Below are 288,358 nucleotides of genomic sequence, written 5' to 3' on the forward strand. Positions count from 1 at the left end.
TGCAATCAATCTTCATATCCACAGCATAACTTGGACTTTGTTTCAAACAGATTTCATGTATCACCCCTGGAGGAACTTTTGGGGGGGGGAGGTCTGTACCGGGCGGTACACCTTCACACCGCTAATTTAAAATGTGCGCCTGTTGAAACTCCTCTGCTGGAGGAAGTCTGAACTTTATATACGTTATTAATTCGCTACCTTCTCAAAAGATGTCACCACGTGGAAAATTTTGAGTTTTTGAACTGTGTCATTTTTGATGTGTTTTTGTTTTGCTTGAAGTAAGAAGTGTGAACTTTCTCTTCTAGAGGACACTACTGAAGATCAACAATAGTGCAACCTAGTGCGAAGTCAAAGAACTATTTTGTTGGAGAAATTTTTATTTCAAATGTTTGTTCTTTGCTAAATTTCTTTCTGTTATTGTTTAAGTTGGCTGTATACCCCTCTTTTTCCCCTTGTTTTAGATTTATCCAATCCCGAATTTCTTTTAGTAATTTCCGACGAATCCGATGTATCTTCCCCCAACTTGGATATGTTTCTGTACCCTAGCCAATAAAAAGCTTGTGGGAGTGTGTTTTCATTCCCCTGACACCTAGAACCTTCCGCGAGAGGATATAAACTGCTGATTTTAGGGTCTCCGGGCCACTTCTGTTCCATCTTTCTGTGTGTAAAGTACATAGCAGGGGGCGGGAAGCGCCTCTTTCCTCGGCAGCGGTCAACAACAAGGTAATGGCCGATTAATAACTTCTTTCTTTGTTTGCTTAGCAGTTTAACTCTCGGGGCGGGTTCTAAGCGTTCCACCATGTAACCTTTTCCTAAATGTAACTACTCTTTTCATATTTTCTCTTTTAAAGCTTCATACTGGGATAGAGAGTGCTAACCCTCTCGAGCTCCCACTCATATTGTTGTGAGGTGAACTTAGTTTTTTTCAACCTATTCCTCGTTAACGTAAAACAATTGTTCTCTTCTTAAGTCACCTCTTTAGTATGGGATTAGCCCTTGTATCAACGGCCTAGTGCCAAGTAGGTCTTAATCAAAGCGTATTAGGAGTGCAAGTTGCCTCCTCTCAAATTGTTATTTTAGAGGTCATTTAATTAACCTTCCTTTTCATTTAATAGACCTCAGTAGGCTGGGTATGTTACCCCTGTGTATATGTCCTAGAGGACAGCTTGAAGGTGGAGTTTGGTGTGGCCTGTGATTGGCTTAAACTTTGAGAGCAGGTTGCTCTTTTGGAATTCGATTTTGTATGCCTCAAGGAGGCTTTCCTGTGTAAAGAGGAGCTAGTGCTCCTAGGTATGAATGGGGTTTTCTGCCCCTCTGTTAAAACTTGTGTTTGGGGTAAAACTGAGCTGATTGCCCAGGCATTGTGTTTTCAGGGCTCGAAGCCCAAATCCTGTAAATATTGTAACTACACTTCGACTTGCTACTTTGTACCTGCCATGCTTGTTATTTCTTTGTTTTTGGAAAGAAAATATAACCTTGTTAAATTTTAAATTAATTTTACATTGCACTATAATTTCGTAGTTTGAAACCCATTCACACCCGCACCTTCTTTCACGCATAACTACCACAAAAACACGGTAACAATTATTATTATTATTATTATTATTATTATTATTATTATTATTATTATTATTGTTACCGTGTTTTGGTGGTAGGTAGAGGTGTAGGAAGGTGCGGGCGTGAATGGGTCTCAAACTACGGAATCAAAGTTAATGTAAAATTTAACAAGGTTATATTTTCTTTTCAATATTAAGTAATAACAAAGAACAGGTACTTAGTAGCCGAAACACAATTTGAAATGTACAATTACAGGGGTTACAGAGTTTGGGCATCGAGCCCTGAGTTCACAATTCTTGAGCAACTAGCCCAACTTTCCGATATACAAATTTTAACAAAGGGGCAGAAGACCCCAATCAAACCCTGGAGCACTTGCTCCAAATTACACAGTAAAGCCTCCTCGAGGCACACAACACTCCGTTTCCAAAAGAGCCACTCGCTCTTTAATTTAAGCCTCTCCCAGGCCACACCAAACTCCACCTTCAAGTTGTCCTCAACGGACATAAACACAGGGGTAAAATACCCAATCTACTGAGGTCTATTAAATGAAAAGCGGTATAATTAAATGACCTCTAAAACAATTTGAGAGGAGGCAAACTTGCACCCCTAATACACTTTGATTTTAAGACCTACTTTGGCTCTTAGGCCACTGATGCAAGGGCTAATCCCATACTACAGAGGTGACTTAGAAAAGAACAATTTGTTTTACGTTATCGAAGAATAGGTTGAGAAAAATAAGTTCACCTCAAAACAATATGAGTGGGAGCTCGAGAGGGTTAGCACTCTCTATCCCAGTATGTAGCTTTACAAGAGAATAGAGGAAAAGAGTAGTTACATTTTAGGAAAAGGTTACATGGTAGAACGCTTCGCACCCGCCCCGAGAGTTAAACTGCTGAGCAAGAAAAGAAAGAATTTATTAATCGGCCATTACCTTATTGTTGACCGCTGCCGAAGAAAGCGGCGCTTCCCGCCTCCTGCTATGTACTTAATACACTGAAAGATGGAACAGAAGTGGCCCGGAGAACCAAAAATCAGCAGTTTATATCCTCTCGTGGAAGGTTCTAGGCGTTAGGGGAATGAAAACACCCGCCCACAATTATTTTATTGGATAGGACCCCGCAACAGATTCAAGTTGGGGGAAGATACACCAGATTGGTCAGAAATAAATAGAAGAATTTCGGGATTGGATACATTCATAACAAGGGGAATAAAGGGGTAAATATTGCCAACTTAAATAATGACAGAAAGAAATTTAACAAAGAACAAACTCTTAAAATTAAATTTTCTCCAACAAAATAGTTCTTTGACTCCGCACTAGGTTGCACTATTGTAGATCTTCAGTAGTGTCCTCTAGGAGAGAAAGTTTACACTTCTTACTTCAGGCGAAACAAAAACACATCAAAAATGACACAGTTCAAAAACTCAAAATTTTCCACGTGGTGACATCTTCTGAGAAGGTAAAGAATTAACAGCGTAGATAAGGTTCAGCCCTCCTCCAGCAGAGGAGTTTCAAAAGGCGCACATTTTAAATTAGCGGCGTGGAGGTGTACCACCCGGTACAGACCTTCCCCCCCAAAAGTTCCACCAGGGGTGACACATGAAATTGTTTGAAAACAAAGTCCAAGTTTTGATGTTGATATTAAAATAAATTGCAGAAGTATTTGAGAAATTCCTAAATGGGGTTTGATTCAGTTCCAAAATTTTGTTGTAATTGGTAAAGTAAAGTATTTATGTTTGTAGAAGGTGAATTTCTGAAGATGATCTTTTAAAAGGTGATGAAAAATTTTGCAATGTCCACCAAATTTGTTGTTGAATTCCCAAGTGTCGTCATCTCTAATAGTGACTGTCCATGTAGTTGATGTAGGCTAAGTTGGATGGCCAGACCGGCCGTACAGCTTGCGTCCAAAGGAAGCCGCTCGGACCCCTCAAGTACCCTGAGATACCGCTCGCCCGCACTATGAGGGGAGCAGAGGTGTTGAAACACGCCGCGCCCGCGGTGAACATATACAGGCTGCGGGCAAGTAGCAGGTCGTGCGCCGCACATCAGCCTTGGCCGGGAGGAGAGCTCCGGCTCGCCGTGCACATGTCGTCCTCGCTGGGGCCGAGGGGGCCCGTCCTCGGGCCCAGTTGCCGCACGGCGCCGCGCGGCTGCGGGGGCACTGAAACATTAAAACTAGGCGGCAGAATTGTGTTGGACCATCATGTATCTTTTGCGGGCACAGGCATGTAGAGAGATTGAGGGGCCAGCGGCGTGGAGATATCCATGGCGTTTCATCTAAGCCAGCCACTGTGTGTAGTGGAGCAGGAGACGGGAGCGTGGTAATGGCCGTGACAAGGACAGGATGGCAGATTAACAATCGGGGGAGGTTTACAAGAAATGCTTACATATAAAATAAAATAGAAGGAGCAGAATGCCTTAAGAGTGGAACTAAAAAAAAAATATAACATTCATATTCCTTTCAAATTATATGAAGCAAGTTGACACAAAATTTACACTGGTTTCACCTGTGACAGGTGAACCCTAAATATCCTCTCGGTGGCTGGATTGCTTACTAACAACGTAACTGGCGTAAGAAAATCGAGAATGATACAAGGCCCATGAAATCTGGGGGCAAGCTTGCCCGCGGGAACAAAATTCTTGACCATCACCTGGTCACCTACCTTCAAAGGGGTGGGTCTCCGTCCACGATCATACTTTTCCCTAACCTTTTCATGAGATACCATAAGATTGGCTTTAGCCTTCTTCCAAAGATCTTTGATATTATCCGGATCTATTGTCTCGGGTAGAATGTCACTCAGAGACCAGAGGTTAGAGAGCGGCGTGTTGGGAATAAACTTGAACATCAAGGAAGCTGGAGTGAACTTATGAGATTCATGAACCGCCGAATTCAAAGCAAAAGCTAACCAATGCAGGGACGTGTCCCACCTGGAAGGATCTTCATGATGATAGGCGATAAGTGCGGACCTGAGATTACGATTAACCCGTTCAGCCAGAGATGGTTGAGGGTAATAAGCAGAAGTGGTTACATGAGAGATGGACAAGTCAAAACAGAATTTACGAAAAAGATTTGATGTGAACGCCTTAGCATTATCAGATACAATATATTGGCACGGACCAAAAGAAGCAAAAATAGAATTTAGACAGGTAATGGTGGACTGAGCGGTAGCCAGCTTAGTCGGAAATAACCAAGAAAATCTGGTAAAACCATCTACACATACAAAGATGAATTTGTTGGCATTTCCCTTCGACTGGGGGAAGGGTCCTACATAATCAATATACAGGCGTTCCATGGGGCGCGACGCTTGATGAGAAGACAAAAGGCCTACTTTAGTGGACATGGTGGGTTTACTGAGCAAACAAGATTTACAAGCTTTTACAAGTTCCCGAATTTCACCGTCCATACCTTTCCAGATGAACCTTTCACGAATCTTTTCACGGGTTTTAAAGATTCCAAAATGCCCCCCCCAATGGGGTCTCATGATAGTATTTGAAGATCATAGGCACCAGAACAGCTGGAACGACAACTTTCATCATCTTGTCATGCCTCGAAGGGCAACATAACACACCATTCCTCAGAACATAAGGGACAACATGTTCCCCAGAAGAAAGGGTTTCCATTATCGGAGCCAGCGTCGGATCTTCACGTTGGTATTTCTCGATATCCCTAAAAAGCATGGGAGCATCTGTTAGGATGGCATTAACCTCAGATAGCATGGACTCGGGAGGTGATGAACTGTCGACCTGTTCATGGTTATCAACGTCGTCTGAAAACATACGGCTGAGTCCATCAGCAACAACATTTTCAGTACCTCTGATATGCCTGACATCGAATTGGAAGGCAGAAATACGGATGGCCCAACGGGCTATACGACCAGTACGACGCGGCCTACCTAAGACCCAGCTTAAGGCTTGATTATCTGTCTCCAGGTCGAATTTAACATGTTCCAGATAGAGACGGAACTTCTCTAAGGCGAATAAGACTGCCAAACCTTCGATCTCATAGATGGAATACTTGGCTTCTTGAGCCGACAAAGTCCTAGATGCATAGGCGATGGGTCGCCTCCCTAGTTCAGTCTCTTGAAGAAGGACTGCAGCTACTGCTGACGACGATGCGTCGGTTTGGACGATGAATTTCTTCGAGAAATCAGGCATAGCACGTACAGGGGCATTACAAAGTGCTAATTTAAGGTCTTCAAAAGCGGCTTGTTGAGAGGGTCCCCACTCGAATTTGATGCCTTTCCTACGAAGAAGGTTTAAGGGCGCCGCTCTATTAGCGAAGTTAGGAATAAACTTCCTGAAGAAATGCACCATACCAATGAACCTGGCGATGCCTTTAATGTCCTTGGGAGGTTTGAAATCACGGATGGCCTGTGTTCTAGAATGATCGACTGCTACACCATCGGGTGACACAATATGCCCTAGGAAGGACATAGAGGGCTTAGCGAAGGCAACCTTGGACAACTTAACAGTTAACCCAGCCTTACGAAGGCGATCGAGAACTTCTCGCAGATGATCTAGATGTTCTTCAAAAGTCTCCGAAAATACGACGACATCATCCAAGTAGTGATATAAGTACTCAAATTTGATGTCGGAGAAGACCCTATCTAGTAGCCTAGTGAGTACAGCTGCTCCGGTGGGGAGCCCGAAAGGCACGCGGTTGTATTCGTATAAATTCCAGTCCGTAGCAAACGCTGTAAGAAGTTTAGACTCTTCGGCAAGGGGAATTTGATTATAGGCCTGATTCAAGTCCAAGATAGTAAAGAACTTGGCCTTACGAAACCATGAAAAACAAGAATGAAGGTCGGGAAGGGGCACAGATTGTAACACCACCTTCCGATTGAGAGCCCTGTAATCAATGACAGGCCTGAAGCCTCCTTGGGGTTTCGGGACTAGAAAAATAGGCGAAGAATACGCCGACTTAGAGGGCCTAATAATACCATCCTTCAACATCTGATCGATGATTTCTTTCAGAGCCTTCATTTTAGGAGGAGATAGCCTATAAGGTGGAAAACGGACAGGAATCGAATCCGTGACCTCAATTTTGTATTCAATAAGGTCAGTAACACCAAGAGTATCAGAGAACACCTCGGGAAACGACTGACACAGTTTGCGAATACTATCAGCCTGCTCCTCAGGTAGATGTCTAAGGTCTAACAACATCTCATCCTGGGTAGGCGAAATAGAAGAACATGACACAGAATTACACTTTAATAGTGGGATTTTACAACTAGAAGAAAATTTGAATGTGCACGACCTAGACTGGAGATCGAGCACAAGACCAGAGTGAGAAATAAAGTCAGCACCCAATATAATGGGGCAAGACAGTTGCTTGGCCACAAACAATTTAACTTTCCATGTAAACTTAAAAATACGAATTTTGACCAGTAAGGAACCTAGGATTTCTAATGGAGATGAATTAGCCGATACGTATTGAACAGGAGAAGAGACATAGTCAGGAAGTTTACAAACCGTTTTCAATTTAGAACACCATTCAGCCGAAATAATCGAACAAACACTTCCTGAATCTAAGAGAGCTGTTATAGGCTCGTTATTTAACTCAATCTTAAGAAAAGGAACCGGTGCGGGGGTATCCGCCGCAATCCTAAGACATTCTTTAGGGCATTCAGAAGATGAATTTGAAGGCTGATCGTTCTCTGAATTTACAACCTGTTTGCCAGGGGCTGAGTCTCGGGAAGATGGATTAGTCGACTCAGCCGAAGCCACTAGTCACTTTTTGTTATTGGCGTAGGTGGAATTTGCACCAGACGTTGAGCAGGAGGGGGTGCTATTCGAGTTTGGGCAATTCTTGGCGATATGTGAGAAGGCCCCACACTTAAAACAGCCTTGTGATGACCCGGCTCCATTCCTCGTCCCACTTGACTTGATCAGTGGACACTTGTTGCGCAGATGATCAGGCGACCCGCAAGCATAACATTTACGGGGTGTGACTGGTCGGCGAGGTGGAGGCCGAGTATTACTAAACGACGGAGGGGGTTCTTTTGCCACACGCAAGGAATCGGCGTACCTAACTCCTTCCGCTGAGACGGCCAATGCTTCAAGTTCAGAGAAACTTTGCGGGCACGCCGCGAAACACAAATATGACCTATAGGGAGGTGAAATTCCCTCGACAATAGCCTGTACAATCTGATCTTCAGGAAAATGAAGGGCAAACACCCTAGTGTAAAACTTAATGTCCTGTATGAAATCAGCCAAGTTTTCATCCAAGCGCTGTACACGATAATAGTACTTCTGAATAAGGGAGGACCTGGCCCTAGCCGGGATGAAATTAGCTAGCAAATGGGCATGGAAATCCTCAATAGATGATTGCTCGGCAATGGCTCTTACGATTTTATCTGAGAGAATACCAATAGCATACGGATAAATAATTTGCAAAATTTGACATGGAGAAAGAGAAAACACAAGTGCATGATCCTGAAATTCAACTAGAAATCTTAAAAATGAAATTACATCACTGGTGGTATTAACAGAAAACTTAGAAATGCCTCTGAGCAACATTGCCAATGGATGAGGCAAGCTGCTAAACCCAGGTGACATAGTAGGTAAAGGTTTCAATGGCAAGGAAGTTAACTCAGAACGGATGTTACTCAACGATGCACGGCGTTCAGACTCGTTGTCCAATGGGGCAGAGATAGTTTGAGCAGCGATGGTTTTCCTATTTACTTCTCCCTTAGCAGGTTCTTCCTCGCTACCTACATTCACCGTGACGGGTTGATCAGTTTTGGGAGGAACCTCCCCCGTTAACAATTGAGTAACCTTGTTAGATAATTCGGAAATATTTTCCAGGAGCGTACTAGCTTCCTTCCTCTGAACGTCATTCAGTTTTAGAGACAACAGATCGTTAACCCTATTCGAAAAATGATATAGCCTGCCGTGCACACGCTTAATTTGATTCGGAGACGGATCATTTTCATCAAAAAAACTAACTACAGAAGCTAGCCCAGTAACATTCTCCGTGATCGTGGAAAGAGAATCGTCAATTTCTTTCTCTCCCATATTGGGGATGGAAATGGGCAAATCAAGGGACTCTCTAAGCTTGTTAGTGTCTACTGCAACCGTGCCTCCAGATTGCACATTTCTGATATTTAATTCATAGATCAACTCCTCTTTACGCAAATAATTAAGATGGAGAACATCGCGAGGGCCGGGCATGATAACAGAACAATTGTGAACAAGTCAAAAAAAAATTCCAGCAACTGAGAAAATGGTTAGAGTCCGGATCAAAACAATGTGTAGCCGTCAAAAGGGGCTAAATTTTGACCCATTCAACCACGCTCTGCTACCACTTGTTACCGTGTTTTGGTGGTAGGTAGAGGTGTAAGAAGGTGCGGGCGTGAATGGGTCTCAAACTACGGAATCAAAGTTAATGTAAAATTTAACAAGGTTATATTTTCTTTTCAATATTAAGTAATAACAAAGAACAGGTACTTAGTAGCCGAAACACAATTTGAAATGTACAATTACAGGGGTTACAGAGTTTGGGCTTCGAGCCCTGAGTTCACAATTCTTGAGCAACTAGCCCAACTTTCCGATATACAAATTTTAACAAAGGGGCAGAAGACCCCAATCAAACCCTGGAGCACTTGCTCCAAATTACACAGTAAAGCCTCCTCGAGGCACACAACACTCCGTTTCCAAAAGAGCCACTCGCTCTTTAATTTAAGCCTCTCCCAGGCCACACCAAACTCCACCTTCAAGTTGTCCTCAACGGACATAAACACAGGGGTAAAATACCCAATCTACTGAGGTCTATTAAATGAAAAGCGGTATAATTAAATGACCTCTAAAACAATTTGAGAGGAGGCAAACTTGCACCCCTAATACACTTTGATTTTAAGACCTACTTTGGCTCTTAGGCCACTGATGCAAGGGCTAATCCCATACTACAGAGGTGACTTAGAAAAGAACAATTTGTTTTACGTTATCGAAGAATAGGTTGAGAAAAATAAGTTCACCTCAAAACAATATGAGTGGGAGCTCGAGAGGGTTAGCACTCTCTATCCCAGTATGTAGCTTTACAAGAGAATAGAGGAAAAGAGTAGTTACATTTTAGGAAAAGGTTACATGGTAGAACGCTTCGCACCCGCCCCGAGAGTTAAACTGCTGAGCAAGAAAAGAAAGAATTTATTAATCTGCCATTACCTTATTGTTGACCGCTGCCGAAGAAAGAGGCGCTTCCCGCCTCCTGCTATGTACTTAATACACTGAAAGATGGAACAGAAGTGGCCCGGAGACCCAAAAATCAGCAGTTTATATCCTCTCGTGGAAGGTTCTAGGCGTTAGGGGAATGAAAACACCCGCCCACAATTATTTTATTGGATAGGACCCCGCAACAGATTCAAGTTGGGGGAAGATACACCAGATTGGTCAGAAATAAATAGAAGAATTTCGGGATTGGATACATTCATAACAAGGGGAAGAAAGGGGTAAATATTGCCAACTTAAATAATGACAGAAAGAAATTTAACAAAGAACAAACTCTTAAAATTAAATTTTCTCCAACAAAATAGTTCTTTGACTCCGCACTAGGTTGCACTATTGTAGATCTTCAGTAGTGTCATCTAGGAGAGAAAGTTTACACTTCTTACTTCAGGCGAAACAAAAACACATCAAAAATGACACAGTTCAAAAACTCAAAATTTTCCACGTGGTGACATCTTCTGAGAAGGTAAAGAATTAACAGCGTAGATAAGGTTCAGCCCTCCTCCAGCAGAGGAGTTTCAAAAGGCGCACATTTTAAATTAGCGGCGTGGAGGTGTACCACCCGGTACAATTATTATTATTATTATTACTTGTATGTATGGCGGTGAAGTGTCACATCCAGTCAGCATTTGTATTATTTTTACGATAAGATTTAATTGTGTGTGAGGTTATATTATGAACATAGACATTTATATCAGTTCCGTTAATGTAAATTAATATTGTTGTTTGTTTGAGTCATCAGTCCAGAGACTGGTTTGATGCAGCCCTCCATGTCACCCTATCCTGTGCTAACCTTTTCATTTCTACGTAACTATTACGTCCTACATCTGCTCTAATCTGCTTGTCATATTCATACCTTGGTCTACCCCTACCGTTCTTACCACCTACACTTCCTTCAAAAACCAACTGAACAAGTCCTGGGTGTCTTAAGATGTGTCCTATCATTCTATCCCTTCTTCTCGTCAAATTTAGCCAAATCGATCTCCTCTCACCAATTCGATTCAGTATCTCTTCATTCGTGATTTGATCTATCCATCTCACCTTCAGCATTCTTCTGTAACACCACATTTCAAAAGCTTCTATTGTATTTCTTTCTGAGCTAGTTATCGTCCATGTTTCACTTCCATACAATGCCACGCTCCACACGAAAATCTTCAAAAACATCTTTCTAATTCCGATATCAATATTTGAAGTAAGCAAATTTCTTTTCTTAAGAAAGCTCTTCCTGGCTTGTGCTAGTCTGCATTTTATGTCCTCCTTATTTCTGCCATCGTTAGTTACTTTACTACCCAAGTAACTATATTCATCTACTTCCTTTAAGACTTCATTTCCTAATCTAATATTTCCTACATCACCTGCCTTCGTTCGACTGCACTCCATTACTTTTGTTTTGGACTTATTTATTTTCATCTTGTACTCCTTACCCAAGACTTCATCCATACCATTCAGCAACTTCTCGAGGTCTTCTGCAGTCTCAGATAAAATAACAATATCATCGGCAAATCTCAAGGTTTTGATTTCCTCTCCTTGGACTGTGATTCCCTTTCCAAATTTCTCTTTGATTTCCTTTACTGCCTGTTCTATGTAAACATTGAAAAGGAGAGGGGACAAACTGCAGCTTTGCCTCACTCCTTTCTGGATTGCTGCTTCTTTTTCAAAGCCCTCGATACTTATCACTGCAGACTGATTTTTATACAGATTGTACATAATTCTTCGTTCTCGGTATCTGATCCTTATCATCTTCGGAATCATAAATAGCTTGGTCCAATCAACATTATCGAATGCCTTTTCTAAATCCACGAATGCCATGTACGTGGGCTTGTCCTTCTTGATTCGATCCTCTAAGATCAGACGTGAAGTCAGGATTGCTTCACGTGTTCCTACATTTCTTCTGAAGCCAAATTGATCTTCTCCCAACTCAGCTTCAACTTGTTTTTCCATTCTTCTGTAAATAATACGTGTTAATATTTTGCAGGCATGAGTTACTAAACTAATAGTGCGGTAGTTTTCACACCTGTCAGCACCGGCTTTCTTGGGAATAGGTATAACAACATTCTTCCGAAAATCGGATGGGACTTCTCCTGTCTCGTACATCTTGCACACTAAATGAAATAACCTTGCCATGCTGGTTTCTCCTAAGGCAGTCAGTAATTCAGAGGGAATGTCATCAATTCCAGCTGCCTTGTTCCTATTGAGGTCACTCACAGCAATGTCAAACTCTGACCTCAAAATTGGGTCTCCCATTTCATCAGCATCAACAGCCTCTTCATGTTCCAGAACCAAATTATCTACATCTTTACCTTGATACAACTGTTGGATATGCTCCTGCCATCTTTCTGCTTCGTCTTCTTTCCCTAGAAGTGGCTATCCATCTGAGCTCTTAATATTCATACACCTAGATTTCCTTTCTCCAAAGGTTTCCTTGATTTTCCTGTATGCAGAATCAACCTTTCCCAGGACCATACAGTCTTCGACATCATTGCACTTCTCCTTCAGCCAGTCTTCCTTAGCTACCTTGCACTTTCTGTCCACTTCATTCTTTAATCGCTTGTATTATTTTCTGCCCTCTTCATTTCTAGCATTATTGTATTTTCATCGTTCATCAATCAGGTCTAGTATCTCCTGAGTTATCCACTGATTCTTAGTTGATCTTTCCTTTCTTCCTAACATTTCTTCAGCAGCCCTACTGACTTCATTTTTCATGACTCTCCACTCTTCCTCTATAGTGTTTCCTTCAGCCTTTTCATTTAGTCCTTGTGCAACATGTTCCTTGAAACAATCCCTCACACTCTTTTCTTTCAACTTGTCTAGATCCCATATTTTTGCATTCTTTCCTTTCTTCAATTTCTTCAACTTCAGATGGCATTTCATGACCAACAAGTTGTGGACAGAGTCCACGTCTGCTCCTGGGAAAGTTTTGCAATCCAACACCTGGTTTCTGAATCTCTGCCTAATCATAATGAAGTCTATTTGATACCTTCCAGTGTCTCCAGGTCTCGTCCTCGTATACAGCCGTCGTTTGTGGTGTTTGAACCAGGTATTGGCAAGGACTAAATTATGATCAGTGCAGAATTCAACCAGCCGACTTCCTCTTTCGTTCCTTTGTCCCTACTGTACTGCCTTCTCTTCCTTGGCCTACCACTGCATTCCAGTCTCCCATCACAATGAGATTCTCGTCACCTTTTACATATTGTATTAAATCTTCTATCTCCTCGTATATTCTTTCAATTTCTTCATCATCCGCTGAACTAGTAGGCATATAGACCTGCACTATTGTGGTGGGCATTGGTTTGGTGTCTATCTTGACGACAATAATTCTTTCACTATGCTGGTCGTAGTAGCTTACCCGCTGCCCTATTTTCTTATTCATTATTAAACCAACTCCTGCATTTCCCCTGTTTGATTTTGTGTTGATAATTCGGTAGTCGCCTGACCAAAATTCTTGTTCTTCCTGCCAACGTACTTCACTTATACCAACTACATCTAACTTTAGCCTATCCATCTCCCTTTTCAGATTCTCTAACCTACCACAACGATTCAAACTTCTAACATTCCACGCTCCGACTCGCAGAATGTCAGTATCCATTTTCCTGATGATCGCCCCCTCTCGTGTAGTCCCCACCCGGATATCCGAATGGGGGACTAGTTTACCTCCGGAATATTTTACCCGGAAGGAAGCCATCATCAGTACACCATTCATACAGAGAGAGCTGCATGTCCTCGGGAGTTAGTTACGGCTGTAGTTTCCCGTTGCTTTCAGCCGTGTAGCAGTATCAACACAGCCAAGCCATGTTGAGTATTATTACAAGGCCGTATCAGTCAATCATGTAGACTGCCGCCCTTGCAACTACCGAAAGGCTGCTACCCCACTTTCGATGAAACATTCGTTAGTCTGGTCTCTCAACAGATACCCATCCGATATGGTTGCACCTGCGGCTCGGCTATCTGCATTATTGGGACACGCAAGCCTCCCCACCGCGGCAAGGTCACATGTTTCGCAGAGGAGGAAATTAATATTATTAATATTAATTAATTAATATTATAATGTATTTTTACCTGTATATATAAATTGTAATCTACAATTGTGAAACACACTGTAACTTCCAGAATGATATAGGCACAAGGACGATTGAGAATATTCCATCCAGAATTTTCACGAAGATATATTTTGTAATGTAACTTTGTAGAAGCTTGGCCAGGTACCTAATAAAGAGACGATCTTGACGGTGAAGTTACTGCTGAGTTATAGTTTGGAAATGATTGGTTGAAGAGTCATGGTGTAGCAACCTTATACCTGTGACCAGGTGGATGACATGCTTTTAAGCAGTCAACTGTTTTATTTGTGTTTCAAAGTTGTAACCTCCATATCGAAGTGTTGGCAGTTGTTGTTAATAATGGCGGCTTCGTTGATATTCTCAAAGTGAAGTGTTTTGATACTGTGATTAAAGTTATTTGTGTGTTAATTTGTGAAGAAAATTAATTGTACCAACTGACAACATCTCGTGTGCATCTTTGTGGATATATTCTCTTCTTCACTCGGTCGAAGATGTGTTAACTGGAGATCTTCCAGGTCTTCGTCGACTTCCGTGTCCTTGCAAGGCGACCCTCAGACATCTGTCTTTTCCCAAAAAGACCTCATGAGCTGCATAGTCTAGGATTACCTTGTATTCCACCAGCAAGTCATGATCTAATATGATGTCAGCATGGGCGCCCGCAAGGGGGGGCAGGGGGGGGGGGCGCTTGCCTCCCCCCTGGAATTCTAAAAAGTTGATGTTCATTTGTTTAATATCATACCAGATTATTTCATAAACTGAACTTACTGACAGTCATCTAGCATCTGTTATATTCGCAAACTTCTGTAAACAATTTAATGTTGCTGACGTTATATTGGTATTTATATTCAAGAAAATTGTTAATGTGCCCCCCCTTGGAAAAGATCCTGCGGGCGCCCATGGATGTCAGGTGTCAGATTCTGAATCACTGCAACGTCAATTACAATATGCATACTCATACATTTAGCGGTTAGGTCAGTCTGTCCTTGGATGGGATAGGTTACCCCGTCCGCTGCTCCCACTACCCTCCCTAGATGGTCAGACTTCACAGGCGGTAGTTTTTTTTAAATTTCGTATGGCTATTTCCAGTCGAGTGCAGCCCTTGTAAGGCAGACCCTCCGATGAGGATGGGCGGCATCTGCCATGTGTAGGGAACTGCGTGTTATTGTGGTTGAGGATAGTGTTCTTTGTGATGTGTGAGTTGCAGGGATGTTGGGGACAGCACAAACACCCAGCCCCCGAGCCATTGGAATTAACCAATGAAGGTTAAAATCCCCGACCCGGCCGGGAATCGAACCCAGGACCCTCTGAACCGAAGGCCAGTACGCTGACCATTCAGCTAACGAGTCGGACACAGGCGGTAGTAATCTGGGAACAGTCCCGTTATAATACCGATATAAATGGTCCATTATTAGACATCATAAATGAGTAAGCTGTAAAATGATTATATCTAATAACGGAGCATTTATATCGGTATTATACATTTACTCATGGAGAACAAATAGTTCAGCTTCCCTATGGGAATCAACATCTATATCATCTGATGGCAAGGCCGGCATCAATTTTTGGTGATGAGACAAAGTCTCTCCTATTATTCTCCGGACCACCTTTTGAGCAGACTAAAGCGGAAGTGAGTGTATAGACCAGGAGATGGCGCGGGCGACAGGGGCAGCGCCTTCGGTGTTGTCACACGGTAGGTGAGGGGGCAAGTGGGGTGCGCTACTCAGAGCGAGTTTTGGCAATGGTGCAGTCAATGCGGAGCTACCATACTTACTGAGTGGATGTCCTGAACACGCGGGTGCAGTTTCAATCACAGTCTGTTTAAGAAATCAGTGAGAGAATTTTATCAGTGTGCTTCGCTTTTACAAAAACAGTGTATGTGCGTATTGTGTGCTAATTCATAATTCTTGTAGTCTCTTGTGCGTTTGTAGGTTTCTTCTTACTCGTTATTGGATATTATTGTGCAATGGATCCGAACAAAAATTCACCAGACTGTTATCAGTTGAAGAAGAAACGCAAGATTTTTACTTCCGGCGAGAAAAATATGATTCTGTCTGTTTATAAACATTTCCGAGCGAATAGTATTGACGGCGGGATTAGTTTACCTCGTGTGCTGACCCCGGTTCTGATTCCGACTTGGGTGTGCAGCCACTCGATAGTGACACAGATGCGGCACAAGGTAAGCTGACGCTGAAACCTCCTGCATAATAATAATAATAATAATAATAATAATAATAATAATAATAATAATAATAATAATAATAATAATAATAATCATGATAATAATATGTAATAATATTTTTATAAAAATATATTTGTAATAACTAATTTATTGAAATTGTACTGGACAAAGCGGAGGTGGGACAGGTTATTGCCTGGATCGCCAACTTCATCTGTCAGTTCCAAGTTAATTCCAGTACGAGTAGGCCCATGTATAATCCTCACTTCTCTCCCTCTTTCATAAATCGCTCGTGAGTAGCAACTCATTTCAATCAGAAATCAGGCCATATATTTAGATAATAATAGTGAATAATAAATAATAACATATTATATATATATATTGTCCCCTTCTCCGGGGTCGCTCAGTCGGCAAAACGAGAGTCCCAAAAGGGTGGACCGTTCGCAGGGCCGATTTTGCTATTAAGGGACAATTTCATAGAGTTTATATTTTCAGGACCCTTGGTGACTGGATAGGTGACACAATATAAATGAAAATCAGGGCAAATAACAACAACGTTTATTAAAACATAACGGAAACTCAGTCTGGACAAATGCATGAAAGGGAAAAAAAAAAAAAATTTAAATACAATGTGACTTTGCAACAAAAGAAATATCTCAATCTTTAATGGCTTGTGAATAAATGAACACGACTATAAGTCCTCGCATGCTTCTGGAGTTAGATTCCATTGCTTCTTCAATGAAACTCCACCCAGTATTTTACTCTGCAACATCGAATGAACCACAAAATTAGCAAAGCTGTCATTTCCCGTTATAACTCATGTTTAGTCATTTACAGGTAAAATAATTTCATACATTTTGAAGAAAAATTACTATTAGCTCAGCATTTACTTGTTCGAGGAAATCTCTTGAAAATTCATTCACTCTACCTGTGAAAATCCTCTAACTCATCTTGTCATCATAAAATTCCTTTACAATTTCATTTTAGTGTTGGGAAATATTTTTACAATTTCTTTGGCATAACTCCCTCTCTCTCGTAGACTACGCTTGACTGTATTCTTTCCTTACTCTATTTAACTTTTCTAAATTACCTAGCATTTCATGGATGGATAGAGCATCATGAGATCCTACACGGAATCAACAACAACAACAACAATGCTTCACAGTCACCAAAAAAAAAATATACAAGATAAATTTCCTTGGAATGATATAAGTAAATGACATCAAACAACCCAATTCTACCAACTGGTTAAGTAAATTTTTATCACACAATGAATCTGTAATATTTATTATTATTATTATCATCCAGTCATTTATCTCGTCTTCCTCTTGAGTTTTATTGAAGATCCTTACAATCATCTGACCAGAATAAAAACTCGCTCATGACTGTAGTTATGATGATACAGAAAGCCAAATTTCTCTCTCGAAGAATAACTATCACCATCATCAGTGATAAGAGCTCACGAGCCTCGAAAACATCTAATAACGATTAAGTCATGTATTATTCATTTCAGTTGTTGAGCCAGAAATAGACCTATTATTAGTCACTAAATTCGTACATCCTCATAAATTATTATCGCCATAATCATTCATTACAATCACTGTGACTCATAATACCTTTTAGGCCCGACATGCACCCTAGTAGTCCCATGTCGTCCATTAATGGCGAATTCCATTATCACAATGACCATACAAGTTTAATCTCAACAACTTTTATATTATCCGACCTTTACTATTATTAGCATTATTATTATTATTATCCTATAATGGCTCCTAGATCGTTCTCTCGAAGAATATTTCTCACATTCGTCGTTCACTTTCCCTTCTACCATCAATCACTACACATGACTAACAGGGTTTTAAAACTACGATTTAATTATAGTGTACTCCTACATCTAATCATATCTTCATTTACTATTTTTATGAGTTTAATTTATTCTTATTATTATTATTATTATTATCATGATTGTTAGTAGGCCTTACTCCCTTAAAGTCACTTTCGAAGATCATAATCACTCACTCTTGTCGACTCAAGAACAACTGGGATTATTCATCATCACGTCCAAAATAAAACTATCATTATTCCAAGGAAATGCAAAGATAGAACAATATTGAAATCACAAATCAACGAAGTAAGGAACGCTCTCCCATCACCATTAAATACAAATTACTAAGGAAACTACTTTACTCTACGCAAGAATACAATCTAGTCATCTACTAAAAGAGAAGAAATTTTACAAGGGTACTCATATTTCCGGTGAGAATCCTTGGCGTCGGGATGCTGCTCCAGGCGACGACATCTCTTGCCTCATCTATGGTGGTTTACGGATGTACAAAGTCATCGCGTTGGCGTGCACTCTGGAATTTAGTTCCACATGACTGTAGCTCTATTCAGCGTCTTCCTTTTATTCCAGCAAAGTCCCAGAAAATCTCTCGATTTCCCTCTTGATCGCCGCATGTCGACAACTTGGTTTCCTCGGAGATAGCTGAAACTAAAATATTCTATTAGCACAGGGATCCACACTAGCTATAACTCACTAAGTTATTTTCAACACTTAACTTGGCGCAACGATGTACTTCAGGTCCATTATTACTATAAGCTTCGTCTTCTGAACACATTCATTAAGTTACGATGCGCCTTAGGCTGACAAATAATAGGGCTGAATATTATGATGATTAAATAAAGGTTAGATTTCCTCTCGTCTATCCACTTGAGATCGTGACTTCCTTTCACAATGTCCAATGGAACATTCCTAAAGCTTCTATGGCAAGAATCGGCTTTAATGAGCACGCTGACTGTCTGTGGTTTAACATTTTCCACCCGGGAGAATGCATGACTGTAATAAGCTCGCTGGATACTGCGTTGAGCTAACAATGAATTACACTGGCATTCAAATAATGTAATGATCGTGCCCTACAAGGATTACACTAGTATTCACGTCGTCTGAAAATATTCTTCTTTCCCGTAGAGAATACACGGTTCGACTTCTCGTAAGAAAACCACTGTCCGACGTGCTCTTGGAAAACTGTTCTGGCCGTCGTCTCGTGAAATTTCTCCTGAACTGTTCTGTCGTTCATACACAAGAACTTCCTTCGACTTTTCCAGAACAATCCTAATATTTCCAGCACTTTCCTCAATTTCTATTGGCTGGTAATCGACCTGCGCCATAGCTCGTCCTTGACCGCTACGAGTGGATTTTATGAGAACATTTCTCCTCCCCTCTGTCGTCTGCTGGTGTCATGACGTAACTGCGCTCTGGTCACCCTCGATCAGCTGTTGACCTAGTTTCGGCCGGCTCGCTCTCGCACAACTATGTCACAGCTGGTACACGCGCACTCGTAAGCAATGCTCCGTAATAAATATTCCCAGCTTTCCCAAATTAACTGAGGTACCATTTAGACGGGTACATAATCCCCCTTGGTTGATTTAGGATTTAATTAGTAGATTAAATCATAACAACTCAATTCACTTTCTAAATGTACACGGAAAATGTGCACCATAACAGCTCCTTTTCAAGATTAATTTCTAGGATTTCTCCGGGACTGGTGATAGACACGTAAATTCCCAGCATTATAAATAGCTCTAAAGTGTCCATCAAAGCTCTCTACCTGGTATGCGTTGTTCCCCAAGTCTTTAATTACTCTGTAAGGTCCAACATATAAAGGTGCGAACTTCGCGTAGAATTTTTCAACAGGACTTGAAATAGCGGGTTTACGGAGTAATACGTACTCTCCAACATTTAAGGGACGATGAAATCGTTTCTTACGTACTCTCCTCCGTCTTCTGTTGGCATGATCTACAAGGTTTTCTCTCGCTTGGAGAATTACTTCCGCATGAGTAGGACGTCTTTGATCCAGGTGGGGAATTACGTTGTCCCAAGTTCGGACGGGATATTGATTGAAGTGAATGACTGAGGGAATTAATTTCGTCGCCTCATGCACTGTGTTATTTACCACGTCCATCATTATTGGTAACACTGCGATCCACCTATCGTGTCTGTTTTTACAATAAATTCTGCAAAATTTTGAAATCTCTTGCATCACCCGCTCAGCGGGATTACTGGCTGGATTTCGGATCGAACTCATGGTGTGCTTGATCCCCATTTCAGATAAGCCTCGTCGGAACTCTTCAGCCGTGAATTGCGATCCGTGGTCAGTCAGCAAGACTTTGGGTTTCCCCATCATAGGAATTATGCTTTTCTTTAATCTCCATAGGATCGATTTTGTGTTCGCCTTGTGAATTGGAAAAAGGGTTAAAAATTTCGAAAACACATCTATGGTTACAATTACGAATTTATGTTTAAATCTACTGGCTGGAATCGGGCCAAATATGTCCATTGCGAATAAGCTTAGTGGTCTCTCTGGAATAATAGGAATAGGTTTTTGCTTAGCAAAGTGTGAGCTGGCTTTCGTTCTCTGACACGTATCACAGGTGCGTATAATTTCACGTACATTCTGGCGGAGTTTATCCCAAGTGAAGGTTTCTTGGATAGTTGCTACAGTTTTATCGAGTCCTGCATGACCCGTAATTCTGTGCACATGCCATACTAAGTCTTCTCGAATTTTCATGGGCACCACGGCCTTTAAATTGACCCTCATGGGGTCCACGAATTGACATAACATGCCCCCTTGGTTAAGATATCGCTTAGCTTTTCGCCTCAGCATTTTGTACCCGGGATCACCCGGTTCGATCTTTCCAGACAAATAATCAATCAAAGGCCTTAAAGTAGCATCTCTTTTCTGCATCTGTGGAAAATATCGTAATTTTCGTAGGAGCTCCCGGTCATCCGGAATTAGCTCGATCCAATAAACCTCGACATCTTCTTCCGGATTACGGCTCAAATAGTCTGCTAACACATTCTGTTTTCCCGGGCAATGCTCGACTTGGATATCAAACTGCTGGACAAAGAGTGTCCATCTCATTACCCTTTCGCTACTCATTGTGGTGCGCGTCATAAACGTCAAGGCATGGTGATCTGTTCGGATCAGTATGGGGAACCCATAAATTATTTTTTTCCATTGCGTCAAAGCGTAAACAATTGCTAACATTTCTAATTCCGTTATAGTGTATCCTTCCTCATTAGGTCGTAATTTCCTGCTTGCAAACGAAATAAAGTCTTTCACATCCGGTTTCTCTGGATTTTCTTGAAATAGGACTGCTCCCACCCCAACCTTTGAGGCGTCCGTCTGAATAATGAACGGTCGTTCGAAGTTGGGGTAGCTAAGCTTAACATTGTTCCTTAGCATTTCCTTGGTCTGGATGAAAGCTTGTTCTTCAACTTCCGACCATTTCCACTTCTGGTTCTTTTTCAATAATTCCTGCAATGGCGAGATCGTTCTCGTATAACCCGGGCAAAAATTTGCGTAAAACTGACACATGCCTAGGAATTGACGTACGTGTTTTATCCTTCGTGGACGTGGAAAATCACAAATAGCGGTCACCTTGACGGGGTTGGGCTTAATATTTCCTCCGTCTATCACATGGCCTACAAACTGGATTTCTTTCTGAAGAAACTTGGATTTCCCTAAATTAATTCTCAACCCTGCTTCTTCTAGATTTGTGAGTAGCTTTTCTAGCTTCATCACGTGCTCTTCAAACGTTTTGGAAGCGATGACGATATCGTCTACAAAACGAGTGGTGAACTCCTTTACCTCCGGCGTCATGCATCGATCTAAGGCCCTCAATAAAGCTGCCCCTGCATTTTTGATTCCGAAGGGGAGACGAACGAACACATAGGTGTGTTGTCCATACAGGAAACCTGTAAGCAGCCTAGACTTTTCTTCCAGCACGATGTGATAATATGAAGACGTTACGTCCATGATTGACAACAAATTCATGCCGGAAAATCTTCGGAGTATATCCTTCACATTAGGCATCCTATCATTCTCTGGAATTAGCCTTTCGTTGACAGCCCGTGCGTCCAAACACAGTCTGAGGGAACCGTCAGGCTTAGGAACAATAACAATAGCATTTAAATACGGAGTTCGGGCTTTCTCAATAATACCATCTTTCTCCATCCTCTCAATCACCTTTCCCACTCTATCATAATATTTATCTGGGATAGGGTATACTTTCCTCTTATATGGAGACCAATCGTTGATTAACAGTGTGTATTTAAAATCTGGAATTACCCCAGGTTTGTCCGAAAATACTACCTTATGTTTTAACAATACTGATGTAACTATCAATTTTTGTTCAGCCGTCCCTTCAATCTCTTGAGCTTTCGTCTCTATCTCTTTTAGGGAAACTTCTTCTTCAGGATCCACTATGTTGTGCTGAATTCGGTCAGGATTTTCATTCTGTTCTTGATTCCAAAGATATTCCCGCGACGACAATTGGTTGGTGACCAATTCTTGATATGAGATTTTTCCCCCATCTTCCAGGGATACGATTTCTGAAAAATCGTTTTTCCTTAATAAAACTTGATTAGTTTTGAATTTAATTTGAGCTTGATAGTACTCTAAGAAGTCGACTCCCAAAATCATATTGTATTGGATCCGCGACATTACTACAAAAATGTGAGGAAATTCTGAATTTCCTATCTGAAGTGTGAGGAAAACCTGCACTTTGCATTCTACGGATTTATCCGGTATGATACCCTTAATCTTCATATTGGATACCGGAATTGATGGTATATCTCCTTTTCCCTGCAGTTCCTGTAAAAAACTGTTGGATATAACGCTAATGGTAGCTCCAGTGTCAACTAAACAGGATACCTTCCTGTCGAATACTCGTGCTGTAATGACAGGTAATTTACCTTTATTCGGGTTGTTGTCCTGGCGTCTTTCTTCCAATAAATCATGCGGTCGTGTGAGCCATGAATCCACCTGAATTATCTCAAAGCAGTCCCCTTGACCATTCGCCAATATTTCGGGTATTCCTTCATTCAAAAATTGACGTTTTTTTTCACCCCTTGACTCATTCCGGGCTGGCAGACGGTCTCCTCCTCTCCTTTCCGTCTTTTTTTTTCTTCCTGAAATGCGAGGGATTCTGCGCCTGTTACGTCGGGATCTGTATTTTGATTCAAAATAGCTCTTCTCCATATTTCACCTCCGTCTGTTTTCTCCTTGAGTTCCCGGACATGTTCTTTGTTTTCATCAACTGTCCCCCTTGGTTGATAAAACCGATAACAATTTCTTCTTTTCTCGGCGGCATATTTTATTCCTCGGGAAGTTCGGCCGAAATATCGATCTCTTCCTCTTGATCCCATCGAATACGGTCGAAATCCATGGAAGCCCCTCTGTAATCTCTGCTCATCCCTTGTTTCACTCCGTTCGGACCTTTCTTTAGTTTGTACCTCTTTATTTTTCTGTGGAACCACCGTCCTTTCTTTCTCAACATAAGTCGAATTGATTTCCTGACTCAAGGCTCGAGTATTACGGGTATGATCCCTAGACGTCATATCTAGCTGTCTTAATACTCTTTCCAGCTCTATAGCTGTTCGGATGTTCGATGCTATTAATATTCTTTGTACGTCCGGCGGTAGCTGTCGAATGATGACTCGGCATAATTCTTCCTCTGGAAGTGGGTCGTCCAATTCTCGAATTTTCCGGATCTGATTTGCGGCAAACTCGGAAAATTTCGTAGGCAGCGTCGAAGCATATCGACGAGCATACCATTCCGTCCTTAAATTGTGCTGAATATCTGTGTTCCAAAATTTATCGAAAAATGCGACTTTAAATCCTTCGAAATCATCGAAACTGTACCGGAATGCCATAAACCACGTGTGAGCTGACAAATCTAGGTATTTTTCCGTCACTCGTAATTGTCGTTCAGGAGGAATGTCATTATCTTTAAAATATTCTTGTAGGTCCTTAATAAAAGTTTTAGGTGTAGGTCCGTTTTGATTGTTGAACTTTCGGGGTTGATTGTCCTGTAGACGTATAATATTCACAATCTGCGGCCTGTTCCCTTTATCGTCCATTTGATTTAAAGATGCGGTATTATTCTTAGCTCGACCGGAAGTTTTTATCTCCTGTGCTGCATTAGGAGTCGAACAAATGAATCCTGCTTTAAACTGTTGCTCCATTTGTGATTGCCTTTCAATTACGGACGCAGTCACAACTCGTGTGCTGTCACTATGCAATCGCAACGTTTGTAATTCCGTTGTCATATTTGATATTTCGTCTGACATCCCCTTTATTTTATCCTCCATTTGTCCTACTAACCCACGGGACGCAAGAAGTTCATGTTCCACCTTGGATACAACTTCTCCGATAGCTTTCTTATTGTCATTTACAGCTGTTTTCAGACCTTCTACTTCACCAGTAATGACTTCTTTGCTCATCTGAATTTCCTGTCTGACCCCCTTGTCGACCTGAATTATACTATCACATACTTCCTTAAATCGTTTAGTCCACCTCAATTGCACATCGGTCGTATTTTCCTTATGCGATTGTATTTGGTTGCTAAGCTCAGAAATTTTCCTTTCCACCTCAGTCTTCTGTGTGATCATATTATCCATAATTGATTTCTTGAGCGTGCCTAGCCTCTCAGTAAACTCCTGCGCTACGCTAGCTATCGAGTTTGTAACCGTTCGTTCAATCTCTTGTTTCAACTTCGCCTGACTATCTTTAAAATCACGCGACATCACTTTAATTTCTTGGGTTAACCTAGTCTGGTTGTCTTTGAACTCACGTGACATCTGTGCTTGACTCTCCTTAAACTCAGTTCTAATAGAATCAACACTAGCCTTAGTTTCCGCTCTCATTTCGGATTGATTACGTTCAAGTCTTTCAATACTAGCCTTATTCTCAGCTCCCAATTTCTCAGCGCTGGCTCTCATCTCCGCTATCATCCGAGCTAAAGTATCCAAATCCATTACAATTCATAAGCATTGTGCTCGCCAACAACGATGAACCTGTACATCTTTGCCCCATTTGCCTAAATTTCACCGGAAATTGCCAAAGAATTTGTAAAATACAAAGTATGAACTCAACAAGCATGCTCTCCGTACTGTAACAAATAGACCTATACCGAAGCAATGTCCAGCTGTATTATGTCATTACCAACCTTGGTATCTCTATCCATTTAATTGTCACCATTTAACTGAATGAAAATTACCATCTCCTTGCTTTTGCGCCACCATAGTGTTCGCCGAAACAACAAGATCGTAAATATAACAACAACACCAAAAATATGCCCTGGAAATAACCCACCAAAACGATCAATGCCTAAGCAATGAGGGTTTTGGTTGGCCCTGAAAGTTGGGCGCCAATGAAATATGTCCCCTTCTCCGGGGTCGCTCAGTCGGCAAAACGAGAGTCCCAAAAGGGTGGACCGTTCGCAGGGCCGATTTTGCTATTAAGGGACAATTTCATAGAGTTTATATTTTCAGGACCCTTGGTGACTGGATAGGTGACACAATATAAATGAAAATCAGGGCAAATAACAACAACGTTTATTAAAACATAACGGAAACTCAGTCTGGACAAATGCATGAAAGGGAAAAAAAAATTTTAAATACAATGTGACTTTGCAACAAAAGAAATATCTCAATCTTTAATGGCTTGTGAATAAATGAACACGACTATAAGTCCTCGCATGCTTCTGGAGTTAGATTCCATTGCTTCTTCAATGAAACTCCACCCAGTATTTTACTCTGCAACATCGAATGAACCACAAAATTAGCAAAGCTGTCATTTCCCGTTATAACTCATGTTTAGTCATTTACAGGTAAAATAATTTCATACATTTTGAAGAAAAATTACTATTAGCTCAGCATTTACTTGTTCGAGGAAATCTCTTGAAAATTCATTCACTCTACCTGTGAAAATCCTCTAACTCATCTTGTCATCATAAAATTCCTTTACAATTTCATTTTAGTGTTGGGAAATATTTTTACAATTTCTTTGGCATAACTCCCTCTCTCTCGTAGACTACGCTTGACTGTATTCTTTCCTTACTCTATTTAACTTTTCTAAATTACCTAGCATTTCATGGATGGATAGAGCATCATGAGATCCTACACGGAATCAACAACAACAACAACAATGCTTCACAGTCACCAAAAAAAAAATATACAAGATAAGTTTCCTTGGAATGATATAAGTAAATGACATCAAACAACCCAATTCTACCAACTGGTAAAGTAAATTTTTATCACACAATGAATCTGTAATATTTATTATTATTATTATCATCCAGTCATTTATCTCGTCTTCCTCTTGAGTTTTATTGAAGATCCTTACAATCATCTGACCAGAATAAAAACTCGCTCATGACTGTAGTTATGATGATACAGAAAGCCAAATTTCTCTCTCGAAGAATAACTATCACCATCATCAGTGATAAGAGCTCACGAGCCTCGAAAACATCTAATAACGATTAAGTCATGTATTATTCATTTCAGTTGTTGAGCCAGAAATAGACCTATTATTAGTCACTAAATTCGTACATCCTCATAAATCATTATCGCCATAATCATTCATTACAATCACTGTGACTCATAATACCTTTTAGGCCCGACATGCACCCTAGTAGTCCCATGTCGTCCATTAATGGCGAATTCCATTATCACAATGACCATACAAGTTTAATCTCAACAACTTTTATATTATCCGACCTTTACTATTATTAGCATTATTATTATTATTATCCTATAATGGCTCCTAGATCGTTCTCTCGAAGAATATTTCTCACATTCGTCGTTCACTTTCCCTTCTACCATCAATCACTACACATGACTAACAGGGTTTTAAAACTACGATTTAATTATAGTGTACTCCTACATCTAATCATATCTTCATTTACTATTTTTATGAGTTTAATTTATTCTTCTTATTATTATTATTATTATCATGATTGTTAGTAGGCCTTACTCCCTTAAAGTCACTTTCGAAGATCATAATCACTCACTCTTGTCGACTCAAGAACAACTGGGATTATTCATCATCACGTCCAAAATAAAACTATCATTATTCCAAGGAAATGCAAAGATAGAACAATATTGAAATCACAAATCAACGAAGTAAGGAACGCTCTCCCATCACCATTAAATACAAATTACTAAGGAAACTACTTTACTCTACGCAAGAATACAATCTAGTCATCTACTAAAAGAGAAGAAATTTTACAAGGGTACTCATATTTCCGGTGAGAATCCTTGGCGTCGGGATGCTGCTCCAGGCGACGACATCTCTTGCCTCATCTATGGTGGTTTACGGATGTACAAAGTCATCGCGTTGGCGTGCACTCTGGAATTTAGTTCCACATGACTGTAGCTCTATTCAGCGTCTTCCTTTTATTCCAGCAAAGTCCCAGAAAATCTCTCGATTTCCCTCTTGATCGCCGCATGTCGACAACTTGGTTTCCTCGGAGATAGCTGAAACTAAAATATTCTATTAGCACAGGGATCCACACTAGCTATAACTCACTAAGTTATTTTCAACACTTAACTTGGCGCAACGATGTACTTCAGGTCCATTATTACTATAAGCTTCGTCTTCTGAACACATTCATTAAGTTACGATGCGCCTTAGGCTGACAAATAATAGGGCTGAATATTATGATGATTAAATAAAGGTTAGATTTCCTCTCGTCTATCCACTTGAGATCGTGACTTCCTTTCACAATGTCCAATGGAACATTCCTAAAGCTTCTATGGCAAGAATCGGCTTTAATGAGCACGCTGACTGTCTGTGGTTTAACATTTTCCACCCGGGAGAATGCATGACTGTAATAAGCTCGCTGGATACTGCGTTGAGCTAACAATGAATTACACTGGCATTCAAATAATGTAATGATCGTGCCCTACAAGGATTACACTAGTATTCACGTCGTCTGAAAATATTCTTCTTTCCCGTAGAGAATACACGGTTCGACTTCTCGTAAGAAAACCACTGTCCGACGTGCTCTTGGAAAACTGTTCTGGCCGTCGTCTCGTGAAATTTCTCCTGAACTGTTCTGTCGTTCATACACAAGAACTTCCTTCGACTTTTCCAGAACAATCCTAATATTTCCAGCACTTTCCTCAATTTCTATTGGCTGGTAATCGACCTGCGCCATAGCTCGTCCTTGACCGCTACGAGTGGATTTTATGAGAACATTTCTCCTCCCCTCTGTCGTCTGCTGGTGTCATGACGTAACTGCGCTCTGGTCACCCTCGATCAGCTGTTGACCTAGTTTCGGCCGGCTCGCTCTCGCACAACTATGTCACAGCTGGTACACGCGCACTCGTAAGCAATGCTCCGTAATAAATATTCCCAGCTTTCCCAAATTAACTGAGGTACCGTTTAGACGGGTACAATATATTGTATATTGATGATAATAATAATAATATGTAATAATATTTTTGTAGTCCGCCTCTGTGGTATAGTGGTTAGCGTGATTAACTGCCACCCCCGGAGGTCCGGGTTCGATTCCCGGCTCTGCCACGAAATTTGAAAAATGGTACGAGGGCTGGAACGGGGACCACTCAGCCTCGGGAGGTCAACTGAGTAGAGGTGGGTTCGATTCCCACCTCAGCCATCCTCGAAGTGGTTTTTCGTGATTTCCCACTTCTCCTCCAGGGAAATGTCGGGTGGTACCTCACTTAAGGCCACGGCCGCTTCCTTCCCTCTTTCTTGTCTGTCCCATCCAATCTTTCCGATCCGATCCGAACTCGTTTGCTACACTCCAGCGCCGCCCGAAGGGCGATCTCTCCACAAGGCCTCTATTCAGCATAGCAGGAGAGGCCGCCTGGGCGAGGTACTGGTCATTCTCCCCAGTTTCATCCCCGACCCAAAGTCTGAAACTCCAGAACACTGCCCTTGAGGCGGTAGAGGTGAGATCCCTCGCTGAGTCCGAGGGAAAAGCCAACCCTGGAGGGTAAACAGATTAAGAAGAAGAAGAAGAATAGTTTATAAAAATATGTTTGTAATAACTAATTTATTGAAATTGTACTGTGAAATTGTAGTTAGTACATTAAAATTGTGAAAGCCTCCGTGGCTCAGGTGGCAGCGCGTCGGCCTCTCAACGCTGGGTTCCGTGGTTCAAATCCCGGTCACTCCATGTGAGATTTGTGCTGGACAAAACGGAGGCGGGGCAGGTTTTTCTCCAGGTGCTCCTGTTTTCCCTGTCATCTTTCATTCCAGCATCACTCTCCAGTATCATTTTTTTTTTTTTTTGCTAGGGGCTTTACGTCGCACCGACACAGATAGGTCTTATGGCGACGATGGGATGGGAAAGGCCTAGGAGTTGGAAGGAAGCGGCCGTGGCCTTAATTATGGTACAGCCCCAGCATTTGCCTGGTGTGAAAATGGGAAACCACGGAAAACCATCTTCAGGGCTGCCGATAATGGGATTCGAACTTACTGCGCCTGTACGCGCACGGCCAACTCGCCCGGTCCACTATCATTTAATTTCATCTGTCAGTCATTAATCATTGCCCCAGAGCAGCCGGCTCAATTCCTGTCCTCGCCATCCCTGACCCGGTCATTGACTGGAAAACAGATTGTAGGTTTTCGCATTTAAAATGTAATTCAGTAAATTAATTGTTTAAAGATGTAAGCCGTTAAAAAACTGTATGGGATTCTAACACGCATACGTTAATGTATTAATTATTTTAAATTCATTCGAGGTTCAATCCGTGAGCTGTGCTGTATTATAGTGGTGGAGTACAACTTCGAATCGCGCGCCGGCTCATTTGGCAACCACGGCGAGTGTGACGAGACAATGACGTCACTTCCGCTTTAGTCTGCTCAAAAGGTGGTCCGGTGGCTCCAAGTAGCCTGAGTGGAAGGACGTGTTCCTCCCGCTCGCTCTCTCTCTCCTTGCCAGGCGCTCTGTACTTTCCCAGTACTAGTCAGGCAGCTGTACTTGTTAGTACATCTTCGAAAGAGCATTGTCTGAGCTGTAGCACTTTTCAGTGCTCGCTCTTTCTTCTGTTTCAGGATTTCTTACAGGAGGACCAGGATGGAGAAGCCGACCCTACCAGTGAGACTGGTCGACTACGACTACGAGGGAGCCGTCGACAAGCTACTAGACGCGATCGACACGATGGATCCCCCCAGCTATGAACGCCCGGGGCTAGTGGTGTTCAACCGGCTGGGGGAGGACGACCACCAGGGGACGCTCCACGTATTCGACAACCTGAATGCGACTGCGGAGTTCATCGGAGAGCCACTCCTGCCGATCATCGGCATTATGGTTGCTACCTGGGCGATCATCATTCGCCCTAACGACGCAGCCAGCTTCAGGATCTACGAGGAGCGCGCGTCCCAGCAGTTCCAGTTTGCCCGGCTACCAGGACTCAGGGAGCACCTGGACGTCTCGGGCTACCAGGAGGCAGCCATGCAGACGGAGCCAATGACCGAGGACGACGGCGGCGCTCCCGAGCGCCGCGACGACGCGACCCCAGTTGGAAAGCTGTACTCTACGAAGTACACGCAGACCAACAAGGCCGCCAACCAGGATCGTCGCCCACCTACCAAGGCGAAGTGGTCGCAGACGCAGGCCTACCAGGAGGGGCCTGTAACCCGAGCGCAAACCAGGAGAGCGCCCGTGATGGTGGATGGCAGCACGGCAGTGGACAAGGACGCCCCTTGGCGTGCTGAGGCCGCCGTCCAGGCCCTACCAGCCAGCATGTCGTTCGAGATGCAGACCTCGATGTGCGCCCCACAGGACAGGGAACGCAGTCGAGTGTTAGCACCGACCGACGCCGCCGCCGCCACCCAGGAGGAAGAAGCAGATGGCAACACAGCGGAACCACCAGTCACCCCGGGGTCACCAGGTCGGGAGGAGGGCCACCAGGACGAGGCCTCCCCCCCCAGCCGAGAAGCAGCCCGGGGGAAGAAAAAGAAGAAGAAGATGACGCCGCACCAGGAACCAGAAGGCGACGCTGGCTCATCAGGAGAGGACCGCCCAGCCGCAACCCAAGACTGCTCCCAGGACAGCAGTCAACCGAGGAGCCAATCAGGAGAGGACCTCGGCGGGTAGCGGCAGTCAGGTGAGAGTACAACGTCCCCCTCAGCAGCTCTTGCAGTGTTTCCGCTGTCTGAGGTGGGGCCACCGCCAAGTTAGCTGTGGACTCCAAGTGAAGTGCAACCGCTATGGTGGTGATCACCACTACACGGCCTGCGCAACACTTAAGGAGGCGCCGGTGTGCGCCAATTGCGCGGGGGGCCACCCGGCCTCCCACCGCAGTTGCCCAGTCTACAGGGCCATGGCGCGGGCAGAGAGGAAGGAGGCCCGGCGCCATGACCCACCCCATTCCAGGAGGCCCCCGCCTCGGCGGGCTTGGCCTCATTCTCCGGGATCGGAGACTGGGTACGAGGTACCCCAAGGAGGTGGAGCCGTGCGACAGGCCCTAGTGGTACTTGACGCATGGCTCCGCAGCCGGCAAGGACCGCGCTAGTCCCAGCAGTGCCCAGACGGACTGATCCCCAGGCGATGGAATGGCGAGGAATGGGTTTATGTTTTGTGCATGTTACCTGTTCCTAACTAACACAACCTCTGGTCTTTTTCCAGCCCACATCCTTGCATGTGCTATCAAAAGATGTCAGGTTTTACATGTAGGCTCTTTCTTCTTTCTGTCTATGTGGTTTTTCCCTGACCCTTCAATACCATACCTTAACACTATCCAACCAATACAAACTTTGCCGTGGTAGCGAGTCTGACTCGGAAACCGGCAGATACTCCTTGTATCACTTCCCACTCCTCCCTGCTATCTCTTTCTTCTTCTTAGAAATAATAGCATGTCGGAGGCCATGTAGATTGAGTCGTTGGTCACGCGGGGGGAGCGCGCTTCGGGGGCCCCCCCGAAAAAAAAAAAATCCAAGTAGCCTGCGCAGTGGCCTCCATGGTATGCACTAGCCTTGTGTCTTGGTAGGTGTGCCATTTACCAACTAATGAGCACAACTTAACACACGGGAGCGAAACGCTGGCTACCAGGAATTAGTTAGCTGGAAAATTTATAATGTCCAATAACGGACCACTTATATTGGTATTATAAATTTACTCTAGTGATGGGTTAGCGACGGAATCGAGTAGAATCGAGTAATGTGCTCTTAGAATAGGTATACTCGACTCCATACTCGAGTCCAAGCATCCTAGTGTCGCTATCTGTGGACATGTCTTAGAACTATAATCTATTGTACTAGATTGCACGGCATTCAGGGTCACTCACAGAATATTTTTGTGATATGGATTGCAATATGTTTGCTGCTGATGACTGGTTTTATTGAGTCCTCGGTCGTCAATAATTTGATTGTTACGATAATTATTATCATCATGGGCAAAATATTTATGACTTACTAACAAACCGTCAACTTGAAAGAGACACGTAGGACTGAAGATGAGCGTGGGATGGGGACAATTTCCACACTGTGGTGGGGACCTTTTCTAATGACGATAACGGCAGCGTTCTATTATTACTGTTATTATTATTATTATTATTATTATTATTGCTTTTATTACTGTGCAGCCTGGAAGTAGCCACCAGGGATTTGTTGATAGCTATGAAATGTTATTGCCGCGACGTCCTTGTAGGAAAATGTGTAACAATATTGTGCGAAATAATGACAATATTACTGCCAGAGAATTTATTGCAAAGATACATGTGTAGGTCGTTCAGAAACATACATGTGCTGTAGTATCACTTATTGTTATTGTCCAACTCGTTGGCTGAATGGTCAGAGTACTAGCCTTCAGATCAGAGGGTCCCGGCTTCGATTCCGGGCCGGTTCTGGGATTTTAATCGCTTCTGATTAATTCTCCTGGCTCGGGGACTGGGTGCTTTTGTCCGTCCCAACACTCTCCTCTTCATATTCACACAACACAGTACACCACAAATCACTACAGAAACACGCAGTTCGGTTAGTGGCGCGCGGGTGTGAGCTTGCATCCGGGAGTTAGTGGATTCGAATCCCACTGTCGGCAGCCCTGAAAATGGTTTTCCGTGGTTTCCCATTTTCGTTAAAAGTGAGAAAATGTGTGATTTTTCATTTGATCGAGTATTTCATATGAAGGCATTGAATTGAATCGTGCCATTCCTACTGACGTCATTAAGGCCACGGCCGCTTCCTTACCACTCCTAGCCCTTTCCTGTCCCTTCGTCGCCATAAGACGTATCTGTGTCGGTGCCATGTAAAGCAACTAATAAAGAAAAGAGCTATGCAATTTAATACAATCCTGCTCACAACGCGTACACTACCTAACCTAGAATTTTGTATACAGTGTAAAATTCCGTAGCGAAGCACGGGTACATCAGCTAGTAATAGAATGGAGATTCCAAGTGGCATTTATTTGGGACATAAGCGCAATGAGCTCAATGTTGACTGTCTGGCGTTTGCCGATGACCTGGCCATTATACCTAATTCAATAGAAACTTCAGTGAAACAACTAAATGTTCTCAGACAACAAGCAGCAAAGTTTGGGCTCGAAAAAACACAACTCATCACGAACATCGGTGAATGTCCTTGTACGTTGCATCTGGAACAGGGAGAGATCAGGAAAACCAACAGGAGAAAGGTTGGAGTCAACTCGAGTTAACAGGCTTGAAATCCCTACCAACTGACGAAGAATACCTATAATAAAAAGTGTCTCTCTCGTAATACTAAGATGAAGCACTACCAGACAGTCATCCGCCCTGAAGCCTTCAGAATGTTTAACATTAGACAGGAAGGGACTCATGGAAAAAATTGAAATCCGGGAAGGAAAGATAATGAGGAAGATACTGGGGCCAGTCAAGGAAGGGGACAGTTATAAAAGACGGCCTAACCAAGAGCTCTACAAGTACTGTGAAAGAATAACGAATGTAGCAAGGAAGAGACGCCTAGCATTCTACGGGCACGCCTACAGGATGCATCCTACCAGGTTGACCAACCGGATTCTCAGCTACTGGCAAAATAGGAAGACCAAGTCACCATGGTTGATGGAAGTGGATAAAGATCTACATGAACTGGGAATAACAAAAGAAATCTTAAAGGATCGGACAGCACCCAGGAAGATGCTTAAACATAAGAAGTTCCAGGACAGACTACCAACAAAGAAGACTGGCCCCCTTTGGACAAAGGAAAGGAAGGAGCAACACAGCCTGAGGATGCGTAACTACTGGGCAAACATCAAAGCCCATTCCAAAACGCAATAGTTGAATGTCGTGGTCCTTAGCTGGCCTATACGAAGCAATAATAATAATAATAATAATAATAATAATAATAATAATAAGAATAATAATAATAATAATAATAATAATAATAATAGTAATACAAGCTCGATACTTGCATTATTTACCCATTGGTGAGAGAATATTGTTTTCAAGTTATAACTGTTTATCACACTTGCATCAAAGTGTATCCACTCATTTTAACTAGTGGTGAAGGGATAGGCTGATGCAGTCATGACTCTGAAATCATTGTAGCATGTAGAATATAGGTTGAAAATATTTCGGGGAATTCTGAGGAATGTGGGACAATGCTCTGTAGTGGGGAAATGTCTTTGAGATGGCTAGCAGTATTCTGCTAGGGGGCTGGCATGACGGGATAATGACCTGTCTGTGACAGTAGTGAAAGGAGGCTGAAATTAGAGACATTTGTTTCCTGGTTGCCTAATTATTCCAACTTGAAAGTTAAATTATGACAAGTGATAGTAAGAAGTATCTACTACTACTATAAGATTAGTATCTAAATCAAAACTACAACTGTGTTGAAAATTATAAAACTAACTTAAGTGAACTAAAATGACTATGGCGGTCCTTGTATTGCAGAGAATCTACTCATGACTGGTGAATATTGTTCATATCTGAGCGATTACTTACGGCTATTTTACGGTTCCCTTGTTCTACATATATGATCCCATCTCTAGACCAAATGTTCTGGATGGCAAATTTTGTGACTGCCTCCTGAAGAAGCTGGAGTCACGTCCTCATGGATGGTTTTACTGGAGCCCTTAAGTTTCTTTCTTGTTTGTGAATATAACGTTTCTCTTGCGGTATGATACAAATTTGACAATTATAGGTCGCGGATGCCTATCCTGGGTTTTCCCAACCCTGTTAGACCCTTAAATATCATCCACAGAAAGACTGACCCCGATTTCTTTTGCAATGTCAAGAACTACGTTGTGAGTATTCTCGAACACACATAGGAATTCCCTCTGTTCCAAACAGTCAGTTTTTTCCTTCAGTTCGGTTTTTAAATCACTGATGGTTTTGTTCTGCTCCTCCATAATCCTGCTAAGTTGTTCAATTACACTCGTATTAAAATTAATATTCGTTCAACTGACTTTGTTACCTGGTCCCGGATGAGGTTGGCAAGCGTGCCAAGTTTCTCCTTGCTTAAGTATGGCTTCCTTTTGCACTTGCTTCACCTTGCGTTGCATTTTATTTTATTAAATTTTTGCCTTTTTCTTTAGCTAATCACTTCACTAACACTCACTTGGAACTACTGCACTAGCAGAGATGATGTAATACACTCCGAGCTGCCACACTACAAAAATTCATTTGCTACATTCACGTTCACCACGAGCCACGTATTCTGCATCTATGCATTGTCCGCCATACCAACCGACTATTGTTATCTCGTTTGTACGTCCCTCATCACCAGATGTTTCATTCCATGCTTGTCTCAGTGTCATACTTTCATAACATGCGTACACCTGTTACGTGACCCACTCTCAGACTGATTCTGATAGTGCCGCCGTGTACGGTGAGCCATCCGGTGACGAACGAACGTACCACTTACACTTCTATTAGTAAAGTCTAAATTCGAACTTTCATACTTGGAGTAGCCTTCCTTGTGAACAGCCCAGTTTTCTTCTGAAGATGCAGAGAAAGGTTCTCTGTAAAATGCACAGCATTTCATCTTATTTTCTTGACACGGCATAAGCCCAAAAGTCTATATCATGTCTATAAGTACGGGCTGTGAAAGCATGAATGGTAATATTCCGATAAAATCTCTAAAAACAATGTGTGAGTGTCAAGAACTTAACACTTAAAATTTATATTGCAGCTCCTTCTGTACTCTTCCTCTGTCGAAAATGCCTCCAAAATGCCTAGCAACTTCCTAGCCGGGTTGTGATTAAGATTTCCATAACATTTTGTGGCTCAATCAATCAATCAATCAATACTGATCTGCATTTAGGGCAGTTGCCCAGGTGGCAGATTCCCTATATGTTGTTTTCCTAGCCTTTTCCTAAATGATTTCAAAGAAATTGGAAATTTATTGAACGTCTCCCTTGGTAAGTTATTCCAATCCCTAACTCTCCTTCCTATAAATGAATATTTGCCCCAATTTGTCCTCTTGAATTCCAGCTTTATCTTCATATTGTGATCTTTCCTACTTTTATAAAAGCCACTCAAACTTATTCGTCTACTAATGTCACTCCACACCATCTCTCCGCTGACAGCTCGGAACATACCACTTATTGCAGGTTATACATTTCATTTCTTGTCCTATTGAAGATCTACTTGTGATAAATATGTTTTTATTATGTTTTTATTATATTGAATAGGTGGTGATTAACAAAATTGCAAGAATTTGTATCACATACCACTTAGTCGAGCAGCTCTTCTTCTTTCTCTCAATTCTTCCCAACCCAAACTTTGCAACATTTTTGTAACGCTACTCTTTTGTCAGAAATCACTCAGAACAAATCGAGCTGCTTTTCTTTGGATGTTTTCCAGTTCTTGAATAGGGTAATCCTGGTGAGGGTCCCATACACTGAAACCATACTCCAGTTGGGGTCTTACCAGAGACTTATATGCCCTCTACTTTACATCCTTACTACAACCCCTAAACACCCTCATAACCATGTGCAGAGATCTGTACCCTTTATTTACAATCCCATTTATGTGATTACCCCAATGAAGATCTTTCCTTATATTAACACCTAGATATTTACAATGGTCCCCAAAAGGAACTTTCAACCCCATCAACGCAGTAATTTAAACTGAGAGGACTTTTCCTATTTGTGAAACTCACAACCTGACTTTTATAGCATTATCAAGGTCACGTTGCAGTTGTTCACAATCTTGTAACTTATTTATTACTCTATATAGAATAACATCATCCGCAAAAAGCCTTACTTCCCATTCCACCACATTCATAAGACCCATTTTAACATACGCTCTACCAGCTATAGGCTTTCTATCGAAGACAGCAGTACAGAAATTACAATACATGCAAAAATGGGCACTGAAACTCGCAGCTAAAGACTACACAGCCAGTTTCTGGAGTAAGAACTCTATGTGGAAGGATGTACATGCTGTTCTCCGAAGCTGACACCGTCCACCCCACTGCTTACTTCCTTTCGTGCAAGCTCTTTTTAGGTGTGCTCACTGCCATACTAGATCCCGAGCGATCGCTCTGGCAACCACTCAACCTGGGCTTGGAAGACCTTGGGTTCGACCCCCGCAGGGGGTAATCTGCAATTTCACCACGCCACTACGCCGACACCGCCTCTCCTGCCTTCGACGCCTGGGGACGCTCTCTGGGTTTCATTCCACCTGTGTGGGCTGCGCAGCCACCATCTCCGGCGTCACTGCAGAACTCGAGCTTAAATCTAAGGGCAAAGATCCACATTGTTTCTTGGGCACTGTCTGTCACCTGCACTCAGAACAGCTCGAGTCTTGTTGTGGATGAACCACTTTAAAAACGGTACCTGACCCGAGCTACACACACACATGCGATACTGCTGATCCATTGTAAATAATTTAGCTTTTGATGACATACACCGATGAAATTAGTAGGACAACACCGGCCAACCCCCCCCCCCTCACAAGGGGCTCCTTACCCCCCCCCAAATCAAACCACCTCCCCAGATGCGACCAACCCAGTCACATGACATATACCGCCCTCTTCGCTTCCACATAACCATTCGTAAATCAGTGTGATACGTACCAACGTAATAATGTAAACACCCCCTACCCCCGCACTGTAAACACACACTTGCCTTCACCCACAAATAGGAACTAAACACACAACAAGATCACCGCCAGGGTACCCGCCCCTATAACCCTCCCGCTTATCTAGGAAACACACAAAGCAGTAAAATGGGCAAAATTCAGGAACTACCAAACAAACCAAAACTTCCAATCATTCAAATATACACCTCTAAAACTAGGAAAGACTGGCATCAGCTGGTACACGAAACTGCCAAAAACCAACATTACACTACAACCATCCCTGCATGGAGGTACAGTACAACCAATAACAGCAGAAGACCACACAGCTCTCATCATAAAACTAAATGAACTAAATATCAATTAATTCACCTAACCAACAGCAAAGTCACAAAACAGTCATCAAAAACCTACCAGCTGACATCACACCAGAAGAAATAATGACGGAGACCACAGAATTAGGGTACAAACCACAACAGGTCCACCAAATTACAAAAACACAGCAAGAAAACACAGAAGAAGGCGAACCTCCAAAAGGCACTGTATCTCAACAATCCCACAGCACCCACACAAAGCACACCTCCATTACCATTCATTCACACACAAATGAACCGAACATTACCTCATGAACTACAAATAACACTCGCTAATTTACAACAAACACTCCAAGACATAATAAATCAATTCATAAACACTCTCACCCCCTAAGAAACTATTTACAGACCTGTCAATTGCTATTAATGAAACATGGGTAAGCAAAAACTAAGTATTTCAACATAAAATGCCAACACTATCAATGATCTCCTGCTAAACATTTAGAACTCGTGAAATACATTACAGACAACAATATATATGTAGTACTCCACCTAGAGACTAAGCTTAATCCCAGGAAAAGGTTTAGTCTCCCTAAATACAACATCTACAGAACTGACAGAAATGAACTCATTGCCATCAAACATAAAATCTCTCACCAACACCTGTACCTACCCACCACACAAAACATTGAAGATGACACCACCACTGCACTCATTTCAGTCTACTTACCTAGGACCTCATTACACACAATTTTGATCTACTCCTTACTTATCCACAAGAACTCATAGCTGGTGGCTTAAACTCAAAACACACAGGCAATAAACAGTAATGGCAACATAATACGCAACCATAATTTACATAATAACTACTTCGTCACCGCCCCACTCTAACCCACATAGCCCTTCTTAAAAATATCCCACACAATTGCACCACTGACATAATGCAAGCACCGAGATCAAACCAGCGACCAGTACTCGTACAACTCGGAAGACACATCCGACACAGGCGCAATCGCAAATACATTAACATTGCATTAATAGACTGGGAAGGGTACAATAAACAACTAGAAATCCTGTATGAGGTAAGTGCCTTCACAGAACACACCACCACCTACCAGACAGACATGGCTGTTACTACATTCAAAAACATTATACCCACAGTCACCAGGGCTAGCACACCACGCAACCCACACATACTACCTGATCACATACTTAAAATAATACAAGATAAAAATAAAGCCAGGTCTAAATATCAACGTAATAAATCCCTCCAAGATAAAAGAGAATTTAATCGCCTACATGGAAAAATTCATACCCTGTTTCCAGTCATTCAACTGGGTCAGAAATTGAATGAATGAAGCCCGCATGTAGCAATGTAGCGGCAAGGATAACCGCCTCCATGCTAAAAATAAAAGAGAAATCATTAAATACCGGAACATTGAATGGAATACTAAATTAACTTAAAACACTAAAAATGAGAATCCTAATAATCTTGGGTGATTAGCAAAAATATTTGCTAAAACTGAAAGAGGCATCCCCCCACTGAATAAACCTAATGGAAACTCTGCCACCTCGAAGATAAAGCACGAACCCTCGCCTCCACACTAAAAGAACACTTTCAACCTATTGATCACTTAATTAGCCATCTACACGACAATCACGTTAAAATAACTACTGAAAACTTTCTGAGAACACTTACCTATCCATCCGTTTAACCCTGAGGAAATTAAATTCTGTAATAAATAAGCTCCCTGGATGACTTAGTCCTAAACCCCATAATAAAAACTTAAGGAAAGATATTATTAATCTGCTAACATTAATATTTAATAGTATGCTAAAACTTGAATACTTCCCACAACAGTGGAGAGTTGCTAAAATAATGTTTTGCCAAACCTGGCAAAAATCCGAGATGTCCTGAAAATTATAGGCTTAGTATGATCGCTAAGATTTTTGATAGACTGCTGTACCTCAGGATTGTCAACATTATAAATAATAAATTAATAAATCAACAACACAGCCTCAGGGCAGTCAACAACACATCAACTTCTCAGAGTCACAGAATACATAACATGTGGTTTCCAACACAAAACATTACTGTAATATTCTTGATTATAAACAAGCATTCGACAGAGTCCACCACCCAAGCCTAATTTATAAATCACCGTATTTAATCGAATAATCCCCGCACCCTAACTTTAGGCAGGCTCATTTTGAAAAAAAAAAAAAAAAAGGCAACATTTGACGCAAATAAAATCTTACCCCAATTTCGTGCCTCAAATCTTTTTTTTTATATGCGGGTATTATTCGCGCAAATACGGTAATTAAACTTAAACACCCAACCTACATTAAAATTATAAACCAGTAACTAATTATAAATTTTACATATCAGTAAATGGATGTTACCTCTACTACAGTGGTAACACCAAACAAGGCACAAACATGGCTGCTTGTTTACATACCAAAACTTAAATACATGCAGCCGACCTTGGTTTGTGAATGGATGTGATCTTGCCTTTCTTTCTCACAGAACATGTGAGCCAGTTTTGTTGTAAGTCACTCCTTTGTTACCCTATAAACCCAAAAACCAAATCAGATCCACAACATAAGAAAATGATAATCAGTATGATTCTGGTATTCAAGATACCAGACGGTAAGTCTGTTATTACTTCTAGTTTAAAGGCTTCTTTAGTTTCAAGTCTTGTTAATTTCGTCATGCTGAGAACAGCCTATGTAACAAAGACAAATGTGCAGCGATATTCTAATCGCTTAATTGATCATTCTGCCGAATTTCATTGTAATCGCTGCCTTTGCTACACTATGTTCCATTAAAAACTGAAAGAAGAACTAACTTTTTGAGTAGATGAATATTTTTTATGACAGAATGACTATTGCCATTATTTTCTGATGTCTTAATTCCTTATACTACCAAGTTTCATTGCAGTCGGTCTAGTCAATCTCTAACAGTATCAATGAAAACTCAATCAACTTTTACGTGTAGGAAGATATTTATTTCACAAACTCAAACAATATACCCACAAACATTTCTTGATAAATTACTGGTTATTTCGGACATTTTGTTATCAGTGTTGGAGTGCTATTGTGTTCGCACATATAAATTTATTCATACAAAGTGTCTTCAGTATTTGGCTTATTGTGCGGAATGATATCCTGCCTAGTCTAAAATATAAATACATCTTAACAGATACTTAATCCATGGACAATGCAAATATGCCCATTACATATTATATATAGATTAATCTTATGACAAGAAAATCAATGATGCAAACATTTACGTTGCTGTTCTCTGTGTCTCAAAGGACCAACAACTTTATGTGTCCCTAATGACCAATAAGAAACACTTGCATCTAAACAAAACTTCAACAAAACATATATTCCGGTCTGGAAATGTTCCTGAAAATTATCACCATATCACAATAGTTAGCAACACTTCATAGTAAAATTCTAACCACTTATACAATGTGTAAAACATATTTGAACATTTGTGAACCTTATTTGAGTGCGCAGAAGCTATCGTGGTATAAGTACAGAATTGTGCTTTCTAAAAACATTTATACACTGTTGCTGTCACGGTCTACAAAAACAATATAATTTATGGTGATATTCCGCAACACATGCACTTTGGTTGCCGTACGTGTTCAAACGGCTGACTATGCCTACCACACTTGGACTATAGTCTTTGGCCTGGTAACGGATAGTGGCTTCGAATATACCGCCTCCTGGTATAGTTCGTATTACCAGAAGGTAATCATGGATACCTTTATCCTCGGTAGGATTACGTAGATGTTGCGATGGTACTTGTAGTTGTGCATCTTGTATGGCTGCTAAGGTTAGTGGCTCACACTGACGGAAGTTCTGCAGCATTTTATTCAAGTGCTTAACCACAAAGTCAGCTGATCTGTAATAAGAGAACAAGAAAATGATCAATTCTCACAATCGCAAGATATTCACAGATGTCAACCAGTGTAATTATTATTATTAATTTTATTTTCTGTAGAGAGTTGAAAGAAATTAAGCATTTGTAGAGGTAACCGAAAGCCGACCCCATGGTCTAGAACAGGGGTTTCCAAATGCCGGTCCGCGAAGCCATTTAATGGGGCCCGCGAAAGCATTTTAATAAATAATGCGAAGAATAGTTAAAAATAATATTTTATAAGTCGTTCAAAAATGTATTAATTTTTATATTCCTTACAGACCCAAGTCCAAACTAGTTAATTCTTTAATATTATTTTCTCTTTTTAAAAATTCAATTGATCTGAATGGATTATTTTTCATTTTAAAAAATTTAAAATCCGAATTTCACATAATAATGATTGATTTTTACGCCCCACTAACTACTTTTGATGTTTTTCGGAGACACCGAGGTCCCGGAAGGAGTTCTTTTGCGTGCCTGACACGAGGCTGGCGTACTTGAGCACCTTCGGAATGATCTCTAGTAATCGCCGCGTCCTCCAGAAAGTAAATATCGCCGCCCGACGCTCTTCTTTTCTCTTTTTTTGTAATGGCTGACCTGCCTGGTTACATATTAAAATCACCAGACATAACCATAACAAACTAACCTCAATGTAAACACCGATAATGAATGTTTCCGTACCCTAGTAAATGATAAAAGTTAAGATGAAACAAATCCAGATATTCATAATTAAGTCTGTTTCCACGCTCAATGAGGAATTAAGGAAATAAACACCCTTTCTCACTCAAATTAATGTTACATATTTATGTCTTTATTTTGATATACAGAAGGCATACTATAACCATATTCTTGAAAAGAGGGGCGTGTTAAACGATGCAATTTATTTAATAAGTCTTTGCAGTGTGATTTTCGAACGTTCCAGACATCCAATGACTTTCCTTTCTTTTGTGCGAACATTTCCTTCTCTCTTCAATACCGGTAACCAGTAAGGAGAGAGATTATTGGGCATATTTTCAGCCTGCAAGCTAGTTATATCTTCAAGGTTATCAGGAAACATATAGGAATACTAATGTGCCAAGCTCCGTGAACGGAAATTAGGTCAGCTTTCAAGCTCACTGCAGAATTGATATTAGTTCTACTACCTACTTCTATCGTTTTCACATACGCCGAGGTGCCAGTATTTTGTCCCGCAAGAGTTATTTGTGTACCAGTAGATCTAGACATGAGGCTGGTGTATTTGAGCACTTTCAAATACGCCGAACTCGAATCCGCCAACCTGAGCTAGTCATACTATACGCGCACTTTTTCTTTAGCCCGATTTTTACGGTGTGAGGAGCAAGGAGGGAGTGCTGCCTGTTCCGGTTATACTGCCAACTGGATGGAAATGAAATCTGAATTGAATCGATAATATGATCGATCGATATGAATTTTCTAAACATTTATTATCTTACGTCAACAATTGTGTCACACATACATTATTTAACATTTCTCAATGCGAATCTTGTTACTAGCATGAATTATATAGTTTGGCTTTGCTGTGTAAACAACAACAGTACTAGTTTGCAAAGTGTACGCCAGATATCGCACAGCGATGAATAAGCGATTCGTAGTTTGTGTTTCAAAGGTTGCCAATATGGATGTCGAAGATAATCGAGGTCTACCGATTCAGCACTAGGGAGCTCCGGGCTCAAGGAAAAGTGCGCGTATAGTACATTCTCTCCTTCACTCACTTAAATTAATTTTAAACATTTCCTGCCTTTATTCTGCTGTATGCATTACTATAACTGCATTCTTAAAGGAAGGGGGAGGGAATATAGATTGTATAATTCATTGCGATTTCTGCAAGTTCAAGGACTTACCACATAAGACATATCTGTCCTTCCTTTTAATATTAATGCTAACAGCTTTACATCCCACTAAGTACTTTTACGGTTTTCGGCATTTGGCATTTTAAACATATTTTCAGCTTACAAGTTGGTGTATCTCAAGCTTACAACATTACGGAAACCAATGTACAGGAGCACTATGAGTCAAACAAGATTACCAGATTTTTACATATATATTGGCTTAAATCACATGAAGACAGGTTGTGAGGCAAGAATGGGATAGGAAAGAGGGCTAGGATTTAAAATGTTTAAAATGTAAATAAGTGTACAGACATAGCACTAGCCTGAAGTGAAAATGACGGGCGAAAAAGAAAACTTCAGACCTGCCGACTGTGGGGTTCGAATCCATCACCATCTCCTGAAACCAAGCTCACAGCAATGTGATCAAACTGCACGGCCAGTTCACTCAGTTTCCTATGACGCGTAATAGGCCTACCACATGGGCTTCCCACTTACCTGTATATGGATCTTCAATTCTTCAATTATACATGTATGCAAAAACATTATGCACCTTAGTAAGATGTACTTCCCTAGTTGGTTCTTTAATTGGTGCACGTATAACAAATATGTTTGGGAAGAAATACTTTCATTTTATATTTATTTATATCATAAAGAAGTCATGTTGTCATAGCAAAAAGTATATGCAACGAAAAAATGAATCCAGAGAGATAAGCATTATTTACTGCATTAAATATTAGTTTATTTACATGTTAAGCGATATGTAGTAGTAGTAATAATAACAACAAACGTGTGCAATAAGGAAAAAGGAAATAAATACAAATACATATAAATATAATTTACAACATTTAGAGCCATTCCATCGTCACTGAATTACAAAGCAGGGGTATGAATAAACAAACATAATAAACATGAATACTAATATTTAAAAAGCAAAAAGCAAAGTCATCTCCGTACAAACCATGAAAGCCATTGGAAGGGTGGAAGGTGAAGGCTTCCACTATCCATAACGTTGGCACTTGGTGGGGTGGAGTGGTTAGCTCTGCGCATGACCGCCTTTCCCCCCTCCCCCCCCCCCCCGTAGTTAACCTGGTACTCATTTATCATACGCAAAACATTCCTTCCAAATTACGTTAAACCCCTGTCAGTCATTATTATTATTATTATTATTATTATTACGGAGATATCCGTGGTAGTAAGAGGTGAAAGAAGGTGCGGGCAGGAATAGGTCTCACTACAAGTCCGAAAGATGAATTTAAAATTTAAATAAAGGTTATATTTTCAATAGACAATAGGAGTTAACAAAAGTTTACATAAAATATGAAAACTTAACAAGTCAATAACAAGCCAAAATCAGGTACAAAGAAATCACACTATTTAGGGGGTTATTACAAGATCTGGGCTTCGAGCCCCAAGTATAATTTCTGAGCTCTCAGCTCACAACAACAAAATACCAAAGGGCAGAACACCCTTAATCACATGGAGCATTAGCTTCCAACCTTACATCTCAAGCCTTTTACCACAACCCTATAAAGAGCTATCCCGCTCTCGATCTTTCAGGCCTATAAAGGCAATAACGGACTTTTACACAAACTGCCATCAAGGCATGATAAAGAAACAGGGGTATCTCGTACCCAACCTACTGGGCCTTAGTGTGCAAAACTAGGTTAATTTAAATGGCCCAAAACAAAAGGATGGAGACGTGAATTTGCACTGCTAAATCTACACTGTAAAACCTAAGTGGCTCTAGGCCGATAATACAGGGGCTAATCCCAATCTATGGAGGTGACCCGTATGAGAAAACTTTAATACATTAATGAAGAGAAGAAATGGTTATGAAACGTAGTCACCTCAATTTCTAAATGAAGGGGAGGTCGAGAGGGTACAGCACTCTCTATCCCCGCTTTACAGTAAAAGATGATTGTAGTTTTTACATAGTCAGAAGAGGAATTTACATTTTAAAGTGGTAGGTTATATATTAAAGGTTTCGAACCCTCCCCGAGAGCTAAACTGCTGAGCTAGCAAGAAATAAGGATGTTAACAGGCCAATACCTTGTTGAAGAGCAGCTGCTTGAAGAAAGAGGCGCTTCCCGCCCCCTGCTACATATCCACACACTAAGTTAGATGTTACTGAAGTGGCCAGGAGACCAGAAAATCAGCAGTTTTGTACCCTCGCGGAAAAATCGAGACCTTCATGAATGATTACGACCCGCCCACAAAGTTTTATTGGATAACAGTAAAACCTAATACACAAGTCAAGGAAGAAACACCTTATTGGTGGAAAATTAATTACAGAAATTCCTGATTGGCTACATTCAAATCAGGCGGAAAGAAAGGATTTATATTGCCAACCCACAAATGACAGAACAAAATTTAGTAAAGACAAAACTTATGAATACAAAATTTCTTGAAGAAAGTTCATTCCATTGCACCAGAGTGTATTACCATAGTTTTGGGTAGAGACATCTGTTAGAGAATGTCCACACTTCTTGATCAATGACAAACAAAAAACACATCAAAATTCACACAGAGCCATCTTCGGAGAAACTGTTGAGGTAATACAGTTTGTTAAAGTTCAGGCTTTCTCCTGTAGAGGAGTTTTCAACTGGCGCAATATTTGAACTAACGGCGTGGAGGTGTACCGCCCGGTACAATTATTATTATTATTATTATTATTATTATTATTATTATTATTATTATTATTATTATTATTATTATTATTATTATTATTATTATTATTAATTGCAAATGGGAAATATCCCAGTGGCAACGGTCACTTACAGTAATGTAATAATAAAGTTAACATAATTACCCAACTACAACAAACAAACAAACAAACAAACAAACAAACAAAGAACAAGAGTACAAGAACCAGATATATGGAAGGAAATTATTACAAGAATTACTGCTAGTTTAATATTCTAAATCGAGCAACATCATATACAAATTCGCACACAACTTAAATATTTCCAGTACTTAACACTACAAATTACAATACTATAGATTGAACTTACTACTAGCTTAACACTACAAGTGATAATAAAGTTAAAACATACTACCCAACAACTACAACAACTCAAGTACAAAAAGGAATCCCATGGAAAAAAAATTACAAGAAATACTACTAGTCATTCTAAATCCAGCATCATGTACAGTTTCATACATAATTTAATTATTTCCAATACTTTCCACTATGGCTTACAAAACTATAGATTGAGCTTACTACTAGCTTAACGTTACAAGTGATAATAAAATAAAGTTAAAAACATTGTTAATCAACCAAGAACAACAACAATTACAAAAACATGAGTACAGCAAGCAATTCCCTGGAAAGAGAATACCACAAGGAAAAACCTCCCAGTTTCACAATCGAAACCAAGCAGAAAATCACAAATTCAGTGCCCGTAATTTACAACTTTTACTTTTCACTTTATACAAACACTAATGGTCTTCTTAAATGACTTGATACCAGAAGGGAATCTATCAAAGACTGCTGCAGGTAATTTATTCCAATCCCGTATGGTCCTGTTGACGAAGGAAAACTTGCCCACATCCGTATGCTGGTTTCTGGCCCTAATTTTATGCTTATGATAATTTCTCGATAAGTATGAGGGAGGTTCTAGCATATTCCTAATACAATACCAAGCAGCCCTTTCCGTATAGCTCTTATAAAGACCACATAGGCGAGCTCTAGTTCTTCTAGATTCAAGACTTTCCCAATTAATGGTATTCCTCCTATTCCCAGTTACGAAACGCATCGCTCTTCTTTGAACTTTCTCTAGGGAATTTATTAAACCCATTCTGTACGCATCCCAGCATGCAGATCCATATTCGAGAATGGGTCCTGCGAATCATTTAATATAAACCTACTAGGGTGGTGAACACATAAATAAGAATTCCAATGAAAGTATTTTCCTTCTGGACCTTCATGCCGGACAGATGTTTTCTTTAAACAAATTTTTATCACTATAATATGATTTATCTATAGAGCGAAACCGCTATGCAGTATGCGTCTCATAGTTATCGAGATGGAATTTGTAATGTATTATGTATCTGTAGAGCCTATACATAAGCCTTTTTACAATTACCTCTGAAGAGAATTTCAGCTGTGTGACAACGCTAAAAAGACTATGGACTTCGAGATTGGCATTCCTGAAGAGGGTTTTCTGCACTTTCCCATTTTCACACATTGATTCTAGAGTCTGTATTGGCTTGTGACAAAACCACTGTATTCTTCCGGAAACCACTGACAGGGACAGGTTTGGTTGTGATCCACCGAAAACCACTGATTGTCGCAGGGTTAGGTTAGGTTCGAAAGGATTTGTAATTCAGCGAATGTTGTCATTGAAAGCACTGTCGTGACGACTGAAGGCAATAAACATAAAACTGAATCCATTGGTCTACGAAGTTTTCATTCAGTAGATACGCTAGGAATTGGCGAACCAACACTGTAAATACAAAGTTTACAGGAATCAACAAAACAGGATATTAATTCGTAGTACTCACTGTTCTTTAAAGAGAAGAAATATCCAGTCAACAATAGCTGCAGTGAACGTGGTTTTTCACTATTATTGTACGGCCCCATGGCTAAATGGTTAGCGTGCTGGCCTTTGGTCACAGGGGGTGGGTTTGATTCCCGACAGGGTGGGGAATTTGAACCACCGTTGGTTAATTTCTCTGGCACGGGGGCTGGCTGTATGTCGTCTTCATAAACATTTCACTATTATTGTGTAAAATAGAAACTTACTAGTTTTGACAAGTACAGTATATTCAACAGCGACGGGCAGGATGTCCAACATCACTAATCTGTGTTCCGGACTATTTCTACTTAAAAAAGTGTATTTGTCCTCTAATGTGATTTTGCAATTTTTGCTGAATATTTATGTGGCTGAAATGAAGGTGGATAAGCTACATTGTCTCCTTTTTATAGGAGGAATGTATCGTGGAAATGAAACTCAATTTCGGTTTCATGTACATTACAGTTTCTCTAAGATACATTGATAGTAATTCAGTCATGTACGACGACGATGTATTTCATGGTAAAGACAGCTGCCTCTGTGGATCAGTGGTAAAGTGACGGCCTCCGGATCCCAAAGATAGCGGGTTCAAACCGGGCAGAGGTAGTGGGATTTTTGAAGGGCGGAAAAAGGTCCATTTGACACTTCATGTCGTATGATGTCGGCATGTAAAAGACCTCTGGTGACACATTTGGTGTTTACCCGACAAAATTAATTAAATCTCAGCCATAGACGCCCAAGAGAGTTTCGGTTTACTCGGTCTGCCATCTAGTGGGCCCAGAGTAAAACGGAACGTCAAAATTGACGAGCATACAGCCCGATGGCGTCAACTTGAAATGTCTGCACACGGTAGCTGAGGCCATACGATTATTATTATTATTATTATTATTATTATTATTATTATTATTATTATTATTATTATTATTATTATTATTATTATTATTATTATTATTATTATTATGGTAAAGACGAATTACTTTACAATGCTATCTATCTTAATGGTAATGAACTATGTACCTGTACTAGTGTAGGCTACTGAGTGCGTGATTCGAAGCAGTGTATCGATTCATTCAAGTGTCCGAGTGAATTGATTCACAGGAACGGCAAGCTCACGGCACACAACTCATGCACAATCACGGTTCAGTGAGCCACACGACTCCTTATCGGCACACTGGACACAGGCGGGGAGCCGAGCTTCCGCTGCAGCGAGACACACTGAATCATGGCACACTGAAAGAATCGTACGCAGTCACGGATCAGTGAGACACAACACACACACGGTTCATTATCGGTACACTGGACATTGGCGGGGAGCCGAACTTCCTCTGAAGCAATACATACAGAGTCATGGTACACTGAAAAAAATCGTATGCTATAATGGACTCTCGAGCTCAGCTCATTTGAAAATAATACCCATTCGCATTCACTGTTCTCTTCTGACAGGGAGTTTTAAATAATAGATGGATTTATTTGCAGTGTTAAAAAGATAGACCACAATTCCAAAGTACCTAGGTTGTAAGTAGGTAGGCAATTAGGTTATTCTAATTACCGTATTAGTTTAATCAATCAGTATTTTTATAACTAGTTGACGTTCGACAATTACATAAACTCAGCTCTCTAGCCTCCATGCCTGGCTGAGTGGCTCAGACGGTTGAGGCGCTGGCCTTCTGTACCCAACTTGGCAGGGCCGAGCTCAGTGCGGTGGTATTTGAAGGTGCTCAGCCTCGTGTCTGTAGGTTTACTGGCACATAAAAGAGCTCCTGCAGGACTAAATTCCAGCACCTCGACGTCTCAAAAAAACATAAAAGTTGTTAGTGTGACATAAAGCCAATAACATTATTATTTAGCCTACCCTATGACTATGAGTCATGCTCATGACCACTCGAAATTGTCTGTTTTATATTTGGAAGAACCACTCGGTATTCTCTTAGTTTGTATGTCGCATCATTGCACAATACTTCAATAATCGAGTCACGAGGTTTCCGGTGTACGTGGACAGTGAGTATGTAAGTAGACTGATGCAATAGCTTAAATAAATGATGTTTAATCAGAAAACCAGTGGGCTACTGTACTTCTCCTGTAGCCTATACAAAATATGACGATTTTAAAAAAGCCTCTGCTGAGAGAAAAAGACATTTTCAAAGATGACCGAGTTAGTTGGCCGTGCGTTTAGGGTCGCGTAGCTATGAGCTTGCATTCGGGGAATGGTGGGTTCGAATCGTACCGTCGGCAGCCGTTAAAATGGTTTTCGGTGGTTTCCTATTTTCACACCAGACACATGCTTGTGGTGTACCTTAATTAAGACCACGGCCGCTTCCTTCCCACTTCTAGCCCTTTCCTATCTCTTCTATCCTCTTTTTCGCCATAAGACCTATCTGTGTTGGTGCAACGTAAAGCAAATTGTTTGATTTATATTTAATATGTCGGCTACTTATTGTGGACACAGGTATTTTTATATGTAATTCTCTCTATATATATATACAGTATATGTGAGTTGTGACTTTCAGAGAACTGTGGAAAACCATTAGATAGTGTATAAAATTTGAGTTATATCAGTAATTATTATTATTATTAACTAAGTAAATTTTGTGCTGTAATATAATAAGCAAGTGTAGTACTGAATCTGAAAGTTAGATGACGCATAGGAAAGCAGTTCATAGAATGATGACCAGATGGCAGCAGCAAGCATTGAATGTTCTTGCTGCTGTCTTATCAGTTCACACTACAAAGACGCAATAGGATCGATGACTCTAATGAGCCGGGAATCGGCTCACTGTATCGATTCAGTAACGTGAACGGAATAAAATGAATGGATTCATTAAAATGAATCGAATATCCCGTCACTAATCTGTACAGCATATAGGCCTATATAAGACTATTTACAATTACCTCTCAAGTGACATTTTAGCTGAGTGACAATGCTAAAAAGACTATAAACTTAAGAGACTGGTGGTTCAAGTCGACCCGTCACCAGGAATTTATAACCGGTAAGTTAAATTCACGTAAGGTGCAAATATATATGGTGTAAATAAATGTAAGACAAAAGAAGTATAAATTAATTCCAAGTTTGGTGATTACCGCGTTATGATTTAAAAGAAATGCATACGTATTTTAACAGGCGTACAATGTTTACATAGTGTATTGGTGTCACTGTGCTGTCTCCCTCTCTCTATCTCTCTCGCCCCCCCCCCCCCCTCGTCCGCTCCTCCTCACATTGCGCCACAGCAGTTCTAGATAATTTCACTCCGATTGGACACTGATCCCCACCTGCACATCTATACCGCCCTATAACTCGTAGATACACAATTCCCACAATTTTCAAATGTAACTTCGTTATATCTGAAAGGACAGGGCAATCAGAAATGTATTATTTCCCAGCAAAGTTATAACATTCTTAATCTCATGGAATGGCTCTTACAATGGTACAGCTAACTCCTCGGCTTCTCTTCTTTCTTCTTCTTCTTCTTATTCTTCATCATCTTCCTCCTCTGATTCACTGCTTCCATGATGAATGACTAGTTCCTCCACTTCAGGAAGACCTCTCACCCCATTATTGTAGAACTCGACAATCTTCTTCTCAGTGTGTTTCACTTCATTTCTCCACATCTCTGCTGTCACCTATAAGATATACTGAAGTATCACAACCTTACAAGTATATTATAAACTCCACTTGTCTATATCCAATAAATAACATTTCCACTTGGCCTACCTGATCAAGAGATTCTTTCCACACAGCTGTAGCTCTGTCCAATCCGTGACCAGGTCTTGAAGGCACTGTTTTATTATAATACTGTTTTGCCACAGATCATACAAATTCGATGGCATTGAAAAATGAGTGGTATGGAGGAAGTCGTAGGACAGTATGGCCTTCACTGTGCTGCATCTCGTCAACAATGTACCTGGTTTTAAAGAAACAGAGAAATATTGTTATGCATACATGAAAGTCAACTACATGAGTGTAAACAACATTTTATGTTTAGGTGCTTCTGTACCTCTTTAAGTGACTTCGATTCATAATACACAACCTTTGCAGCTCATCTTTTGTAGCATTTTCTGGGGAAGAAACTTCATTCTGCCTTAACCATGACTGTAAATTAAAGGAAAAAATAAAAATTAATTTCTGTAACATCATTAAATATCATTCAGTAGAAGTAAATATTCAATGAAGTATAATTACCACTAATTGATCCTTCCTCCATTTCGTTGTTGGTTGATGCTCAACAAGCTTACAGTGATATGGTGCATTATCCATTACAATAACACAGGGTCCTATATTTCTTAATTTCTTAATCCTACGTTTAATTGCGTTTCCACCCACATCTGAAATTTCTCACTATTCATAGCACCATGGTAATCCTTATTTCTCTTCAAGTTTGTAGCAAATATCAAATCAGCACCTGTAAGAATTTTAAGTTTTAGTATGAAGTTATTTCTTCTTAAAAAAGTATTTCCAAAAATATGAGATCACCCCTCTTCAATGATAGGCCTATTAATTGAAAAAAATGTTATTTCTGTTGAATGATACAAAAAGATGTCTGATTTTAAGTGAAACCAACTACTATGTAGCAAAGTCACCTGATGATGAAGTCAATGAATTACTACTTACATTACTTTATCCTAACATCTCTCATGAATGTATTTCCATTAGTAGGCCTATATCTGGATTAGAAGTCCACGATCACTTGCATTAAAGATATAAGTATAAACACCCATTTCAATACCTTAGAACAAATGTAATTGCTGCGAAAACTGAACCTATATCAGGCAGTAAGAAATAAGAAGCTTGGAGGGTGTTCAACAGTCAGGTATCAAGCACTGATTCAGGTGGAGATTGTCGAATGCAGAATAAACATAATATATAGGCCTACAATACAAGTAATTTACTGATACAAATATTCAGTAATATTATATGAAAATACACTGAGGAAGTTATGATTGAAGTACCTCTCTAAAGTTAATCATTGGCCTAAAGTGAATACCTGCAATTCTATTTAATAACCAAGAGATCCCTTAACAGTGGAGAAGTCAAAATCAAAAACCACGTACAGAGCCCAATGAGCGGTAAGTTACAGTATAATGCCACTTCCGATCTAGTGCCAGTCAATTTCAATCAATCAGTCACCACTGATCTGCACTTAGGACAGTCGCCCAGGTGGAAGATGTAGTTTCAGGGATAGGCCTAGTATTTTCTTCAATAATTGCAAAGAATTTGGAAATTTATTGAACATCTCCCTTGGTAAATTACTCCAATCCCTAACTCCCTTCTTAAAACAAAAACAAATATTTGCCCCACTTTTCATCCTCAACTTTATCACTGTACTGTGATCTTACCTACTTTTAAAATACCACTGAAACGTATTAGTCTACCAATGTAATTCCACACCACCTATCCACCGACAGCTCGGAACATACCACTTAGTCCAGCAACTCGTCTCCTTTCACCCAAGTCTTCCCAGCCCAAACACGACAACATTTTTGTAACGCTACTCTTTTGTCAGAAATCACCCACAACAAATCGTGCTTCTTTCTTTTGAACTTTTCCAGTTCTCAAATCAAGTAACCCTAGTGAGGGTCTCATACACGGGAACTGTACTCAAGTTGGGGTCTTATCAGAGATTTATGTGCCCTCCCCCTTTACATCCGTACTACAAACCCTAAATACCCTCATAACTATGTAAAGAGAGATCACCTCACTATAATAAAATGAAGTAAAATAAAGTAAGAACATACCAGGTACAAAGCCATCTTTCGTTCCAGCATGAACAATAACCAGTCTTCCTCCCTCAGACACAGGTCGACGAATTACTCCTTGAACATCATGTCCAGATTTGTGTGGTTTATTCCAGGAGTATGTGGGTGACCCTGAAAGAGAAATGCACATTTGAAACCAAAGACACCTGATGAAGATAAATTATTCTAAGATTTTTATATAAAATATAATATATAACATATATATTCACCATTCATAAAAATCCAAGTCTCATCCAAGAAAACAACAGGTTTTGGATTCTCACTGTCCTTATTACGCATGTATTCCCTCAGAAAACAGGATCTCTTAAAACAAATGTCTTCATTTTCTCTAACATACGGATAGGGATCACCTTTACTCCACACAAACCCCATGGCCTTCAAAATTCTTCTTAATGATGTTTCTGAGCCCTTGTACAAATAAGTGTCATAATTTGCTTTCATATGGTCGAAAACTTTTCTTACAGTTACAACTTCTCCTGTGGGAAGAAAAAAGAGAGTTACAAGGGACTCAAAAGAGCTGTATGACAATACATGCACAAAACATTTCTGGGAGGTTATCTCACCTGCGTGCCAATTTCTATAAATAATGTTGCAATAGATTCCTTGTGAAGTTACCTTACCTTTATGTAATTTATCATAAATAAACCTTGCTATCGCTTCCTTAGAAAAACTGTCTATGCCGGTCATTGGATGTTCACGCTTCCGGCGTTTACCTGGTGTAGAAAATTCAACTCCCTTCTTGAAATTTCCTATTACTTTTCGGACTAAACCGAAACTACACTGTAAGAATATACACACAGAAATATATTACATACACATATACCGTAAGTCAACATGAATACACAAAGGTTAAGTCTACAAACCGTATCGAAGTCGACACAAGACATGGTATAGGCCTAGGCCTACATGATCAGGTTAGGTTAGGTTAAGAATGAAATACTGCTCCATTTTAACTGATTGGCATTATGTCAGAAACTTATCATAGAAACAAGATAAAAACGAACACATACCTCAGTTAATAATGAAACTCTTGCCATTAGCTTCGTATCACTACGACTGATACCTTCTTCGTCGCCTTCCTGTATAAGCATTTCTTGACCTGATGTTTGCAAAGGACGTAACCTTGCTTTCCTTTTCGGAGGAGTTCTTGCAGATTTTTCTTCCTTCTTAGACATCCCAATCGAATTCTGTTCGTATAAGTATGGGACGAAATAGAAACGTAATTAATAAAATGATGTGCTCATCATTTCACACAAACTATGTTATTAAATGCATTATCCTAACATGCCACAATTCTACTTACCTGGCATTATCCAAATAGATTTACAATCCCACAGAAAAAGAAAATGTGCTTTAAATATTCTCGCAAATGTATCGCTAGTGACTTTAAAGGCAATGCGGTGGCAACACGCAATTCACGCTAGAACAGTGACTGAACGTTGCCAACGTGCCAGATTAACGGTAACTGTAAGACGTCGTATCGGCAAGTAGGGTCCCTAAACTGTATGGTTACCGACACTGAAAAAGACCTAACAGCAAGAAAAGAACCTATAAATCTATAACTTAATATTACAGGGGATAAAGGGTAAGGTTGCACCCTTAGGGTACGTCCTTACACGGAGACTACTATAACATCGAACCTACCAACTTCAGAAAGCCAGCGCCTCAACCATCTGAGCCACTCAGCCCGGCTCCTAATTTCACTGTTTTATGCATTTGTAAAATAATGTTTCACTTAACTAATAAAAGTTATCAAACATTTTATTTCAATTGAATTATGCATATTATTTTTTCATAATGGTACTTCTGTAGACTACTATATGCAGACCTTTAATGAAAATTGGCCTATTATTCAAGTACGGCCCGCGAACATGGCTCAGGTTTCCAATATGGCCCTCGAGCCCTTACAAATTGGAAACCCCTGGTCTAGAAGTAGCGAAATTACCTCTGACCCGGAGGGACTGGGTCCGTTTTTAGTCAGGTCTTGGATTTACATCTGAATATGAAGGCTGGTTCGAGATACAATCACGCCGCCAGGAGAACTATCGAGGACCAATCTGGCAGTGAGATAGTAACCCCAATCTAGAAAGCCGATTATAACAGCAGAGAGGATTCCTCATGCTGACCACGCATTACTCCGTAATCTGCATGTCTTTGGGCTCACCAGCAGTCACTTATGGTTTGTCTTTTCTTGATTTAGAAAAAACCAAAATAGACACATAGAAAGATGAGAACACAAATCCCCGACACAACTCAATGAGTGTTGATGCTCGTCCTCAGGGGCTGATCTATGTGAAGATGTGAGAGTGTCCTTTTGCCTTTACTTGTTTGTCCTCATCTCCTCTTTCTGTCGCTCCCACTTCCCTTCCATTGTATTTATCCCGTTATATGCTCCTTTTCATGCTAACATTTTCCTACATATGATTTATATAGTACATCATATTTAAGAATGTCCGCCTCTGTGGTGTAGTGGTTAGTGTGATTAGCTGCCACCCCTGGAGGTCCGGGTTCGATCCCGGGTTCTACCACGAAATTTGAAAAGTGGTACGAGGGCTGGAACGGGGTCCACTCAGCCTCGGGAGGTCAACTGATAGAGGTGGGTTCTATTACCACCTCAGTCATCCTGCAAGTGGTCTCCCGTGCTTTCCCACTTCTTCTCCAGGCAAATGCCGGGATGGTACATAACTTATGGCCACGGCCGCTTCCTTCCCTCCTTCTTGTCTATCCCTTACAATCTTCCCATCCCTTCGCAAGGCTCCTGTTCAGCATAGCAGGTGAGGCCGCCTGGGCGAGGTACTGGTCATCCTCCCCAGTGTCGTGTACCGACCTCCCACGGACTCGAACCGGCGGACTGCCAGGTGGAAGGCAGCCGGGGTTCGCAGCCGAGTCTTGAGCTCAAGGTGTCAGAGGAGATTAATTAGTGTTAGAATAATGATAGTCATCGACATGAGACACCTTGTAGTACTTGAGTAACTGTATAATAAGTATAATAATTGTAGTTAGATTTAATAATTGGAAAGCAGAAGGAAGCCTTCAGCTAAGTGTTGGAGAGCAGTTTGCGAAACGCGCTCGCTTACAAAAGTTGTTGACTAAGAGCGGAGACTTGTTGATCACAACAAGGTATTTACTGTGTATCGACAAACAGAGCTAGTATGTCAACGAGCCAGGCGGCCCACCGAAACCGACAAAGGATCAAAGCAAGCTACAAGGCCACTCGAGGCCAGTACAGATGCGCTTTAGGAAAACAAGGAAAGATGAGGATAAAGTGAGACAGAAGACAGTAATGCCTAGGTAGCAGCACTTACTGTGACAACTATTGAGAATAGCCACTTGAGGGCGCTAGTGACTGGATGATCAGTTTAGCAATGCCTGTAAGACCCAATCCCTTAGTAGGAGGTAGGGATAGAACTTTGAGTTCAGGAGCGGAGATATAACCCCTGGCCAAGATGGCGCGGGGCCTTCTTCCAGCTAGTAGTTCGTACTTGTCAGAACGATATGCTGTTCGGGCATAGCCCAAGTGCCGCAGGGCAAGATTAAGATAGACGCGTAGTAGAACAGTAGGCGCGTGGAACAAGCTCGCTCTCTCTACAGATCATTACATTCAGACTTGTAAATATACTGTACATAGTAGTTTTAGTGTCCTCAGTAATAAAGGACAGGGAAATAACTTCATCTTTTATTTCGTGAGTTGCGGGACGAGTCATACCTACAATTACCTCCCTACATTCCGCTCGGCAGGTCAGGTAATACTTCAACATTCCAACGGCCTGGTGACCAACCTACGAGAACGTCTCTCAGGACAGGTAGGTCACGACAGGCACGTATAAAAATTTGGTGTCAGGTAGTGCAGGGTCCCGAGTTCGATCCTCGAACAGTGTCAACTCACCGAAATAACTTGAGAGAACCGCGACTTCGTAGAAGATTGTCCGTAAGAGAACCGCGACTTCGCAGAAGATTTCCGTGTGAGAAATCGCGACTTCGCAGAAGATTGTCCGAATCGCGCTACCGTGTAATTTCGTTCGTGTGCCGCGCATCGCAGAAGAGGAGCATCACTACCGCAGCCTACTAAGCCAGCCCAGCAGAGGGGTAGCAGTCCAGTAGCAGACAACGCCATCCGGTGGAGACGCAGCACTACAGCCGACTACTCATCCAGCCCAGCAGTGAAGCAGCATTGCAGATTAAGGTAAGCTGAATATTTATTTCAAATGGCACGACAGAATAGTTCAGTACCAGCAGACCAAGGCACTGAGATGCTTGACGAGGTGGAATCAGTAAGTATGAGTGGGTCTTTTGTTACAGTAGTAGAAGGACATCGTCTCATTGGACGAGAGTTTGATGGCAGTCAACCAGATAGATTGCATGAGTTCATAGCTAACGTAGATGCTGCTGTTCGTATGATTAAGGATGAGGATCAAGAGTTGTTTTTCAAGTATATTTTAACTAAGGCTACGGGCAGAGCCCGAGATAAGTTGTTGTACAGACGTGATATACATAACTGGGAGAAAGCCAAGCGGGCATTGATAGAATATTATGGCCAGCAAGGCACATTAGATTTGTACATTTGTCAAATGTTCCAAACAGCGCAGGACCCGCGAGAATCAGTCGCACTTTGGGCACACAAAATAGAAACATTGTCAGCTTCTTTTAGAGAGGCCATACTTGAGGATGAATTAGCGGAGGATCGTGACGCGCAGTTGAAAATAACGAGAAAAATATGTGTTGCTAGTTTCATACAAGGGTTAGCCAACCCTCGAATACAAGCTAGGGTACAGTCAGAAAAGGGCATTACTTTCGAAAAGGCAGTTGCACTTGCTCAACAGGAGGAAACCGTAATATTGTCAAAGAAGGCACGAGAAGGCCTACAACACAAACATAGTTCAGGGTTTAGCAAGCGCAAACCAGAACAGGAGCGCAGTGCAGCACCAAAGTGGCATACTAAGCCAACACATGCTAGTGTTAGGGTGGTCTGTTACAATTGTAACAAGGAAGGCCACATAGCAAAGAACTGTAAGAACACAGGAACGCAGGGGGTTCACACCACACAGACCGCTAGTTCCAATACAGCTACAGGGGGCACATTCAGTAAATTAAAATGTCGCTATTGTGGGAAAACAGGACACATTGAACGTGACTGTAGAAAGAAACAAAGGGATAAGGAAACAGAGGTACGAGACACGGTGCGCATAGTACGCACACAACCAAACACAGTGACAGGTGAAAACAGAACTTGTTATCGTTGCGGCCGGAAAGGTCACATACAGGTGAATTGTCGACAAGGTGCACGCACTCAAGGTGCACGCACACAAGGTGCACGCACTCAAGGTGCACACACTCCGGTGATGCGTACAGATAACCGCAGGTGCTATTCGTGCGGCCAACAGGGCCATGTTCAGAGAAATTGTCGAAAAGCCCAAGGCAAGTCCACGGGCAATAGGGCCATGAAAGGCCAAACTCAGAGTGATCGCATAGGGGGCAGGGCCGTAGGATACCGAGCCCAATGCGAACATTGTGATAGGTGGTCACACCGAACCCAAGACTGTTGGTTCATAAAGAAGGGCGGCAGTACGCACGCCACGAAAACCTCCGTGGCTCAGGCGGCAAACTAGAACGGGCCCGTAGCAAGGGGACAGTTACGGAGGCCCGCACACCAGAAGGTCCCAAGAATTCTGACATAGAAGGCACGGTGCTGATCCAGGTCGCAAACCAAGGAAGACCGTTGAGATTTTTGATAGATACTAGGTCCGATGTCAGCCTAGTTAAGAGCCAATCGGTACCCAAGGAATGCCTGATTGACGGGAGTAAATCAATTGAATTAGCGGGTGTAAGTAAGGGAATAATTTACACACAAGGTACTGTACGTTTTGCCATTGGAAACACAAGTCACACATTTCATGTGGTAGGGAGTGATTTCCAATTAACACAGGATGGTATAGTTGGGCGAGACCTCCTGACAGATAGCGTGATTGACTATAGGGAAGGTCATGTCACCATAAGAGGGCGACAATACCCTATGGGGGCGCGAGAGACGAAGGTGATCCGTCTCGAACCAAGGACCCAGAAGGTCGTTGTTATAGAAGTAGATCGGAATCTACCCTTAGGAATTATTGAGAAGGAAGAGGTGATACCAGGGGTGTACCTCGCAGGGTGCCTAACGAAATCAGAGCACCATGAAGCAGTGGTTAGCATGATGAATACCACTGAAAAGGCAGTGACTTTACACAGTCCACGAGTGCACATACAGGAGGTAGATAAGACCTGCCTAGCACAAGTTCGAAAGGTAGAGCAGAACAGTAGAGTGGCAAACGGAAAACCGGCCACCCAGAAGCCCCGATCACAGCGGGTGATAGACTGTTTGCGAGTTGATCACCTCACGCAGGTAGATAAGGAAGGGATATACGCCATCTGTGCTGAGTACAATGATATCTTCTATCTTGAGGGAGACAAACTAACTCATACTGATGTACTACAGCATGAGGTCCCTACACCCCAAGATCAACCTCCAATTAATGTAAGACCGTATAGACTTCCCGAGGCACAGAAGGGGGAGATACAAGCCCAGATAGATAAGATGCTGAATGATGAAATTATCACACCTAGCACATCAGCCTGGAATGCGCCATTACTTTTAATTCCGAAGAAATTAGACGCCTCAGGGAAACAAAAATGGAGGGTCGTGATCGACTTTCGAAAATTGAACGAGATAACGATAGGAACCAGTTATCCCCTGCCATTAATTTCAGAACTGTTAGACGCCCTTGGCAAGGCGAGATATTTTTCGACCTTAGATCTCGCGAGTGGCTATCATCAGGTGTTGTTGAAGCCTGAAGACAGGCCAAAGACAGCATTCTCTGCGCTAGGACGCAAGTACGAATTTAGGAAAATGCCCATGGGTTTGAAAGACGCGCCAGCCACGTTTACGAGGCTGATGAACAATGTGCTCACAGGGCTAACGGGTATAAAATGTCTGTGTTACCTGGATGACGTCATTGTGTACGGGAGTTCAATCCAGGAGCACAACGCGAAGCTAAGGGACGTATTTCAAAGGCTGAGAGAGAACACGCTGAAACTCCAGCCAGATAAGTGTGAATTCCTAAAAACCGAAGTAGCGTTCCTAGGACATGTAATCACTGACGAAGGTGTCTTACCAGACCCACGTAAAGTACAGGCCGTTAAGGACTTTCCGAGGCCGACCACTAGCCGCCAGATCAAGCAGTTCTGCGGACTGAGTGGGTACTATAGGAAGTTCATACCTAACTACAGCAAAATCGCGAAACCGCTGTATCAGTTAGTGAAGAAGGACGTTCCCTTTGTATGGGGAGACGATCAGGAACAAGCGTTCCAGATACTAAAGCAAAAGCTAATTGAGGAACCTATATTACAGTATCCGGATTTTGAAAAACCATTCGTTGTTACCACTGATGCGAGCAACGAAGCGGTTGGGGCAGTATTGTCACAAGGACCTATCGGAAAAGACCTTCCAATTGCCTATGCGAGTAGAACGCTTAACAAAGCAGAAATGAATTACAGCGTAACTGAGAAAGAATTGTTGGCAATAGTGTGGGCAGTAAAGTATTTTAGACCGTATTTGTTTGGTAGAGAATTCACTGTTGTGACAGACCATAAGCCGTTGAAGTGGGTCTTCAACGTGCAAGATCCGTCTTCACGCCTGCTAAAGTTCAGACTGAAGCTGGCGGAATACGACTTCGACGTCGTATATAAGCAGGGCAAACAGAACTGCAATGCAGATGCCCTGAGTAGGAATCCCACTGAACCCAAGTGCCAAGCGCGAGTGGTTAACTCGGCTCAGCACAGGTCTCACTCAGAGATAACAGTAAAAACTCAGGCCTCAGACGAGAATAGAGAGGAAGTACTGTCTTCAAAACCCGAGGACGCTACGGCAGAGGGAATTGAAGCGGACGGTAGCGAAGTTTCCGAGGACGCTAACGCAGAGGAGATTTCGCCCGAGGGTAGCTTATCTGAGGAAGAGGACGAATTAGGCGAAGCTGAAAAGTTAGCCATTTTGAAAGAATGTCATCATTCTTTGGTGGGAGGCCACCAAGGAATAGCGCGCACGTACGCCAGGGTACGTGAACGAATTCAGTGGAAGGGCATGAAAAGGGACATTGAGCGCTATGTACGCACATGTCCCTCCTGCCAAAAGAATAAAGGGACCAGACCAGACGTCAGGGCTCCCATGAGAATCACAGATACCCCGAACACAGTCTTTGAGAAGATATCCCTAGACGTAGTTGGACCTCTTCCGTTGACAGAGGCAGGAAACAGGTACATATTGACATGCCAAGATCAGCTGTCAAAGTACCTAGTAGCGAGTGCCATGCCTAATCAGGAGGCAGAAACCGTGGCACGGACGCTAATCAATAACGTAATAAGTATCTACGGGATACCAGAGCAGATTCTCACTGACCAGGGTAGTAATTTCATGAGTGATGTGTTTAAGACGCTGTGTAAAACGCTGCGCATTCGGAAAACACACACTACGGCCTTCAGGCCACAATCGAACGGTAGCATAGAAAGATCCCATAAGGTGCTCACGGAGTACCTAAGGCATTATGTCTGCTCAGGGGAGCAGAATGACTGGGACAAGTATTTGCCTACAGCTAGTTTTGTGTATAACACCACGAAGAGCACAAGTACAGGGTTCACACCCTACGAATTAATTTTTGGAAGGAAGGCAAATATCCCAGGTGTGCTGCAAAAGCCACCTGAGATGAATTACAACGAACACCAGAACGTGGTGGAGGAACTGACGGCACAGCTTAGGCGAAATCACGAGGCCGCCAGAAAGACTTTAATAGAGCGAAAAGAATTAGAGAAAGAACACTACGACAAAAAGCAAAATGAGGTCACCTTTCAGGTAGGTGATAAGGTTCTCTTGCGCAATGACGCATTGCGAAGAGGAAAATCCAGAAAGCTAAGCCCACCATTCGAAGGTCCGTACGAAATAGTAGATGTTTCAGGGGTGAATTGCACCCTACAGATGAATAAGAAAGGAAAAAGGGTTAAGGTACATAAGAACCGTTTGAAATTGTACTTGTAGATGAGTGAAATGAGAACTGGGAAGCGAATGTATCCATAGATAGAAGGCTAACACATATCCTGTCTTTACCTTGCAGGTAGACAGCAGATATGGCGCGAATGCTAAGATTGTTGTCCATCGTAGTAGCAGTGATAGTCGTGACGTCACATCGCTACAGAATAGCCGGAGAAGTACTGGATGTCAAGGTGACACCATATGAGAGTACTCCAGGGGCATACTTCGACAATCAGGGTGAGATACAGTTATACCATACGGAATGGACATTAGTTACCTATGTAAACCTGAATAAATTAAGTGATGTATTTTCGAATGTCAAGAGACACATACACTGGACTCAATTAATATGTACACAGTTAGAAAGAAGTACTAACCTAACATGTCAACAGGATGTTAAAATGCTAAGTGCACAATTAGATAGAATTAAGGAATCGAGGGAATTAATTACGAGGATTACCAAACCAATAGGGGAAACGGATAACACTAGGCGAAAACGAGGCCTAATTAACGCAGTAGGTTCCATAGCAAAGGCGTTATTTGGAACATTAAGTCAAGAGGATGCCGATAAATATGAGTCAAAAATTAGTGAGTTAGAGCAGGAACAGCTTTCAATTATGAAAATTGCAAAAGACCAGATGATAGTAGTAAAATCAACATTGCAATCTATGAACAGCACCATTTACGATGTCACAGCCAATGAGCAGAGATTAACTCAAAACATTGCAGAAATTAGATCTTATCTTGCCAATAGCACGCTTCAGATTACAGAAGCACTTAAGCAAGTAGAATTAGAAAACTCAGTGAATAGGCATTTAATTGAGATTGAAGGCCTTCTCATACAACTGTATGAGCATTACAGTGTTGTATTATCAGGTATAATGAATGCTCAGGTAGGAGTCATTCAGGTGCAAATAATTTCACCAGATGGTATTATTAAAGGTTATAAGAAAGCTCAGGGAGATTTCCCTAAAGGATTGTCCTTGCCATTTGACTTAAAATCAGCTTACGGCTACTTGATTTACAAGGTAGCCACAGTGGAAGTGTTCGCTAACAAAAATTATCTAGTGTACGTCATCAAGACACCCCTTACAGATATGGTAACTTATACATTGTATCACATGATTCCATTCCCCACATATATGAAGAGTAATCCACACCATTTTGTTTATATTCAAGAGACCAAGGACTATATCCTTATGGACAAAGAGAAACAAACTTATGTTCAATTAGACAAGGATCAGGTAAATCAATGTAAGGTAGTAACACCCAGTTGGAGACTATGTCATGTTAAATTCCCTATTAATACAGTGTACACTCAAAAGAGTTGTGCAGTCCAGCTTATCTTAGGAGTTAGTCAGATTCCAGATTATTGTGATAAAAGAATACTTCCCGTTCAACAGCTCATGTGGATACCTATCAGAGCTAACAGATATATATACGTATCCCCAGAAGAAGTTAAAGTAACATGTATGTGTAAGGATACCACCAGTGATATCAGGTTAACAGGCGCTGGTATTCTTGTTTTAAGTGCAGGTTGCACAGTATATGGGCCACATAGTAAAATACAAGGTGTAGGTGAAGTGAACACTACACACAGCAAAGACTTTGTACCAGAAGTCACACTTGATTATGACTGTTGTGAACAAATAGGTAGTGAAATCAAGTTAGAACAGATACCCGAAATGAATAAGTTGTCCTTAAATAATTTGCTAAATTTTAACGATTTACAATGGGCTACTCATAAGACACAAGAAGTGGAAGATATGGTGAGACAAAAAGAAGAAGAACTGCAAAGACAAATGGTCTATCAGCATATTAATGTGTACAGATATATTGTGTGGATAGTTGTTGGTATCATAAGTTTAATTTTAATTTGTTACTGTTGTAATTGTTGCTGTCCGAAAGTAGGGTTTCCAGCAAAGAGATGGTTTGATGGTGCACGGGCTCATTGTCCTAATATATGTATAAAACAAACGGTAATCACGAAGGGAGATAAGGTTAAGACTTCAGATGAGGATTTAACTATATTCCAACGTCCCAGGCGGATCCGGGGACGCTCGGAGATGTCTGAGGAGATCATGGAATTACACTCCAGGCCTGCGGGGGGACGCCCTAGTACGCCTGTGAGATCTATAGAAGCAATAGAAATAGACGCAAGTGATACTCAGAGTAGAGAACAACCATCCCCTTCACCACAGGGTCGCCGATCCTTACGTACCGGCAACATCAGAGTGTAGATAGTGTAGGACAGAAATGGACGCAACGTATGGTTGCATCCATTTCTTCCCTAAGGGGGGAGATGTCGTGTACCGACCTCCCACGGACTCGAACCGGCGGACTGCCAGGTGGAAGGCAGCCGGGGTTCGCAGCCGAGTCTTGAGCTCAAGGTGTCAGAGGAGATTAATTAGTGTTAGAATAATGATAGTCATCGACATGAGATACCTTGTAGTACTTGAGTAACTGTATAATAAGTATAATAATTGTAGTTAGATTTAATAATTGGAAAGCAGAAGGAAGCCTTCAGCTAAGTGTTGGAGAACAGTTTGCGAAACGCGCTCGCTTACAAAAGTTGTTGACTAAGAGCGGAGACTTGTTGATCACAACAAGGTATTTACTGTGTATCGACAAACAGAGCTAGTATGTCAACGAGCCAGGCGGCCCACCGAAACCGACAAAGGATCAAAGCAAGCTACAAGGCCACTCGAGGCCAGTACAGATGCGCTTTAGGAAAACAAGGAAAGATGAGGATAAAGTGAGACAGAAGACAGTAATGCCTAGGTAGCAGCACTTACTGTGACAACTATTGAGAATAGCCACTTGAGGGCGCTAGTGACTGGATGATCAGTTTAGCAATGCCTGTAAGACCCAATCTCTTAGTAGGAGGTAGGGATAGAACTTTGAGTTCAGGAGCGGAGATATAACCCCTGGCCAAGATGGCGCGGGGCCTTCTTCCAGCTAGTAGTTCGTACTTGTCAGAACGATATGCTGTTCGGGCATAGCCCAAGTGCCGCAGGGCAAGATTAAGATAGACGCGTAGTAGAACAGTAGGCGCGTGGAACAAGCTCGCTCTCTCTACAGATCATTACATTCAGACTTGTAAATATACTGTACATAGTAGTTTTAGTGTCCTCAGTAATAAAGGACAGGGAAATAACTTCATCTTTTATTTCGTGAGTTGCGGGACGAGTCATACCTACAATTACCTCCCTACATTCCGCTCGGCAGGTCAGGTAATACTTCAACATTCCAACGGCCTGGTGACCAACCTACGAGAACGTCTCTCAGGACAGGTAGGTCACGACACCAGTTTCATCCTCCCGACCCAGAGTTTGAAGCTCCAGGACACTGCCCATGAGGCGGTAGAGGTGGGATCCTTCGCTGAGTCCGAGGGAAAAGCCAACCCTGGAGGGTAAGCAGACTAAGAAAGAAAGAAAGAAAGATAATTAAGAATATTTACTGCAAATTTCTGAGGTCAAGAAAATACTTTACCGAGCATGTGGCTACATGATTTCAGTCACGTAGGTGTCAGCTTGTATTTGGGAGATAGTGGGTTCGAGCCCTACTGTCGGCAGCCCTGCAGATGTTTTTCCGTGGTTTTCTATTTTCACAACAGGCATATGCTGGAGCTGTTCCCCAATTAAACCATGGTGGCTTCTTTGTCACTCCTAGCCCTTTCCTCTCCCAATGCCGCCATAAGAACTATCTGTGTCGGTGCGATGAAAAAAAAGTAACCCAGTTGTGGCAATCTCTGCCTTGAGGACAAACTGTAAGTTCTGCAAGAATATTCAATAGATAAAATAATACCTAGTGTAAATGGTAAACTACTGCCCGACTCACTACCTGAGTGGTCAGCGTTGAATCCTTCAGTTCAGATGTTCCCGGGTTCGGTTCCCGGCCTGCTCAGGAATTTTAATCACGTCCGATTAATTCTTCTGGCCCGAGAACTGGGCTTTTGTGTTTGTACCAACACTTTCCTCTTCATATTCAGATAACACGAACCATCACAGAAAAATGTAATAGTGATAACATCCTTCCATGTCGGATTGGTGTCAAGAAGGGCAATTCGGCCTTAAAACAGGGCCAAATCCACATGTGTGACACAGTTCGCACCCGCAACCCTACGGATGTGGGAAAAGCGGTAGTAGTAGAAGAAGTAAATGGTGGAATGGAATTTGTGATAAAATCTCCGAACATTAAAGACCTCTGACATCTATATATATAAAAGCAAGTCGGTCTGGAGCGATGTATAAATATTTAAAAATGAAAAAAAAGTTGTGAATTAATGAGGCACTTCCGGAAATCTCAGAAATTTGAAACTTGGTACGGGAGAAGCTGATGACCCCAGGATCCCTAGAAAAAATCGAAAATTCTCAAAATTCCCTCAAGGGGGAACGCTGGGGGGCCTCAAATTTTCGGCTCAGCATAAGAACGCAGTAGTCTAATTTATCCAAAACGACAACCTATAGGTTTCGTGGGCTTAAAAATTTTCGGGAATTTCCTAATCTTTATCCCCCGACCTCCCAAATCAAGATGGCGGCACAAACTGCCAGGCGAGGTAGAAAATTGAAATTTGGTAAAATTATAGCTTTTGGTCCCTACCCGACGGAAAAATTCCAAGATGTGCAAATTTTTCACTTTTTACCCCCCAAAGATATCGAAATACGGAGGCAATTTTAACGACTGTGCAGACATTCCTTTTGAGCTATTTGTTGGCTAAACGGTAAGTCGTATCACAAAACGGATTGCACAATCTCCCTTCAATTCAGAGTGATCTACAACTTATGTCCTATGACATTTTGTCGTATCTCTCTGCCTTATACGTTAGATTTGGCCGTATTTCTGGATTCTTCTTACATTTGGTGATTTTGACGAGTATATTTCATTGTTTGACACACTTATATGAACGATATGATCATCAAGTTGGGTTCGCACATTGGCACGATTAAGGGCCATATGTGGACCAAATTTCATGATTCTAGCTTATACATAAGTAGGCAAAAAGTAATGTAAAACGTTACAAATGTACCCAAATTTCACCCTATGCAAATTTTGAACTCAATGTACCCACTAAATAGGGGCGATGCGAGGAAATGGTATAGAAAGAAACATGTAGAGCGATAAATGAGGCGCCTGATGGAGCAAACCGTTTGTTAATATCATGCACCGTTTAGGAGTTATGAATCTCGAAGTGGAAGTCTGCACTTTTCAAAGTGCTGATGCTTATACGTCATCTATCTATCTATATATATAAAAGCAAGTCGGTCTGGAGCGATGTATAAATATTTAAAAATTAAAAAAGACGTGAATTAATGAGGCACTTCCAGAAATCTCAGAAATTTGAAACTTGGTACGGGAGAAGCTGATGACCCCAGGATCCCTAGAAAAATCGAAAATTCTCAAAATTCCCTCAAGGGGGCACGCTGGGGGGCCTCAAATTTTCGGCTCAGCATAAGAACGCAGTAGTCTAATTTTTCCAAAACGACAACCTATAGGTTTCGTGGGCTTAAAAATTTTCGGGAATTTCCTAATCTTTATCCCCCGGCCCCCCAAATCAAGATGGCGGCACAACCTGCCAGACGAGGTAGAAAATTGAAATTTGGTACAATTATAGCTTTTGGTCCCTACCCGACGGGAAAATTCCAAGATGTTCAAATTTTTCACTTTTTACCAAAGATATCGAAATATGGAGGCAATTTTAATGACTGTGCAGACATTCCTTTTGAGCTATTTTTTGGCTAAACGGTAAGTCATGTCACAAAATTGATGGCACAATGTCGCTTCGATTCGGAGTGATCTACAACTTTGGTCCTGTGACATTTTGTCGTATCTCTCTCCCTTATACGTTAAATTTGGCCGTATTTCTGGACTGTTCGTAAATTTGGTGATTTGTACAAGTATATTTCATTGTTTGACACACTTACATGAATGATAGGATCATCTCGTTGGGTGCGCGCATTTGCACGATTAAGGGATATATGTGGACCAAATTTCATGATTCTAGCTTATACATAAGTAGGCAAAAAGTAATGTATAATGTTAAAAATGTACCCAAATTTCACCCTATTCAAAATTTGAATTCAATTTACCCCCTTAATATGGGAGATACGTGAAAATGGTGCAGAAACAAACATTTAGAGCGGTAAATGGGGCGTCTGATGGCGCAAACCGTTTGTTAATATCATGCACCGTTTAGGAGATATGAATCTCGAAGTGGAAGTCGGCACTTTTCAACGTGCTCATGCTTATCCGTCATCTATCTATATAAAAGCAAGTCGGGCTGGAGCGATGTTTATATAAATATTTCAAAATGAAAAAAAGACGTGAATTATTGAGGCACTACGAGAAATCTCAGAAATTTGAAACTTGTGCGGGAGTAGCTGATGACCCGAAGATATGGCCAGAATGTGCGTCTTATCGTACAATCCGTTTTTCGATTTGATGTACCGTTTAGCAGCAGTTATTCTGTAAATGATGGTTAACATCCTTATACTTCCGTATGACGACTATATTCTTTCATTGACGTCGATTTGTAGCTATCTAGAAAGTGTTTGTCTGCCGTTGGTATTAAATACATTGCAAATCGATAGTGACTGTCAGAAGGAGGGCTTCTGCTATTTTTTTCAGTCCTCCCCACATCGACTTTGACAAGCAGTAAGAATGGAGTCGTCCTCCATCCCTTGTGCACTATTTTAGTGCATAATTCCCTTCTCGATTCGACTGGCAGAACTCTAGGGCGCGTGCAATTTTTTTTTCAAAACTATTTTACCCGATCCTGTTTGTCAGTAGGCAAGGCTGTCTTCTATTATAAACAAATTGACCCATCTAAAATGTGACTGACGATAGGCATAGTGGCCTGCTATTATAATGGAATCTCACCAACTCGGTGTGACTGGCAGGAAGCTGACTGGCATTAGAAAATGCGTCTGCCATTGAGTGGCAGTAAGGAAGGTTCTTGCAAATATAATAAAAGTTCCTCAACTGTAATCTATCTGAAAGTAGGAATTGGGGTCTGCCATTGTAATGAAACCTCCCCAAATCGATTTGGGCCGCGCACTAGGCAATGGGGTCTGCCGTTAAATGAAAATTACCTTCTTCGTTGTGAATTGCAGTAAACAAGTGGACTTGCCGTTATCATCGCAATTCCGCAAATCACACTTTCATTGGAAACAACGTCTGTGGATTTCACAATACTAATTATCGGATAAAGCCAAGACAAACCCAATTTAAAAATCTTATTCACTTCATGTGCACTAATTTACTTCGATATCCGTATACAATGTAGAGTACCGTAGCGAAGCACGGGTACATTTGCTAGTAGTAAGATAAAAGGGGTCGCTGTCAGGGCTGCGGGCTTTTAATTAGAGATGAAATTACATTTCTGATTGAAATTTGTTTTAATGTTATTTGTTCGGGGCGTCGACCTAGAAAGATATTTTTCCACTACTTGCACCATATGTGAGGATGCTGCGTGTATTTTGTAAATGGCGGAAGTGTAAAGTGTTGAATGTGAGGAAGGAAAGTTAAGGACGACACGAACACCCTGTCCGCAGGCCAGGGATATTAATAATTTACAATTAAAAGCACCTGACCCGGCCGGGAATCAAACCCGGTGCCGCCGGGTGACAGGTGGACGCAGGACCGGACACAGTTCTGACTAATGTCCTGGTTCGAAATAACGTTCCTCTCGGCATTAGTGGGAGTCACGTTTTTGGGTTCGCCGTGAGATGTTTTCTGTTCATCACGCCAATTGAATTTTTTTTGAAACGACACATGTCAAGATTTTGCCAAAATTGAGTTAAGGCAAGTAATACAGTCTTTAAGTATAGATCTATCGTTTTCTGCAGACACTACACACGTCACTGCATTGCTTTATCCGGTAGCTCTGCCTGGTAATAATAGTTTGTTGGAGAAACAGCATTTGTCACTGACATGTGCACTTTATCCGTAAAATGAACTGGCTTGCTGTATCCAATCGGCAGTTCCACGCATCCAGCTGGCAGACATTGCACCTATTATTGAAATGAGCGGGAACGTGCAATATACAGACACGGAGTGCAGTGCAGATGCGGAAATCGTTGAAATGAATGTGAAAAGAAAGAGGAAGATATATAAACGAGAAGTAATTAAAAAGGCTAGGATTTCTGGACAAGAATATGTTAATTATCGAGGCAACATTGTACCTGAAAGAAAACCAGGAGGGGATTGCAGGTAAGATTTTTAAGGTTATATTCTTTGTACAACATAAATAACGTGTTAAATGCCTTTATAGCCATCTAATACATTATATTACTGTTCTCAAAGCCGTGGGATGTGTTTCCAGCGTACAACTCCTGAAGACAGGGAAGAGCTCCATACCCAGTTCCGGCAGTTCCAAACAAAGGATGAACAAGACGCATTTCTGCTGGGGCCTGTTGCAAGAATGGACATTAAAAGTAAACGTCCAAGACATGGGGACAGGGAGAAACCAAAAGGACACACGTTTGTATATAGTGTAACTACTTCTCATGGTAGAATTCAGGTATGCAAAAAGGCACTTATGCATATTTTAGCTGTCATCGCTGGACGACTACGTAGGATTTGTAGCCATGTTGCTCTCTCAACTCAAGCCATTGATCGAAGAGGAAAGTCTACTCCAGCCAATGCTAAACCAGGTGATGTTATACAAGCAATAATTGACCATATCAAGAGTTTTCCTACAAAAATAGCGCGTTATACAAGCAAAGAAGTGAAATATCTTAATCCTAAACTGAACTTAGTATTGATGCACAAACGTTTTGAATAAAAACATCCTAGCTTGAAAGTATCTTATAGCTTATACAGAAATGTTTTTAAGGAAAGATTCACCCTGTCCTTTGGTCGTCCGCAAGTGTATACAAGTTCCCGTTGTGAAGAACTCTTAGTAAAAATTAACAACCCATCTTTAAATGACAAAGCAAAGAAAGTTGCAGTAGCAGAATTACTTATACGCAAAAGGAGGGCAAAAATATTTTACTCCAAAATGAAATTCGTCAAAGAGAAATGCTTGGAAGACCATTCAATTGCTGCTATTACATTCGATTTTATGCAAAATTTGCCCCTGCCAGATATCCCTGTGCAGGATTTTTTTACTTCCGTCAGTTAACAGTGAATATATTTAGCGTCACATCACTGGGTCCTAATAAGACGAAGTTTTATACATATCATGAACGGCAAGGACATAAAGGTCCGTATAAGGTTGTCTCTTTTCTTTAGGACTTCATTAACAATGAAATGCCTAATTCGGTATAACACCTCCATGTGTTTTCAGACTCTTTCCCTGGACAAAATCGTAACCACACGGTCATACGATTTTTCTTAGCTTTGCTGACTATGGGCAGATTTCAAACAATTAATCAGTAGTTTCCTCAAAGAGGACACTCTTATTTACCCAATGACATGCATTTTGCTGCAGTAAAAAGAGTGGTAAGGAAAAATAACAGAATTTACGTTTCCAAGGATTATACAGAGATGATTGTACTGTCCACAGGTCAAAGAAAGTTTACAGTTAAAATGGTTGAATCCAAAGATATTATTGACTTCAAATATTGGTGGCCTTCATTCTTTGAAAAAATTGCCTATCTGTGGAATCAATGAATCGCAGACTACCACGAGACCAAAAACAATCGTTCCAGATATCGTTCTTCAGTCACTTCACATACTCAAGTGAAATGCCGAATACTGTTCAAGCTCGAGAGTTCATTGACGGTCTAGTGGTACATACGTTCAATCTAGGTATCAGGAATTCAATGAGTGTCATAACGTTCTCTACAAAATTAGCATATCCAGGAGAAAGACTGCCTATTCAGGAGAAGAAAATACAGGATATAAGGAAAACAATGCAGTATATTCCAGAAGAGCATCTTGATTTCTACAGTGAGATTATTAATTGGCCAGTTACCAAAGATAATATGTTCGCTGATTACTAGAATGAATACTGACCAAACACTTTTGTAAAACAGCGAAAATAAAGATATTTTGTAACAAATTAATTTTTGTCGCCCATTTTTTTTTTGTAAAACAGCACATGTCAAGGGGATATAATTTCTGACAAACCTAAACTACTGCAATATTAATTCCTTTATTTTTCAATAAAAACATAGATTTCAATGTCCTCTGCCTATAAAACATAGTGTTTACCGTTCCTGTACGTTTTATTGACATGTGCTGTTTCAGAAAAAAACGATTCTATTAGAAATAAGGTTGATGGGCATGCGAGCTTTGATACATCAGTAACTTCTTATCTAACGAAGGCTTCAGACTCTTATTGAATTATTTCGTTACGCCAATTTAGTTTGTCTGCATTTCCACCAGGAGATCATTTATAAGACGTAATTACGTCAAAACTAAACAAACTGTCTCCCTCCCCTCCTGCACACTAGTAATATTTTCTCCCTGGCATATTCCCCCTAATTTATTACGGTCGTTACTTGATCCATATTTGGCCTAATTTTACGGATGTATGCCCTTCCTGACGCCAGGGATGTAACCTATCCGCTATTACGTGTTTCTGCGATAGTTGGTAGTCTAGTATTTTGTGTGTGGATGGAGAGAATTGTGTTAAGAGGAACACAAACATCCAGTCCCCGAGCCAGAATAATTTACATTACATACATACATTATCATTATAGACTGTTACGCCTTTCAGCGTTCAGTCTGCAAGCCTCTGTGAATTTAATAAATGTCGCCACAATCCTCGATTTGCAACTAGTGTTGTGGTCCCATTTAGTTCTATAACTCTTATCTTTAAATCGTTAGAAACAGAGTCTAACCATCGTCGTCTTGGTCTACCTCTACTTCTCGTACCCTCCATTACAGAATCCATTATCCTCCTAGGTAACCTATCCTCCTCCATTCGCTTCACATGACCCCACCACCGAAGCCGGTTTATGCGTACAGCTTCATCCATCGAGTTCATTCCTAAATTAGCCTTTATCTCCTCATTCCGAGTACCCTCCTGCTATTTTTCCCACCTGTTTGTACCAGCAATCATTCTTGCTACTTTCATGCCTGTTACCGGTACTTCTAACTTATGAATAAGATCATGAGTCCACCCAGCTTTCGCTCCCCTAAAGAAAAATTGGTCTGAAAACAGACCGATGTAAAGATAGTTTCGTCTGGGAGCTGACTTCCTTCTTACAGAATACTGTTGATCGCAACTGCCAGCTCACTGCATTAGCTTTACGATAATATGATTCAATCTCAATTACTATATTACCAACCTGGGAGAACACACAACCTAAATACTTGAAATTATCGACCTATTCTAGCTTTGTATCACCAATCTGACATTCAATTCTGATCAATTTCTTACCTACTGACAACAATTTAGTCTTCGAGAGGCTAATTTTCATACCATACTCATTGCACCTATTTTCAAGTTCCAAGATATTAGACTACAGGCAGTAGTGTGTTTGTGAGAGTTCTAGAACGGCCTCCTCCTCAGAAGGCTGCCCTTCCCGACGTCAGACCATTAGAATTAAATATATAGGGAGCACGTAACAGGTGTTCAACCAGAAGGCAGTACTTTTTTTCTACACCAAACTATTGGGACTAATGGGATAGGGAGTGTTTAACAACCGTTATACTAGCAGGCTCCCCTTCCCTATAGCAGGCCTTTAGGATTAATGACATAGGAGCATTTAACAGGCGTTCAATTAGCAGGCTACCCTTCCCTACGCCAGACCGTTACGATTACGCAAACGGAGGTATATAACAGGCGTTCAGTTAACAGGTAGCCCTTCCCTATGCCAGGCCGTTAAGATGAATGCGATAGGGAACATTCAACAGGTGATTAAGGAGGTATTCAACGGATATTCAGTGAGGTGTTCAAAGGAGGTGGAATTCGGTATTTAAATAAGACTGTTTTTCATTAATATGTTTATTACAAATACATATACATCAGTGAAAAGCATATTGTACAGCATAATCTTATTTACTACATTATTAATCACTTTACATTATTGATAACACAGTATCTACAACAATGTTGTACAAGTACACCTCATCTAACAAAACAAAATTACCGTACATAAACTAAATGTAAACCTATGTGAAGTAATAATGGTCAATGAGACTATTACCCCAGGCTAGAGTATCTGATGAGTTAGGTATAATAAATCTCTTATTATCATCATTACTTAGAGCAACTTTGTTTATTAACTGAGTACAAAGCTGATGATTTATGCTTTTAAAACCATACATTTTCTTCATTAATACTAGTGAACTATTGATAATACAGTTCTTATAATCATCTACACTCAAATCATTCTCAACAATATTCTTCTTAATGCCTTTCAGTTTCTTAATAACTTTATCGTTTTCAGTTATAATGCTGTATGATTTAGCTTTAGTGCCTACAAAACTGTTAACGATCTTTCCTTTGAATTCATCTTTCATTTTCCCAAGAACTTTCTTGTTAACCCGTGGGAGGTTATAGACATTATTTTCTGGGTAGTCACTTGTATCAAACCTGTCTAGATCTGGCTTTATATCATTATAAATGTCATTTGTTTTAATCTCATATATGAAAGAATCAGTGTCTGTGTAGAGCAGCTTTACATTTTCAGTGCACTCCTTCTTCATATATTCATAGTGAAAATCGTACATGAGCGTTTTGGATAATTCAAGAACTGTAAAGCCTACATAGATTGGTTTGTCATAGGTTACTTTTAATCGATTCATTTGTATTGCAACTAAATCCTCATGAATAATAGCACAGCTATGGAAGTTTGGTTTACTTATTAAGTTGTTAGCACCATATCTTTTACCAACATTCTCCCATTTTGTAACTAATTTTACGTCTACTCTTTTATCAACATTTTCAATAGTTTTCGCGAAGACTGAATTAATCATGAGTTTGTAGAAGTCTTTCTCAAAAGCATTTGTAGACATCATTCTTAAATTAGTATTGAAATCGATGTAGGGTCTTAGTCATGGTGACTGGTGAAATTCTAGAACCCGATGAATTTTGGTAAGCTTCAACCCATTTTGCAAACATTGTTTCAAGTTACGGTAGTGTATTACATACTTAAATTTATCATTTAAGTCTGCAATTAACATGTTCGATTTTGATGTGATATATGGAGATTTTATATACTCAGGGCAAAATGGATAATCATTATGAAATTCATGCAGCTCTTTCGGGTATTGGAGACTAACTTCAAGAATGTATCCTTTGTCAGCTTCGTCATCTATGTTTTGAACCTCTAAATTCTCAATTTCATTTTTTGATAGCCAGTGGAAACTATTTAGTTTTTTTTGGTAAGGACTTTACGTCGCACCGACACAGATAGGTCTTATGGCGACGATGGGATAGGAAAGGCCTAGGAGTTGGAAGGAAGTGGCCGTGGCCTTAATTAAGGTACAGCCCCAGCATTTGCCTGGTGTGAAAATGGGAAACCACGGAAAATCACTTTCAGGTCTGCCGATAGTGGGATTCGAACCTACTATCTCCCGGATGCAAGCTCACAGCCGCGCGCCTCTACGGGCACGGCCAACTCGCCCGGTGTACTGATTATTTGCATCTAGATAAACGATATACTTCGACTGTTTACCTGTATCATAATTAGACATATACTTGTTGTTAGCAGTAGAAAATCGCGTAGAGCACTGACTTAAACCACCGCGAATACTTGATTTTATGAAATGTACCATGTCAAGATCAGTTAGTAATTCCATATTCACCTGTGTGTATTTCAACATAGCATCCCAACTTAAACCCGGTGCCGTATAATACTGACAAGGATCAAGGTTGTATGTTTTGATGCCAACTTCACGAAACTTTTCGAAAACATCTGCTAATAATAGAACATCTGTTTTTAGATATAAATCAGAGTATTCACCTAGCGTTTGAATGTGAAATTGATCCCATATACGTTGTGCATGAAAATAGTCTTCATCAGTAATTTCAGTTCTATTTAAAGAGCTGTAAAATGACTCTTTTGATGGCAAAGAGCGTTTTTCAAGACGCTCTACACTATCAATAAATTCGTAAGGAAATACGCCTTTACGTCTAATTAAATTAAACTCGTCATCGTTCGGAAAGAAGCGCCGAATTTCTGTGAATTGTTCTGAGTGTAAATTACTGGAAAGCTGATCAAGAGTAAATGGCATGAAGCGTAATGAGTCAATGAATTTTAGTTTGATAGTACATTTATCATTTACTTTTAAGAATTTTGTAAATGAAATGTACCGCTCTTTGTTCTGATGGATTAGGTCAATTCTCTCATCTGCAGCTCCAAATTCTTTAATAATGAAATGTGAGTCGTAACCGGATAAGTTATGTAGTATAACAGGGATGAATTTAGGAATTTTATACTTCAAATTACAGCTATTATGAGCAGGAAATCTATAAATCCAGTTAAATGGTCGTGATCAAAGACCTTGGGATCATTTTCTAAAAACTCTTTCACGCAAATACTAAATTTTGTAGCACTTTCATGTTGCTGTAACTCAGTCTCAGTAAGAGGTTTCATGGGAATTTTAGTATTTAAAATATGACCAAGACGTACTACATCTCTCTCAAGCATTTTCATAAACATTTCAGGAGCATTTTCTCCTCTGCATTGCTCAAACTTATTTAGTGAGTCATCGTAACTACATTTGATATAATACGCAAAGCTACATGGTTCATGTATGTGAGTAGTGTTGGTAAAGTATATGCTTGGATCTGGTGAAGTTGTCTTCAGTGAACATGGCTTCAATACAGCCTCAAAGTCGGCGTATACAACAAACGGCACTTCTATTTGCTTATTATAATTTTTGAATTTTAGTATTATTTTCTCTGGATTAGGTAAGAATGTACGCATTTTATTACAGTCTTGTTTGGAGTGTCTATTTAACAGGTTCTCATTTTGGAAATACTGCAAGCATCCATCACATAACCACTTTTTACCATTATGTTTTGATAACTGATTACAGACAAGTCTACTTAAATTTTTAATCCAACAATAATGAGAAATTTCACCATCTTCTATGTACAGTAGATTGATATGCGTACCTTTTCTTTCATTCGTAAAATACAAAGGACCAACTATACTTCCTTTTTCTATTCCATACACATTAATACTAATATCATTTAGCTTTTCAAAGCGTCTAATGTCTTTTAATTGCATTGGAAATTCTAAACCCTCAAGATTCAGCTGTGATGAATAGTGGGGATACGATGATGTTCTATCAGATGCAGATTTTGCTGGGTGTAACGCTGATAACACTGCCCATCCGAAACATGCCTGGTCGTTATTCTGGACATTTACTACTGATTTTTTCTTCTTTATCCATGTCGGTAATTCAATGTATGATGATCCTCGTAAAGGATTGTATTTATTAATGTTGACCTCTAGATATAACACGTTAGCTAATGACCATCCTGAGTCTCTTTCTTTATTAATTTCGTTTCGTTCCAAGAAAAGAAGTTCAAAAAAGATGGAAGAGTATGAAGGACAGTTACACGAAGTGCATTAAAAGCCAAGAGAGGAAAAGTGGAGATGCAGGAAATTCTAAGAAACACTACATATTTCACAAACAACTGTCCTTTCTTCAAACCGTAATTCAACAACGAGTGTGAGTAAATATGTTTATGTTTTGCTATTTTTTGTAGATATATTTTCAGAAATTTTATGCACTAAATGTTTTAATTAGTTTCGTACAATACATTGTAATAGTATGAGTTGTTTAAAAAACGCAATAAGCCTTTCATTGGAAAAAATATAAAACAAAATTTCATACAAATTACACAACTGACCTGTTAGCGCAAATGGTTGACTCGCAGCCATAAGCTATAGGCTGGGGAGGACTCAGGAGACGAGTGGTTTGGTTTGAATCAACTGTCGGCCACCCTTGAAATGTGTTTCCGTGGTTTTCAATTTCCACTCCATGGAAATGCCAGGATGGGAACTTCGATACAGACTACAGCCACCTCCCTCCAATCCCTATCCGTCAACGTTGATCCTACAACCTGGTCACATAAAACAACAAATTACACTGTGTAATGGATAATTAGGCTACTTCAATGAACTGTACAAATTATCTTGCACATGGTGGTTGATATATTATTGTTTCAGAACTTCTGGAAACATGAATATTGCGGCAAATGTCACCTCTGAAACCAGGGAACCACCACATAGATCAACGTCCAAACTAAAGGTATCACAACCAAACGAAGACGTGATACTTTTGAACAAGATATCCTCACTGTCCTCAAAGAAAATGCCCGTCAGCCCACACCACAAAGGCCTCATCTGGATGAAATGTTCCTTATGTCTCAACTTCCACTAATTAAGCAGCTGAAACCCTCCGATGAAATGCATTTCCAAACAGAATATATTCAACTTCTGCAGTCCTTCACAACATCGTCTGAACCTCAAACGCCTAGCTCCGTCTACGACACATCTACAGCCGAATCCCACCCTTCACCTACTTTAGCAGCCGACATTGAGCATCCTTCACCTCTCAACCAAGTCAGCATATCATCTTCCGTAGAGATATCCGATGAGGACTCAATCATATCGTTCTTTCAATTGTAAGACCAAGACTCCAAACCAGTCATAAGTAAACAAAAAAACAGTATGTTTGTAATGTAGCATTACCTATCATTTATAAATTAATTTGAATTTGAAAATAGTAAAAACTTACCTTAATGTCAATGCGAGTTTTTCTTCCTCAGGAATGCATTCCCGCAGCCTTGTGTTTCTTTTGCTGATAGCATTTTTCAACAAACAGAAAAGCAGTTCAAATGAGGTCACGGACATTCTGTAATACTCAAGAAATTTATCTTGGTTGTCTTTTAGTTTATTGTGTAGGAGCAAAAATTGTCCACTGGATGACCTGTCTCTTAATATAGGATAGATCCAATATTTTCTCTGACGCCGACGACGACGAAGACCAACCAACGCAGCACATAACGCAACAATGGAGTTATTTAAAAATGGAATGCCTAGCAATGGCGATATTTTGCTACTCACAATATACAACACACTAATAAAATCACGCCATACAAACACGCAAGTGTTGCCACGTGTCGTTGTCAAGCTTCGTGAAAAACACGCAGAAATCCAGCGTGAACAAACCGTAAGTGTGGCCACCTCCCTTGCATGTCATCCAGCTGCGTGAAAAACACGCAAGTATGGCCGTAGTCTTAGGTATGTGCTGAAGCGGAGGGAGTGTAACGTATGAATTGCTCTCCGAAAGCTTCAAGAAATCTTATCCTTTTCTACTTAATCGTGACGATGGAAGCGAGATACGAATTTCGTAATTTTCCTGCTATTGATTTTATATTATTTTCCTTGGATCGACTTATCCGAGCATGATTATGATGCACAAGAAATGTATTTTCGCTGCTGAGTTCTCATGAAAATGCGAAGACCTACTCTCATGTCTTCTTCTTTTAGAATCCTTAAAGCGAGGATAGATGACTCAGCAGCAATTGCGTCTACTGGGGGCTACCGAAGCTATTGGTGAAGCCCAAACCTCAATTGAGAACGGTGGAAATCTAAAGCACATTATAAGGTAAGCATCTGACACACTGTTCCATTTACAAAACTTGAAAGCAATGCGATAAAACGTCGGACGTATTTCTGAGAGTAAGGCATCTGAGAAAGATATTGCAGCCCTCGCCTCGACGGGGACGGGAGGGATAGGCATGCCACTGTTAACTAACAGCCACCGCTCATTAATGTATTTCAAATACAATCACAATCATTATATTTTACTTTCATCAAAGTATCCTCATTTCGATTTAATGGCAGCCTCACAAAATCGAGGAATGCGGTCAATCAGTTTTTGTAGGTATCGTGAATCTATAGGATTCCACACATCCTTAACAATATTCCAGAGATATTCCTTCCCTGATACGTTTGTCTACTCCATCCCTGACCATTTCAATGGTATTATAATCGCCCTTTGGGACGGCCGTACCATATCTTTCAGTACTTTCTGCTTTTCCTTTGATGCAATGTAGTTTGTACAGTATGCCAACCGATGTTTTGGGTCATTATCCTGTTTTAAGGTGAACCCTTTCCCTATTAAGCTCAATCCACTTGGTATTGCATGATACTGAAGTATTCGGTGGTACTGCTTCTGATCCATACACCCTTCTATTTTCATAATGTCGCCAACTCTATCTGCGGCAAAACATCCCCAAACTATAATAGAAACTTCACCGTGTTTAACTGTAGGTAGAACACACTGCTGGGCTACCCTCCCCTACAAATTGGCGAACAAATGTTCTCCTTCTGGTTCAAAAAGTCTCGAACTTCGATTCATCGGTGAATAACACCTTCGTCTTCCGATGTAAAATTACTACGTTTTCTAGCCCATTAAAGTCTCTTCTGTTTATTTATTGGCCTTAGAAGGGGTTTTCTTGCTATGACACATCCATTCAACCCGGCTTCAATCAGTCTCCTTTTTTACTGTTGCAACAGATATTGTTGTCGTGTTCATTTCTACCAATTCTGCACGAATTTGGGGCTCTGTTTTGAATCTATTTCTGTTACTGGTAATTCGGATATATTTGTCATCACTTTTAGTTGTTTTACGAGGTCGTCCTTATCGTGGTATATCCTTATTGCTACCTGTTGTCTTCTGGCGGTGAAGGGTGTATTGCACTTCCCCTATGGACACACTACACTGTTTCGCAATTTGGCGAATAGATAAACCTGCTTGGCTAATTGCTACAATTGCTGCACGTTTTTCTATGGATATCTTCACTCGTGGAGCCATACTAGCGATTGCACACTTCAGCTGTCACGAAGGAACTGACATGCAGGAACCACATGTCATGTATCGTAGCAATGTTTGCCGTTCGCTGCAGATATCACATCACTACAGGGAACAGCACAGGTGCACCAAATGCGGCGTCCATCGGCAAATAGGTAAACAAACATATCCGATACGTACACAACGTTGCTTGTTGGGTACTGTTGTATCTCGATGACCACAAACAAAAATCATGACATGTGTACAACTGTTGCACTATTCCTTCGCTTCCTCAACCGTACCCACGGTATTAGACCTTATCTTCAGAGAACTAGATTTCAGTTACTGGGTGTATTGAAATTAATGAACGGTAGTGTATACTTCCTCAACATATACTCATAGATAGCACAATGCTGATATTTCACTCCCGTTACTTCGATATCCTTGTAGGAAAACACGACAGGGCTGCTGTTATAAGAGTAACATAATTTTATTTTTAGAGGTAGATCTGATAAAATGAAATGCAATTTTTCAGGTGTAGTGTTCTCTTTTGTTGGTTGGAATCGAACCCGTGATCATGGGTCGGACACCACTGCTGATCTCCCGAGAAAGTTAATAAATCAGTGAACAATACGTACGACCTCTGGTAATGGGGTAAAATTCAAAATTTGTATTTAATAATAATAATAATAATAATGGTGCATGGCATCTGTATAGGTTTGATGGTGACCTAATGAGGATGAAATGAACGGCGAAGACGTCATAAATACCCAGTCCCCAGCTAGGGGAATTAACAGTACGAGGGGATTGATTCTGAGAACTGAACCTGGGCCATAGGACCAAATGCAAGCATTCTATCCACTTAGCCGCAAAGCCTGACTCTAATTCGCTAAACCATAGGCTACCATCTCCACTAATCAGCTTTTGACTACTGACAGTAGCAGAGGCCAGGACAGCCTTGATAACGCAGCAGGCTACTCCGTTGGCTTTTGGCTGCAGCTCAAAACTCTTAAAAGGCTTGACATTCACTAAACCAATCATCAATAAAGGGTAACCCTAAGTCTAGTGGTAGCCCACGTTTTGGACTCAGCGTACGCAACTACTCAGCAGAATTTTTAAAAAAAAAACTTTGTCACGTTTCTGCGGACATGAGATAACGAACGTCGCTTCTTGCGTGTTCATTCAGCCGGAAATCCACGGCGTTCCTCCGGTAATAATTACTATTCATTAATATTTTTAATGGACTCGCAACGTAATGAGAACTAGAGGATTTGCAGCGTGACTGGCTTGTATCACCAGGTTGTGGCCTGGAACTCACACACGAACCCGCAATATCACCTGCTTTATGATCGCTATTTTCATTGGCTTACTCATGTACAATTAGGTCAACTCCTGAGTAATTACTTTCAAGCGGGTTCTATCACATATTTAGCCTATTACCTTCTCTTTCGAGATTATATTTCGGTAGAAGTAACACTTTTTCATGGAAATGCCTCAACACAAACCCAACTTTATTAACAGGATTTAGAACCTCTCGCTCACGAACAGTGACTCTCCTGTCGATTTCTAAATTACCCTCACATTTTGCATTACAAATTCGTTCGCGGTTAACTGAAAGTCAATTTATAGCTATCTTTATGTCAACCACTTAGATTCCTAACCGACCTGGCTGATCTCTTACACTCTCCCTGTTCCCCGCCCGACCTTCAGGTAAGCAGTCCAGCCAATAAGTTGAAGTGTCATTTTTCTGTAATTTAAATTGGCGATTTCGCAAGAGATTTCGGGCCTTGGAGTGTAAACTAGCAGCTTTTATTCTGATATGGTTTTATTATAGTGCACCGTTTCTGCCACCGGAATTTCTTCCTAGGTTTCAGCATAAAAGGTGTGATACTTCCCTCCTCTAGATTGAACTTGAGGTCTTTTAGATGGTGGCTTGTAACTGCCGATTTTACAAATATGGTACTCTACGAGTGTCATTCTGTAAAACAGAGATGCAAGAAACGTAGCTTTGAGCGCAAGAGCACCTGCCACTTGGAGCTCACGCTTCCCCTGTTGCTGTCCACTGCCCCCTCGGCTAGGTCACTAGCCCACACTAAATTAACCCTTAAATGTGCACCATTGATTATGTGCAAAGGAAATTTACTTTCATGCTGTACATCCTCTTAGATAGTTAAGTAGAGTGAACTCGTGTGGCGCAGCTCTTTTCAGGCACACCCCCAATGGAGGTGAGCTGCATGGACCACATACCAGCTCTCCTGCCATTCTTACATTTGTGACAGTACTGGAAATCGAACCCAGGTCCCCGAGGACGGCAGCTAATAATGTGAACCGTTACGCTACGCAGGCGGACCTCTTATAGTAGGGTCCATGAGAGTTTAGCGCCACAGGCGAGAAGAAGTTGACTAACGCTGTTCGAAAAAGGCCTGTTGCTATGGCAACGATAACAGAGTTGCAACATTTTAGGACGCTATCACCACGTGGTTGGCTTGCTCTCAGTGGTACTGTGCTAGTTGTTGCTGCTTAATGTGTTCGTTTTCAGAATATTATGTTAGGTGCTAGTTTATTTCTTTAAGTTTATCAGTGGGTAGTTGTTCAGTTTTCCTAGTTTTGTTTCGTCTGCAGATGTTAGCGGTCTTGTACTGTGACTATAGTGTTAGTGTGAAGTACTCTCTTATTTGTTAAGAATCCGTGTAGTTTTGCTTGATCGGTTCTTTTGAGTGTTTAACAATGACTTCCAAGTCAAAAGAAACGCTAAAAATACAAGTGGTCGAGGTGTGACTGTTCGAAGCCAGGGAAGAGAAATGATTATGTCAGTGCGGGATTTCTTTGAAAGGGAAGCACACAGTATTAAGGAAACAGGATCTCCTCTAATACCTTTCAACAAAGTTCAGGAAGGCACTGCCAGAGCCATGGGAATTAGCAAAAGTACTGTTTGGAGGGTCTCACAGCAGAAATTCACTTCCCCAGAAGAGAAATTAACAACTCCAGGTAAAAATAGGCCTAGGTGCGCGAATATTACGAACATTGATTCATTCCAGGAGGATGCTATTCGTCGCCGTGTGTATGCTTATTATATCCCGCTGTCCTCTCTGAAACGGAGAAAGAAGAGATTATTACACAAAATCGGTTTCGAGTACAGGTGAATTAATTCTTTTACTCGAAAGAGGTGACATTGTTTCCAAAAGATGTGAATTTTTAAAGAAAATTCGGGGCAAAAATTTTAGGGATATCGTATGGCTTGACGAAACTTGGGTGAATGCTGGGCACACGAACTCAAAGGGATGGACTGACGGCACGGTGCAAGGTACTATGGCTGGTGCTACCGGAAATGGAGGAAGATTTATAATCGTGCATGCCGGGACGTGTGACGGTTTTGTAACCAACGCTCTCTTACTATTTAAATCGAAAAGAACTGGAGATTACTATGAAGATATGGACCACGATAGGTTTTTAAAGTGGTTCGAACAACAGTTACTGCCAAACATAAAGTCCAACAGTGTCATTATAATGGACAACCCCATAGCACTCAGTTCAGATAGACAAGGCACCTACAATGTCGTGCAGAAAGGATGAAATGATCGAGTGGCTCGTTAGGCATGGCATGGAAGTAGACCACACTATGACGAAGGGACTACTTTTGAGTGTCATTCCTCGGTATTATGTCGATGAACTTGCTAGGAAACATAGCCACGATGTCATTAGGCTACCACCTAACCACTGCTACTTCAATCCCATAGAACTCATATGGGCTCAAGTAAAAGATTATGTTGCCGGCAACAACAAAACATTCACCATGGCAGAGGTCGCAAGACTTGTCGGGTCAGGTAACCCGGGAAAACTGCGAGGGTGCCGCAGGACATGTAGAGGTGGAAATAGAAAAAGGCGCAGAAACGGGAAGGATGTATTGACAGTGGAGTGGATGATTTAATTATTCACTTAGGCAGTTCTTCAAGCTCCAGTGAAAATGAAAATGAATGTGAAGGTGACAGTGACAACGAGCAGGAGAGGATAGAGCCCCTTCTAGATGACTGATTGCTGTCGGCAGAGCAGTGAGTGCTATTTTTACTAATATTTCGGTTCAGTGCTTTGTGTACATTACATGTCTGTGCAATTTATAGCTATTTTCTGAGCGGGGGAAGTCTAAATGTCTCCTTAATTACATTACTGTCATTCATATTCTGACTGATTTCTTTTCTCGATGAAGTATCGTCTTCCTATTGTGTTTATTACACCGTAGTTTATTCCTGAATAGTGCAGGTACCGTTAACAATCGGCGTTAAATAATAAAAGCTATCGAAGTGGGTAGTGTTGTTCTATTCTGTAATTAATATGTTCATTTGTCGAGGTTATCGTCAGAAACTGATGTTTTTGTTAGTGATTTTGAAATCGTTTATATATATCGATAATGTCGTGTTCTGTCTTAAATGCTGGAATTATTAACACGAGCTTAGGAACCGGTCAAGGGTAAATGAATTGCATTAGGCCTAGGCCTACACTTAGGCCGCAAATGGAGGTAACTATGACAACGCACCGTACTTCGTAGTTACAGCTTTCGCCGCTCACCTGTCAGACTACAACTCTCATGGGTCCTACTATAGATAGTTGAGCATTGTTATTTTAATTCTCTTTGTAAACATGTGCGTTATTCCTCCTTTGAAGATAAACTAGAACCTTTTGTTTCAAGACTTTTCACGGTAATCAACCACAGTGAAGTGTTGTTAATCTCCGTGACTGTTGGACATTCCCCAAGACTGAAGTGTGGTAGCTACTTGTATATACAAAGCATTCGAAACTCATTTTTTTACATTGAACTGACAAATCTTTTTAAAATAACATTTTAAAATATTCTACATTACTTTTCGAATGGCAAAAAATTGAAAGAAGTATTAAATTGCGCATTTATCGGTTAAAAGCCCCTGGTCTCTCATTCAGTCACCTCTTACACAGACAGGGGATTCCGTGGATGTATTCTACCGCCCCCCCCCCCACACACAGAGGGAGAAGGCAGATGATGGAACAGAAATATAAACTGTCTACAATTTTAAGAAAAAGAAACCTGGGGGATTTTGTATGGAACAGTGTTAGTCAGAACGTAAACGTTTAAAAATTCTAGATATTAAGGCTGCGTACACACCGAGCGCGCTTCGCATAGTTTGTCGTGCGTTGCTCAACGCTAAGCATAACGTCCGCGCTCTGCTGCGCTGAACGCCTATCTCACAGCTAAGCGAAGAGCCAGACAACGCGCAGTGTTAGTTAATTGCTTAGCGTTACCCAGCTGCTTCTGAAGCTATGGAAGAAGAAAGTATTCATGCAGTGTTTCAAAGAGAAGAAATATGGAACCCAAGACACCAAAAATATAAAAATGTAACCGTTTTGCAAAATAAGTGGACTTAATTATCTACAACAGTTTTATCGCATTCCTACAGTAAACATATACAGTAATATTACTTCTACTGTCACACTTTACTGGGCTTAACATTGTGATAGGATGAAATTGCATATGGATTTTAGTGTCGGAAGTGTCCGAGGAAAAGTTCGGCTTGCCGTGTGCAGGTCTTTTGAATCGACGCCAGTAGGTGACCTGCGTCGTGATGAGGATGAAATGATCATGAATACACACATACACCCAGCCCCCGTGCCAATGGAGTTTACAAATTTTGATTCCTGTGACCAAACGCCAGTACGGTAACCATTTAGACATGTAGTCGAACACTTTGTGACAAAGTGCGTGGAATCTCCCAGATTCTGTAACATCGGGTTATAATTTTGCCAATGGAGGGTGGTGACATGAAGAATATCACTCTGCAGGCTAGTAGTGGGCTTGGAAGTAAATATTTCTGTTTATGAATTATATTTGTCACACATTTACTCCACTTTTGTTACGACGGTATTGTGTATGCTAAGTGTAACAATATTGCTGAATGCTATTTATAATTATTATATAAAGAGCGTGATTTAGCCGGAAATTTAATTTCGACGTGTTTGCTGCCCGGTGCTCCTAGACAATTGGGAAAATTGAATTTCTCCCAATACTTCTCTGCTACTTGTCGCCAAATTGCAGTTGCAGGGTTTGGAAGGTCAAAGGTATTTTTTGTCATTCTTAAGTAATCATAAAACTTATCGCGATAAAGTCTTGCATCTCTGTACAAACGATGGAATTCTCCGAAATTAATTCGTTCTTCATTAAATTAATGAACCCACTTTCGATTGTTCTTTCTAATTTTCAATTTTAGATAACTGTTATCCATCAGTAAACTGTTTCTAGTGTACTTGGATAGCGGCATTAATGTGTGACCACCCTAAAACGCCTCGCTCCAAACTAAGCTGAGAGCACGGATAGAGTTTTCGGTGTGATCAGCAAGCACGCCTTGCGCTATGCACAGCATTTCACGCTACACGCGACACACTATGCGAAGCGCGCTCGGTGTGCACGCGGCCTAAAAGTTTCCTACAGTATTTCAACTAAAAATAAAGAAGGCGAAAGAAGTTATCACCGAATCAATGAATACAGATGAACTTATTCTGTACTTTTTTATTGCACTGGATTATCTATACTTTTCGGTTTTTCATGCATGTTCTGCCCTTCATTGGCTGGAATAATCGGGAATTTACTGTACCGTGTGGATGGATGTCGTCTAGTAGGTCTCCAATAATACCTCAAAAGAGGGCACAACGCACGTTAAATAAATATACTATATCGGACACACAAAGGGCTTCCAGGTCGGAGAGGATGAAAAAGTTCTGGGAGAAGAAGAAGAAGAAATTAACTCAAATGTATTGATTTCAGTGCTCCAATGTGGGCGTAAAATATGTAAATAATAATAATAAATAATAATAAATAAATACATAAGCAAGTCCATTAAAACATTACCTTAGCACCAGCGGACTGTCTTTTTTCACAGGTTCACTCTGCTGACAGGTACACCACTCAGCATCTATGCCAGCTAATGGACAAGTGCGGTCGACGGGTAGCTGCAGAAAGAGACTGATGCCCCGTGGAGGATTTTCAGCAGATAACAATTCGTTCGAACGACGGCGTATCGCTGCTTGATTAAGGAGTTCCTCTGGATGAAGGAGATCTGCTAGAGTTTCATGCAGGTCAAACGGTGTGGTAAGACGCTCGGTATTGCGTTCAACGTTAGCCACAGCTGCCGTGTACCGTTCGCGGAACCAGGCAGGAAAAACAAAAAACAGAAAAGGTTGTCGATCCTCCATGCGTCCTTGATATGTCTGATGAATACCACCCCATCGGATACCGTGATCACTCATCACTATCAGCACAGTATTTTCTAAAACTTCCCACTGTTTCATGTCCGTCAGGAACTTGACATATAGATCATCTCCTAAACCAGCATCGTTCAAATACTCATGAGTTAGGGTTGTTTCCCAGAACAGACCAAAAGACGGCACTGACACTAACGAACGAGCGAACTTACGAGTATATTCAAGAAGAACTTCAGCTGTCAGTCTCGAACCAACGCACAGTTTAAAATATGAATGTTTCGGATTACCAAGTTTATCTTCGGCCTGTTTACTATATGGTCTCATGTCGTAGTCTGTTGGTTGCTTTACAAAACCGACCTTTTCATAATAAAATATTCCCACCCGAGGACCGTCTTCACCGAATCCAGTTCTGTATCCAGCCTCACTAAAACGTTTCCATATAAAAGGGCAATAGTCAAACGAAGATGTTTGCTTGGGCCAACACGAGTTCCGTAGTTCCTTTTGACTGAGACCTGCTAGAAAAGCGACTACATTCGGGAAGGTATTAACACCAACTTTATTGTAGCCTAACATCTCGATGGCTCCCAGCCGTCGGAGTTGAAGGAGAGTGTGTGGCATCTGTCGGTGGAAGTTGAGACGTGATACACTGTCGAGACCTAACATGAGCACGCTTGGTCGATCTCCTGTATCTACCCCACTTTTCGACAAAGCTTCTTTACAACGCTTTTCCACCTCCGGCTTCGGAATGATAAAGGCATGATAATCCTTATATATTTCTTTATTATTCACTCTGCATTCTACTTTTATGAATTCCTCCTTTATCTGCATGTCACGATAAAAAGGGATACAGTAATCCGCCAGTCTGAAACAGAAAGATTCACAGAATTGTTGGTAGTAAGAGTCAGTCTAAATACGCGGAGGAAATAGATAGCAAAGTTTCTAAAAAAGGAAGGGAAAACTATATTTAATGTAAATTTATTCATGTTTTATTTTAGAATACCTCACATCTATTTCATAGAAAGCATGTGAGCTAGTAAAGGGCAGTCAAGATCTGCGTCAAGTCAAACATTTCTACGGCTTTCTTAAACTAACTTTGTGATCTTGATATTAAGCGGCGACAGCCCGAATGCACGTGAAAGTGAAGCGTTGCCTACGTAACCAGAGCTGTCATCGAAAGCAACCTATGAGCTTTTTGTTCCAACTTGTCCTCCCTTGCTCTCTTGTCCATAAATTGCAGTCGGCTATGCTGCACACATGCCTTCGCGCATCTGTCAAAACCACAAAGTTAGTTTAATTCTACTGTAGTCGCTATATTCATAGATAAAATACTACAGTGGTACAGGGAGATAGAGATATCATGCTTCCTACTAGTAGTATAATAAGCGGGTTCGGGCGCCTCCTCCCGCGGGAAATTTGAATTCTGGCGGGAAATTTGAATTATTTGGCGGGAAATTTGAATTTTGGCGGGAGATTTGAATTTGTAAACAAAGCCACGTGCTTTTTGACAGCTGTCATCGACAACAACGCATCGCTAACCTCACTGCTGCCATCTTGACGGGCCTAAACCTCAGTAGTACCAACTTAAACTAACTAGTGCGAGGTAAACAAAGCCACGTGTTTTTTGACAGCCACGTGCTTTTTGACAGACAACAACGCATCGCTAACCTCAGTACTGCCATCTTGACGGGCCTAAACATCAGTAGTGCCAACTTAACCTAACTAGCGCGAGATAAACAAAGCCACGTGTTTTTGACAGCCACGTGCTTTTTGACAGACAACAACGCATCGCTAACCTCAGTACTGCCGTCTTGACGGGCCTAAACCTCAGTAGTACCAACTTAACCTAACTAGCGCGTGGTAAACAAAGCCACGTGCTTTTTTGACAGCCACGTGCTTTTTTGACAGCTGTCATCCGCCATCTTTAAACTACAGACCACTGTGCTGTCCTCTTTATCGTAGTAGATGTAAAATTCGTCACCTGTCATCGGCAGTGCTGCCATCTTGGCGGGCCTAAACCTTAGTGCTACCAACTTAACCTCACTAGCGTGAGATAAACAAATCCACGTGCAGCTGACATCCGCCATCTTTAATCTATAGAGCACAGTGGTGCTCTCTTTAGCTACTTACCTTTGAAATGTGGTGGCGGATAATTTGAAAAATGCTTTTTGACAGCAGCCATCTTTGAGCACCGTGCTGCCCTCTATGTGGTGGCGGCAATTTGAAAAATTCTACATGCTCTTGTTTGGAAACAAATTCACGCGCTTTTTTGACAGCCGTCATCCGACATCTTTAATCAACAGAGCACAGTGCTACCCTCATTAGCTAGATACCTTTGAAATGTGGTGGCGGCAAATTCCACGTGCTATTGTTTGGAAACAAAGCTATGTGCTTTTTTGACAGCTGACATCCGCCATCTTTAATCTATAGAGCACAGTGCTACCCTCTTTAGCTACTTACCTTTGAAATGTGGTACGTCACAGCTGTCATCCGCAGTGCTGCCATCTTAACGGGCCTAAACCTTAGTGCTACCAACTTAACCTTACTAGCGCGAGATTTGAATCGGTAAACAAATCCACGTGCTTTTTTGACAGCTGTCATCCACCATCTTTAATCCATAGAGCACAGTGGTGCCCTCTTTAGCTACTTACCTTTGAAATGTGGTGGCGGATAATTTGAAAAATGCTTTCTGATAGCAGCCATCCTTAATCCAGAGAGCACCGTGCTGCCCTCTTTAGCTAGATACCTGTGTTGGCAGGCAATTCCACGTGACAGCAGCCATCTTTAATCAAGAGGGCACCGTGCTGCCCTCTTTGTGGCGGTGGCAAATTCCACGTGCTTTACAAACTCGCGTGCTTTTTTCTGACAGCTGTCATCCGCCATCTTGCATCACAAACCTCAGTGCTGCGCTCTTTAGCTAGTTACCTTTGAAATGTGGTGGCGGCAATTTGAAAAATTCTATGTGCCCTTGTTTGGAAACAAAGCCACGTGCTTTTTGACAGCTGTCATCCACCATCTTTAATCAATAGAGCACTGTGCTGCTATCATGCAGGCAATTTCGTCAGCTGGCATCCGCCATCTTTAACCTACAGAGCACCTTGCTTCCCTCTATGTATATACCGGGCAATTTGTAAAGTTCTGTTAGCTGTCATCCGCCATCTTTAATCAAGAGAGCACCGTGCTGCCATCTTTAGCTAGATACCTTTGAAATGTGGTGGCGGCAATTTGAAAAAATTCTATGTGCTCTTGTTTAGTAAACAAAGCCACGTGCTTGTTTTGACAGCTGTCATCCACCATCTTTAATAAATAGAGCACTGTGCTGCTATCATGCGGGCAATTTCGTCAGCTGTCATCCGCCATCTTTAATCTACAGAGCACCGTGCTGCTCTCTGTAGTAGCGGGCAATTTGAAAAGTTCTGTTAGCTGTCATCCGCCATCTTTAATCAAGAGAGCACCGAGCTGCCATCTTTAGCTAGATACCTTTGAAATGTGGTGGCGGCAAATTGAAAAATTCCACGTGCTCTTGTTTAGTAAACAAACTCACGCGCTTTTTGTCAGCTGTCATCCGCCATCTTTAATCTATAGAGCTCAGTGCTACACTCTTTAGGTACATACCTTTGAAATATGGTAGCGGATAATTTAAAAAGAAAAATTCTACATCAACCATCTCTCGACATCGCACAAGATGGCGGCTATACATGACTCCTTAAATGTGCTTATGCAAGATGGCCGCTATACATAGGTTCTTATGAGATGCCCTTGGGATGCTTGCGCAAGATGGCGGTTATACAAGGCTCCTTGTGAGGCGCCCTAGAGATGCTTGCGCAAGATGGCGGTTGCTCTTATGAGGCGGCTTAAGGGTCCTTGCACAAGATGGCTAGAGATGCCCTAAGGATGCTTGCGCAAGATGGCGGACGCAAGATGGCGGCTATACACGACTCCTTATGAGACTCCTTAAGGGTGCTTGCGCAAGATGGCTGCTGCTCTTATGAAGAAAGCTAGCTTAGAGGCTAACGTGTCGTGCTAGTTCGATTCATTAAATTTGGGGCTTAAATGCATAATGTTAAATATCTTGGAAACGGTGCATTATAGAGCAAAACGGACAAAACTCTTCTGCCCAATACCTAGGTTCGCAGTATGGGGAACAAGTAAAACATAGTCTAATGATGAGATCAACGGTTCGGTTCTAACTTAGGCCCTTTGGCATTAGCTCTGTTTCAGCTTGTAATGAAGCAAGTCTTCGTAACATGATCAGGTCTAGCTATGGTAGAGAGTAAAACGTACCGTGCAGGTTCGATTCATTACATTTGGGGCTTAAATGCAAAATGTTAAATATCTCGAAAACGGACAAAATTTTTCTACCTGATACCTAGGTTTGCAGTATCAGGAACAAGAAAAACATATCTCCTTTAGCAGGTTAGCAAACTTGATTTGCTAACTCGGCGAGGCCACACAGTTTGGTCTGCCTGCTAAGCAGAGTCCTGGAGGGGCGTGCCATTCCAGCTGATGAGTCCAAATGGCACGTCTGGACGAAACTCTGCATAATGCACACGGCCTAACCACCCAAAAACGGGTTCTATTGCTGTGATTTTAAGATCTGCGGCTGTGAAAGCATTTTTTGACATTGTATCTCCAATGGGGGAGCATTTTTTGAACGGAGAAATGATTTCTCCTTTAGCAGGTCAGCAAACTTGATTTGCTAACTCGGCGAGGCCACACAGTTTGGTCTGCCTGCTAAGCAGAGTCCTGGAGGGGCGTGCCATTCCAGCTGATGAGTCCAAATGGCACGTCTGGACGAAACTCTGCATAATGCACACGGCCTAACCACCCAAAAACGGGTTCTATTGCTGTGATTTTAAGAAAAACATAGTCTAATGCTGAGATCGACGGTTCGATTCCTACTTAGGCCCTTTGGCATTAGCACCTATGTATATGTACAAGATGGCGGCTATACATAGATTCTTATGAGACAGCTTAAAAGCGCTTGCACAAGCTGACTGCTGCTCTTATGAGACGCCCTAGGGGTGCTTGCGGGAGGTAGCAGAGACAAGACGATGACTACACACAGCTGTTTATGATACGGCCTAGATGTGCTTACACAAGATGGTGGCTGCTCTGGTGAAGAAAGCTAGCTTTGCATCGTGCAGGTATTTTTACAGCATAAAACCTCATACCTTTGAAATGTGGTGGGGGAAATTTGAAAAATTCGACGTGCTTTTTCATAAGCTGTTAAGGCCTCCTCTTATGTCAAGGCATAGCTCTTTCGAACAAGTTTAAACCTACATCGGAATAGCTAGAGTATGCACGTGCTGCAGTGATGACGTCATTAAGCTTGTTTAGACTTGCAAATCACAGAAGAAACGTAACAAGGCTGGGATCGAAAACTGCACTCTATGCCGTTAACTTTATCATGTGATCGGAACATTGATTGAAGTGTTTAGAACACTAAATAAGTAGAACCGTACACTGTATTCGATACAACATGTGTTTAGAACATGTCAAGGGATACCTTTGTTCTAAGAAGATTAGTTTACCGCACATTCCTTGTAGGGCTAATAGGCTAAGGGGCTAATGGGCAAAAGGGCTAATGGGCAAAAGGGCTAAAGAGCTAAGGGGCTAATGGGCTAAAGGGCTAAAGGGCTAAAGGAGCAACAACCTCATCGATCGCTGTCAGCAAGAACGCTTGTACTTTGTTAAATGTAGAAAATTGATCTTTATTTGTAAATGGTTTCATGTTCAGAACAAGGAATGGAACCTAGGGGTTACGTTTTACCTAATAAAATCCTCGAGGTGCGATGAGTTACGTTTTTCGAACTAGTGTTTGGAACACTGAACTTTTCAAGATGATAGCAGAGAGTTTAGCAATGTTCTGTTGTTGGATTATAAATTACGCGCTACAACATGCATAAGGTGGCAGCCTTGAGGTTTACTGCCGTAAAGATGACAAGAGTGAGGTTAACAATGTTCCGTTGTTTGATTTGGAATTACGCGCTATAACATGCATAAGGTGGCAGCCTTGAGGTTTACCGCCGTAAAGATGGCAGCAGTGAGGTTAGCGACGCTCTATTGTCCTTCAGAGTGAGGTTAGGGTTCGTCAAGAAGACAGCTGTCAAAAAAGCACGTGGCTATGTTTACCAAACAGGAGCAGGTGGTAGTGACGTCACGGTCACGTAGTATGCTGCCTCGGAATGCAACGTTCAATGTCTACACCTACGTAGTAAACATTCTGCTATGTTCACAAGATTTTTTACACATAACTATTCTTTTGGCCTTAAGTTCATGCACATAGGCTATGCTAAGATAGCAGTACAAACACATGCGAACTTTGTACATTCTAATGGAATAAGTTTAGTACTGCGTGCATCATGGATACATGATGTGTACACGCATTTAAACATGGCTATACTTAATGCTGCTGCTTTGTTTACAAGATTTTTATACATTGCTATACTTTATGCTTTAAGTTCGTGCACACACAAGCGATAGTCGTACGCTCTGGCAGGAGACGTTTAGTACGATATTCGATACATACATTATCGATAGGTGATGTGTACACGCTTTGGAACATAGCTCTTCTTTGTGCTTTAAGTTCGTGCACATGGGTTAGGGACACACAAAAGCGACTGCTACATGCTCTAGCGGAAGAAGTCTAGTACGATAGTCGATGCATGTAAAATCGATAGGTTATGCTATGATAGCAGCGCACTTACACGATTTTAGCACAATCTAGTGGAAAAAATTTAGTATGATAGTCGTTTCGTGCAAAATCATTAGGTAATGTGTACACGCTTTGAAACAAGGCTATTCTTTGTACTTTAAGTTCATGCGTACAGGTTATGCTAAGAGCAGCACCATCTAGCGCAAGAAGTATAGTACGATATTTGATGCTTGCAAAATCGATAGGTGACGTGTACACGCTTTAAAACATGGTTATTCTTCGTACTTTAAGTTCATGCGTATAGTTTAGGCTAAGATAGCAGCACAGTCTAGCGTAAGAACTTTAGTACGAGAGTCGATGAATTCAAAATCGATAGGTGATGTGTACACGCTTTGAAACATAGCTATTCTTTGTACTTTAAGTTCATGTATATAAGTTATGCTAAGATACCATCACAGTCTAGCGGAAGAAGTTCAGTACGAGATTCGATGAATGCAAAATCAATAAGTAATGTGTACACGCTTTGAAACATGGCTATTCTTTGTACTTTAAGTTCATGCGTCTTAGTTATGTCAAGATAGCAGCACAATCTACCTGAAGAAGTTTTTGTACGAGAGTCGATGCATGCAAAATCGATAGTTGATGCGTACACGCTTTGAAACATGACTATTCATTGTACTTTTTGTTCATGGGTATAGGTTATGCTAAGATAGCAGCACAATCTAGCGGAAGAAATTTAGTACGATATTTGAAGCATGCAAAATCAATAAGTAATGTGTACACTCTTTGAAACATGGCTTCTTCGTACTTTAAGTTCATGTGTATATGTTATGCTAAGATAGCAGCACAATCTAGCGGAAGAAGTTTAGTACGATATTTGTTGCATGCAAAATCGATTGGTGATGTGTACACACTTTGAAACATGGCTATTCTTTTTACTTTAAGGTCATGCGTATAGGTTATGCTAAGATAGCAGCACAAATTAGCGGAAGGAGTTCAGTACGAGAGTCAATGCATGCAAAATCGATAGGTAAAGTGTACACGCTTTGAAACATGGATATTCTTTGTACTTTTAAGTTCATGTATATAAGTTATGCTAAGATACCAGCACAATCTAGCGGAAGAAGTTCAGTACGAGATTCGATGAATGCAAAATCAATAAGTAATGTGTACACGCTTTGAAACATGGCTATTCTTTGTACTTTAAGTTCACGTGTATCAGTTATGCTAAGATAGCAGCACAATCTAGCGGAAGAAGTTTAGTGCGATAGTCGATGCTTGCAAAATCGATGGATAATGTGTACACGCTTTGAGACATAGCTATTCTTTGTACTTTAAGTTCATGCGTCTTAGTTATGCTAAGATAGCAGTATAATCTACCTGCAGAAGTTTAGTACGAGAGTCGATACATGCAAATTCGATAGTTGATGTGTACACGCTTTGATACATGACTATTCATTGTACTTTAAGTTCATGGGTATAGGTTATGCTAAGATAGCAGCACAATCTAGCGGAAGAAGTTCAGTACGAGATTCGATGAATGCAAAATCAATAAGTAATATGTACACGCTTTGAAACATGGCTATTCTTTGTACTTTAAGTTCATGTGTATAAGTTATGCTAAGATAGCAGCACAATCTAGCGGAAGAAGTTTAGTACGAGAGTCGATGCATGCAAAATCGATAGGTAATGTGTACACGCTTTGAAACATGGCTATTCATTGTACTTTAATTTTATGGGTATAGGTTATGCTAAGATAGCAGCACGATCTAGCGGATGAAGTTTAGTTCGATGGTCGATGCATGTAAAATCGATAGGTGATGTGTACACGCTTTGAAACATGGCAATTCATACTGCTGCTCTGTTCCCAAGACTTTTAAGCATAGCTAATCCTAATGCTGCACTTAACGACGTCGAGCTAAAGATTGATTACGAAACCGTGACGTCACGACCACGTGCTCTTGTTTGGTAAACATAGCCACGTGTTTTTTTGACAGCTGTCTTCTTGACGAACCCTAACCTCACTCTGAAGGACAATAGAGCGTCGCTAACCTCACTCCTGCCATCTTTACGGCGGTAAACCTCAAGGCTGCCACCTTATTCATGTTATAGCGCGTAATTTCAAATCCAACAACGGAACATTGTTAACCTCACTCTTGTCATCTTTACGGCAGTAAACCTCAAGGCTGCCACCTTATGCATGTTGTAGCGCGGAATTTATAATCCAACAACAGAACATTGCTAAACTCTCTGCTATCATCTTGAAAAGTTCAGTGTTCCAAACACTAAATTCGAAGAACGTAACTCATCGCACCTCGGGGATTTTATTAGGTAAAACGTAACCCCTAGGTTCCATTCCTTGTTCTGAACATGAAACCATTTACAAATAAAGATCAATTTTCTACATTTAACAAAGTACAAGCGTTCTTGCTGACAGCGATCGATGAGGTTGTTGCTCCTTTAGCCCTTTAGCCCTTTTGCCCATTAGCCCTTTAGCCCTTTAGCACTTTTGCCCATTAGCCCTTTTGCCCATTAGCCCCTTAGCCTATTAGCCCTACAAGGATTGTGCGGTAAACTAATCTTCTTAGAACAAAGGTATCCCTTGACATGTTCTAAACACATGTTGTATCGAGTACAGTGTTCGGTTCTACTTATTTAGTGTTCTAAACACTTCAATCAATGTTCCGATCACATGATAAAGTTAACGGCATAGAGTGCAGTTTTCGATCCCAGCCTTGTTACGTTTCTTCTGTGATTTGCAAGTCTAAACATGCTTAATGACGTCATCACTGCAGCACGTGCATACTCTAGCTATTCCGATGTAGGTTTAAACTTGTTCGATAGAGCTATGCCTTGACATAAGAGGAGGCCTTGACAGCTTATGAAAAAGCACGTCAAATTTTTCAAATTACCAGCCACCACATTTCAAAGGTATGAGGTTTAGTGCTGTAAAATTACTGCACGATGCAAAGCTAGCTTTCTTCATCAGAGCAGCCACCAGCTTGTGTAAGCACCTCTAGGCCGTAACATAAGCAGCTGTGTATAGTCATCGTCTTGTCGCTGCTACCTCCCGCAAGCACCCCTAGGGCGTCTCATAAGAGCAACAGTCATCTTGTGCAAGCGCTCTTAAGCTGTCTCATAAGAAGCAATGTATAGCCGCCATCTTGTACAAATAGATACGTGCTAATGCCAAAGGGCCTAAGTAGGAATCGAACCGTCGATCTCATCATTAGACTATGTTTTTCTTGTTCCTGATACTGCAAACCTAGGTATCAGGTAGAAAAATTTTGTCCGTTTTCGAGATATTTAACATTTTGCATTTAAGCCCCAAATGTAATGAATCGAACCTGCACGGTACGTTATACTCTCTACCATAGCTAGACCTGATCATGTTACGAAGACTTGCTTCATTACAAGCTGAAACAGAGCTAATGCCAAAGGGCCTAAGTTAGAACCGAACCGTTGATCTCATCATTAGACTATGTTTTACTTGTTCCCCGTACTGTGATCCGAGGTATTGGGTAGAAAAATTTTGTCCGTTTTGCTCTACGATGCACCGTTTTCGAGATATTTAACATTATGCATGTAAGCCCCAAATTTATTGAATCGAACTAGCACGACACGTTAGCCTCTAAGCTAGCTTTCTTCATAAGAGCAGCAGCCATCCTGCGCAAGCATCTCTAGGGCGTCTCATAAGGAGCCTTGTATAACCGCCATCTTGCGCAAGCATCCCCCGGGCATCTCATAAGAACCTATGTATAGCGGCCATCTTGCATAAGCACCTTTAAGGAGTCATGTATAGCCGCCATCTTGTGCAATTAGCGTCGAGAGATGGCTGATGTAGAATTTTTATTTTTAAATTATCCGCCACCATATTTCAAAGGTATGTACCTAAAGAGTGTAGCACTGAGCTCTATAGATTAAAGATGGCGGATGACAGCTGACAAAAAGCGCGTGAGTTTGTTTACTAAACAAGAGCACGTAGAATTTTTCAATTTGCCGCCACCACATTTCAAAGGTATCTAGCTAAAGATGGCAGCACGGTGCTCTCTTGATTAAAGATGGCGGATGACAGCTAACAGAACTTTTCAAATTGCCCGCTACTACAGAGAGCAGCACGGTGCTCTGTAGATTAAAGATGGCGGATGACAGCTGACGAAATTGCCCGCATGATAGCAGCACAGTGCTCTATTTATTAAAGATGGTGGATGACAGCTGTCAAAAAAGCACGTGGATTTGTTTACCGATTCAAATCTCGCGCTAGTAAGGTTAAGTTGGTAGCACTAAGGTTTAGGCCCGTTAAGATGGCAGCACTGCGGATGTCAGCTGTGACGTACCACATTTCAAAGGTAAGTAGCTAAAGAGGGTAGCACTGTGCTCTATAGATTAAAGATGGCGGATGTCAGCTGTCAAAAAAGCACATAGCTTTGTTTCCAAACAAGAGCACGTGGAATTTGCCGCCACCACATTTCCAAGGTATCTAGCTAAAGAGGATAGCACTGTGCTTTGTTGATTAAAGATGGCGGATGACGGCTGTCAAAAAAGCGCGTGAGTTTGTTTCCAAACAAGAGCATGTAGAATTTTTCAAATTGCCGCCACCACATAAAGGGTAGCACGTTGCTCTCTTGATTAAAGATGGCTGCTGTCATGTGGAATTGCCTGCCACGACATTTCAAAAGTATCTAGCTAAAGAGGGCAGCACGGTGCTCAAAGATGGCTGCTGTCAAAAAGCATTTTTCAAATTATCCGCCACCACATTTCAAAGGTAAGTAGCGAAAGAGAGCACCACTGTGCTCTATAGATTAAAGGTGGCGGATGTCAGCTGCACGTGGATTAGTTTATCTCACGCTAGTGAGGTTAAGTTGGTAGCACTAAGGTTTAGGCCCGCCAAGATGGCAGCACTGCCGATGACAGGTGACAAATTTTACATCTACTACGATAAAGAGGGCAGCACAGTGCTCTGCAGTTTAAAGATGGCGGATGACAGCTGTCAAAAAAGCACGTGGCTGTCAAAAAACACGTGGCTTTGTTTACCACGCGCTAGTTAGGTTAAGTTGGTACTACTGAGGTTTAGGCCCGTCAAGATGGCAGTACTGAGGTTAGCGATGCGTTGTTGTCTGTCAAAAAGCACGTGGCTGTCAAAAAACACGTGACTTTGTTTATCTCGCGCTAGTTAGGTTAAGTTGGCACTACTGAGGTTTAGGCTCGTCAAGATGGCAGTACTGAGGGTAGCGATACGTTGTTGTCTGTCAAAAAGCACGTGGCTGTCATAAAACACGTGGCTTTGTTTACCTCGCACTAGTTAGGTTAAGTTGGCACTACTGAGTTTTAGGCCCGTCAAGATGGCAGCAGTGAGGTTAGCGTGCGTTGTTGTCGATGACAGCTGTCAAAAGCACGTGGCTTTGTTTACAAATTCAAATCTCCCGCCAAAATTCAAATTTCCCGCCAAAAATTCAAATTTCCCGCGGGAGGAGGCGCTCGAACCCGCTTATTATACTACTACTCCTACTACAGAGTCACTTTCTTTAAAGGTCACGTAGGAATAATACACAACGAGATTATCGACCTATTTACCAAAGAAGGAACAATGGAAGGAACCATCTATGGCTTCCTGTTACCATCCGTAGATTTCTTTCCTATCTTAAAGCAATGATCTCATAACTTTTCGAACATGTTGATAAACAAAATATCTTTAACTTTTGTGAATGAAACTTTTCGTGTTTTCGTTAACATTTCGGGTCGCACATGCGCAAGGACGCAATTAGAGCACGCAAATTCGTAGCGTGGAATACGATGCTTTCTTTTTTCTTCCAAAAATTGACTATCAAATCGCAAGCGAAGTTCTAATATACAGTATTTTTAATTCTTTATGATATTATTTTAGCTTTGTTATAATGTAGTTTCATTTCCAGCTTCCAGCTTGACCGAAATCATCGAAATATTATCCTAACTAGGTTAAATGCTATTCTCTTTACGTCGCACCGACACAGATACTATCCGCACACTTTATCTTGGTGCATTTGTGTACGGGGGTGAGGAGTAAGGAGGCAGCCGATAGTGCTGCCAACTGAATGAAAATGAAATCTGAATTGAATCGAGAATATGATCGATCGATATGAAATTTCTAAACCGTTATCATCTTAGGCCAACAACTATGTCACATACACATTATATAACATTTTAAAACATTTCTCGATGTGAATCTTGTTCCTAGCATGAATTCTATACTTTGGCTTTGTTGTGTAAACAACAACAGTACTAGTACGTAAAGTGTACGCCAGATGTCGCACAACGATGTTTGAGCGTTTCATAGTTTGTGTTTCAAAGGTTGCCAGTACGAATCTCGAAGATCGCCGAGGTCGACCGATTCAGCACTAGAGTATAAATGCACCAAGATAAAGTGTGCGGATAATAGGTCTTATGGCGACGATGGAACAGGAAAGGACTAGGAATAGGAAGGAAGCGGCCGTGGCCTTACTGAAGGTACAGCCCCAGCATTTGCCTGTTGTGAAAATGGGAAACCACGGAAAAGCATCTTCAGGGCTGCTGACAGTGGGATTCAAACCCACTACCTCCCGGATGCGAGCTCACACGTGCGCGCCCCTAACCGCACGGCCAACTCGCCCGGTAACTAGGCTAAATGAAGGTTTTCTTTATGTCGTACCTTTACCAATTCCTTGAGATTGTTGTATAAATCTTCAAACACCTCAGGCACAATAACTGAAATTGCTTGCTTTGATAGTCTAGACATATACAGGGTGAAGCGTAATTCGCGCACTCGGGCGTCGCAGCGCTACTACCCATATGCCAGCAATAAAAAAATATATCTTACAAATGTTCGTCTTGCGAGTATATCCGGTAGAAAACGGACGTTGAAGAGTAGCAATCTGGCAACATTGTAACCATATGTAGGGTAACTACCGCTGTCAGCACGTTCTCGTCGTGCTGTACAGTTGGTGCAGTGGGTAGAGCATGCAGGAGGTCGATTGTTCGATCCTGGATTGAGGCGCATTTTTATTTGCTAATTTCCATCTGACATTACCTACAGTAAGACACCGTTTCTGAGGTCACATGTATCCTACATTTACAACATTTTGTAACGCTGAAACAACAAATACCTGGTTAGACTAATGAGAAATAGACAGCTGAAACAGTAGTATAATTGGACAGTTCTGCGGCCACCAACACCACAGGCTCCCAGAGGCCTCCACCACCACCACCACCACAGCCAGAGGCCTCCCAGATGCCTCCTCCACCACCACCACAGCCCGAGGCCTCCCAGAGGTCTCCTCCACCACCCGCGGGAAATTTGAATTTGTAAACAAAGCCACGTGCTTTTTGACAGCTATCATCGACAACAACGCATCGCTAACCTCAGTACTGCCATCTTGACGGGCCTAAACCTCAGTGGTACCAACTTAACCTAACTAGCGAGAGGTAAACAAATCCACGTGTTTTATTGACAGCCACGTGCTTTTTGACAGACAAAAAGGCATCGCTAACTTCAGTACTGCCATCTTGACGGGCTTAAACCTCAGTAGTACCAACCTAACCTCACAAGCGCGAGATAAACAAAGCCACGTGCTTTTTGACAGCCACGTGCTTTTTTGACAGTTGTCATCCGCCATCTTTAAACTTCAGAGCACCGTGCTGAATCTTTATCGCAGTAGCTGCAAATTCGTCACCTGTCATCCGCAGTGCTGCCATCTTGGCGGGCCTAAACCTTAGTGCTACAAACTTAACCTCACTAGCTCGAGATAAACAAATCCACGTGCTTTTTTGACAGCTGTCATCCGCCATCTTTAACCTATAGAGCACAGTGCTACCCTCTTTAGCTACTTACCTTTGAAATGTCGTGGCGGATAATTTGAAAAATGCTTTTTGACAGCAGCCATCTTTGAGCACCGTGCTGCCCTCTTTAGCTAGATACTTTTGAAATGCTGTGGCAGGCAATTCCACATGACAGCAGCCATCTTTGATCAAGAGAGCACCGTGCTGCCCTCTATGTGGTGGCGGCAATTTGAAAAATTCTACATGCTCTTGTTTGGAAACAAACTCACTCGCTTTCTTGACAGGCGTTATCCGCCATCTTTAATCAACAGAGCACAGTGCTGCCCTCCTTAGCTAGATACCTTTGAAATGTGGTGGCGGCAAATTCCACGTGCTCTTGTTTGGAAACAAAGCCATGTGCTTTATGACAGCGGTCATCCGCCATCTTTAATCAACAGAGCACCGTGCTGCTATCATGCGAACAATTTCATCACCTGTCATCCGCCATCATTAATCCACAGAACACCGGTGCTGCCCTCTTTATGACATGTAGCAGCGGGCAATTTGAAAAGTTCTGTTAGCTACCATCCGCCATATTTAATCAAGAGAGCACCGTGCTGCCATCTTTAGCTAGATACCTTTGAAATGTGGTGGCGGCAAATTCCACGTGCTCTTGTTTGGTAAACATACCCACGTGCTTTTTGACAGCTGTCATCCGCCATCTTTAATCCAGAGAGCACCGTGCTGCGATCTTTATCGTAGTAGATGTAAATTCGTCACTTGTCATCCGCAGTGCTGCCATCTTTAGCTAGATACCTTTGAGATGTGGTGGTGGATAATTTAAAAAGAAAAATTCTACAGCAGCACTCTCTCGACGCTAATTGCATAAGATGGCGGCTATACATGACACCTTAAGGGTGCTTACGCAAGATGGCTGCTATACACAGGTTCTTAAGAGACTCCCTTGGGATGCTTGCGCAAGATGGCAGTTATACATGGCTCCTTATGAGATGCCCTAGGGATGCTTGCGCAGGATAGCGGCTGCTCTTCAGGGACGGCTTAAGGGTCCTTGCACAAGATGGCTTGAGACGCCCAAAGGATGCTTGCGCAAGATGGCGGACACAAGATGGCGGCTATACACAACTCCTTATGAGACGATTTAAGGGTGCTTGCGCAAGATGGTTGCTACTCTTATGAAGAATGCTAGCTTAGAGGCTAACGGGTCGTGCTAGTTCGATTCATTAAATTTAGGGCTTAAATGCAAAATGTTAAATATATCGAAAACGTTGCACCGTAGAGCAAAACGGACGAATTTTTTTTGCCTAATTCCGTGGTTCGCAGTATGAGGAACAAGAAAACCATACTCTAATGATGGGATCAACGGTTCGGTTCCTACTTAGGCCCTTTGGCATTTGCTCTGTTTTAGCGTGTATTGAAGCGAGTCTTCGTAACATGATCAGGTCTAGCTTATGGTAGAGAGTATAACGTACCGCGCTGGTTCGATTCATTAAATTTGGAGGCTTAAATGCAAAATGTTAAATATCTCGAAAACGATGCATCGTAGAGCAAAAAGGACAAAATTTTTCCGCCTAATACGTAGGTTCGTAGTATCAGGAACAAGAAAAAACATAGTTTAATGATGAGATCAACGGTTCGATTCCTACTTAAGCCCTTTGGCATTGGCAGCTATCTATTTCTACAAGATGGTGGCTGCTCTTTTGAGACACAAGATGGCTTGAGACGTCCTAGGGATCATTACGCAGGATGGCGCACACAAAATGGTGACTATACATAGCTCCTTATGAGACAGCCTAGGGGTGCTCGCACAAGATAACGGCTACTCTTATGAAGAATGCTAGCTTAGAGGCTACTGCGCAAGATAACAGCTGCTGTTATGCATGCGTTGGAGGGCAATTTGAAATTCTATGTGCTTAATCAACAGAGCACCCTGCTGCGCTCTTTAGCTGAAATGTAATGGCGGATAATTTGAAAAATTCTTTTGACAGCGGTCATCTTTAAACAATGGCGACTATACATAGGCTGTTAAGGCCTTATCATTCTCCTCCTCCTCCTCCTCCTTCTATACCTCCTACTCCTCCTCCGCCTCTTATGTGAAGGCATAGCTTTATATCGAACAAGTTTAAACCTGCATCGCGAAGGCAAGCGTGTGCAGCGATAACATTATTGTGCATGTTTAGACTTTCGAAACATAAGAAGAGTAGAATCAAACGCTGTACTCCATGCGACACGTGATCAGAACATTGATTGATGCGTTCAGAAAAACAAAATAAGTGATCAAGACAAGAATCGAACACTGTACTCAATACATCATGTGTTTAGAATATGTCAGGGGATACCCTTGTTCTAAGAAGATCAGATTGAAACATAACAAGACTAGAATAGAACACTGTAATCGATGTTGTTAACTTCAACATGTGATCAGAACATTGATTGATGTGTTCAGAACACAAAATAAGTTATCATGACTAGAATCGAACACTGTACTCGATACAACATGTGATCAGAACATTGATCGATGTGTACAGAACACAAAATAAGTGATCAAGACTAGAATCGAACACTGTACTCAATACAACATGTGTTTAGAACATGTTAGGGGGTACCCTTGTTCTAAGAAGATCAGAATGAAACATAACAAGACTAGAATCGAACACTGTAATCGATGTTGTTAACCTCAACATATGATCAGAACATTGTTTGATGTGTTCAGAGCAAAAGTTCAATTTTGATGATTTGCTTAGTGTAAAATCAAAAACTATGGAAACACACTGTGCACATACCGCGTAGCTAACTCGCTCAGTAAGCAATATTGCAAAACTACAACTTCAATGATTTGCCTAGTGTAAAAATCAAAAACACACTGTACCCATACTGCGCAGCTAACTCGCTCGGTAAACGATATAGCCAAAGTATAACTTCAAATTATTTACCTTCCATCATTCGTCTTGTGTGAAAATCAGTCGAACAAGTTATCGCATAAACATGTAACATGAAATATCAGTCAATCTGTTGGCATGGGTTACAAGCATGTAGCTTATGCGGGAAGTAAACTTAAACAGAATGCTAGTGCTATAAGAAATACTCTGCTTACATTTAAGTCCCTAGCTGTTGAACAAGTTATTACATAAATATGTAATATGAAATATTGGTTCGGAAACATATTGTTTCAATCTGTTGACATAGATTACAAGCATGTAGCTTGTGCAGGCGAGGGCTACTATGCAAAATGCTAAGCCGAAAAAAATGTGATAGGGTATGGAACCCAAGGGTTACATCTTATCAGAAGGGCAAAAAGGATGAAAGGACTCTTCCTCCTACTTACCGCACATTCCTTGTAAGGCTAACTGACTAAAGGGCTAATGGGCAAAAGGACTAATGGGCTAAAGGGCTAATGGGCAAAAGGGCTAATGGGCTAAAGGGCCAATGGGCTAAAGTTTAAAGGGCTAAAGGAGCAACAACCTCATCGATCGCTATCAGTAAGAACGCTTGTACTTTGTTAAGTGTAGAAAATTAATCTTTATTGGTAAATGGTTTTACGTTCAGAACAAGGAATGGAACCTAGGGGTTACGTCTTACATAATAAAATCCCTGAGGTGCGATGAGTTACGTTTTTCTAACTAGTGTTTGGAACACTGAACTTTTCAAGATGGCAAGAGTGAGGTTAGCAATGTTCTGTTGTTGGATTTTAAATTCTACGCTATAACATGCATAAGGTGGCAGCCTTGAGGTTTACCGCCGTAAAGATGGCAAGATTGAGGTTAGCAATGTTCTGTTGTTGGATTTTAAATTCCGCGCTATAACATGCATCAGGTAGCAGCCTTGAGGTTTACCGCCGTAAAGATGGCAGCAGTGAGGTTAGCGACGCTCTATTGTCCTCCAAAGTGAGGTTAGGGTTCGTCAAGGAGACAGCTGTCAAAAAAGCACGTGGCTATGTTTACCAAACAAGAGCACGTGGCTGTGACGTCACGGTCACGTAGTATGCTGCTTCAGCATGTAAAGTTCAATGTCTACACCTTCATAGTTAACACTCTGCTATGTTCACAAGATTTTTACACATAACTATTCTTTATGTTTTAAGTTCGTGCACATAGGTTATGTTAAGATAGCAGCACACGTACAAGCGATGGTCGAACGCTCGCGTAGAAGTTGTTTAGTACGATAGTTGATGTATGCATTATCAATAGGTGATATGTACACGCTTTTAAACCTTGCTATTCCTACTGCTACTATGTTCGCAAGATTTTTAAACATCGCTATTCTTTGTGCTTTAAGTTCGTGCACATAGGTTATGCTATGATAGCAGCACACTCTAGCGGGAGAAGTTTAGTACTCTAGTTGATGCATGTATAATCGATAGGCAATGCGTACACGCTTTAACAACATTGCTATTGTTACTGCTGCTGCTATGTTCACAAGATTTTTACACATCGCTATTCTTTATGCTTTAAGTTCATGCGTATAAGTTATACTATGTTAGCAGCATAGTTATAAGGTTGACGCACGCTCTAGTGGAAGAAGTTTAATACGAAAGTCGATGCATGCAAAATCGATAGGTGATGTGTACACGCTTTGAACTTAGCTATTCTTTGTAGTTTAAGTTCATGCGTATAGGTTATGCCATGATAGAAGTACAATCTAGCGGAATAAGTTTAGTATGAGAGTCGATGCATGCAAAATCGATAGGTAATGTGTACACGCTGTGAAACATGACTATTCTTTGTACTTTAAGTTCAAGCGTATAGGTTATGCTAAGATAGCAGTACAATCTAGTGAAAAAAGTTTACTATGATAGTCGATTCATGTAAAATCAATAGGTAATGTGTGCACGCTTGATAGTCGATTCATGTAAAATCAATAGGTAATTTATGCACGCTTTGAAACATGGCTATTCTCTGTACCTTAATTTCATAATTATAGGTTATGCTAAGATAGCAGTACAATCTTGTGAAAAAAGTTTAGTATGTTATTCGATTCTTGCAAAATCAATAGATAATGCGTACACGCTTTGTGACATAGCTATTCTTTGTACTTTAAGTTCATGTATATAGGTTATACTAAGATAGTAGTACAATCTAGCGGAAGAAGTTTGATACGAGAGTCGGTGTATGCAAAATCGATAGGTAATGTGTACACGCTTTGAAACATGGCTATTCTTTGTACTTTAAATTTATGGGTATATGTTATGCTAAGATAGCAGCACAATCTAGCGGAAGAAGTTTAGTACGATAGTCGATACATGTAAAATCGATAGGTGATGTGTACACTCTTTAAAACATGGCTATTCATACTGCTGCTCTGTTCCCAAGTTTTATAAACATAGCTAATCCTAATGCTGCTCTTAACGACGTAGAGCTAAGGATTGATTACGTGACCGTGACGTCACAGCCACGTTCTCTTGTTTGGTAAACATAGCCACGTGCTTTTTTGACAGCTGTCTCCTTGACGAACCCTAACCTCACTCTGGAGGACAATAGAGCGTCGCTAACCTCACTGATGCCATCTTTACGGTGGTAAACCTCAAGGCTGCTACCTTATTCATGTTATAGCGGGGAATTTAAAATCCAACAACAGAACATTGCTAACGTCACTCTTGCCATCTTTACGGCGGTAAACCTTAAGGCTGCCACCTTATGCATGTTATAGCGTTGAATTTAAAATCCAACAACAGAACATTGCTAACCTCACTCTTGCCCTCTTGAAAAGTTCAGTGTTCCAAACACTAGTTAGAAAAACGTAACTCATCGCACCTCAGGGATTTTATTAGGTAAGACGTAACCCCCAGGTTCCATTCCTTGTTGTGAACATAAAACCATTTACCAATAAAGATTAATTTTCTACACTTAACAAAGTACAACCGTTCTTGCTGATAGCGATCGATGAGGTTGTTGCTCCTTTAGCCCTTTAGCCCTTTAGCCCTTTAGCCCATTAGCCCTTTAGCCCATTAGCCCTTTAGCCCATTAGTCCTTTTGCCCATTAGCCCTTTAGTCAATTAGCCCTACAAGGAATGTGCGGTAAGGAGGAGGAAGGGTCCTTTCATCCTTTTTGCCCTTCTGATAAGATGTAACCCCTGGGTTCCATACCCTATCACGATTTTTTTTCGGCTTAGCATTTTGCATAGTAGCCCTCGCCGGCACAAGCTACATGCTTGTAATCTATGTCAACAGATTGAAACAATATGTTTCCGAACCAATATTTCATGTTACATATTTATGTAATAAGTTGTTCAACAGCTGGGGACTTAAATGTAAGCAGAGTATATCTTATTGCACTAGCGTTCTGTTTAATTTTACTTCCCGCATAAGCTACATGCTTGTAACCCATGCCAACAGATTGACTGATATTTCATGTTACATGTTTATGCGATAACTTGTTCGACTGATTTTCACACAAGACGAATGATGGAAGGTAAATAATTTGCAGTTATACTTTGGCTATATCGTTTACCGAGCGAGTTAGCTGCGCAGTATGGGTACAGTGTGTTTTTGATTTTTACACTAGGCAAATCATTGAAGTTGTAGTTTTGCAATATTGCTTACTGAGCGAGTTAGCTACGCGGTATGTGCACAGTGTGTTTCCATAGTTTTTGATTTTACCTTAAGCAAATCATCAAAATTGTACTTTTGCTCTGAACACATCAAACAATGTTCTGATCATATGTTGAGGTTAACAACATCGATTACAGTGTTCGATTCTAGTCTTGTTATGTTTCATTCTGATCTTCTTAGAACAAGGGTACGCCCTAACATGTTCTAATCACATGTTGTATCGAGTACAGCGTTTGATTCTACTCTTCTTATGTTTCGAAAGTCTAAACATGCACAACAATGTTATCGCTGCACACGCTTACCTTCGCGATGCAGGTTTAAACTTGTTCGATATAAGGCTATGCCTTCACATAAGAGGCGGAGGAGGAGTAGGAGGTAGAGAAGGAGGAGGAGGAGGAGGAGGAGGAGGAGGAGAATGATAAGGCCTTAACAGCCTATGTATAGTCGCCATTGTTTAAAGATGACAGCTGTCAAAAGAATTTTTCAAATTATCCCCCACCACATTTCAGCTAAAGAGCGCACCAGGTGCTCTGTTGATTAAGCAAATAGAATTTCAAATTGCCCTCCACCGCATGCATAACAGCAGCTGTTATCTTGCGCAGTAACCTCTAAGCTAGCTTTCTTCATAAGAGTAGCCGTCATCTTGTGCGAGCACCCTTAGGCTGTCGCATAAGGAGCTATGTATAGTCACCATTTTGTGTCCGCCATCTTGCGTAAGCATCCCTAGGACGTCTCAAGCCATCTTGTGTCTCATAAGAACAGCCACCATCTTGTAGAAATAGATAGCTGCTAATGCCAAAGGGCTTAAGTAGGAATCGAACCGTTTATCTCATCATTAGACTATGTTTCTTCTTGTTCCTGATACTACGAACCTACGTATTAGGCGGAAAAATTTTGTCCTTTTTGCTCTACGATGCATCGTTTTCGAGATATTTAACATTTTGCATTTAAGCCTCCAAATTTAATGAATCGAACCAGCACGGTACGTTATACTCTCTACCATAGCTAGACCTGATCATGTTACGAAGACTCGCTTCAATACAAGCTAAAACAGAGCAAATGCCAAAGGGCCTAAGTAGGAACCGAACCGTTGATCCCATCATTAGAGTATGGTTTTCTTGTTCCTCATACTGCGAACCTCGGTATTAGGCAGAAAAATTTTGTCCGTTTTGCTCTACGGTGCAACGTTTTCGATATATTTAACATTTTGCATTTAAGCCCTAAATTTAATGAATCGAACTAGCACGACCCGTTAGCCTCTAAGCTAGCATTCTTCATAAGAGTAGCAACCATCTTGCGCAAGCACCCTTAAAGCGTCTCATAAGGAGTTGTGTATAGCCGCCATCTTGTGTCCGCCATCTTGCGCAAGCATCCTTAGGGCATCTCTAGCCATCTTGTGCAAGGACCATTAAACCGTCCCATAAGAGCAGCCGCTATCTTGCGCAAGCATCCCTAGGACATCTCATAAGGAGCCATGAATAACTGCCATCTTGCGCAAGCATCCCAAGGGAGTCTCATAAGAACCTGTGTATAGCAGCCATCTTGCGTAAGCACCCTTAAGGAGTCATGTATAGCCGCCATCTTATGCAATTAGCGTCGAGAGAGTGCTGCTGTAGAATTTTTCTTTTTAAATTATCCACCACCACATCTCAAAGGTATCTAGCTAAAGATGGCAGCACTGCGGATGACAGGTGACGAATTTACATCTACTACGATAAAGAGGGCAGCACGGTGCTCTCTGGATTAAAGATGGCGGATGACAGCTGTCAAAAAAGCACGTGGCTATGTTTACCAAACAAGAGCACGTGGAATTTGCCGCCACCACATTTCAAAGGTATCTAACTAAAGATGGCAGCACTATGCTCTGTTGATTAAATATGGCGGATGGTAGCTGTCAAAAAAGCACGTGAGTTTGTTTCCAAACAAGAGCACGTGGAATTTTTTCAATTTGCCGCCACCACATTTCAAAGGTATCTAGCTAAAGATGGCAGCACGGTGCTCTCTTTGTTTATCTCGCGCTTGTGAGGTTAAGTTGGTACTACTGAGGTTTATGCCTGTCAAGATGGCAGTACTGAGGTTAGCGATGCGTTGTTGTCTGTCAAGATGGCGGATGATAGCTAACAGAACTTTTCAAATTGCCCGCTACTACATGTCATAAAGAGGGCAGCACGGTGTTCTGTGGATTAAGGACGGCGGATGACAGGTGATGAAATTGCCCGCATGATAGCAGCACGGTGCTCTGTTGATTAAAGATGGCGGATGATGGCTGTCAAAAAAGCGCGTGAGTTTGTTTCCAAACAAGAGCATGTAGAATTTTTCAAATATCCGCCACCACATAGAGGGCAGCACGGTGCTCTCTTGATCAAAGATGGCTGCTGTCATGTAGAATTGCCTGCCACCACATTTCAAAGGTATCTAGCTAAAGAGGGCAGCACGGTGCTCAAAGATGGCTGCTGTCAAAAAGCACTTTTCAAATTATCCGCCACCACATTTCAGAGGTAAGTAGCTAAAGAGGGCAGCACTCTGCTCTATAGATTAAAGATGGTGGATGACAGCTGTCAAAAAAGCACGTGGATTTGTTTATCTCGAGCTAGTGAGGTTAAGTTGGTAGCACTAAGGTTTAGGCCCGCCAAGATGGCGGCACTGCGGATGACAGGTGACGAATTTGCAGCTACTGCGATAAAGAGGGCAGCACGGTGCTCTGTGGTTTAACGATTGCGGATGACAGCTGTCAAAAAAGCACGTGGCTGTCAAAAAGCACGTGGCTTTGTTTATCTCGTGCTTGTGAGGTTAGGTTGGTACTACTGAGGTTTAGGTCCGTGAAGATGGCAGTACTGAGGTTAGCGATGCGTTGTTGTCTGTCAAAAAGCACGTGGCTGTCAAAAAACACGTGGATTTGTTTACCTCGCGCTAGTTAGGTTACGTTGGTACCACTGAGGTTTAGGCCCGTCAAGATGGCAGTACTGAGGTTAGCAATGCGTTGTTGTCGATGATAGCTGTCAAAAAGCACGTGGCTTTGTTTACAAATTCAAATTTCCCGCGGGTGGTGGAGGAGACCTCTGGGAGGCCTCTGGCTGTGGTGGTGGTGGAGGAGGCATCTGGGAGACCTCTGGCTGTGGTGGTGGTGGAGGAGGCCTCTGGGAGCCTTTGGTGGTGGTGGCCGCAGAACTGTCCAATTATACTACTTGAAACAAACAGGTTTCGCATGTAGTAGATGATGTGGTGCGAATAAATTCACGCCCACGACGTGGAAAGGGCGCCTTTCAAAGCTGACCAATGAAAACGACTGTTCGTCCATTTCTAGGATCGTAGTATGTAAGTGCAAATGGTTTCTAGAGGACCCACTGCAATCGCTGTTGACGATTAAGATGTCAGATACCATACCACCTGGACTACATTTACGAAATAACAAACAGACGCCTCTACCCAGGATCGACCACCCGACCTCCTGCATGCTAACCCAAAACTCTATCCACTGCACCAACTGTACAGTACGACTAACTTCTTCTGGTTACAGTGTTGCCAGATTGCTACTCTTCAACGTCGTTTTTCTGCCGGATATACTCACAAGACGAAATTTTGTAAGATACATTTTTTTTATTGCTGTCATGTGAGGAGTCGCTCTGCGACGCCCGAGTGCGCGAATTACCCTTCACCCTGTATAATTGAAATGTCCGAGTCACCAGTTGCTAGGAATCTTTAAGTTGTGCCTATAAAATATAGCCTGTCATTCGTGGAGCCGGCTTTCCAATATTCTGTATGATGAATTAAAAGTTCTGACATAAGCCTTTCCACACTTTCCGTCTGTGCTTCCTCTAATAGTACTCGCTAAAATAATGGAAACTGCAGCTGTAAGTATTTTCTACTTCTTCACCCTGTCCATTGCAACCTCACAAACAGCTATTTTGATGTGGACACAACGTTGAAGAAGTTTGTTAACAACAGTTTATTAACATGTTTACGTTTTCATTAACATTGTTCATTAACTTAGTTTCGTTAACATTGTTTATTATAACTTTGGTGTAGACTAACCTTCGAGCATACAAACCGGGCAAGCGTGGCACCAACATCAATCTCTGAGCGATCAGCTGATATTTGGCAATACAAGGTGGTCTTCCTTAAATCCGGGTTTAAGTGTGCTCCATATGATTAATTCATTTAAACTATTGAAGATGGTGATAAATGCAATTCCCATGGAATATTTCCTTTCTTTTTTGTAGAAAAGTGTTAAGTATCATTATAAGTCATATGTGTGATATTTGGGTGTGTATACATATGAGTTAAGCGATACGGTGGGGGTCATTAGGCCTTACGTTATTAACCTAGTTTAGTTACTTATCTTATAATGTCATAAGTTGAATTTAATCCGTATTATTTGTCTAAAATAGTTCTTTTTAAAATACTTTTACAGTTCTGGAAATAATAAATTGGACAAAATATACCAATAACCTGCATTTCTAATAATTCTGTTATTTAGCTGGTTAAGTCTCATAAATCGAGAAACGTGGCCGATAATTATGCAGGTGGCCACATTATACCTAGAATAATTATCGTCAAAGAAAATTTGAAAGTACTAATACTTGTAGCTGATAACCTCAAGGTTCTGCCCAGAACAGCCTTCCCCACCACCATCACACTTATTCATAGACCTTCACATTTAGTTTATGGATGTACCATATAGTCATGCATGTTGATAATTATTGTTTTACAGGACCTAGCATCTAGGTTATCAGCCATTATCATGCATGAACTCACACACAACAACCTAATATCTAGGTTATCAGCCACTAGTATATATGGGTAAGCATACACACAAAAAATTGTTCAATACTTCTAAGTGCTCAGGCTATATCAAACTGTATCTGTGTTAATGAAACCTAATGCGATGAACCATTCACAAAACTATTCTTAAAAAGTAACATAATTTACATTATGATGAAAAACAGGAACCCACGTAGGCTATAACTCACCAAAACAGCTAGTCAATAAATGTACGATATAATGCAGGAAACAAATAGGCCTATTTACTTGTAAGTCATACACCATTCTTCTCCAGAAATGTTGTCAAAATATGAGAACTGCATATCTTGACAATATTGCCCCGCAGGAATTCTCTGAGGTGCCAGTGAATCTACCGACAGAGGCTGACGTATTCGATCGCCTTCAAATACCACCGGACTGAGCCAGAATCGAACCTTCCAAGTAAGGGCCAGAAGGCCAGCACTTCAACAGTCTGAGCTACTTTGCCCGGCCATCTTATATATCTAAATTTTGTTGTTTTAAATTTATTTCAGGGGCTTGCGTGATATTGGCCATCATCCAGGTATACTTAGGTATTTGTTGAATTTGTCGGATAACCTACGGTGTATAACTAGCTTCCAGGGTATAAGATTTGAATAGGTACCCCAGGACTTCAAACAAGGTACCATCCCGGGATTTTCCAGGAAGGAGTGCGGGAAATCTAGGGGAAACAACTCTCAAGATGGCCACTGTCAGGACCGGCATATTTCAAAAGGAAACCATCAAGCTTAAAACTTGGAAGCTAGACCATTTTTATGGATGTTTGTTTGTATGTATGTATTACACCCTTCCGGGCCTCGAATGGATGACCCACGCATAAGAATGCCTCCACGTAACGGGGTAAACACCTACGGATGAAATTGGAATGAAGAGCGTGTCGAATTGCTTAACGAGCTTCGAACCGCTCCCCTTCCTACTTTCCGTGCTGGCCCGGCAGCCTGAGCACTTGGGGAGTGGTACGTTCGAAAGAAAGAAAAAAAGAAACAAATACTTAAGATGGAGCCTTATGTATATAATATGAAAGTAGGATCTCTGGGTTCAAATGCCTACTGGATACTGCTTAGCGCTGCTACAAATGACAAGAATCATAAAATAGGGGTTACGAATACTAATTTATTCAAATATGACATATTAAAGAAATTGATACAACTCTATACAATGAACTCTCCGCATATGGGAGGAAAAGAAAATAATGATCACTTTAAAATATGAATCGCCCATGGGCGTCGTCTGCATAACGGTGTAATTGAAGTTTTGCGATTTCTATCGTTCATCTTTCCTCATTAGTTCATACCGTTCATGACATTTTTTATATTATTCTGTCGATCACACCGTGAGATGATCTGATGTCCCTACTCACATATTACTTCCTGTTCTTAGCACGAAAATAACCGGGGACTACGCTACATAATTACCATATTAAAAGAAACATTTGCATAATACACAAACAAATACACATATCATTTAGCTAAACCCCTGATTTCCTCATCTATCACCAAGACCACGCAACGTTGTACAAAGGTTCTGTTTGAACTCAAAAATATATGCACATTAATTCTACACATACACAGATATACACTGACTGACAGAGCAAATGCAACACCGAGAAGGAGTGGTTCGAAAGGGATGAAAGTTGGGGAAAAAACAGAGACGGCACGGACGAATAATTGATGTTTATTTCAAACCGATATGCAGGTCACACAATGCGCACGACATCGACTCAGTAGGATGTAGGACCACCGCGAGCGGCGATGCACGCAGAAACACGTCGAGGTACAGAGTCAATAAGAGTGCGGATGGTGTCCTGAGGGATGGTTCTCCATTCTCTGTCAACCATTTGCCACAGTTGGTCGTCCGTACGAGGCTGGGGCAGAGTTTGCAAACGGCGTCCAATGAGATCCCACACGCGTTCCATTGGTGAGAGATCCGGAGAATACGCTGGCCACGGAAGCATCTGTACACCTCGTAGAGCCTGTTGGGAGATGCGAGCAGTGTGTGGGCGGGCATTATCCTGCTGAAACAGAGCATTGGGCAGCCCCTGAAGGTACGGGAGTACCACCGGCCGCAGCACATGCTGCACGTAGCGGTGGGCATTTAAAGTGCCTGGAATACGCACTAGAGGTGACGTGGAATCATACGCAATAGCACCCCAAACCATGATGCCGCGTTGTCTAGCGGTAGGGCGCTCCACAGTTACTGCCGGATTTGACCTTTCTCCACGCCGACGCCACACTCGTCTGCGGTGACTATCACTGACAGAACAGAAGCGTGACTCATCGGAGAACACGACGTTCCGCCATTCCCTCATCCAAGTCGCTCTAGCCAAGCACCATGCCAGGCGTGCACGTCTATGCTGTGGAGTCAATGGTAGTCTTCTGACCGGACGCTGGGAGTGCAGGCCTCCTTCAACCAATCGACGGGAAATTGTTCTGGTCGATATTGGAACAGCCAGGGTGTCTTGCACATGCTGAAGAATGGCGGTTGACGTGGCGTGCGGGGTTGCCACCGCTTGGCGGCGGATGCGCCGATCCTCGCGTGCTGACGTCACTCGGGCTTCGCCTGGACCCCTCGCACGTGCCACATGTCCCTGCGCCAACCATCTTCGCCACAGGCGCTGCACCGTGGACACATCCCTATGGGTATCGGCTGAGATTTGACGAAGCGACCAACCTGCCCTTCTCAGCCCGATCACCATACCCCTCGTAAAGTCGTCTGTCTGCTGGAAATGCCTCCGTTGACGGCGGCCTGGCATTCTTAGCTATACACGTGTCCTGTGACACACGACAACACGTTCTACAATGACTGTCGGCTGAGAAATCACGGTACGAAGTGGGCCATTAGGCAACGCCGTGTCCCATTTATCGTTCGCTATGTGCGCAGCACAGCGGCGCATTTCACATCATGAGCATACCTCAGTGACGTCAGTCTACCCTGCAATTGGCATAAAGTTCTGACCACTCCTTCTTGCAGTTGCATTTGCTCTGTCAGTCAGTGTATATATATATACACACTTCATGCATACAGGAGAGCCATTCCTAGAAAGAAACAGCATGGTTATCACTGTCTCCGGCCCAAGGCGCAAGCTTGGAGCAGCTCGCCCAAGGGAGCCATCCTGATCCAGGATCGAACTGGTCGACTCCCGACCGAGAGGTACTGTGGATTTCTGAAAATCCCTAGACTAGCTACAGTCTCATATCACCGGATATCTGGGGGAGATCCTTACTCATTTATTAAATACCTTCTAAATCAGCGTGATATTATCATTGCCGGCAGTGTTTTAGTTGGACCAGTTAAACAACAGTAACTTACGGGGGAAGCCCATAGCCTCAAACCTTAACTATAATAGCACAGCAAGACCAGCTCTGTCGTGAGGGGGCGAGGAGCAAATACAAAAAAAAGAAAGGAAGGTCATTCGCTGCTCCAGCCATCACTCATTCATTAGCCACGGCCGATTCTTGACCCCTCTCAATTACCATGGCCAGCCGGGGCACATATCCCTGGCCCATTTCATTTGTTTACATCATCTTAGCGCTGAGTTCCCAAGAAATACACTTTTATTCTCTCCCTTCTCATTATTACCGCTGAACGCCGACTGTGGGCACGATCACTTCTAACTCATCTCATCGTAAATTCCTCGGACATTCGGCCCTCTTATTACGTCTCATATCGTGTATCTTCTTTCCTTGGGCATAGGTCTCTCATGACTCCTCAGTCCACTTTTTCCATACTCCTCGCTCCTCGCACTGGAAATATATATATATAAATCTTTTGACCAAAGATTAGAGACTCCTGCCTCTGGGTCTCACCCCGGCTATAGATAAAAAAGAACACTCCAAACAATTCTGGGCAATTAATAAAAATCACGGGAGACTTGCACATGGTCCCTCACAACTACCTAAATAACACAGCATATACCTCTCCCGGTCGGGATTTCTTCTCTCTTGCTGTACATGCACTGATTATATGTGTAAGCTAGGCATGCATTGTCTGACTGACCCACGAGTTTCCCCGGCATATACGATAGCCACGTGGGACAGTAACTAACAACATTTTGACATGGTTTTCCCTGCTCGCCAGCATTATTGTTCCAGCCACCCCTAAGGGGAACTCAAATATTCTCCTAACCTTGTTCCCATATTTGCTAGGACATTCTACATATTACAAAAAATTTATAACCCTCACGATAAGCTAATCACTAAGAAAAAAAATGGGTCGTCCGGGAATTCAGCTTCCTTGAATTTACTTCAACATTACAATGATCAATAAAATTTCCATATTAGGACATGCATTATCTTACAACATTTTGATATTTACAAAAGAAAGCTAATCCTATCCCCGGTTACATTATCATGCTTAAGAAATCAGATTTGGACATCACTCATCTGTTTGGTGGCCGTTGTTCTTCCTTCCACGGGAGACCCATGGCGGAGTTTAGTGCTGCATGACCCCGGGGCTGGAGGCGGGCGTGCATTCCTTCATCCCTGGTCCATACAAGTCCGACATCCTGGGGAACTCGTTCACAGCTGAAATCTTATAGTAATCCAAAATGGGTAACACTTCACCACTCGTCACACGGCCTCTATTTCCAGAGTTTACACCACGAATAAGCCGGTCTTTCAAATCACGGCGGGTGCGTTCACAGCAGGGATCGGGTGGCTCACGAGACTCGAGCACCCGGATTCAGAGTAACACTTTGGGTGATACCAATTTATTAATATCATTGACTCATTTAAGCCGGCACTGTTTTAGCCGACTTCCGCTATTCGTTTGTAAATTATGCTCGCCGATTAACTAATTTGACACGCGGCACAGAGACAATTCACCTAGGCTCGTTTGGCCTCCCGTTTACACTTCACAAAGGCTTTGTACTTCATTGCCGCGACGGACACAATAACGCTCTTAGTAAGCGGTCAATGGGTTCGGACTGTAAAACTGGAGCACCACGGGACACACTGTCCCTTCTCAACGACCCGCAAAGACTGTCTTCTGCGATGGCCAGCCCGGCCTATATTATTTTCCCCGCCGGAAGCCTGGGGCGTAAACGTTCACGGTTCATTAAGGACAAGAGTTCCTTTCATACCAAGAATTGAAGACATTTAAATAGTGCATCTTGTGGCCCTCTATCTCCTCTTTCATTTGAGCAAGGCATGCTGGACCTACGATCGGCAGTTTTTATGCAATTTGCTTCCCGCCTTTGATTAATTCATTAGCGTCCCTTGGGGGACGGAGTCATCTTTGAGCGCGACTCTTAGCTTGGGTGACGCTGTTGTATTCACATGTGTTAGCAATATGTTAAATCTGGACAGCTGGTGACCTCATTTCTTCCCCTGAATAAATTATTACATATTTTTAGTCTGGGAAACGCAGAAAATTCAGCTCTATTCATTGGTGTGTCTCACATAATTTTCCTGTCTGGATCAAAATATCATCCCATTTTTACGCGCCAAAATCCGACGTTGGCAACCGTAACCCGTGCATAAAAAACCGGAAGTTCCTTATGTTAGTCTGGAACTCTGGGAAGCTAAGCCACACCTCGGGGCGTATCTGACTACTCCAGCATCGCGTCCTCTTCTAGCCCTCTCTGCAAGTTGAGAGGGTATTTTCGCGGGGGCTTGGCTCCTGCTCTGTCTTCCCTTTGTTTTCCAGGCACTCTTTCGCGGGTTCAATTCTGGCCGGACGCCACTCGATCCCCATCGCCCATACTACTACCAATGACGCGACCTTTGGGAGTGATTTTAATGAAGTAGAAAGGCACCTTTAATTCCAATGAGCTGTACAGGACACTGTACGGTTTCAGTATGTATGTGTGTATGTTTCCATAAGGAATTTTATAATGTAAAAGTGTTAAGAGGAATAGATAGGCTACCTGTTCTGATCACTACATTGTCAAAATTAAACTTAAATTCACACAACTAAAGAAGAAGAATATCGAAACTAATAAAGTAAAGAGAAATTATGACCCACGCCAGTTAATAATAATGACAAATATAAGGAAGTCAAGCACACAATAAATCTGACAGACGACCTTGAAGTACTCAAAAAAAAGGCTGCAAATTTAGCTCCATTGAACCTTCGTAAAAACATGCCTGGTGGACGACAGAAAGTGATGAAATTCATAAAGGGAAACATAAGGCATGGTTAAAGTTCAAGCCCAAAAATCACAAGAAAATGCTATCTACCTAAAAAATACTAGATAAATTTAGAGAGTTCGTAAGGATAGAATAAAGTCCATTGAAGTTACATAACACCAATTCTAGAGACTATTATAACCTTTTCGGAAGACAACTACAGAAATTTGCTCCCCCTACATTAATTTTGAAAGATGAAAATGGAAAAATGGCACATAACAGTAGTGAAAATGCTGAGATTAAGGCAAAAGCATTCAGTAAACTTTTGAACTGTGAAGAAAACCAAATTTATTAACACAGACCCTCCAATATTTCAAGAATTAGAAAAAGCACCAAAAGAATATGGCATGCGGAGAAGACCAGGTTTTGGTAGAGATGTAGAAATATTCAAGTAATACCGTTCGGATTTCCTTACACTTGGCTTTAACACAAATTTAGATCACTGCACATTTCCAGAACATTGGGCAACAGCCTTAATACACCCTCTTCTTTTGGAAAGGAGATAAGAGTAATCCAGATAATTATAGGGGTTTGTCTATCATGGACAGCACATACAAGATGTTTTCCAAGATCTCATACGGAATGGTTAAAGATTAACTAGAAAAAGAGTTAGGAGAATACCAAGGAGGCTTTATACCCTGGAGAAGTAGCGCTGAACAGATCATCACTCTAAAATTAATAATGGCACACTAGAGAAAACACAACAAGCCTATAGTAATAACATTTGTTGACTTTAAGAAAGCATATGAGTGTATACATACCTTCAATGTTAAGAATTTTATGGAATTTAGAATTTTGGATTCCATCCTAAATTAATTAAACTGTTAGAACTTTAACTAATGCCATATCAAAAGTAAAGTTTAGAGGAGAGTTTTCTGATCCATTTTTTATTAAAACAGGTTTAAGACAAGGGGACTGTTTCTCTCCATTATTATTTAATTGTGCATTAGAATTTATAATAAGGGAATGGTACAAAGTCAACCCAAAGAACATAAAAGTTGGAAGCTTCGAACAAAATTTAACTTTAAATTGTTTAGGATGTTGCTGATGACCTTGCTCTATCGTCCAAACAATATTCAGGAAACTTGACACCAGATTAAATCTCTACAGGAAATAACACCAAAAATAGGTCTTACAATATCCTTTGAAATAGCTGAGATAATGTTTTTGCATCCCCCACTGGTAAATAAAATAACAATTGATGGGCAAAGAATCATAACCTATAATGTAATGAGAATCCAGCTTGGCATAACAGAACAAATGAATTAAACAAACAAATTACATCACCAAGACTACATAAAATTTAAAAAACTTATCAATAGCAGCAAAATTAAGACATTATAAAACACTCCGACAGCCAGAAACAACTTATGCTTGTGAAACCCTTTTTTAAAACTACTAATACAGCTGAAACAGACAAAATCCTTAAGACAGAAAGAAGAATGATTAGAAGATGCAACAGTATCAAGTTAATGGACAATGAAGAAGAGCATGAAATAAAACATTTTATAAGGAAACTGAACCAGTATTGACGTCCGACTCTTTGGCTGAACGGTCAGCGTACTGGCCTTCGGTTCAGAGGGTCCCGGGTTCGATTGCCGGCCGGGTCGGGGATTTTAACCTTAATTGGTTAATTCCAATGGCACAGGGGCTGGGTGTATGTGTTGTCTTCATCATCATTTCATCCTCATCACGACGCGCAGGTCACCTACGGGTGTCAAACAGAAAGACCTGCACCTGGCGAGCCGAACCCGTCCTGGGATATCCCGGCACTAAAAGCCATACGACATTTCATTTCAACCAGTATTGACATGGGCGCCCATAGGGGAGGATCTAGACCTGGGGTTATGTAGTATTTTGGAATATGAATGGCAGTAGAATAACACCCATGGTATACCCTGCCTGTAGGTGGGGGAGCTATACTACCACTTCTATGTAATACCGACTTTTAAAACATTTTCCTGAGAGGAAAACTCCTGACTACACTCGATTTTTGCCTTTCTCTGAGAGCTAGGTGAGGGGGGGTGCGCAGCCACCCCTTGCCCCTGGGCATGGGCGCCCTTGAGTATTGAGCACGATTAGGATAAAGAAAAGTATATCATTCTCTGGACATCTTATCAGAACACTTGACACCAGAATTAGCAGAAGAATAATTGAAAAATTATGGAAGACCAAGATCAAATGGATCAGGAAATTAAGAAGGATATTAAAGAACTACAAATAACAACAGACGATCTTAAAAACAAAACAGAAAAATAAGTTACTTCAAGGTGCACACACACCAGGCTACACACCAAGATCAAGACAAGGTCTAATGGGAGGGTATTTTCAATATAACAAAGGAAGGCAGCATCTCTCAGAATAAAAAATTGCTGGGCTGATGGGAAATCAAGAAATCATTTGTATAATTGACTAGGGTGGGCCAATGTAGGCCATAAAATGTGAAATAAATAAATAAATAAATAAATAAATAAATAAATAAATAAATAAATAAATAAATAAATAATCACTACTATTATTATTAAATAGCAAATGTACCCGTGCTTCGCTACGGTATTCTACATTGTATTCGAATATCGAAATAAATACTGTACATGCAGAAAATACGATTGCTTTAAAATTGCATCTCTCTTAGCGTTGTCCGAGAAACAGCATGGGGAGGTTCCTATACGCTGTTTCCAATGTAAAGTGCTTGTTGCGGATTTGTGATATAACGGCAGGCTCACTTGCCTACTGCCATTCACAATAGATTTGGGAAGTTTACATTATAATTGCAAGCCCCACTGTCTACTGCGCGGTCACAATCGATTTGGGGAGTTTTCGTTACAATGGCAGCCCCCTTTCCTATTTCCAGACAGATAACAGTTGAGGAGTTTTTATTATAATGGCAGGCAAGTAGCCTATTATAACATTATAATGGCAGGCCCATTTTCCTACTGCCAGCTAGCTTACCGCCAGTCACGTCAAGTTGGTGGGTTTCGATCAAAAGAGCAGGCTACTATGCCTAATGCCAGTCACATTTTAGATGAGGTCATTTGTTCTAATTGCGGGCACCATTGCCTACTGCCGAACACAATCAGGTAGGGGAGTTTTGAACAAAACTGCATGCTCACTTGCCTTCTGCTAGTCAAATCGAGAAGTAAACTATTCATTACTATGGTAGGCCTTCCTTACTACGGCCAGTTACACAGGAATTGGAGAAGGACCCCATTCCTACTGACAATCAAAGTCGGTGTTGGGAGTACTGGTTACAATAGCAGACACACCCTTTCTCGATCGCTACAAATCGACATCAGTGAATATAATTATATAGATCGACATTGGAAAGTATATGCGTGTTTACAATATTGCAGACCTTCATTTACAGATTAACTGCTGCTAAACGTACGTCATATCGACAATGGATTATACAATAAGACGCCGGATTTAGTGGCCTAAATGGCTGGTCCTATGATATCTCATCTATTCTTGGGTCAGACTGAGTTAGAAACGTTGAACAGGGTAAAGGTCTTGTAAGATTATCTCACATTGCTTTACTTTTCGGATAATTATGTGACAGCTTCATGCATAGCATTCGGCTAACATATGGCTACTGGGTGGGCCAATTTTCGTGAAGAGTTTGATGATTCTGTATTTCCTATAAGTGATTGAAGGTACGAATTATGCATGTGAAAATTCCAAATTTACTTAACATCGATAAATAGAGAAAAATCAAACGTAAAAAGGATACAGATACGACAAAAAGTCACAAGAACAAGGTTGAGGAGGATTCCAAATTCAACGGAGATTCTGAAATCCATTAGGTGATAGGACCTCCCGAAGGTCTGCACCGTCATTAAAATTGCCTCCATATTTCGATATTCTTCGGGGACAAAAAGTGAAAAATTTAAAATTCTTGGAATTTTCCGTCCGTTACAGGCTAAAACGTATCATTTTGTCAAATTTCCATTTTCTTTTTCGTCTGGCAGATTACGCCGCAATCTGGATTTTGGGCGAGGAGGGTAAAAATTAGGACCTTCAGGAAACTAAACCAAAAAGAAAAAATGCAAATGGTCGTTATTACCCCTTAAACGGGTAGTTGTGGAAAATTTCATCAAAATAGTCAATGTAGAGGCACACAGTCGTTACGATTTTATTTATATAGATAGATAAGGAATCTGCTCCACGTATAATCACCTTTTGGGCTATGTCCGCTGGACTTAACCTGCAGAACTGACCATTCATAATATATCCCTTATTAATCTTCCTGACGAAAAAATGCACACGAAAAAAGTTTTAGTGGTGGAATTCCATCACGTTTGGTCGATTTCCAGTCAGGTTGGTCTTGTTCTGTATATATTGTGGAAGAGTTAAATCACCATGAAATTTCATTGATTTTTAAAACCTACCTTTGGACAGGTGGATGCTAAATACAAAGTTTGGTTCGAATATCTCCAGTAGTTTTCAAGTTGTAAGAAATACGCTTTACACGCACTCGCTATTGAGTTAAGTCAGAAGGGACTTGTACCGAAAAATGGTCCGTTAATGATATCTCCCTTATTAATCCTCGTATCGAAATGATGCACATGAGAAAAAAGGTTTAGAATTTAATTTCCATTAAGGCAGGTAGAATTCCATTAAGTTCGATTGTGTATATTTTGTGGGAGTGCAAGATCACGGTTTCGGTTACGTATAAACCCCCAGTAAATTCTGGGATTTAAAAAGAATATTTGCCCTAAAACCTACCCAAAGACAGGGGGATTCTAAACATGAAGTTTGGTAGAAATATATGAAGTAGTTTCTATCACTCGCGTACATACGGAGTAATTAAGGAAGAAAATAATACAAGTAGTATAATTGGACAGTTCGGGCGCCGCCACCTCCTCCGGCTGCCAGGGGCCTCCTCCACCACCGCCACCCGAGCGGGCCCTCCCAGGGGCCTTCTCCGCCACCGCCACCCGGGAGACCTTCCCAGGGGCCCGTTCCGCAACCAGCGGAAAATTTGAATTGGTAAACAAAACCACGTGCTATTGACAGCTGTCATCGACAACAACTCATCGCTAACCTCACTGCTGCCATCTTAACGGGCCTAAACCTTAGTGCTACCAACTTAACCTCACTAGAGCGAGATTTGAATCGGTAAAAAAATCCACGTGCTTATTTGACAGCTGTCATTCGCCATCTTCAATCCATAGAGCACAGTGCTGCCCTCTTTAGGTACTTAAAATTAAATGTGGTGGCGGATAATTTGAACAATGCTTTTTGACAGCAGCCATCTTTAATCCAGAGAGCACCGTGCTGCCCTCTTTAGCTAGATACCTTTGAAATGTGTTGGCAGGCAATTCCACGTGACAGCAGCCATCTTTAATCAAGAGAGTACTGTGCTGAAATGTGGTGGCGGCAATTTGAAAAATTCTATGTGCACTTGTTTGGAAACAAAGCCACGTGTAGCTATCATCCGCCATCTTTAATCAATAGAGCACTGTGCTGCCCTCTTTTTTCAGTTGTCATCCACCATCTTTAATCCACAGAGCACCGTGCTACCCTCTTTATGACATGTAGTAGCGGGCAATTTGAAAAGTTCTGTTAGCTGTCATCCGCCATCTTTAATCAAGAGAGCACAGTGCTGCGATCCTTAGCTAGATACCTTTGAAATGTGGTGACGGCAAATAAAAAAATTCCACGTGCTCTTGTTTAGTAAACAAACTCACGCGTTTTTTATCAGCTGTCATCCGCCATCTTACATCGCAAACCTCAGTGCTACACTCTTTAGGTACATACCTTTGAAATATGGTGGCGGATAATTTAGAAAGAAGAATTCTACAGCAGCCAACTCTCGACGCTGATTGCACAAGGTGTTGGCTATACATGACTCCTTAAAGGTGCTTATGCAAGATGGCCGCTATACATAGGTTCCTATGAGACACCCTTGGGATGCTTGCGCAAGATGGCGGTTATACAAGGCTCCTTATGAGACGCCCTAGGGACGCTTGCGCAAGATGGCTGTTGCTCTTATGAGGCTGCTTCAGGGTCAATGCACAAGATGGCTAGAGACCCCCTAAGGATGCTTGCGCAAGACGGCGGGCGCAAAATGGCGGCTATACACGACTCCTTATGAGACGCCTTAAGGGTACTTGCGCAAGATGGCTGCTTCTCTTATGAAGAAAGCTAGCTTAGAGGCTAACGTGTCGAGCTAGTTCGATTCATTAAATTTGGGGCTTAAATATAAAATATCTCGAAAACGGTGCATCGTAGAGCAAAACGGACAAAAATTCTCTGCCCAATACCTCAGTTCCCAGTATGAGCAAGATGACAGCATAAGAAAAACATAGTCTAAAGATGAGATCAACAGTTCGGATCATACTTAGGCGCTTTGGCATTCGCTCTGTTTTAGCTTGTATTGAAGCAAGTCTTCGTAACATGATCAGGTCTAGCTATGGTAGAGAGTATAACGTGCCGTGCAGGTTCGATTCATTAAATTTGGGGCTTGAATGTTAAATATCTCGAAAACGGTGCATCGTAGAGCAAAACGGGCAAAATTTTGCCGCCTGATACCCAGCTTCGCAGTATCAGGAACAAGAAAAACATAGTCTAGTGATGAGATCAATGGTTGGATTCCTACTTAAGCCCATTGGCATTGGCAGCTATCTAATTCTACAAGATGGTGGCTGCTCTTATGAGACACAAGATGGCTTGAGACGTCCTAGGGATGCTTACGCAAGATGGCGGACACAAAATGGAGACTATACATAGCTCCTTATGAGACAGCCTAGGGGTGCTCGCAAAAGATGGCCGCTACTCGTATGAAGAAAGCTAGCTTAGAGGCTACTGTGCAAGATAACGGCTGCTGTTATGCATGCGGTGGAGGGCAATTTGAAATTCTATGTGCTTAATCAACAGAGCACCTTGCTGCCCTCTTAAGCTGAAGTGTGGTGGCGATAATTTGAAAAATTATTTTGACAGCTGTCATCTTTAAACAATGGCGACTATACATAGGCTGTTAAGGCCTTATCATTCTCCTCCTCCTCCTCCTCCTCCTCCTCCTCCTTCTCTACCTCCTCCTCCTCCTTCTCTACCTCCTCCGCCTCTTATGTCAAGGCATAGCTTTATATCGAACAAGTTTAAACCTGCATCGCGAAGACAAGCGTGTGCACCGATAACATTATTGTGCAAGTTTAGACTGGCGAAACATAAGAAGAGTAGAATAAAGCGCTGTACTCGATACAACATGTGATCAGAACAGTGGTTGATGTGTTCAGAACACAAAATAAGTGATCAAGACTAGAATCGAACACTGTACTCGATACAACATGTGATCAGAACATTCATTGATGCGTTCAGAACACAAATTAAGTGATCAAGACTAGAATCGAACACTGTACTCAATACAACAAGTGTTTAAAACATGTTTGGGGGTACCCTTGTTCTATGAAGATCAGAATGAAACATAACAAAACTAGAATCGAACACGGTACTCGATGTCGTTAACTTCAACATGTGATCAGAACATTGATTGATGTGTTCAGAACACAAAATAAGTGATCAAGACTAGAATCGTACACTGTACTCAATACAAAATGTGTTTAGATCATGTTAGGGGTACCCTTGTTCTAAGAAGATCAGAATGAAACATAACAAAACTAGAATCGAACACTGTAATCGATGTTGTTAACTTCAACATGTGATCAGAATATTGACTGATGTGTTCAGAACACAAAATAAGTGATCAAGACTAGAATCGAACACTGTACTCGATACAACATATGATCAGAACATTGATCGATGTGTTCACAACACAAAATAAGTTATCAAGACTAGAATCGAACACTGTACTCAATACAGCATCTGTTTAGAACATGTTAGGGGGTACCCTTGTTCTAAGAAGATCAGAATGAAACATAACAAAACTAGAATCGAACACCGTAATGGATGTTGTTAACTTCAACATGTGATCAGAACATTGATTGATGTGTTCAGAACACAAAATAAGTGATCAAGACTAGAATCGAACACCGTACTCGATACAACATGTGATCAGAACATTGATTGGTGTGTTCAGAACACAAAATAAGTGATGAAGACTAGAATCGAACACTGTACTCAATACAACATGTGTTTAGAACATGTTAGTAGGTACCCTTGTTCTAAGAAAATCAGAATGAAACATAACAAAACAAGAATCGAACACTGTACTCGATGTCGTTATCTTCAACATGTGATCAGAACATTGATTGATGTGTTCAGAACACAAAATAAGTGATCAAGACTAGAATCGAACACTGTACTCAATACAGCATGTGTTTAGATCATGTTAGGGGGTACCCTTGTTCTAAGGAGATCAGAATGAAACATAACAAGACTAGAATCGATGTTGTTAACGTCATCATATGATCAGAACATTGTTTGATGTGTTCAGAGCAAAAGTACAATTTTAATGATTTACTTAGTGTAAAATCAAAAACAATGGAAACACACTGTGCACATATCGCGTAGCTAACTAGCTCAGTAAAGGATATTGCAAAACTACAACTTCCATGATTTGCCTAGTGTAAAAATCAGAAAACACACTGTACACATACTGCGCAGCTAACTCGCTCGGTAAACGATGTAGCAAAAGTAAAACTTCAAATGATTTACCTTCCATCATTCGCCTTGTGTGAAAGTCAGTCGAACAAGTTATCACATAAACATGTAAAATGAAATATCAGTCAATCTGTTGGCATGGGTTACAAGCATGTAGCTTATGCGGGAAGTAAAATTAAACAGAACGCTAGTGCTATAAGAAATACTCTGCTTACATTTAAGTCTCTCGCATTTGGACAAGTTATTACATAAATATGTAAAATGAAATATCGGTTCGGAAACATATTGTTTCAATCTGTTGACATGGGTTACAAGCATGTAGCTTGTGCAGGCGAGGGCTACTAAGCAAAATGCTGAGCCGAAAAAATAATCGTGATAGGGTATGGAACCCAGGGGTTACGTCTTATCAGAAGGGCAAAAAGGATGAAAGGACTCTTCCTCCTCCTTACCGCACATTCCTTGTAGGGCTAATTGGCTAAAGGGCTAATGGGAAAAAGGGCTAATGGGCTAAAGGGATAAAGGGCTAATAGGCAAAAGGGATAAAGGAGCAGCAATCTCATCGATCGCTATCAGCAAGAACGCTTGTACTTTGTTAAGTGTAGAAAATTAAACTTTATTGGTAAATGGTTTTATGTTCAGAACAAACAATGGAACCTAGGGGTTACGTCTTACCTAATAAAATCCCCGAGGTGCGATGAGTTACGTTTTTGTAACTAGTGTTCGGAACACTGAACGTTTCAAGATGATAGCAGAGAGGTTAGCAATGTTCTGTTGGATTTTAAATTCCGCGCTACAACATGCATAAGGTGGCAGCCTTGAGGTTTACCGCCGTAAAGATGGCAAGAGTGAGGTTAGCAATGTTCTGTTGTTGGATTTTAAATTCCGCTCTGTAACATGCATAAGGTGGCAGCCTTGAGGTTAGCGACGCTCTATTGTCCTTCAAAGTGAGGTTAGGGTTCGTCAAGAAGACAGCTGTCAAGAACGCACGTGGCTAAGTTTACCAAACAAGAGCAGGTGGTCGTGACGTCACGGTCACGTAGTATGCTGCTTCAGAATGCAAAGTTCAATATCTACACGTACATAGTTAACACTCTGCTATGTTCCCGAGATTTTTACATATAACTATTCTTTATGCTTTAAGTTCGTGCACATAAGTTATGTTAAGATAGCAGCACACGTACAAGCGATGGTCGCTCGCTCGCGTAGAATTTGTTTAGTACGATAGTTGATGTATGCATTATCAAAAGGTGAAATGTACACGCTTTTAAACCTTGATATTCTTACTGCTACTATGTTCGCAGGATTTTCAAACATCGCTATTCTTTGTGCTTTAAGTGCGTTCGCATAGGTCATGCTAAGGTAGCAGCACAAACACATTTGAACGTTGTACATTCTAGCGAGATGTGTTTAGTACGATAGTTGATAAATGCAAAACCGATAGGTGATGTGTACACGCTTTGAAACTTAACTGTTCTTCATGCTGTAACTTCGTGCACATAGGTTATGCTAAGATTGCAGTACACTCTAGCGGGAGAAGTTTAGTACTCTAGTTGATGCATGTATAATCGATAGGCAATGCGTACATTGCTATTCTTACTGCTGCTGCTATGTTCACAAGATTTTTATACATCGCTATTCTTTATGCTTTAACTTCATGCGTATAAGTTATACTAAGTAAGCAGCATACTTATAAGGTTGTCGCACACTCTAGTGGAAGAAGTTTAGTACGAAAGTCGATGCATGCAAAATCGATAGGTGATGTGTACACGCTTTTAACTTGGCAATTCTTTGTGCTTTAACTTCTTGCACATAGGTTATGTTAAGATCGCAGCACACATAAGCAATGATCGCACGTTCTAGTGGAAGAAGTTTAGTACAATAGTTAATGCGTGCAAAAATTGAAAGGTGATGTATACATGCTGTTCTTTGTGCTTTAAGTTCACGCACATAGGTATCAGCACACAATTGCGAACGATGTACACTCTAGCGGAAGAAGTTTAGTACGATAGTTAATGCATGCAAAATCGATAGGTGATGTGTACACGCTGTTAAACGTTATTCTTTATGCTTTAAGTTCGTGCGTATAGGTTATGCTAAGATAGCAGTACAATCTAGCGGAAGAAGTTCAGGGTGATGTGTACACGCTTTGAAACATGGCTATTCTTTGCACTTAAAGTTCATGCACATAGGTTATGCTAAGTTAGCAGCATAATCCAGCGGAAGAAGCTTTAGTAAAGGGGGTCGATGCATGCAAAATCGATAGGTGATGTGTACACGCTTTGAAACATGGCTATTCTTTGTACTTTAAGTTTATGGGTATAGGCTATGCAAAGATATCAGCACAATCTAGCGGAAGAAGTATAGTACGAGAGTCGATGCATGCAAAATCGATAAGTAACGTGTACACGCTTTGAAACATGGCTATTCTTTGTACTTTAAGTTCAAGCGTATAAGTTATGCTAAGATAGCAGCACAAACTAGCGGATGAACTTTAGTGCGATATTTGATGCATGCAAAATCGATAGGTGATGTGTACACGCATTCAAACATGGCTACTCTTTGTTCTTTAAGTTTATGGGTATAGGTTATGGTAGGATAGCAGCACAATCAAGCGGGAGAAGTTTAGTACGAGAGTCGATGCATTTAAAATCGATAGGTGATGTGTGCACGCTTTCAAACATGGCTATTCATACTGCTGCTCTGTTCGCAAGATTTTTAAACGAAGCTAATCCTAATGCTGCTCTTAAGGACGTAGAGCTAAGGATTGATTTCGTGACCGTGACTTCACGATCACGTGCTCTTGTTTGGTAAACATAGCCACGTGCTTTTTTGACAGCTGTCTTCTTGACGAACCCTAACCTCAATAGAGCGTCGCTAACCTCAAGGCTGCCACCTTATGCATGTTACAGAGCGGAATTTAAAATCCAACAACAGAACATTGCTAACCTCATTCTTGACATCTTTACGGCGGTAAACCTCATGGCTGCCACCTTATGCATGTTGTAGCGCGGAATTTAAAATCCAACAGAATATTGCTAACCTCTCTGTTATCATCTTGAAAAGTTCAGTGTTCCAAACACTAGTTAGAAAAACGTAACTCATCGCACCTCGGGGATTTTATTAGGTAAGACGTAACCCCTAGGTTCAATTCTTTGTTCTGAATATAAAACCATTTACAAACAAAGTTTAATTTTCTACACTTAACAAAGTACAAGCGTTCCTGCTGATAGCGATCGATTAGGTTGTTGCTCCTTTATCCCTTTTGCCTATTAGCCCTTTATCCCCTTAGCCCATCAGCCCTTTAGCCAATTAGCCCTACAAGGAATGTGCGGTAAGGAGGAGGAAGAGTCCTTACATCCTTTTTGCCCTCCTGATAAGACGTAAGCCCTGGGTTCCATACCCTATCACGATTATTTTTTTCGGCTCAGCATTTTGCATAATAGCCCTCGCCTGCGCATGCTACATGCTTGTAACCCATGTCAACAGATTGAAACAATATGTTTCCGAACCGATATTTCATGTTACATACACTGACTGACAGAGCAAATGCAACACCAAGAAGGAGTGGTCAGAACTTTATGCCAATTGCAGGGTAGACTGGCGTCACTGAGGTATGCTCATGATGTGAAATGCGCCGCTGTGCTGCGCACGTAGCGAACGATAAATGGGACACGGCGTTGGCGAATGGCCCACTTCGTACCGTGATTTCTCAGCCGACAGTCATTGTAGAACGTGTTGTAGAGTGCCACAGGACACGTGTATAGCTGAGAATGCCAGACCGCCGTCAACGGAGGTTTTTCCAGCAGACAGACGACTTTACGAGGGGTATGGTTATCCAGCTGAGAAGGGCAGGTTGGTCGCTTTGTCAAATCGCAGCCGATACCCATAGGGATGTGTCCACGGTGCAGCGCCTGTGGCGAAGATGGTTGGCGCAGGGACATGTGGCACGTGCGAGGGGTCCAGGCGCAGCCCGAGTGACGTCAGCACGCGAGGATCGGCGCATCCGCCGCCAAGCGGTGGCAGCCCCGCACGTACGTCAACCGCCATTCTTCAGCATGTGCAAGACACCCTGGCTGTTCCAATATCGACCAGAACAATTTCCCGTCGATTGGTTGAAGGAGGCCTGCACTCCCGGCGTCCGCTCAGAAGACTACCATTGACTCCACAGCATAGACGTGCACGCCTGGCATGGTGCCGAGCTAGAGCGACTTGGATGAGGGAATGGCGGAACGTCGTGTTCTCCGATGAGTCACGCTTCTGTTCTGTCAGTGATAGTCACCGCAGACGAGTGTGGCGTCGGCGTGGAGAAAGGTCAAATCCGGCAGTAACTGTGGAGCGCCCTACCGCTAGACAACGCGGCATCATGGTTTGGGGCGCTATTGCGTATGATTCCACGTCACCTCTAGTGCGTATTCAAGGCACGTTAAATGCCCACCGCTACGTGCAGCATGTGATGCGGCCGGTAGCACTCCCGTACCTTCAGGGGCTGCCCAATGCTCTGTTTAAGCAGGATAATGCCCGCCCACACACTGCTCGCATCTCCCAACAGGCTCTACGAGGTGTACAGATGCTTCCGTGGCCAGCGTAATCTCCGGATCTCTCACCAATGGAACACGTGTGGGATCTCATGGACGCCGAGCGCAAACTCTGCCCCAGCCTCGTACGGACGACCAACTGTGGCAAATGGTTGACAGAGAATGGAGAACCATCCCACAGGACACCATCCAAACTCTTATTGACTCTGTACCTCGACGTGTTTCTGCGTGCATCGCCGCTCGCGGTGGTTCTACATCCTACTGAGTCGATGCCGTGCGCATTGTGTAACCTGCATATCGGTTTGAAATAAACATCAATTATTCGCCCGTGCCGTCTCTGATTTTTCCCCAACTTTCATCCCTTTCGAACCACTCCTTCTTGGTGTTGCATTTGCTCTGGCAGTCAGTGTATTTATGTAATAACTTGTTCAAAAACTAGGGACTTAAATGTAAGCAGAGTATTTCTTATAGCACCAGCGTTCTGTTTAATTTTTCTTCCCGCATAAGCTACATGCTTGTAACCCATGCCAACAGATTGACTGATATTTCATGTTACATGTTTATGCGATAACTTGTTCGACTGATTTTCACACAAGAGGAATGATGGAAGGTAAATCATTTGAACTTAAACTTTTGCTATTTCGTTTACCGAGCGAGTTAGCTGCGCAGTATGTGTACAGTGTGTATTTTGATTTTTACACTAGGCAAATCACTGAAGTTGTAGTTTTGCAATATCGTTTACTGAGCGAGATAGCTACGCGATTTGTGCACAGTGTGTTTCGATAGTTTTTGATTTTACACTCAGTAAATCATTAAAATTGTACTTTTGCTCTGAACATATCAAACAATGATCTAATCATATGTTGACGTTAACAACATCACTTCTAGTCTTGTTATGTCTCATTCTGATCTCCTTAGAACAAGGGTACTCCCTAACATGATCTAAACACATGTTGTATTGAGTACAGTGTTCGATTCTAGCCTTGATCAGTTATTTTATGTTCTGAACACATCAAACAATGTTCTGTTAACATGTTGAAATTAACGACATCGAGTACAGTGTTCGACTCTAGATATGTTATGTTTCATTCTGATCTTCTTAGTACAAGGGTACCCCCTAACATGTTCTAAACACATGTTGTATTGAGTACAGTGTACGATTCTAGTCTTGATCACTTATTTTGTGTTCTGAACACACCAATCAATGTTCTGATCACATGTTGTAACGAATACAGCTTTTGATTCTACTCTTCTTATGTTTCGCAAGACTAAACATGCACAATAAAGTTATCGGTGCACACGCTTGCCTTCGCGATGTAGGTTTAAACTTGTTCGATATATAGCTATGCCTTGACATAAGAGGCGGAGGAGGAGGAGGAGGTAAAGAAGGAGGAGGAGGAGGAGGAGGAGGAGGGGGAGAATGATAAGGCCTTAACAGCCTATGTATAGTCGCCATTGTTTAAAGATGGCAGCTGTCAAAATAATTTTTCAAATTATCCGCCACCACATTTAAGCTTAATAGGGCAGCAGGGTGCTCTGTTGATTAAGCACATAGAATTTCAAATTGCCCTCCACCGCATGCATAACAGCAGTTGTTATCTTGCGCAGTAGCCTCTAAGCTAGCTTTCTTCATACGAGTAGCCGCCATCTTTTGCGAGCACCCCGAGGTTGTCTCATAAGGTGCTATGTATAGTCACCATTTTTTGTCCGCCATCTTGCGTAAGCATCCGTAGGACGTCTCAAGCCATCTTGTGTCTCATAAGAGCAGCCACCATCTTGAAGAATTAAATAGCAGCCTATGCCAAAGGGCTTAAGTAGGAATCCAACCGTTGATCCCATCATTAGACTATGTTTTTCTTGTTCCTGATACTGCGAACCTGGGTATCGGGCGGAAAAATGTTGTCCGTTTTGCTCTACGATGCACCGTTTTCGAGATATTCAACATTTAAGCCCCAAATTTAATGAATCGAACCAGCACGGTTCGTTATACTCTCTACCATAGCTAGACCTGATCATGTTACGAAGACTCGCTTCAATACAAGCTAAAACAGAGCAAATGCCAAAGTGCCTAAGTAGGAACCGAACCGTTGATCCCATCATTAGATTATCTTTTTTCTTATGCTATCATCTTCCTCATATTGCGAACCTACGTATTAGGCAGAAAATTTCCTCCGTTTTCTCTACGATGCACCGTTTTCAAGATATTTTTCATTTTGCATGTAAGCCCCAAATTTAATGAATCGAACCTCCACGGCACGTTATACTCTCTACCATAGCTAGACCTAATCATGTTACGAAGACTTGCTTCAACACAAGCTAAAACAGAGCGAATGCCAAAGAGCCTAAGTACGAACCGAACTGTTGATCTCATCATTAGACTATGCTTTTCTTATGCTATCATCTTCGTCATACTGCGAACCGAGGTATTGGGCAGAAACATTTTGTCCGTTTTGCTCTACGATGCACCGTTTTCGAGATATTTTACATTTAAGCCCCAAATTTAATGAATCGAACTAGCACGACACGTTAGCCTCTAAGCTAGCTTTCTTCATAAGAGAAGCAGCCATCTTGCGCAAGCACCCTTAAGGCGTCTGATACGGAGTTGTGTATAGCCGCCATTTTGCGCCGGCCATCTTGCGCAAGCATCCTTAGGGCGTCTCTAGCCATCATGTGCAAGAACCCTTAAGCAGCCTCATAAGAGCAACAGCCATCTTGCGCAAGCGTCCCTAGGGCGTCTCATAAGGAGCCTTGTATAACCGCCATCTTGCGCAAGCATCCCAAGGGCGTCTCATGAGAACCTATGTATAGCGGCCATCTTGCATAAGCACCTTTAACGAGTCATGTATAGCCACCATCTTGTGCAATCAGCGTCGAGAGATGGCTGCTGTAGAATTCTTCTTTCTAAATTATCCGCCACCATATTTCAAAGGTATGTACCTAAAGAGTGTAGCACTGATGTTTGCGATGTAAGATGGCGGATGACAGCTGATAAAAAACGCGTGAGTTTGTTTACTAAACACGATCACGTGGAATATTTCAATTTGCTGCTATTGCATTTCATAGGTATCCAGCTAAAGATGGCAGCACGGTGCTCTCTTGATTACAGATGGCAGATGACAGCTAACAGAACTTTTCAAATTGTCCGCTACTACATGTCATAAAGAGGGTAGCACGGTGCTCTGTGGATTAAAGATGGCGGATGACAACTGACGAAAGAGGGCAGCACAGTGCTCTATTGATTAAAGATGGCGGATGACAGCTGCACGTGGCTTTGTTTCCAAACAAGTGCACATAGAATTTCTCAAATTGCCGCCACCACATTTCAGCACAGTGCTCTCTTGATTAAAGGTGGCTGCTGTCACGTGGAATTGCCTGCCACCACATTTCAAATGTATCTCGCTAAAGAGGGCAGCACGGTACTCTCTGGATTACAGATGGCTGCTGTCAAAAAGCATTTTGCAAATTATCCGCCACCACATTTCAAAGGTAAGTAGCTATTGATGGCAGCACTGTGTTCTATGGATTAAAGATGGCAGATGACGGCTGTCAAAAAAGCACGTGGATTTGTTTACCGATTCAAATCTCGTTCTAGTGAGGTTATGTTGGTAGCACTAAGGTTTAGGCCCGTTAAGAAAGCAGCACTGCGGATGACAGGCGACGAATTTGCAGCTACTGCGATAAAGAGGGCAGCACGGTGCTCTGTGGTTTAAAGATGGCGGATGACAGCAGTCAAAAAGCACGTGGATTTGTTTACCGATTCAAATCTCGCGCCGGTGAGGTTTATTTGGCACCACTAAGGTTTAGTCCCGTCACGATGGTAGTACTGAGGTTAGCGATGCGCATTTTTCTGTCAAAAAGCACGTGGCTGTCAAAAAGCACGTGGATTTCTTTACCAATTCAAATCTCGCGCTAGTGAGGGTAAGTTGTTACCACTGAGGTTTAGGCCCGTTAAGATGGCAGCAGAGGATAGCGTTGTTGTCGATGACAGCTGTCAAAAAGCACGTGGCTTTATTTACCAATTCAAATTTTCCGCGGGAGGCGGAGGAAGCCTCTGGGAAGTCCCCTCGTGTTGCGGAGGTGGAGGAGGCCCCCGGGAGGAGGAGGAGGTGGCGGCGCCCGAACTGTCCAATTATACTACGAGTACACTTAAGAAAGATGAAATTAATAGAAAATGGTTTATAATTGACGATAGCTGGATGATGACAAGTATGAATATGCCAAGTGAATGTTTTGGAAAGCAAATGCCTCTCAATAAATTATGCTGGTATGAGTTATGGATATAATAAAGCTGTAACATAGGAGAAATTTAGCCGCAATGATTCTTAGGTAAACACATAAGAATATGACAGTAGTATAATAGGCGGTTTCTGCGGCCGCCTCCGCCTCAGGGCTCCCAGGGGCCCCTCCGCCTGCGCCTCACCGGAGGCCCTCCCAGAGGCCTCCTCCGCCTTCGCATCCCGAGGGGACTTCCCAGAGGCTTCCTCCGCCTCCCGCGGAAAATTTGAATTGGTAAATAAAGCCACGTGCTTTTTGACAGCTGTCATCGACAACAACGCATCGCTAACCTCACTGCTGCCATCTTGACGGGCCTAAACCTCAGTGGTACCAACTTAACCTAACTAGCGCGAGATTTGAATAGGTAAACAAAGCCACGTGTTTTTAACAGCCACGTGCTTTTTGACAGACAACAACACATCGCTGACCTCAGTACTGCCATCTTGACGGGCCTAAACCTCGGTACTACCAACATAACCTAAGTAGCGCGAGATTTGAATCGGTAAACAAAGCCACGTGCTTTTTTGACAACCACGTGCTTTTTGACAGACAACAACGCATCGCTAACTTCAGCGTTACCATCTTGATGGACCTAAACCTTCGTGGTACCAACTTAACCTAACTAGCGCGAGATAAACAAATCCACGTGCTTTTTGACAGCTGACATCCGACATCTTTTATCAACAGAGCATAGTGCTGCCCTCTTTAGCTACTTACCTTTGAAATGTGGTGGCGGATCATTTGAAAAATGCTTTTTGATAGCAGCCATCTTTAATCGACAGAGCACCGTGCTGCACTCTGGTGACAGACAATTCCACGTGACAGCAGCCATCTTTAATCAAGAGAGCACAGGGCTGCACTCTATGTGGTAGCGGCAAGTTAAAACTTTTCACATGCTCTTGTTTGGAAACAAAGCCACGTGCTTTTTTGACAGCTACCATCCGCCATCTTTAATCAAGAGAGCATCGCGCTGAACTCTCTAGTTGAAATGTGGTGTCGGCAATTTCCATGTGCTCTTGTTTGGAAACAATGCTACATGCTTATTTCACAGCTACCATCCGCCATCTTTAATCTATAGAGCACAGTGCTGCCCTCCTTAGATGAAATGTGGTGGCGGATAATTTGAAAAATGCTTTTTGACAGCAGCCATCTTTAATCCAGAGAGCACCGTGCTGCCCTCTTCAGCTAGATATCTGTGGTGGCAGGCAATTCCACGTGATAGCAGCCATCTTTAATCAAGAGAGCACCGTGCTGCCCTCTTTGTGGCGGTGGCAAATTCCACGTGCTTTACAAAGTCTCGTGCTTTTTTCTGACAGCTGTCATCCGCCATCTTGCATCACAAACCTCAGTGCTGCACTCTTTCGCTAGATACCTTTGAAATGTGGTGGTGGCAATTTGAAAAATTCTATGTGCTCTTTTTGGAAACAAAGCCACGTGCTTTTTGACAGCTGTCATCCGCCATCTTTAATCAATAGAGCACTGTGCTGCTATCATGCGGGCAATTTCGTCAGCTGTCATCCGCCATCTTTAATCCACAGAGCACGGTGCTGCCCTCTGTAGTAGCGGGCAATTTGAAAAGTTGTGTTACTCGTCATCCGCCATCTTTAATCAAGAGAGCACCGTGCTGCCATCTTTAGCTAGATACCTTTGAAATGTGGTGGCGGCAAATTGAAAAATTCCACGTGCTCTTGTTTAGCAAAGAAACTCACGTGCTTTTTGTCAGCTGTCATCCGCCATCTTACATCGCTAACCACAGTGCTACACTTTTTAGTTGAAATATGGTGGCGGATAATTTAAAAACTAAAATTCTACAGCAGCCATCTCTCGACGCTAATTGCACAAGATGGTGGCTATACATGACTCCTTAAAGGTGCTTACGCAAGATGGCCGCTATACATAGGTTCTTATGAGACGTCCTTGGGATGCTTGCGCAAGGCTCCTTATGAGAATCCCGAGAGTTGCTTGCGCAAGATGGTGGTAGCTCTTATGAGGCTGCTTAAGGGTCCTTGCACAAGATGGCTAGAGACGACCTAAGGATGCTTGCGCAAGATGGCGGACGCAAGATGGCGGCAATACACGACTCCTTATGAGACGCCTAAAGGGTGCTTGCGCAAGATGGCTGCTGCTCCTATGAAGAAAGCTAGCTTAGAGGCTAACGTTTCATGCTAGTTCGATTCATTAAATTTGGGGCTTAAAAGCAAAATGTTAAATATCTCGAAAACGGTGCATCGTAGAGCAAAACGGACAAAATTTTTCTACCTATCGCCTAGGTTTGCAATATCAGGAACATGATAACATAAGAAAAAATAGTCTAATGATGAGATCGACGGTTCGATTCCTACTTAGGCCCTCTGGCATTGGCAGTTATCTATTTCTACAAGATGGCGCCTATACATAGCTTCTTATGAGACAGCTTAAGAGCGCTTGTACAAGATGGCTGCTGCTCTTATGAGACGCTCTAGGGGTGCTTGTGCGAGGTAGCAGCGACAAGACGATGACTATACACAGCTCCTTATGATACGGCCTAGGGGTGCTCACACAAGATGGTGGCTGCTCTGATGAAGAAAGCTAGCTTTGCATCGTGCAGGTATCTTTACAGCACTAAACCTCATACCTTTGAAATGTGGTGGCGGGAAATTTGAAAAATTATTTTGACAGCTCTCATCTTTAAACAATGGCGACTATACATAGGCTGTTAAGGCCTTATCATTCTCCTCTTCCTCCTCCTTCTCTACCTCCTCCTCCTCCGCCTCTTATGTCAAGGCATAGCTTTATATCGAACAAGTTTAAACCTGCATCGCGAAGGGAAGCGAGTGCAGCGATAACATTATTGTTGCATGTTTAGACTTGCGAAACATAAGAAGAGTAGAATCAAACGCTGTACTCGATACATGTGATCAGAACATTGATTGAAGTGTTTAGAACACTAAATCAATAGAACCGAACACTGTACTCGATACAACATGTGTTAAGAACATGTCAGGGGATACCTTTGTTCTAAGAATATTAGATTACCGCACATTCCTTGTAGGGCTAGTAGGCTAAAGGGGTAATGGTCAAAAGGGCTAAAGGTCTAATGGGCTAAAGGGCTAAAGGAGCAACAACCTCATCGATCGCTATCAGCAAGAACGCTTGTACTGTGTTAAGTGTAGAAAATTAATCTTTATTTGTAAATGGTTTCATGTTCAGAACAAGGAAAGGAACCTAGGGGTTACGTCTTACCTAATAAAATCCCCGAGGTGCGATGAGTTACGTTTTTCTAACTAGTGTTTGGAACACTGAACTTTTGAAGAGGATAGCGGAGAGTTTAGCAATATTCTGTTGTTGGATTATAAATTCCGCGCTACAACATGCATAAGGTGGCAGCCTTGAGGTTTACCGCCGTAAAGATGACAAGAGTGAGGTTAGCAATGTTCCGTTGATGGATTTTAAATTCCGCCGTATAACATGCATAAGGTGGCAGCCTTGAGGTTTACGGCCGTAAAGATGGCAGCAGTGAGGTTAGCGACGCTCTATTGTCCTTTGAAGTGAGGTTAGTGTCCGTCAAGACGACAGCTGTCAAAAAAGCACGTGGCTTTGTTTACTAAAGAAGAGCACGTGGCTGTGACGTCACCTACGTAACTAACACTCTGCTATGTTCACAAGATTTTTTACACATAACTATTCTTTATACTTTAAGTTCGTGTACATAGGTTATGTTAAGATAGCAGTAGATACAAGCGATGGTCACACGCTCTAGTAGAAGATGCTTGCATTATCAAAAGGTCTTGTGTACACGCTTTTAATCCTTGCTATTCTTACCGCTGCCATGTTCACAAGATTCTTAAGCATCGCTATTATTTGTACTTTAAGTTCATGCACATAGGCTATGCTAAGATAGCAGCACAAACACATGCGAAGTTTTAGTACTGCGTTCATCATATATACATGATGTGTACATGCATTTTAACATGGCTATACTTAATGTTGCTGCTATGTTTACAAGATTTTCATACATAGCTATTCTTTATGCATCAAGTTCGTGCACACACAAGCGATAGTCGTACGCTCTAGCTGAAGAAGTTTAGTACGATAGTCGATGCATACATTATCGATAGGTGATGCGTACACGCTTTGGAACATAGCTCTTCTTTGTGCTTTAAGTTCGTACACATGGGTTAGGGATACACAAAAGCGATTGCTGCATGCTCTAGCGGTAGAAGCCTAGTACGATAGTCGATGAATGTAAAATCGACAGGTTATGCTATGATAGCAGCACTCTTACACGATTTTAGCAAAATCTAGTGGAAAAAGTTTAGTATGATAGTCGTTTCATGCAAAATCATTAGGTAATATGTACACGCTTTGAAACATGGCTATTCTTTGTACTTTAAGTTCATGCGTATTAGTTATGCTGAGATAGCAGCACAATCTAGCTGAAGAAGTTTAGTATGTAAGTCGATGCATGCATCATTGATAGGTGATGTGTACACGCTTTGAAACAAGGCTCTTCTTTGTACTTTAAGTTCATGTGTATAAGTTATGCTAAGATAGCACCACAAACTAGCGGAAGAAGTTTAATGCGATATTTGTTGCAAGCAAAATCGATAGGTAATGTGTACACGCTTTGAAATATGGCTTTTCTTTGTACTTTAAGGTCATGCGTATATGTTATGCTAAGATAGCAGCACAATCTAGCGGAAGAAGTTTAGTACGAGAGTCGATGCATGCAAAATCGATAGGTAATGTGTAAACGCTTTGAAACATGGCTATTCTTTGTACTTCAATTTCCTGCGCATAGGTTATGCAAAGATACCAGCACAATCTAGCGGAAGAAGTTTAGTACGAGAGTCGATGTGTGCATAATCGATAGGTAATGTGTACATGCTTTGAAGCATGCTATTCTTTGTACTGTTACTTCATACGTCTAGGTTATGCTAAGATAGCAGCACGATCTAGCGGAAGAACTTTAGTACGAGAGTCGATGCATGCAAAATCGATAGGTAATGTGTACTCGCTTTGAAACATGGCCATTCATTGTACTTTAATTTTATGAGTATAGGTTATGCTAAGATAGCAGCACGATCTAGCGGAAGAAGTTCAATACGATGGTCGATGCATGTAAAATCGATAGGTGATGTGTTCACGCTTTGAAACATGAAAATTCGTACTGCTGCTTTGTTCTCAAGACGTTTAAGCATAGCAAATGCTAATGCTGCTCTTAACGACGTCGAGCTAAGGATTGAATACGTGACCGTGACGTCACAGCCACGTGCTCTTGTTTAGTAAACAAAGCCACGTGCATTTTTGACAGCTGTCATCTTGACGGAACCTAACCGCACTTCAAAGGACAATAGAGCGTCGCTAACCTCACTGCTGCCATCTTTACGGCCGTAAACCTCAAGGCTGCCACCTTATGCATGTTATAGCGCGGAATTTAAAATCCAAAAACGGAACATTGCTAACCTCACTCTTGTCATCTTTACGGCGGTAAACCTCAAGGCTGCCACCTTATGCATGTTGTAGCGCGGAATTTATAATCCAACAACAGAACATTGCTAAACTCTCCGCTATCCTCTTGAAAAGTTCAGTGTTCTAAACACTAGTTAGAAAAACGTAACTCATCGCACCTCGGGGATTTTATTAGGTAAGACGTAACCCCTAGGTTCCATTCCTTGTTCTGAACATGAAACCATTTACAAATAAATATTAATTTTCTACACTTAACGAAGTACAAGCGTTCTTGCTGATAGCGATCGATGAGGTTGTTGCTCCTTTAGCCCTTTAGCCCTTTAGCCCATTAGCCCTTTAGCCCTTTTGCCCATTACCCCTTTAGCCTACTAGCCCTACAAGGAATGTGCGGTAATCTAATATTCTTAGAACAAAGGTATCCCCTGACATGTTCTTAACACATGTTGTATCGAGTACAGTGTTCGGTTCTATTGATTTAGTGTTCTAAACACTTCAGTCAATGTTCTGATCACATGTTGTATCGAGTACAGCGTTTGATTCTACTCTTCTTATGTTTCGCAAGTCTAAACATGCACAATAATGTTATCGCTGCACTCGCTTCCCTTCGCGATTCAGGTTTAAACTTGTTCGATATAAAGCTATGCCTTGACATAAGAGGCGGAGGAGGAGGAGGTAGAGAAGGAGGAGGAAGAGGAGAATGATAAGGCCTTAACAGCCTATGTATAGGCGCCATTGTTTAAAGATGAGAGCTGTCAAAATAATTACCCGCCACCACATTTCAAAGGTATGAGGTTTAGTGCTGTAAAGATACCTGCACGATGCAAAGCTAGCTTTCTTCATCAGAGCAGCCACCATCTTGTGTGAGCACCCCTAGGCCGTATCATAAGGAGCTGTGTATAGTCACCGTCTTGTCGCTGCTACCTTGCTCAAGCACCCCTAGGGCGTCTCATAGAGCAGCAGCCATCTTGTGCAAGCGCTCTTAAGCTGTCTCATAAGAAGCTATGTATAGCCGCCATCTTGTAGAATTAGATAGCTGCCAATGCCAAATGGCCTAAGTAGGAATCGAACCGTCGATCTCATCATTGGACTATGTTTCTCTTGTTCCTGATACTGCAAACCTAGGTATTAGGTAGAAAAATTTTGTCCGTTTTCGAGATATTTAACATTTTGCATTTAAGCCCCACATTTAATGAATCGAACCTGCACGGCACGTTATACTCTCTACCGTAACTAGACCTGATCATGTTACGAAGACTTGCCTCAATACAAGCTAAAACAGAGCGAATGCCAAAGGACCTAAGTAGGAACCGAACCGTTGATCTCATCAATAGACTATGTTTTTCTTGTTCCTCATACTGCGAACCGAGGTATTGGGCAGAAAAATGTTGTCCGTTTTGCTCTACCATGCACCGTTTTCGAGATATTTAACATTTTGCATTTAAGCCCCAAATTTAATGTATCGTACTAGCACGAAACGTTAGCCTCTAAGCTAGCTTTCTCCATAGGAGCAGCAGCCATCTTGCGCAAGCACCCTTTAGGCGTCTCATAAGGAGTCGTGTATTGCCGCCATCTTGCGTCCGCCATCTTGCGCAAGCTTCCTTAGGGCGTCTCTAGCCATCTTGTGCAAGGACCCTTAAGCAGCCTCATAAGAGCTACCACCATCTTGCGCAAGCATCTCTCGGGTGTCTCATAAGGAGCCTTGTATGACCGCCATCTTGCGCAAGTATCCCAAGGACGTCTCATAAGAACCTATGTATAGCGGCCATCTTGCATAAGCACCTTTAAGGAGTCATGTATAGCCACCATCTTGTGCAATTAGCGTCGAGAGATGGCTGCAGTAGAATTTTAGTTTTTAAATTATCCGCCACCATATTTCAACTAAAAAGTAGCACTGAGGTTAGCGATGTATGATGGCGGATGACAGCTGACAAAAAGCGCGTGAGTTTCCTTTCTAAACAAGAGCACGTGGAATTTTTGAATTTGCCGCCACCACATTTCAAAGGTATCTATCTAAAGATGGCAGCACGTTGCTCTCTTGATTAAAGATGGCGGATGACAAGTAACAGAACTTTTCAAATTGCCCGCTACTACAGAGGGCAGCACCGTGCTCTGTGGATTAAAGATGGCGGATGACAGCTGACGAAATTGCCCGCATGATAGCAGCACAGTGCTCTATTGATTAAAGATGGCGGATGACAGCTGTCAAAACAGCACGTGGCTTTGTTTCCAAACAAGAGCACCTAGAATTTTTCAAATTGCCACCACCACATATCAAAGGTATCTAGCGAAAGAGTGCAGCACTGAGGTTTGTGGTGCAAGATGGCGGATGACAGCTTTCAGAAAATAACGAGAGTTTGTAAAGCACGTGGAATTTGCCACCGCCACAAAGAGGGCAGCACGGTGCTCTCTTGATTAAAGATGGCTGCTATCACGTGGAATTGCCTGCCACCACAGGTATCTAGCTGAAGAGGGCAGCACGGTGCTCTCTGGATTAAAGATGGCTGCTGTCAAAAAGCATTTTTCAAATTATTCGCCACCACATTTCAGCTAAAGAGGGCAGCACTGTGCTCTACAGATTAAAGATGGCGGATGGTAGCTGTCAAATAAGCATGTAGCATTGTTTCCAAACAAGAGCACGTAGAAATTGCCGACACCACATTTCAACTAGAGAGTGCAGCGCGATGCTCTCTTGATTAAAGATGGCGGATGGTAGCTGTCCAAAAAGCACGTGGCTTTGTTTCAAAACAAGAGCATGTGAAATTTTTCAAATTGCCGCCACCACATAGAGTGCAGCCCTGTGCTCACTTGATTAAAGATGGCTGCTGTCACGTGGAATTGTCTGTCACCAGATTGCAGCACGGTGCTCTGTCGATTAAAGATGGCTGCTATCAAAAAGCATTTTTCAAATTATCCGCCGCCACATTTCAAAGGTAAGTAGCTAAAGAGGGCAGCACTCTGCTCTGTTGATGAAAGATGGCGGATGTCAGCTGTCAAAAAGCACGTGGATTTGTTTATCTCGCGCTAGTTAGGTTAAGTTGGTACCACTAAGGTTTACGTCCGTCAATATAGTAACGCTGAAGTTAGCGATGCGTTGTTGTCAGTCAAAAAGCACGTGGTTGTCAAAAAAGCACGTGGCTTTGTTTACCGATTCAAATCTCCCGCTACTTAGGTTAAGTTGGTAGTACTGAGGTTTAGGCCCGTCAAGATGGCAGTACTGAGGTTAGCGATGTGTTGTTGTCTGTCAATAAGCACGTGGCTGTCAAAAAGCACGTGGCTTTGTTTACCTATTCAAATCTCGCGCTGGTTAGGTTAAGTTGGTACCACTGAGTTTTAGGCCCGTCAAGATGGCAGCAGTGAGGTTAGCGATGCGTTGTTGTCGATGACAGCTGTCAAAAAGCACGTGGCTTTGTTTACCAATTCAAATTTCCCGCGGGAGGCGTAGGAGGCCTCTGGGAAGTCCCCTCGGGAAGGCCCCTCGGGAGGCGGAGGCGGCCTCTGGGAGGGCCTCCCGTGAGGTGGTGGCGGAAGGGCCCCTGGGAGCCCTGAGGTGGAGGCGGCCGCAGAACCCGCCTATTATACTACTGATGACTAACGGTGTTATTACTTTATCTATTCTAGTTCGGTTATAACCTCCAACGATATTCCGCCAATATCCCGCAGATAGGCCGACTGACGCCTCTCTTGCCTTCTACCCAAGGAACAACCACGAATTTAAAAGCGTGATTGGGAAAATGGAAATAGGTTACTTCACTGCTGGCAAGCAGTCAGAGACGTTGCCATGGCAACCTGTAGGTTCGTTGTCGGTCTGTCGGTCACTCAACGCATAGCATGATACCCGCAGAAAGTAGTAAATTTCTCCGTCATGTGAAGAGTAAGTTAAATTATGTTCATAAAGGAAGTTGTTTATAATGAAGAGACGTTTCACAAACGATCCACGGAGTTTGCAGAAAATCAACTGTATAAGAGAAAATGGAGGAAAACCGTTCTGGTTTTCTATAAACCTCGCGTATTTTCAAGGATTTTAAAGTGATATGCATATCAAAACATTCTCCGGGATGAGTATACTATAAATATGAAGTTTTGTTGAGATCTATCCAGCCGTTTCGGCGTGATGGTGGAACTGACAAACAGACAAACATACACCAAAAGTAAAAACCACCGATTCGGTCTTGAGTTGACCTAAAACGGATAAATATCTGAAAAATTGGCAAAGCAAAAGAAATTATGGACAGTGAACTCCCTATAACTTTATTTATATAGATAATCAACGTCTTATTGCACTGCAAATAAGTAAACCAGCCAATTCCATGGAGCTACAACCTTGATAAGCGAACGTTACTCGCCCTAACACCTACAGATTACACGAATCCTCTCGGCTGTTATTCTTGGCTTTTTAGACCGGGGCCGCTATTTCACCGTCAGATAAATTCCCAATTGTAATCACGTAGGCTGAGTGGACCTCGAACCAGCCGTCAGATCCAGATAAAAATCCCTGACCTAACCGGAAATCGAATCCGAGGCCTCTTGGTAAGAGGCAGGAAAGCTAGCTGTAAACCATGGTATTGCAGGAAGTGTAAATTTATACCTACCTTATGTGGTCATCGACGTCCGTAGAGTAGTGCTGCATGCTACCCACCACCCGCCAGAATGGTTTGTAACAGCATTTCAACTCATCCACTGATTTTACATTGTAGTCTGGAAGAACATCCTCCACCACGTAAATGGAACTCAGGTTGGATGCTACCAGTTGACGTCTCCTGGTTTGACACCTTATAGGCTTTGGATGTTCTACGTATTTGCGGACTGCTGGGTCGAAAGGATCAAGAGCGGGAATTCTGCATCCCCGAGTATGCACGACGAAGCCAAGAGTTGCATTTAGGATAATGTTTTCAGGAACTGTGGAGAGATAACACAACGCTCGGTGTTATATTACATACATAATAATAATACACACAGCAAGTAGTAAACCTGACGAAATACTTTCACTGCCGTACAGATGTAATGTACACCCCTTTTAATTTACACGTACGCCACGTAAATATAAAATACACGAACATCCCGCTCAGGGAAGAGATAGGGAGATGGGCTAGTGAAAACTTCATGGAAGGTACTACAACCAGATCAATGACGAGAGCATTGACAAATTTATGGCTATCTAGAGAAGGGTTATTTCCGGAAACTGAGGAATTCAACCAAGGGATCCAAGATAAAGTGATCTCAACGAAGAGTTATAGGAAACACATCCTTAAAGATCCCACTTGTAAGAATGATGAGTGCAGCCCAGAAACCATTGAGCACGTCATGAGCATACACCGACATACATTAATATGTTGCTAAAATTATTATACATAAAGAAGGAGCCCTGATCCGATCTTTAATCCTTACTACAAATACTCTCCACAAAATGAAAATGTAAACTCTACTGGGATCGAACGATACAAACAGATAAAACAGCTCCGCACAATAGACCAGCCATAACATTAACAAACGAAAAAATCAACACACATATCTCATTGACATCGCTATCCCGAATGCCATAATATGAAACAGGAATACAGGAACAAGGTCGATAAATATACTCCTTTGACTATGGAAGTAGAAAGGATCTGGAAACAAGAGAGAGTTCAATTTCTCCTTTTCTCCTTTCTCCCACTGGTCTCACACCAAAACCATTTCCAGGAAACTTGAAGATTCTACAGCTCCCAATCTAGACTCACAATCAAGGCTGCAACATCGTCAGTACGGACCGTTAATAGAAAAGGCTGGAACCTCTGTAACGAAGAGAATAATAAAGGCATATTTTGTAAATGTTTGATTAAGTAATATTTCTTATATGCAAAGTATCGAAATAAGAGCTATATTGCCAAATATAAAGATGAGAATAATAATAATAATAGTAATACATAACCACATACATACACACTGAAACAGTTCATCACTGTGCCATAGGCATGTTAGGAGATTCAGTCAATTATATATGCCGTTTTCCGCAACATTCTGCGACATATAATGTCGTAATTAGCAGTTTACGTTCCAAACCGGGATACGAGTTGCGATACGCAGGCCCGAAGGGAGCAGTTTTCTGCGCTGTATCGAGAAAAGAATAGCGAATTACCACGGAACCTTGAAATCGCGCCCTGACTTGATGCGAGAGAGGAGGAGAGATGACGCTACGTATGGAAATATATGTTGTCAGAGAGTGGAGTGAATTAAGGTGTGTTACCCCCCAAGAAATAAAAGTCCTTAATGATTCAACACCGCATTCATAGATGCCAATTCACTATATTTAACTAAGAATAATGAGAAGAAGAACACCTTTGTCTGAGATAATCTATGGAAATTATAAGTCAGGTCTCATTCGAACCAACGTATTTAATGCAAATTGTTGATGCATATAAACGCAATACTTTAATAGTGGATCGGTAATGACGCATGTCGTATGGTGGTGTGCAGATGGAAACTGAGTGCTAAGATCTGGCAACGTGAGGAGAAAGGTGGAGTACTTACGAAATAACCCATGACGCGTAAATTTACAAAATGACGCTTTTGAGATTGTGAATGACCCGCTGATCGGATGGACATCAGGGGTCACGAGCTATAATTTGATTACTTTCACGTCGCTGAAAGATTCCGTTTACTGGAGCCCAATCTCGATTAGGGGCGAGGTCTACCACCTCCCCAACCACTATAAATAAGACCCAGACCTAGATGCAGGATCTCACTTGTAATTTGTGCAGCTACAGTACTTACGTGTCGGTAATGAACTATGGATATCAGTGTATGAAGTGCCGTGTCGAGCTAAAACATATCAGCGCGGAGTGAAATAAACCGTGTGGTACGAGATAAAGTAGCCTACAGTAATGATTAATAGAGGTGTTATTTAATCCTTTAAATATTAACGTTTTCAGTGTCGGCTTATGATGCAATCATCAGAGAAAGGGAAAACGCATCAGGTTGTTTAGAAGTAGTGAGACAGCCGATTACATTCAGTAATTAATGGTGGCCGAGTTAAAAGCATTTAAACAGTGAGTGACACTCAGCAAAATTAAAAGAACGGTGTTCGTGATAGGAAGAACGTTTGCATACTCCATGGACACTCGTGGTAACAATTAGTCAGACTGTGTAATTAAAGGGGAAAATAGTAGTCATTTATGCAAAATTACCACTATTTGGGTTAGTCCTTTTGAATTTATAAGTGGATCTAGTCATCAGTAGGTTCTTTGAAAACACATAAACAGTCTTCATTAACTAATTTTCCCATTTTTGCCTGTATGTTCGTGAGTGATCGTGGAAACCAAGAATTGGAATCAACGAGAATCGCGCCTAAAGTGCCAGCATTCATCTCTCCAGGGAATGTCTAGAGATTCCAACAACGGAAGATCACATTTCGGGACATGGATGATGTGAGGAGGAAGAAGAACCAAGGACTATTTAAGAGTGGAGCTGTCGTCATGAACGTCTACAATTCCAGGTGTACCCTCGAGATGGCAGCGAACCACCTCAGTGACGTCAGTCTACCCTGCAATTGGCATAAAGTTCTGACCACTCCTTCTTGGTGTTGCATTTGCTCTGTCAGTCAGTGTATATTAAACCACGAGATTTGCATGCTAGTATTAACTTTTAGTGTAAATGAAAAAATGTCGCAAATTATAATATTAAATGTAGGGAACACTATACGCGTGTGACTGGGAAAGATTATTTTATTAATTTAATTAGGATTTCTTCTGTGATTTAAGGATAATCACTAATATTCCTGTGGGCTTATTTGCATGAATTAGTACATAGATTCCATAAATTCTTAGTGAAGCACATATTTTGAGGAGAATGGCATTTCAGTTAAATTTATAATTTCTTCCTAATGTTACTAACCGGTGGAGATCTTCATAATAAATTGAATACTGATTATGTGTTCGCTTCACAAGGTGATTAAGGTATTTTATAAATCCCATATAATAAAGTATATGCTCATTAAAGATGTTCAAGCCGAGATGTAATTTGTGAATTATATAGATACGCGAGTGAAATAAAATTAGTGAAATGACTTGTGAGAATAGAGTCTTATATATAAATGAGTAAAATGGATTTTGAGATGCAGTAGTGTGGGTGGGGAATATGAAACTTGTGAAATGTTTGAGATGATGGAATGACTAAGAATAAGAGCAACTATGGCTGTTGCGATGTATTGAATTAGGCTGTATATGGGCGGAATTATAATAAGATAAAAGAAATGGCGGCCCTTAAATAAATGTGTACTTGGAAACGAGCCAAGATGAGAAGAAAGAAAAGAAGAAAGAAAGAAATAGAAAGTGTCTTTGGGCCGCAGGCTAGGACACTAGCCATTATGAAAGAGAAAGATTTCAGATGTAAAAGGATTCGTCTGGTCCGAGTGGGGCCGTGTTTCCCCAATTGATCTCAAACTTTTGCCTTGTAAGTTTTCTTTCATTCACCACTACAATATCAATCCCATCTTAATGATACATTATGAGCAGCGTTAACAACTTTATGATTCTGCGAAGGACGCATTCCTCCCCATTTTTATGTATCAAATTAGTTCGTGACAGGAGTTTCAGATTTTTTACCTCGGAAGCTGGAGAACGTGGGTTGGACCCGCGTCAGAACAACTTATTTAACCTGATACTATGTGGCTTGACCACGCCATATCATAAAGATGTATTCTCTGCTATATATTCAATATTTCTAAATGTAATGTATTTATGTATTTCATTATTCCCAAGTGTTTATAGTGATGGGTTGGATACCAGCGTTGTTTGATTTACTTTGAATATAACAGGGTCAGATAAACCCGGGATACGCGTCTGGGTTCAGTATAATATGCAATTGATGTGGTCATATAGACCAACTGTTTTATATACGGCGATGCAATCTCGTGCGTGAAAAAATGTATTAATAAGATGCATAAATTCCACAACCATGGCGGATAACTAATAATAGGATCTAATGAGAGAATGCCATCATGGGTTCTGGTCTGTCCATTCAAATAATAGATACCATCGAGTATCATTGCTTAGAGATAAATAACTCTGCGTACCTGTATTACTGCGAGCTAATAGGGGATTTAAAATGCGCCAAGCGATAACCACAATAGTGTTTGAAATGATAGTTAAGGCATACTGTATATAAATGATTGCTTTACTATTGATTATTTTTGTGCGCGTAATAATATGACATTATCTCATGTATTTATCGTGTGGTTCTACCAGTTTAATAAAATGTTTAGTAAATATTATTAACAACGATTCTTCTCATTTAATAATATTAATGTATTTCTCTTGCATTATATATAACCCTACTTTTGTTATATTTAATCTAGTGCTTATTTTTCTTTTACGACATTACCATTACCCGTATGCTTCTGAGCTTTAGCCGTTGCGCAATGAAAGTAGGGAGGATGGGACTTCGAACCCCGGGAAGTGATTTCCGAAGGTTCTCATCCAGGAATTCCATTTATATATTTGTTTGTAAAGGCGAATTATGTAATAGTTTCCCAGATATGCCCGGGATGGGTACACTACATGCATCTTCAACATAGGCTGCTATACCTTTCAGTGTTCCCCTCAGTTCAAAAACAGTCCACCCATTGTTCTTACCTGTTTTCACAGCAATCATTCTAGCTACTTTCATGTCTGTTACTCCTAACTTAAGAATACCAACCAACTTTTCCTCCCGTACAGCAAAACAGACCGACGCACAGCGCGGCGATCATATTGGAGTTGAGTTTGAGTCATCAGTCCATAGACTGGTTTGATGCAGCTCTCCATGCCACCCTATCCTGTGCTAACCTTTTCATTTCTACGTAACTATTGCATCCTACATCTGCTCGAATCTGTTTGTCATATTCATACCTTGGTCTACCCCTACCGTTCTTGCCACCTACACTTCCTTCAAAAACCAACTGAACAAGTCCTGGGTGTCTTAAGATGTGTCCTATCATTCTATCTCTTCTTCACTTCAAATTTAGCCAAATCGATCTCCTCTCACCAATTCGTTTCAGTATCTCTTCATTCGTGACACGATCTATCCATCTCACCTTCAGCATTCTTCAGTAACACCACATTTCAAAAGCTTCTATTCTCTTCCTTTCTGAGCTAGTTATCGTCCATGTTTCACTTCCATACAATGCTACGCTCCACACAAAAGTCTTCAAAAACATCTTTCTAATTCCGATATCAATGTTTGAAGTGAGCAAATTTCTTTTCTTAAGAAAGCTCTTCCTTGCTTGTGCTAGTCTGCATTTTATGTCCTCCTTACTTCTGCCATCGTTAGTTATTTTACTACCCAAGTAACTATATTCACCTACTTCCTTTAAGACTTCGTTTCCTGATCTAATATTTCCTACATCACCTGCCTTCGTTCGACTGCACTCCATTACTTTTGTTTTGGACTTATTTATTTTCATCTTGTACTCCTTACCTAAGACTTCGGAGTAGTGAACAAAAATCAAAATTAAGTTTCCTCCATGTGTTTGGTGTCTGTGAAGGCGCCTACTGGCTAATTAGACCTGTTTGCCGTCGTTGAACTTTTCTACTGTAAATATATAGAACATATTATCTCGTCCCAGGGGTCCAACTCATTGGCTGAATGGCCAGTGTTGAGGCCTTCGATTCAGAGGACCCGCGCTCGATTCCCGGCCGGGCCGGGGATTTTAGTCGTGTTTGATTAATTCTTCTGGTTCGGGGACTGGGTGTTTGTGTTTGTTCCAACATTTTCCTCTTCATATTCAGACAACACACATCACTACCAATCACCACACAAACAGGCAATGGTGATTACATCCTTCCATATAAGGTTGGCGTCAGGAAGAGCATTCGGCCGTAAAACAGGACCAAATCCACATATGTGGGACACAGTTCGCACCCGCGACCCCGCAGGTGAGGGAAAGGTGGTAGAATAATAATAATAATAATAATAATAATTGTACCGGGTGGTACACCTCCACGCCGCTTATTTAAAATTTGCGCCAGTTGAAACTCCTCTGCTGGAGGAAGTCTGAACTTTATCTATGGTATTAATTTTCAACTTTCTCAGAAGATGTCACTACTTGGAAATTTTGGAGTTTTTGAACTGTGTCATTTTCGATGTATTTTTGTTTTGCTTGTAGTAAGAAGTGTGAACTTTCTCTTCTAGAGGACACTACTGAAGATCAACAATAGTGCACCCTAGTGCGAAGTGAAAGAACTGTTTCTTGGAGAAAATTTAATTTCAAAAGTTTGTTCTTTGCTAAATTTCTTTCAGTCATTGTTTAAGTTGGCAATATTAACCCTTTCTTTCCCCTTGTTTTGAATTTAGCCAATCCCGAATATCTTCAATTAATTTTCCACCAATTATGTGTTTCTTCTTCCGATTGTGTAGGGGTTTTCTCGGTTAGCCAATAAAGTGTTTTTTGGGAGGGTGTTCTCATTCCCCTAACGCCTCGAACTTTCCGCGAGAGTATATAAACTGCTGATTTTAGGGTCTCCGGGCCACTTCTGTTCCATCTTTGAGTGTGTAAAGTACATAGCAGGGGGCGGGAAGCGCCTCTTTCTTCGGCAGCAGTCAACAACCAGGTAATGGCCGATTAAGAACTTCTTTTCTTGCTTGCTCAGCAGTTTAACTCTCGGGGCGGGTCCGAAGTTTCCATTATGTAACTTTCCTTTAAATGTAAAGAAACTAGTATCTATTCTATCTTTTGAACTACATATTGGGATAGAGAGTGCTTAACCCTCTCGAGCTCCCACTCAGATTGTTTTGAGGTGAACTTATTTTTCACAACCTATTCTTCCTTAACGTAATGTAAATTTGTTTCTCTCTAAAGTCACCTCGTTAGTATGGGATTAGCCCTTGCATTAGTGGCCTAGAGCCAGATTAGGTTTTAAAACACAATGTATTAGGAGTGCTGTTCGCCTCCTCTCAACTTAGTATTTTAGAGGCCATGTAATTATCCTTTTCTCTCTTAATAGGCCTCAGTAGGTTGGGTCTTTTACCCCTGTGTTTAGGACCTTAGAGGACAGCTTGAAAGTCGAGTTAGGTGTGGCCTTGTGATAGGCTTAAATTTTGAGAGCGGGTGGCTCTTTCTTGAAAAATGGTGTGTTGTATGCCTCGAGGAGGCTTCTCTGTGTAATTTGGAACAAGTGCTCCTGGGCTTGAATGGGGTTTTCGGCCCCTTTGTTAAATACTGTAATTGTACTTTTGTTGCCTTGCTACTCTGTATCTGCCATGTTTGTTATTTCTTGATTTTGAAAAGAAAATATAACCTTGTTAAATTTTTAATTCACTTTAATTTCGTAGCGTGAGACCTATTCACCACCCCGCACCTTCTTTCACCTCTAACTACCACAAAAACACGGTAACAAGTGGTAGCAGAGCGTGGTTGAATGGGTCTCAATTTAGCCCCTTTTGACGGCTAAACATTGCTTTGATTACAACTTTAACTATTTTCTCAGTTGCTGGAATTTTTTTGATTTTTTCTTTTTCAAAATTGTTCTGTCATCATGCCCGCCCCTCGCGATGTTCTCCATCTTAACTATTTGAGCAAGGAGGAGTTGATCTATGAGTTAACTATCAGAAATGTGCAATCTGGAGGCACGGTTGCAATAGACACCAACAAGCTTAGAGAGTCCCTTGATTTGCCCATTTCCATCCCCGCTTTGGGAGAGAAAGAAATTGACGACTCTCTTTCCACGATCGTCGAGAATATTACTGGGCTAGCATCTGTAGTTAGTTTTTTTTGATGAAAATTATCCTTCTCCTAATCAAATCAAGCGTGTGCAAGCCAGGCTGTTTCATTTTTCAAATAGAGTTAACGATCTGTTGTCTCTAAAGTTGAATGACGTTCAGAGGAAGGAAGCTAGTACGCTGCTTGAAAATATTTCTGAATTATCTAGCAAGGTCACTCAATTGTTAACTGGGGAGGTTCCTCCCAAAACTGATCAACCCGCCACGATGAATGCAGGTAGCGAGGAAGAGCCTCCTAAGGGAGAAGTCAATAGGATAACCGTTGCTGCTCAAACTATCTCTGCCCCATTAGACAACGAGTCTGAACGCCGTAACTCATTGAATAATATACGTTCTGAATTAACTTCCTTGCCACTGAAACCTTTACCTACTATGTCACCCGGGTTCAGCAGCTTGCCTCATCCATTGGCAATGTTGCTCAGAGGTATCTGTAAGTTTTCCGTTAATACCACCAGTGAAGTAATTTCATTTTTAAGATTTTTAGTTGAATTTCATTATCATGCCCTTGTGTTTTCTGTTTCCCCATGTCAAATTTTGCAAATCATCTATCCTTATGCAATTGGTATTCTCTCTGACAAAATAGTAAGAGCCATAGCTGAACAGTCATCTATTGAAGATTTTCACGCACACTTGCTTGCAAATTTTATTCCTCCTCGCGCGAGGTCATCTCTGATTCAGAAGTACTATTATCGTGTACAGCGCTTGGATGAAAACTTGGCTGATTTCATACAGGACATTAAGTTTTATACTAGGGTGTTTGCTCTTCACTTCCTTGAGGATCAGATTGTACAAGCCATTGTGGAAGGTATCTCACCATCCTATAGGTCATATTTGTGTTTCGCGGCGTGCCCGCAAACTTTCTCTGAACTTGAAGCATTGGCCGTCTCAGCGGAAGGAGTTAGATACGCCGATTCTTTGCGTGTCGCGAAAGAACCCCCTCCTTCTTTTAGTACTCCTCGGCCTTCACCTCGCCGACCAGTCAATCCCCGTAAATGTTATGCTTGCGGGTCGCCTGACCATCTTCGCAATAAGTGTCCACTGATCAAGTCGAGTGGGACAAGGAATGGAGCTGGTTCATCACAAGGCTGTTTTAAATGTGGGGCTTTCTCACATATCGCCAAGAATTGTCCCAATTAGAATAGCACCCCCTCCTGCTCAACTTCTGGTGCAACTTCCAACAACAATCAAAAGTGACTAGTGGCTTCGGCTGAGTCAACTAATCCATCTTCCCGAGACTCAGCCCCTGGTAAACAGGTTGTAAATTCAGGGAACGATCAGTCTTCAAATTCATCTTTTGAATGCCCTAAAGAGTGTCTTAGGATTGCGGCGGGTTCCCCCGCACCTGTTCCTTTTCTAAAGATTGAGTTAAATAATGAACCTGTAACAGCTCTCTTAGATTCAGGCAGTGTTTGTTCGATTATTTCGGCTGAATGGTATTCTAAATTGAAATCTGTTTGTAAACTACCTGACTATGTCTCATCTCCTGTTCAATATGTTTCGGCTAATTCATCTCCATTAGAAATTATAGGTTCTTTACATGTCAAAATTCGTATTTTTAAATTTACATGGAAAATTAAATTGTTTGTGGCTAAGCACCTGTCTTGCCCCATCATATTGGGAGCGGACTTCATTTCTCACACTGGTCTTGTGCTCGATCTTCAGAGTAGGTCGTGCTCTTTCAAATTTGCGTTTAATTGTAAAATCCCATTATTGAAATGTAATTCTGTATCATGTTCATCTATTTCGCCTACCCAGGATGAGATGTTGTTAGACCTTAGACATCTACCTGAGGAGCAGGCTGATAGTATTCGTAAGTTGTGTCAGTCGTTTCCAGAGGTGTTCTCTGATACTCTTGGTGTTACTGACCTTATCGAATACAAAATTGAGGTCACGGATTCGATTCCTGTCCGTTTTCCACCTTATAGGCTATCTCCACCAAAAATGAAGGCTCTGAAAGAAATCATCGATCAGATGTTGAAGGATGGTATTATTAGGCCCTCTAAGTCGGCGTATTCTTCGCCTATTTTTATAGTCCCGAAACCCCAAGGAGGCTTCAGGCCTGTCATTGATTATAGGGCTCTCAATCGGAAGGTGGTGTTACAATCTGTGCCCCTTCCCGACCTCCATTCTTGTTTTTCATGGTTCCGTAAGGCCAAGTTCTTCACCATCTTGGACATGAATCAGGCCTACAATCAAATTCCTCTAGCCGAAGAGTCTAAACATCTTACAGCGTTTGCCACGGACTGGAATTTATACGAATACAACCGCGTGCATTTCGGGCTCCCCACGGGAGCAGCTGTACTCACTAGGCTGCTAGATGGGGTCTTCACCGACATCAAATTTGAGTACTTGTATCACTACTTGGATGATGTCGTCGTATTTTCAGACTTTTGAAGAACATCTAGATCATCTGCGAGAAGTTCTCGATCGCCTTCGTAAGGCTGGGTTAACTGTCAAGTTGTCCAAGGTTGCCTTTGCTAAGCCCTCTATGTCATTCCTAGGGAATATTGTGTCACCTGATGGTGTTGCCGTCGATCATTCTAGAACACAGGCCATCCGTGATTTTAAACCTCCCAAGGACATTAAAGGTATCGCCAGGTTCATTGGTATGGTGAATTTCTTCAGGAAGTTTATTCCTAACTTCGCTAATAGAGCGGCGCCCTTGAACCTTCTTCGTAGGAAAGGCATCAAATTCGAGTGGGGACCTTCTCAACAAGCCGCTTTTGAAGATCTTAAATTAGCTCTCTGTAATGCCCCAGTACTTGCTATGCCTGATTTCTCGAAGAAATTCATCGTCCAAACTGACGCGTCGTCGTCAGCAGTTGCTGCAGTCCTTCTTCAAGAGACTGAACTAGGGAGGCGACCCATCGCCTATGCATCTAGGACTCTATCGGCTCAAGAAGCCAAGTATTCTATCTATGAGCTCGAAGGGTTGGCAGTCTTATTTGCCTTAGAAAAGTTCCGTCTCTTGGAACATGTCAAATTCGACCTGGAGACAGATAATCAAGCTTTAAGCTGGGTCTTATGTAGGCCGCGTCGTACTGGTCGTATAGCCCGTTGGGCCATCCGTATTTCTGCCTTCCAATTCGATGTCCGGCATATCAGAGGTACCGAAAATGTTGTTGCTGATGGACTCAGCCGTATGTTTTCCAACGACGTCGAGACCCATGAACCGGTCGACAGTTCATCACCTCCCGAGTCCATACTATCTGATGTTAATGCCATCTTAACAGATGCTCCCATGCTCTTTAGGGATATCGAGACATACCAACGTGAAGATCCGACGCTGGCTCCGATAATGGAAACCCTTTCTTCTGGGGAACATGTCGTCCCTTATGTTCTGAGGAATGGTGTTTTATGTTGCCCATCAAGGCATGATAAGATGATGAAGGTTGTCGTTCCAGCGATTGTTGTACCTATGATCTACAAATATTATCATGAAACCCCATTAGGATGGCATCTAGGCATCTTTAAAACTCGTGAAAAGATTCGTGAAAGGTTCATCTGGAAAGCAATGGACGGTGAAATCCGTGAACTAGTAAAGGCTTGTAAATCCTGTTTGCTTAGTAAACCAACCATGTCCACCAAGGTAGGCCTTTTGTCTTCCCATCAAGCGTCGCACCCCATGGAACGCCTGTATATTGATTATGTAGGACCCTTCCCCCAGTCGAAGGGAAATGCTAACAAGTTCATCTTTGTATGCGTAGATGGTTTTACAAGATTTCCCCAGTTATTTCCGACTAAGCTGGCTACCGCTCAGTCCACCATTACTTGCCTAAATTCTATTTTTGCTTCTTTTGGTCCGTGCCAATATATTGTGTCTGATAATGCTAAGGCGTTCACATCAAATCTTTTTCGTAAATTCTGTTTTGACTTGTCCATCTCTCATGTAACTACTTCTGCTTATTACCCTCAACCATCTCTGGCTGAACGGGTTAATCGTAATCTCAGGTCCGCACTTATTGCCTATCATCATGAAGATCATTCCAGGTGGGACACGTCCCTGCATTGGTTAGCTTTTGCTTTGAATTCGGCGGTTCATGAATCTCATAAGTTTACTCCAGCTTCTTTGATGTTCAAGTTCGTTCCCAACACGCCGCTCTCTAACCTCTGGTCTCTGAGTGACATTCTACCCGAGACAATAGATCCGGATAATATTAAAGATCTTTGGAAGAAGGCTAAAGCCAATCTTAAAGTCTCGCATGAAAAGGTTAGGGAAAGATATGATCGTGGACGGAGACCCACCCACTTGAAGGTAGGTGACCAGGTGATGGTCAAGAATTTTGTTCCCGCGGGCAAGCTTGCCCCAAGATTTCATGGGCCGTGTATCATTCTAGATTTCCTTACGCCGGTCACATTATTATTAAGCAATCCAGCCTCCGAGAGGATATTTAGGGTTCACCTGTCGCAGGTGAAACCTGTATAATTTCTGTACTAACTTGCTTCATAGGATCTTGAAAGTAATATGAAGGTTATATTTTTTTGAGTTTTCACTTTTAAGGCATTCTGCCCCTTCTATAATATTTTGTTTTATATGTAAGCATTTTTGTAAAACCTTCCCCGATTCGTTAAACTGCCATCCTGTCGTTGCCACGGACATTACCACGCTCCCGTCTCGTGCTCCACTACACACAGTGGCTTGCGTCGGAAAAGAATATTTGCACGCCGCTGGCCCCTCAAACTCTCCACAAGCCTGTACCCTCAAAGAAGATGATAGTCCAACAACATTCTGCCGCCTAGCTTTAATGTTTCAGTGCCCCCGCAGCAGCGCGGCGCCGTACCGTTCCTGAGGCAGGGTATGGGCCCGCCCTTCCCCAGAGAGGCCAACATGTACACGGCGAGCCGGAGCCCTCCTCCCCAGGGTACTTGAGGGGTCCGAGCGGCCTCCTCTGGACACAAGCTGCAGCGGCCGGTCTGGCCATCCAATTTAATTAACTACATGGGCAATTACTATCAGCAATTACTACACCTGGGAATTCAACAGCAATATCTGGTGGACTTGGAAAATTTTTCCTCAACTTTAAACACTAAAGTTTTCCCTCTGAATTCAACCTTCTACAAACATAAAGACATTACTTCAGCTGTTACTACGACAATTTTTTAAACTGGATCAAATCAAATTTCAACAATTTTGATAAATGCTTCTGCAATTTATCTCCATATCAACATCATAACTTGGACCTGGTTTTCAAAACAAAAGTTATGTTCTTCTGTGTTACCCCCTTGGAGGAACTTTTGGGGGGGGAGGTCTGTACCGGGTGGTACACCTCCACGCCGCTTATTTAAAATTTGCGCCAGTTGAAACTCCTCTGCTGGAGGAAGTCTGAACTTTATCTATGGTATTAATTTTCAACTTTCTCAGAAGATGTCACTACTTGGAAATTTTGGAGTTTTTGAACTGTGTCATTTTCGATGTATTTTTGTTTTGCTTGTAGTAAGAAGTGTGAACTTTCTCTTCTAGAGGACACTACTGAAGATCAACAATAGTGCACCCTAGTGCGAAGTGAAAGAACTGTTTCTTGGAGAAAATTTAATTTCAAAAGTTTGTTCTTTGCTAAATTTCTTTCAGTCATTGTTTAAGTTGGCAATATTAACCCTTTCTTTCCCCTTGTTTTGAATTTAGCCAATCCCGAATTTCTTCAATTAATTTTCCACCAATTATGTGTTTCTTCTTCCGATTGTGTAGGGGTTTTCTCGGTTAGCCAATAAAGTTTTTTTGGGAGGGTGTTCTCATTCCCCTAACGCCTCGAACTTTCCGCGAGAGTATATAAACTGCTGATTTTAGGGTCTCCGGGCCACTTCTGTTCCATCTTTGAGTGTGTAAAGTACATAGCAGGGGGCGGGAAGCGCCTCTTTCTTCGGCGGCAGTCAACAACCAGGTAATGGCCGATTAAGAATTTCTTTTCTTGCTTGCTCAGCAGTTTAACTCTCGGGGCGGGTCCGAAGTTTCCATTATGTAACTTTCCTTTAAATGTAAAGAAACTAGTATCTATTCTATCTTTTAAACTACATATTGGGATAGAGAGTGCTTAACCCTCTCGAGCTCCCACTCAGATTGTTTTGAGGTGAACTTATTTTTCACAACCTATTCTTCCTTAACGTAATGTAAATTTGTTTCTCTCTAAAGTCACCTCGTTAGTATGGGATTAGCCCTTGCATTAGTGGCCTAGAGCTAGATTAGGTTTTAAAACACAATGTATTAGGAGTGCTGTTCGCCTCCTCTCAACTTAGTATTTTAGAGGCCATGTAATTATCCTTTTCTCTCTTAATAGGCCTCAGTAGGTTGGGTCTTTTACCCCTGTGTTTAGGACCTTAGAGGACAGCTTGAAAGTCGAGTTAGGTGTGGCCTTGTGATAGGCTTAAATTTTGAGAGCGGGTGGCTCTTTCTTGAAAAATGGTGTGTTGTATGCCTCGAGGAGGCTTCTCTGTGTAATTTGGAACAAGTGCTCCTGGGCTTGAATGGGGTTTTCGGCCCCTTTGTTAAATACTGTAATTGTACTTTTGTTGCCTTGCTACTCTGTATCTGCCATGTTTGTTATATCTTGATTTTGAAAAGAAAATATAACCTTGTTAAATTTTAAATTCACTTTAATTTCGTAGCCTGAGACCTATTCACCACCCCGCACCTTCTTTCACCTCTAACTACCACAAAAACACGGTAACAATAATAATAATAAGTATTATCTCGTCCGATAGTCCTGTATCTTACTTTAAAAGGCACATGTAAACATAAGTTAGAACACTGAAAATATGGTGAAAATTAATTAAGACACCAAGGTACAAACCACAAGTTTCTCTGTACGAGTCTTCTCGTAAAACCAACTCCAGCGATTCTTTCTTTCTTTGTAATAGTTCTAAAGTCAGGCCCGATTTCAAGTAGTTAGCGCCCTGGGCAAACAATATTTAGCCGCCACACCCCACGATACTCCCCCCTCCCCCCCGCCGTTCGTTTTTCTGTTCCTCTAAAAAAATATTTACAAATTATAGATTACAGTTTTCTAGATTATGAGTTTTAAAACAGCTCATTATGCAAACAAAGTTAATTCTCATAATTAAATTTATCACGCCAAATAAAGTCAACAGCCAAATAAGAATCAGGCTGTTATTATTTTTATTTTAAAAGCGGATGGTTCAGTTTGATAGTTTGTGGGTATGTAAATAACTTTAGAAATAAGAGACATATAAATTATCATTGATATATTGTAAGTTTTTTTATAGGCTACTTGTATATAATACTGGCAATGAAAGCAAAGCAAATGTATCTCCGTACACGCCAGGAAGGCCCTTGGAGGGGTGGAAGGTAAAGGCTTCCACTATCCGTAACCTCGGCACTTGATGAGGTAGAGTGGTTAGCTTTACGCCCGGCCTCCTGTGATAGTACATATATCACACCCCCAGAATTATATGTAGAAGTTAGAGATATTATTGTCAGTATTCTATTTTTATTATTATTTTTATTATTATTATTATTATTATTATTATTATTATTATTATTATTTCATTTGTATACTTTGCCATTTATATTGGTAAGCTGGAAGATATCCACATAAGTAGGTATGAGTAATTTGTTTTGCACGAGTGGGAAAACATTGCTGTAATAACTCTGGTAATTTGAATGAGTCATATGGCTACCCCAGTGTCTGTTGTGATGTACTTGTGTCAGGAAATTCCATTAGTCATGTATATATCCCAGCCTGATGAGATGAGCTTGTTGTTGTACCAGGGAAATTTGATGATTCATGTAAAACTCCCCAGAGTTTGTTATCGTCTTGGGAGGAAGAAGTAGTTCAGGGCTTGGTCTTGACTAGAGGTTTACTCATGATTGGCTGGCAAGCACCAATCCAGACGTATCATCTGAGAGGAGGGGGATGTTGATGTCTATAAAGGTTGATCATGTGGCGGCAACAAGGGACATTGTAAGAAAACATTGTAAAAAACATTGTAAGGGTGATTGTAGAGATGATTGTAAAGGAACGAGAAGGAAGATAACTAGAACTACAACTGACGCACTGTACGGGAAGGAAGGAGTGCTGATACACGGTACTGGAGTGACACGGCAGCAATGGACTGGACTTCAAACGTTCGTGGAGCGTAGTCGTGTTATGTTCGTGGAAAGTGGCTGATTGTGGAGAGTGCTTGCGCATTAAGTATTGTAGCACTTGTGGCGGCCTAGCATTATATGTTGGTGAAAGCTATCTCAGACTTTCCATAAATTTATGTTGAGGATCGACAGACGTGTGTATATATCTTTACAAGTGTTAAAATATGTGAACACAGTAGTGCAAGGTACAGTATCTGTGTGATGTGATAACTGCCGATTATGAGAATCGGTAAGTCGAATTGATATAGAGACAGTGAAGTGTATTTATCTTCATACATGTACATTGTTCATCGGACTATCTACAAATGGTAGCTTAGTTCTTACTTTCGTTTTCCCACGGTTTTCATTATTATTGTTGTTGTTGTAAATATGGAGTCTTCCAGCAATATTTTATGTGTGTATTATATGTATAATGTTGTATGTTGATGAGGTGCTCATGCACGGAATTTATTCAGAATATAGTTAGCTATTTTAGAATCAGTATTATTGATGAACCTAGGTGCAGTTCCTACCTAATTAGTCGTTTTCAGGAGGTTAGGTAAGGCCTGCAGCAGATGTACCAGTACGCAGCATTATGTACACACCCTGGGATATAAAGTTTATCATGCTCTTATCTAAATTCGAGGGATCCATTCTGGTGAACTCTGGCGCCCATACTACGGACATTTCGGTTAATTATGCTTATTAATTTTATTAAGTTTTTGAGTAATTTTATTTATATATTTTTATTCGTGATTTTATTTATTATTATCATCAAAAAAGTTACACTTCTTTGCCTGCAGGAATTAACCTGGTACTCATTTTTGGCTTAGGCGAGTGAACCTCAGGGCCATGTGCACCTCCAGAAGTGGAAATCTCGTTTCTTAAATTTTACGATTTCCTGACGGGGAATCAAACCCACGTCCTTCCGGGCGAACCGAGCATGCCTTTACCACCTCGGCCAGGCAACCCCTTGTATATAATACTTCTTTCAATCAAAGATTTTTACTTGATTTTTTCCTGGCAAACTCTTGAACAGTTTCATCAAAGTTGGTTTTCAAATTTAAATCTTTTTCAGTGCACATAAAGACTAATGAGCTTAACTTTTAATTAAAAAGAGTTACTCTATTGGCATTTGTTTACACTGCTCAAAAGTTAAAAATCCTTTTCTGCAGTACAGTTGGTTACTTGTAAGGTCAAAAACATCCTAACTGAAATTTCAAGGTAGTGAAAAGTGTACACACTCATTAACAAAATCTTGACTGATGTATTCGGGACACAGCGAACTAAGTTTCAAAGCAGCAGATGAGCAAGTCAGAAGTAGAGGTAACACTTGATATCTCCTTCTTGCTGTAAGTGTGTCCATTATTTTTGAAATTTGTTCTTGCATCTAGGTCTCCTTCAATCCCACGTGTTTCATCTGCAAATACGAATGTTCCGTTTTCTTACTCTTGAGTAGCTTGGATCATCACGTCCACCTATTTTCAAAGCAGATTGATCATATATGTCAAACTCATTCCTTATCGCGTTGGTGAATCCTTCCAGGGTTTTCATTCTTTTACTCCTCCCTCAAGATTGTGTTTGAGTCATCAGTCCATAGACTGGCTAGATGCAGCTCTCCATGCCACCCTATCCTGTGCTAACATTTTCATTTCTACGTAACTATTGCATCCTACATCTGCTCTAATCTGCTTGTCATATTCATACCTTGGTCTACCCCTACCGTTCTTACCACCTACACTTCCTTCAAAAACCAACTGAACAAGTCCTGGGTGTCTTAAGATGTGTCCTATCATTCTATCTCTCCTTCTTGTCAAATTTAGCCAAATCGATCTCCTCTCACCAATACGATTCAGTATCTCTCCATTCGTGATTCGATCTATATATCTCACCTTCAGCATTCTTCTGTAGCACCACATTTCAAAAGCTTCCATTGTCTTTCTTTCTGAGCTAGTTATCGTCCATGTTTCACTTCCATACAATGCCACGCTCCACACGAAAGTCTTCAAAAACATCTTTCTAATTCCTATATCAATGTTTGAAGTGAGCAAATTTCTTGTCTTAAGAAAGCTCTTCCTTGCTTGTGCTAGTCTGCATTTTTGTCCACCTTACTTCTGCCATCGTTAGTTATTTTACTACCCAAGTAACAGTATTCATCTACTTCCTTTAAGACTTCGTTTCCGAATCTAATATTTCCTACATCACCTGCCTTCGTTCGACTGCACTCCATTAATTTTGTTTTGGACTTATTTATTTTCATCTTGTACTCCTTACCCAAGACTTCATCCAATCCATTCAGCAACTTCTCGAGATCTTCTGCAGTCTCAGATAAAATAACAATATCATCGGCAAAACTCAAAGTTTTAATTTCCCCTCCTTGGACTGTGATTCCCTTTCCAAATTTCTCTTTGATTTCTTTTACTGCCTGTTATATGTAAACATTGAAAAGGAGAGGGGACAAACTGCAGCGTTGCCTCACTCCTTTCTGGATTGCTGCTTCTTTTTCAAAGCCCTCGATTCTTATCACTGCAGACTGATTTTTATACAGATTATAGATAATTCTTCGTTCTTGGTATCTGATCCCTATCATCCTCAGAACCATAAATAGCTTGGTCCAATCAACATTATCGAATGCCTTTTCTAGATCTACGAATGCCATGTACGTGGGCTTGTCCTTCTTGATTCGATCCTCTAAGATCAGACGTAAGGCCAGGATTTTTTCCCTTGTTCCTACATTTCTTCTGAAGCCAAATTGATCTTCTCCCAACTCAGCTTCAACTTGTTTTTCCATTCATCTGTAAATAATGCGTGTTAAAATTTTGCAGGCATGAGATACTAAACTAATGGTGCGGTAGTTTTCACACCTGTCAGCACCCGCTATCTTGGGAATAGGTATAACAACATTCTTCCGAAAATCGGATGGGACTTATCCTGTCTCATACATCTTGCACACTAAATGAAATAACCTTGCCGTGCTGGTTTCTCCTAAGGCAGCCAGTAATTCAGAGGGAATGTCATCAATTCCAGGTGAATTGTTCCTATTTAGGTCACTTACAGCTCTGTCAAACTCTGGACTCAAAATTGGGTCTCCCATTTCATCAGCATCAACAGCCTCTTCATATTCTAGAACCAAATTATCTACATCTTTACTTTGATACAACTGTTGGATATGCTCCTGCCATCTTTCTGCTTTGTCTCCTTTCCCTAGAAGTGGCTTTCCATCTGAGCTCTTAATATTCATATACCTAGATTTCCTTTCTCCAAAGGTTTCCTTGATTTCCCTGTATGCAGCATCCACCTTTCCCAGGACCATACAGCCTTCGACATCCTTGCACTTTTCCTTCAGCCATTCTTCTTTAGCTACCTTGCATATTCTATCCACTTCATTCGTTAATCGCCTGTATTATTTTCTGCCCTCTTCATTTCTAGCATTCTTGTATTTTCGTCGTTCATCAATCAGGTCTAGTATCTCCTGAGTTATCCACTGATTCTTAGTTGATCTTTTCATCCTTCCTAACATTTCTTCAGCAGCCCTACTGACCACGTTTTTCATGACTATCCACTCTTCCTCTATAGTGTTTCCATCAGTATTTTCATTTAAACCTTGTGCAACACGTTCCTTGAAACAATCCCTCACACTCTTTTCTTTCAACTTGTCTAGATCCCATCTTTTTGCATTCTTTCCGTTCTTCAATTTCTTCAACTTCAGATGGCATTTCATGACCAACAAGTTGTGGTCAGAGTCCACGTCTGCTCCTGGGAAAGTTTTGCAATGCACCACCTGGTTTCTGAATCTGCCTAATCATAATGAAGTATAGTAGTTTGTTTGTGACAGTTCTAGAACCTCCTCCTCCTCAGCAGGCTGCCCTTCCCGACGTTAGTTTCACATGATGGTGGCTATATACGGGCTGTTATGGAGTGAGCTGACCCAGGGGCTACTGCGCAAGATGACGGCTATTCATAGGCTCTTATGGAGGAGGCTGACCCAGGGCAGACATAGGACTTAAGGAGATGGCCTAGGGGGCAATTGCGCAAGATAGCGGCCGCGTACTACTTCCTAGTGCTAGAAGCCCGAGGTAAGATGGTTGCGATGAGATGTAGATAAATATAGAATGTTGTTATAACCTAACTTTGCAATCTGTTAGAAGAGATTAAGTTCATTCAGTGTAGGATTGCAAAATGCTGATCCGAAAAAAATCATATCACACACACATGATAGGGAAATGGAACCCAGGTGTCACGTCTTATCAGAAGGGCAAAATGACTCTTCCTCCTCTACTCACCGCGCCCTCCTCCTCCTCTTCCTAGGTATAAAGGACTAATGGGCTAATGGGCTAATGGGTTAAATGGCTAATGGGCTAACGGGCTAATGGGCTAAAGGGCTAATGGACTAATTGGCCAAAGGGCTATAAATGGTAAAAAGGAAAAAGGCAAAAGGGCTTACATTTTGTAATATTTAGGGTGCCTGTCCTATCTTTATCCGGGCTTGAGGCCGGCTCTTCAGCTAGAGGCGGAGTTAACACCTTAAGGAAGGGGGAATGTTGGGAAAAAGTCTGTACCAGTATAGCTACTCAATCCACAATATGCTACAGAGGGGTGACTTAGGTGAGGGTGAGGGCTAAGAATGTAGGAAGGTGTTTAGGCTGTTATATTGTCGAGAGAGCATACAGCTAAGGTCTATACTTTGAAGAGCTATTACTCAATAATACCTGCACGACATAATTCTTGCTCTATTTCAAAAATATCTGCTTTATACTCTGTGTAACCAGCATCTTGGTAGGTTCTTAGCAGTTTTAACGTTCTACGAATAGTTTGGGGTCTTTACAGTATCTTACGTCTACATGGGTAAACAGAGGCTTGTTGTGAACTTTGAGCCTGCTTGCAGAAATTGATGTGTAGGGACTTGTTTTTGTTGTAATACGTGATTCTGCAGTACCATTTCCAGGGACAATCTTATGTAGCAAAGAAGCGTTGATATCTTCTTCTATTTCATCTTTCATCCCTGTTAAGATGTTGGCACGGCTACAGAACGTGTTGTAGCCTTAGAAAATAAAGTAAAATTATAAAGCTCTAATGGTAAAGAAACATTGAGATCGTTTTCTCCTTCTTCGTTTTCCTTATTATTACTATTGCCATCAGCATACTCATCATCGTCTTCCTCCTCCTCCTCTTCCTAGGGATAAAGGGCTAATGGGCTAAAGAGCTAGTAGGCTAATGGCTAATGGGCTAATGGGCTAAACGGCAATAAATGACAAAAGGGATAAAAGGCAAAAGCGCTTACATTTTGTAGTATTTAGGGTGCTTACTCCTCTCTTTATCCGGGCTTGAGACCGGCTATTCGGCTAGAGGCGGAGTTAACACCCTAAGGAAGGGGGAATGTTGGGAAACACTCTGTACCAGTATAGCTACTCAATCCACAATATGACACAGAGGGATGACTTAGGTGGGGGTGAGGGCTGAGAATGTAGGAAGGTGTTTAGGCTGTTATACTGTCGAGAGAGCTTACAGCTAAGGTTTTTACTTTGAAGAGCGATTACTCAATAATACCTGCACGACGTAATTCTTGCTCTATTTCAAAAATATCTGCTTTATACTCTGTGTAACCAGCATCTTGGTAGATTCTTAGCAGTTTCAAACGTTCTACGAATAGTTAGGGGTCTTTACAGTATCTTACATCTACATGGGTAAACAGAGGCTTGTTGTGAACATACGTGATTCTGCAGTAGCATTTCCAGGGACAAACTTATGTAGCAAAGAAGCGTTGATATCTTCTTCTACTTCATCTTGCATCCCTATTAAGATGTTTGCACGGCTACAGAACGTGTTGTAGCCTTAGAAGTAGTATAATTGGATGGTTCTGCGGCCGCCTCCGCCTCAGGGCTCCCAGGGGCCCCTTCGCCTCCGCCTCACGGGAGGCCATCATAGAGGCCTCCTCCGCCTCCGCCTCCCGAGGGGCCTTCCCAGAGGCCTCCTCAGCCTCCCGCGGGAAATTTGAATTTGTAAACAAAGCCACGTGCTTCTTGCCAGCTGTCATCGACAACAACGCATCGCTAACCTCACTGCTGCCATCTTGAAGGGCCTAAACCTCAGTGGTACCAACTTAACCTAACTAGCGCGAGATAAACAAATCCACGTGTTTTTGACAGCCACGTGCTTCTTGACAGACAACAACGCATCGCTAACCTCAGTACTGCCATCTTGACGGGCCTAAACCTCAGTAGTACCAACTTAACCTAACTAGCGCGAGATTTGAATAGGTAAACAAATGCACGTGCTTTTGACAGCTGACATCCGCCATCTTTTATCAACAGAGCATAGTGCTGCAATCTTTAGCTACTTACCTTTGAAATGTGGTGGCGGACAATTTGAAATATGCTTTTTGACATCAGCCATCTTGCATCGCAAACCTCAGTGCTGCCCTCTTTAGCTAGATACCTTTGAAATGTGGTGGCAGACAATTCCACGTGACAGCAGCCATCTTTGAGCACCGTGCTGCCCTCTTTGTGGTGGTGGGTAATTTTTACGTCACAGCTGTCATCCGCCATCTTGCATCGCAAACCTCAGTGCTGCACTCTTTAGCTAGATACCTTTGAAATGTAGTGGCGGCAATTTGAAAAATTCTTTATGCTCTTGTTTGGAAACAAAGCCACGTGCTTTTATGACAGCTGTCATCCGCCATCTTTAATCAACAGAGCACCGTGCTGCTCTCATGCGGATAATTTCGTCAGCTGCCATCCGCCACCTTTAAACCACAGAACACCGTGCTGCCCTCTTGCGTCAGCTGAAATCCGCCATCTTTAAACTACAGAGCACCGTGCCGCATTCTTGCGAGCAATTTCGTCAGCTGTCATCCACCATCATTAAACTACAGAGCACCGTACCGCACTCTTGCGGGCAATTCCGTCAGCTGTCATCCGCCATCTTGAATCAAGAGAGCGCAGTGCCGCACTCTATGTGGTGGTGACAAATTCCACATTCGCCATCTTTAATCTACAGAGCACCGCGCTGCACTCTGTGGTCGCGGATAATTTGAAAAGCTGCCAAGAGAGCAACGTGTTGGTATCTTTTTTCTTTGACATGTGGTGGTGGCAAATTCCACATCCGCCATCTGAGAGCATCGTGCTGCACTCTTGATCGTAGTAGCGGACAATTTAAAAAGAACATGTCAAGGAATACCTTTGTTCTAAAAGAAAACTAGACTACAGTTCTGAACGGCTTGCGTAAGATAGCGATTGTTATAACCTCCTTTTCCCTGCTCTGTTAAGGCATAGCTTTATCGAATACTTGAAGATTATATTACAAAAGAAGTGATTAAGATTATAATCGATACAACATATGATCAGAACATTGAATGATATGTTTGGAGTGCACCTTCGTTCTAAGAGAATCGAACCCGAGACTGCCGGGTGAGAGGCAAGCACACTAAACCAAACCGTAGGAGCCAGAAATTCTCTTTCTATATAATAATTACGTGTGGCTATTTCTAGCCAAGTGCAGTCTAAAAATAAATCCTTGTCTTTTTACATCAGGAAGGGTAACTGGCTAAATCCCGGTCTTTCAGCGTCAGGAAGGGCAATCGGCTGTAAAACATATTTTAATCCCAAGAGAATCGAACCCGAGACTGCCGGGTGAGAGGCAGGCACACTAAACCAAACCGTAGGAGCCTTAATTCTCTTTCTATATAATAATTTCGTGTGACTATTTCTAGCCATGTGCAGACTAAAAATAAATCCTATTCTTGTTACATCAGGAAGGGTAACTAGCTAAATCCTGGTCTTTCAGCGTCAGGAATGTCAATCGGTTTTAAAACAGATTCTTGCGATTTAAACTCTTGCGTCAGGAGGGGGCACTCGGCTGTAAAACGTATTTTTAATCCCAAGAGAATCGAACCCGATACTGCCGGGTGAGAGGCAAGCACACTGAACCAAACTGTAGGAGCCGGCAATAATCTTTCTATATAATAATTTCGTGTAGCTATTTCTAGCTAAGTGCAGTCTAAAATAAATCCTAGTCTTGTTACATCAGGAAGGCTAACTGGCTAAATCCTGGTCTTTCAGCGTCAGGAAGGACAACCGGCCGTAAAAACGGATTCTTGCGATTTAAAATCTCATTTTAGGAAGGGGCACTCGGCTGTAAAACATATTTTTAATACCGGCCCTGCTACGTTAGGAACTACATCTAGCTGTAAAAAAGGCGCTCCAAACATATACAGTATTAAGCTTCAGTAGCAGGCTATGTGCTCACACCGGGTTACATTTTTTGTTCCACTGTTTTTTGTTCCACAGTCTTTGAAGTTGTATCGGCGCAGTCAGTCAGAGCGACGTGAACAATGCATGGGTTGACTGAAATTGCACACTCGGCTTCCGGCTGTAGTAACCTTGAACGAGGACACTGCGTGCTGATAAGCCACTTGTAACTCACGGAACGTTTTCTTAGCCGTGTAGCATTTAGCTGGTGTAAGTTCCTAACATAAAATATTATGATTGTACGGAGAGGTTAAAACCCAGTGCCAGCACTTAGCCTACCCCTATCGAAAGAGCCTGCACGGAGCCGGCATATAGGCTACTCCTGTTGAAGGTGTCTGTACAAGGTTTAACACCCCCACCAACAGCCCTTACTTAATGCTGGCTTTTTGCATGCCCTCGAAACTACCTAAGAATGTAATATACTACAGTAGGGAGAGGGTAAAACCCAGTGCCGGTACATAGCCTACTCCTACCGATAAAGCCTGCACACAGCTTATCGCCTCCATCCGACAGATGAATCGCCATCAAAATCTTGTACCCACAATCATTTTCGAAAGAGTCTGCACAAGGTTTAACGCCCCCATCAACAGCCCTTACTTAATGCTGGCTTTTTGCACGCCCTCGAAACTACCTAAGCATGTAATATACTACAGTAGGGAGAGGGTAAAACCCAGTGTCGGTATACAGCCTACTCCTACAGATGAAGCCAGCACACAGCTTATCGCCTCCATCCGACAGATGAATCGCCACCAACATCTTGTACTCACAATCATTTTCGAAGGAGTCTGCACAAGGTTTAACGCCCCCATGAACAGCCCTTACTTAATGCTGGCTTTTTGCACGCCCTCGAAACTACCTAAGAATGTAATATACTACAGTAGGGAGAGGGTAAAACCCGGTGCCGGCACATAGCCTACTCCTGGTGAAAGAGCCTGCACAAGGCTTATCGCCTCCATCCGACTGATGAATCACCATCAACATCTTGTACTCACTATCATTTTCGAAGGTGTCTGTACAAGGTTTAACGTCCCCATCAACAGCCCTTACTTAATTCTGGCTTTTTGCATGCCCTCGAAACTACCTAGGAATGTAATATACAATAGTAGGGAGAGGGTAAAACTCGGTGCCGGCACATAGCCTACTCCTACCGAAGAAACCTGCACACAGCTTAGCACCTCCATCCGACAGATGAATCACCATCAACATCTTGTACTCACAATCATTTTCGAAGGAGTCTGTGCAAGGTTTAACGTCCCCATCGACAGCCCTTACTTAATGCTGGCCTTTTGCACGCCCTCGAAACTACCTGAGAATGTAATATGCAACAGTAGGATCGCCTCCATTCGACATATGAATCACCCTCAACACTCGTGTAAACGCAATCATTCTCGCTACTTTGAGATAGCGGGTTCGAACCCCTACTGTCGGAAGCCATAAAAAAGCAAATACTAGGCGAGGGACCTGCGCGATCGTCATAACGTGTAATTACATGTTCTAGCTAGATGCGGTTTTAACTCAATACCTTTAAGTGCCTACAGGTAAGGAATACCGCGGATGTCGGCTTCTTGCTTAGCTTAGTACCCTCCCGTTTAAGTCCAGATGTCGAGGATCGCGCGCTAACTTTCCAAGGCTCGATCCGCTGCAGAACTCTTAAATTCTGACACCTCGGCATCAACAGCAGGGTCGATCCCGGCTTAAATACGTCAGCCTGCAGAACTCAGCGTAAGACCCTCAGGAGAGCTCTTGTTGCATAAACATTTCGTTCCAACTGTACTGCAAACGTCTGCAATTCTTGATATCCGCTTGGTAACAAGGAGCATATTTACTCGCTGCAGTCTGCGTGAAGCGCTCACAGTTCTATGTGTGTGTTTATTACGTGCACATCTCCCGTCTAAGTACTGGTCGCTGTGAATATTATTCTTCAGCCTTCAACTTAAGGTAAGCCTGAACTTTTAGTTACTGTTTGCAAAGCAACTTCTACGCTAGGTAATAAACATCTACATTCATATATTTTCTTTTTTTTAGGTACAACTAGAATATTATCATTCGAGTTACAGGCTTGAAAGTACGCATTTTATTCATCCGAGTAACAGTCTGCAGCGCGAACATTTTAAGGTATGTTTCGAACTTTGAGTTGCAAAGATAGCTAGGCTGGCTGATCTACCCTACACTATATTCATATATGTTTGTTCATTTCTTTTTAGGTACAACTAGAATATTATCATTCGAGTTACAGGCTTGAAAGTACGCATTTTATTCATCCGAGTAACAGTCTGCAGCACGTGCATTTTTAAGGTATGTTTTCGAACTTTGAGTTGTAAAGATAGCTAGGCTAGCTGATGTACCCAACACTACATTCATATATGTTTGTTCTTTTCTTTTTAGGTATAACTAGAATATTATCATTCGAGTTTCAGGTTTGAAAGTACGCATTTAAATCATCCGAGTAACAGTCTGCAGCACGTGCATTTTTAAGGTATGTTTTCCGACTTTGCTATAGACGAGGTTAATTTTATAATTTCAAACACACACATAGCTATGTCTGTCCTCAACAGGCTGAAACTTGGTTTCTTCTAAAACATCGTAACTTTAGTCTATTGATAAATAGTCATTCTCTTCAATCCTCATGCTATAGACGAGGTTAATTTTATAATTTCAAACACACATACCTATGTCTGACCTCAACAGGCTGAAACTTGGTTTCTTCTAAAACATCGTAACTTTAGTCTATTGATCAATAGTTATTTTCTTTCATCTGCATGTCATAGAAGAGGTTAATCTTATAATTTCAAACTCACAGCAATGTCCGACCTCTATAGGTTGAAACTTTGTTTCTTCCGAACATCGCAACTTTAGTCTATTGATAAATAGTTGTTCTCTTCAATCTACATGCTCTAGAAGAGGTTAATTTTATAATTTCAAACTCACAACCATGTCTGACCTCTATAGGTTGAAACTTGGTTTCTTCCGAACGTCGCAACTTTAGTCTATTGATAAATAGTTGTTCTCTTTAATCCTCATTCTATAGAAGAGGTTAATCTTACTATTTCGAACTTACAGCCATGTCCGACCTCTATACGTTGAACATCGCAACTTTAGGCTAATCTCTATTGGTTGTTCTCTTTTCAGATGTTTCCCTGCTCGCAGTGTAACGAAACGTTCAGAAGACGTGACATCCTCACACGTCATGTAAAATCGAAACATCGTGATGGGTCTGATACGTTTTCCTGCGGGCAGTACAACGTTACGTTCGCATGGCGAGATAACATTATGCGCCATATAAAATCAAAACACCCTAGCGTAACATCTGCTTTATGTGAAGTTTGTGGTGTGTATTTCGCTAACGTAGAGCGATACGAGGCTCACTTATTAGAAGCACATCAGGTATCTACTTGCCCTCAGGTAATAGGAGAAAAGCGTAAAAAACGGATGTAGCTGTAGAAAGTACTAGTTAGTAAAAAACCTAGAAAAAATCATGAACTTCAAACTATTCAAGGCGAGCACTGTAACACTGATGTACCATCTTCACATTTTCGGGGACACTTACGGAGTAATGAGCATAAAAATAATGCGTGTAGAAGTGGTAGTAACGCAAACATCGAGGAAATTAATACAGCATTTAAAGTAGGATTTCTAGTTATAGAATTCGCACCAGTCAAAAGTTACAGAGCACTTCAAACTTTTTAAATTGTGTTCAACCGGATGTACAACAGCTTCTTGCTAAATCTTTGTCCAATCATAATTTATTTAAAGTTAATTTTGAACTTTTCGCCTTGTACATTAAAAGCACGGATGAATCCGAAATAACGAACATTAAATCATTTAATACGAAGAATTTTGTCATAAGTGAGTCGACTAATTTCGGTGATGTACTTAGGGATGTCTCTAACATTATTTCAACTAAGAGCGAGGAATTTCAGGAAAAGGAATCAGGGTGGGCTTTAGTTGAAATAATGTATCTAGAAGTTAACATCAATAAGTACAATCCTATGCGTGGATCTTCGCACATCGAGCTGCCGACATGGATTCAGCAAAGAAAAACTGTTGTAAACGTCCAAAACAATGACGAAGCATGTTTTGCATGGGCGGTGATGTCGGCTTTAAATCCTGCTAAATCAGACGTAGCTAAGAGAACATCATCGTATCCACACTATACAACGCAACTAAATTTCGATAGCATAGAATTTCCTGTGTAGTTAAAGGATATTAAGCGCTTTGAGGAACTAAATAACATTAGCATTAATGCGTAAGGTGTTGAGAAAAAGTCTGTAATAGGTCCTCTGTATTATACATGTCATAAGAAGAGTACTCATGTTAACTTACTCTATATCGAAAACAGTGAGAATAGCCACTTTTGCTGGATTAAAAATCTGAGTAGACTTGTTGGTAGTCAGTTGTCACAAAAAGTGGCTATGTGATGGATGCTTGCAGTACTTTAGAACTGAAGATCAGTTAACGGAGCATTCCAAGAATGACTGCAATCATGTACGTACAGAGATACCTACTACAGGCAATAATGTTTTAAAATTTACAAATTTTCACAAGCAGATGTGTGTACCTTTCGTGATTTATGCAGACTTTGAAGCCATCCTTACGCCATGCAACACATGCTTACCTAATCCTGACAACTCTTTCACTCATACTACGCACATGCATGTCCCGTATAGCTTCGCGTATTACATCAAGTGTAGTTATGATAGTACGCTTAACAAGTTAGAGCTGTATCGAGGACCTGATGCTGCTAAAGTATTTTTAGAAAAACTTGAAAGTGATGCAGTTCGGCTTGGTCATATTCTAGATAGTAATATTCCTATGAAGCCACTCACCGAAATTCAGTTAAATGATCATGAACGTGCTACAAAGTGTAGCATTTGTGATGGGGAAATTTCCGAAAATGACCCTAAAGTTTTTGATCATGATCATTTAACTGGTTTCTACAGATGTGCCGCTCATTATAGCTGTAATCTTAAGTACAGAGTTCCTAAATTTATCCCTGTAATTTTTCATAACTTATCTGGTTACGACTCACATTTCATCATTTCACAATTTGGAGCTTCAGATGAAAAAGTAGATATAATCCCTCAGAATAAAGAGCGGTACATTGCGTTTGCAAAGTCTGTAAAAGTAGACGCGGAGCATTCTATAAAACTGAGATTCCTTGACTCGTTTCGCTTTATGGCGAGTAGCCTCGATAAACTTTCTAGTCATTTACGGCCAGAACAATTTACGGAAATTCGACGCGTTTTTCCTGAAGAAGCGCAGTTTAATTTACTTCGGCGTAAGGGTGTTTTTTGTTATGAATATCTTGACTGCTTAGAACGCCTCGAAGAACGTGCTTTACCATTGAAACAATCCTTTTACAGCTCGCTGAATTCAGCAGATATTAGTGATGATGACTATTTACATGCACAACATATCTGGGAGCAGTTCCACATTCAAACGCTAGGTGAATACTCCGACTTATATTTAAAGACGGATGTACTTTTGTTAGCAGATGTTTTTGAAATTTTTCGCTGTGTTTGCAAGAAAACCTACAGCCTTGACCCATGTCAGTATTTTACTGCGCCTGCGTTAAGATGGGATGCCATGTTAAAATACACGCAAGTGAATTTGGAACTGCTAACCGATATTGATATGCTGCACTTTATAAAATCGTCTATTCGAGGCGGTCTAAGTCAGTGCAGTGGGCGGTATTCTAAGGCCAATAATAAGTACATGCCGAGTTTCGATTCTAGTCAGGAATCTCAGTATATCGTTTATCTCGATGCTAATAATCAGTATCGGTGGGCAATGAGTCAGCATCTACCGGTGAGTGGTTTCCGCTGGCTAACGCAGAGCGAAATTGGTGCTTTACAGCTGCACGCCTTAGGCGATGAAGCTGATAAAGGCTATTTCCTCGCAGTTGACTTACAGTATCCTAAAGAGTTACACACTTCTCATAATGACTTACCGTTCTGCCCTGAAAATGTGAAGTCCCCGTACATCGCATCAACGACGAAAATCCTAATTGCTAATTTGTGTGATAAATCTAAGTATATCATTCATTACCGAAATTTAAAACAGTGTTTGCAGCATGGTCTGAAGTTATGCAAAATTCATCGCGTACTAGAATTTAATCAGTCACCGTGGCTAAAGCCATATATCGATCTGAACAATAATTTAAGAACGAATGCGGTTAACGAGTTCGAAAAGATTTCTACAAGCTTATCAATAACAGTGTGTTTGGTAAGACTATGGAAAATGTTGACAAACGCGTTGATGTAAAATTGATTACAAACTGGGAAAATATTAAGAAAAGGTATGGTGCTAACTATTTAATAAGTAAACCAAGTTTCCACAGTTGCACCATCATACATGAGAATTTAGTTATTATACAGGTGAATCGTGTTAAGGTTAAGTACGACAAACCTACCTACGTCAGCTTTGCAGTACTTGAATTGGCTAAAACATTCATGTATGAATTCCATTACAATTATATGATGAAGAAGTACGCGCGTAATGCGCATTTGCTCTACACAGATACCGATTCGTTTATTTATCAAATAAAAACTGATGACTATTACAATGATATAAAGCTAGACATGGGTAGGTTTGATACAAGTAACTATCCTGCAAATAATCAATATCATCTACCGCTAGTGAACAAAATGGTTCTAGGTAAAATGAAAGATGAATGTGCTGGGAATATTATCGATTCATTTGTAGGTACTAAATCCAAGTCATATTGCACAAAACTCTTAAATGAACTACAAATAAAGAGATTGAAGGGGGTTAAAAAGAATGTCGTTCAGAATCAGCTAAGTTTTGAAAACTATAACAATTGCATTAAAAGTAATCCTCCTGTTTTGCATAAACAAATGTGCGTCATTAGAAGCAAGAAGCACCAGTTGTACACTCACTTAATTAGTAAGGTAGCCCTTAATAATGATGATTGCAAACGGTTTGTCATTCCAAATTCTACCAACACTCTAGCCTGGGGGCATAATCGTATTGATAGGTACTACTTTACATAAAGCAGATGTGTGTAAACATTATGCTAGAAGTGTGTACTTTGTAATATATACGTTAAGTTGTCTTACATCACAATTCACTGTACATACTGTATAAAGATAGGGAGAGGTACGCTGAGAGCGTAGTACGGAAAGTTTAAACTTGTACATACAAGAATTGTGTCGAGATGTACGCAAACATCACTGGGGTAAAATGATTCGAGATAAAACTTGTACATACGAGATGTAAATAAGTAATGTAGAATTGGCATATTCTTTTATTTTAGGTTAGGTATTACCTTCCTCCCTCTCCTTATTTGCAAGGTAGAGTTTCGTTTATTACTCAAAGAAGAAAAGCAAGAAAAAAGGTGTTGAGCAGATTCGTATGTTATTGTCTAGCTCATGTTGAAAAGATAATTTTTTTCTTTTTCTAAACAGTGTTTGATTGCAATGCAGTGTTCGACAACATCGAACTATAAACGGTAGTATGTGTTCAAGTCTAAACTTGCACACTCTTGCTTTTGCAATGCACGTTCGATAGAGATGTGGCTTGATAGAGGAGGAAGAGCAGCTTAATAAGTATGTTGAGAAGATAATTTTTTTTCTTTCTAAACAGTGCTCGATTCTAGTCAAGCAATGCAGTGTTCAACAACGTCGAGCTATAAGCAGTATTATGTGTTCAAGTCTAAACTTGCAGGTACGCGACATGCATGCTGTCTTATGTGTAAGATCGCGTTGTATGTTCGATAAAGCTATGCCTTAACAGAGCAGGGAAAAGGAGGTTATAACAATCGCTATCTTACGCAAGCCGTTCTTGTTTTCTTTTAGAACAAAGGTATTCCTTGACATGTTCTTTTTAAATTGTCCGCTACTACGATCAAGAACGCAGCACGGTGCTCTCAGATGGCGGATGTGGAATTTGCCGTCACCACATGTCAAAGAATAAAGATACCAACACGATGCTCTCTTGGCGGCTTTTCAAATTATCCGCCACCGCACAGTGCAGCGCGGCGCTCTGTAGATTAAAGATGGCGAATGTGGAATTTGTCACCACCACATAGAGTGCGACACTGCGCTCTCTTGATTCAAGACGGCGGATGACAGCTGACGGAATTGCCCGCAAGAGTGCGGTACGGTGCTCTGTAGTTTAATGATGGTGGATGACAGCTGACGAAATTGCTCGCAAGAATGCGGCACGGTGCTCTGTAGTTTAAAGATGGCGGATGTCAGCTGACGCAGGAGGGCAGCACGGTGTTCTGTGGTTTAAAGATGGCGGATGACAGCTGACGAAATTGCCCGCATGATAGCAGCACGGTGCTCTGTTGATTAAAGATGGCGGATGACAGCTGTCAAAAAAGCACTTTTTTTGTTTCCAAAAAAGAGCATAAATAATTTTTCAAATTGCCGTCACTACATTTCAAAGGTATCTAGATAAAGAGTGCAGCACTGAGGTTTGCGATGCAAGATTGCGGATGGCAGCTGTGACGTAAAAATTACCCACCACCACAAAAGGGCAGCACGGTGCTCAAGGATGGCTGCTGTCACGTGGAATGGTCTGCCACCACATTTCAAAGGTATCTAGCTAAAGAGGGCAGCACTGAGGTTTGCGATGCAAGATGGCTGCTGTCAAAAAGCATTTTTCACATTATCCGCCACCACATTTCAAAGGTAAATAGCTAAAGAGAGCAGCACTGTGCTCTGGTGATAAAAGATGGTGGATGTCAGCTGTCATAAAGCACGTGGATTTGCTTACCTATTCAAATCTCGCGATAGTTAGGTTAAGTTGGTACTACTGCGGTTTAGGCCCGTCAAGATGGCAGCAGTGAGGTTAGCGATGCGTTCTTTTCTGTGAAAAAGCACGTGGCTGTCAAAAACACGTGGCTTTGTTTACCTCGCGCTAGTAAGGTTTAGTTGGCACCACTGAGGTTTAGGCCCGTCAAGATGGCAGCAGTGAGGTTAGCGATGCGTTGTTGTCGATGAAAGCTGTCAAACAGCACGTGGCTTTGTTTACAAATTCAAATCTCGCCCCAAAATACAAATGTCCCGCCAAATTTCATTTTTCCCGCCAAAATTCAAATTTCCCGCGGGAGGCGGAGGGTCCCCTGGGAGCCCGGAGGAGGAGGCGGTGGCAGAACTGTCCTATTATACTACTCTTAGAAAATAAAGTAAAATCATAAAGCTCTAATGGTAAAGAAACATTGAGATCTTCGTTTTCTTCTTCTTCGTTTTCCTTATTATTACTATTGCCATCAACATCCTCATCATCGTCCTCCTCCTCCTCCTCCTCCTCCTCCTCTTCCTAGGGATAAAGGGCTAATGGGCTAAAGGGCAATAAATGGCAAAAGGGATAAAAGCAAAAGCGCTTACATTGTGTAGTATTTAGGGTGCCTCTCCTCCCTTTATCCGGGCTTGAAACCGGCTCTTCAGCTAGAGGCGGAGTTAATGCCCTAAGGAAGGGGGAATATTGGGAAACAGTCTGTACAAGTATAGCTACTCGATCCACTATATGCTACAGAAACATGACTTAGGTGAGTGTGAGGGCTGAGAATGTAGGAAGGTGATTAGGCTGCCGTACTGTCGAGAGAGCGTACAGCTAAGGTCTTCACTTTGAAGAACTATTACTCAATAATACCTGCACGAGGTAATTCTTCCTCTATTTAATAAATATCTGCTTTATTCTCTGTGTAACCAGCATGGAGTTAACACCCTAAGGAAAGGGGAATATTGGGAAATAGTCTGTACCAGTATAGCTACTCGATCCACTATATGCTACTGAAGGATGACTTAGGTAAGGGTGAGGGCTAAGAATGTAGGAAGGTGTTTAGGCTGTTATATTGTCGAGAGAGCATACAGCTAAGGTCTATACTTTGAAGAGCTATTACACAATAATACCTGCACGACGTAATTCTTGCTCTATTTTTCAAAAATATCTGCGTTATACTCTGTGTAACCAGCATCTTGGTAGGCTCTTAGCAGTTTCAAACGTTCTACGAATATATTGGGGTCTTTACAGTATCTTACGTCTACATGGGTAAACAGAGGCTTATTGTGAACTTTAGGTCTGCATGCAGACAGTTGATGTGTAGGGACTTGTTTTTGATGTAACACGTGATTCTGCAGTAGCATTTCCAGATTTAAACTTATGTAGCAAAGAAGCGTTGATATCTTCTTCTACTTCATCTTGCATCCCTGTTAAGATGTTTGCACGGCTACAGAACGTGTTGTAGCCTTAGAAAATAAAGTAAAAATCATAAAGCTCTAATGGTAAAGAAACATTGAGATCTTCGTCGTTTTCTTTATTATTACGATTATCATCAGCATCCTCATCATCGTCCTCCTCCTCTTAGGGAAAAAGGGCTAATGGACAAAAGGGCTATTGAGCTAATGGGATAAATGACTAATGGGCCAATGGCCTACAGGGCAAAAGGGCTAAATGGCTTATATTTGTAGTATTTACGGTGTCTCTCCTCTCTTTATCCGAGGCTTGAGACCTGCTCTACAGCTAGAGGCGGAGTTAACACCCTAAGGTAAGGAGAATGTTGGAAAAGTGTCTCTACCAGGATAGCTACTCGATCCACTATATGCTACAGAAGGATGACTTACTATTACTCAATAATACCTGCACGGCGTAATTCTTGCTCTATTTCAAAAATATCTGCTTTATACTCTGTGTAACCAACATCTCGGTAGGCTATTAGCAGTTTCGAACGTTCTACAAGGAGGTTGGGATCTTTACAGTATCTTACGTCTACGTGGGGTAACAGAGGCTTGTTGTAAATTTTGAGCCTGCATGCAGACAGTTGATGTGTAGGGACTTGTTTTGATGTAATACGTGATTCTGCAGTAGCGTTTCCACGTACAAACCTAACTTGTTTTGGTAACAAAGAAGCGTTGATATCTTCTTCTACTTCATCATGCATCCCTACTTGGGATGTTTGCACGGCTACGGAACGTTTTGTAGGCTTAGAGAATGAAGTAAAATCAGAAAGCTCTAATGGTAAAGAAACATTAAGATCTTCGTTTTCTTCTTCTTCTCCTTCGTTTTCTTTATTATCACTATTATCATCAACATCTTTCTCCTCCTCCTCCTCCTCCTCCTCCTCCTCCTCCTCATCATCATCATCATCATCATTATCATCTTGCTTCTCTCTATCTCGAAATGTCTGTTTAGTAACAGAATTTGTAGTAGGCCTAGACAACGAGGGAGAATTAAAAATCGCTCGCAGAGGTGTACTTTTTAAATATAAATCAGTATTTGCCTGAATACGTATAGGCTCTTTATATTTTTTTCTCAAAGAAGCTACATTACACACGGCTTCGTGACGTTGAGCGTTGTAAGCGTTCTTGAAATCTCTTCTACAATGTTTGCATTGAAAACTTGTTCTACAAGATATTTCATGACGTCTCTTGTGATAGCCTCGGTGAAATATTTTTCCACACTCATTACAAATATGGCTAGAAATGGGTGGTTCCATGATAGACTTTTATCTTCTGCTAACAGATCCTTCTTTAAAAGAAACAAATCTACTAGACACTATCTATTCTATACTTATATAATGTAACACAAAGCTGCGTAGAATAGATAAGTAGCCTATAATAGCTTTAAACCAGAGGTCTTGGCACGATGTGAACAGCTTGACGGTTAACAGTAAACTAACACAAAAAGCGTATAACCTACCTTATATAGGGTGGGTGGGGGGATTAGAAGGATAGTCAGGGAAGAGAGAAGGAAGCGGTCGAGGCTTGAATCATATGGGTAATATGTTGATATCTTTCTGAAGAAATCAAGCCTCCTGCCTCGATTGCAAACTAATGATTATACAGCAGACTCTCGAATAGTTTAGGAGCACTCTGAAACACGTCAGTAGTCAACATCAGGCTAGTGATTACGCACACAACACTAGGTTTTTTTATATGTTTTATACATTACCCATCAGGCACTGCCTCTTGGATATCTCGAAGAAATGACATTTTTTAGTTTTTTCAAACACATTACTTCATTACTCTTTATGCACTATGTCTACGCTAGAAGTTACACATATACATGTAATAAAAATAACACTGCGAACTTTTTACTCTCACAAGAATATTAAGCCCTACAAAATAGCCTTTTTAACATATTTCAAAGATATATGTTTTGTAAGCCAATCAGGACGTTAGAATGTAGAAAAACTGCCATTAACACCACTGCGAGGGTTGTAGCCCCGTCTGACCGAAGTGTAGCAAGTTTCTCTACGCCCCGCTGTGAGGGTTCTAACATCGACCGATCAAAGCTCACATACCTTACAAAATGTACGTGGAAGACAAGCTCAACTAAAATTAACTACAATGCTGTACGTAAACTCTCATCGTTGACATACCAACGAGGTTTGCAAGCTCGGATGACGAGTATGTCTCAGAGGTCTACTCTCCCTTCGTAAAGGGCACCGCGCAAAATAGTTAAGTTTAGAGGAGCGAGCATATATTCTGTATAACAATTTTTTAATGTTATGATTTCAGGAAAAAAAATATGTTTTAAGCTTCCTAGTTCAAATAATTAATAACATATTTATAGCTACCTGCAGCTGTGAGAGGGGATACTGCTGTAGTCAATTGGAGTATCTACGTAGAGAACGTAGTCACACAGCTACTAAATTATCTGTAAAAAGGAAAAATTACCATTTGAAAAATTAATCTAGTACGTAACTCAATATATCAGGTACAATTGTTAATAATAATAATATTAATTCTAATAATAATAATAATAATAATAATAATAATAATAACAATAATAACCAAAATCCTAAAATAATGGTAGGAGGACGGATTATTCTATATCATCTGTTAAGGGATTATTTTTAGTGATTCTTAAGCTAAACATGAATTTTCTAGCACCAACCGTTTAGGAGATATTACATTTGAAAGTTGAGGGTTGTTTTCACCCTTCACTTACTTTTGACTCTAAAAGTCATCTAGAATATACTCCAGTGCAAAATTTTAACATTTTAAGCTATTTTCACCCCAAAACGTAAAATAATGTTTGGAGGGTGGATTAGTCTATATCATCCGTTAAAGGGTTATTTTTAGTGATTGTTAAACTAAACATTAATTTCTAGGACCAGCGGTTTAGGAGATATTAAATTTTTAGCTTAAGGGTTGTTTTCACCCCCAACTTGCTTTTGACTCTAAAAGTTATCTAGGGTATACTCCGATACAAAATGTTAACATTTTAAGCTATTTTTGCTCCAAAACCTAAAATAATAGTTAGGGGGTGGGTTGGTGTATATCATCTGTTAAAGAATTATTCTTGATAATTTTTAAGCTAAACATTAAATTTCTAGGACCAGCTGTTTAAGAGATATAAAATTTTCAAGTTAAGCCTTGTTTTCACCCTAACATGCTTTTAACTCCATAAGTTGTTTAAAGTATATTCAGGTACACATTTGTAACATTGTATGCTATTTTTGCCTAGAAACCTAAAATAATAATTAGAGGGTGAGTTAGTGAGGCTGATAGCCTTGAAGTTTATGAGAAAATAATTAATCTGTTTCAATATAATAATAATAAATAATAATAATAATAATAATAATAATAATAATGTTATAGGCTTTACGTTCCACTAACTACTTTTACGGTTTTCGGACACGCCGAGGTGCCGAAATTTTGTCCTGCAAGAGTTCTTTTACGTGCCATTAAATCTACCGACACGAGGCTGACGTATTTGAGAAAACTTTAAATAGTACCGGACTAAACCGCGATCGAACCTGGGGGTAAGAGGGCCGGCACCTCAAGACGTCTCAACCGTCTGAGCCACTCAGGTCGACTTCGATAGAATAGCTACTGTGTCATTTCGTAGACTGACTAAGGTTTATCAGTCTACACTAAATGTTGCAGGTCGTTATTTCGGTACTTACACACTCCTCAACTGAAATCAGAACACGTAACTGATTCAAGCGTTCTTACAAAAACTACAGTATATATCGAACTCCGTACAGAAAGCATGCAAGATCTCGAATAGAGCGGAAGTACTTACGCGCTGCTGCTTCTTCCCGATGTTATTCAAGACGCGTCCACTGACAAACTGATTATTATTTGCAATACACCGCTCTGATATAGACGTTAACACCAACAAGCTTTAACCTGCACAAGTGCATAGAGCGATGACGTCACTGCCAACAAGCTTTGACCTATACAACTGCACACGTCACCGTCAACAAGCTGAGATTTGGAGTGTTAGAGACGAATGCTGGGATGGTTGCTAACTTAAGACCACGGTCACCTCTCACCCAATCCTAGCCCTACTATAAATATACACGCGCTACTATACACTGCAATGACACAGGTTATCAAAGAAATTCTACATACATACAAGTACACAAGGCTGATGACCACGATATATTCAAACTTATACATAAAGCAACAACAACGACTTTATAAAACTACTGTTATTGACAGAGCATGAAGCGAATATTTAATAATAATAATAATGATAACAACAACAACAACAACAAGACATGTCTACTTCAGTTACTCCATACTTCTTAAGACATATCGCCAAGCGAAGATAAGATTAGTAAAGGAATGAAATGAATACTTACAGAAGGCTGATTTCAGATGTCGCGTCTAGGATATCGTTTCTTCTCAAGGTCACCACGTCACTAGTACGAAAATAATCCTCCTCGCGTTTAACCCCTGCTTATAAACGACATTGAGCGCTGGAATATTAAAGGTGCTAAGTAGTCATATTACAGTACACCAAAGCCATTATAGTCAACATTTTAGTTAAAACAGAATTTTGATCTCCTCATATATCAAGAAGACACCAAAAAGATACTGTATTATTATTAAATTAGTTGAATTACAAACATTAGAAGCCTGATTTTATTATCAAATTAGGCTAGACATGTCAAGTTGTTAAATGACCTTGGTCTACTTGCTATGCAGTGCTCTAAGAGAAACAAGTTATTTCTGTTACGTAACTCAACCGTAGGAGGTTATGACTGCTTCGAATAATAATAATAATAATAATAATAATAATAATAATAATAATAATAATAATAATAATTGCTGCTAGTATTGAGTAATCGGGAGATAGTAGGTTCGAGCCACACTGTCGGCAGTCCTGAAGATGCTTTTCCATGGTTTCCCATTTTCACACCAGGCAAATGCCGGGGCTGTACCTTAATTAATGCTACGGCCGCTTCCTTCCAATTCATAGGCAGTTTCTAACCCATGGTCACCAAAAAACCTATCTGTATCGGTGCGACTTAAAGCAAATAAATAGCATTCAGCCACGGGGTCGAGATTGACGAAAGTTTAGTGGCTAAACACACCCAGAAAAACAGGAGGCTAGAAGCTTTGCGGAGATAAAATTGCGAGCAGCATAAATACAGTGTGTATGGATGAGACCGCCACGCAGTGCGGTTAGTCACCGGCTGCTACTAACAGGAGAGCAGAAGGATGTAGGACGTATGCGTATCATTTCACTACCACATTGTGTACTCCCTTATACGTCTTACATCCTTCTGCTCTCCTGTTAGTAGCAGCCGGTGACTAGCCGCACTGCGTGGCGGTCTCATCCATACACACTGTATTTATGCTGCTCGCAATTTTATCTCCGCAAAGCTTCTAGCCTCCTGTTTTTCTGGGTGTGTTTAGCCACTAAACTTTCGTCAATCTCGACCCCGTGGCTGAATGCTATTTATTTGCTTTACGTCGCACCGATACAGATAGGTCTTATGGTGACCACGGGTTAGGAAAGGCCTATGAATTGGAAGGAAGCGGCCGTAGCATTAATTAAGGTACAGCCCCGGCATTTGCCTGGTGTGAAAATGGGAAACCACGGAAAACCATCTTCAGGACTGCCGACAGTGGGGCACGAACCTACTATCTCCCGATTACTCAATACTAGCCGCAAATATTATTATTATTATTATTATTATTATTATTATTATTATTATTATTATTCGAAGCAGTCATAACCTCCTACGGTTGAGTTACGTAACAGAAATAACTTGTTTCTCTTAGAGCACTGCATAGCAAGTAGACCAAGGTCATTTAACAACTTGACATGTCTAGCCTAATTTGATAATAAAATCAGGCTTCTAATGTTTGTAATTCAACTAATTTAATAATAATACAGTAACTTTTTGGTGTCTTCTTGATATATGAGGAGATCAAAATTCTGTTTTAACTAAAATGTTGACTATAATGGCTTTGGTGTACTGTAATATGAGTACTTAGCACCTTTAATATTCCAGCGCTCAATGTCGTTTATAAGCAGGGGTTAAACGCGAGTAGGATTATTTTCGTACTAGTGACGTGGTGACCTTGAGAAGAAACGATATCCTAGACGCGACATCTGAAATCAGCCTTCTGTAAGTATTCATTTCATTCCTTTACTAATCTTATCTTCGCTTGGCGATGTGTCTTAAGAAGTATGGAGTAACTGAAGTAGACATGTCTTGTTGTTGTTGTTGTTGTTATCATTATTATTATTAAATATTCGCTTCATGCTCTGTCAATAACAGTAGTTTTATAAAGTCGTTGTTGTTGCTTTATGTATAAGTTTGAATATATCGTGGTCATCAGCCTTGTGTACTTGTATGTATGTAGAATTTCTTTGATAACCTGTGTCATTGCAGTGTATAGTAGCGCGTGTATATTTATAGTAGGGCTAGGATTGGGTGAGAGGTGACCGTGGTCTTAAGTTAGCAACCATCCCAGCATTCGTCTCTAACACTCCAAATCTCAGCTTGTTGACGGTGACGTGTGCAGTTGTATAGGTCAAAGCTTGTTGGCAGTGACGTCATCGCTCTATGCACTTGTGCAGGTTAAAGCTTGTTGGTGTTAACGTCTATATCAGAGCGGTGTATTGCAAATAATAATCAGTTTGTCAGTGGACGCGTCTTGAATAACATCGGGAAGAAGCAGCAGCGCGTAAGTACTTCCGCTCTATTCGAGATCTTGCATGCTTTCTCTACGGAGTTCGATATATACTGTAGTTTTTGTAAGAACGCTTGAATCAGTTACGTGTTCTGATTTCAGTTGAGGAGTGTGTAAGTACCGAAATAACGACCTGCAACATTCAGTGTAGACTGATAAACCTTAGTCAGTCTACGAAATGACACAGTAGCTATTCTATCGAAGTCGACCTGAGTGGCTCAGACGGTTGAGACGTCTTGAGATGCCGGCCCTCTTACCCCCAGGTTCGATCGCGGTTTAGTCCGGTAGTATTTAAAGTTTTCTCAAATACGTCAGCCTCGTGTCGGTAGATTTAATGGCACGTAAAAGAACACTTGCAGGACAAAATTTCGGCACCTCGGCGTGTCCGAAAACCGTAAAAGTAGTTAGTGGAACGTAAAGCCTATAACATTATTATTATTATTATTATTATTATTATTATTATTATTTATTATTATTATATTGAAACAGATTAATTATTTTCTCATAAACTTCAAGGCTATCAGCCTCACTAACTCACCCTCTAATTATTATTTTAGGTTTCTAGGCAAAAATAGCATACAATGTTACAGATGTGTACCTGAATATACTTTAAACAACTTATGGAGTTAAAAGCATGTTAGGGTGAAAACAAGGCTTAACTTGAAAATTTTATATCTCTTAAACAGCTGGTCCTAGAAATTTAATGTTTAGCTTAAAAATTATCAAGAATAATTCTTTAACAGATGATATACACCAACCCACCCCCTAACTATTATTTTAGGTTTTGGAGCAAAAATAGCTTAAAATGTTAACATTTTGTATCGGAGTATACCCTAGATAACTTTTAGAGTCAAAAGCAAGTTGGGGGTGAAAACAACCCTTAAGCTAACAATTTAATATCTCCTAAACCGCTGGTCCTAGAAATTAATGTTTAGTTTAACAATCACTAAAAATAACCCTTTAACGGATGATATAGACTAATCCACCCTCCAAACATTATTTTACGTTTTGGGGTGAAAATAGCTTAAAATGTTAAAATTTTGCACTGGAGTATATTCTAGATGACTTTTAGAGTCAAAAGTAAGTGAAGGGTGAAAACAACCCTCAACTTTCAAATGTAATATCTCCTAAACGGTTGGTGCTAGAAAATTCATGTTTAGCTTAAGAATCACTAAAAATAATCCCTTAACAGATGATATAGAATAATCCGTCCTCCTACCATTATTTTAGGATTTTGGTTATTATTGTTATTATTATTATTATTATTATTATTATTATTATTATTATTATTAGAATTAATATTATTATTATTAGCAATTGTACCTGATATATTGAGTTACGTACTAGATTAATTTTTCAAATGGTATGTTTTCCTTTTTACAGATAATTTAGTAGCTGTGTGACTACGTTCTCTACGTAGATACTCCAATTGACTACAGCAGTATCCCCTCTCACAGCTGCAGGTAGCTATAAATATGTTATTAATTATTTGAACTAGGAAGCTTAAAACATATTTTTTTTCCTGAAATCATAACATTAAAAAATTGTTATACAGAATATATGCTCGCTCCTCTAAACTTAACTATTTTGCGCGGTGCCCTTTACGAAGGGAGAGTAGACCTCTGAGACATACTCGTCATCCGAGCTTGCAAACCTCGTTGGTATGTCAACGATGAGAGTTTACGTACAGCATTGTAGTTAATTTTAGTTGAGCTTGTCTTCCACGTACATTTTGTAAGGTATGTGAGCTTTGATCGGTCGATGTTAGAACCCTCACAGCGGGGCGTAGAGAAACTTGCTACACTTCGGCCAGACGGGGCTACAACCCTCGCAGTGGTGTTAATGGCAGTTTTTCTACATTCTAACGTCCTGATTGGCTTACAAAACATATATCTTTGAAATATGTTAAAAAGGCTATTTTGTAGGGCTTAATATTCTTGTGAGAGTAAAAAGTTCGCAGTGTTATTTTTATTACATGTATATGTGTAACTTCTAGCGTAGACATAGTGCATAAAGAGTAATGAAGTAATGTGTTTGAAAAAACTAAAAAATGTCATTTCTTCGAGATATCCAAGAGGCAGTGCCTGATGGGTAATGTATAAAACATATAAAAAAACCTAGTGTTGTGTGCGTAATCACTAGTCTGATGTTGACTACTGACGTGTTTCAGAGTGCTCCTAAACTATTCGAGAGTCTGCTGTATAATCATTAGTTTGCAATCGAGGCAGGAGGCTTGATTTCTTCAGAAAGATATCAACATATTACCCATATGATTCAAGCCTCGACCGCTTCCTTCTCTCTTCCCTGACTATCCTTCTAATCCCCCCACCCACCCTATATAAGGTAGGTTATACGCTTTTTGTGTTAGTTTACTGTTAACCGTCAAGCTGTTCACATCGTGCCAAGACCTCTGGTTTAAAGCTATTATAGGCTACTTATCTATTCTACGCAGCTTTGTGTTACATTATATAAGTATAGAATAGATAGTGTCTAGTAGATTTGTTTCTTTTAAAGAAGGATCTGTTAGCAGAAGATAAAAGTCTATCATGGAACCACCCATTTCTAGCCATATTTGTAATGAGTGTGGAAAAATATTTCACCGAGGCTATCACAAGAGACGTCATGAAATATCTTGTAGAACAAGTTTTCAATGCAAACATTGTAGAAGAGATTTCAAGAACGCTTACAACGCTCAACGTCACGAAGCCGTGTGTAATGTAGCTTCTTTGAGAAAAAAATATAAAGAGCCTATACGTATTCAGGCAAATACTGATTTATATTTAAAAAGTACACCTCTGCGAGCGATTTTTAATTCTCCCTCGTTGTCTAGGCCTACTACAAATTCTGTTACTAAACAGACATTTCGAGATAGAGAGAAGCAAGATGATAATGATGATGATGATGATGAGGAGGAGGAGGAGGAGGAGGAGGAGGAGGAGGAGGAGGAGAAAGATGTTGATGATAATAGTGATAATAAAGAAAACGAAGGAGAAGAAGAAGAAAACGAAGATCTTAATGTTTCTTTACCATTAGAGCTTTCTGATTTTACTTCATTCTCTAAGCCTACAAAACGTTCCGTAGCCGTGCAAACATCCCAAGTAGGGATGCATGATGAAGTAGAAGAAGATATCAACGCTTCTTTGTTACCAAAACAAGTTAGGTTTGTACGTGGAAACGCTACTGCAGAATCACGTATTACATCAAAACAAGTCCCTACACATCAACTGTCTGCATGCAGGCTCAAAATTTACAACAAGCCTCTGTTACCCCACGTAGACGTAAGATACTGTAAAGATCCCAACCTCCTTGTAGAACGTTCGAAACTGCTAATAGCCTACCGAGATGTTGGTTACACAGAGTATAAAGCAGATATTTTTGAAATAGAGCAAGAATTACGCCGTGCAGGTATTATTGAGTAATAGTAAGTCATCCTTCTGTAGCATATAGTGGATCGAGTAGCTATCCTGGTAGAGACACTTTTCCAACATTCTCCTTACCTTAGGGTGTTAACTCCGCCTCTAGCTGTAGAGCAGGTCTCAAGCCTCGGATAAAGAGAGGAGAGACACCGTAAATACTACAAATATAAGCCATTTAGCCCTTTTGCCCTGTAGGCCATTGGCCCATTAACCATTTATCCCATTAGCTCATTAGCCCTTTTGTCCATTAGCCCTTTTTCCCTAAGAGGAGGGGGACGATGATGAGGATGCTGATGATAATCGTAATAATAAACAAAAAGGCGAAGATCTCAATGTTTCTTTACCATTAGAGCTTTATGATTTTTACTTTATTTTCTAAGGCTACAACACGTTCTGTAGCCGTGCAAACATCTTAACAGGGATGCAAGATGAAGTAGAAGAAGATATCAACGCTTCTTTGCTACATAAGTTTATCCCTGGAAATGCTACTGCAGAATCACGTATTACATCAAAAACAAGTCCCTACACATCAACTGTCTGCATGCAGACCTAAAGTTCACAAGAAGCCTCTGTTTACCCATGTAGACGTAAGATACTGTAAAGACCCCAAACTATTCGTAGAACGTTTGAAACTGCTAAGAGCCTACCAAGATGCTGGTTACACAGAGTATAACGCAGATATTTTTGAAAAATAGAGCAAGAATTACGTCGTGCAGGTATTATTGAGTAAAAGCTCTTCAAAGTAAAGACCTTAGCTGTAAGCTCTCTCGACAGTACAACAGCCATCTTGAGCAAGCATCCCTAGGGAGTCTCATAAGGAGCCTTGTATAACCGCCATCTGGCGCAAGCATCCCAAGGACGTCTCATAAGAACATATGTATAGCGGCTATCTTGCATAAGCACCTTTAAGGAGTCATGTATAGCCACCATCTTGTGCAATTAGCGTCGAGAGATGGCTGCTGTAGAATTTATCTTTTTAAATTATCCGGCACCATATTTCAAAGGTATGTACCTAAAGAGTGTAGCACTGAGGTTTGCGATGTAAGATGGCGGATGACAGCTGACAAAAAGCGCGTGAGTCTGTTTACTAAACAACAGCACGTGGAATTTTTCAATTTGCCACCACCACATTTCAAAGGTGTCTACCTAAAAATGGCAGCACGGTGCTCTCTTGATTAAAGAAGGCGGATGACAGCTGTCAGAAAAAAGCACGTGAGTTTGTTTCCAAACAAGAGCACGTGGAATTTGTCGCCACCACAAAGGGGGCAGCACGGTGCTCTCTTGATTAAAGATGGCTGCTGTCACGTGGAATTGCCTGCCACCACATTTTAAAGGGGTCCAGCTAAAGAGGGCAGCAGGGTGCTCTCTGGATTAATGATGGCTGCTGTCAAAAAGCATTTTTCAAATTATCCGCCACCATATTTCGAAGGTAAGTAGCTAAAGAGGGCAGCACTGTGCTCTATAGATTAAAGAAGGCGGATGACAGCTGTCAAAAAAGCACGTGGATTTGTTTACCGATTCAAATCTCGCGTTAGTGAGGTTAAGTTGGTAGCACTAAGGTTTAGGCCCGTTAAGATGGCAGCACTGCGGATGACAGGTGACGAATTTGCAGCTACTGCGATAAAGAGGGCAGTACGGTGCTCTGTGGTTTAAAGATGGCGGATGACTTATGCCCAAAAGCACGTGGATTTGTTTACCGATTCAAATCTCGGGCTAGTTAGGTTAAGTTGGTACTACTGAGTTTTAGACCCGTCAAGATGACAGTACTGAGGTTAGCGATGCGTTGTTGTCTGTCGAAAAGGACGTGGCTGTCAAAAAGCACGTGGCTTTGTTTACAAATTCAAATCTCGCGCTAGTTAGGTTAAGTTGGTACCACTGATGTTTAGGCCCGTCAAGATGGCAGCAGTGAGGTTACCGATGCGTTGTTGTCTGTCAAAAAGCAAGTGGCTGTCAAAAAACACGTGGATTTGTTTACCAATTCAAATCTCGCGCTTGTGATGTTAAGTTGGTACCACTGAGGTTTAGGCCCGTCAAGATGGCAGCAGTGAGGTTAGCGATGCGTTGTTGTCGATGACAGCTGTCAAAAAGCACGTGGCTTTGTTTACAAATTCAAATCTCGCGCCAAAATTCAAATCTCCCCCCAAAATTCAATTTTTCCGCCAAAATTCACATTTCCCGCCAACATTCAAATTTCCTGCGGGAGGTGGAGGCCTCTCCCGAGAGCCGGAGGAGGAGGTGGCGGCCGAACTGTCCTTTTATTCTACTGGTATCAACGCTTCTTTGCTACATAAGTTTGTCCCTGGAAATGCTACTGCAGAATCACGTATTACATCAAAAACAAATCCCTACACATCAACTTTCTGCAAGCAGGCTCAAAGTTCACAACAAGCCTCTGTTTACCCATGTACACGTAAGATACTGTAAAGTCCCAAACTATTCTTAGAATGTTTGAAACTGCTAGGAACCAACCAAGATGCTGGTTACACAGAGTATAATGCAGATATTTTTGAAATAGAGCAAGAATTACGTCCTGCAGGTATTATTGAGTAATAGCTCTTCAAAGAAAAGACCTTGGCTGTAAGCTCTCTCGACAGTATAACAGCCTAAACACCTTCCTACATTCTCAGCCCTCACCCTCACCTAAGTCATCCCTCTGTGTCATATTGTGGATTGAGTAGCTATACTGGTACAGACTGTTTCTCAACATTCCCCCTTCCTTAGGGTGTTAACACCGCCTCTAGCTGAAGAGCCGGCCTCAAGCCCGGATAAAGGTACGAGAGGCACCCTAAATACTACAAAATGTAAGCTCTTTTGCCTTTTATCCCTTTTTACCATTTATAGCCCTTTGGCCAATTAGTCCATTAGCCCTTAAACCCATTAGCCATTTAACCCATTAGCCCATTAGCCCATTAGTCCTTTATACCTAGGAAGAGGAGGAGGAGGGCGTGGTGAGGAGGAGGAGGAAGAGTCATTTTGCCCTTGTGATAAGACGTGACGCCTGGGTTCCATTCCCTATCATGTGTGTGTGATATGAATTTTTTCGGATCAGCATTTTGCAATCCTACACTGAATGAACTTAATCTCTTCTAACAGATTACAAAGTTAGGTTATAACAACTTTCTATGTTTATCTACATCTCATCGCAACCATCTTACCTCTGGGTTCTAGCACTAGGAAGTAGTACGCGGCCGCCATCTTGCGCAATTGACCCCTAGGCCATCTCCTTAAGTCCTATGTCTGCCCTGGGTCAGCCTCCTCCATAAGAGCCTATGAATAGCCGTCATCTTGCGCAGTAGCCCCTGCCTGGGCCAGCTCACTCCATAAGAGCCCGTATATAGCCACCATCCTGTGCAACTAACGTCGGGAAGGGCAGCCTGTTGAGGAGGAGGTTCTAGAACTGTCACAAACACACTACTAAGTATATTTGATACCTTCCAGTGTCTCCAGGTCTCGTCCACGTATACAGCCGTCGATTTGTGGTGTTTGAAGCAAGTATTTTATTTATTTATTTATTTATTTATTTATTTATTTATTGACTTGTGGCGTGGCTCAGGCTATGAAGCCTGCTGTTATGCCAAACCATCTCATATGTACTACATTGTACAAACTACAGAGTATTAGGATTTCTAGTTACATATAATTAATTATAAAATTAAACTTAAATAATAGTTATAAACAAAAGGAAAATTTCTGAGAGTTACTTTAAAAAAAAACATTAAATACTAATTTCTTAAGTCTATGTACCATTTATAACATGTTTTTTTAAATACATTTCTACTATGTATGTCTCTAATTACAGCCGGAAGGGAATTCCAAGAGCGTATGGTTGCAGGTATGAATGAGTTGCCGTACCCGGTCGTGCGGTAAATTGGGAAGCTCAGCAGGGAAGAGGTTTCTGACCTTGTAGGTATGCTGTTGGGAGATGACAAGTATTTAAGATCCATTCTCAGATAACTTGGTGTGTCTGTACGGAGAATGTTGTGAACAAGCGAAACAGAGTGAAGGTTTCTTCTCTCCGCCAAATATAACCACGACAGCTGTTCAAGACAAGGTGATATATGGCAATACCTGGGCATATTTAATACAAAACGGATGCATGTATTATAAGCCCGCTGAAGTTTAGTGTTAAGTGTGGTGTTTAGGTTGTTGTATATTACGTCACCATAATCGAAGATGGGTAGAATTAAGCTTTGAATAAGTAACTTTCTCGTATTTAGAGGGAGGAGATCCCGTAAACGTTTAAGAGAGTGCAAAGAAAAGAATACTCGTTGGCATATTTTCGTCGTGTGCTCCGTCCAGTTTAAGTACTTGTCAAAAATGAGGCCAAGGTTTTTTACTGTTTCGTTTATTTGTATTGGTGTTGCGTGGAATAGGATTGGGGGAATTTTAACACTTTTCAGTTTGGTATGATTAATTTGGATCCAATTATGATTGCTTGCGATTTGAATGGATTGACTTTAAGAGAATTATTTTTAGTCCAGTCTTTTATATTTTCCAGGTCATCGTTTAGTTTGTCGATGTCTAGTTGGATGTCTTTCGGGTTTGTTTGTATATAAAGTTGAATATCGTCTGCGAAGAAATGGTATTTACACGTTTTTATATGTTCTGGTAGGTCATTTAAGTACAGTGAAAATAGCAGTGGCGCTAGAACACTGCCCTGAACTACGCCAACTTCAGTTTGTTGCCAGTGTGACACTTTCGTACCTGCTGAAACGCACTGCTGCCGCCCAATTAAATAAGAGTGCAGCCACGTCAGTGCGCTTGAAGAAAATTTTTGTGCTTGTAGCTTAGCTAATAATATTTCTCTGTCTACACAGTCAAATGCTTTACTTAGGTCTAAAAGTACAAGGATAGTCATTTGTCCGTTACGATCAGTGCAGAATTCAACCAGCCGTCTTCCTCTTTCGTTCCTTTGTCCCAATCCAAATTCTCCTACTGTATTACCTTCTCTTCCTTGGCCTACCACTGCATTCCAGTCTCCCATCACAATTAGATTATCGTCACCTTTTTCATATTGTATTAAATCTTCTATCTCCTCGTATATTCTTTATATTTCCTCATCATCCGCTCAACTAGTAGGCATATACTGTAGTCCTGCACTAATGTGGTGGGCATTAGTTAGGTGTCTATCTTGACGACAATAATTCTTTCACTATGCTGGTCGTAGTAGCTTACCCGCTGCCTTATTTTCTTATTCATTATTAAACCAACTCCTGCATTTCCTCTGTTTGATTTTGTGTTGATAATTCGGTAGTCGCCTGACCAGAAATCTTGTTCTTCCTACCAACGTACTTCACTTATACCAACTACATCTAACTTTAGCCTATCCATCTCCCTTTTCAGATTCTCTAACCTACCACAACGATTCAAACTTCTAACATTCCACGCTCCGACTCGCAGAATGCCAGTATCCATCTTCCTGATGATAGCCCTCTCTCGTGTAGTCCCCACCCGGAGATACGAATGGGGGACTAGTTTACCTCCGGAATATTTTACCCGGGAGGAAGCCATCATCAGTACATCATTCATACAGAGAGAACTGCATGTCCTCGGGTGTTAGTTACGGCTGTAGTTTCCCGTTGCTTTCAGCCGTGTAGCAATATCAACACAGCTAAGCCATGTTGAGTATTGTTACAAGGCCGTATCAGTCAATCATCAAGACTGCCACCCTTGCAACTACCGAAAGGCTGCTACCCCCCTTTCGATGAACCATTCGTTAGTCTGGTCTCTCAACAGATACCCATCCGATATGGTTGCACCTGCGGCTCGGCTATCTGCATCATTGGTGCACGCAAGCCTCCCCACCGCGGCAAGGTCATATGGTACGCAGAGGAGGCCCTCAAGATTAATATTTTCATACTGCAAATTTTTTAGAACACTTGTCAACACATTCCAAAATGTCATTCCACTCAACTATCAGAAAAGTGGTCTAAAAATTCTGAAATATTGTGTCAATGTTTTGTTTTGTGCGTCAAGTCTACAAGCAGGTTTTACACTGCAGTCTTCAGATAGCTGCCTCAACGATTGTCGTATTTCTTCCTAACCTTTTACCAAAGCTCTGACAGCGCCTGCTCTTGCAGACCATCTGGTTTCTGATAAAGATTTTACCACTGGCGTATCGTGTTTTGCCAAGAATTGCTTCAAAATATTCCACCTGTACGTTGACACAGAAAAGTAATTGTACAACTCCTGGACGAAGGCAAAAAATACCACTATGGTAGTGCAGCATTCTGCGGCAGCCGAACCAAAAAGATTTAATGAATGTGCTTCACACGGTATGTATTCAGCAAGGGGACTTGGCTGCTTTATTCGGGCCTGGAGACCTGAGTAACCTCCTGACATATTGAAAGTATTATCATGACACTGGCCCCTACAATTCTTGATATTGATTTCAAAACTCTCAAAACAACCAACTGCAGCTTTTTCTAGTCCAGCACATGTGTGTGATATTTCAGGCAAAAGTTTAATGAGTCGTTCTACAGGCTTTGGCTCTGAGGTACATATCGTAAAACAATAGCCTGCTGGTCAGGTGACAGCAATTAGGCCTCGAATCAACGATTGGAAAGTAGTACCTAGTTTCTTTTACTTCATCAACTAATGTTTTAAGCACACAATACCCCATAACTGAAATAACTTATTACATATTTGAGAAGACAGGTATGAGGTGTGCCCTCGACCTTTGTTACCATATTTTCCGATGTGCTGGACAAAGAAAGGGTCATATTCACTAATCAACTCGAGGCATCCAAGATACAAATCAATTGAAGTTGATCCTAAATCCTCATTGTCTCCTCTGAAAGGTAAACACCTAACTGCCAAAAATCGTACAACAGAAACTATTCTTGAGATTACACTTCGCCAGTAGTTTACCTGTTCTTCATACAGTGTAAACAGAATTTTATCAACCTACATTAACTGCTTTTGTCTGGTGATGTACGCCTGTGATCATGAGAATGTTCATCATGTTTCAGTAGTTCGTAGCTGTGCCTCCTGTCATTGTCTGGTTGAAATAAACAGCACTGAATACAGAATACTTCCCCGTTGACTGTAGGAAGAGTACTCTTGAACATATTTTGAGACAATGTTCTTTTACCATCATTGTAAGTTCGCAGAGATTTAGAAAAATCCACCAATACGTATTTTTTATTTGCTAGTGGCTTTACGTCGCACCTACAGAGATAGGTCTTGCGGCGACGATGGGATAGGAAAGGCCTAGGAGTTGGAAGGAAGCCGCCATGGCCTTAATTAAGGTACAGCCAGGCTCACATCAGCCTGGTGTGAAAATGGAAAACCACAGAAAACCATCTTCAGGGCTGCCGACAGTGGGATTCGAATCCACTATCTCCCGGATTCAAGCTCACAGCCACGCGCCTCTAACCGCACGGCCAACTCGCCCGGTTGCGTCTTGTTTTGGGCAATGTTTAATAACATTCTCAATTACTGAATTTAACTTGACATTCCAAGTAGCAGGATCATCTATAGAAAATAAATTAGGTAAGGTTATTTCAGGTTGGATTGTGAAATAGTTCCAAACGGCTGCTGGACAACTTCAGGCTCATCGTTCAATTTAATATTAACACAGGGCTGATCAGTCTTCTTGGGGAACGATGACGAAGTCGAAGCATTCTGATTCCGAGGTTGGAGTTGAACGAGTCAAAGTAAAGAACGTTCCCATTTTAGGTACTTTCTTAAGTAGTTCAACATCACTCTGCGTTTTAGCAGCATGTTTTTTTGTATTCAACACCACTTAAATTTTTACTCGTGGTTAAATACTGAAAAACATATAATATTTACACGAGACAATGTGTTGGCTAGGTGAGGTTATCAGGTTGATGGTGAGCGAATGTAAACTACAATACGTAAAGGAAGTGTCACGAGCCAATGACAGACAGGGCAGTGGCTGTCTAGACTAACAGGGTTGCCTAGCCACCAACAACAATTGCCCACCCAGCACCCGCACGAGTTAAATAATGACTTCTTATCATTTGCAGTTACTTATTTTTTTCATAAAACCTAAATATATAGATTAAATTCAGGTTTTAAAGTTATAATAGTTTAAATTGATTTATATAGGCTAATAAAATAATTGAAATAATTTGTGGAAAGTAAAAGTAATTTGAGTGTAATGAATTTAAGACGTAACTCACGCAGGCCATAATTACTCGATCCTCCGGCCGCCGCCCCTCAAAAACTGCCGCCGTGGGCAAATGCCCAGTCCGCCGATTTGTAAATCGGGGCCTGTCTACAGTACGATGTTGATCCTGGAGGATCATTGCTCCACAGAACCGTTCCCGATATTACATATCAATCAAGTGAATAGGGATGAAGGCAATCAAAACCATGTATTCATCTGCATATTCACTCCAAAATCATTGCATTTCTGTTTATAAATACTGTGATATCAACTGCCGTCAAATCCCCATTTACAGATCAATCTGGCTGTTACATCCTGTTCTACATTCAACGATTTGGAAATGCTTTGAGCAGATTTATACAAACGTTCTTGTAGGTCTACCTATGTAGATGTTTTGGTGACTGAAGTACATTGGGGCATAAGTTCTTTCTTTGCTTTCCTTACACTATATAGGCTAGGGAAACAGTCGGCATGAATGCTGTATTGCTTTTGGGAGAGATCGAGATATACAGATAACTCAACTGTTCCGTATTTCTTGGTGTGTTTTCTTTCGCCGCTGCTTGTTTAGCAGTAATTCCTCGTAATAGACCATGAAGGGGAAAATGCCTGTTGTTTTGAGATGCAGGCAACAATGACGGTGTGAAGACGTATGTGGGTAGTGGCTTCTGCTGCTGTAAGTAGTGTATAACAAATTAATATAATTGGCTCATGAGGTTAACTTCGATATAAAAACTCATGAGATCAAAATTCTCTTTGTGTAGTAATAATGTAATATGATCTGGATAACGGAAGACTATCGACAGCGATCATTCTGCCAACTTAGCTCATGCTATCACCTTTGAAATGTAATTTTTCTCGCAAGGTAGATGTCAGTGTATACTCCGTGTTACTAAATTTACTCTACATTGCTTGTGACGTTTTATTGCCATTACAGCTTTGCTTTTCAATAAACATTTCCGTTAAATAATAAGAACGCACATTAAAATCACTTGGGAATATCCCATGAACCTAAATTACAATGAGCGATTGCTGTGTGTGTAATTTGGAACTCCCAAACAAATCAGATAAATGTGTTAAATTACAGTGTTCTGAATGCAAAAGAACATCGCATGCTAAGTGTGTAAGCTTGAATAAAGGGGAAATTGTGCACCTTAGAGCAGTTGGTGGCCAGTGGATGTGTCCAGAATCTTTTTCTTGTAGAGATGAGAAAGTAAAAATGAAGATATCGAGACCTTGAAGGAAGTGTTAACAATTCTGAAGTATGTAAGAAAAGGAATGGTTGATTTAAGGAAAGAAATTCAGCAAATTATGGACACGGAGAAAATTCAGGAAAGGGAAGGGGGCAGATCTTTAGAACTATGTCATGAAAAGCTAGACTGTAATTCTGCTATGATTGCTGACCATGGGAGAAAATTTGACTCGTTTCTACTGATGATCGAGTCCCTGAAAAATGAAAATAATGAGTTGAAACAAAGGATTGAAAACTTAAGCGAGAGGATTACTGGCTGTGAACAATATTCTAGGGTGAACACCTTTGAAATCCATCTAGTTCCTCATCAACAGAACGAGAATGTGAGTGAAGAAGTGGTAAAGCTTTCCATAGGCTGCCTAACAGCCACAGTACGAACTCCCCCACCACATTTGTTCGATTTTGCCGTAGGTATTTCAAGGAAGAACTTCTCCGTCAAAGGAGAATAGAAAGGAACTTTTCTACACTGCATGTTGGCCACACATTCAGTAATCCTATGTATATAAACGAAAGTCTTCGTCCTACTCTTAGTAAACTACTTTCAAAAGCTAGGCAGGTCAAGATTTCCAAAAAGTGAAATAACAGTGGATCACAAACGGAAATTTTTATGAGGAAAGAAGATGACTCGCAACTAATTAGAATTCAAGGCGAAGGTGATTTAAATAAGCTTAATTGTTAACTTCGCTCTACGATATTTATTATCAGAATGTCAGAGGTCTCAGGTCAAAGACTAACTTATTATACAACAATGTGCTGTGTAATTCTTACGATCTTATTGTATTAACTGAAACGTGGCTCCATAATTCTATTTATGATTCCGAAGTGTTTGACGATGGATATCATGTATATCGCCAGGACAGAAATATACAACTCACTAGTACGAGCAGAGATGGAGGGGTGTAAAGAATAGTACCATCACTGAAAGAATAAATCTAATTGAAGAAAATGCGGATTCACTATGCATAATAAGGTACATTATTTGCGTAGCTTATAATGCAAATCTGACGGACTATAGTTTCTTCTTTGAAAGCCTAATTCATCAAAGGTATATTTATATCGAATTTTATTATATTGGTGGATTTTAATTTACCTGAAATAACAGGCAGCAATTGTGACTTGAGTCAAGATGTCCTGAAGTGTTTACACCTGTTTAATTTAAAATAAATTAAGTACGTAATAAAAATGGAAGAATCCTTGACCTTGTGCTTTCATATACAGATACAATTGATCTGAGCGAAGAATCAGAGATATTTATTCCCGTTCGTCAACACCATCCTCCTTTATTCGCCCCTATCAAATATAGAGAAAATGGAACAAGTAAAATTCACGGATATGAAAATAGATTTAATTTTAAACAAGCAGACTTTTTACACCTTTATGTTCTGCTTAGGGAAGAATCCCGGAACGATATTCTGAAATGCAATGATGTAAATCTGGTTATAGATGAATTGTACGATAAGTTGTATTCAGTTTTTAGTAAATGCGTTCCAAAAGCTAAGCACTATAAACAGAGGTATCCAGTCTGGTTCACTAAGGATTTGATACGTAAACTGAAGCTTAAAGAGACAATTAGAAAAATAAAATTAAAAAATTGAATTTCTTTATGTATAAAGAATATAAGAGCTAATATTGAAAAGGAGAATAATATTCCGTTCAAACAATACATTGAAAGTACTGAGGTAGAAATATCGACGAACATATATTTATTCTGGAATTTTATAAAAACAAAATAAAAACTGGAATAAAAGTACAGAGATGAAACTAGATGGTAAAGTATTGGGAATTTCTATGCAGAATATTTTTCTAAAGTGTACTCATAAAATACTGTATCATACAATCAAACTCACAGTTAAATTTGCTTCTCTTAAGTAGAATAACAATCTATGAGATCGAAAAAGCAATAACGAAACTCAAGCCGACGAAGTCGTCAGGACCAGATGGTGTTCCTCCATTTGCTTTCAAGGGATGAAGAGATCAGTTACTACATCCATTGGCAATACTGTTCAATATGATTGTTAGGTCTTTCCTGGTGCTTGGAAATATTCGAAAATAACTCCTATTCCCAAAACGGATGACCTTAGCTTAATCAGTAATTATAGATCAACAAATATATTGTCACCTCCTGCAAAACTATTTGAAAGTATTCCTTTTGAACGTATAATGAATCATGTAAAACCTATTATTTCTATTCGTTGTCATGATTTCATGCCAATGCGTTCTACCACCACAAATTTAATCCAGTTTTCAGGGCATTTGGATGAGACAGGCCTAGTTGATGTTGTATTTACTGACTTCCAAAAACCTCTTGGCAAACTAGATCATGATATACATTTGAAGAAAATCGATTCCTTGAATTTCTCTCAGGGCTTTTACCCCTTGATGAGATCGCATCTATTTAACAGAAAACAATATGTGTGTTATAAAGGATATTCATCTCACAATTGTATAGCCAATTCAGGTGTACCCCAGAGCTCAAATATAGGACCTTTACTCTTTCTAATTTATGTTAATGATGATGTAGATGTCGTGCCTAGGTCTCATGTATTACTCTTTGCCGATGATCTGAAAGTATTTTCTTCAATTAAAACCACTGATGACTGTAAGAATTAAAAAAATGATCTACATGCTATATCACTGTGGCGTAAAGAAAAAAAGATGGATTTAGATATTCAGTTCAATAATGATTCGAAATTTGGTAGTCATATTGAATATATATTAATAAAGCCTATAAGAAATTGGGTTTCATACTTCGAAATTCGTACAGCGTTATTTATTTTATGCAACTCACTAGTAAGACCGAAACTAGAATACAATTCTATTATCTGGAGTACATCAGACACTATGTACATCAAATTAATTGATAGAGTACAAAAGCAGTTCTTGAAGTACGTGTACTGGAAACAGTCACACGAATACACGATATTTCTGTCCTACTCCACAACGTTATCACACCTCGGTGTTAAAATTTTGGAACAAAGACGTAAGAAGCACATGATGCTATTTTTGTATAAAATACTGAATAGTAAAATAAATGATGAAGAGTTACTTGGAAGTATACCAATTTATGTTTCTAAAAAGTCTGACATGTTCAAGAATTTATTTTTACATTAGTAAATGCTAGAAAGAAGCCCATAAGAAATATCCTCTTAGTAACATTCTGAAACTTAATAATAAATTAACTACAAATAATTAGGATACCTTTTTTATGAATCAAATCAACTTTGAATTGGCGTGTGAAATATTATCTCCGTTTTCTGTACATGTCTCATTTCAATCTTATAGTTGTTCTTTATTTCTCTTCCTATTTGAATCCAAAGTTTTTAAGTGACGTATGCTTTACACATATTATTTCCCATTTTATTTTGCATAATGTGTCATGTTTATTTCTTATTCGCTTTAAGACTAGGACGGAGTAATTTAACTATATAACTGAATGTGTTACTTTGTGTTAGTTACCACTGTAAAATTATTATTAATATACTAACTGCGTATTTTATTGTATTACCTACTTTGTATTGTTATTTCTTCAATTAATGTTTAGTAGTGTAACTATTAATTGTATTGTACTGTATATTGTGAACATTGTAATTGGGCGAAAGGCTTTTATGTTCATCTTTCAATAAATAAATATAAAAAAGCGTTTCTGAACTTTTTCTGTGCTTTTAATAAGAATTTTGCAGCCCGGATTCAAAATTTGGCTCGCATATTCGAGTTTTTTTCGTACAATAACATTGTATAAATGAATACATGTACAATTTTCGTGAAATTCTCATTAGAAATCCAAGGTTTAGGTAACTTTCGCTAATAATTTTGTTCTTGTGGCAAATGAAGTTTAGTTGATAGTAAAACATTACTCCAAGTTATCTTTATTCCGTTATTGGCTGTAGTGATTCCACTCCTAGTTTGTACGAATATCTGACTGGATTTTTGTTGTGAGTACGACACATCGACACGCACTTGGGTATGTTTAAGGTCCACTGCATTTCATTGTCTAGATCATTTCTGAGTTGATAACAGTCTGTAATCGAGTGAATGGGCTTAAATATTTTGAAATCATGGACATACAGTATGTTATGGAAGTACCTAATCCTTTTAGGCAGGTAATTTATAAAAGCTGAAAATAGCAATGGTCCGAGGTTTGAACCCTGTGGAGTTTCAGAATTAACAATGTTACTTGAGAGAGAAATTGCTGATGAGTTACATTCCTGTCCCTCAAGATTGTGCTGAAAAAATATTAAGTAATGGGGGGAGTAGTAAAATCAATGGGGGTTCATGCACAGCGAGAGCGATTTGAATTTTTGCTAAATTAGCATTTTTCCCAGGGGTCAATGTCAATATTATATGAATTTTCATATAATATAATATATATATATATAAGAAATTATAAAAGTCCAGTAATATTGAGCTTTGCCCCCCCCCCTAATCATTACAGGATTAGATAATGCTTCACCTACTCTCATTCTCTGAGTTCTATTTTCTATAAATCTAGCCACCCAATAGCCCTCATTTTCGTCAGAAGTCTCCCATTCAAAAGCCTTGTCGATAACGACACAGACCATTCGACCTTCTGAATCTAAAATATGTGCTATATCTTGAATCTTACCAGTGGAGCATCACTGTAAAAGCATTTCCTAAACCCAAGCTGCTTTCTCTCAAAGCAGTTAGTAATTGTGCAAAGGAGTTTAACATAATAAGAAATAATGTTTTCCCAGAGCTTACAAATAACACATTTCAAGCTGACTGACCTGTAATTATCCGTTTTATGTTTATCGCCCATTCCCTAGTACACTGGGCCTAGTATTGTGCCTATCCATTCATTTAGTATCGTTCCTTCATATAGCCAACGGCCGTAGCCGTGTTGAAACACCGGATCCCGTGCGGTCGCCTAAGTTAAGCAACATTGGGCGTGTTCAAGTTTTGGATGGGTTGCCACGCGCTATTGTGGGGTAGTAAGGGAATGGAGGAGCGGAAAGGAACTGACCACCCTACCGCACGTAAATTGCGGCTCAGGCACACCTCTGTGGAGGTTCGTACCTGCCTTCGTGCAGAATACACCCTTACCTTACCTTCATGCAAACGTTAATCAAATGAGTATTTCCGATATAACACTATATTCCAACTCATTGTCTTTAGTACATCCCCAGAAATATTATCAATCCCAGCTGATTTTATAGCTTTCAGCGTTTGTCTTTTTTTGTAAGTGTCATTATTATTATCATAGGTAAATTTCAATAATTCGCCAGTATTAGTTGCCTCTTCTACCTGAACATTATACTTATACCTTATCTTTACTTCAGCCTTCTGTAAGTTCTCACATATATACTCACCTTGTTCATTAATGATCCCTGGAATGTCTTATCCGTAACCTGTTTCTGTCTTAAAGTACCCATACATATCCTATCTTTGTTCCCTAAAATGGATATGGCTGCCAATTAAGAGTATGTATGCAATCATGTTATTCTTAGCTGACATTTTTGCTAAATACAATTTCCTAGAAATGCCTTTAATCTCTTCTTACTCCCGCAGCCATTCATAACTATTTCTTTCTATCCTGAACCTCCTTTTTAACCATTTCACAGGCTGTGGGAAGTATACTTATCGCCTAAGCATTTACTTCCTTGTGTCCATGGAATGTTTTCTTACCTCCTCTAGTTTATTTTATTGTGTGCACCTATGAAGCTGCCTGACATATACTGGCGTTATTGGAACTAGAAGCGGCAATGAAGGGTAAGTGACTGGCATCTACTGGTACAATATTTGAATTGGGTAGGAAGTGATTTACTTTGAAATTGAACTTGTTGTGACGGTAGTGATATCATTGTTGTGGTAGAAGCTCTTGAAACAAAATAAATACCATTTCGATCAACTTAGAGAAAGGCACCAGGTTGGTGGACCATCACTAAAGTGGTGGCATAGAATTTTGTTCTTTCTTTTTGACTTAGTAATAGGCAGTGCTTACATACTGTGTAAGACAAACAGACGGGAGAACACTTGAAAATGAAAATCCACAGCCTGTTTCCAGTCATTCGACCAGGTCAGGAATGGAATGAATGCAGCTCCATCTAGCGGCGAGGATAGGAATTGTGCCGGCTGCCTAAGCCTGTAGCACTCCTCTGGGGCAATGATTAATGACTGACGGATGAAGTGAAATGATATTCGAAAATATTGTCGGAATGAAAGATGACAGGGAAAACCTGAGTACTCGGAGGAAAACCCGTCTCGCCTCCGGAGTGACCGGGATTTAATCCACGGAATCCAGCGGTGAGGGGCCGGCGGGCTGCCGCCTGAGCCACGGAGGCTCCACGGGAGAACACTTTTCCTAGGCAATAAGAGGACATGCGACTGCAACTTAGAGACGCTTTTGTTTATGCTCCACTAAAGTGCATGACAAGAGAACAAGATATATTTGCACTACCTTCATTCTGTGTGGATCCATGTCTTAGGAAGTTTCATGGAAAGTTTTCAGTGTCGTAAGAGAATTATAATTTTCCTTCTTTTGCTTTTGTAACAGAATGTATAAAACCCTTACACAATCTAACTGTGGAATATTTGAGTTTTATATAATTTTCAATTTATTTCAGCAACTTTTGAATAAAATAAGCTATTACTTGAGAGTTATTCAAAATTGGCCATGGGAGGAATACTTCCCACTATATTATCGGGGTACAAAAAATTAGGTAAGCATGTTTAAAATTGTTACTCATTACTTATTTTCCCATTCTCAGACCAGAAACTATAAAAATAAAAAAATCTGTTGCAGTGCGCCAAAAAAGTCCTGTGAAAAGGTAAATCTCTTTATTTCTCTGTTACAGGCTAATATAATGGGTCCATAACCATTCCTTACCACCTTTTAAGTACATTACTGTTTTAACACTCCCCATTAACTGCTTTAAACCCATCCCATACACTGTTTATATTTTTAGTGACCCTATTTAATTGATGATAATTGCTTCTCTTTTTTAAATTCACCCATGCCTTTCTTATCAACCGATGGGATAGAAAAGGGCTAGGAGTGGGGGGAAGGAAGCGTGCGTGGCCTTAATTAAGCCACAATCCAAGCAATTGCCTGGTGTGAAGATGCTATTTTTTTATATTTTTTGCTATTTGCTTTTCGTCGCACCGACACAGATATGTCTTATGGAGACGATGGGATAGGAAAGGCCTAGGAATGGGAAGGAAGCGGCCGTGGCCTTAATTAAGGTACAGCCCCAGCATTTTCCTGGTGTGAAAATGGGAAACCACGGGGCACCATCTTCAGGGCTGCCGACAGTGGGGTTCGAACCCACTATCTCCCGATTACTGGATACTGGCCGCACTTAAGCGACTGCAGATGTGAAGATGGGAAACAACGGAAAACCATCTTCAAGGCTGTCGACAGTGGGGTTCGAACCTACTATCTCCCGAATGCAAGCTCAGAGCTGCGCGCCGCTAACCGCACAGCCACTTGCTCGGTATTATTATTATTATTATTATTATTGCCAGTCCCGCGGTCTGGTGGTGGCGAGCCTGCCGCTCATATGGAGTTCAGGGGTTCACTTCCTGGCTATTCAGAGAATTTCATCTGGATCTGAGGGCTTTTTCGAAGTACACTCAGCCTACGTGAGAACTACCGAGCAGCTGTCTGCTCATGAGATAGCGGACCCGGTCTTGAAAGCCGAGAATAACGGCCGAAGGGATTCGTAAAGCTGACCGCGCCATCAGGCTGAGCATCAGGTTTGTAATGCCATGGGATGATGATTATGATGATTGTTATTATTATAATGCTCCTTGGCTCAATGGTCAGCATAGTGCTCTTCGGTTCATAGGGTCCCAGGTTCGATTCCCGGCCGGGTTGGAGATTTTATGCTGTCTTCAACACCCCTACACTCACACACGTCTGTCCTCCACTACAATAACATTCACTTTTCCATAAACGGCAGATGCCGCCCACCCTCCTACGAGGGTCTGCCTTACAAGGCCTACACCAGGCTAGAAATAGCCACATGAAATTATTATAACTTCCATTATAATTATATTTATTTCTTCGAATGTGCCAACTATTGACTACGAAGGTTAACCAAAATGGTTTCCAGCTAACAAGGGTTTCACTTTCTTTGAGCCTTCTTCCTAGCCCATAATATCTCCTTCATGTTATGGCTTTGTTGTTGTTTAGCTGTTTCTGATCTCTTTGGTCTCTGCCCTTTCTTATGTTTAATGTGTGGGTCTTCCTTTAACATTTTCCGGAAAGTTCGTCTGTCCTGGATATGGGATTCAGAGATGTTGAATATTTGAAGATCTTGTTTAACTTTCTTGATGTTGTTTTCTTGCAGGAACTGGCTCTGTGCATGACGTTCATTCTCTAAAGGTGTCGATAGAATTGGAGGCGTCTCTCCATGATGGTGTCCATTAGAGATTCTTGCTTTAGGTATTGATCATCGTTTCCCCATTTACGATCCCTGGGCCTAAGATCTTTCTCAAGATAGTTCTTTCCCTGACCTTTATTTTCTGCATGATTATTATTATTATTATTATTATTATTATTATTATTATTATTATTATTATTATTATTATTATACCAAGTGATTTGGCCGTGTGGTTAGGGTCGTAGGTGCTGCCTGGCTGAGGCGGTAAAGGCGTGCTCGGTTCGCCCGGAAGGACGTGGGTTCGAATCCCCGTCAGGAAGTCGTAAAATTTAAGAAACGAGATTTCCACTTCCGGAGGTGCATATGGCCCTTAGGTTCACTCAGCCTACACCCAAAACGAGTACCAGGCTAATTTCTGGGGGCAAAGGCGACCGGGCGTAGAGCTAACCACTCTACACCATCACGTGCCGCGGTTAGCAATGGTGGAAGCCTTTACCTTCCACTCCTCCAAGGGCCTTCATGGCCTGTACGGAGATGTCTTTGTCTTTGGTTAGGGTCACGCAGCTGTGATTTTCATTCGGGGATAGTGGGTTCCAATCCCTCTGAAGATGTTTTTCTGTGGTTTCCCCATTTTCATACCAGGCAAATGTTGGGGCTGTAGCTTCCTTCCCCCTCCTAGTCTTATCTGTGTCGGTGCGAAGTAAAGCAAACTCTATTACTGTGATCAGTAAATTCTGCGATAACCTGTACTTCTGGATTTATATTTATAAAGAATGACCAGCCACAAACTTAACCATAAAAAGACCATTTTTCTTGAAACGTCTTTGAAATGCGCATGTTATTCCTTTTAAAGCAAATTTCCAAAATTCAATCGAGTAAAGTTTCTGCTAATAGAGAAGGGCATTGTCTCTCTGAAGGCCACATGCAAAGTGCGGGTTTTCCGATGTCCAGCAATATTCCACATTTCCTCGAAGGCAAGTTGAAATGTATTTGCGGGTCGTCAGTTGTATCACATTGGCTTAATTTAATTAGCCAGCTATTTCCACTGACCCGTGGACTATTAAAGCTCTAGTTAGAATAATATACAATAACTCCATATCCTTTGTCCTGGAGTGCTGACAAACACAAGTTACGGACTGTTAAGGCGCAATGCACTTGGTACGGACTATTGGTCAGGTCATTATCAAACGAAAGGGCAAATGGGAAGTTAGTGGATAAACTTCTTGTAGATTCACCAGCAGCAGCATTTTCTTTCGTTTTATCAGGTAACGATATTGTTTGCAATCTTTATAGCACTGTTATGGGTATGATTACCGTCAGGCCCAGCCCAAACGAATTTCTTACGCCGAGCGATTGCAGTCACGCAGCTGTGAGCTTGCATTCAGGAGATAGTGGGTTCGAATACCACTGTCGGCAGCCCTGAAGATGGTGTTCCATGGTTTCCCATTTTCACACCAGGAAAATGCTGGGTTTGTACCTCAATTAAGGCCACGACCACAACCTTCCGCCACCGAAAACCTTGGATGTCTTAGTGCGACGATAAACAAGTAGTGAATATTTCCCTACCCAGACATAAAGCTGGGCTAAAACTATATAAAATGCCAACACATGTTTTAATTCACCATATGCGGTTCAGGTCGTGCATCTGTGATCTTGCATTTGGGAAATGGTGGGTTCAATTCCCACCATCGGCAACCCTTACGATGGCTTTCCCTACTTTCCCATTTTCACATCAGCAAATGCTGTACCTTAATTAAGGCCACGGCAGCTGTCTTCGCAGTCTGTCTTTGCGTCGTCGATGCGTAACCACACTAACACCCAAATGATTTCATTTGTAGAGATAAAATGAAATGAAACGGCGGATGGCTTTTAGCGGCGGTAGCGTCCCAGGTCATGGTCGGCTCGCCAGGTGCAGCTCTTTTGATTGACGCTCATAGGCGACCTGTGCGTCATAATAATGAAAACGACACATACACCCAGCCCCCTGGCCAGCGAAATCAGCCAATGGTGGTTAAAATTCCAGACCCTGCCGGGAATCGAACCCGGGACTCTGTTACCAAACGCCAGCACGCTAACCATTTAGCCATGGAGCCGGACATTTGTAGAGATACATTCACCATCACACAACAGTTTATCTTGATAGTGTAGATAGTGTAATGGTTAGCGCTATTGGCTGTTATCCTCCGAGGCTCACGTTCGATTCTCGGCAGCAGTGCCAGGAGTTGAAGACTAAAAAGAGGGCTGGTATGAGGTTAAAATGGTATATGCAGCTCACCTCCCCTGTGGAGGGTGCTTGAAAAGAGCTGCCTAACATAGGGGAACGCGAGAAACACGAGTGTTTTTTTTTACCACAATACAAAAATTTAGACTACCATATTTCCTCGCACACACTTTTCGTGCCTGGCTTTGCTTTGCGGGGAAAATATATTTTACAGAGAGCCAAGTTTTTAACTATTTCGTTCTCAGATAAGATTCTTGTGAAGAGGAACGCACACATGTTTTTATTAGTTTTAATTTACTGTACGTTGTCCACCTGCCGCCGAGATAGGTAGAGTTCATAAACCATAAATACAACGGAAATATAAGACAACAAAATCAGGTTTCTTTAAAATTCAGACATTCAGAAATGTTTTTGTATTTCTTGAAACTTCCAAGCTCAGTTGGCTCAGTCAGTCTAATACATTCGGGTCTATGCGTTTATCTCAGTAAAGTGAGTTTGGATAAGCTCAAAAGGTTCTGAAAGTAGTATAAGTGGATGGTTCTGGCGTCTCCTCCGGCTCCCAGGGGCCCGCTCCTCCTCCTCCTCCCCGGGGGGCAATCCCAGGGGCCCGCTTCTCCTCCTCCTCACGGGAGGCCTTCCCAGGGGCCCGCTCCTCCTCCCGCAGGAAATTTGAATTGGTAAACAAAGCCACGTGCTCTTTTGACAGCCACGTGCTTTATGACAAACAACAACGGATCGCTAACCTCAGTGCAGCTATCTTGACGAGCCTAAACCTTAGTGCTGCCAACTAAATCTTACTAGCGCGAAATTTGAATCAGCAAACAATTCTACGTGCTTTTTTGACAGCTGACATCCGCCATCTTTAATAAACAGAGCACCGCGCTACCCTCCTGCAGGCAATTACGTCAGCTGTCATCCGCCATCCTTAATCTACAGAGCACCGTGCTGCCCTCTTTATCGTAGTAGTGGGTAATTTCTACGTCTCAGCTGTCATCCGCCATCTTTAATCTACAGAGCACCGTACTGTCCTCTTTATGGCAAAGATCCGTTAGCTGTTATCCGCCATCTCTAATCAAGAGAGCACCGTCCTGCACTCTTTAGTTGAATTGTGGTGGCGGAAAATTCCACGTGACAGCTGTTATCCGCCATCTTTAATCAAGAGAGCACCGTACTGTCCTCTTTATGGCAAAGTTCCGTTAGCTGTTATCCGCCATCTTTAATCAAGAGAGCACCGTGCTGCACTCTTTAGTTGAATTGTGGTGGCGGAAAATTCCACGTGACAGCTGTAATCCGCCAGCTTTAATCAAGAGAGCACCGCGCTGCCCGCTTTATATCTACTTACCTTTGAGACGGACAATTTGACAAGCAGCCATCTTTAATCAAGAGAGCACCGTGCTGCACTCTTTAGTTGAAATGTGGTGGCGGCAAATTCGAAGTGCTTTTTTGACAGCTGTCATCCGCCATCTTGCATCACAAACCGCCGCGTGCTTTTTGATAGCTATCATTGACAACAACGTATCGCTAACCTCAGTGCTGCTATCTTGAAGGGCCCAAACCTCAGTGCTGCCAACTTAACCTTACTAGCGCGAGATTTGAATTAGTAAACAAAGCCACGTGCTTTTCTGACAGCTGTCATCCGCCACCTTTAATCAAGAGAGCACCGTGCTGCCCTCCTTATTGTAGTAGCAGGCAATTTCGTCAGCTGTTATCCGCCATATTTAATCAACAGAACACCGTGCTGCCCTCTTTATGGCTACTACACTTAACAAAGTAGAAGCGTTCTTGCGGATAGCGATCGACGAGGGCATTAAAAACGTACCTACTTCAGCTAACTCCTTCCGGAAGGAGGAGGGCGTGGTAAGGTAGTAGAGGAGCCCTTTTGCCCTTTAGCCCATTAGCCCTTCGGGCCATTAGCCCTTTAGCCCATCGGCCCATTAGCCCTTTAGCCCATTAGCCCGTTAGCCCTAGGAGGAGGAGGAGGAGTAGGAGGACGCAGTCAGGAGGAGGTGGAGGAAAAGTCCTTTTGTACTGAACACATCAATCAATGTTATAATCACATGTTGAAGTTAACGACGTCGAGCACAGTGTTCGATTCTAGTCTTAATCACTTCTTTTGTAATCTGATCTTCTTAGAACAAAAGTATCCCGTGACATGTTCTAAACACATGTTGTATCGAGTACAGTGTTCTATTCTAGTCTTGATCACTTATTTAGTGTTCTGAACACATCAAGCAATGTTCTAAACACATGCTGTATCGTTCCGCATGAGCTACATGCTTGTAACCACATGCCAACAGATTAACTGATATTTCATGTTAATGCGATAACTTGTTCGACTGCTAGGGACTTAAATATAAACAATGTATTTCTTATAGCACCAATCGTTCTGTTTACTTTTACTCTTTGTGTTTGCGATAATAGAACAGGGTTTGATTCTATGTTTTTTTCTATTGTAACTAAATCAGATTATCGTTTACCGAGCGAGTTGGCTACGCAATATAGTTTTTTCTGTAGTTTTTGGTTTTCGCACAAGACGAATATCATAAGTCGTACTTTTGCTATATCGTTTACCTAGCAAGTTGACTACCCAGTATGTGCACAGTGTGTTTTTGAATTTTACACTAGGCAAATCATTGAACTGTTGTTATATCGTTTACTGAGCGAGTTAGCTACCCGATGTGTACACAGTTTGTTTTCGATTTTTACACTAGGCAAGTCATTGAAGTTGTACTTTTGCAATATCGTTTACTAAGCGAGATAGCTACGCGATATGTGCAAAGTGTGTTTTTGATTTTTACAGCAGGCAAATCATTGAAATTGTACTTTTGCTCTGAACACATCTAACAATGTTCTGATCACTTGTTGAAGTTAACAACATCGATTACAGTGTTCGATTCTAGTCTTGTTATGTTTCAATCTGATATTCTTAGAACAAAGGTATCTCCTAACATTTTGTAACACATGTTGTATCGAGTACAGTGTTCGATTCTAGTCTTAATCACTTATGTAGTGTTCTGAACACATCAATCAATGTTCTGATAACATGTTGAGGTTATCGACATTGATTCTAGTCTTGTTATGTTTCGCAAGTCTAAACATGCACGATGATGTTATCGCTGCACACTCTTGCCTTCGTGATCCATGTTCGATAGAGCTATGCCTTGACATAGGAGGTGGAGTAGGAGGAGGAGGTGGAGGAGGAGGAGGAGAATGATGAGGCCTTAACAGCCTATATATAGCCGCCATTGTTTAAAGATGATAGCTATTAAAATAATTTTTCAAATTACCACCACATTTCAAAGGTAGTTGCTAAAGGTAGCAGCACGGTGCTCTGTTGTTTAAGCACATAGAATTTCAAATTGCCCTCTACCACATGCATAACAGCAGCCGCCATCTTGCGCAGTAGCCTCTAAGCTAGCTTTCTTTATAAGAGTAGCCGCCACCATCTTGTGCGAGCAACCCTAGACTGTCTCATAAAGAGCTGTGTATAGTCACCATCGTGCGCAAGCACCCCTAGGTGGCGTCTCATAAGAGCCTATGTATAGCAGCCATCGTGTACAAGCGCTCTTAAGCCGTCTCATAAGCAGCTATGTATAGCCGCCATCTTGCGCAACCATCCCTAGGGCGTCCCATAAGAGAAGCAGCCATCTTGTGCAAGCACCCTTAAGCTGTCTCATAAGAGCAGCCACCATCTTGTAGAATTAGATAGCTGTCAATGCCGAAGGGCCTAATTAGGAACCGAACCGGTGATCTCATCATTAAGGGGACCGGGGACACATTTTTTTCGGTAAATGGATGAAATTGTCGAAATTTGAATTCTGGCATAAATAAAGTGTATTAACCTTCCTCTACGTAACAAAAGTGGTTTTGTGTCGCTGTGACTATTTTTGGCGTAGTTACGGCCGTTTTAAATGGCTCTGCACGGTCATTTAATTCTCCACCACGCCCCCATTCCTCTGTATGCTCGGCTATCCGTGTCCCTTCTGTTACCATTAATTCCCTATTTACAGTAGCATTGAGATGAAACAATTTTTGAATATTGGAATATATACTGCCGTCTGTTGGCTATGTTATGAACTACTTCAACCTATAATTTAGTCAACATAAAACTTTTTATTTCAAAACATGTTATCCATTCTAGTGACATGTTTGACTTGAAAAAATTCTATGTGTTTTTAGAAGTAGTATTTTAATATGTTTGAGAGTTGTAATCAAATGATATATTTAATAAGTTAGTGGACAGCCTGACATCAGCCTATACACTTCCTTGTTTACTATTGGGTTTGTTTTGGTCAGTTTCGTGAATTGCAATCAAGGTTGTGGGAAATTTTTAGTGAATGTTATATCAAATCATGAGGAAGTAGATCCATCCAATGTAGGTAAACAAGTGCTTGACATTGCTGTATCAGTTGATGGAACATGGCACAAGCGTGGCCATACATCTCTCTATGGCATTGGCATAGTGATTCACATTCTGAGTGGATTAGTTATAGATTACCATGTGTTATCTAAATATTGTCACATGTGTGTTGTAACTGCTCAGGAACTGGGTGATGATTCTCCAGAATATAATGTATGGCTGGAAGGTCATAAAGCATGTGGAGAATGCTCGAGGAATTATGAGAGATCATTTGTAGCAATGGAAGTATTTGCAGCTGATATTTTATTAAAAAGATCAGTGGAAGAATGTGGCATGCGCTACACAACTGTGCTTTCTGATAAGGATGCCAAAACATTTCTCCACCTTTTAAATAAAGCAGTATATTGACCAGATGTACAATTGAATAAAGAAGAGTGCATTAACCATGTTGCAAAAAGGATGGGGACTGGTTTGAGGAATTTTGTGAAAGAGTGGAAAGTAAAAGGAACTACACTTGGTGGAAGGGGGCCTGGAACTTTGAAAGAAGCAACTATTGTGAAGCACACAAATTATTATAGGCAGGCAATATGTCCAAATATTCCCTCAACAGATAATATGAAATCTGCAATATATGCCTCACTATACCATTACTCCTCCACAGATGAAGATCCTAAGCATAAGAAATGCCTTTTAGGATCTGAATCATGGTGCTTCTACAACAAGAGTATCGCAACTGGACAAACCCCTCAAAACCCACAAAAAATGTCAGTTAAGTTCACAACTGCAATGCTGCTGAAAATTGTGCCTGTATACCAAAGGCTGGCATCAACAGAACTTCTGTCTAGATGTTGTAGAGGGGCTACTCAAAATGCAATGAAAGTCTTCATGCATGTAAATGGAAAATGTGCCCAAAAGAGACCTCTTTGTCCTCAAAAAGACTTGGAATAGCTGTTTTTAATGCAGTTGCAGAATACAACATGTGATGTAGTGCAACACAAGAAATGAAAATGGTTATAAGGAATTATAAACTTTCACCAGTATCCAACAAACTTGCCACACAAGGAGATGGAAGAAGAAAATTTTACAGTCAGCGGTCAGTCACACAACAAAAGAAAACAGCCAGGAAAGAACTGACAATCCTCAAGGTACACAGGGAGGAAGCCAAGAAGAAACAGGAGGGTAGGAGTTATAGTGTTGGTGAATTTTAAGAGATTTGGAAAGGCCATTATGAAAATTTTTAATGGTTTTAGAACTAAAATTCATTTAATTCAAAACACCATTTTTTGTAACCTGCAGTGTTCCATGCGGGTCAAATCTAAACCTATGTTTACCAAAGTCGGTATGTAGCTTCTATGTGACCTAACAAAGAAATTGTAGGATGGATTTTGCATTCTTCTTCAACATACTCATTTTATGAGGCAAAATGTACAGAAAATTAGTGGAAAATTACATGAAATAAAATTAAAAAATTGAAACAGGAGTTAATTGAGAAACATAGGGTGAATCAAAAATTCCATCCTACAGTTGTTTTGTATTATAAGGAAGAATCATTTCACAAGTTTTCAAACTCTCAGGTAAAAGTCCATCCCGCAGGGAACTTTTTGAAAGTTGCCTGTTTTGCGAGTGTCATAAACACAAAGTACATCATATCTCATGAACTAATAAGGATATTAAGTTGAAATTAAGATATATTCTTTTCATAATAGTCCTACATATTCCATATCAATTTCATTGTGATTGCTCAAAAATTGTGGAAAATTAGAAAATGTGTCCCTGGTTCCCTTAAACTACTCTTTTCTTATGATATCATGTGCCTGATACTGCGAAGCTACGTATTAGGCAGAAAACGTTTGTCCATTTGCTCTACGATGTACCGTTTTCGAGATATTTAACATTTTATATTTAAGCCCCACATTTTATGAATCGAACCGGCACGCCACGTTATACTCTCTACCATGGCTAGACCTGATCATGTTACGAAGACTTGCTTCAATACAAGCTAAAAGAGAGCAAATGCCAAAGGGCCTTAATAGGAACCGAACCCTTGATCTCATCATTAGACTATGCTTTTCTTATGGTATCATGTTCCTGATACTGCGAAGCTACGTATTTGGCAGAAACATTTTTCCATTTTTGCTCTACGATGCACCGTTTTCGAGATATTTAACATTTTGCATTTAAGACCCAAATTTAATGAATCGAACCGTCACGGCACGTTAGCCTCTAAGCTAGCTTTCTTCATAAGAGCAGCAGCCATCTTGCGCAAGCACCCTTAAGGAGTCTCATAAGGAGTAGTGTATAGCCGCCATCTTGTGTCCACGATCTTGCTCAAGCATCCTTAGGGCGTCTCAAGCCATCTTGTGCAAGCACCCTTAAGCCGTCTCATAAGAGCAGTCGCCATCTTGCGCAAACATCCCTAGGGCGTTCCATAAGGAGCCATGTACAGCCGTCATCTGGCGCAAGCGTCCCAGGGGAGTCTCATAAGAACCTATGTATAGCATCCATCTTGCGTAAGCACCCTTAAGGAGTCATGTATAGCCACCATCTTGTGCAATTAGCGTCGAGAGAAGGCTGCTGTAGAATTTTTAAATTATCCGCCACCATATTTCAACTATAGAGTGCAGCACTAAGGTTTGTGATTCAAGATGGCGGATGACGGCTGTGTCGTAGAAGTTGCCCGCAAGATAGCAGCACGGTGCTCTATTGATTAAAGATGGCTGCTTTTCAAATCCGCCACCACATTTTAAAGGTAAGTAGCTAAAGAGGGCAGCACTGTGCTCTCTTGATTAAATATGACGGATGACAGCTGTCAAAAAAGCACGTGAGTTTGTTTCCGAACAAGTGCGAGTGGAATTTGCCGCTACCACATTTCAAAGGTAAGTAGCTAAAGAGTGCAGCACGGTGCTCTCTTGATTACAGATGGCGGATGGTAGCTGTTAAAAAGCACGTGGCTTTGTTTCCAAAAAAGAGCACGCGGAATTTTTCAAATTGCCGCCACCACATTTCAAAGGTATGTAGCTAAAGAGTGCAGCCCTGTGCTCTGTTGATTAAAGATAGCGGTTGACAGCAGTCAAATAAGCACGTGAGTTTGTAAAGCACTTCGAATTTACCGCCACCGCATTTCAACAAAAGAGTGCAGTACGGTGCTTTCTTGATTAAAGATGACGGATGACAGCTGTCAAAAAAGCACGTAGCATTGTTTCCAAACAAGCTCTTGAGCGGTGGGTGGGCTCTAAGGGGGACGGAATTGAGAATAAGCTCAGAAGTAGTATAAGTTGATGGTTATGGCGCCTCCTCCTCCTCCGGCTCCCAGGGGCCCGCTCCTCCTCCTCCCGGCGGGCCTTCCTAGGAGCTCGCTCCTCCTCCTCATCCCGGGAGGCCAATTTGCCACCACCAAATTTCAACTCAGAAGTGCAGCACGGTGCTCTCTTGATTAAAGATGGCTGATGACAGCTAACGGAACTTTTCAAATTGCCCGCTACTACGTGCTTAAGGTAGTAGCCATAAAGAGGGCAGCGCGATGTTCTGTTGATTAAAGATGGCGGATAACAGCTGACGAAATTGCCTGCTACTACAATAAGGAGGGCAGCACGGTGCTCTCTTGATTATAGGTGGCGGATGACAGCTGCCAAAAAAGCACGTGGCTTTGTTTACCGATTCAAATCTCGCGCTAGTAAGGTTAAGTTGGCAGCACTGAGGTTTGGGCCCGTCAAGATAGCAGCACTGAGGTTAGCGATACGTTGTTGTCAATGATAGCTGTCAAATGCAAGTGGCTGTCAAGAAAGCACGTGGATTTGTTTACCGATTCAAATCTCGCGCTAGTGAGGTTAAGTTGGCCGCATTGAGGTTTAGGCCCGTTAAGATGGCAGCAGTGAGGTTAGCGATGCGTTGTTGTCGAAGACAGCTGTCAAAAAGCACGTGGCTTTGTTTACCAATTCAAATTTCCCGCGGGAGGAGGAGCGGGCCCCTGGGACGGCCTCCCGGAATGAGGAGGAGGAGCGAGCTCCTGGGAAGGCCCGCCGGGAGGAGGAGGAGCGGGCCCCTGGGAGCCGGAGGAGGAGGAGGCGCCATAACCATCCACTTATACTACTTCTGAGCTTATTCTCAATTCCGTCCCCCTTAGAGCCCACGCACCGCTCAAGAGCTTGTTTGAGCTAGGAAGGTCGTATTTCAGCCGCGACCGTACCTAGACAACCACAACTCAAGATCTCTCTTTAGGCTCAAACACGCCTCTAGTCCTCCACCTCAGAGATAATGTCTACTTTTAAACGAGGTTTATCTGAACCATATGAGGCACGCCGTGAGGTGTGTAGTATGTACCTGTCAGTAATACAGGTTATGCCCATAAATCACCAACTCTTTTAAGATTTACGGCCGAATTATCGCCCAGTATCGAGGACAGAGACGTCCAGAACCCAAGACTGTTTTACTGCGACTATGAAATTCAAAGAAACTATATCAATCATCACTGACAGAATTTCACGGAAGTAAATGAACGCCTCACGGATGTGACTTTTAGTACTGTGTAGAGATGAGAAGAATGCAAGAATGAGGAATGTGGCCTGCAAACACGAACCCTTATCTGCTCGTATCTGCTACACGAAAACATTGACTCATACTTTGCAGTTTACTGGATTACAACTGGCTAGAGCGAAGAGCTGCCAGTAGAACATTATATAAAGTCGTCTGGGTAGTAGCGAAGTTGCTACGGTAACCATTGCGTCACTGGCTCTGCTGGTGAAAACCCCTTCGCCCCGTGCCCCACCGGGCTTGTGCATTCTTCTGATCTCCCAACAATACAGACGTTACGAACTGTGAAAACCTTTACCTTCGACCCCTTCAAAGACTTCCATGAGCTATGTAGAGACGGCCTTGTTTCGCTCTATTATTATTTATTAGTATTTTATCTATGCGATAGTGTTTAAGATACAAGAACTGTTTGGAGCAACATCGTGGTAACAGACCCCTGCGTATATGGCACCTTAATAAGGGGGACGTAAAATGCCAAGAATCTGCGTGTGTGACTTCCCAATATCCATATATGAAATAAGATTTATGTCTGTACATTGCTCAAAATTTGAAAAGACTGGTATTTCTGTATCGGTCGTGTCCACAGTAACAAGGAAATGCACTTTTTATTTTTCCGTAATGTCTGTCTGTCTGTCTGTCTGTCTGTCTGTCTGCCTGTCTGTCTGTCTGTCTGTCTGTCTGTCTGTCTGTCTGTCTGTCTGTCTGTCTGTCTGTCTGTCTGTCTGTCTGTACACGTATCACTAGAAAACGGCTAAAGAGAGTTTAATGAAAATCGGTGTGCAAAGTCGGGGAATATGTCGCTAAAATCTAAGCCTTAAATAATTTTATTCACGCTAATAGAAATGGTTGTTTAGGGGAATGTCAAAATGTAATTTTCAAATATTCATGTTATTAGTGATCCTATCTTAATAAAAATTGGTATTCAAAGTCGGAGAATAAGTCTCTATAATGTAGGCTATAAATAATTTTATTCACGTCGAGTGAAATGATAGTTTAGGGAAGGCCTAAAATTTAATTCTTAATTATTTACGTCATTAGTGATCCTATCTCATTGCAAACTGGTATACATAGTCGGAGAATGAGCCGCTACAATCTAGGCGATAAATAATATTATTCACATTGAATGAAAATGTAGTTTAGGGGAAGGCCTAAAATTTAATTCTCAAATATTTATGTTATTGGTGGTCCTATCGATAAATACTACATAACCAAAGTTATATATAGTTAAATTTCTGACCATTTATGTTTTATACATTTTTACCGTACCGGCTATGATGACACAGATAGTCATGAATTTGTATTTTTGTTGCTAAGTCCATATATCGACGCCGAGCCACGAGAAAAAGATTTAACAGAATTTAATGAAAATCGGTATAAAGTGGGGGAATAAGAAACTACAGTCTAAGATATAAACAATTTTATTCACCCTGGATGAAATTGTAGTTTAGGGGAAGGCGCCTAAAATTTAATTTTTAAATACCCATGTTTTTGGTCCTATCGAAAAGTACTACATAACAAAAGTTAGAGAGAATACAATTTCCGATCATTTATGTTTTATTCAGTTTTATCGTACCGACTATAATGAGTGGTATTTCAGATTCGGAAGAAAACTAAAATTGAAGGCCTACAATATCGAAAGCGCATAACAATGATCAACAATAACATTACATTGACCATTGTTTATTGTGATGTTATTTGTCTCTTATGCTGCCTCTCAACTCCGATAGATGGGATTACTGCTGCGTACCGAGTATAATAACCTGACTGAATATTGGCAGGAAAGAGCCGGAGAGTTGGAAAACTTTCTTCTTTACCATGCCATTCCTCTGGTTCATACATTTTCAGATACAGCTGGTACGTAACACACTGGTTCTTCATAGTATTCCAGTTATTCGATCGCTACTCTGACGCACTGTTTTGAATGAGCAGTGTGCATACTTACAGAGGCTGACTTAATAGTGGTAGTATGGCCTGGTCTAGAGGAACACTTAGGCCTATTCCAAATTATAGCACCACAATTCACTAAATAACTCAAAATTCAACCCTGAAAAGAGCCATTTCTTAAGAAAAGCCTCTTCCTCTTCTCTTCTCTTAAATTCTACATTTATTTTATTCCAAATTTTCAGTGAAGAGCCGGTTTCTCCTTTGGCTTGGAGGTAAAATTTGCCTCCCAAGTCAGATAGACTTTTCCGCCGCGAGTGTAGTGAATTGATATTTTCCGAGTCATCGGGTATTCCTAGGATATAGGTTAGTAAAAGGGCATAGATTTTGCCCTGGGGGTCTCCACTATTCGACTCTCTCCCCGCCGAAAAAAGACGAAGAGTGTTCACGGATCACGGCTGTTTGCGGCTTGGTCATTCCAGCTCTGGAACTTTGGACGGTTAGATCGGCAGTGTAGTACTGTTTCGTTAAAAGTGAGAAAAGTGTGGTTTTTCATTTGATCGAGTATTAATATGAAAGCATTGCTTTTATTCGCGCCATTCCTACTGACGTCATAGTAACGTATGTTCATTTCAGAGGGGAAAACAACTAAGACAGTCTTTCTGAGGATGTAAACAGGCAGGTGCATTGTGATTGTCTAGTATTATAATGAAAACTCCCCTACCTGATTGTGACTGATGGTATGCGAGCGGGTCTACCATTACAGCGAATATTCCCTAACTCAGTCTTCATATGAAAAAAGATGTTTGGTGACTTCCCCGTCGCGTTTCTAGGGTAACGTTAAGAGTCGTGGTGGTGATTATTATTTTAAGAGGATGTACAACTAGGCAACCATCCCCTATATAACACTAATCAGAGAGAAAAATGGAAGGGGTCCGACACATCGAAAAATGAAGGTATCGTCCAAAGGAAGACAAGTTCCACGAAGGGCGTGAAAAGGAAAGAATCCCTAGCCCTCGCAATCCTAATAGCGTCGGGGTCGGAAGGGAACAAGAGTTGACCAAGGGAGGTCGGATAGGATAAATGAAAGTGAGGAGCCTGGAACAAGTAAGTGGAAGCAATGACAGGACTCAGTTGAGAGCCCCGTGGTCGCCAATCCACGCTCCAATGTTCGGAGCCCCTGGGGCCCCTTTCAGTCGCTTCTAACGACAGGCAGGGGATACCGTGGGTGTTTTTCTACCACCCCCACCCACAGGGGGATAACGTTAAGAGCTGTGTAATTTAATACAACCTTGCTCACACCGTGTACACTAGCATTCCGTATACAGTGTAGATTTCTGTAGCGAAGCACTGGTATTTCAGCTAGTGAAGAATAATTTTGTGTTAGTACAATTTGTTACCAAAATAGGTAAGGTAAGGGTGTATTCTGCCCAAAGGCAAGTCCGAACCTCGGCAGAGGTGTGCCTGAGTCGGAGTTTACGTGCGGTAGGGTGGCCAGTACCTTTCCCCTCCTCCATTCCCTTACTACCAACAACAGCGCGTGGCAATCCATCCTGTACCGGGCGGTACACCTCTACGACGCAAGTTCAAATCTTGCGCCAATTTAATCAACTCTACAGGAGAAAGCCTGATCTTTAAAATACTGTATTAACTCAACAGTTTCTCCGAAGATGGCTCTGTGTAAATGTTGATGTGTTTTGTTTTTCATTGATCAAGAAGTGTGGACATTCTCTAATAGACGTCTCTACCAAAAACTATGGTAATACACTCTGGTGCAATGGAATGAACTCTCTTGAAGAAATTTTGTTTTTACAAGTTTTGTTTTTACTAAATTTTGTTCTGTGCTTTGTGGGTTGGCAACATTAATCCTTTCTTTCCGCCTGTTTTGAATGTAGCCAATCACGAATTTATGTAATTAATTTTCCCCCAATCATTGCTTTCTTCTTCGAATTTCCATGTGTAATTATTTGTCTACCAATAAAGTTGAGGGGGTGTGTCTACTCATTCTTGAAAGGTCTCGAATTTTCCACGAAGGTATAAAAACTGCTGATTTTCTTGTCTCCGCGCCACTCGTATAACAGCTTTCTCGGTGTGTATAGGTAGCAGGGGGCGGAAAGCGCCTCTTTCTTCAAGCAGCCGTTCGTCAACAAGGTAATGGCCTTTTAACGTTTTTATTTCTTGCTAGCTCAGCAGTTTAACTCTCGGGGAATGCTCGAAACCTTTAATATGTAAACGATTAAATATGTAAACCTTTTTTTTGTTGTTGTTGGTAAATTTCAGTTTTCTTGAACTTAATGCGGGGATAGAGAGGTTTCCCAATTCTCCACCAGGTAAATGCCGGGATGGTACCTAACTTAAGGCCATGGCCGCTTCCTTCCCTGTCCCTTGACTGTCCCAATCTTCCCATTTCTTCACAAAGCCCCTGTACAACATAGCAGGTGAGGCTGCCTGGGCGAGGTAGTGGTCATTCTCCCTATTTGTATCCCCCGACCCAAAGTCTTAAGTTCCAGGACACTGTCCTTGAGGCGGTAGAGGTGGGATCCCTCGCTGAGTCCGAGGGAAAAACCGACACTGGATGGTAAATAGATTAAGAAGAAGAATTAGTTTATTTATTTATTATTTGTTAATAAGCCAACGGGGGACCACAATAAGTTTCATGATACATTCTGGCGTTTACTCAGTTTTCGACTGATCATGTAGGTTTTCATTACTGTAGCTGTCGAGCACGGCCTTCATCCGACCACTTTGCACCACTTGTCCACTTCACATCCCGTAAAGTCCCAAAAGTCACGATGCTTATTCTCTAAAGGTCTCGTTAGTGTGCATTTTCTGATCGTAGGACCATTTCCTCGAGGTCTTTCTTGACGTTAACATGCCAAGGAATTGTTGTTTTTGGTTCTGAGTCAAAATTATTATATACTAGCTGATGTACCCGTGCTTCGCTACGGGATTCTTAGAAAGACTGTCTTTGTGGTTTTCTTAACTACAGTTAACTTAGGCCATTACAAAAACCTCAGTAGGAATGTAGCATTTAAAAGCAATGTTATCATATAAAATACTCGATCAAATGAAAAACCGCACATGTTCTCACTTTTAACGAACAGTACTACCATACCGATCTAACAGTCCAAAGTTCCAGTGCTGGAATGACCAGGCCGCAGACAGCCATGAACACTCCTTTGCCATTGTTCCGTTAAATATACACACTACGCATTCCAATCAGTGCCTCAGGGTAGGGATTGAATGCTATGATGAACCATTTTGTTACGTACCTGTAGCATCAGAAAATTTATGAACCAGAGGAATGGCATACTTAAGAAGAAAGTTATCTAACTCCTCAGCTACTTCCCGCCAATATTCAGGCAGGCTGTTATACTCGGTACGACCGGGTGAGTTAGCCGTGCGGTTAGGGGCGCGCAGCTGTGAGTTTGCATCCGGGAGGTAGTGGGTTCGAAAACCACTGTCGACAGCCCTGAAGATAGTTTTCCATGGTCTCCCATTTTCACACCAGGCAAATGCTGGGGCTGTACCGGTAGTTAACGCCAGGGCCACTTCCTTTCCACTCCTAGCCTTTTCCTATCCCATCGTCGCCATAATACCTCTCTGTGTCGGTGCGACGTAAAGCAAATTAAAAATATACTTGGTATACAGCGGTAATCCCATCTATCGGACATGACTGGCAACAAAAGACACAAAGCACATCACAACAAACAATGGTCAATGTAATGTTTTTGTCGTTCAGTGTTATGAGCATTCTGTATTGTAGGCCTTCACATTTAGTTTTCTTTCGACTCTGTGATATTAGAGTGTAGTTCCTTATTCCACGACTTCACATAACGATTTTCATTAAATTCTGTTTACCCATTTTCTCGTGACTTGGAGCTGATATGGACTTAGCAACAAAAATCCACATTCATGAATATCTCTGTTATCATAGCCGGTACGGTAAAAATATATAAGACATAAATGATCGGAAATTTAATACTGTATAACTTTAGTAATGTAGTATTTGGCGATAGGACCACTAATAACACAAATATTTGAGAATTAAATTTTAAGCCTTCCCCTAAACTACCATTGCACTGAGAGTGAATAAAAATATTTATGGCCTAGATTGTAGCGACTTATTTCCCTACTTTGCATACTGATTTTCATTAAGATAGGACCATTAATAACATAAATATTTGAGAATAAAATTTTAGGTCTTCCCCTAAACTACCATTTCCATTAGCGTGAATAAAATTATTTATGGCTTAGATTGTAGCGACTTATTTTCCGACCATGCATACCGATTTTCATTAAATTCTCTTTAGCCGTTTTCTAGTGATGCGTGTACATACAGGCAGACAGACAGACAGACAGAAATTACGGAAAAGTAAAACGTGCATTTCCTTGTTACTGTGGACATGACCGGTACAGAAATACCATTCTTTTCACATTCTGAGCAATGTACAGACAAAACTCTTATTTTATATATATAGATATATGTGAATAAGACTACGCAATGTACCTAGAGGCGTGCATTTGCCTTCCACTGTGCCCATATTTCTTTCTTTCTTTTACTGTGTGCTTTCTTTCTGTCTTCAGACCAGGTTGTTTCGGTGTTTCGTCTTGGTCAACTTGCCATTTATGAATTTTGGATCTGAAGATTACCCTGTTTTGGACATCTGCTGGTGTAATTCCCGTCTGTTTCAAATCGGTTTTTATTTCGCCATTGTGTCTGTTGTAACCTTACTCCTATTGTCATAGAATTCGTCTCTATGTTTGGTAAGCCTGTCTGGATGCATTTGTTTAATATTACCATAGAATATAAACCCACGCTTTTAATATCACTGTGAATATTTGTGTATTGATCGATTTCCTGTCTGCCTCTAAGTTGGTATTGTCCATTGGTGAGTTTCGGGCCTAGAATTTCTCTTATGATTTTGAGATCCTTTTTCCCAATGTCTTTAGCGTCTCCGGTCCATAAATACTGCATTGTAGTGTCTCAGTTTTGTATGCTTGGAGATACATTTTTTGTTTTATATATTTTGGGTTAGCTGATGTGCAGTTTCCGTCTTTTGACATATAATTTCACTGGTTTTTGCTTCGAGTCCATTTTTCTGAACTGTTTCACCAATAATAGTTATAAATTTCATGTTTTTGGTCCGTATTGAACTGAGAATAATATATAAGTAATAATAATAACAACGTAAACGTTTCCACCATTTCAATACTAAAATATATTCACAAAATTATAAATTACACGGTACTAGTTTCGACCCATCTAGGGGTCATCATCAGCCGTATTGGAGCAAAGATCACTTTTGGCGAAATCCTAAGAAAATGTTATTTTAAAGAATAACAAGTGAAATGAGATATTATTATTTTTACTACACCCCATTTATACTTTATTCTTTGTTAAAAACCTCTTAGTATGTATATTCCTTGTATTATTAACTATTACCATAATAACATCTCATTTCCCACTATAATTGTTCGATTTTACCGTAGATATTTCAAAGAAGAACTTCTCCGTCAAAGGGGAATAAAAAGGAACTTTTCTACACCGGATGTCGGCCACTGACTCGCAATTTAAGGCGAGTTTGGTAGTTATATACACAGACTGCAGCGTGTGTAAATGTAAAATGTCCACAGTGGAATGGTGATCGTCACAACTAAGGGAACGCAAAATCCCAAAATGGCGCTCCAAAGGATCTTGATTAAATTTTGCCGTCAGGACATACTTAAATCCTCTGCTCCATAAGTAGTCCGCCATTTCCAGAGTACTTTTCAAGGTTAGTCTTAATTATTCCAAAGTTCTAGAAGACACAAATATGAAATATGTTTCTCTTTTAGATTGACGTTTTCTAAAACATTAAGCAATATTTTGTGTGTCGGAGACCCTTTTTAAAGCCCTTTTTCGGGCAATGTGGAGGTAAGGGGACCTGTAAGATTATTTATTTCCCGTGTGAAAATTTCTATGTGTTCACAATCACTAAATTCATTAGGTTTGATTTCTCTAAACAGCTCAATTGCGTCAGCTACACGATAACAGAATAACTGAAAAGCTAACCTGGCGTTCATCCTCTGAAATGAGGTTGGGTCTATGTGAGAGGATGTTATCTTAGACCAGCGAACACAGGAGAAGTTGTAATTCACCTTCTGCCTTTATACAGCGAAAGAACGTTATCGTTGAAATAATTACGTATGCACTTCAAAATATGCACGGAATCAGGAAATCCTCACACTCGCCTTTGATAATCTGCCGGGTTCTCAATGGAGCATTTTATTTTATCATTCTTCCCTGAAATTCCCAAATTCATCCACAATTACACCGACTTTCATCACACGTAAAACCAATTAATTTCACCCCAGCTTGTTCTAATTGAATTATGACCTGAATTATTATTTTTGACAATAGTTCTCTAGGAGTTGCATTCTTGCTAGCATACACTGCTACAGGCTGGATCCAGCTGTGCAACAAAGGGACAAACATAAATACAAGCGCATGATCGGCAAGGACGTTCTTTTTGTCGTAGGGAGATTCATCTCCTAAATCAACAAAACCGTCAACTGTCACTGCAGTTGTATTAAATCTAATATCTTCTCTCAATTTCACTTCATCAAAAATCACTATACCTAGTCGCTTGTTTTCGTCTTGCCCGTTTAAATAAAAATCTTTAATTGCATTCACGGCATTTCCATCAATACCATAACTATATTTGAACCCTTTGCATAGTCGTCTCAAATGAGTTTTGGTAGGGAGACGAAGTAACTCATGCTTCAAACAATGTCTGTAACGCTTAGGGGATTTGATTTTCAGAAGTAAACTATCTAATATAAATTCATTAGAATAGCGGATACCTTTCGGGCTGATGCTACATTTTTTGAGCATAGTGTCCACAATTATTTATTATCTCTTGCTAAGGAACGTAAGACTGTCTTCAACTTCACTTGACACATCGACTTTATTTGCAATCTGCTTTAATTGAGCTCTGCATGCAACTAATTTCCTTTTGATTATACTTAAATTCCTACCAAGGTTTTCAACTTGTCTCCTTAAATTTAGAATAGTTCTAGAAGCATCAACGTCACTGTCAGCTATTTTACAGGGCAAACTGAAGCCAGGATCTTTTATTTTTATATTATCACCCCTATTAATTATTTTGGATGTCGAGGGAAAATTTAGTTCATAACATTCTAAGCTACTGCTGTTAATATTGTCATTGCCAACATGTTCTTTGAGTAGGCCGAACTCTCATTTTAATAGGGGTTTTCGGATTTTCACGGACTTGCATGAATAGGACGGTAAGTTTGGAAAAATGTGAGGGACAGCTACTGGCCTTAGGCTCCACCTTATTCTCGGTATTTCGTTCCCCCATTATTAATAAACCTTTATAATAAGATCTTCAGAAAAATGACACTCACAAATTCTAGACTTACGCGTAAGCTGCATATGTTTTCTTGGGATCGCTCTAGCCTACTGAGATAAATGCTCATTTTCAGGTGGAGAGAAGAAATATTTACTTTCACCTGACCTGTAAGCACAAAGCACAAATCACGACGGTGTTTTCACACTCACTATATTCCAAAATATAGTTATTACACTCAAAAAATCACTCCCGCTACAAGTAAAAACGGGCGCACCCAGTATAAACGATATCATGTGTTCACCCAATGCGATCGTTGCACTGCAGTGGCAAATCTCCGCACTGTAGTAATTAGTTTCTCCATTGCTGTAATGGGAAGCGAGTCGAAGCTTAGCCTACAAGGAATATAAAGCCTGCTCCCTCGCAGTGCTCTCTTCAGAAACAGTGCGCGTCTTGACCACTGCAGCGCTAGTATACCACCTCACATCGGCACCCACTAGCATTGCTAACCAGCACAATTATACCTCTACACTTTATTATATACGTTACTGAGCAGAAAGAAGTAGAAAACATCATCTTTTACCCCTAGGAGTTCAAATCAGCTGTGGATTTTCATTTCAGATAACACATATAATTGTTGACATTTATGTCTGGCATTCAAAAGGATATAAGGTCTGCACTAGATATTTTTACTACCGCATCGTGCATTTTAAGTGAAAAGGAACGACTTTAACAGTTTTCCTTGATATTTTCTTCTCAGAAATTGTTTTCTTCTCAAGAAGTATTCTCGGCGATACTCATCTGTCATGCCTTTAGCGTAGTTAGTGACAGGGGGCGCAGAAACGTCTGCAGTATTATTCTGCTTAGTTCCTCAGGATGATCACTTTTCCTACACTGTAGAATAGGCTTTTTAGCAACATGTGGCAACAGTATTTCGGAATATTTTTTGGACTGCCCAGCGTTACCGATATCGTTTCGTCCGTAATCACCCCAGTTTTATCAGCAGTGAAACAAAACTTTGTTTTGCATACCTGAGACCACCTCTGCCTTCGATTTTTATTAATGAAGTTAGTGGAGATGGGATTTGGATACTACAAATGTTATCAACACACCCTCGACATGGCATGCGGTCTTCGACAACTCTTACGAAATACCGTCCAATGTATGCCATTGCAGCAATCGACATAGAAACGCATGGTGCTCCTTCGGCTTCCTTTTCGATGCTTTTCAGTTGTGTTTGAAAATTTCTTCCTAACTCAGGATTCGTTGCTGCCGGTTCATCCGCGTGAATTGTGGAGCTAGTACGCTTCCCTGTTGAGTTAGATGTTCCATCCAGTCACTGCAGGCGGATTCAAGTGCTACATTTCCCGTGAGAGATGCACTAACGAGACCAGTTGTTAAAATTGTACGTAGGGCCTGTATAACACTTGCAGCGTTTGTTTGGTCGGTGCTACCTCCAAGTTGTCTGATGCAACTAAATAAGCTTTCTACTTTGTCAGAAGAAAATTTTCTGGTTAGCACAAAATGGAAGCCATTCTCAAGCAGGTACCGGTACTTGACACACAGGATGGCAGATTTTGTTGTCAGACAAGCTGTTTGATAAGTTTCTTTACTTATGAATTCCACCGGACTTGCTGACGCTTTGTCCCAGAGTTCCAGATACGAAATGAAGTCGTTCTCCAGCCATTCCAATCTTTCATCATCAACTGAGAAGAAATGCATTGCGTCTTCATTCCGAGAACGAATATGCTGCGAAGTGTTCTTCACGTTGAGGATGGTGAACCATTTATTAACTATCTTCAAGAACTCAATAGCACTTCAGCATCCTGAAAGTCTGTTATTCCAAACTGAGACCCGTATTGCCTCTAGAAATCGAGCACCGAAATGACGGCTCTGCCGACGTGCATCTTTAGACATGTTTGTGTGTCAGTCTTCTTACTAATTTTACTTTCAAACCCTTCTGTAAGTCGTACAACTTTCGGATGAACTTACCAGATATGGGTCTCCCATCCTTGACCAAATCTTTCTTCACGACTAGTAATGCATTTCTTAATTTTTTCAATACATGACATTGGTCATAAGAGAGAAAAACATTCTGTGAGTTGTCCGAGGGATGTGGCACAACGGGTAGAGGGCTACTACGTCCAGAAAACAAACGGAAAACGTCATATTTGTGGAGTGATTATCTGCCACTGTACGTACAACTCGAAAAGAAGCCATTTCCACTTTACCAATAACTTCAATAGCATGTTGATGAAGTACTTCATCCTTTAGGTCCTTAGTAAAAGTATGCCACAGGGATTTTAAAATGAGAAGCAAGTCCAACGAACACAAAACACAGACGTTTTGTTGCAATTACTTTTTCTATGCCTAAATCGGTTTCCAGTCCACCCAGTGACAAAAGTCCCTGAACTTCATCAGCTGCTTTTCAGTAAAGCACGCGGGGTTGAATAGCCATATCATCTACAATAATCGAGCCAAATGTATTTATTCCCTCGGTGCATTTTGCTTCTTCGTGCAGTCTCTTTACTATTAAGCTTGAAACCATTACACCAGTTGTGCTTCCAACATAACGTTTGGTAGTAGACTTAGAAGGCAAACTTAACAGTTCGCTACTTCGTATAAATCTGTAACCTGCCGGGGACTACTGTGCCAGATATAGCAATACCTGACAAATTTGTACAAATTATTAAAGCTGTTCTTGTAGAAACTTTGCTTTTAAATTTCCTTCAGCACTCGAAGCCTCAACTGCGTCTAGATTATAATCGACCATTTTTTCTCTTGCCTATTGACTTTTTTTTGAGATGATGTTGGTAACGCCTCCGTGCAGAAATCTTCTGCCTTGCACGTCGAAGTAACCTACGCAGTGTTTCTAATGTCCTATTCCGCAAGTTTATATGTCACACATGTAACTTTGTTTGTTTAGACACATCTTTCTTCAGATACCACTGGGGGGGGGGGCGTCATGAGGAGCACAAGAACTATTCGGGAAAGAACTGGGTATACTTGATTTTACAATAGATCTTCTCGGCACTGAGAGTTTAATTGTCTTACTTGGCGGGTAATCACTAAAGACGCTGGGCACCGCATCAGAATTTAACCGCTTTAGCTTTAGTCACATTCCATAAAGTGATCACTGCACACGACGGAGCGGTCACTAGGGTTCCATAACTTATCCTTGGTACCACCTAAACAACAGAATAAGGAAATTATTATGTCATAAGAACAGGAGCAATAATAATAAGTAATCTAATTTTGTCGTCACATTTTCTGCGTATTTACTGTACCATAGCTTGTCTGCGTATTGCTTTAACCCATAATTCCGTAGCTGGCTCTTGGCAATGGAATTGATGGAAACTAGTTCCAGGAACTTTATTTGTAGAGCCTTGTTTACAAAATGGTACGCAACAGCACACCATTGTATTATAATTGACGTATTTTAACAATACGACGTTATCAGTTAGCATAAAACGTGTAGAAATACCGCCGAACGAGGTGTTCATGTGAGGTTGAATTGCAGCGCCTCTAGCGGCAAATATAGTATCCACAGGGCGGACAGCTATGAGTGGATATTGGGCAGGCCTTGTATTCCTTGTAGGCTAAGGTCGAAGTTCTCTCACTTCCTCTTCCTATTCGCTATGCTCAAGCTTATACACTCAGCATGCGATGTTCGTTTGAACTCGGAACACTGTAATTTATCAGATTTATCTGATTTGTTTGAGAGTTTCAAATTACAGATAAAGCAATCGCTCGTTGTAATTTAGGTTTATGGGATACTCCTAAGTATTCCTAATGCACGTTATTATAATTTAACTGAAATGTTTATTCAATCAATCAATCAATACTGATCTGCATTTGGGACAGTCGCCCAGGCGGCAGGTTCCCTACCTGTTGTTTTCCTAGCATTCTCCTAAATGATTTCAAAGAAATTGGAAATTAATTGAACGTCTCCGTTGGTAAGTTATTCCAATCCCTAACTCCCCTTCCTATAAATGAATATTTGCCCCAGTTTGTCCTCTTGAATTCCAACTTTATCTTCATATTCATATTCTTCATATTCTACTTTTATAAACGCCACTCAAACTTATTCGTCTACTAATGTCATACCACGCCATCTCTCCGCAGACAGCTCGGAACATACCACTTAGTCGAGCAGCTCTTCTTCTTTCTCTCAGTTCTTCCCAACCCAAACTTTGCAACATTTTTGTAACGCTACTCTCTTGTCGGAAATCACCCAGAAAAAATCGAGCTGCTTTTCTTTGGATTTTTTCAATTCTTGAATCAGGTAATCCTGGTGAGGGTCCCATACAATGGAACCATACTCTAGTTGGGGTCTTACCAGAGACTTATATGTCCTCTCCTATACATCCTTACTACAACCTTTAAACACCCTCATAACCATGTGCAGAGATCTGTACCCTTTATTTATAATCCCATTTATGTGATTACCCCAATGAAGATCTTTCCGTATATTAACACCTAGATACTCACAATGACCCCCAACAGGAATTTTCACCCCATCAACGCAGTAATTAAAACTGAGAGGACTTTTTCTATTTGTGATACTCACAACCTGACTTTTAACCCCGTTTATCAACATACCATTGTCTGCTGTCCATCTCACAACAACTTCGAGGTCACGTTGCAGTTGCTCACAGTCTTGTAACTTATTTGTCACTCTATAGAGAATAACATCATCCGCAAAAAGCCTTACCTCCGATTCCACTCCTTTACTCATATCATTTATATATTCGTATATAAGAAAATATAAAGGTCCGATAATACTGCCTTGAGGAATTCCCCTCTTAATTATTACAGGGTCAGATAAAGCTTCACCTACTCTAATTCTCTGAGATCTATTTTCTAGAAATATAGCAACCCATTCAGTCACTCTTTTGTCTAGTCCAATTGCACTCATTTTTGCCAGTAGTCTCTCATGATCCACCTTATCAAATACATTAGAGAGGTCAATCGCGATACAGTCCTTTGACCTCCAGTATCCAAGATATCTGCTATACCTCGCTGGAATCCTACAAGCTGAGCTTCAGTGGAATAACCTTTCCTAAAACCGAACTGCCTTCTATCGAACCAGTTATTAATTTCACAAACATGTCTAATATAATCAGAAAGAATGCCTTCCCAAAGCTCACATACAATGCACGTCAAACTTACTGGCCTGTAATTTTCATCTTATGTCTATCAACCTGTTTTTAATACACAGGGCTTACTATAGCAACTCTCCATTCATCTGGCATAGCTCCTCCGACCAAACAATAATCAAATAAGTACTTCAGATATGGTACTATATCCCAACCCATTGTCTTCAGTATATCCGCAGAAATCTGATCAATTCCAGCCGCTTTTCTAGTTTTCAACTTTTGTATCTTATTGTAAATGTCATTGTTATCATATGTTAAATTTATTACTTCTTTGGCCTTAGGTTTGACAGCAATTATAGTAGGCAACCTCTTATTCTCAGCATTTAAGGGCACTTTTATTCTCCGCCCCAACCCATTGCCTTTAGTATATCCCTAGAAATCTGATCAATTCCAGCCGCTTTTCTAGTTTTCAACTTTTGTATCTTATTGTAAATGTTATTGTTATCATATGTTAAATTTATTACTTCTTTGGCCTTAGGTTTGACAGAAATTATAGTAGGCAACCTCTTATTCTCAGCATTTAAGGGCACTTTTATTCTCCGCCCCGCGTAGTAGGGAAAATAATACTAATCCACCAGCGGTAAAAGTTCATATAACCACACTTCAGCTGAAAATTGTAGTGTAGAAACACTGCAGTATAGATACAATAGCCTACATTTAGATAGTGCCGTATCTTGCCTGCTATATTCGAGTGTTATCTTTCGTGTGTATCTATTAGAGCGTAGTACTAATATAATTTGTCTAACCATTTGGCTTTGTTGGTAATCTTTGAGTATAGTAGTTCATGCAAATTTCATTTCTGTTTGTGCTTAGTAGTGACATACGGTACGGTACCGGTATCGTAATTAGGATACGTCTGAAAGTAGTTTACAAATTACTGTAGTGTACTGTACAGTAGTATACGAGTAATTTAGAATTTAGTGTGCTTATTTTATTATTGTAAAATATTTGTGTAGTACTGGTGTAGTAGAGGTATCCGTAGAAACTCTTACTAAAATTCTGTTTTAATTAGGATAGGTTTAATTGCAGTTTGGAATTGTGCAGTTCTTGTGTATTACTTTCGATATTCAGTAATTAACATCAGTTTTTATCCTGTTAGGGATTGTAGGATAAAAAATAGAGTACGACTAAGTAGTATTGTAGTGTAGTTGTATATTCATTACCGTATTGTTGTGTGATCTTTGAGTACTATCCCAGACAATATATACCTCCGTTCTTTTATTTTTTGCAAATAAGTTATTTTATTCTAATTTTCATTTTTCCATAAGAATGGCTAAGGAGCGCGAGTGTACGAACTGTGGGTGTGGTGAGGCATTGAGGGGTATGAGGGAGGAGTTGGAGAGTTTGAGGGAGATAATTAGGATTCTCACAGAAGACAGGAAGGAAGATAGGACTCCCTCAAACAATGTACAGGTTACAGTAGGTGTACAAGAGGGAGGGGAAGGAAAGGGGGGAGTTGTAGAAGACAGGTGGTCTAATGTTCTAAGGGGAAGGAGATTGCAGGCCAAGGGCTCTATTGAAGATCATAATTCAGGACAGGTGTCTGTGCGAAATCGGTACTAGTCACTCCAGTTAGAAGAACAGAGGGAAGATGAGGGACAGGGAACTGTTGCTGAGATGTGTGGAAGTAGGAGGAAGGGAAAAGGTAGGAAAGAGAAATGTAGAGTAGAGGATAGGAAAATACAGGTGGGACAGGGTCATGGGAAGGAGAAAAGGGAGGAGGAAGTAGCTTCTGCAGCTATCAGGAAAGATTGGGCTGACCAGGGGGGCGGGGATCAAATGAGGTGGGTAGGTTTGAGGCTCTAGGCATGGGGGTTCCATCGTTAGACACGTGGGAAAAGTGTGTGGAGGAAGGGGAACCAGGGTAGAATGTTATCCAGGAATTAGGTTGAGGCAGATGTTGAGGGAAGTAGAAGAGAGGGAGGAGTGCTTCACGTTGGTACCAACAACGTAAGGCAAGCTGATATAAGTACCAACATAGTTGGAGATGTGCGGGATCTGGTAAATGCAGCTCGGGTGAAGTTTAAGAAAGCGGAGCTTATTATTAGTGGAATACTGTGTAGGAGGGATACTGACTGGAGGGTAATTGGGGATTTAAATGAGACAATGCAGTGGGTATGTGGGAAACTGGGAGTGAAATTTCTAGATCCTAATGGGTGGGTAGGAGATAGGGATCTGCGCTCAGATGGCCTTCATTTAAACCGCAGTGGTACATATAAGTTAGGAAATTTGTTTGGAAGGGTAACAGGGAGGTACATTCAGGGAAACGGGATGGCCTAGGGAGCGGTGATAAGGGAACAGGGAACTGGAAATCAAGTAGGGATGACATAAAATTGTTAGTGTTGAACTGTAGAAGTATTGTAAAGAAAGGAATAGAATTAAGTAATTTAATAGATATATATTTACCAGACATTGTAATAGGAGTTAAATCATGGCTGAGAAATGATATAATGGATGCAGAATTTTTCTCACGGCACTGGCGCGTGTATCGTAGAGATAGGATAGGAATGGTGGGAGAAGGATATTCATTCTGTTGAAAGAAGAAATTGTAAGCAACGAAAAAGTTAAAGATGAGACACATGAAATTCTAGGTGTACGGCTCATTTTTAAGATAATAGGCAACTTGATATATGTGGAGAGTACAGCCCGGGAAATGGTAGCACTGACGCGGATTCGGAATTATTTGATAGGATAGTTGGCTATGCGGGAAACGACATGGAAAGAAATATGTTTGTAGCGGGAGATCTGAATTTGCCAGATGTCAATTTGGTAGGAAATGCGAACGACAGGAAGCATCACTAACAAATGGCAAATAAGCTAATATGGGAAGGACAGCTGATTCAGAAAGTGATGGAACCAACCACAGGGAAACATATCCTGGATGTCGTGCTGATAAAACCAGATGAGCTCTATAGGGAAACTGAAGTAATAGATGGTATTAGTGATCATGAAGCTGTTTTTGTCGTAGTCAAAAATAAAGGTGATAGAAAGGAATGTCTTAAAAGTAGGACTATTAGGCCGTACCATATGGCTGATAAAGCAGGCATGAGGCAGTTTCTAAAAAGTAACTATGATCGGTGGAAAACGGTAAATAAAAATGTAAACAGACTCTGGGATTGGTTTAAAGACATTGTTGAGGAATGCAAAAAAGGTTTGTACCTTTAAAGGAGGTAAGGAATGGTAAAGAGCCACCTTATTATTATATAGAATTAAAAGGACTAAGAAGGAGGTGCAGACTGGAAAGAAATAGAGTTAGAAATGGCTATGGAAGTATGGAGAAATTGAAGGAACTTACTAGAAATTGAATCAAGCAAAGAAGGCAGCTAAGGATAACATGATGGCAAGCATAATTGGCAGTCATACAAAATTTAGTGAAAAATGGAAGGGTATGTATAGGTACTTTAAGGCAGAAACAGGTTCCAAAAAGGACATTCCAGGAATAATTAATGAACAAGGGGAGTGTGTATGTGAGGATCTTCAAAAGGCAGAAGTATTCAGTCAGCAGTATGTAAAGATTGTTGGTTACAAGGAAAATGTCGAGATAGAGGAGGAGACAAAGACCAATGAAGTATTAAAATTTACATATGGTAAAAATGACATTTACAATAAGGTACAAAAGTTCAAAACTAGAAAAGCGGCTGGAATTGATTAGATTTCTGGGGATATACGAAAGATAATGGATTGGGATATAGAACCATATCTGAGGTACTTATTTTATTATTGTTTGGTCGGAGGAGCTATACCAGATGAATGGAGAGTTGCTATTGGTGACCCTGGCAAAAATGAGTGCAATTGGACTAGACAAAAGGGTGACTGAAAGGGTTGCTATATTTCTAGAAAGTAGATCTCAGAGAATTAGAGTAGGTGAAGCTTTATCTGACCCTGTAATAATTAGGAGGGGAATTACTCAAGGCAGTATTATCGGACCTTTAGATTTTCTTATATATATAAATGATATGAGTAAAGGAGTGGAATCGGAGGTAACGCTTTTTGCGGATGATGTTATTCTCTATAGAGTAATAAATAATTTACGAGATTCTGAGCAACTGCAACGTGACCTCGATAATGTTTTGAGATGGACAGCAGGCAATGGTATGTTGATAAACGGGGTTAAAAGTCAGGTTGTGAGTTTCACAAATAGAAAAAGTCCTCTCAGTTTTAATTACTGCGTTGATGGGGTGAAAATTCCCGTTGGGGATCATTGTAAGTATCTAGGTGTTAATATAAGGAAAGATCTTCATTGGGGTAATCACATAATGGGATTGTAAATAAAGGGTACAGATCTCTGCACATGGTTATGAGGGTGTTTAGGGGTTGTAGTAAGGATGTAATGGAGAGGGCACATAAGTCTCTGGTAAGAGAAAGAAGAAGAGCTGCTCGACTAAGTGGTATGTTCCGAGCTGTCAGCGGAGAGATGGCGTGGAATGACATTAGTAGACGAAGAAGTTTGAGTGGCGTTTATAAAAGTAGGAAAGATCACAATATGAAGATAAAGTTGGAATTCAGGGGGACAAACTGGGGCAAATGTTCATTTATAGGAAGGGGAGTTAGGGATTGGAATAACTTACCAAGGGAGACGTTCAATAAATTTCCAATTTCTTTGAAATCATTTACGAAAAGGCTAGGAAAACAACAGATAAGGAATCTGCCACCTGGGCAAATGCCCGAAATGCAGATCAATATTGATTGGTCTCTTCCACTATCTCGATATTATCCTTGTAACCAACAATCTTTGCATGCTGCTGACTGAATTCTTCTGCCTTTTGAAGATCCTCACGTACACACACCGCTTGTTCATTAATTATTCCTGGAATGCATTTCTTCGAACCTGTTTCTGCCTCAAAATACATATACATATCCTTCAATTTTTCACTAAAATTTGTATGACTGCCAATTATGCTTGCCATCTTGTTACCTTAGCTGCCTTCTTTGCTTGATTCAATTTTCTAGTAAGTTCCTTCAATTTCTCCTTACTTCCACAGCCATCTCTAACTCTATTTCTTTCCAGTTTGCACCTCCTTCTTAGTCTCTTTTTTCTCTATTATAATAAGGTGGGTCTTTACCATTCCTTACCACCCTTAAAGGTACAAACCTGTTTTCGCATTCCTCAACAATTTCTTTAAACCCATCCCAGAGTCTGTTTACATTTTTATTTACCGTTTTCCACCGATCAAGTTACTTTTTAGAAAAAGCCTCATGCCTGCTTTATCAGCCATATGGTCCTGCCTAATTGTCCTATTTTAAGACATTCCTTTCTATCACATTTATTTTAACTACGACAAAAACAGCTTCATGATCACTAATACCATCTATTACTTCAGTCTTCCTATAGAGCTCATCTGGTTTTATCAGCACCACATCCATGATACTTTTTCCCTCTGGTTGGGTCCATCACTTTCTGAATCAGCTGTCCTTACCATATTAACTTATTTGCCATTTGTTGGTCATGCTTCCTGTCGTTCGCATTTCCTTCCCAATTGACATCTGGCGAATTCAGATCTCCCAATACAATCACATTTTTTCCCATGTCGTTTCCCACATAGCCGACTATCCTATCAAATAATTCCGAATCCACGACAGTGCTACCTTTTCCCGGTCTCTACACTCCAAATATATCAAATGTCCTATTGTCTTTAGAAATGAGCCTTACCCCTAGAATTTCGTGCTTCAATCGATCAGTCAATCAATCAATCAATCAATCAATCAATCAATCAATCAATCAATCAATCAATCAATCAATCAATCAATCAATACTGATCTGCATTTAGGGCAGTCGCCCAGGTGGCAGATTCCCTATCTGTTGCTTTCCTAAACTTTTCCTAAATTATTTCACAGAAATTGGAAATTTATTGAACGTCTCCCTTGGTAATTTATTCCAATCCCTAACTCCCCTTCCTATAAATGAATATTTGCCCCAGTTTGTCCTCTTGAATTCCAACTTTATCTTCATATTGTGATCTTTCCTACTTTTATAAAAGCCATTCAAACTTATTCGTCTACTAATGTCATTCCACGCCATCTCTCCACTGACAGCTCGGAACATACCACTTAGTCGAGCAGCTCTTCTTCTTCCTCTCAATTCTTCCCAACCCAAACTTTGCAACATATTTGTAACGCTACTCTTTTGTCGGAAATCACCCAAAAAAATCGAGCTGCTTTTGTCTGGATTTTTCCAGTTCTTGAATCAGGTAATCCTGGTGAGGGTCCCATACACTGGAACCATACTCTAGTTGGGGTCTTACCAGAGACTTATATGCACTCTCCTTTACATCCTTACTACAACCCCTAAACACCCTCATAACCATGTGCAGAGATCTGTACCCTTTATTTACAATCCCATTTATGTGATTACCCCAATGAAGATCTTTCCTTACATTAACACCTAGATACTTACAATGATCCCCAAAAGGAACTTTCACCCCATCAACGCAGTAATTAAAACTGAGAGGACTTTTCCTATTTGTGAAACTCACAACCTGACTTTTAACCCCGTTTATTAACATACCATTGCCTGCTGTCCATCTCACAACATTTTCGAGGTCACGTTGCAGTTGCTCACAATCTTGTAACTTATTTATCACTCTATAGAGAATAACATCATCCGCAAAAAGCGTTACCTCCGATTCCACTCCTTTACATATATCATTTATATATATAAGAAAACATGAAGGACCGATAATACTGCCTTGAGGAATTCCCCTCTTAACCCTGACAGTAACACCATACGTTTTTCTGACGTGTTGTGCGAATGAATGCCATCTGTTCCTCTTAAGGAGGGGAGAGTTATCCCCTCCACCACCTCTATTCCTTGTTCATTCCATCTAGTCACTTTAATGTAGCTTTAAATAATAGGCTTTGAGTGACACGTCTTTGAAACGTGTGGTGTAACTAAAGCGATATTTATAGACGTGTTACTGTCAGGGTTAATTATTACAGGGTCAGATAAAGCTTCACCTACTCTAATTCTCTGAGATCTATTTTCTAGAAATATAGCAACCCATTCAGTCACTCTTTTGTCTAGTCCAATTGCACTCATTTTTGCCAGTAGTCTCTCATGATCCACCTTATCAAATACATTAGAGAGGTCAATCGCGATACAGTCCTTTGACCTCCAGTATCCAAGATATCTGCTATACCTCGCTGGAATTCTACAAGCTGAGCTTCAGTGGAATAACCTTTCCTAAAACCGAACTGTCTTCTATCGAACCAGTTATTAATTTCACAAACATGTCTAATATAATCAGAAAGAATGCCTTCCCAAAGCTCACATACAATGCACGTCAAACTTACTGGCCTGTAATTTTCATCTTATGTCTATCAACCTGTTTTTAATACACAGGGCTTACTATAGCAACTCTCCATTCATCTGGCATAGCTCCTCCGACCAAACAATAATCAAATAAGTACTTCAGATATGGTACTATATCCCAACCCATTGTCTTCAGTATAGCCCCAGACATCTGATCAATTCCAGCCGCTTTTCTAGTTTTCAACTTTTGTAACTTATTGTAAATGTCATTGTTATCATATGTAAATTTTATTACTTCTTTGGCCTTAGTCTCCTCCTCTATCTCGACATTATCCTTGTAACCAAAAATCTTTACATACTGCTGACTGAATACTTCTGCCTTTTGAAGATCCTCACATACACACTCCCCTTGTTCATTAATTATTCCTGGAATGTCCTTCTTGGAACCTGTTTCTGCCTTAAAATACCTATACATACCCTTCCATTTTTCACTAAAATGTGTATGAATGTCAATTATGCTTGCCAACATGTTATCCTTAGCTGCCTTCTTTGCTTGATTTAAGTTTTCTAGTAAGTTCCTTCAATTTCTCCTTACTTCCACAGCCATTTCTAACTCTATTTCTTTCCAGTCTGCACCTCCTTCTTAGCCTCTTTATTTCTCTATTGCAATAAGGTGGGTATTTACCATTCTTTACCTCCCTTAAAGGTACAAACCTGTTTTCGCATTCCTCAATAATTTCTTTAAACCCAACCAGGAGTCTGTTACATTTTTATTTACCGTTTTCCACCGATCATAGTTACTTTTTAGAAACTGCCTCACGCCTGCTTTATCAGCCATATGGTACTGCCTAATAGTCGTACTTTTAAGACATTCTTTTCTAACACATTTATTTTTAACTACCACAAAAACAGCTTCATGATCACTAATACCATCTACTACTTCAGTTTCCCTATGAAGCTCATCTGGTTTATCAGCACTACATCCAGGATATTTTTCCCCCTGGTCGGTGCAATCACTTTCTGAATCAGCTGTCCTTCCCATATTAACTTAGTTGCCATTTGTTAGTGATGCTTCCTGTCGTTCGCATTTCCTTCCCAATTGACATCTGGCAAATTCAGACCTCCCGCAACAATCACATCTCTTTCCATGGCGTATCCCACATAGCCGACTATCCTATCAAATAATTCCGAATCCGCGTCAGTGCTACCCTTTCACGATCTGTACACTCCAAATATATCAAGTTGCCTATTATCTTTAGAAATGAGCCTTACACCTAGAATTTCATGTCTCTCATCTTTAACTTTTTCGTAGCTTACAAATTCTTCTTTCATCAGAATGAATACTCCCCCTCCCATCATTCCTATCCTATCTCTACGATACACACTCCAGTGCCGTGAGAAAATTTCTGCATCCATTATATCATTTCTCAGCCATGATTCAACTCATATTACAATATCTGGTGTGTATATATCTATTAAATTACTTAATTCTATTCCTTTCTTTACAATACTTCTACAGTTCAACACTAACAATTTTATGTCATCCCTAATTGATTTCCAGTTGCCTGTTCCCTTATCACCACTCCCAAGGCCATCCCGTTTCCCTGAATGTACCTCCCTATCACCCTTCCAAACAAATTTCCTAACTTATACGTACCACTGCGGTTTAAATGAAGGCCATCCCAGCGCAGATCCCTATCTCCTACCCGCCCATTAGGATCTAGAAATTTCACTCCCCGTTTCCCACATACCCACTGCATAGTCTCGTTTAAATCCCCAATCACCCTCCAGTCAGTATCCCTCCTGCACAGTATTCCACTAATAACAATCTCCGCTTTCTTAAACTTCACCCGTGATGCATTTACAAGATCCCACACATCTCCAACTATGTTGGTAGTTATATCAGCTTGCCTTACGTTGTTGGTACCAACGTGAAACACTACCACCTTCTCCTTCCCCTCCCCCCTCTCTCCTACTTTCCTCAATATCTGCCTCAACCTAATTCCTGGATAACATTCTACCCTGCTTCCCTTTCCTCCACACACTTTCCCCTCGTGTCTAACGATGGAATCCCCCATGACCAGAGCCTCAACCCTACCCACCTCATTTGATGCCCTCCCCTCCTGGTCAGCCCTATCTTTCCTGATAGCTGCAGATGCTACTTCCTCCTCCCTTTTCTCCTTCCCATGACCCTGTTCCACCTGTCTTTTCCTATCCTCTACTCTGCATTTCCCTTTCCAACCTTTTCCCTTCCTCCTACTTCCACATATCTCACCAACAGTTCCCTGTCCCTCATCTTCCCTCTGTTGTTCTACCTGGAGTGACTCGTACCGATTTCGCACAGACACCTGTCCTGAATTCTGATCCTGAATAGAGCCCTTAGCCTGCAATCTCCTTCCCCTTAGAACATTAGACCACCTGTCTTCTACAACTCCCCCCTTTCCTTCCCCTCCCTCTTGTACACCTACTGTAACCTGTACATTGTTTGAGGGAGTCCTATCTTCCTTCCTGTCTTCTGTGAGAATCCTAATTATCTCCCTCAAACTCTCCAACTCCTCCCTCATACCCCTCAATGCCTCGCCACACCCACAGTTCGCACACTCGCGCTCCTTAGCCTTCTTTACGAAAAAATGAAAATAAAAATAAAATAACTTATTTGCCAAAAATAAATGAACGGAGGGATATATTGTCTGGGATAGTACTCAAAGATGACACAACATAAGGTATTTAATATACGACTACACTACAATACTACTTAGTCGTACTTTTTTTTTATCCTACAACCCCTAGCAGGATAAAAACTGATGTTAATTACTGAATATCGAAAGTAATACACAAGAACTACACAATTCCAAACTGCAATTAAGCCTATCCTAATTACAACAACATAATTTTAGTAAGATTTTCTACGGATACCTCTACTACACCACTACCACACAAATGTTTTACAATAATAAAATAAGCACACTCAATTCTAATAGGATATTACTCGTATACTACTGTAGTACACGACAGTAATTTTTAAACTACTTTCAGACGTATCCTAATTACGATACCGGTACCGTATGTCACTAGTAAACACACACAGAAATAAAAGTTGCAAGAACTACCGTACATAAAGATTTCCAACAAATGTAAATGCCTAGACAAATTATTATTAGTACTACGCTCTAATAGATACACACGTAAGATAACACACGAATATAGCAGGCAAGATACGGCACTATCTAAAGGTTTTGTATCTATACTACAATGTATCTACACTACAATTTCCAGCTGAAGTGTGGTTATATGAACTTTTATCGCTGGTGGATTAGTATTATTTTACACATTAGGCGGGGCGGAGAATAAAGGTGTCCTTAAATGCTGAGAATAAGAGGTTGTCTACTATAATTTCTGTCAAACCCACGCCGGGTGCTTGTAGTGCAATATTATTGGGATATAGGAATTTGATTATTAAGTTTTACTCGATGAATAAACGAAGGTGGAAAGTACAAAGTATGCAGGGAACTAAGACTACAAATTATCGGAATAATGAATCAGCTGACTTTGTATTTGTTGTTGACGCGATCTGAGACAGATACATGTCCTTTGGATTGTTATTTATTCTATCTGCATCTTGTTATTCTTATGTTTTTATGTGAAAAGAAACACGGCTCTGCACAAAACATATTTTGATCATCGAAAGGCCGGACGTTCCCGGAATTTGGTTAGAACTTGGAGTTCGAAGTAATTTTTTACGGTATGTGGATAGTGTTATTTGCTATAGACTGTAAGCATTAATATTTGCGAATGCTTATTGATAAACCACTAATTCTTTCGTGATGTGTGTGAATCAATGTGTGACGTCAGCCTGTGATACAATCTGTTCAAGTTTGTTCCCAAATCGCCGCTCTCTAACCTTTGGTCTTTGAGTGATATTCTACCTGAGACAATAGATCCTGATAACATTAAAGATCTTTGGAAGAAGGCTAAGGCCAATCTTAAAGTGTCTCATGAAAAGGTTAGGGAAAGATATGATCGTGGACGGAGACCCTCCCATTTGAAGGTAGGCGACCAGGTTATGGTCAAGAATTTTGTTCCCGCGGGAGCGCTTGCCCCCAGATTTCACGGGCCGTGTACTATTCTCGATTTCCTTACACCCGTTACCTTATTGCTAAGCAATCCAGCAACCGAGAGGATATTTAGGGTTCACCTGTCGCAGGTGAAACCTGTGTAATTTCCGTGCTAACTTGGTCCTTATAATTTTGCAACAATTTTGAAGGTTATATTTTTAGTTTCTTTTTAAGGCCTTCTGCTCCTTATGTTTTTACATTTGGTTGAATCTGCTTTGTATAAATATTGTGTGAAACCTTCCCTGAAGTTACTCTGCTGTCCCCTCCGAAAGGTCATTACCAAGCTCCCGTCTCCTGCTAAACCACACGAGTGGCATTAAAATAAAAGTAATGAAATAAACGTTTCCACGCCGCTGGCCCCTCCGCCTCAACCACAAAACTGTTCTCTAAAAATATTTCTGCTCAACAAACTTCTGCCGCCGAGATCCTTATGTTTCAGTGCCCCCGCAGCCGTGCGGCGCCGTACCGCCACTGAGGTTCGGTACGGGCCTGCTCCACTACAGTGAGGTCAACCAGTGTACGGCGAGTCGGAGTCCTCCTTCCGACCAAGGCTGATGTGCGGCGCACCACCTGCAAACTGCCCGCGGACTGTAAACAATCGTCGCGTGTGCGGCGTGTTCCACGACCACTACCCCTCTCATAGTAGCGGGAGAGGTGTATCTCAGAGTACTTGAGGGGTCCGAGCGGCCTCCTCTGGACACAGGCAGCGGCGGCGGGTCTTGCCGTCAAAGTAATCGGCTACTAATGTACTTATTCAGCTACATGGACAGTCCATATCCACAATTACTACGTTTTTGATTCAACATCAACATCTGGTGGACTTAGAAATTTTTTTTCTTCCAAGGATTAAAGTTTTTTTGGAATTCAACTACTACAACCATAGAGACCTTTCATCAAAAGCTACTACCAAGAAATTCCAAAACTGGACTTTATTTAATCCCACCTATATCAAACAACTTCTGAGACTTTCGACTATTGCAAAGTTATATTTTTCTCTCCTAATTCTGCAACTCATCAGAAAACTTGGACCTTTTTTTTTAACAAAATTTTGTTTTCTTCGATGTCACCCCTTGAAAGGACTTTTGGGGGGGGGGGAGGTCTGTACCGGTTGGTACACCTCGACCCCGCAAATTTAAATTTTGCGCCAGTTGAAACTTCTCTACAGGAGAAAGCCTGAACTTTAACAAACTGTATTACTCAACGGTTTCTTGAAAGATGTCACTACTGTAAATTTGGTAATTTTGAAGTGTTCTGAACTGTGCCTATTTCGAGTTGTGTTTGTTTATTCCGTATCAAGAAGTGTGGACATTCTCTTCTAGATGTCTCTACAAAGAAAAAACTATGATTATGCACTCTGGTGCGAAGGAATGAACCTTCTTGAAGAAATTTCGTGTTCATAAGTTTTTGACCTTACTAAATTTTGTCCTGTGGTTTGTGGGTTGGCAACATTAATCCGTTCTACCCCCTGTTTTGAATTTAGCCAATATCGAATTTCTTTAATTAATTTTTGACCAATAACGTATGTCTTCTCCGATATGTATATGTTGCTTTAAGCTATCCAATAAAGTTGAGGGGGGGTGTCAATTCATTCTTGAAGGGTCTCGAATGTTCCACGAGGGTACATAAACTGCTGATTTTCTGGTCTCGAGGCCACTTCAGTAACATCTCTCTTAGGGTGTAAATACGTAGCAGGGGGCGGGAAGCGCCTCCTTCTTCAAGCAGCAGTTCATCTACAAGGTAATGGCCTGTTAACATCTTCATTTCTTGCTAGCTCAGCAGTTTAACTCTCGGGGAGGGTTCGAAACCGTTTGTATGTAACCTACCCTTTTAAAATGTAAATTATTTTCTGTCTATCTATAAATTACAAATCTGGAAAACGGGGACAGAGAGTGCTTCACTCTCTCGAACTCCCCTTCATTTTTGAAAAAGCAGGTGACTACGTGTTCATAACCGTTCTTCTCTTCTTTAATGTAGTAAAGTTTACTCATACGTGTCGCCTCCCTAGCTTGGGATTAGCCCCTGTATGATCGGCCTAGCGCCCCATAGGTTTTAGACAAAACGTTGTGTAGGAGTGCAAGTTATCGCCTCCATTCAAAGTTGTATCATGGGCCAGTAACGTAAACTGATGTTTTATTTTCCTCATGTAAAGGCCCTGTAGGTTGGGTATCTAATACCCCTGTTTCTTGGTGTGCCTTGAGGGCAGTCTGAAGTGAAGTTTGTTGTAGCCTTTGATAGGCTTGTAATATTGAAAGAGGTTCTGCTCTTTTCTTTAACATTGTAATTAGGAGCAAGTGCTCCTTTTCCTTAGGGGTTTTCTGCCCTTTAGCAATTGTGGTTGCGAGCTCAGAGCTCAGGAATTAAACTCGGGGCTCGAAGCCCAATTCTTGTAACTGTAATTTGTTAATTTGTTGATCTGCTACTTGGTACCTGTTATTTGTTGATTTTGAGAAGAAAATATAACCTTTGTTAAAGTTTTAAATTAACCTTAATTCTGTAGTTGAGACCTATTCCAGCCCGCACCTTCTTTCACCTCTAACTACCACGGACATCTCCGTAACACAATCATTTATCTCAATATATATCAATAGAGTTCTCTGGACACAATCAACGATCTCTAGTGCGGATTGGACCCATTAGCCAAGAGTACTATAGAACTATACGAGAAAACGTTTGAAAGAACTATACGAGAAAACGTTTGAACAAGCCTACGCAGAGTCATCTGTGTCGGACACCCAAAGCTGTTGTATTAGCATTAAATACCTACGTGAACCTCCTCTGCGAACCATGTGACCTTGCCGCGGTGGGGAGGCTTGCGTGTCCCAATGATGCAGATAGCCGAGCCACAGGTGCAACCATATCGGATGGGTATCTGTTGAGAGACCAGACTAACGAATGGTTCATCGAAAGGGGGGTAGCAGCCTTTCGGTAGTTGCAAGGGCGGCAGTCTAGATGACTGACTGATACGGCCTTGTAATAATACTCAACATGGCTTAGCTGTGTTGATACTGCTACACGGCTGAAAGCAATGGGAAACTACAGCCGTAACTACCTTCCGAGTACATGCAGCTCTCTCTGTATGAATGATGTACTGATGATGGCTTCCTCCCGGGTAAAATATTCCGGAGGTAAACTAGTCCCCCATTCGGATCTCCGGGTAGTCACTACACGAGAGGGGGCGATCATCAGGAAGAAGGATACTGACATTCTGCGAGTCGGAGCGTGGAATGTTAGAAGTTTGAATCGTTGTGGTAGGTTAGAGAATCTGAAAAGGGAGATGGATAGGCTAAAGTTAGATGTAGTTGGTATAAGTGAAGTACGTTGGCAGGAAGAACAAGATTTTTGGTCAGGCGACTACCGAATTATCAAAACAAAATCAAACAGAGGAAATGCAGGAGTTGGTTTAATAATGAATAAGAAAATAGGGCAGCGGGTAAGCTACTACGACCAGCATAGTGAAAGAATTATTGTCGTCAAGATAGACACCAAACCAATGCCCACCACAATAGCGCAGGTCTATATGCCTACTAGTTTCAGCGGATGATGAAGAAATCGAAAGAATATATGAGGAGATAGAAGATTTAATACAATATGTAAAAGGTGACGAGAATCTAATTGTGATGGGAGACTGGAATGCAGTGGTAGGCCAAGGAAGAGAAGGTAGTACAGTAGGAGAATTTGGATTGAGACAACGGAAAGAAAGAGGAAGTCGGCTTGTTGAATTCTGCACTGATCATAATTTAGTCCTTGCCAATACTTGGTTCAAACACCACAAACGACGGCTGTATACGTGGACGAGATCTGGAGACACTGGAAGGTATCAAATATACTTCATTATGATTAGGCAGATGATATTGTTATTGTTATTTTATCTGAGACTGCAGAAGATCTCGAGAAATTGTTGAATGGATTGGATGAAGTCTTGGGTAAGGAGTACAAGACGAAAATAAATAAGTCCAAAACAAATGTAATGGAGTGCAGTCGAACGAAGGCAGGTGATGTAGGGAATATTAGATTAGGAAATGAAGTCTTAAAGGAAGTAGATGAAATTGTTACTTGGGTAGTAAAATAACTAACGATGGCAGAATTAAGGGGGACATAAAATGCAGACTAGCACAAGCAAGGAAGAGCTTTCTTAAGAAAAGAAATTTGCTCACTTCAAACATTGATATCGGAATTAGAAAGATGTTTTTGAAGACTTTCGTGTGAAGCGTGGCATTATATGGAAGTGAAACATGGACGATAACTAGCTCAGAAGGAAAGAGAATAGAAGCTTTTGAAATGTGGTGTTACAGAAGAATGCTGAAGGTGAGATGGATAGATCGACTCACGACTGAAGAGATACTGAATCGAATTGGTGAGAGGAGATCGATTTGGCTAAATTTGACGAGAAGAAGAGATAGAATGATAGGACACATCTTAAGACACTCAGGACTTGTTCAGTTGGTTTTTGAAGGAAGTGTAGGTGGTAAGAACGGTAGGGTTAGACCAAGGTATGAATATGACAAGCAGATTAGAGCAGATGTAGGATGCAATAGTTATGTAGAAATGAAAAGGTTAGCACAGGATCGGGTGGCATGGATAGCTGCATCAAAACAGTCTATGGACTGATGACTCAAACAACACAACCTACGTGAGTTTTTTCTCAGTACTCCTTCCTTTCTACAATGGAAGAAGCTCAGAAGAGAGCTCTTATAAAAAGACGAGCTACCATCGAGGCCCGCGTAACTAGAATAGCTACATTTGTTAATAATTTCTCTATGGGCTCTAATCTTAACGATATAAAAGTAAGACAGAAACACTTACAGACTAGCATAGAGGAATACAACGGGATTCAGACACAATCAGAAGTTAATGACCCCAATGAACCTCATGATTCAGATCGTGAGGGATTTGAAGAATTCTATTTCGAGTTGCAGTCAAAGATAGAATCATTATTAGAGGTTAAACCGCTGACATCTATTAGTGAAAGTAGTGACATAAGCCATAACAATAATATTGATATGAAATTGCCTGCCATTTCACTTCCTAAATTTAATGGGCCAATGTCAGAGTTCATGCATTTTCATGATACGTTTAAAAGTTTAGTAATTGATAACGATGCCCTGACAGATATTCAGAGGTACCACTATTTACTGTCTCGCTTATCAGATGAGCCACATAAGTTGGTAGAGAATTTACCAGTTACACAGAATAACTTCAAATTAGCATGGGAATTGTTCTGTAACCGATACAACAATCCTAGGTTGATTCTGGATATGCATGCTAGACAGTTGTTATCGTTGCCCACTGCCAAGAGTGATCATCCAAAAGAGCTGAGGGCATTAATAAACCAAACGTGCAGTAATTTAAGTGCCATTGAAGTACTGAAGCATCAAACCCCTTTACATGAATTTATAAAGTCACATTACATTTTAGAACGAATAAGTGTTAGTCTTAGAAAACAATGGGAGGTCAAAACCACAGGCCAACCATATCCTAGGTTGAAAGAACTAATATCATTCCTTGAAAGTAGTTGTCAAACTTTAGAACTAGTCAGCACTAATAAACTAATGAATCAAAGACAATCCCAAGGAATCAGATACAGCAGTAGTAAGAAGGAAAGTGTAGGGCAAGCCTTTGTGACCATATCATGAACGTGTAATCCAGGGGGGTGTCTTCCCGCATCGCGCTCCCTTGTTTCTCTCCCTGGTCGCCTTCTGCGTGACGTCATGGGATGTGAAAACAGCACTCGCCCGTCCTGCTAACACCTATTACTACTACAGTCTAAAATGGTCTTAACTTCTCAACCATTCGTGCAATAATGTCCTGACAAGGTTATTGTAATCCTTATAAAACACTCGAGGAGGTCAAACAATTTATTTCGATGAGGAATTCGAGGATAGTACCGTAAAATTTGTTTAATTTTAAGGAGCTAAATTTTTTACCTCGGACTCTAGCATAAAATCGCCTCTACAGGGCAACCGGTTGGAAATAGGTATATACCATCACGGACTTTTTTTTTGAGGTTTCTATGCTCTACATTTCGTACCCTTACACTTGGGGTCTATCGTTGTCGGTTCAGGCAGCGTAAGCCAAGAAAGCAAGTGACCGACCGTCCGACCATTTTGTCTCTTTCTTCGTATTTACTGTATATCGGATCAGGGATACTGTATTATTTCACGAGCTTCGAAATATATTCAGAAATATATGTTATTAGCACATAATAATGTTAATGTTATTGGATTTTACGTTCCACTAACTATGAATTTGAGCACCTTCACTACCGTTCTTGTTCTTGAAGTTGATGTGGGCTCGTTATTTCACCCAGACACTATACTTTATTATATTTGCACTAGTTCGACACTCGCGTACAATTCCGATAAAGTAGGACACCAATGCAGTTCACAATGTTCTCTGATTGAGAAGTACTTGAAGATTGAGTAGATTGTGCAGTGGACGCACAAAATGGTTTCAAAGTACTTGAAATAGTTCATTAGAAGACGTAGCACCTAGACGAATGAGAGTGATTAAATTATGTACACAATACTAGAAGATATAGGAGAATCACAGGGACACAAGGTATACTAATCTTCACGCTAGAGTGGCCGATCTCAGCGACTTCTACAAAACATACAACACCGGGCCAACATATGAGGGATAAGTAGGAGAGGGCAGTGGAACTACGGAGGGGTGAGTATATGTAAGAGTGTGGAACTTTGGACAGAGGGAAATTAATATCTGATCAACGTATTTGGGGGATTTAGAGAGCGGAAGGTGTTATTGAGATCGTAAACAAAAAATTAAGAGGGGTGACAGTGTGATGATATGTCGCCAAAGAAAATGCACACGCGATCGGTGGAGGGGGACTGATGACATGTGGCTTGGTGTAAAGCAGGCGGGAGGGAGGACGTGAGTCACATGAGAATATTATGAAATAAGTAAGTGATGTTAATGTATTGTGGTTGTACCGGGCGGTACACCTCCGCGCCGCTAATTCAAACATTGCGCCAGTTGAAACTCCTCTACTGGAGAAATTCTGAACTTTAACCCCCATATTAATTCTAAAGTTTCTCAGAAGATGTCACTATTGTAAATTTTGAAGAATTATGAACTGTGTCTTTTTCGATTTATATTTGTTTTCTCTGTAGTGAGAAATGTGAACATTCTCTTCTAGATGGCACTACTGAAGAACTACAATGGTGCACCCTAGTGCGAAGTGAAGGGACCTTTTTTTGAGAAATTTTGTGTTCATAAGTTTGTTCTTTGTTAAATTTCTTTCAGTCATTGTTTGGGTTGGCAGTATAACCCTTCTCCTTCCGCCAGTTTTGAATTCGACCAATGAGTAATATCTGTAATTAATTTTCCACCAATCCTAGATGTCTTCTTCAGTTTTGACTTGTAATCTTTTGCCGACCAATAAAATGTTGTTGGTGGGTTGTAATCATTCATGAAACGTCTCGAAATTTCCACGAGGGTATTTACACTGCTGATTTTCTGTGCTCCTGGCCACTTCAGTAACACCTTTCTTAATGTGATTATGTAGCAGGGGACGGGAAGTGCCGCTTTCTTCGGGCAGCTGTTCTTCCATAAGGTAATGGCCTTTTAATAAATTCTTTTCTCGCTAGCTCAGCAGTTTAACCCTCGGGGCAGGTTCGAAATTTTTATCATGTAACTTTCCTTTAAAATGTAAGAGATACTTGGTATTAAATTCCGTCTCTTTAACTACTATCGGGATAGAGAGTGCCTAACCCTCTCGAGCTCCCTCTCATATTGTTTTTGAGGTGACTACGTTTTCACAACCGTTTTTCTCCGTTTCATAATGTAATAAAGTTTTCCTATCGTGTCACCTCCGTAGTATGGGATTAGCCCTTGCATAAGCGGCCTAGTGCCAAATAGGTTTTGAAAAAAGGTGTATTAGGAGTGCAAGTTACGCCTCCACTCTTGTAGGTATTTTGGGGCCATGTCATTGTCCTGTTTCTTTACTGAATATGCCTCAGTAGGTTTGGGGATTATTACCCCTGTTCTTGTGTGCATGGAGGACAGCTTGAAGGTGGAGTTTGGTGTGGTCTTTGATTGGCTTGAACTTTGAGAGCGGTTGCTCTTTCTTAAATGGTATTTTCTGTGTGCCTCAAGCAGGCTTAACTGGGTAATTGGGAGCAAATGCTCCTTGGCATGATTGAGGTTTTCTGCCCCTTTGTTGAACTTTGTATAGGTAAAGTTGGGCTCATTGCTCAAGGATTGTGTGTCTAAGGACTCGAAGCCAAAAACCATTATCAAATTGCAATTGTACTTTCTTAATATGTTGTTATGCTATCGAGTACCTGTTATACTTGTTATTTCTTGATCTCGAAAAGAAAATATAACCTTGTTCAATTTTAAATTAACTTTAATTTCGTAAGCTGAGACCTATTCATCCCCGCACCTTCTTTCACCTCTGCTGTTCCACAGATACCTCGGAACAGTGGTAATGAGGGATTATAGTTGTGAATTAATGTGATCTAAGAACTGATTTAATATATTGATTATTGTGTGAGAGGGCTTGTATACCCGACATGCAATGGACGTGGGGAGGGGAAAATTGAAATGTATTAAGCTTGAGTACAGGCAGCGTCTAGAGGAGTTATACAACGGACATTGAAAAAAGAGATGATTGATATCGGCATCTATGGATCCACAATGACATAGGGGATGCTGTTGTAAATGAAAGCGAAATTTATATAGTGGCGTAAGAACATGATTAAAGCGAAGGCGTAAGATATTGATAATATGCCGACGAGTGTAGGTTGCGTGTTGATACCTGAAAGTAGTAGGTAATAGTGGTTGTAGACTATGATAGAAATTGCCCTTCTGACGTGCAGATGTTGTCCATATGTGTTGCCATGATTGTTTTTGTTTGATTTTAAGAGAGATATGAAATCTGTGGCGGGAATAGAAAATGTAGCTGGGTTTGTAGATAATAGTGAAGCCTCTTTTGCTAATCGATCAGCCTTTTCATTACCCGGTATGTTTTTATGTGCCGGTATCCAAATGAATGTAACTTGGACACCTAATTGATTTAAAATAAATAGGATGTGCTTTACGTTATATACATACCAATTCAGCGTAAAATTGGTAGATTGTAGTGTTTGGAGCACGGAGAGCGAGTCAGTAAATATATTAGCAGATTGTATGGATGAATTTTTTAAGTACAATAACGTTTGTCGTATTGCAAGGCGTTCGGCAGAAAAAATGGAAAAGTGTGACGATAAATGAAACAATTCAGCATACTGAGTTTGTTCGTAGTAAAAAGCAGCTCCAACGCCACAAGAATTTTTGGATCCATCGGTACAAAAGTTGGTACATGCATTAGTGGGTGAGACACGAACTTTTTTTAGAATATAGAGGAAAATATGAAAGCCGGTAAGGGAGCATAGAAAAGGAGGATTCTTTAGAATAAATAATAGTAGGAGTATATTGAATCACGTCATATGACACAGAATAGAATGGTAACACCTGACTACGAATAATATTAGGTTTAAAATGGGGAGACAGACTCTAATGCCCAAATTAAGGCAGGGGCTCGGCAATTCTTTTGTGAGAGGGGATGGAAATGATTGAGCGAGTAGTTGTAGTTTGGGGAGAAGGTAATTGGAGATCACTAGAAGTCGTTTGAGAAGATACTTAGATGCTAGAAATCTGCGTCGAAGGAGAAGAGGAGGGTCACCAGTTTCTACTAATAACGCATTAGTAGGATTGGTATATAATGCACCAAAACAAACTGGAGCGCTTGATTTTGTGTCGTATTGAGGGATTGAAGTGAGGATGGTGATATGTGCACAGTAGTCGAAACGAGCACGGATGGTGGAGCAGTAGACTAATTTTGCTGTAACAGGATCAGCTCCCCAGGAACGACGTGTAATAGCTTTTAATAGGGTAATATATGTGGCAGTACTGTTTCATAGGTGTTGTATATGGTGGGAGAAGTGTAATTTACAATCAAGTATAATGCCAAGACATTTATGGTGCGAACGTATGGGAATTTCATATCTATCGAACAGTAAAGGCTCTGAATTATAAACACGCTTGGTAGTAAAAATTACCGCAGAGCATTTTCCAGGAGATAAGGATAACCCATGAGTGTGTAACCAAGACCGGACTTTAAGCAGGAGCTGTGTTATGCATTTCCGGGCAACATCTAGATCTTTATGGGAAAAATAGAGAACTATGTCGTCAGCATACATAAGAATTCTGGCAGATTGGAGGGCAAGTTGCTCAAGGTCGAATAAATATAAAGCAAAGAGTATTCCACTGAATATATCACTTTGAGGGATGCCGACAGTAGCCTGACGAGGGGATTGTGTAGTGAGGGGAGGTTTGAAGATGAGAGTGCGATATATTAACATATGACGTAGAAGAGTTATGAAAGTAGTCGGGATTCCTTTTTGTAATAACACATCCCATAATATATTCAGGGGGACTGAATCAAAGGCACCTTGTATGTCTAGGAAGACAGCAATAGTGTGCTGTTTCCTCGATTTACCTAATAATATGTCAATAATAAGCATATTGATCGCATCCTGAGCATTTCGACCATTACAGTAAGCATACTGATACTTGGGAAGAAGGGAATAATACTCTAAGTACCACAGAAACCTTTGGAGCATGATTTTGAGAAATAGTTTGCGTAGACAAGATGGCAATATTATTCCCCTTATATTGTGAGGGGTGGTCATTGGACGACGAGGCTTTGGAACGGGCAATAGGAAAAAAGTGTTCCATTCCGGAGGAGGAGTCGTAGTGGTTAATACAAAATTAAAGTACTGAACAAGCACTTGTAGGACTTTGATCGGTAATTGTTGTAACATAGCATAAGAGATATAATCAGGACCTGGGGTGGACGATTTGCAGGGGTTAATAATGGACGTGAGCTCTGGGAGAGTGATGGGACGAGAAAGGACTGAAGACCGACTAGTAGAAGCAGACATAGTTGGGGTATAAGGTGGAAGTACTGTGACAGTTTCATTAGGCCGGATGGCTTGAATATGTGGATGGAGTGGCATATCTTCGAACTAGTACTCTTTGGAGTCTCAATGAATTCACCTGTGAGCATAATATTTTCGAATTAATGGTTTAATCTATAAAACTGTATTTTGATGTCAACGACTAGGAGTAACCGTTCAAGAAAGAAAAGAAAAAAAACAGAGCGCGCATCGCTAGCATTCGAGAAACTTACAGTTTCACACCGGTCATAACAAACCATATGAACGATTTGTGATACTATCAGAATAGCATGATAGAAAATTAATGTGTATGTCAAAAATAACAATTATAGTAATAATGATAACAACGCTCCTGAACATTAGTTTACAAATGAAACCAGTGTGGAAAATTATTACTATTGCTAACTTGACTAGAGTTCCGGCTCGAACGCGCGTGCGTGGAGTATCAAGGATTCCAACCGGTCAGCTGTGAAGAGAAGTAGGTTATTGGGTTAGTGTGTCTGCCAGTCGCCGGACTTCAGTGGAGCTTGACACGCTATTGAGATAAGTCCTTGGTTCGAGAGCGGACGGCGATAATTAAAGATTGAATTGTGGAAGTTGGATTGTATTAACTTAGTTGGACCATTCAAATATACTACTCAGAATATTATTCTTGTCAGCGTACGTAACATAGCGGACGTCAAGTTAAGTTGAGCTGCCTACCGTGTGTAATATTTGAACGATATCTACAGGAAGTGTTGTGTGACAAATTTACTAATCTTTCTTGTGCTAGTTTCAGCCTGAAATTCAAGAGGATATTGATGAATATTATCATGGTGTTGTCACATACTACTATATGTGTTGGTGCTGAAATGGAAGCTTAAACCCATGTGACCAGCTGACAGGCAACAGGATGAGAGGAAGGCACCTATGACTATATTATTCCTGAGGACGACCCGTCATTTGACATCGTGAAGACGCCTTAAAGCTAAGTCGACACAATTATCTAAGATAATCTGTTTGGTAGAAGTGTAGTTACGTAGTAGTAATTAGTAAATGGTCTGGCAGTATATTTTAGTTATGTTGTTGTAGTACTTTACCATATTATAAAGACAATAGAAGATCTTCACATAGCCTATTTATTTTTGTTAGATAATAAGGTGATATTGGAACGGCGTACACGGCTTATGTGTATAGTAAGTGTGTCAGGTAGTGACAATTCTCGGAGTGTGTCCTTCAGCTTCATTATAGCCACGATTGGTGGGAATAATGTTAGAGCATTCGTTTATGTAGAATAGATGTTTCTGGATGTACAATCATCGTACAGAGATGAGATATAACCGTGCATGGTATCTATTGGGTGTATATCGTAAAATATTGGAACTTAAAGTCTTAAAAGAGAGATGATTCCGTCATTTTGGATCAGAACCCGTGTAGATAATCCTGCGGAACAAAGATAGTTGAATCCAGATATGAGAACCGGTAGGTGGATTGAATCTTCGAGAATTATACACGCGTAGAACTTGTTATGTGATGTTAGATTGAGTTTGTGAAATCCCGGGGTGGATCACAAATGTATAATTGTATAGTAGGAATCGTTATTGGAAATTTTGCTACGGTTAATGCCATAATTTAGTCTTCGAGAGAAGTGATATTATAATGAATAAGCGAAGTAATTCTTCGAGAGTAGAACCACGCCATATAGTTATTGAGGCAAGTGATAAGTTGATAGTGGATTATGATAGATATTTGCGTGATTTAGGATGTGGAACCTACGTCTGTTTGAATTTGTGTACGTTTTCGAAGAGGTAATCTTAATTAGATCTATTCCGAGTTCTCTATAATTCACGACTTTAATGTTCACGATAATTTACAATGGTTCTAGAACACCATTCGAGACTTTACCTGAACTCGAGATTTCCAGAATATTCGAGGATTTTCATCCAGGTCATCGGAATAAACTTTGGAAATTTCACGATACCTTCAGCTATGATAAACTTATACAATGACACTCCGACAATATGATCAAATTATTCAGTAATACTCTGACAATATGATCGTCTTTATGTAGCCACATGTGTAGATAATGTAAAATAGGGTGTAAATAGTAGTGTATTTTTGTATTATCGTATGGTTATGGTGTTTTGGAGTTGATTTTCTTTTGTCTCAGATATTGTTACACGGTGCGGATGATGTTAACTTCTTCGTTATTTGCATTTAGTAGTTGTGATATGGCATTGAAGAAATTGAATTTTGAGTTAAGCAGACCATTTTAAATGTGTATTACATTTCCAGACATCAGTAATTTATCTATTTAATTTTGTTAATCCAGTAAGCGACTGGTAATGGAACAGATTATTATTTCATTGAGCCGACTCAGTTTTAAACTGAAATTGAAGCATCAAATTATGTAATTGTAAAGAATCGTAAATTTTTGAATCGATAAGTGGAAATTTAATGGGATTTTGAGCAAAAGTTAATTTAATTTTTTTCTTTTAATATTTCAGAGCTGATCGTCTGAATCCAGAACTTTCAGTAAATCAAACGGAATCTGTCTATCTGATCAAAATATTAAATGGATATGTAATTATGATTTGCTAGGACCAGATAGGGTGTGAAATCATGTACCACCCCATTTGATTATTTCTTTTGTACTACAAGAGATACATTTTTTAATTCGTTAACGATCATTCACATCATCACAAGTTAGGAGGATGACAATTTGAGAGTATTTTGGTTATTAATAAACCATGCCGTATATTAATTTTATTCTGTATTTTATTTGTTATATGCCACAATTCAGTCATATTTCCTATGCATGCCACATCCTTCGATTTGTTATATGTGCGTCTAATTTATGAACTGAGCACACCTGAGGTGTCTCGGTGTTCTCCGACTGTAGCTTACGGTTGCATTAATGGCTTTACAGGCGTGGGGCTCGATCATAGCTTTCCCATGCATAGGACGTGAGATAAGCCTACTTTATCCGGATTTTAGATGGTCTAACTTTATTTCATTTAACTGTGGCATTACGTGGCATACGTTGGCATGAATTTATACATATTAGTGACTGTGTCATCCTGGATAGGTAGGGTCCTAGCAAATATTGCGTATTTGGCAATTAGCTTTATATTTAACCGATTTTGAGGCTTACAATAATGAAAGATCTGGTTAAAGTACATAATTGATGCTATAATTTCAATAATATAGTCATGGGTGGCGGACTCGAAATCTTGACGTCTGTTAGCGTAGGTCAATTGACAAGTGATAGGATTATCATGGATTTTGAGGCATGGCGAGCTATGTTAGAGGACATGCGAGAAGAGTCCAGGAGAGGACGAAATGATTTTATTTCGGCATTGGAAGATAATAAGAAAGCAGTGGAAGAGCAGACGAGAAACGTGGAACTGTTAGGGCAAAGAATTAATGCAGAAAGTAAAGATAATAAGAAAGAAGTGGAAGAGCAGACGAGAAACTTGGAACTGTTAGGTCAAAGAATTAATGAAGAAAGTAAAGATAATAAGAAAGCATTGGAAGAGCAGACGAGAAATTTGGAACTGTTAGGGCAAAGAATTAATGAAGAAAGTAAGAAAACTGCGGTGCATTTAGAACAAATAAGGGAAGAAAGTAAGAAAACAGCGGAGCGAAATTTGGAACAAATGAGGGAAGAAAGTAAGAAAACTGCGGTGAGTAGTATAATTGGATGGTTCGGCGGCCGCCGCCCGCCTCCTCCTCCGCCGCCTCCGCCGCCGCCCGCGGGAAATTTGAATTTTGGCGGGAAATTTGAATTTTGGCGCGAGATTTGAATTTGTAAACAAATCCACGTGCTTTTTGACAGCTGTCATCGACAACAACGCATCGCTAACCTCACTGCTGCCATCTTGACGGGCCTAAACCTCACTAGTGCCAACTTAACCTAACTAGCGTGAGGTAAACAAAGCCACGTGTTTTTTGACAGCCACGTGCTTTTTGACAGACAACAACGCATCGCTAACCTCAGTACTGCCATCTTGACGGGCCTAAACCTCAGTAGTGCCAACTTAACCTCACTAACATGAGGTAAACAAAGCCACGTGCTTTTTGACAGCCACGTGCTTTTTGACAGATTTGTAAACAAAGCCACGTGCTTTTTGACAGACAACAACGCATCGCTAACCTCAGTACTGCCATCTTGACGGGCCTAAACCTTAGTGGTACCAACTTAACCTAACTAGCATGAGGTAAACAAAGCCACGTGCTTTTTGACAGCCACGTGCTTTTTTGACAGCTGTCATCCGCCATCTTTAAACCGCAGAGCACTGTGCTGCCCTCTTTATCGTAGTAGATGTAAAATTCGTCACCTGTCATCGGCAGTGCTGCCATCTTGACGGGCCTAAACCTTAGTGCTACCAACTTAACCTCACTAGCGTGAGATAAACAAAGCCACATGCTTTCTTGACAGCTGTCATCCGCCATCTTTAAAGTACAGAGCACCGTGCTGCCCTCTTTTTCGCAGTAGCTGTAAATTCGTCACCTGTCATCCGCAGTGCTGCCATCTTGGCGGGCCTAAACCTTAGTGGTACCAACTTAACCTCACTAGCGCGAGATAAACAAAGCCACGTGCTTTTTGACAGCTACGTGCAGCTGTCATCAGCCATCTTTGAGCATAGTGCTGCACTCTTTAGCTACTTACCTTTGAAATGTGGTACGTCATCCGCCATCTTGCATCGCAAACCTCAGTGCTGCCTGGTGACGGCAAATTCCACGTGCTCTTGTTTGGAAACAAAGCCACGTGCAGCTGTCATCCGCCATCTTTGAGCACCGTGCTGCCCTCTTTAGCTACTTACCTTTGACAGTTGTCATCCGCCATCTTGCATCGCAAACCTCAGTGCTACACTCTATGTAGTGACGGCAAATTCCACGTGCTCTTGTTTGGAAACAAAGCCACGTACAGCTGTCATCCGCCATCTTTGAGCACCATGCTGCCCTCTTTAGCTACTTACCTTTGAAATGTGGTGGCGGATAATTTGAAAAATGCTTTTTGACAGCAGCCATCTTTGAGCACAGTGCTACCCCTCTTTGTGGCGGCGGGAAATTCCACGTGCTCTTGTTTGGAAACAAATTCACGTGCTATTTTCTGACAGCTGTCATCCGCCATCTTGCATCACAAACCTCAGTGCTACACTCTATGTGGTGGCGGCAAATTCTATGTGCTCTTGTTTGGAAACAAAGCCACGTGCTTTTTTGACAGCTGACATCTGCCATCTTTAATCAATAGAGCACTGTGCTGCTATCATGCGGGCAATTTCGTCAGCTGTCATCCGCCATCTTTAATCCACAGAACACCGTGCTGCTCTCTGTAGTAGCGGGCAATTTGAAAAGTTCTGTTAGCTATCATCCGCCATATTTGAGCACCGTGCTGCCCTCTTTAGCTAGATACCTTTGAACTGTGGTGGCGGCAAATTCCACGTGGTCTTGTTTAGTAAACAAAGCCACGTGCTTTTTTTTGACAGCTGTCATCCACCATCTTTAATCAATAGAGCACTGCGCTGCGGACAATTTCGTCAGCTGTCATCCGCCATCTTTAATCTACAGTGCACCGTGCTGCCCTCTTTATGACATGTAGTAGCGGGCAATTTGAAAAGTTCTGTTAGCTGTCATCCGCCATCTTTGAGCACTTTGCTGCCCTCTTTAGCTAGATACCTTTGAAAATGTGGTGGTGGCAAATTGAAAAATCCACGCGCTCTTGTTTAGTAAACAAACTCACGCGCTTTTTTGTCAGCTGTCATCTGCCATCTTACATCGCAAACCTCAGTGCTACAATCTATGTGGTAGCGGATAATTTTAAAAAGAAAAATTCTACAGCAGCCATCTCTCGACGCTAATTGCACAAGATGGCGGCTATACATGACTCCTTAAAGGTGCTTATGCAAGATGACCGCTATACATAGACGCCCTTGGGATGCTTGCGCAAGATGGCGGTTATACATAGCTCCTTATGAGGGATGCTTGTACAAGATGGCGGTTGCTCTTATGAGGCGGCTTAAGGATCCTTGGCTAGAGACGCCCTAAGGATGCTTGCGCAAGATGGCGGATGCAAGATGGCGGCTATACATAGCTCCTTATGAGACAGCCAGTACTCGATACAACATGTGATCAGAACATTGATTGATGTGTTCAGAACACAAAATAAGTAGAATCGAACACTGTACTCGATGTCGTTTAACTTCAACATGTGATTAAAACATTGTCCGGTGTGTTCAGAACACTACATAAGTAGAATCGATCGCTGTACAACATGTTAGGGGATACCTTTGTTTAGATTGAAACATAACAAGACTAGAATTGAACACTGCAATCGATGTCGTTACATGTGATCAGAACAATGATTTATGTGTTCAGATCACTAAACAAGTAGAACCGAACACTGTACAACATGTTAGGGGATACCTTTGTTCTAAGAAGATCAGATTGAAACATAACAAGTCTAGAATTGAACACTGCACTCGATGTCGTTACATGTGATCAGAACATTGATTGATGTGTTCAGATCACTAAACAAGTAGAATCGAACGCTGTACAACATGTTAGGGGATACCTTTGTTTAGATTGAAACATAACAAGACTAGAATTGAACACTGCACTCGATGTCGTTACATGTGATCAGAACAATGATTGATGTGTTCAGATCACTAAACAAGTAGAACCGAACACTGTACAACATGTTAGGAGATACCTTTGCTCTAAGAAGATCAGATTGAAACATAACAAGACTAGAATTGAAAACCGCACTCGATGTCGTTACATGTGATCAGAACATTGATTGATGTGTTCAGATCACTAAACAAGTAGAATCGAACACTGTACAACATGTTAGGGGATACCTTTGTTTAGATTGAAACTAACAAGACTAGAATCGAACACTGCACTCGATGTCGTTACATGTGATCCGATACAACATGTTAGGGGATACCTTTGTCCTAAGAACCGAACACTGTACAACATGTTAGGGGATATCTTTGTTTAGATTGAAACTAACAAGACTAGAATCGAACACTGCACTCGATGTCGTTACATGTGATCCGATACAACATGTTAGGGAATACCTTTGTTCTAAGAAAATTAGATTGAAACACTAGAATCGAACATTGTTTGATGTGTTCAGTACAACTTCAATGATTAACACACACACTGTGTACATATCGCATAGCTATCTCGCCTAGTATGAAAATCAAAAAAACACACTGTGCACATATCGCATAGCTAACACTTCAAATTATTTGCTTAGTATGAAAAAAATCTATACCGCGTAGCTAACACGTTCATCGCACTGCTCAGACGCTTAGTAATTATGAATACACTCATACGAAAATCAAGAAAGCACACTGCGTAGCCAACTCGCTCGGCTCACTCGCTTAGTAATTACAACACTGATACACACACGGATAAGAATGTTCCGAGATACTACATACTTACATGTTTTTTAAGGGGGGGGGTGAAAGATCATAAATTATATGTACACATGTTGTCTCCTCCAAGTTGTAAGATGAAATAGACGCAGTACTGCGAGTTTCCGCTCTAGCTAGCGAACGGAAGTAGCATGATATCTCAGCAAAAAATAATACGCGTGAGAAAATCCCCGAGGTGCGATGAGTTACGTTTTTCGAACTAGTGTTTGGAACACTGAACTTTTCAAGATGATAGCAGAGAGTTTAGCAATGTTCTGTTGTTGGATTTTAAATTCCGCGCTACAACATGCATAAGGTAGTAGCCTTGAGGTTTACCGCCGTAAAGATGGCAAGAGTGAGGTTAACAATGTTCTGTTGTTGGATTTTAAATTCCGCGCTATAACATGCATAAGGTGGCAGCCTTGAGGTTTACCGCCGTAAAGATGGCAGCAGTGAGGTTAGCGACGCTCTATTGTCCTTCAAAGTGAGGTTAGGGTTCGTCAAGAAGACAGCTGTCAAAAAAGCACGTGGCTATGTTTACCAAACAAGAGCACGTGGCTGTGACGTCACGGTGACGTAATCAATCCTTAGCTCGACGTCGTTAAGAGCAGTATTAGGGTTAGCTATGCTTAAAAGTCTTGGGAACAGAGCAGCAGTATGAATTGCTATGTTTCAAAGCGTGTACACATTACCTATCGACTTTGCATGCAACAAATATCGTACTAAACTTCTTCCGCTAGGTTGTGCTGCTATCTTAGCATAACTTATACACATGAACTTAAAGTACAAAGAATAGACATGTTTCAAAGCGTGTACACATTACTTATTGATTTTGCATGCATCAAATATCGTACTAAATTTATTCCGCTAGATTGTGCTGCTATCTTAGCATAACCTATACCCATGAACTTAAAGTACAATGAATAGTCATGTTTCAAAGCATGTACACATCAACTATCGAATTTGCATGTATCGACTCTCGTACTAAACTTCTGCAGGTAGATTGTGCTGCTATCTCTGCATAACTAAGACGCATGAACTTAAAGAACAAAGAATAGCTATGTCTCAAAACGTGTACACATTACCTATCGATTTTGCAAGCATCGACTCTCGTACTAAACTTCTTCCGCTAGATTGTGCTGCTATCTTAGCGTAACCTATACGCATGACCTTAAGGTACAAAGAGTAGCCATGTTTCAAAGCGTGTACACATTACCTATCGACTTTACATGCAACAAATATCGTACTAAACTTCTTCCGCTAGGTTGTGCTGCTATCTTAGCATAACTTATACACATTAACTTAAAGTATGAAGAATAGCCATTTTTCAAAGCGTGTACACATTACTTATTGATTTTGCATTCATCGAATCTCGTACTAAATTTCTTCCGCTAGATTGTGCTGCTATCTTAGCATAACCTATACCCATGAACTTAAAGTACAATGAATAGTCATGTTTCAAAGCGTGTACGCATCAACTATCGATTTTGCATGTATCGACTCTCGTGCATAACTTCTTCAGGTAGATTGTGCTGCTATCTTAGCATAACTAAGACGCATGAACTTAAAGTATAAAGAATAGCCTTGTTTGAAAGCGTGTACACATTACCTAATGATTTTGCAAGCATCGACTCTCGTACTAAACTTCTTCCACTAGATTGTGCTAAAATCGTGTAAGTGTGCTGCTATCTTAGCATAACCTATCGATTTTACATGCATCGACTATCGTAAGCATAACTAAGACGCATGAACTTAAAGTACAAAGAATAGCCTTGTTTCAAAGCGTGTACACATTACCTATCGATAATGTATGTATCGAATATCGTACTAAACTTCTTCCGCTAGATTGTGCTGCTATCTTAGCATAACCTATACGCATGACTTTAAGGTATAAAGAATAGCCATGTTTCAAAGCGTGTACACATTACCTATCGACTTTGCATGTATCGACTCTCGTACAAAGCTTCTTCCGCTAGGTTGTGCTGCTATCTTAGCATAACTCATACACATGAACTTAAAGTACAAAGAATAGCTATGTTTCAAAGTGTGTACACATCACCTATCGATTTTGCATGCATCGAATCTCGTACTAAACTTCTTCCGCTAGATTGTGCTGGTATCTTAGCATAACTTATACCCATGAACTTAAAGTACAAAGAATAGCCATGCTTCAAAGCTTGTACACGTCACCTATCGATTTAACATGTCTCGTACTAAACTTCTTGCGCTAGATTGTGCTGCTATCTTAGCATAACCTGTACGCATGAACTTAAAGTACAAAGAATAGCCTTGTTTCAAAGCGTTTACACATTACCTAATGATTTTGCACGAAACGACTATCATGCTCAACTTTTTCCACTAGATTGTGCTAAAATCATGTAAGTGTGCTGCTATCTTAGCATAACCTATCGATTTTACATGCATCGACTATCGTACTAGACTTCTTCCGCTAGAGCATGTAGCAATCGCTTTTGTGTATCCCCAACCCATGTGCACGAACTTAAAGCATAAAGGTGAGCTATGTTCTAAAGCGTGTACACATCACCTATCGATAATGTATGTATCGAATATCGTACTAAACTTCTCCTGCTAGAGCGTACGAGTATCGCTTGTGCGCGCACGAACTTAAAGCATAAAGAATAGCAATGTATAAAAATCTTGTAAACAAAGCAGCAGCATTACGTATAGTCAAGATTAAATGCGTGCACACATCATGTATCCATGATGCACACAGTACTAAACTTATTCCATTAGAATGTACAAAGTTCGCATGTGTTTGTACTGCTATCTTATCATAGCCTATGTGCATGAACTTAAAGCATAAAGGATAGTTATGTGTAAAAAATCTTGTGAACATAGCAGAGTATTAACTACGTAGGTGTAGACATTGAACTTTACATGCTGAGGCAACATACTACGTGACCGTGACGTCACGACCACGTGCACTTGTTTGGTAAACATAGCCACGTGCTTTTTTGACAGCTGTCTTCTTGACGAACCCTAACCTCACTTTGAAGGACAATAGAGCGTCGCTAACCTCACTGCTGCCATCTTTACGGCGGTAAACCTCAAGGCTGCCACCTTATGCATGTTATAGCGCGGAATTTAAAATCCAACAACAGAACATTGTTAACCTCACTCTTGCCATCTTTACGGCGGTAAACCTCAAGGCTACCACCTTATGCATGTTGTAGCGCGGTTTTAAAATCCAACAACAGAACATTGCTAAACTCTCTGCTATCATCTTGAAAAGTTCAGTGTTCCAAACACTAGTTCGAAAAACGTAACTCATCGCACCTCGGGGATTTTATTAGGTAAGACGTAACCCCTAGGTTCCATTCCTTGTTCTGAACATGAAACCATTTACAAATAAAGATTAATTTTCTACACTTAACAAAGTACAAGCGTTCTTGCTGATAGCGATCGACGAGGTTGTTGCTCCTTTAGCCCTTTAGCCCATTAGCCTTTTGGCCCATTAGCCCTTTAGCCCTTTAGCCCTTTTGCCCATTAGCCCTTCAGCCAATTAGCCCTACAAGGAATGTGCGTTAAGGAGGAGGAAGAGTCCTTTCATCCTTTTTGCCCTTCTGATAAGATGTAACCCCTGGGTTCCATACACTATCACGAATTTTTTCAGCCATGTTTATGCGATAACTTGTTCGACTGTTTTTTACACACAAGACGAATGATGGAAGGTAAATAATTTGAAGTTATACTTTGGCTATATCGTTTACCGAGCGAGTTAGCTGCGCAAATCATCAAAATTGTACTTTTGCTCTGTTCTGAACACATCGATCAATGTTCTGATCACATGTTGTATCGAGTACAGTGTTCGATTCTAGTCATGATCACTTATTTTGTGTTCTGAACACATCAATAAATGTTCTGATCACATGTTGAAGTTAACAACATCGATTACAGTGTTCTATTCTAGTCTTGTTATGTTTCAATCTGATCTTCTTAGAACAAGCGTATCCCCTGGCATATTCCAAACACATGATGTATTGAGTACATTGTTCGATTCTAGACTTGATCACTTATTTTGTTTTCTGAACGCATCAATCAATGTTCTGATCACATGTCGTATCGAGTACAGCGTTTGATTCTACTCTTCTTATGTTTCGAAAGTCTAAACATGCACAATAATGTTATCGCTGCACACGCTTGCCCTCGCGATGCAGGTTTAAACTTGTTCGATATAAAGCTATGCCTTGACATAAGAGGCGGAGGAGGAGGTAGAGAAGGAGGAGGAGGAGGGGGGGGGAGGAGGAGGAGTAAGAAGGTTGTGGAGGAGGAGGAGAATGATAAGGCCTTAACAGCCTATGTATAGTCGCCTTTGTTTAAAGATGATATCTGTCAAAAGAATTTTTCAAATTATCCACCACCACATTTCAGCTAAAGAGGGCAGCAGGGTGCTCTGATGATTAAGCACATAGAATTTCAAATTGCCCTCCACCACATGCAGGAGCTATGTATAGTCACCATTTTGTGTCCGCCATCTTGCGTAAGCATCCCTAGGATGTCTCAAGCCATCTTGTGTCTCATAATAGCAGCCACCATCTTGTAGAAATAGATAGCTGCCAATACCAAAGGGCTTAAGTAGGAATCGAAACGTTGATCTCATCATTAGACTATGTTTTTTCTTGTTCCTAATACTACGAACCTACGTATTAGGCGGAAAAATTTTGTCCGTTTTGCTCTACGATGCACCGTTTTCGAGATATTTAACATTTTGCATTTAAGCCCCCAAATTTAATGAATCGAACTAGCATGACACGTTAGCCTCTAAGCTAAGAACAGCAGCTATCTTGCGCAAGCACCCTTAAGGCGTCTCATAAGGAGTCGTGTATAGCCGCCATCTTGCGTCCGCCATCTTGCGCAAGCATCCTTAGGGCATCTCTAGCCAAGGACACTTAAGCCGCCTCATAAGAGCAACCGCCATCTTGCGCAAGCATCTCTAGGGCATCTCATGAGGAGCCTTGTATAACCGCCATCTTGCGCAAGCATCCCAAGGGCATCTCATAAGAACCTGTGTATAGCAGCCATCTTGCGTAAGCACCCTTAAGGAGTCATGTATAGCCGCCATCTTATGCAATTAGCGTCGAGAGAGGGCTGCTGTAGAATTTCTCTTTTTAAATTATCCACCACCACATTTCAAAGGTATCTAGCTAAAGATGGCAGCACTGCGGATGACAGGTGACGAATTTACATCTAAAGAGGGCAGCACGGTGCTCAAAGATGGCGGATGACAGCTGTCAAAAAAGCACATGGCTTTGTTTCCAAACAAGAGCACGTGGAATTTGCCGCCACCACATTTCAAACTAAAGAGGGCAGCACTATGCTCTGTTGATTAAAGATGGCGGATGGTAGCTGTCAAAAAAGCACGTGAGTTTGTTTCCAAACAAGAGCACGTAGAATTTGCCGCCACCACATAGAGGGCAGCACTATGCTCTGTTGATTAAAGATGGCGGATGGTAGCTGTCAAAAAAGCACGTGAGTTTGTTTCCAAACAAGAGCACGTGGAATTCTTCAATTTGCCGCCACCACATTTGAAAGGTATCTAGCTAAATATGGCAGCACGGTGCTCTCTTGATTAAAGATGGTGGATGATAACTAGCAGAACTTTTCAAATTGCCCGCTACTACGTGCTTAAGGTAGTAGCCATAAAGAGGGCAGCACGGTGTTCTGTGGATTAAAGATGGCGGATGACAGGTGATGAAATTGCCCGCATGATAGCAGCACGGTGCTCTGTTGATTAAAGATGGCGGATGACAGCTGCACGTGGCTTTGTTTCCAAACAAGAGCACGTAAAATTTGCCGCCACCACATTTCAAACTAAAGAGGGCGGCACTGTGCTCTATAGATTAAAGATGGCGGATGGTAGCTGTCAGAAAAAAAGCACGTGAGTTTGTTTCCAAACAAGAGCACGTGGAATTTTTCAATTTGCCGCCACCACATAGAGGGCAGCATGGTGCTCTCTTGATTAAAGATGGCTGCTGTCACGTGGAATTGTCTGCCACCACAGGTATCTAGCTAAAGAGGGCAGCACTGAGGTTCGCGATGCAAGATGGCTGCTGTCAAAAAGCATTTTTCAAATTATCCGCCACCACATTTCAAAGGTAAGTAGCTAAAGAAGGCAGCACTGTGTTCTATAGATTAAAGATGGCGGATGACAGCTGTCAAAAAACACGTGGCTTTGTTTACCTCGCGCTAGCTAGGTTAAGTTGGTAGCACTAAGGTTTAGACCCGTCAAGATGGCAGCACTGCCGATGACAGGTGACGAATTTTGCAGCTACTGCGATATAGAGGGCAGCGCAGTGCTTTGTGGTTTAAAGATGGCGGATGACAGCTGTCAAAAAAGCACGTGGCTGTCAAAAAGCACGTGGCTTTGTTTACCTCGCGCTAGTTAGGTTAAGTTGGTACCACTAAGGTTTAGGTCCGTCAAGATGGCAGTACTGAGGTTAGCGATGCGTTGTTGTCGATGACAGCTGTCAAAAAGCACGTGACTTTGTTTACAAATCTGTCGAAAAGCACGTGGCTGTCAAAAAGCATGTGGCTTTGTTTACCTCATGCTAGTTAGGTTAAGTTGGTACCACTAAGGTTTAGGCCCGTCAAGATGGCAGTACTGAGGTTAGCGATGCGTTGTTGTCTGTCAAAAAGCACGTGGCTGTCAAAAAGCACGTGGCTGTCAAAAAGCACGTGGCTTTGTTTACCTCGCGCTAGTTAGGTTAAGTTGGCACTACTGAGGTTTAGGCCCGTCAAGATGGCAGTACTGAGGTTAGCGATGCGATGTTGTCTGTCAAAAAGCACGTGGCTTTGTTTACAAATCTGTCAAAAAGCACGTGGCTGTCAAAAAGCACGTGGCTTTGTTTACCTCATGCTAGTGAGGTTAAGTTGGCACTACTGAGGTTTAGGCCCGTCAAGATGGTAGTACTGAGGTTAGCGATGCGTTGTTGTCTGTCAAAAAGCACGTGGCTGTCAAAAAACACGTGGCTTTGTTTACCTTACGCTAGTTAGGTTAAGTTGGTACTAGTGAGGTTTAGGCCCGTCAAGATGGCAGCAGTGAGGTTAGCGATGCGTTGTTGTCGATGACAGCTGTCAAAAAGCACAAGGCTTTGTTTACAAATTCAAATCTCCCGCCAAAATTCAAATTTCCCGCCAAAATTCAAATTTCCCGCGGGCGGAGGCGGCGGAGGAGGAGGCGGGCGGCGGCGGCGGCCGCCGAACCATCCAATTATACTACTGCGGTGCATTTAGAACAAATAAGGGAAGAAAGTAAGAAAACTGCGGAGCGAAATTTGGAACAAATAAGGGAAGAAAGTAAGAAAAATCTGGAGCAGTTAGAGCAACGAGTAAATATGGTAGGGACAGTACTTCGGGAAGAATCCAAAAAAGGACGAGATGAATTAACTTCTAAAATTGTGGAAACACAATGTAGGATTGACAACATTGTTTTGGAATATCGAGAAAACGAAAAGAAAACTCTAGAAAAGGTTGGAAACTTAACCACGCATTTGCAGGAAGAAAATAATATAATTACAGGAAAAGTAACAGCTTTGCACAGTAACGTGGCGATAATTAAAACTACTATGGAATCTGTGAGGAATGAAATGGATTCTATGAAAAAGGACATGGACGAGAAAATTCAGGGAGTTAAACAAGAGTTGACAGGGGACCTTAAAGTAGTTCAAACACAAATAGAAGCAGACATTAGTGGCATTCGAAAAGATGTGCGTGGAAATCAAGCTGACATCGCGGAGTTAACACAGTTAATCGTGGATGTTAAGACAAGGGGAGAAAACGATAAAACCGATATTTTAGAACAGATTATTAATTTAGGTGAAGACATTAAACTTAGCAATCTGAAAGTTGAGGAAAATACAGACGTTATAAAGAAGTTAGGGAAGGAAGTCAGCATGATCAAACTTCAGGATTGCAGTACTCGAGCTTTAGTACAATCCTTACAAGATAGGCAGAATCATGTAGAAGATGTTATCCAGGAAGGGATGGTCGATTCGGAAGTAGTTATGAATGAATGTCAGCAGGAGCAACCCAACTTAGGTAATACTACAGGTCAGACGTTAAACCCATCCGATACGTCAACACCGGCAAATCGGCAGGTTATAAATATTATCCGAATGAGTGAGGATAAGCCCAGAAAATTCGATGGCCGCCAAGAAATTTCTCCTAAAATTTTTATTCATAACTTAGAGGAATACATGAAGGATAATAAGATTTCGCCCAAAAGACACATGAGAACAGTAGAGAAATTCTTATAGGGTGACGTTTTTAATTGGTTTTATGCGTTCCGGTATTTATTTGACGAATTTGATAGCTTGAAACGCTTATTTTTACAACGGTACTGGGGAGTTGAACTTCAACAACACCTACAGCTTGATCTATATTCGAGGAAATATACAAGTTCTGGACCTACTAGATACGCAGATTACTTTTCCTTGCAATTACGACGCATGAAGGAGTTAGATCAGCCATTGGAAGAAACTGCGTTGCTGCAAGCACTTGCAAAACGATTTCCTCCAGATGTTCTACGTATTCTAATTGCCGCGAACGTTAATACCGCAGTTCAAGCAGAGGCCATTCTCAGACAGCTGGATTATACGACTAATAGTCAAATAGTATCCAGACTACCTAAAACCAATAATCCTCAAATTAATGTTATGGACGCTGCTGGTGAACAACATGTTGACTTACAGGATACGAGAAAAAAAGAGATTATCAACCCCAGGAAATTCGCGATCGTCAGAGACAATTCCAAGGTAGGAGAAATGATCGCAGAAGAAGATTTTGAGATAGAGGAAGAGATGATAGTAGAAACACTATATATAGGAATAATACCAGAATACCTAGTCAACAATGGGAAAATCGAAGAAATAGGCCTTACGATCGACCCAGATATTTTCGACAAGGATCGCGGAATTTCAGAGAAGAGATGGAAGACCGTTATCAAGAAAGTAGGAAATACTTGGATGAATTACGAAAGGAAAAGGAAGAAAAGGAGAAATGGAAGCAAGCAATTACCAACCAAGATGTAAATCCTGACAGAGTCGAAGGCGCAGAGGGATTGGAATATCAGAAACATCGGAAAGCTGTCATGGAACGCAAACCACCAGACACATACACTAGTAATACCTCAGGAGAGGGTAAAGGTGCAAAAAAACGCCGATTTTGTAACAGGATTTGAGATTTCCGGACAAAGTTCTAGGCTACACGAGGGATGGACGATTGTTCAAGTAAACTCCTGGTAAATCAAATCGGAAGATCTTATTGAGGACTGTCAACCAGCTACCATACCTAAATTCCAGCAGTTACTCATCACAAGTGTTACCCAGTCCGACCATGGAGTAGTATTCTTCCATGTCCACCTGATGCTAGACTGTCACATGACGGATGCATCGAACTAACAGCAGAACACTTAAGGAAACGGGCTAACACACGCCTTAAGAGGGTAGAAAAGAAAAGATTCCACCGACCACTAAGAGTATCTGAACTCGTGTTAGTCCGCAAACCAGTTATGTCTAATCCTGCGGAACGAATATACGGCAAGTTTGCTAAGCTGTATGTGGGTCCATTTAAGGTTGTGAAAAGTTACAACAACAACGCGTATAAGGTACAGAGTCTGGACGGACGGAATGAATTCATCTACAATTCCGCAAATTTAAGATTATACCATATGCGAGATGAATAAAGACAAGTCATATTTAGAGACCTTAGCCTGATAAACACTATAGGTGTGAATTCCCTCAATTATTCTAACAGTAAGACATGATTGGAAACTGCCACGTGTTATCTATTTGGAAAATTTTATTCATAGAAAGTAGTATAATGGGAGAGTTCGGCCGCCACCACCACCACAGGCTCCCAGATGCCACTTCCACCTCCACCTCAGCCAGAGGCCTTCCAGAGGCCTCCTCCACCTCCACCACAGCCAGAGGCCTCCCAGAGGTCTCCTCCACCTCCCGCGGGAAATTTGAATTTGTAAACAAAGCCACGTGATTTCTGACAGCTGTCATCGACAACAAGGCACCGCTAACCTCAGTACTGCCATCTTGACGGGCCTAAACCTCAATAGTACCAACTTAACCTAACTAGCGCGAGATAAACAAATCCACGTGCTTTTTGACAGCCACGTGCTTTCTTGACAGCTGTCATCCGCCATCTTTAAACTACAGAGCACCGTGCTGCACTCTTTATCGCAGTAGCTGCAAATTCGTCACCTGTCATCCGCAGTGCTGCCATCTTAGCGGGCCTAAACCTTAGTGCTACCAACTTAACCTCACTAGCTCGAGATAAACAAATCTACGTGCTTTTTTGACAGCTGTCATCCGCCATCGTTAATCTATAGAGCACAGTGCTGCCCTCTTTAGCTACTTACCTTTGAAATGTGGTGGCGGATAATTTGGAAAATGCTTTTTGACAGCAGCCATCTTTGAGCACCGTGCTGCCCTCTTGAGCTAGACACCTTTGAAATGTCGTGGCAGACAAGTCCACGTGACAGCAGCCATCTTTAATCAAGAGAGCACCGTGCTGCCCTCTATGTGGTGGCGGCAAATTGAAAAATTTCACGTGCTCTTGTTTGGAAACAAACTCACGTGCTTTTTTGCCAGCTACCATCCGCCATATTTAATCAACAGAGCATAGTGCTGCCCTCTTTAGTTTGAAATGTGGTGGCGGCAAATTCCACGTGCACTTGTTTGGAAACAAAGCCGTGTGCTTTTTTGACAGCTGTCATCCGCCATCTTTAGTCAACAGAGCACCGTGCTGCTATCATGCGGGCAATTTCGTAAGCTGTCATCCGCCATCTTTAATCCACAGAACACCGTGCTGCCCTCTTTATGGCTACTACCTTAAGCACGTAGTAGCGGGCAATTTGAAAAGTTCTGTTAGCTATCATCCGCCATCTTTAATCAAGAGAGCACCGTGCTGCCATCTTTAGCTAGATAGCTTTGAAATGTGGTGGCGGCAAATTGAAAAATTCCACGTGCTCTTGTTTGGAAAAAAACTCACGTGCTTTTTGACAGCTACCATCCGCCATATTTAATCAACAGAGCATAGTGCTGCCCTCTTTAGTTTGAAATGTGGTGGCGGCAAATTCCACGTGCTCTTGTTTGGAAACATAGCCATGTGCTTTTTTGACAGCTGTCATCCGCCATCTTTAATCCAGAGAGCACCGTGCTGCCCTCTTTATCGTAGTAGATGTAAATTCGTCACCTGTCATCCGCAGTGCTGCCATCTTTAGCTAGATACCTTTGAAATGTGGTGGTGGATAATTTAAAAAGAGAAATCCTACAGCAGCCCTCTCTCGCCGCTAATTGCATAAGATGGCGGCTATACATGACTCCTTAAGGGTGCTTACGCAAGATGGCTGCTATACACAGGTTCTTATGAGACGCCCTTGGGATGCTTGCGCGAGATGGCAGTTATACATGGCTCCTTATGAGATGCCCTAGGGATGCTTGCTCAAGATAGCGACTGCTCTTATGGGACGGCTTAAGTGTCCTTGCACAAGATGGCTTGAGAGGCCCTAAGGATGCTTGCGCAAGATGGCGGACACAAGATGGCTCCTTATGAGACGTTTTAAGGGTGCTTGCGCAAGATGGTTGCTACTCTTATGAAGAAAGCTAGCTTAGAGGCTAACGTGTCGTGCTAGTTCGATTCATTAAATTTAAGGCTTAAATGCAAAATGTTAAATATATCGAAAACGGTGCACCGTCGAGCAAAACGGACAAAATTTTTCTGCCCAATACCTAGGTTCGCAGTATGAGGAACAAGAAAACCATAGTCTAATGATGGGATCAACGGTTTGGTTCCTACTTAGGCCCTTTGGCATTGGCTCTGTTTTAGATTGTATTGAAGCGAGTCTTCGTATCATGAACAGGTCTAGCTATGGTAGAGAGTATAACGTACCGTGCTGGTTCGATTCATTAGATTTGGAGGCTTAAATGCAAAATGTTAAATATCTCGAAAACGGTGCATCGTAGAGCAAAACGTACAAAATTTTTCCGCCTAATACGTAGGTTCGTAGTATCAGGAACATGAAAAAACATAGTCTAATGATGAGATCAACGGTTCGATTCCTACTTAAGCCCTTTGGCATTGGCAGCTATCTATTTCTACAAGATGGTGGCTGCTCTTATGAGACACAAGATGACTTGAGACGTCCTAGGAATGCTTACGCAAGATGGCGGACACAAAATGGTGACTATACATAGCTCCTTATGAGACAGCCTAGGGGTGCTCGCACAAGATGGCAGCTACTCTTATGAAGAAAGCTAGCTTAGAGGCTACTGCGCAAGATAACAGCTGCTGTTATGCATGCGGTGGAGGGCAATTTGAAATTCTATGTGCTTAATCAACAGAGTACCCTGCTGCCCTCCTTAGCTGAAATGTGGTGGTGGATAATTTGAATAATTCTTTTGACAGCTATCATCTTTAAACAACGGCGACTATACATAGGCTGTTAAGGCCTTATCATTCTCCTCCTCCTCCTCCTCCTCCTCCTCCTTCTCTACCTCCTCCCCCGCCTCTTATGTCAAGGCATAGCTTTATATCGAACAAGTTTAAACCTGCATCGCGAAGGAAAGCTTGTGCAGCGATAACATTATTGTGCATGTTTAGACTTTCGAAACATAAGAAGAGTAGAATCAAACGCTGTACTCGATACGACATGTGATCAGAACATTGATTGATGCGTTCAGAAAACAAAATAAGTGATCAAGACTAGAATCGAACACTGTACTCAATACATCATGTGTTTATAATATGTCAGGGGTACCCTTGTTCTAAAAAGATCAGATTGAAACATAACAAGACTAGAATAGAACACTGTAATCGATGTTGTTAACTTCAACATGTGATCAGAACATTGATTGATGTGTTCAGAACACAAAATAAGTGATCATGCCTAGAATCGAACACTGTACTCGATACAACATGTGATCAGAACATTGATCGATGTGTTCAGAACACAAAATAAGTGATCAAGACTAGAATCGAACACTGTACTCAATACAACATGTGTTTAGAACATGTTAGGGGGTACCCTTGTTCTAAGAAGATCAGAATGAAACATAACAAGACTAGAATCGACCACTGTAATCGATGTTGTTAACCTCAACATATGATCAGAACATTGTTTGATGTGCTCAGAGCAAAAGTACAATTTTGATGATTTGCTTAGTGTAAAATCAAAAACTATGGAAACACACTGTGCACATATCGCGTAGCTAACTCGCTTAGTAAGCAATATTGCAAAACTACAACTTCAATGATTTGCCTAGTGTAAAAAAATCAAAAACACACTGTACACATACTGCGCAGCTAACTCGCTCGGAAAACGATATAGCCAAAGTATAACTTCAAATTATTTACCTTCCATCATTCGTCTTGTGTGAAAATCAGTCGAACAAGTTATCGCATAAACATGTAACATGAAATATCAGTCAATCTGTTGGCATGGGTTGCAAGCATGTAGCTTATGCGGGTAGTAAAATTAAACAGAACGCTAGTGCTATAAGAAATACTCTGCTTACATTTAAGTCCCTAGCTGTTGAACAAGTTATTACATAAATATGTAACATGAAATATCGGTTCGGAAACATATTGTTTCAATCTGTTGGCATAGATTACAAGCATGTAGCTTATGCAGGCGAGGGCTACAATGCAAAATGCTAAGCCGAAAAAAAAATCGTGATAGGGTATGGAACCCAGGGGTTACATCTTATCAGAAGGGCAAAAAGGATGAAAGGACTCTTCCTCCTCCTTACCGCACATTCCTTGTAGGGCTAATTTGCTGAAGGGCTAATGGGCAAAAGGGCTAATGGGCTAAAGGGCTAATGGGCTAAAGGGCTAAAGGGCTAAAGGAGCAACAACCTCATCGATCGCTATCAGCAAGAACGCTTGTACTTTGTTAAGTGTAGAAAATTAATCTTTATTGGTAAATGGTTTTATGTTCAGAACAAGGAATGGAACCTAGGGGTTACGTCTTACCTAATAAAATCCCCGAGGTGCGATGAGTTACGTTTTTCGAACTAGTGTTTGGAACACTGAACTTTTCAAGATGGCAAGAGTGAGGTTAGCAATGTTCTGTTGTTGGATTTTAAATTCCGCGCTACATCATGCGTAAGGTGGCAGCCTTTAGGTTTACTGCCGTAAAGATGACAAGAGTGAGGTTAACAATGTTCCGTTGTTGGATTTTAAATTCCGCGCTGTAACATGCATAAGGTGGCAGCCTTGAGGTTTACCGCCGTAAAGATGGCAGCAGTGAGGTTAGCGACGCTCTATTGTCCGCCAAAGTGAGGTTAGGGTTCGTCAAGAAGACAGCTGTCAAAGAAGCACGTGGCTATGTTTACCGAACAAGAGGACGTGGTCGTGACGTCACGGTCACGTAATCAATCCTTAGCTCTACGTCGTTAAGAGCAGCATTAGGATTAGCTATGTTTAAAAATCTTAGGAACAGAGCAGCAGTATGAATAGCCATGTTTTAAAGCGTGTAGACATCACCTATCGATTTTACATGCATCAAATATCGCACTAATCTTCTTCCACTAGATCGTGCTGTTATCTTAGCATAACCTATACGTATGAACTTAAACTACAAAGAATAGCTTAGTTCACAGCATGTACACGTCACCTATCGATTTTGCATACATCAACTATCACACTAAACTTCTTCTACTAGATTGTGCTGCTATCTTAGCATAACCTATACGTATGACCTTAAGGTACAAAGAATAGCTATGTTTCAAAGCGTGTACACATTACCTATCGATTTTGCATGCATCGACTCTCGTACTAAACTTCTTCCGCTAGATTGTGCTGCTATCTTAGCATAACCTATACGTATGACCTTAAGGTACAAAGAATAGCTATGTTTCAAAGCGTGTACACATCACCTATCGATTTTGCATGCATCGACTATCATACTAAACTTCATCCGCTAGATTGTGCAGCTATCTTAGCATGACTTATACACATGAACTTAAAGTACAAAGAATAGCCATGTTTCAAAGCGTGTACACATTACTTATTGATTTTGCATGCATCGAATCTCGTACTGAACTTCTTCCGCTAGATTGTGCTGGTATCTTAGCATAACTTATACACATGAACTTAAAAGTACAAAGAATAGCCATGTTTCAAAGCGTGTACACATTACCTATTGATTTTACATGAATCGACTATCATACTAAACTCCTTCCGTTAGATTGTGCTGCTATCTTAGCATAACCTATACGCATGAACTTAAACTACAAAGAATAGCTTAGTTCACAGCGTGTACACATCACCTATCGATTTTGCATACATCAACTATCACACTAAACTTCTTCTACCAGATTGTGCTGCTATCTTAGCATAACCTATACGCACGAACTTAAAGTACAAAGAATAGCCATGTTTCATAGCGTGTACACATTACCTATCGATTTGCATGCATCAGCTATCGTACTAAACTTCTTCCGCTAGATTATACTGATATCTTAGCATAACCTATACGCACAAACTTAAAGTACAAAGAATAGCCATGTTTCACAGCGTGTACACATCATCTATCGATTTTGCATGCATCAGCTATCGTACTAAAATAATTCCTGTAGATTGTGCTGCTATCTTAGCATAACCTATGTGCATGAACTTGAAGTACAAAGAATAACCATGTTTCAAAGCGTGTACACATCACCCTGAACTTCTTCCGCTAGGTTGTACTCCTATCTTAGCCTAGCCTATACGCACGAACTTAAAGCACAAAAAATAACGATGTTTAACAGCGTGTACACATCACCTATTGATTTTGCATGCATCGACTATTTTTTACCACCAGAGTGTACAACGATCGCATATGCGTATTGCTAACGTATGTGTATAAAGTTAAAGCACAAAGAGTAGCCAAGTTCAAAGCGTGTACACATCACCTATCGATTTTGCATGCATCGACTATCGTACTACACTTCTACCGCTAGGGTGTACAACGTTCGCAATTGTGTGCTGCTACCTATGTGCGTGTACTTAAAGCACAAAGAATAGCGTGTACTCAACACCTGTCAATTTTGCACGCATTAACTCTCGTACTAAACTTCATCTACTAGAGCGTGCGATCATTGCTTGTGCATGCTGCAATCTTAACATAACCTATGTGCACGAACTTAAAGCACAAAGAATAGCCAAGTTCAAAGCATGTACACATCACCTATCGATTTTGCATGCATCGCCTTTCTTACTAAACGTTTTCCACTAGAGCGTGCAACAACCTTATAAGTATGCTGCTAACTTAGTATAACTTATACGCATGAACTTAAAGCATAAAGAATAGCGATGTATAAAATTCTGGTGAACTTAGCAGCAGCAGTAAGAATAGCAATGTTTTAAAAGCGTGTACGCATTGCCTATCGATTATACATGCATCAACTAGAGTACAAAACTTCTCCCGCTAGAGTGTGCTGCTATCATAGCATAACGTATGTGCACGAACATAAAGCACGAAGAATAGTTAAGTTTCAAAGCGTGTACACATCACCTATCGATTTTGCATGCATCAGCTATTATACCAAACACATTCCGCTAGAATGTACAACGTTCACATGTGTTTGCACTGCTACTTTAGCATGACCTATGCACATGAACTTAAAGCATAAAGAATAGCGATGTTTAAAAATATTGCGAACATAGTAGTAGTAAGAATAGCAAGGTTTAAAAGCGTGTACATATCACCTTTTGATAATGCATACATCAACTATCGTACTAAACAACTTCTAGGCGAGCGTGCGACCATCGCTTGTACGTGTGCTGCTATCTTAACATAACCTATGTGCACGAACTTAAAACATAAAGAATAGTTATGTGTAAACATCTTGTGAACATAGCAGAGTGTTAACTACGTAAGTGTAGACATTGAACTTTACATGCTGAAGCAGCATACTACGTGACCGTGACGTCACAGCCACGTGCTCTTGTTTGGTAAACATAGCCACGTGCTTTTTTTACAGCTGTCTTCTTGACGAACCCTAACCTCACTTTGGAGGACAATAGAGCGTCGCTAACCTCACTGCTGCCATCTTTACGGCGGTAAACCCCAAGGCTGCCACCTTATGCATGTTATAGCGGGGAATTTCAAATCCAACAACAGAACATTGCTAACCTCACTCTTGCCATCTTTACGGCGGTAAACCTCAAGGCTGCCACCTTATGCATGTTATAGCGTAGAATTTAAAATCCAACAACAGAACATTGCTAACCTCACTCTTGCCATCTTGAAAAGTTCAGTGTTCCAAACACTAGTTCGAAAAACGTAACTCATCACACTTCAGGGATTTTATTAGGTAAGACGTAACCCCTAGGTTCCATTCCTTGTTCTGAACATAAAACCATTTACCAATAAAGATTAATTTTCTACACTTAACAAAGTACAAGCGTTCTTGCTGATAGCGATCGATGAGGTTGTTGCTCCTTTAGCCCTTTAGCCCTTTAGCCCATTAGCCCATTAGCCCATTAGCCCTTTAGCCCATTAGCCCTTTTGCCCATTAGCCCTTCAGCAAATTAGCCCTACAAGGAATGTGCGGTAAGGAGGAGGAAGAGTCCTTTCATCCTTTTTGCCCTCCTGATAAGATGTAACCCCTGGGTTCCATACCCTATCACGATTTTTTTTCGGCTTAGCGTTTTGCATTGTAGCCCTCGCCTGCATAAGCTACATGCTTGTAATCTATGCCAACAGATTGAAACAATATGTTTCCGAAACGATATTTCATGTTACATATTTATGTAATAACTTGTTCAACAGCTAGGGACTTAAATGTAAGCAGAGTATTTCTTATAGCACTAGCGTTCTGTTTAATTTTACTTCCCGCATAAGCTACATGCTTGCAACCCATGCCAACAGATTGACTGATATTTCATGTTACATGTTTATGCGATAACTTGTTCGACTGATTTTCACACAAGACGAATGATGGAAGGTAAATAATTTGAAGTTATACTTTGGCTATATCGTTTTCCGAGCGAGTTAGCTGCGCAGTATGGGTACAGTGTGTTTTTGATTTTTTACACTAGGCAAATCATTGAAGTTGTAGTTTTGCAATATTGCTTACTAAGCGAGTTAGCTACGCGATATGTGCACAGTGTGTTTCCATAGTTTTTGATTTTACACTAAGCAAATCATCAAAATTGTACTTTTGCTCTGAGCACATCAAACAATGTTCTGATTATATGTTGAGGTTAACAACATCGATTACAGTGGTCGATTCTAGTCTTGTTATGTTTCATTCTGATCTTCTTAGAACAAGGGTACCCCCTAACATGTTCTAAACACATGTTGTATTGAGTACAGTGTTCGATTCTAGTCTTGATCACTTATTTTGTGTTCTGAACACATCGATCAATGTTCTGATCACATGCTGTATCGAGTACAGTGTTCGATTCTAGGCATGGTCACTTATTTTGTGTTCTGAACACATCAATCAATATTCTGATCACATGTTGAAGTTAACAACATCGATTACAGTGTTCTATTCTAGTCTTGTTATGTTTCAATCTGATCTTTTTAGAACAAGGGTATCCCTGACATATTATAAACACATGATGTATTGAGTACAGTGTTCGATTCTAGTCTTGATCACTTATTTTGTTTTCTGAACGCATCAATCAATGTTCTGATCACATGTCGTATCGAGTACAGCGTTTGATTCTACTCTTCTTATGTTTCGAAAGTCTAAACATGCACAATAATGTTATCGCTGCACACGCTTGCCTTCGCGATGCAGGTTTAAACTTGTTCGATATAAAGCTATGCCTTGACATAAGAGGCGGAGGAGGAGGTAGAGGAGGAGGAGGAGGATGAGGAGGAGGAGGAGAATGATAAGGCCTTAACAGCCTATGTATAGTCGCCATTGTTTAAAGATGATAGCTGTCAAAAGAATTATTCAAATTATCCACCACCATATTTCAGCTAAAGAGGGCAGCAGGGTGCTCTGTTGATTAAGCACATAGAATTTCAAATTGCCCTCCACCGCATGCATAACAGCAGCTGTTACCTTGCGCAGTAGCCTCTCAGCTGGCTTTCTTCATAAGAGTAGCTGCCATCTTGTGCGAGCACCCCTAGGCTGTCTCATAAGGAGCTATGTATAGTCACCATTTTGTGTCCGCCATCTTGCGTAAGCATCCCTAGGACGTCTCAAGTCATCTTGTGTCTCATAAGAGCAGCCACCATCTTGTAGAAATAGATAGCTGCCAATGCCAAAGGGCTTAAGTAGGAATCGAACCGTTGATCTCATCATTAGACTATGTTTTTTCTTGTTCCTGATACTACGAACCTACGTATTAGGCGGAAAAATTTTGTCCGTTTTGCTCTACGATGCACCGTTTTCGAGATATTTAACATTTTGCATTTAAGCCTCCAAATCTAATGAATCGAACCAGCACGGTACGTTATACTCTCTACCATAGCTAGACCTGATCATGTTACGAAGACTCGCTTCAATACAAGCTAAAACAGAGCAAATGCCAAAGGGCCTAAGTAGGAACCGAACCGTTGATCCCATCATTAGACTATGGTTTTCTTGTTCCTCATACTGCGAACCTACGTATTAGGCAGAAAAATTATGTCTGTTTTGCTCTACGGTGCACCGTTTTCGATATATTTAACATTTTGCATTTAAGCCCTAAATTTAATGAATCGAACTAGCACGACACGTTAGCCTCTAAGCTAGCTTTCTTCATAAGAGTAGCAACCATCTTGCGCAAGCACCCTTAAAACGTCTCATAAGGAGCCATCTTGTGTCCGCCATCTTGCGCAAGCATCCTTAGGGCGTCTCAAGCCATCTTGTGCAAGGACACTTAAGCCGTCCCATAAGAGCAGTCGCTATCTTGAGCAAGCATCCCTAGGGCATCTCATAAGGAGCCATGTATGACTGCCATCTTGCGCAAGCATCCCAAGGGCGTCTCATAAGAACCTGTGTATAGCAGCCATCTTGCGTAAGCACCCTTAAGGAGTCATGTATACCCGCCATCTTATGCAATTAGCGTCGAGAGAGGGCTGCTGTAGAATTTCTCTTTTTAAATTATCCACCACCACATTTCAAAGGTATCTAGCTAAAGATGGCAGCACTGCGGATGACAGGTGACGAATTTACATCTACTACGATAAAGAGGGCAGCACGGTGCACTCTGGATTAAAGATGGCGGATGACAGCTGTCAAAAAAGCACGTGGCTATGTTTACCAAACAAGAGCACGTGGAATTTGCCGCTCCACATTTCAAACTAAACAGGGCAGCACTATGCTCTGTTGGTTAAAGATGGCGGATGGTAGCTGTCAAAAAAGCACGTGAGTTTGTTTCCAAACAAGAGCACGTGGAATTTTTCAATTTGCCGCCACCACATTTCAAAGGTATCTAGCAAAAGATGGCAGCACGGTGCTCTCGTGATTAAAGATGGCGGATGATAGCTAACAGAACTTTTCAAATTGCCCGCTACTACGTGCTTAAGGTAGTAGCCATAAAGATGGTAGCATGGTGTTCTGTGCTTTAAAGATGGCGGATGACAGGTGATGAAATTGCCCGCATGATAGCAGCACAGTGTTATGTTGATTAAAGATGGCGGATGACAGCTGTCAAAAAAGCACATGGCTTTGTTTCCAAACAAGAGCACGTGGAATTTGCCGCCACCACATTTCAAAGGTATCCAGCTAAAGAGGGCAGCACTATGCTCTGTTGATTAAAGATGGCGGATGGTAGCTGTCAAAAAAGCGCGTGAGTTTGTTTCCAAACACGAGCATTTTGAATTTTTCAAATTGCCGCCACCAAATAGAGGGCAGCACGGTGCTCTCTTGATTAAAGATGGCTGCTGTCACGTGGAATTGTCTGCCACGACATTTCAAAGGTATCTAGCTAAAGAGGGCAGCACGGTGCTCAAAGATGGCTGCTGTCAAAAAGCATTTTTCAAATTATCCGCCACCACATTTCAAAGGTAAGTATCTAAAGAGGGCAGCACTGTGCTCTATAGATTAAAGATGGCGGATGACAGCTGTCAAAAAAGCACGTAGATTTGTTTATCTCGAGCTAGTGAGGTTAAGTTGGTAGCACTAAGGTTTAGGCCCGCTAAGATGGCAGCACTGCGGATGACAGGTGACGAATTTGCAGCTACGGCGATAAAGAGGGCAGCACGGTGCTCTGTAGTTTAAAGATGGCGGATGACAGCTGTCAAAAAAGCACGTGGCTGTCAAGAAGCACGTGGATTTGTTTATCTCGCGCTAGTTAGGTTAAGTTGGCAGTACTGAGGTTTAGGCCCGTCAAGATGGCAGTACTGAGGTTAGCGGTGCGTTGTTGTCGATGACAGCTGTCAAAAAGCACGTGGCTTTGTTTACAAATTCAAATTTCCCGCGGGAGGTGGAGGAGACCTCTGGGAGGCCTCTGGCTGTGGTGGAGGTTGAGGAGGCCTCTGGGAGGCCTCTGGCTGCGATGGAGGTGGAGGTGGCATCTGGGAGCCTGTGGTGGTGGTGGCGGCCGAACTCTCCCATTACACTACTATAGAATAAAATTTTGTTGATGTAAGGGGTGTATGTGACAGTTTCAATAGGCCGGATGGCTTGAATATGTGGATGGAGTGGCATATCCTCGAACTAGTACTCTTTGGAGTCTCAATGAATTCACCTGTGAGCATAATAATTTTCGAATTAATGGTTTAAGCTATAAAACTGTATTTTGATGTCAACGACTAGGAGTAACCGTCCAAGAAAGAAAAGAAAAAGAAAAACAGAGCTAACTTGACTAGAGTTCCGGCTCGAACGCGCGTGCGTGGAGTATCAAGGATTCCAACCGGTCAGCTGTGAAGAGAAGTAGGTTATTGGGTTAGTGTGTCTGCCAGTCGCCGGACTTCAGTGGAGCTTGACACGCTGTTGAGATAAGTCCTTGGTTCGAGAGCGAACGGCGATAATTAAAGAGTGAATTGTGGAAGTTGGACTGTATTAACTTAGTTGGACCATTCAAATATACTACTCAGAATATTATTCTTGTCAACGTACGTAACATAGCGGACGTCAAGTTAAGTTGAGCTGCCTACCGTGTGTAATATTTGAACGATATCTACAGGAAGTGTTGTGTGA

General features: G+C 41.1%; 1 protein-coding gene across 1 annotated transcript; it reads right to left on the bottom strand.

Moving 5' to 3' along the window:
- Positions 1-41,722: 41,722 nt before the first annotated feature.
- LOC136872328 (uncharacterized) lies at positions 41,723-171,117 on the bottom strand. The gene is made up of 5 exons (XM_068227441.1): positions 171,066-171,117; positions 169,661-169,765; positions 148,502-148,808; positions 88,818-90,032; positions 41,723-42,053 (listed from the first exon to the last, which is right to left on the bottom strand). The coding sequence occupies exons 1-5, from the start codon at positions 171,115-171,117 to the stop codon at positions 41,723-41,725; spliced, it is 2,010 nt and encodes a 669-aa protein (XP_068083542.1).
- Between the last annotated feature and the right edge of the window lie 117,241 nt (positions 171,118-288,358).

This window comes from Anabrus simplex, chromosome 4 (assembly GCF_040414725.1).
Source record: "Anabrus simplex isolate iqAnaSimp1 chromosome 4, ASM4041472v1, whole genome shotgun sequence".
Classification (NCBI taxonomy): Eukaryota; Metazoa; Arthropoda; class Insecta; order Orthoptera; family Tettigoniidae; genus Anabrus; species Anabrus simplex.

What these genes read in the sequence shown, in the direction of transcription:
- LOC136872328 (XM_068227441.1), bottom strand. Translation starts at nt 171,117, where the DNA reads ATGGCTGATGTCAAAAAGCATATTTCAAATTGTCCGCCACCACATTTC. An exon ending in TCCGCCACCACATTTCAAAG is followed by an intron (nt 169,766 to 171,065) that starts GTAAGTAGCTAA and finishes TTATTTTCTAAG; the next exon opens with GCTACAACACGTTCTGTAGC. An exon ending in TAAGATTGTCCCTGGAAATG is followed by an intron (nt 148,809 to 169,660) that starts GTACTGCAGAAT and finishes ATCTCTCCACAG; the next exon opens with TTCCTGAAAACATTATCCTA.